Source organism: Gymnogyps californianus, chromosome 8 (assembly GCF_018139145.2).
Source record: "Gymnogyps californianus isolate 813 chromosome 8, ASM1813914v2, whole genome shotgun sequence".
Lineage (NCBI taxonomy): Eukaryota > Metazoa > Chordata > Aves > Accipitriformes > Cathartidae > Gymnogyps > Gymnogyps californianus.
The window spans coordinates 20,172,239-20,459,175 of record NC_059478.1 but is presented as its reverse complement, the minus strand read 5'-3'; the positions used below and the strand labels follow the sequence as shown (position 1 = coordinate 20,459,175).

The following is a 286,937-nucleotide window of genomic DNA, read 5'->3' as shown; positions in this document are numbered from 1 at the left end:
ACTGTCCTGTTATTAAGAAGATGGCAGCCTCACCCCTGTAAATATTGTCTGGAGAATGAAGAGGAGGAGCAGAGGTGTACAGCGCCGGCCCCGAGACCACTGCAGGGGGAAGCTGTCTGGCAGGAGTTGGGTTCCTGCCTCCCCTGCAGCAAAAGCAGCTGTGGATCGCACTGTCACCACTAGTCACCCAGTGGGTCACTGGGCCGCCAAGGCGTCGAAATCAGGCTTTTGGTGGTTTTTCAGTGACAGGTTCTTCAGTCCTGGGAAAAAAGCTTCCCAGCAAAGTGGGAAAAAAACTACCACTAATTTCTTAATGTAGTGTTTGAAATATAGTTGAGATTTCTGCTTGTGTTTTATTGACATTTTTCTGTCTATAACTGTATTTTTCCATTCTTGTGTGCATCAGCATGTTGTGCTTTTTCATTTGCCTCACTTCATACAACCGAAGTGCTACCTTTCAGATTTCCAATCGATTTAACAGCTATTTCACTGAGATGTCTGAGCCGTATTTATATAAAATATTTTTATTAGGCTAGATTCTGTTTTACAATGTTGATATTTCATATGAATACTTTTTATAAGCTTCTTGCTACATTATCACAAGCTAGGCAAATATGTGGCAGGCACTACTGCTAGTATGGGCAGAATGAGTTGTGTTTTATACAATGATTTTTTAATATGAAGTATAAGCTTTAAAATAACAAGGGTTTAAGTCTGGACAGCAGCTTTATTAAATACAGAGCAATTACCAGAATAACAAGGAGCACAACAAAATAAGTAGGGCAGGAAATTCTCAGTGAAATGGATATAATTCACATGCAGGAAGGTTTATTTAAACAATTCAGTCTTGGAATCCAGAGGAAGCAAAAGCAGAAAGGTACCACTGGCCTTGCATCGTAGTCAGCTGCCGTACACATTCATTTTTAGCCTGGTGTGAAGAGGGTGCAATTCTAGTCATCTTACTGGAGATTCGTAAGGGACTCCTCATCAGGACAAAACAGAGGGTCTTTGCCATCCTGCTAATTACTGCCTTGTCAGTAAATCTGAGCAGTGCTCCTCCCCTCCAGGCTTGCAGCAAGGGCGCCGTGTTGCTGATTCGGCACTGTGCACCTGCAGAGCTCTTAACCCATGCGTTGATCCTGAAACCCAGAGCTTTTACAGAACTTTTTGCACATCTATGGACCCTGGTTTTTACCTTGTAAGAGTGTACCCAGGTAACTGCATGGAATATAAATCAAGGCTGACTGGCTCTTGTGCTCTGACCTAGTACTTAAACATGCACTTCAACTTAATTGCCTTAGAAATAAATGCCAGGTTGGGACAAGTCACTCTGCTGTATTCTTGCCAGGGGTTTTCTGGTTCCTTCCCTCCACGCTTGCTTTACACCAATGCTATCTTTGGCCTTTTGTCCAGGCTTTATGCAGAACTTCAGAGCAACACGACAACGCTCAGCCATGCAGAAAACCCTGGCAGGTCAGAAGGGGACTGTGAAGAAGACACAGCATGGCTTTTGGATGACCTTCCTGGCCAAGGCAGGAATCAAAGAGACGTGCTTCATTGCTGAACTCCGTGGGTGGACTGGAGTACCTTGCTGGGTACCGTCCCTCATTCCTCTATGCAATGCCGAAGTAAGGAAGGAAGAGCAGGATGACAGGTATTAAGCTGTTGATGCTGTGCAGCAAGGTAAGTGGCAAAATTCCATTCAAGCAAACTAGAAAGAATATGGACTGGAGTGGAAAAGACCTTAACTGAGGAAAGACAGTTTTCTGAGAGTAAAGTGTTGGAAAGGTGCAACCTGGACCAGTAAAAGGGATTTTGCCTCTTTCTGGGTGTACAGTAATTGCCAGGGACTGTGGAAAAGACCCTGAGGTACTTACCGATCCTAGGACATCTAAATCATCGGTGCCATTCAGGTGTGATAAAAGACCTCCATAAGTGTAGTGTGGAGCTAGGGGCTATTCAGAGCAGACAGGGAAGTTAGAAGGTACTGCTGAGACCCTACTGCACCCCAGGGTGCAGCTCCAAATGTCTGCTCCTGGAAGGCAAATGTACACAAAGAGGAAAGGGGAACAAGCTCAGACAATGCAGAGCTTATTACAGAGAGAGTCTAAAAGGGCTATGGTCATTCAGACAGCTAAGTCTATATAAGCAAGTAAATACCAGGGAAACAGAGAAGTCAACTATTAAACTAAACAGTACTATCACAGGAACAAATAGGTATAAACTGTTCATGTATTTTTCAAGTTGTAAATTAAAAGTTCTTCACCAGCAGTAAAGGGGAGCTTGACACAGGCTTTCTGACTGGCAGAGTGGGGTGAGATTCCTCATGGGCTCAAAAACAGCGCTAGATGCATATGCGGTTAAGTGAGGGTTTGCCTGTGATGGCAGGAGATCAAACTCCATGGCCTGGAAGGTCCCTTTTTAGTTCTGTATTGCTAGGAAGGAAATGATGCAAAAGGGATTTTTAGACTACTGTTATTAATAGACTGGAAATAGCTATAAATTAATTCAGTTTGGGTGGCAAGCAGTCGTCTTAAACCTGTGTCACTTCCACATCTTTGACAAGAATTACTTAAAAGCAGCCTGTGCCCCCTGTTCGTCTCCCCTGTCCCCAGTGCTGTACATTAAGAGGAGCTGATTATTTTTGGCCGCTAGTCACGTTTGGGTGAAATCTCTCAGCATTTTGGCTATCTCTGGTTTACTTTCTTCCTCACGGTGAGCAGCATTTCCAGTCTGGCCGCCAGGAACCACAAATGATCACTGCCAGCCCTGAAATGTCTCCCTGAACACCCGGAGGGAAAAGCAAAGCATAGCACCTTCCAGCCTTTATTCCACGCTATAGTTCAGTTAGCAACGGCAACTAGCTGCTTCGAAAGCCACATCCCAGGCTATTCACCGCCGGCGCCTGGGAGCCGAAGGCGCGGCAGGCAGCCGGGCCGGCGCGCAGGCCTGAGGGAGCGCTGCCGGGCGGCCCCCGCGGGACTCTAGTTCCCAGCAGGCCCCGCGGCTGCCGGGCTGGCGGCTATTGGCGGCGCGCGGGCGGTAACGGGCCCGCCGGCCATTACTGCTGCCTCGCGCCCGGGGCGGGTGGCCGGCGGCCCGTCCTGCGTGGGGCCTGCCCGCCGCGGCCCGCCGTGTCAGCACCTGGAGCTTGCCTTTGTGCCCGGGGGTAACTCTAAAACGTTCAGTCGCTATTGGCAAAGAAATACGTATTTTATACACGGATGTAATCCGTTCTACTCTGCATAAGAGTAGTTTACGCAGAGGAGCGTTCCTAGCTTCCCTCAACGTGAAACCGCAAAAGTCCTTTATTGTTTTCTCACTTAACTTTCCCTATGAACATGTCTAACCATGTTTTTACCCAGGACACTGGAATAAGAAAGGTTTAAAGGGCTTTATTTTGCTCTGAGGGAGCTGAAATTAGGTACCCACTGCACAGCTAACAGGGTGCTATGCTCCCCTTTGCCACACGCGTGATGCATTTTGTCTTCGTGTACTGCTGTCGCTTCCAGGGACAAAAAAAATAACAGCTTTTCAGTATAAAACTGGCATTTCCCAGTACCCAGGAAACAGGGTCAATTGGTGTCTGATACCTATGCTGCAGTGTTTCTCCTTGTTTAGCAGCAGAAGTTCAGAAACACACGGGGTTGACCCCTTAACCTGGATCTACCAACCCTGGTCCCGCTTTGTCCCCTACGTGGCCTGGAAACGTTTTTTGCCAGAAGCAGGATGGAATAATCAAACAAAAGTCTAATTTACTTTCCTGCTTTGTCTCCCTCCAGACATAATCTCGTTTTAACTAAATTACCTTACCCCAATGAATGAAAATACAAACCACAGATCACATTCCACATTGAATTTTTCCACAGCCTGTTTTCTTAAAATTTCTCTGTCTGCTGTTCAAGGTCTTTTAGATGGAACGCACGCACTGTGTGAGCCTCACTTCAAATACTTGAAGGATTAATTGAAGAACGTGATGGAAGGAAGGGGAGAGTGTGAGTAAAATAGCTGGTTTATATTTGTATCCTTAAATGTTAGTTCATTACCAAAGTTAGAAACCAGCTGATGCAGAAAACTCATTATGGCCTCATTTAGAATGCTTATTTCTTGAGAGAGAAAAAAGAATTGCCTTGCGTGGCTTACTTGTCCGACACAAATATGCCATGTTTTACAGTACGCTTTGGGATGTGAAGTAAAGAGGGTTTTCTTTAGGGTGCAGTATGTTTAATACTCTATTTAACTTGCTTATCTGCATTTATTTAAAATCCAAAGCAGTGAGGACTCCCACTGCTCTCTGTTCTCAACGCTCCTATCGATATTCAAGTCCCTTTATTTGTATAGTTTTTGCGAGCTTTGGTTATTTATTTGGCAGCATGTAAGTCAGGCAAAATGAAATGGTTGGGGAAGTCATGTCTACAGTCCTTTGCACAAAAGTGCACTTTTCCTGTGATTTTAGTGCTTGTAACTGTGTCCGGTTAGCAGTTAGGTGACTCGGATTTCTGTTCACAAGTGCAGCCAGGATGCAGTAAGCTGCTTCTGAGAGCGAGACAGATGCACGGTGCCTGGGACAGCCCCGTGTGCCCACTCTGCTGGCCAGCAGGTTCTCTGTCAGTGCTGGCTGGGGTACTCGTGTCACGGAGCTGTGATTTGCTCTGCAGAAATCAGGCTGAAGTCACCAGCTGGTTCTGTACAAGTCCCCAGGTAGCTTGTAATGTCCCCCTTGCCTCACAGTGAACAGCAAGGGTGTAATTTGAGTGGTTTGACTCAGAAGGAAATTCTGCAAGTAAAACACCCCACAAATTTGTACTGTCCCGGACTGTTAAGGATGGTCAAAAGGTTGCAGCATCTGAGTTGTGGTTGGGACGCAGACCTGGTGCTGAGGGGAAGCCTGCAAAGCCCGTGTGTGGGGAAGGCAGGGTGTGTTGGTTGGTTGGTAGTGCTTGCTTAATTTCCCTAGCGCTGACAGTGTGTCATCCATGTAACGCTTCTATGCCATTAGAAAACATCCTGAATCAAGGGAAATCTGGAAGAAGAAATTAAAAATTAGTGTAATAAATTTTTTAAAAAGTGCAATTGCTGGAGAAACTTGCCAGCATTTGTATCAATCTCTGCGAGCGAAATGTTTTTGCCAGTGGGCCAGACTTAGTAATTTGTAGGCACTTTGAGTTGTACCTTACTGTACAGCAAATCCCGCGGGTATTTGTGGGTCTCCTTGTGAAAAAAGGTATGGCGCTTACACGAGTCAGAGATGTAGCTCTCCCCGGGAATCGCTGTCTCCATCTCCGCTCTTCCCCCGGTCCCGGCAGTGGCACGGTGGCACGGTGGCGGTGTCCTTAGTCGCTCCTGTTTCCCGACACCCTGAGCCTGCGATGCTCCAGTTCCAGAGAAAGCCAAGTGTCTGCTATTCACCTGCAAGTTGAAGAACTCATTCTAGAAATGAATTTTATGTAACTTTATCAATTTTCCGAGATCTGGCTGTTCCTATTTCCCACCTTGTGTAAAATTTCCTCGGCTCAGTACTGCATCCTTCAAAAAACACCTGCGGATTTTTTCCCTTCCCCCCCCCCTTACCGTTACTACGTACACCCCATTTGGTAGGAGGAGTAGAAATCTTTACAAGGAGGTCCCAAGAAACTCAGGTCATGAATCTGGCATTGAGTGCTCCTCTCCGGCCGTGTGCCGCGGGCGGGTTTGCAGCCGCCCGTGCCAGCAGCCCTGCGGCACCGGCGCTGCCGCCGCCCTGCCCGCGACTCCCCCGCAGGTAAGCGCTGCCGGAGGGAAGCCGCTCCCCCCACCTCCCACCCCCAGCCCGGCAAACTTTCCGGGGTGCCCTCCCGAGCCTCCGCGGTGCGGGCGCTTGCGAGGAAGGGGGCTGCTGCGGGGCGGCAGGCGGGGGGACCCCGCGGCGCCCCGGGCCCCCCTGACCGCGCGGGGGACGGCGCAGCGCTGCGCCTTTAAAACGTCCGCCATGACGCGGGCGGCGGTTGGTGCGGGCCGTGTGTGGCGGCCGCGTCACGCGGGCCGGGAGCCAGGCGGGGCTGCTGCCCGGTGTCAAACTGAGCCGCCTCAGAGCGCCCCGCTGCCGGCGGGGGGGGGGCCGGAGCCGGGGGCTCCGCCGCTCCGGAGCAGCCTGTAGCAATGCTTTGGTTTAGTTGCTCGTAGGTAGGTTTTTCTGTCTTACTTCCCCCCCCCCCGCCACCCCACCCCCCCCCCAGCCAAAAAATGACAATGTGGTGCAGTGCTGCCTGGCGAACGGTTTCGGAGATGCTTGTAAAATGGTGAACGCGTGTCACAGTCCCGGCGGAGCCGTCTCCTCGCCCGCCGGGGGGGAAGGGGAGCCCCGGGAGCCCCCCGACGCCCGGGTGGCTGCGCGCGGCCGTGGGCTCCGCGGAAGGTGCCCTGCCCCGAGCCTGGGGTGGCTGCCGGGTCCTGGGCGGCCGGGGCGAGGGGACCTTCCGCAGAGAGGCTGGTGCGGTTGTCGTTTTGCAGTCACCTCAGGTGAACCAAGAAGTGATTTGAGGGAATGCGTTGAGTTATTTGGTCAGCGGTGCAGGAAGAAGCATCTTTTCGATTAGTTTGTTAGTGTTTTCTTGGTGCTTTACATGCTGCTAGCTGTATAATAAAGGGTCTTTTTTTCCTTTTTTTTTTTTAACAGCAGTATTAATTGCTGGCCTCTGTTTTTGCAAAGTTTTAGCTGAAGAGCGTGGTTTCCCTGTTCTGTACTTCCCAGAGCTCTGTGACATTTCACTGGCATCCATTAATGCTACAGCAAGAACATCCTGAGTCCTTGGTCAGTTCCTTGGTGCTGTCTGAAATAGAAATGGCTTACTTCAAAACAGAAAGAAAAGGCTTGGGTCATTTCTGCATGTTCTGTGGAGTGGTGGAAAAAGCTGTGTGGTGAAAGTACTCCAGCACGCTGCGAGGAGGGAAACAAACTGGATTTTCTCCTGTGTCCTTCGTATGCTTCTTTTCTTTTCAGAGTTCAGTATACAATACCTATAGAAGTAGCTGTGCTAGTGCAGGAAGGATGGTCTTATGGATAAGATACTGATTTAGGCCTCAGGAGTTTGGTGCTCAATTAGTAACTCTGCTTACCAGCTTTATGTTTGAGATGGGTATAAGTCACTTTGTGCTCATCTGTTTCCCAGATTCCCCATTTGTGAAACAAGGCTATGGATTTCAAAACCTCGCTAGGGATAACATGATATGTCTGTTTGGATCCTCTGTATAGCAGGATGACTGAAGGCATAATAAGCTCTCTTGATACCTAGCTATATATTGCAGGTCACTCTCTATGTGTATGAATTTATAGTTTGATCAGAATTTTATTAGTTTCAAAAAGGATCGAATGTAACATTACCTTCCTTGATTTTCAGGCATGAAATATTTCTTGTGTTTGAAGCACAGGTCAACTTTTGCTATTTCATTAGCTATTATCAGCTTTGCCAGGCTTCTGAGGAAAGCAGTCTTTGACAGTATCTTTGCTCTCAGGTGGAAACATGGTTGTGTCCCTGTAGAATGCTTGTTTCTGTTACATTATGTTGCTCTTTTCATACTACCAATAATTAAACACAGCTTTTTTCCCCCCTATTGATTAGTTGCTGAAGTAAAAGAAACCTCTATCCTCCCCATGCTAACTGTTGACATGGAAAACAAGGAAAATGGCTCTCTGGATGTCAAAAAGTAAGTGAATCCATAGTGTTCAGTTTATGTAAACAGCACATGGATTTTGATTGTAGTTTTCCTTTGACTTAATGCAGCTGGCAATGGTGGGCACCTCCATCTTTGCTCACTTCAAACCTTCCCTGTTCTCAATTACTTTTATTGTATTTCAGCTTCGAAATAGAAGAGTCTCGGGCACTGAATTGATTAAAAGTGATATGTGGGAGGACCGTGTACCAATAGAGAGATGTAGAAGCTAGTAACTTAAGTTAGGGGTATACCTTTCTCCGTTGATTTCTCCTCTCAACCAGAGACTAAAGCAAGTGGTAGCACTGTAACCGATACTCTGCCTCTGCTCACCTGTCTGCTAGTAGCTTTTGTAGAACTGGTGCCTGATGGAGAGAAGTGTCCTGTGTGGAAGTCTCCTCTCTCTCTCTCTCTCATTAAGAGAACGTACGCCCTTCTCTGCTGACTGCTCAGCCATCTAGAGCTGAGTAGTAGCAGCAGCGTATGTCTTTGGTGACAGTTCTCTTCTGGAACAGATATTTTAAACTGTTTGCTGGAGAAGCCCTAAACCGCTGGGTTTTTACTTCAGACCTAGGGTGGGAATAAGACATATACACATGGTGTGCACTGCTCCACAATTTTCTTTAGTGTGGTAGACTGCAGGCTAAGGGATAGGAACTATTTTGGAGGCATTTCTGTATCCTCAAAGATCAGCAAGTCTTAGATTAGGACTAGCAATTCTGAATGAAGTTATGATCTGAGAAGTGGAGTTCTGTGTGGAAAAATTTGGTCTTGCTGCTTTAGGGTTATAGAAGCTGTGCTGAGAGAGAGATATACATATATAGCGATATTAAAAAAAAAAAACAACAAACAAACCACAAAGAAAGGTACTAGAGAGAGTTCTTAGTCTGTTCTCTCAAACTGCAACACTTCTGCAAAGCTGCACCTCATTCTTCTCCTTCAGATCTCTTTTCCGTAAGCCTTCCAAGAAAACTTGACAATGCTCAGGCTCCCAGGCGCTAGAGTAATATAAATAATAATAATAATGATGGTCACTTCAGGATGCCGATAAAACACCTGATTGTGACACAGCATCAAAAGACCTGATGGCAGCCATTAAAATCAGCATGCTCCCCCTTCCCTTGAGACATTGCTTACACCACACCAACATAAAATGCATTTTCCTGTGCGGTGACTATGAATACATTATATTGTGTATGTCCCTCAGAAGCCACCTTCAGTTGGCAGTCTTGCTTCTACAATGAGGACTCTACGGTGGGAGGAGAAGGGAGGCAGTCAAAGCAAGGACAGTTTACAGTTAATCATTTCCCCCACCCCCACCCCCCCGAGGTTTAGGTGCTAAAAGCTCAATTACTAATTGCGAAGGTGGCTTTTTAAAACTGATGGGGGTTGTAATTAAACTGATCAGGAGCTGTGGTTTCTAAATGAATGTATACAGTATGTTTGTGCGCATATCTACAAAGGAAGTATTTGGCACTTTCTTGAAGTGGTTATAAATAGCTTGGATAAGAACTGTTTGTTCACAGCTATATCCTTTCAGGCCTTGCTGCTTCTGCCACATGATGGCAATAAAGGCACAGGGACAGTGGTGAAAGCAGACAAGCCTAATCTTTATTCATTATCAGTGCATCTAGTATCTCATTACAAAGCCTAAAATGCCAGTCCTCTTAAGATTTTACAGCATCCAGGATGTCTGGCATAAACCGGTGTATAGCTAAGCCATGGCTGTTACATATTCCCTTTTCTTGTCTAAAGAATAGAGCCATGTGCAACAGCAGGGCAAGGAGGAGACTGTCTAGAAGCCAAATGAGCATCTGTATGGGTAGATGGGTTAAAATCCAGCCAGCCTCTAACAGTCTGCCACATGCCTTTGAGTCTTCTGCAGCTGTAGCTGTGGAAATGGCTCCACTTGAGGTCCAGCATGATGCTATTCCTTGAGGCAGGAACTTGCAATTATTTCCTGTGATTAGTTAATGACTAAGTTGGAGCCCCTGAAGTCATTGCAGTTGAGCCTGGGATGGGGCTGGACCAAGCTGTAGTTACCTAGCGGTAAAAGAAGAGCTACGTGAAGAACTAATGCACCTGGGCTGAAATACAAAATCGTGGGAGGGAGGGTTTGGGACCATATTTAGCTTGAAATTAAAGTGCTTTGGGAAGTAAGCAAAATACAGTTAGGAGGTATTTTTACAGATTGAATCTTTTATTTGCTATTTAGGAAGAATGAAATACAATATCTTTTAGGATTTATTATGGGGTTTTTTAAAATACTGAGTTGTTGGGGTTTTGTTTGTTTAATTTTAAGTAGAAGATGAGTCATTGAAAGTGATAGTCTATGTCTTAGGGAAAATGCAGAGATTTAAATATAGTTCTTCAAATGCTGCTTTTACAAATATGTGTAGGTTTTTGTGTGGTACTTTTCACATTTTACTTCTTAAGCCTCAGAATGTGCACAACACCAAAAATCTTAATTGAAATGCATTCTTTGATTTAAAAAAAAAAAAAGTGTAGCTCTAATAAGGCCAGATAGTCTCATTTTCAATTTTGCTGAGTGTTGCCTTTCTGTGTAATCGCAATCAGTGAAGCAATTCATGAAGTCAGTCATTACTTGATGAGTGAAAGTAAGAAACTCTGGCCTTTTGCTCATTGCTCTGAGATATGTGTATATTCCATGTGATAAGTGGAAGAAACTGCTTTTAGAACGCCAAGTGCAGCATACAGTGTGATACTGAGGTTGCAGTGTGAGTCCCTAGGGCCAGAATTTTGTTACCATATTGACCGGTACATTCCAAGAGTTAGGGGAGAATCAGAAACCATTGTGTTCATGAGTCCTCCTTCCCAGGGCTCAGCTAGTTGTAGAAATCGGGATGTTGTAGAAACAGTGACGGGAGGCACTATATGTGATTCTATTTGCTTCTTTTCATGGCTGGTTGGAAAAATGGTTGGCCCTTGATTCACTCAGTTATTTTGCTGAAAGATATACAAGTCTAGGCAAGACAGAGGTGGTGACAGTTGGAAAAGGAAAATTTGAAGGACGGAACAAAAATGCTGTCAGGAGAGTATAATCTGTGTTTCTTTTCCAGCTGGTGCTGTTGAAAAATCAAAGTCCTGCCTCTAAGCTTCAGGACCTGAAATGGACAGGATTCTGACATCTGCCTTGATCTGTACATTTTTGATATTTCTTCATTAGCATTATGGTTAAGCATGCAGAACAGTGGAAAATGACTGGCATCAACTTTGGGACTTCTAGTTGGAGAAACATGTTAAAGAAGTTCTTTCTTTGGACGTCTTGCTCTTCATCCTCCTAAGTTGCTATAGGAAAGGCAATCAAGCTCACTGTGTGTCTTTTTTACCAAGAATTTGCAGATACACAAAGGTTATCTGAGATACAGTGATGGCAGGTTGAGGATAAGAAATGCAGGATAAAGGTAGTAATATGAATGATTGGTTGTTTTTGCTACTGTGGAAAGCAATTGCCTGAGGTCAACCACAGAAGGAATTCATTCTGATTGTGTTTAACAGATGTTTTCTCAGATTCATAGCTATTTAAAAAGTCCATAGATTTGTCCAAAGATGAGTCCAAAAACAGTCTTGGGAAGTTTTCTATACTGAGCAATTAGTGCAATCATTGGTGCTTCTCTTTTTTTTGTTTTACAAGGTAAAGATGGTTTCCAGTAGTTTCTGCCCATGCTACGAGGAAGCACAGTCTCATCTGGGAAAAGAATAATCCACACACTGCAATTCTTTATAAGTAATTGGTAGCTGAAAACAAGCTGCAGTCTTGAAAGACAGTGATTTGGTACCTCAGTCATGGTAGTCTTTGTTCTCCAACTGCAAAGGCAGCACACTTGCAGGAGAAGATCCTGACTGGTTACCTTTAGCTGATGTGAAGATTCATATACTTACTTCTTTTCTGAAGGGAGAGGTACCTCAGTTGTCCCCAGCATCAGGTCTTTGAAATGGAAGAGAACAGGAGTGACTGTTCTGTATCAGGGTGGGGGGAGGAGTGTCAAAGGATACTTTTCCTGGAGGAACAAGGAAGAAGGGGATGTACATGGGGTGTGCACAAAGAAGCAGCAGACGCTCTGCACACATTTAGTGATTACTTGTCTGGATTTGCACTTTGCAGTTCAGTAGAGAACGGGAGACCTCTGGATCCTGCTGACTGGGCTGTTATCGATGTTGTGAATTATTTCAGAACAGCTGGATTTGAAGAACAAGCCAATGCTTTTCAAGAACAGGTAAATCTGTTAGGAAACACCTTTTGACTGCCACCAGTTTCTCACATTGCACGTTTTTGCCATGGACCTGGTTATATACTGTCAAATGGGAGTGAAAATCCCATGTTAATGGGGGGATTTGTGTCTGTTATTGGGTGAAAATCCATGGGACTATGATCTTTGAGTAATAATATTGTTCTACAAGATGTGGATAATGGGTTGGAGTTTGTTTAAAACAGTCATCTGAAAGGTGAGGAATCTAAACAAATTTTCTGGCTTGGACTCAATCTCCCTATACAACCCACTCAGTTTCACTATCTTGTTATTTAAAATGTGAATGTTAATTCCCTTCTTCCTTCGTGTATTGTGCAAATACACTCATGAGTGTTTGTAAAATCCAGGGCTCCTAAGAAGCAAGTTGCTTTTGAAGACCTAGGATGAAAAAGGGGCTGCTGTGTTGCATTGAACTTAGCAGTGCAAGTGAACAGGGAAAGGACAAGTTGGCAATAAAGGAGAAGAATCTTTTTAGGCACAGGAGCAGCATGTTTGTAGGACTCGGTGTGAAAAAGAGGTTGGGTCTTCATTTCTGGCCCTTGTAACTGCTGATGGCTTCTTCTGGCAGATTTGACCAGCAAAGAGCTTAAGAGTCATATAGCCCCTTGTAACTCGCCTGTCAGCACACTGGTAAGGTGTGTTACTGGGGCAGGGTAGGGAAGTTGGCTTACTTGGCCTACAGCCCACCTGTTTGATACAGAAGGAACTTACGTCTCCAGATTGTCAGTTCAGCACCTTCCCTGATAAGTCTATAGGTTTGCTTGCGACTACCAGGAAATTAGTTACCAACACTTGTATTTAGTTATCAGAATAGATGGCTTGACCTTCCAAGGCACTGAGCTAGTGCAAGTTATTGGCAGCTTTGCAGGGAAACTGTACATCTAATGTGAAATAATGTTACTGTTGGTCAGGTTAATCTTGCTGACCTTCAGCACCTGGACAGTGAAATCCCATCTGATTGTAATTGATGAGTATAACAGAGTATCTAAATATAGCTCTTTGTTCTTGGGGGTGAAAAGCCTGGTGTTGGGTAATTCTCTGGCAGGGTGCAGAGGGAGGCTCTTTCTGCAGCTGCTACTAATTTTTCAGAATTTGAAGATGGGTGAACAGGCAAAAAAACCTGTTTAAGTGTATGCATTCCTTAATACAAGCATCCATGTCTCCTCAACAGCCCTGGAAATGTGGCTTAAAAAAAACACACAGGCAAAGTAATTGCAGCCTCTGGGAGTTTTTTCCTTATACTGACAGATACCTCTGACTTTCATCAAATATCTTAACCTCTCTGCACCTCAGCTGGCTTGTCAATAATACTGCAGTAATTACTACCGATCTTGCAGCAGCAAGGTGAGGCTAACTCATGAGTTCTGGCAAAGCAATTTGCAACAGCCTGATGGAAAGCAGCACAGAAGTAGAGTGTAAGGGTTTTATTAGTATTCTGCAGTGAGGGCAAGTGGCTTTGGGAGGATAGCTGAAGTAAGCTGCTTTTTAGCAATATGTTGCCAGGGCTCTGCTAGGATAGCCATGGGCAGAAACGTGGCTGGGATTCTGCTGCCAATTTCACTTTATGCCAAAGCCTTGGAGAGAGAGGCTGACAGCTGCCACCAGGATGCGGCCAGGAGATGTGGGACGGACACTCACAGCAGAAGGCATTGCCGCTTCTTCTCCCTCCATTCCCTTAGCAGCACGAGGAGCAGCAAGTGCCTGGTTCTCTATGCCAGCTCTGCCAGCGCATTCCCTGTCTGCACCAGGAACAGCCCCAGGAACAACCCTGTCCCTAACGTCTTTCCAGTGGCGGTGTTCTGTTTCCTCTACACTGTTTACTAGCCACTGACTTTAACTCTGTGTACTTATGGTGTTTGTTACCACGTTCTCTCAGGCCTTCCAGGTATGGCAGTGCAGTCAGGTCCACTTTGAACCCTTAGCCATCCTCTGTCTATAGAGTCACCAGGCATGCAGCTGAAGCTCTGGCTGTCTCCGTTTTTCTCTGCCATTTGTACTGCAGTTTGCTTGGGCCCCAGAAACGTAAATTCATTTGATCTGCTACTGCCCTGAATATGTACTGGAAGGGGAATGAGGTTGTAAATGGTAAAGGAAAGTATTCTGTTTCACCTGCAACACTGGGAAATTGTGTTCCACTGAACTGCTTCAGTAGGGGTAGCACAACGGTTTCCTTACAAAACATCCATAGCCCAGAATGTAATCATGAGATCTGTTATTACATTCAGGTTTTACACAACAGTAACGGAGTCCACCCTTTCTTTTGATGAATCTGAATACATCTGGACTCACCCAAAGCAAGTGACTCAGTTTTTAAGACCTGAATTTTTCTTACAACATCTACAAAATAAGAAGACATTTTAAGGACTGCAGAATGTTTTATTAAAACTGTATTGTAAGTGCTGGTAAGAAGTGATGCTTGTATGATGATTATACATTATTTCTTCTTGGAGTTCCACTGATGTCAGCAAGTCAAGAGAGCTCACTGATCAAAACAGATTCAACTGAAAGATGTTGCCCAATAACAAAAAACCGTAACATCAGCAAGCAAATCAGACAAGGCCAGAAGTGGGGGGGACAGCATAACTAAAGAGAGAGGCAGGCTAGATGCAGGATGAGATTGTGAACACCTTCAAAGAACTGCTGACTGCCAGTACGTGGTTGAGCTTTCTCTAGGAGCCCTGGGAGCACAGGGGGCTGTGGCTCAAAGACTGAAGCTGTTTGCCATGTCTCGAGACATGCTAGCGCTATGCCTGGCCTTCATTATTGCTCATGTGGCTTCTTAACCATTAGTATTCCGATAGCCAGGTATGCCCAAGTGACCCAGTGGTAGTTTGCTGGCCTCACTGCAATGCCTTACCAGAAGGGAAACTGGGCTTTGATGCTAGCTTGTGTCCGCTGCTGCTTTCTAGCAGAGCCATGGCATGGAGGAGCATGTGAGCATGCTGGCTGCCATGCTTTTGTGTTAGCTGTACTATAAAACCTTGCAGTTCTCAGTCACTTGCAGAAAGAGTGCTGGGAGGACTTGAAGCTTAACTGGTCCTCTGGTTATTTGCTGAAGACAATATGCTGTTGCTGCTGAGGTCATCCTGGCACAGTGGGGAATTACTATTAGCTCTAGTTGTGCAGAGGGGCACCACTGCAGATGACATTAAAAAGGCATACCAAAAGCTGTCATTGAAGTTGCATCCTGAAAAAAATCCAGAAAATAGAGGAGTAGCAGAGAAGAAATTCAGAGAAGTCACCAAAGCATACAAAATCTTACCTGGTGCCAAAAAATGGAATGACTATGACAAATCTACAGAAGCAGGTTTAAGTGGAAAACTAAAAAGAAGTGGAAGAGGTAAAGCTTACAATACACACAGAGATATAAAACACTTGAATTCTGAGTGCATAATCACTCATTTCTACCCAGATATGTTTAGAGAATCAGTTTTCTATCCAGTGAAAGCCTTAGTAGTTACCAACATCTCTAGAATCCACGGGGAACCCTGTGGAAGAAGAAGGAAAAGGAATAGATGCTTTTTTCCTATTCTTGGAGTTTCTCCTGTTCCAGGTACTGGATTTACTTCATCTGGATCCTACCAAGCTGGAGGCTGTTCTTCCTCCATAGCATCGTTGAACAGCAGCAGAAAAGGCAACTTCAGATCAGTCATAGCAATGAGCAAAGTACTCACTGGTGTCAAAATTCCCACAGAAATAATTGTGACGAATGGAAAAGAGAGGATAGAAACTGGTTTTAACCATTAACATTCTCAACAGTAGTTGGAAAGAGGCACCTGCTATAATTGGGTAGAAAGTTATTGGAAACTTTTTTTCTTTTAGAAATACTGTGACATTGCACTCCTCTGAGGGATTAGCAGTCATATCTCTTGGGGAGATTTTAAAGAAATTCCGTTTTCAGCTGATTTTGACTATGTTGTAGTTTGTCCATGTATTTTTGTATTTATAAACTTTATCAAATCAAGAGAGAGACCAGTCTGGACAAATTCATGCTGAACTCTAATATAAGTCTTCCTCTTTTCACATTGAGTTGTAATCAAGGACGGGATCTCTGACATTTCCAAGGCAACATTTAATATTTCTAAGGAAGTTGCTGCAGTGGGATAAATTGATGTGTGCTGTTTATAATATTTATAAAAATACAGAATTTTGGCAATATATTATCATGGACAACAACAATATATGCAAGCATTTGACCTGGTTGTTGGCTATTGATAACAAATCCAACATTTAATAATGTTTTTTTAATTAAAAGTAAAAAAGAATGCAACAGCAGAGTGAAGTCCAGTGCAGGAGAATGCCATAAGGCTATATACTTTGGGCTATGATAACCTTGGGAGGTCTGGCTGTGTTGTGAGACACCAGTCAATGCATTGTTGTGTAGCTGTAGCTCCTGTTTCTTGAGTAGTGCAGTGTGATCAAGCTGTAGCAATGTGTAAAGAAAAGGATGGTCCCATGTCTAAAACGGAGATGGGAGTTGAGAGATGTGGATTCTTTCTCTTCCATTTTGACCTTTGAAAAATCATTTACAGGTAATTTTCAAACATACAAGGTTTTGAGGTGGAAAAAACACCAAAGCCTACAGGATTTCTAATCTAAATAGGCCAGAAAGCCAAGGCTTGAGAGAAAAAACCCCAACATATCTGTGATTTAAAAGTGGGAATTTTAAGCAGGAACAAGTAGGGGTTGTTGAGACCTAAGCTAGGAAGTTGCTGCTTTTAGCCTCTTCCGTTGTAAGTGGAGGAAGAGAAGTTCTCTCAGAGTGTTAATCTCCATGGTTAGGCCCTTCTAAAATTTCTGATGGCAGGAGTCTTCCCCCCCGCGCCCTCCCCCTGGACGCATGGGAAGGTTGGCCTTTTAAAGAAGGCACCTGAAGTTATTAGCAGATACTGACTAGTCCAAACTTGCATATTGCTGTCAATGGTAATTCTTCTGAAATGCACTTCATAAGCCTTCTTCTTAAGAGTATCCTTCCCTTAATGGCTGATAATTAGGCAATCTGCACAGGTACCTATTAATTTGAAACAGATTTACAAGGCAGGAGTTTTGAAATTAGGCTCATTTGTGTTTTGTGCTTGACTAAATAGTATTTATGCCTTAGTCAGCACAGGTGAGCTCTTGAAAAGCAGATGGCAGAATTTAGCAGCTATAAACATAGTTTCTGGAAAATAGAGGCTACTATTTCTTTTCTCACTGATCCTCTGTAGTAGTCTTCCATTTGTTGCATGACTGTTCTCATCTGTTAGATTTGTACAGTTGTTTTTATCAACTCTTTAATTCTTCTTATAGGAAATTGATGGCAAATCATTACTGTTGATGACAAGAAATGATGTACTGACTGGACTTTCATTAAAACTGGGGCCTGCGCTGAAAATCTATGAATATCACGTAAAACCTCTACAGACACAACATCTAAAGAACAACTCTTTATAGCAATTGGGGTCATGTTGTGCCTCAAACAATAAATAAGCAATTTGGTTTCATGTGATGGAACTTTGTAAAGAGAGAATATATCTATTAAGAATTTAAACCAAATTACAATATATATCCTATTGGATAGAGTTGGCAATATACTATATACTGAGTCTGAACTGAGAGAGGTGGTGTGTATTTTTCACATAGTACATAATGATTTTCTCTTTTAGGAAGTGTCAATGAGCATGTTGAGATAGCTACATCACTGTATCCAGAACAAAAGGGAGGTATGTCATTCTCATTTTTGAGCCAGACATGTTCTTTATTTCATGAATTAAAATACCAAAAAAACCCAACCCAAATAAAGTTTACATGCATCTTTGGGAGAGAGAAACCAATTAAAGTAGGTTTTGGTTTACACTAAAGACCTACTAAAATTATTACTACTTACAATTTTAGGATGGGACTGACACTTGCCAACTCACCCTTTTTTGCAGAGGGTCCTATTTTGACCTTATTAAGGTTTACTCGTGGTATGCTGCAATGTTTAAAGCTGTACATACAACTAACATAACCCCTTCGATAGCAGAAGGCGTTGCTGACAGGTGAAACTGGGTTGTGTATTTTTTGCTGTCCTTTAAATTTTCAGCTTGTTTTCACCTGTTTTTAATAGTAGTTCTATGTAAAGTATAGTTGGTTTTTAAAAGTTTGTGTTGCTTTGCCAAACAAAAAAAGCTTCTTTTTATTCCTTTTTTAATTTATGATAACTTGTTTTCTAACATTATGCAGAAATTTGTAAAAAGAGTAAAATTCTGCACATTTTTAATATTGTCTGTCATTGGTGTTGTAATGGTTGATTTTTTTTTTAATGCTTTACTTAACAGTTTGAATACTTGTTTTAAAAACTGAAAGAAGCTGTCTTGTCACCATACATCTCTGTTAAAAGAGAGTCTTGTTCAATCTGTTTGTACCAGTTCCCTATTTGATAGGTTGCTTGCTATATCCCAATAAAGCATTGCTTATGTTTGGATTCAGTTTACTTTACAGATCTTTTACTTTCTCTGTTTCTTTGTTGTGGTATATTGGAGCTCCTGTTTTTCTCCATTTTCGCATTAAAAAGGTACCAAAACCTACTTAATATTCTATGTTCTTGTGATTACTTTTAACACCACCTACCAAGATATTTAAAGATTTCATTATTTTTGCTTTTTCTTATCTAGTGTTATATACGGCTGAAGGAGAAGCCCTGGTTACAGTTCACCAGTAACATCTGTGCTTCTCTTATCCCTTTCTAGAGCTGTCAGTGGTGAGAGGCACTGTGCTGGCCCTGGTACAGCAGGGTGATGTACCCCGAATGCTGGGAGATAGCCCACGGATGGTGCTAATCATTGTCTGGGCTCACCATCTTCTCTGGCCCAGAGAGCTTTGTGATGACCACTGAAACTGGGATGTGGGGTTGCATCAGTGAGGCTGAGCAAAGGAACCAGAAGTAGGAAATAAGCAGGAGAGCGTGGTGAAAGTGGAAATGGTGTGGGAGGAAATGGTGAGGGGGTGCAGCTGAGAAGGGAGAAGGTAAGAGAGAGTGGTGCTTTCTGCCAAGTGGGGACAGGATTCAGGGAGAGGAAGGAGAAGCTCCTGTAATCTCCTGCCTAGGTGGTGGACCTGACTTCACTTCTGACTTGGCCAAGTGTGAGGTGGCTGTTGGTGCTACAGTGCTAGAAGAGTTGGTTATGGTTTCTGGTGTTGAGATTTGAGAAGGGATAAAGCCACGTTAATAGCTATGCTGTAGGTTAAAGCTCATGGTATATGGTATAATACATAAACTATATACAGCAGCATGCTTTCTTGTATACGTTCTAACCTTTACATTGTACAACATATTTATTTGGAATTTGAGATGGGAATGTATTCACCATTTCTCTTTCTGTCCCTTGTACTGTGCTCGCTTCAGGTATCGGTCTGTTAGCAGCAGGTTTGTAAGTCACAGTCTGAATTCTGCTTATGATTTTATATATAGTTTGGTGGTGTCCAGAGATACCTACTGGGAGTAGGGATCTTCAGGAAGACTAGATTCAAATAGAGAGCATTGTCCCTGCCTTGGGGAGTTTTCAGGTACAGTCTGTGTCAGGCTAATTACAGGCTGCAATTGAAAAATTACACATGAAACTTGTAAATATTTTAATATAGAGTTAGGTATGTTTATGAAAAGGATTATGTGAAGCAGCTGCATGTAGCAGTCTGGAGATGCCTACCAGCTCTGTATTTGTAAAATTATTGTTGGAGAATACATAGTGCTATGTTACTGAAGGATGAATTGAATATTCTTTTTTTCTCCATTTGCATGTTTGGTGTGGGATTGACACATTTTGTAGATCTATGGATGACACAGAATTAGAACGTATTTATTCCATGAGGGAGTAAAAATCTCCACTGTGCAGCCATGAGAGCACATTTGGTGATTACTGAGCGCTGTTAATTCTTTCAGTATGTTTTAATGAGCAAATGAATTGCATTCAGAAACATCCAGATTGTATTCCCCTTTTGATCAGCGCCACTAACTGGTTCATACAAGTAGAGGCCTAATGGAAAGCTCACTGCAAGTGTGAAAGGGAATTTGGAGGATGTTGCTCAGAAATGTAACAATTTTTTTTTACTGTCCCTGATCTTTATTGTAGTATCCTGCTGTTCTCTGAGCTCTCTAATGCTGCTGTTCTCTTTGTGCAGGTGACCGCTCTGGTTTTGTCTGTTACGTTCTCCTTGCTGTTTCTGGAAGAACAAAAAGTCTTTTTAAAAGAGACTGGAGGGTTTGAAAGAGGAAGTCAAAGCCAGATTATTTTTAGTTACCATTCCTCTTGCAGAAAACACAGCTGCTGTTGAGATGAGGAAGCGACTGATGGGCATTACTGGATACCATGTCAATACTGCAGTTCTGAGAGTCACAGAGCTATGCAGGAATCCAGTTTATAACATGCCCTTAATGTGCCTGCAGCTAGGAGAGCCCGTCTTCCTTAAAAGCCCTCCCTGTGCTTTGGGTGGTGGTTAACCTGCCATGTGTCCAACTGCTCAGCTGCTGCTGGGTGTGAGAGGGACAATGGTCTCACTGCCACAGGTCTCCTTGCTTTCACACTGAACCAGCAATTTAGAGAGTGGCCTCCTTCTCCTAGAGGCCGCTTTAGGGGGCAAAGCAGCAGTCAGCTCCCCTGCCCTGCTGCCGGTCAGCACAAGAACAGAGAGATGTGCTACAGCCAAGATCCTCCTATTCCCTGTCCCTCCTCTTCCCCTTTTCATAATACCACTGGTGCACATCTATCAGAATCTTTCACAGCACTTTTAAAAATTATTTGAAAGCATTACAGTATGCCTTTTTTGGTATGATGGTTGTGAAATAATATATTGATATTGTTCATCAGCTCTGATGTTCACTTTCCTCTCAAGCTGTAGATAAACAATGCATAGCATGTTCTCTTTGCATTCAAATATATTGCTAAGTACCACACATAAAGCACATATAAGGCAACTGTCAGCAAAGTATGGGGGCTGTGGCTGTGCCTGTCCACCAAGGTCACTTTCTCAACCCAGAGAAAATTGTTCTGTCTACTTGCTGGTATCTCCCACCCCTGTGTGTTATTGTTCCCTTTAAAACAGTTTGCTCTAATGTGCTGCACTTTATCAATTCGTAGAAAATTCTTTGCTCTTATAGGACAAGACTCAGCAGCTGTAGCGAAGGGAGTAGCCACCCATGCATCACTCCTGGTTAGAAATGGCCCAGGCAAAATGTCACGTTAGGCCCTCCCTGTCAGTGATTACTTGCTAAATGAAGTCTTCTCTCTTTTCACTGCTTTTTTCAACGTGTTCAAATTCTACCAAGTCCTTTACCTCTTCCTCTTTTTAAAAATCAGCATTTAATTGGTCTGTTATCTTCAACACTCTTCTTTCCGCTGTCACACATAAGTTACAATCACAGTTATTTGAAAAGCAGAGGGTCTTACTTCTGTGAGTCTGAGGGAAGCTACAAACTTATTTCTCATTTTTTTAATGGCAATATTGTCTAAAATTTGAAGGCTGAGTCTGAGCAGGACCAGAAAACATTATCTCACTTCGTCTCCGTTCTGGTTCTTTACTTCCAAGTTAGAACAGGAGATCCTTCCCTTCCAGGAATGGGTTTTGGCCCAAAAGTCATGTGGGAAATTAATTGACTGTAAATGTGCATGTGAACAGTGTAACCATCACTGGCTTAGTACGCCGCGGGATGAATGGAGCGGTATAGAGAAGGGTCTGCTCTACTCTCTCACCTTTACCTCAGGGACAATTTATACAGGCAATGGATTGGCTTCTGCTTCATCTAACAGAATGAGAGGACTTGGTGCTTGGGGATGTCAGCCAGGAGAGCCCATCCATGTCCCATTCCATCACACCGAAGGCCTCCATAGACCTTTACCTCTGTGTTGCTCAGTTTTGACAGCAGCTTCTCCCGGGGGAGGTGCAGAGGGCAGTCGCTGTCATCAGCCCGCTGGCAGCCTGCAAAGGCAGTCTCCATTGGAATAATGGGCAGACTGATTTTATAAGTAGCTTTCATTCCTGTTGGGAAAGGCTGTGTTCTTTTTAAGATGATAATGTAACAAGGTAATTAAATTCTTTTTTGCTTAGCCCCTATTACTAGGAAATTGTTTGATTTAGTGATGTTCCTTTGGATCCCAGAGGTGTATTCAACTTAGTCCCAGAATAACATTAGCTGGTAGATGCTGTAAATTTGGGGACTGCAACTGTAACCTCAAACACCTGGAGAGCCCTAGGGGAGCATCATGAAGACTGTAAGTGGCCATTGGTCTCCATGTGAGAGTTTCACTGCTACTGAAGGCTGCTGGTGAGTACTGGAGACCACTGTTGTATTTATATGCTGCACTCATGAGCTTCTTTGTTAAAGGAACAGCCAGCAGTTACAGCTGCTGTATTATCAGCTGATCTGCTGATAAGGCAACAACAAATGTCTTGGCATTGGCAGGCTTGCACTCATCTCAAGATGTTCTCTTCCCCTTTTCAGATGATTGCTATAATCCAGCTGCCCCTCTATGAACACTCTGCAGTACTTGCTATGTTGAGGATGCCCCTGACTTTGTAGCAGCTAAATCATATCAAAAAAGGGAGGGAAGGCTCATCATTTGCACCAATCTCTGATTCAAGAGTAACATTGGTTTGTCTTGTACTGGTGGAGTGCAGCAGGAGGAAGGAAGTAAAGAGTAAGGAACTTGTAGCTGAGTTTGTTTCCCAGCTGGTGGCCAAACCATAGGAGAAGTGTGGAAGCAGGTGTGTGCCTGCGTGTAGCAACCCTGTTTCACAAGGGTCCTGCTCTTCTACTCCCTCCTCCCTTCTGTATAAATACCACATGCCAGTTTGCCTGGGCTTCTCTACCTGGAAATATGTGTAATCTAGAAGATTTGGAAACATTGCAGGAGTACAAGGCCATTAAAACTTGAGCTCTTGTCTTTTCCAGTCAGATGTAGATATTAATGTGAGAATTCATGCCTAATGCCACTCTTTAGAGGTGGCAGAAGCCCCCCTCAGTACTCAGGCACTCTGGTTTCTGCTGTTATGTTTCCCTCTGCACCAAAGGTTTCTCTACCCCCTTATTTTTCTAGTTTTGAGTCCCTCCAATATTGTTTGTTTTGGGCTTTTGTTTTCAGCTCTGAAGTTGCCAGATAGGAGAGATACTTGTCCTCACTGATTTTTTTATTTTCTGTTCTCTCCCTTCTTTGCTTTGTCTGATATTTTTTACTGTCACTGTATTTCTCCCTCCTCTTCCCTCCCCCCCCGTCTTTCCTGCTGTCCTGGTTTCGGCTGGGATAGAGTTAATTTTCTTCTTAGTAGCTGGTACAGTGCTGTGTTTTGGATTTAGTGTGAGAATAATGTTGGTAACACACTGATGTTTTAGTTGTTGCTAAGTAGCGCTTATCCTAAGTTAAGGCTTTTTCAGTTTCCCATGCTCTGCCAGCAAGCAGGTGTGCAAGAAACTGGGAGGGAGCATGGCCAGGACAGCTGACCCGAACTAGCCAAAGGGATATTCCATACCACAGAACATCATGCTCAGTATATAAACGGGGGCAGGGGGGAGTTGGCCGGGAGGGGTGGATTGCTGCTCAGGCATCAGTCAGCAGGTGGTGAGCAATTGCATTGTGCCTCACTTGTCTTTTCTTGGGTTTTATTTCTCTCCCTTTTTTTTTAATATATTCCTTTTCATTACTATTATTGTATTTTTTATTATTATTGTTAGTATGATATTTTATTTTACTTTAGTTATTAAACTGTTCTTATCTCAACCCATGAGTTTTACTTTTTTTTTTTTTCTGATCGTCCTCCCCATCCCACTGTGAGGGGGGAGGGTGAGCGGCTGCATAGTGCTTAGTTGCTGGCTGGGGTTAAACCATGACACTTGCTTATCTTCTAGTCTCTCTTGCCTCTGTTACCTTATGTTCCCATTCCAGGCTGGCTCCCCTGTGCCCCTCCATCCATCAGGGCCTGGGCTACAAGTGCCTGTCCCCACAGGCAAGCATTTACTTGTAGCAATACCTGACCTGCTATGGTCAGCTAACGGGACTGAATGATTACCTTTGCTTCTGCCCCCCAGGTCCATGAAGTACTCCTCCAGCTCTCTCTGGCAGGCAGCAATAGGGTGTGTGCCCCTTTCCTGGTTCTCTCCACTGCTTGTCTTTTTGTGAGCCTGGCAGAGGTGAACTGCTCTCCTGGTGTCTAATTGGGGATGGATCTTGAAGGGAACGTGGCAGGCTTCAACTCAATGCAGCTGAGAGTTTGCAAGTCTGTAATAAAACTATGTGACAACTAACCCCAGCTCATGTTGTTTCTCATTTGATTGCCATAGATCAGTCATACACCAGCTGATCTAGTAAGTGCCATTTATACATATGTTTTTTTAATATATATATATGTATACTTATGGGACCAAGTGTGTGTGCATGCACTCAGGTACGTGTGTGTCTTTTCTTAGCCTGCTATGAATGGTAAGGTTTAATCTCAGAAACAGAAAACAGTTTATATCCTAATTATAGCTGAGATGCGAGTTGACATTTTTGATCCTATAACTGGGGACATTTAATAGGTTTCCTTTCTAGATACAGCTGTGCACTTTCTAGGAAGAAGATGGTTGGCTGTTGTATGTACACAAATAGTGGGATTCTAACTTCAAAAGTATTTATGTTGAGATTTCTAGCCAGAAAGGGGTTTTTTTGGTCACTTTAAGTCAGCTCAGTTCAACTTAGAATCAGGGTTCTGTACTCCTGACAAAAGCAAGATTTGGGGGAAAAAAAAAAAGAAAAAGACAACTTTAAAGAAGAAAAAGAAGTAGCTGTAATAGTTAATAAAAACTAGACAGGTTTAAATGTGTGTTGGAAGGCCTGAATATCTATAGAATACTACAGCCAGTGAAGACAGATCACTTGTACTGACCCTGACAGTGACATTTCATCTCTGTTTTAGATACTGGCTAATGAGTTTAGCTAGTGCATTTTATCTACGTGACATTGGTTGCACGTGGAGCATGATCAGCAGCTGAGGAGGATTGCGGTTGGACTGTCCTGGGCAGCTCTCAGAATTGAACAGAAACAGGATGTGAAAGAATCGGACACTAAAATGATAGTAAGATGTTTGTGCACTTGAAATACCCTGTTTCTTGGTAGGTGGCTCCAGGCCCTATAAACTACTGGAATATAGCCCAGGACCAGCAAGGTTCATGTTATCAGCAAGAAGATGTATTTAAATGGCAATTTTACGATCTGCTTGCTGCTGCTGCTCATTTTCATCAAGTGTGATTTCATCAGCAAAGCGTCACAGCTGCCTCTGAGTAAAACACAGTAAGCAACTTGAATAGCTCCTCAGGACAGGAACTGAAAAAAATATCTCTCTCAATTAAAATAATGCAAGTCCATTGTGGAGACTGAATCTAATGAAGCCAATGGGCATTTGGTCAGGTTTCAGGCCCAAGTAAGTCTGGCTAATTCCCATTTTCAAGAATGACTTATGCCATTGTTATCTGAATCTAATTGCCATATGGAAAATTTGGGCTTCTTCCGATTGCCTAAGTACTTTCTTTAGAAGCAATCTGCCCACATAAGTGACTCAGGTTTGCAGTGCTGGATGGAGCTGTGCCGAGATGCCTTTAAAGACTTGCTGAATGTCTGCATGTCTGTGGATGTTTATAGAAACCACATTGCATGAGTGTACATGTGTGCTTGTTGCCACAGGAAGGTCTAAATAACAGCTGCTTGCTGCTTTGTGTCCTCATTCTGCCATGAAGGTGAGTTCACTACTGCCTTACAAGCTCATAAATGAAGCACAAGTAACGAAGGAAACCTTCCGCCTAATGTAATAAATTTCTCGTAAGGTAGAAAGGAAGTGGGTTGTGAAGATCTGCCTTGTTTAGAAAGAGGTAAATGCTGAAATGTTCAGTAAGATCCTTTTTCATCTATTTTTCCATCTATTGGTAGCGAACTGTCATTTGGAACAAGACCGATCACTTTTTGAGGTAAAATTTGGCTGAACTGAAAGTTTTGGCTGAACTGAAACATATTTCTTTTACTTACAATGTTTGCATTTACATATAAGTAGTGAATGGCTTAATTTCTTATTTGGTAAATAGTCAAATACTAGTTTGTTTTTTGATGTTGCTTTTTATTTGCCCTTAAAAGATACATTAATAAATTAAAAGCACCTAAAAATAGCAGAAATAGCAAGACATAAGCCCACAAGTACAATACAACACAATCTAACAAGGTAAGAAAGAATGTCCCCGGCAAAAGCTAAAAGTGTTGTAAATAAAACTTTCAGAATTGGCTAGTGACCAGAGAACAGCATATCTGGGACAGCTTCACTCTGTGGTGTCATTTTTCCTGTTGCTTTTCAGGACATCTCTCAGGCTTGTGAACAGTGTCTTCCCTTCGCATCTGTTACGTCCTGCTCACCAAGGCAAGTTCCTATCTTGCAAAGCACCTCAAAATGTCACCTGGTGCAGGACATGTTCCTCATTTTTGGTGCCTATGAATTTAATGATTGTACGCAGAGGAATGCTGCAGGTCTGCCTCTTTGTGACACTTTGAGAAGGCACAAAGGCAACTGAGTTGCAGTTTTCAGAAGTAACTTTGGGCACTTCCCATTGGATTTGCACTCTGTCACATGGACTCTGTGAAAATGACGCTTGGAGAAAATGAGAGCAGCAGTTAGAAGCTGTCAGAAGTTGAGCAGGATTTCTGTTGCAAATCAGAATCATAGAATGAATCATAGAATGGTTTGGGTTGGAAGGGACCTTAAAGATCATCTAGTTCCAGCCCCCCTGCCGTGGGCAGGGACACCTTCCACTAGATCAGGTTGCTCAAAGCCCCATCCAGCCTGGCCTTGAACACTTCCAGGGATGGGGCACCCACAACTTCTCTGGGCAACCTGTTCCAGTGCCTCACCACTTTCATAGTGAAGAACTTCTTCCTTACATCTAATCTAAATCTACCCTCTTTCAGTTTAAAGCCATTACCCCTTGTCCTATCGCTACGTGCCCTTGTAAAAAGTCCCTCTCCGGCTTTCTTGTAGGCCCCCTTTAGGTACTGGAAGGCTGCTGTAAGGTCTCCCCGGAGCCTCCTCTTCTCCAGGCTGAACAACCCCAACTCTCTCAGCCTGTCTTCATAGGAGAGGTGCTCCAGCCCTCTGATCATCTTCGTGGCCCTCCTCTGGACTCGCTCCAACAATGTGGTAGCTGCAGTTTACGAGATGAGAATTGTTGGCTGTATAGATTTATCTCTATGTTCAAAGCTATCACCTGGGGTAACTAAAGATATGCATTGTCTGTCTAGCTTTCTCCCTACCCCTCCCAAAAGTAATAGGGTTACTTAGATTGACTCCTGCCTGCTCAGAAGTCATGATGAGATTATTAGACTAAAGAAGACTACTTAATTAAACTTTCAGAGATAGCCCAAAACCTCAAACACCTCAGTGATTAATATAAAAGTAATTATATAGTAACTGTATAGTCTGATGAGGCAGCAGCAGCCATGCAGTCAGAATACATGCAGAGAAATTAGTCAACAGCTGTAACTATTCACACCACAAAGGAGATATGAGAGAGACTTTTTTTTTTTCTTTTTTCATTTCCTTCACAAAGAAATCAGCGTCTGACTGATTCCCTATTCAGTTACTGGGTCAGAACCTGAGCTCTGTAGATCAGTGTGGCATCAAGAGGTCATGACAGGTTACGTCAATGAAACATCTGGTCTCGTACCTGTATATTCACTTTACTGAAGGAACATTAATAAATAGAATATACGGAGTTGCTGATTTTACATGTCAAAAACATGTTACAGGCAGGTCTGGGAATAGCTGGTTTAAAAATTAATTGACTATAATGTTTGCAGCTGGGATTTTCAAAAGAGCATAGGGGATTTCAATCTGCAAATCACCTTGAGATTCAGGGACAGACTTTGATTTCTGAATTCCTGAGGGTCCTTCAGAAATCCCAACCTCAGGAGTTCATAGAGGGAAAAGTAGTCAGCAATGGAAGAGGCCAATAAGGAGTATACATTGATAGAAAAGCCATACTGTTAAGTTTATCAGGAAGGTGTGACTGTAGCCAAGAGGTTTAGTTTCCCTGGGCAACTGCCAGTCCAAACTGACTTTGCCTCTCATCTTTTAGCATATGGCCTTGTGCTTCTAAGAACTTCTTCCTGCCAAGTGTGCAAGCGCAGGAGCCATAGGGAGCTTCCACTGGAACCAGAACCTGAGGGGGATGAGCACAAACAGAGGTCATTTCTGAGACAGGGATGGGCCAGCACCATCACAGCAGAAACTGCAGCTATTCACCTCCTCATAAAATGACGCCCAGACCCTTTCCTTCTCTTATGAACATCAATGGTAGATGTTGCTGTTATCTCAAGTGAAAGTGGATCTAAAATGTCCACCTGAAAGACGGCAAGGGTAGGATAGAATGGCAGCAGAATCACAAGACAGGGAGGGAGGCCAGAGCATAAACAGACTACAGACCATTGATGCAAAATGGAATAACCCAGTTTCTCTCTGTCACATGAGGAGAACATAACAGACTGGCAGCTGGACCTGGCTGACAGCTAGAGCAGCTGTGGAGGGAGGAGCAAATATATCTCATCCCCCACATCTCTCACCCTCGGCCTGATCCCAGCCTTAAACCTTGTTCACTGTTGGACCAATCTGCTTTGGCTCCTAATGGCTACAGAAACATCCCTTCACTGCTGCCTTAGAGTGCTGGTCTGCTGTCACCTGGAGTTAGCCTATGGCCTAGCTAACCTGCCTGTAACCCCACTGCACCAAGAATGCTCCCTGGCCTCAATGGTGCTGCCAATGGCACAGAAAGAAGAGCCATGGTGGGCTAGCTTTTCACACTACCTGGCTATATGAAAGGATGCCATGACACTTTCTGCTTGGTTAAAACTGCACAGGTTGACATTATGACTAAAAGTCAAATTCAGTGGAGAAAACAGGAATGATTTTTCAGAGGTAGTCTCTGTTACAGATCCCTTTGATCTCCAAAGCATTCCACTGTGCTCCTTTAGCTTTTATCAACAACGCAAGAAGGCAATTATCCTTCTTCTGTAATCAGTGTAAATCTCTTTTAGAGGTAAGGTGGAGCTTTCACTGGGGCTGGGAGAGAAAGTTTGCTCCCTTTAACTCTGTTCTATGCAGAACTGCTGCTATGCTTTAAGGCTGAGTATTTCTAAAGAGTCCAGGCAAGTTGTGTTTGGAGCATTTACTTACTTCTTTCTCATTGATCAAGCCTAGATTCTTCATGTCTACGACATTATAAAAAGTGTTGTTCAAGATGACTTCTATGACCTGTACCTGAAACCATGAAAACGGATGAGACAATGAATTAGGGCACCTTTTCAGCCAACAGCGTGGCAGTCTTTTCACTCACTGTAAAGAAAAGCAATGCAACCCGCCACCCCCCCATATGTACGGTTGATCAAATGCAATCTATTGAACATGTAGACAATGTTGTAGCACCCCTTTCACTTTTACTCATGTTCTGCCAAGCACTGAGTGATATTCTCCCCCATTGTGTTCACAGCTGGGGAGCAGCATATGAGCTTCTCAGTGTGTTCATATTTTTTTCAGACCATCTAGCTGTACCACCAAACAGTTTCCACTCTTACTTAGAACTGCCAGAGGAAATAATAGGCTCATTTTGGTCTTCTCAGTGGTCCAATTAACATTCACTATTGTTTAAGTAAACATCAGCAGGAGGAAAGAAGATACCTGTGACACTTTGGAAAGGACGAGCATCTGGATAGAGTTGACAGTTTTCTGGTAAGAGGGTGAATATTCCCCACAGTCAGGTGGCCCAGAAAAGGCTTCAAGGATACATTCACGGATTTTGTTCCTAGAGGTAACACAGGTTCTTACAAAACCTTGTATCAGCTGTCTCTGTGTAGATCCATAATGTTTTACTATTGTGGTTTTTTTGTATTTTCCCTGTCTTTTCTGACAAATACATAGCACATGGGATGTTATGGAAGAAAATTTCTTCGTCCTGTCACCTCTAAATTCCACCCCCCCAGCTCTATAATTCACAAATAGGTGTTTTGCTAAAAGTATTTGACAAATTAGTTGTTAGTTTGTTCTCCTAAAGTGTTCTGTACTGAACACTGAACTGTCCATTTAAATACTGTCCATTGATGCACCGTCAGAGCGAGGAGTACCCCACAAGGCGTGCCTCTCACCCCTCGTAACAAGTGCCTAGTGCCGCCCCTGCGATGTGTGACAGTGGCTCGTGCACAGCAACTGCAGATCTGGCCCTTACACCTGCTGTATTGTATAGAGGGGCTTTGGGATCATAGATTAGGTAATAAATATTATTTGATTTGACGTATACCATATGCAGTCAAAGTCAAAATCCTTGCATTCGCCATATGACCATTTGCAGAAGAGCTCTCCACATAAAATCCTGTCATTCCTTTCAGGAAGTGTGGTGTATTCATCCTTATAGAAGCCTTCAAATCCAGACTGTGTTGTCTTCATAAGTTTCAGATCTTTAATTCCAGCAAAAACAACCAGAGGACCTGTGATCCAAAAATATGAGACAATATGAGCTCCTTTTCAGGCAGAGGGAAAGAAACCTCTGGGTGCGTACTTGCAGTTACAGCTCCAGAGCCATGAAGCGGTCTCTCCGGGACTCGTGTGCTTCTGTTGCAAGCCTAGCTACTTTTAAAAATTATTTTCTGCACACTGATGTTAGCAGAAGGGTAAGAAACAAGACAGAAACTACCAAAATCAGAGCTCAATCCAGAAACAGAGAATCCCATCAAGTGACCTGCAGTCAAGGAGAGCTGAGGACAACCTTTATCTCACCTCCTTGGACCTGGGACATGCATTGGGTTGGCTCTCACTGATGTCAGTGCAGGGACTACTAATTGCTCTGAAGGGAAACGAAATAGGCTACTAGCGCTGTGGTGTACGGGAGAGGTGTGGTGAGCCTTTTCTAACAACATAGCTGAGCGCAGAAACTCTCTGTACAAAGACTTGGAGCCTCAGTCAGAAATTCGCTTTACGTACCCATCCTGTTGTGAGTTTTGCATCCGTAAGAACGAGAGGGCCAGGAGCCAATGCAAATCCCTGCAGTTCAGCTAATTAGCAGGAACTGGCACTGATGCAGATGCCACCCACAGGTTCAAACTGACTGTGGTTTTGCTCTTAGCCACTATTTATAAAATGTGCCGTTGTAGATCACTGCTGCATGGGTGGATTGTCGTCTTCTGAAGGCCAAACAGTTGTGTCCTGAACTTTTTCTTCTGACAAACCTTTTGGATGGCAGCTAAACAATTTCAAGCGGTCAGTCAGTTAGAGCACACCAAACTGAGAACTGAAAATTTCACTGACCAGAGCTGCCAAAAAAGCAGATTCAGAAAAGAGAAACTTTATGGCTCGCAGGCTTATTCAGAGCCTGTACAGATAGTCAGTGGCTGAAGCCGAAGCTGCTGTTTCTGTGCTGCTCTTGGTGCTCACACTAGTTAATTCAAAATTAATCCTTGAATATGTCTGGCGCATAGTAATCCTGCCTTGGACTGGGGAGACTGACAGACTTTGTCTTTAAACCGTGTCTTTGCAGGAATTTATACTGGAAATAATTTCACTGTATGATGGATATTTCTAAATGACATGATTGTTTAAAGGTTTGGGTTTTTAAACTGCTCTGTCACTGGAAATTATCAAAACTGCATTTTAGCTATTTCTTCTCTTGTTTACATTCATTATTGTTTTTGAATGACTCCAAGGAGTTTTATCTATATTTTTGGCTACATCCCCCTGTTATTTACTAAAGCTTTAAAAAAAATCTAAAGAAGAAACTGTCCTTAGACAGGATATTCTGGGGTTTGTTCAGATCTTGATAAATTCATTGCTTTGGGTATAAGATTGTACTACACAGGTATTAATGTAGTGCAGATACTATCAGTGAACCTGCAGGTATATTTATCTCCTATTCAAATATATAGCCTTGTTTGAAAGAGCTCCTTGCAATGAATGATTTGCTGAAAGGCTAGCTGACGGGCTGGCTGTGTAGCAATCGACCTGAAACTCTTACTGAAGAATATCATGCCTAGGCAAAGTTTTCAAGGTGAACAGCCCATGCTGTGCTTTCAGTATGGTTTGTGCTTGTGCTGTCTTCAGTTGTCAAATATTGGCTCTGTTAAGTTACTTATGATGTTTTCAGTTTCCAAAAAACTCTGAGCCTTTTATCAGCCGATATAATGGCAAAAAATAAGCCTATAATTCTATTAAGCCTCACTCGATTTCTTTTAATGATGAGAAGTGTTAAAAGATAGGATTAACTGAGAAATAAATTTCTATGTCTGGCTGATAGGTGCATAGGAGAATGCTAAAGATAGAGAAGGTTCTCTTAAAAGAAAAATAAAAGGGATTTGAAAATCTTCTCTTTGATTATTGTTCACCTAGGCAGGGAATCCTAAAGAAACAGGTAAAGGTCTACATGAAGGGAAGACTAAGAAGGAAAGACAGTTTCTTCAGTAAGCCTTAAAGGCTTTTTGTTTGTGTAGAAACTGAACTTGCAGAATTTCATGCTGAATTTTCAAGGTGATGAAAAATTTAATTTGATCTGTACATTAAGAGCAGCATCTTTTTAAGAAAGCATAAACTCCTTTTCTTTTTTTTTTTTTATTCAGGTTTCTTTCTTAACATTTTCCAGAAACCAAAGTCAGTACTTTTGAGGCCACCAAAAATACAGCAGTAGTTAACATTACTCGGAACATTAAAAAAGATTAGGCCAAGAGGCACTGGAGACTTGTACGGGCTCTCTCTTTTCTTTCAGCAGGAACACACGGACCATGCTCAAATGTGCCTTTCAGAACTTGTGTCCTGTCTGCAAGTGAAACTAGTCTTGCCACTGGTCCTAACCCTGACACGTTAGGAAAATAGGAAGAGAGGGTAGGATGGGAAATAGTTCTAAGTTACATTAGGGCAGTAATAGACAGATACCGAACTACTGCCTAAAAATTCTAAACCCACTGTGTGAAACGATGTAGTGGTCTCAGCTCAGTTCCCAGCAGCTGGAGAGATGGGTTAAGTGAAACACCAACACAGTGAGATCGAACTTACGCTCTTGTTGTGAGTCATAGCAAGAAGAGATAATTTTTACACTCCCTTTGGAATGCCAATTTACGGAGAGACAGTTGAGCTTGAAAGCCTATGTCTTTTAAGTATCACAGAACTCTTAGTGAAGCCAAACGGTACTTTGTTTATGCATGGCGTGCAAAAATAGTAAGCACGCTCTGAAGTATTTTCATGTGAAAGATTGTTTGCACGTAGACCTGAGTGTTCACGATGTTCAAGCCAGCCTGGCTTGCAGCAATGAAATTGCATCTTTCTTAGAAATAAAACCAAGGCACGTTGACAGGGTTTTGAAAATAACTGCAAACTAGGCAATTGGCCTACAGCAGCGTGGTTTCATGATACTTTCTTTACAGGGTAATGATAATCGTGAGACTGCAGAATATAGTATAATGTAAAAAACTAAGCAGACCGTTCTCAGAAGGCTATTAAATCCTGTGACAATATATAGCAGTTCTGCTGGATGTGCTGTTGTAACCATTGTATGTTTAGCGTATACATACAAATGTGAGCTACATTAGTTCTTCAGCCATGTCTCAGAGATCAAGGACTGCAAAATTAGACTATAAAAGTATTCTTTGTTTTAGACCTCTGGAGCGGTTTGGCTGTGCTGTAAGCCCTGTAATACCTTTAGCTATCTCTAAAGCCATCTTCATCTCTCATCAGCAGAAATATTTACAGAGAAGTAGGGGAACTTGCAAATTCTTTTCTCACCATTTCGGCACTGCTCAGCTTCACAAAAGCGGATCCCATCAGGAACGCATATGAATGCGTGGATGTGGGGAACACCATTCTGCAATTTAGAGCAGACATGTAAGTAAAAGTGCAGTAAATACTCCCTTAACTTGAAAACAGGAACTAAGAGAGTGATGAATGGCTCCAGCATAAACAAACTGAATGTATTAGTATTTTAGATACCTCATGTAGACGTTGCCATGGTACTTCTTGAACGTAGGTTTTGACGTACGCCACTTGGCAAAATGTTGTCATGAAGTGTTTGCAGATATCTATAGCAAATTGTTCTAAAGTTGAGATCTAAGACAGCAAAGAGTATTATTAGAAAGAAGCAACTACCTCATGTACAAAAGTAGATTGTTCTGATTGTTGTAAATATTTGGGAAGGATCAATGTTGTTAAAAATACAGATTTCTTTTATTTCTGGTTTTGTGCACTGTGCCTGCTCATTTGATCTGCTTGCAGCATACGCCGCAAATAGCAGCTAGAGAGTCACGTCAAAAATCTCCCATTCTGTGGTATAGCGAGCTGCAGTCCTTGGACTGCGAGAAATTGCTACAGAAGCCTTACGCTTTGAGGATATAATGCTGAAATAAGCATAGCGATATTCTGATTAGCTTTACAGGCTAAAGATGGGATTTCATTACTGAGACAATTTACGCTACAGATGATTGTCATTATGATAGATGCAATTGAGGGAGGTAAGAACACAGTTAACAGAATTAAGAGTCTCACATACTTTGAGACCACCTGTTTCAAAATGCTATATAGAAATAATGCAGTATTATGTGCTATTAAATTTAAAAAAAGATGGATCTTATATGACAAATCTACAAAAAAATACTGCTAGCTTTATGAGAAAAAAGGCTTTGGAAAACTAAGGAGGAGTCCGCAGGATAAGCACTGGAGGAGGAAAAATTCTCTCCCAAATCACTGAAGGTGACTTTATTGCCAATCTGATGTGCTGGTGGGGGGAGAGATTATTTTGATGCATTTTGAAAATAAAAAGCTAGTATAACAAACACTTCCAAATGAAGTCATAAGAAACAGCAAGGCTAGTTAAAAAATAAAAAATACCCCATTTTTTTTGGCCAACGCAAGGACAGTATTCTTTATGGTGTCTGTAGGTATCACAAGAGAGTTGTTTCCCTCCAGGTACTCTTGAGCAGAAGTCAGCCGGAGATGCGTGCACACTTCCACTTCTTTAACGAAGTGCTTCTTCCCTTCTCTATGAAGGCGAAGGAACTTAATTGTGTTCTTGCCATATTCGCAGTTGAGGACTTCTACATCCTTGATCTGCAGAGAAAATACGTGACAGTTGTAAAGGAACTCAGTGGAAGCCTGAGTTATGCTCAGTCAATGAAACGTAAACAATGTTTATGGCCTTTATTTCTGTGGTTACCTGTGATAACGAAAATATTTCCATTATAAATTGCAAAGTCCTGATGGGAAGAAAAAACGCTTTAGGAAGCTATTATTACATTAGTAGCAGCTGTGATTGATAGAATTTTAAAATTTTATGGGGAGCAGATCATATAACATGAGTAACAGTGAACTACTCTCTCTCGTTCGTATAGACCTTCACTGAGTCTCCCCTCCATCATCTCTTTCTGAACCCAGAGTGTCCCAGTGCATTCAGTCCCGGCAGGTACAGCCATGCAGAGGGCAGGCAGCATTCACACCCGCGCCCTCCGCAGTCACTCCACCGGGGCTGGCTCTGCCAGGCTGAGCTGCGCCTCTCTAGATACAACTCCCGATTTTCCCCGGCACCAAGAACAGACTTTCACCACCTCCTACTCCTCTGGCTCCCAGCTCTCAGAGCCGCTGTCAGGCTCAATGTGTGCGATGCGCTGAGCCCTCTCCGTTTTCACACAGAAGCTGGCAAAATGCGGTCAGCATCCGGCATGGCAGAGCCCCCCGTTAGCAGGCAGAGCCCCCCGTTAGCAGGCAGAGCGAGCCCAGCAGGCACTCCGTGTCCCCAGGGCTGCCCCTGTCACGCACGCAGGGGCGTGGGGACTTGCTGCTCCGAGGCCGCGTGGAAGCGGTGAGTATCAAAGCAATTCTTCCGTGAGGGGCGGGAAGGTTGCTTTGTAAGCAGGCAGAAGTCCCAAACAGAAAATGGAAACAGCTGTCACGTGCTTGGCATGTTGTGTGTTTTATTACCCCCTCTATGCACGCTGCAATTCCCGAGAGCAAGAAGAAAAGACAGACCGAGCTCGGCTGGTTGAAAGCGTTTCCTCATCACTGTGTTACAGTTCTGGTCTCCCACAAAAGGGATCCGAAGTGAGTCTGAGCAGCAAAATACAAGTCTTGATCTGCACCTCCAAAATCCTGGCTTTCTGGGATCATTGGTTTTGTTTGCGCTAAGCCCTATTCAGTTTTATCCTGCTTCTGTCAAACACACCCCATTTACACATCTATTACAGTGTTGGAGAGGCTATACTAGAAAGGAAGCAAAATACTGCAAAGGTTGTGAGGATTTCTGTTATGCTAAAATATCCAGAGCTTATTGCACTACACTTTCCCTGAGGCTGAAATATCCCATACTTGGTATCAACATCTTTTAATGTAAATTAGCACCTTTTAATGCAAGCATAATGAGGAGGGAGAAAGAGTATTTTACACACCAAAATATAAATTGAAGCTTTTTATGTGTGAGTTGCTAAAAGATTATCATCAGATGTAAAATTGCTCGATTCAGACATGTTTGTTCCTAAGAGAAATGCGAAAGCGCTTAAAAGATAATTTAAAAAAAATATTAACTAATTGTAAGTAAATTACTGTGGCTCAGAGCTCAGAGCATTTTCTCTGACTGTCAGTCCCTGCGGACTCAATGCCCACAGACAAACGAAGGCCCCACCGCCAGAGCCAGAACCAGGCAGGGCTCAGTGCTCCACCAGAAACCCTCTTTGCAGGAACAGGGCAAAGGCTGTGCCTGCTACAAGGGCTGGATGGAGAAGTAGTGAGATGGAAATGATTTTGTTTTGCTTCTCTGAACACCAGGGTTTTTTTCGATAGTTGTAAAAAATTCATACTTCAGTCATGCAGCACTAAAAAGAAAACAAAAAGGGTTTCGGTATCTGCAGCTTTTTTTTTTTTTTTAAAGCAGAATACCTTAAATATTCTAAAAGTCAAGATACTACCTCCTAAAATACAAAGGCAAATTTTCTCAAAAATATAACTTGACAACTGTCATTTTGACATTTTGTTGCCCAAAGAAATTGTGAGCAGTTTCCAGTGGCTCCCGGGAGCCCTGGCCCTGCTGCTGACGGCCGTCCCTGCGGCGGGAGCCCGACTTCCCAGGCTGGCTCTGCCGTCCCGGGCAGCCGCCCGGGGTGTGCTTGCTGCGTCGTACAGCAGGAGCTGACAGTTAATGCAACGCAACTTCTCCTTTTAGAGCCTACTCAGTGCTCGCCCTGTGCGGCCGAGAAACCAAAATGCCTGCGGGATCTGCATGGTGTCACCCTGCTTTGCTATTGCTTCTCTCCTCCACGCCCCTGTGGGCAGCTGAGATTTCCTGCAGGAATGAAGACGGGGAGACAGTCGATTGGTAAGTAAATACCACGCAGGGGAGAAACTCTGGGTGAGTAAATAACACTTGAGATTAAACCGCATGAAGTAGGTGGATCACTGAGAAGTAATGCATAGCAATCACTGTTTTCATCCTGTTAGCCTGTAAGTAGTAGCTGAATTTTGCATTTGGAAAACCTGGGATAAGTTATTGAAATGTGGTTTCATTTCACTGAACCAACCACCCTACTGCATTATGACTAACTGCAAACTAATCACCATTTTACACAGCGTTCATGTCTCATCATCAAAGGGAGCGTAACCTGTGTTCGGGTGCCAAGGCTGCGCTCGCCGGCGGCAGCCCCAGGGGCGCATGGCCCGGGCCAGGGCTCCAGCACACGGCTCCTCTGGCTGAGGGAACTGAGCCGAGCGGGGAAAACATCCGTATCTCGGCCTCAGCCTCATCGCTCGTACCCGAACGGCAGCATGGTGGGACTTGTCCCCTTGCTGCCGTCGCCGAGGGGGAGCGGAGGCTGAGCCGCCCCCGGGAGGGATGCGGGAGAGGCGCGGGGTGGGGGCGGCAGTGTGGGAAACCGCCGTCTGCGCCTTGTGACTGAGGAGCAGAGGTCGTTCCCCGCCGCCGGAGCTGCCGGCACATTAGAGCTGGTACCGTCCCACTGCCAGCAGCGAGCCCGAGTTTGGGTATTAAATGATTAATGGGATTAATGCACTTTGAAGATGAAAGATGCAAAGTATAATTACATAATATCCAGCCGAGGTTTAAAAAGTGAAATGAGGGCTCTTAAAAAAGAGCATGGAAGCCTCCCAAAGATAAATATCAACCAATTCCAAAAGAAAAGTGCCTTTCTCATGGAACAATGATTAGTTTGGATAGAAGTGATAAAGAAGTAGGTGCCATTCTTGCACATCGCTTCCCTTGCACACAGAGCTAACTGCAGGGAAGGCAGGAGCTCCTCACACTGCAGGCAGGCTACTCAAGCAGGAGCATAAAGCTCGCTTTGCTCTGTATTGGTGTTGCATCAAACACATGAGGGTGCGGTCCATCCCTGTGACTTGTCACCCTTGCCAGGGCCCTTCCGGATAATGTGATTTTTTCAGGAATCAGACTCTTAGTTGGTGCAGCTACCCAACCACTTAAAAGTACGAGAGATTTCACTTCTCTGCAAACTGCAATTATTCCTTGCAGAGTGAGTCTGTTTGTGCTAAAGCTAAAACAAAAACCAGACCAAAACTCGAACAAACAAACAAAAAAACAAAACAAAAAAAACATTTACCATCCATTTCTTAAATGAACACAATTTTTGTATCCAAATTCTCTGAGAAATTCTTTGAAAGCTGTGGCTAGGAGTAATTCACCTGTGCCTCCGTGTGGACACCAGCAACGTGGGACACATTTCAGATGGGAACTGGGGGTCTGCACAGGAAAAACCATGTTCCCTTCTGACAAATTTAGCAGGAAGGACAGGGGGGATTTCCTTTCCAATGTGCCGTGATCAAATGAAAGAGAAACTTGCCTGTCTGCAGGGATCATCTTAGTTTATTGACAAGAAATAGTCAGCTTTTGCCTGATTCTGGATTTGGTTGCTATGAGGCTGATAGGAGAAACAGAACTAAAACTGCTGAGAAAAGCTTCCTCTTAACAAAAAGATGTCAATGTCCTTTCAAACAAACGTAGCACTGCAGTTTTATATTCATTTAGCAAGAGTTTTATGTGAGTTCCTACTATTCAGTGGGTTCATCCTGCAATATTCCATAATTACTCAGTATTCACACACCCTTTCATTTGCCACTAAACCGGAGGAATCACTTGCCTTATCTGACCTTATCCCATCTGCGCTCCCCAGCCGTGCCTGCAGTTCCTACCCACACGCAGTGCTTGGGCTGGCCAAAGCGTCCCCCATGTTTTCATTCCACTCAGGAACTTATCCCGCCATCTTTACTGCACCCTGCACAGGGGCTACCAGAGCAAATGGCCGTAGGATCGGCTCTCTGAGGAGGGCAGAGAGGCCTTCCTTTATTCATCCAAACTCACTGTATTCTGTGGGAAGCTCTTCATGCAAATAAAAGCCAAAACTCTGCTTTCTGAGAAGTGTTGAGTCAAGGACTGAAGCCACAGATACACATTGTTTGGTTTGGGTTTTTTTGGGGGGAGAGGTAAAGATGTCATTAAGAAGTAAAGATGTGATTATTTGTAGTAAGTTAGTGTTCAGTCACAAGCAAACAATGTGACAACGCTAATCGGGTATAAGCAGATTTGCTTTTCCTTGGTTCTCAGGAAAATAACTTTCACTCTGCTCCCACAAATGCCTAAGCTCTTGAGAAATTTCCTGTGCACAAACAGCAGTGAAGACTTTTATACAACTTTAATTGCTAATACACTCAGCTGGCTTTCTGGAAAGGGTCAAAACATGTATCCACTGGGAATTGGCAAGCAATTTACTGATAGCTCAACTACTAGCATTTCCATAAGTGTACCTGCTAATGCGGATTTGTCAGATGCAAGGCTGTAAACACCCCGAGAGCATAAATCTTCCAGTACGTTTCAAAGCAGTTTGGAAAGGCTTCGTATACTAATTCCTGGATCAGCTCATACTACTGTAACTACTGCTCTTCCTCTCCTTTCCAAATCTTCATCTCAAATAAAAGGATTCGTGCATGGACAGCTCTCCCCAGGCTTGCTATATAGATCACTTTCTTCTCTGTGATCTGTTGTCAGCAACAATTTCTCCTGAGATATTTAAGGAACATCACTCAGTCAGTGGCAATGCAGGTGGATTACCAGGATCACCAGTGCGTGTTTCTCTTCTGCCTGTACATGTACGTTTCCCACGGATTAAATGTTCCTCTAGCAAAATCCTTTCCTGCCACTTCTTATCTGCTTTTGGAGATGCCTTTTTTGACCAACTTGAGACTGTAAATCAACTGGGCAAGGCTTGCTCCGCCTGATATACTTGAAGGGTTAAGCACAGTCAGGCTGCGTTTTTGGTAAATAGTATAGGATTGAAAACAATGCCACTCAGTTCTTACTATTGACATAAATAACAAATTACTCAAGTACAGCACTCAAAGAAAGTGGCTCAATTAATTATATTGCAATTAATCCCATGGACTTGTGCACTGGGAAAACCTGTTTACTTCATCAGGGACACTAATATGAACTGAGCCATTTACTGACAATACTGAGTACTCTACAATTTTGAAAAGATTTGTGTTTCTGGCTAATGGTTTGCAAATATCCAGTCTGCAACAGTTCAGCAGAGTGCGAGTCTGTTACGAAAAGCAGGATTGGAACAACATTATCACGTGGCTTTATACTTATTTTGTGGTTTTAATATGTATAAATATAACATTATGCATTTTTATAATTTTAATACATAATTTTATCTATGTCATATAAAGTTATATTTATATAATATAAAACCATATTGGTAAGAGGTGTCCAGGTTGACCATGAGAACGTCAGACTGAGTTTGGGAACTGAGGTTCTCTACCAGAACCAGGAGCAACAGGGATTTGGTGGCTAAACGGGACTCCAAACCAGGGCTACCACAAATTCTTTCGGGGTACCAACAGCAGTCTGGCCACAGCAACAGGAGTTTGGTGCCGAATCAGCCACCCTTGCTTGCTAAGAAGCAGAACACATTTGACTGCAGCAGGTACTGTGCTGCCAAACTGCTGCTGGTTCCTGCGCTGGGTCACCTCCTCAAGGCTGAGAGGCATCTACGCCGCATGCTGGCGGCACTGGTCCCCCTCCAGCGTAGGCATCCCCAGAGTCACCCTTCTCTTAAATCCTTAGGTGGGAAGGAGATACTGATTTACACATTCAAACAGGATGGTTGTAAAATACCAATTGCTCTTCACTGTTGCAGGTTTGCTCTTTACAAGTTGCCAAAACATGCCAAAGGAGAGATTCCCATGCTGGGGCTGGAATACATGTACATGGATGCCCTGGCTCCTCAGTGGCAGCTTGGTAAATACCTCGTCAACATGACACAGGGTGCTCTGGGACAAACACTGAAGCAGCTGTATGAGACATATGAATCCGAGGCAAGTGACAATTATCATTTTGGTAGTACGCTTACTTGATATTACATGTAAATGAAATGAAACCAGCCAAAATAAGCACGTAGAGGTATGGCCGGACCTGACCGACAAGATCTACTAAAACACTTCAAGAGGAGCATCTTGACCGCAGGGCAGATTATTTGCAGTTTTGGCTACAATTAGAAATTATCCTCGAACTTCTAATTTCTAGTCAAGCCTTTCACACACTTAAAGTATTGCCCATCAAAAAAATGAGCGTTGGTACATAGTCCCTTTGGCTTCTTCTCTGCAATTCATGTTGAGCAACGTCTGAAGCTGTGAACTGGCTGTGAACTCAGACCAGGGCCAGCGGTGACTATTACAGACACTTGTCCTAAGCCCTCCCATGTGCCTGTGTTTCATGCTCTGTCTCAATCAGGGTTTTGCTCTTCCCCCTGAAATCACTCCGACTCCTTCAGCAGTGATATGCTGCTTGTTAGGCATTTTTTTCCCCCACAGTCAGACACCTCATTTATATTTGTGTGAAGCAATTATAAAATACCACAAGATCTGCCTATAGTTATTTTTTTACCATCTACATAGTATTCTTGGGAGTCTGGGTGTGTCTTTGCATTTCTGCCGTGGGTTAGTGGTAGGGTGTCATTAATTTCTCTGTAGAAGAGATTCCCAGAAGTCAGTCAAATATTGGCAATCTGGTCAACTGTCCTAATCCAGGTCTCGCTGTAATTATAATAAACTGTTTACAAACTCAAAGTACATCGGAAGGGGAAGAAGCATGTCCCAACTCCTTTGAAGTTCTCTCTTCAGGGGGAATAAGGTGCGGCCATATGCAAATATTTTGCAAAAAAGCATTAATTGCTTGTCCTTCACAAGAACGCTTGTCATGTCTGTTTTTCCTCAGCAAACATTTTCACCGGATCTGGTTGCTAAATCAGAGAGGCACAAAAAAAAGAGGGGGGAACTTCTTTGCAAGCGAGTGCCCAATAAACCCCTGTAAATTGTCTTAGTGAGCATATTCGACCTCTTGAGGAAGGGCTACTGCAATGACTGAGAGAACTTCCACTTTATATTAACCGGGACCCTAATGCTGAGTCTTCAGGCTTATTTTACTGTAACTTCTGCGGAGACTCTGTCAGCTGAATTGGGAGAAGGATTAGGCTCGTGATGTTCACACAGAGAAGTCCTGAATTCTTTTTTCTGTTCCCAGCAGAAGATGTTCACTTAAATGCCTTCCTTTTACTGAATGTCACATTTCAGAAATGTGTGTTTTCCTGCAGAGGAACAGCATTGCATATGCGATATACAACGATGAGGTCCCTGAATCAGACTCTGATGGGTGGAAAAGAGGACATACCAAAGGTACAGGGAGAGTCCCAAGCTACTACTTTCTCCTTTCTGAAGTTGTGGATAGCATCTACTTGTCTGTTTGTCTATCTGCATATCTAAAATTCTTGCCTAAAGCAAAACTGGAGAATGATTTGCATGCTGCGTGGTTTGTTGTATAGTTATGTATGCTGCAGCTTCTGTTTTGGTTTTGCTATGCCTGTGCTGTGTTGAAGAGCTCTTAGGGCTTATGGACCCTTTGTTGTCAAGAGTTGAAACTCATATAGCTCCCTTCAGCGAGCACAGACCACATCGTCCTGAGCCTAATGGCAACAGCAGTACAAGATGTGAAAGTAAAGGCACCCTAAACATAAACCCCTCCAAACTCTCTCTCTCTCTGGGGCAAGAAACTGCTGCCAAGATCAGGGAAGCACTAAAGTATGCAGTTAAAGTAAAGCAAGACTTTAAATAAGCGTAAACTTCAGTGGAAGTCTAAATGTTCCCTTGAGGAAGAAGATGGGGTTTGCCCAGCCTGGCTCGGGGATGAACACATTTTGCAGGGCTGTATTTTCAGGCTGTAGCAATGGGGATGGCTCTGGAGCCGCGCTCCTCCCCGGAGCACCCTGCTGCAGGGGGAGGCACAGCCCGTCTCTCTGCTGCTTCCCCATGGAGGAGAATTTGGTCTGGGGAAGAATACATGCTGTTGACGGAGTCTGTTTCCCCTTACACAGTGAATACACGAAGGGAAGGAAAATAAGCAGTGGAGAGAGGGTCACGGCCACTAAATCATCAGACTTTCTGAAGACAAAATTTGAGCAGAGAAAGGTTTTGAAAAGATTTTTTTTTCAAAAGAAACATGGTGACAGCTTGAGCTAGGCTATGCAGGAGAGAATTAATGCAATTTTAATACAATATTAGTGTCTCCTATAATCCATTAATCTACTCTAGAGCCAGTTTACTGTAGACATTAACACATTGAAGTGTGGTGTCTGCAGCAGCCAATCCAAAGTAGGACACAGCTCTGTCACCTCAGGGCTTTTTCCTCCTTAATTCATTTGCAATAACTTTTTTTTGACAGGATTTCTGCTCTTGGACAAATCACAGGGCTTCTGGGTGATTCACAGCGTGCCCCTGTTCCCTCCCATCCCTGAGGATGGTTATGGGTATCCAGCTACTGGGGAGTCCTACGGACAGACGGCCATCTGTATAACCTTCAAATATGACCAGTTCACAGAAATAGGTATGAAAAGGTTCCCCCTAAGAAAGCCTTTGCCCCACCACACCTCTCTGACTGCTTTCCTTGAGGCTTCGCCTCAAAAATTGTTTGTTCTTGTCCTTCATTGTCAGATTGGGAAACCAAGTGGGGCCTGGAAAGAGCGTTCTTGGCTTCAGTTATGTTTATCCAACGATTTCCTGTGTGAATGTGGGAAATTCACTCTTCCACTCTGTCTCCATCTCCCCATGGGGACTATTGGGATAATAAGTCACGAGTGCGTATCGAGGGTAAACTCAGTCCATGCCTACAAAATGCTTTGGAAATATAAAGTAGGATGATTTATCATTTTTAACAGTAATAGCTCATTCAGCTGCAGTCGTCTGCAGTTCTAAAAATGTAAGGCAACCACTGCTTGAGCTGGAGTAGTAGCCTTGACTCGTCAGAAGTATGAAGTATGGAATAAATATCACCCCGAATTTCCCCAGGTACTTTTTGCCACATAAAATACCAATATTAAAAATAAAACCCCCCAAAATGTATACCCATAAGATTCAGAACAATCTGACAGTGATATCTGGTACTGGAATCCTGAAAAGGGACTATCAAAAAGCATTACAGGAAGTCATACTGGCATGCTCCTTAACACTTTTCACACTGTTTTTCACTCTTTTCTCAGTTACAAACCTCAAATGATATTAATGAAACACATACGCCGTGCAAATGGCCAGGCTGGCCACACCCCAGAGCTATCTAAACCAGGTTTCTCTTTGTGGAAGCGCATCTATGCATGTGTTTAGGGAAAGAGGACAAGAAAATGAGACGCATACACTAATGCTTTTCCGGCTCCATCCTCCTAGCTTCTGGTAATCTGTGGTTCAGGGATTTCCTGAGCTGGAAAGACTGGGAAGTTCCTGATGGACTGGTCTTCCATGAACTCATCTAATGAGCCCATTTGTTCCCTTGCTCTTCATGATATCCATGGCAAGGACTTCTACAGTTAAGCTGCGCGCTGTACAGAAAAGTAAATTTCTTCTGCAAATTCAATCTGGACACTGAAAGTAAAGCTCTGTTCTCCCTAAAACCAAACTAGACCCTTTGGCAGCTCTTCTGTTTGCATTTGGCTTGGCAACTGTAACTGACTGGAAACTACTCCTGTAAATATGGACAGGCTTGAATTTACACATGCCGTCTGAGCGCTGTGTGACTACTTAGAGGCTTGAAGATGAGCATGGGTGGAAGCGGCAGTGGACCGAGACCACCCGTTAACAGTTCTGCTAAGAATAATGAGGTGTAACTGGAAAAAACTGAGCGTACTCTCCCAGCCAGTCCACGTGCTGCAGGGCCAGTCAGAGTACAAAGCAATTAAACATGGTTTTGGTTGCTAAAATAAGATACTTTGACACTGAACTCCTCCGGGAGATAGGCTGTGGAGATTAAGAGGATTTAAGTTTCCTTTCCAGAAATGCTCAGACGGCATGTGTAAATTTAACCCATTTTAATTCTGCATGAATTAATTTCTTTGGGTTTTTCTCAGACCAACAGATGCTGAGTTATAATCCAGGAATCTACAGCTGTTCCATCCCTAACATCTTCCAAGCTGATCTCCCAAATCTGCAGAGGCTCTGTGCAGGGTCCAGGCTGCCTTCGGTCCCCTTGCGCCACCTCTCCAAGCTCCAGTCGGCTCACGGAGAAACCTTTCTCCACTTTGCAAAGTCACACTTGTTCATAGATGGTAAGAGAACCTGTTGCTCTATCTATCACGCATTCTCAAGCAAGAAATAAGGAATTAATATATTCTTTGACAATTAGTATTTTCTTTGAGGGGAAAAAAGAAGTTCAGCTTCAGAAATAAATGTAACAGAGGGCAAGGAATGGTGTCCCATATTATTCTCTCAGTCCCACAAAGCAAAAAGCTGTCTGGTCCTTCAACAATGGGATTTTCAGAAAATTTATTTCCTGTTATTCAACAGTAACAACAAAGAAGAAAAACGGGGTTTGAATCATTTGCTTTTTTTTATTATGAAGAAGGCTTGAAATTCTTTTTCCTTTCCTTTTTTTCCTGCTGATTGTTTGTAACAGGTTTTCCAGGAGAAGGAGGAAAAGTAGAAATGAACTTCTGAAAGAAGTCAAAATAAGGGGAGGGGGCAAAATCCCCTCTGGCTCACTTTATGCATTGGAACGAAAGGAGCCCAGTTTAGGTGATGCTTTTCAGTCCCCTCTTAAATGAAGGAACACAAAAGATAATTTCCCACACCCTGTGTTATTCCACAGATATCTACGTGGCCTGGATGGCTCAGGAACTGAAGACCGATTTGTTGGCTGAATCCTGGCAGCATTCCGGCCAAAAACTTCCCTCAAATTGCTCTCTCGACTACCACGTCTACAACATAAACCTGATAGGGATGCCATTGAATTCCACCTTTTATTCCATTAATGATCATTCCAAATGGGCTGTTTCAAGGGAATACAAAGATCAGTGGACCTGCATCGGAGACTTAAACCGCGCTGCTGAGCAAGCTTGGAGAAGTGGTGGGTTCATCTGTACACAGAACGAACACATCTACAAAGCCTTCAGGCATTTGATAATCCACTATGAAAGTTGCACTGATGCTTCCACGTTGATATAACGAACCATTCCTCCCAAACAGCACAGCCCCTCGTTACATAGAAAGTGTAGGAAATGTCTCCCTTAAACCGTATTTTCACTCTCAAAAATGGCCCTGTGAGTTGCCAGATGTGTTAGACCTTCACCTTGTTAGCCATAAAAGCAGGCGGTTTGCAGGTAAATCACGGCCGTTTTTCTCTGGGTGCCGGGCCAGCAGGCTCCGCGTGTGCTGCGCCACGCTCCGCTCTCTCCCCGGCTCCTCTCGCCACCAGCGCCGGGCTGGGACGCTGCTGCACAAGGCTGCACCAAAGCACATCGCTGTGAGCGACCGTGCACGGGCGTCCCCGGGGGAGCCTGTGAGCGATGCTGGACACGGGACGGGAGGAACAACAGAAACCTCTCTCGTTAGCTAGGTTGTCGGGGCTGGGCAGTTAGCAAGAGAAAAGTACCCCAAAATGCTTCAGAATCGCCCCGTGTTCCAGGCACTGTTGAGCTCAAGCACAGCATTTCTGCTCAGTTTGGGCTAAATCTCTTAAAGAGCTGACATGATTGGATACAGACAGGGAGACAAGTAGATCTGTGGACAAGAAGGCTTCATTTTTACATGATTAATCTTTAGAGAAGAAATTAGTTTTAAATCATTTGTAACCAATAGCTTGGGAGTATTTCTAGTGCTTTGATTCATGTACAGCAATCTTATAAACAAACAAACATGTCCAAAATATGAATAAGCAAAATAAATTAAGAGTGAAAATGGTCTGTTTACAGTCTCCTTCTTCCGTCTTTATAGTTATTTGTGGTTGGTTACAATGTTTTATAGCTGCCAAAGGAAAAATGGAGACAATTAGGAAAAAAATTAAAAAGAAAAGAGAAGAAAATATTTGAAGGAAGATGTTATTTCACCTACATTTTCACACTACAACAAACGTGGCTGTTAATTTTCAGTACCTCCAGCCTCAGGCTTAGGATCTGAAGTTTACATGGACTTGCTATAAAGACAAAGCTAATTTGCAAAATCCTGATACACTCTTGGGTTCAGATTTCCAAAGTGTATCTGTATTTAATATGTTCCTAAATATATTTATAGGGTTATATCTCACTTGTATTTTTTTTTCCTGAATTGCTAATATAAACTCCAGTCTGAAGAGTTGGCTGTCCCACTAATATTTCTGTTTTGCTGTGTTCATAGTCCATGCCACTGATTCTCCACAACAGTGTCTTGAAAGGAAGTAGATAGAAAGAAATGCCCCACAATCGCAAGAAGTTGTCAAAGATTTCCTTCCCTTTTCACCCTGAAAAATCAGTCAAACAACAAAGTGTAGGAAATACCAAATAAATTAATTTCAGAAAACATTTGTGCATACATCTTGAAGGAATAAAAATAATGTAACTGGTCTGCTTAATGAGGAGAATTGTGCAGGAATAGATTTCATATTTAATCAATCTGGATCGAAGGCAAACCCAAGTCTCATAGCTCAGTGAAAACAATGTAGATAGCTTAGATATTCTGCACGAAATAGGTCTTTTTCTTTTCCCCATGTATCACCAAATAACATTTGATAAGTAATCTACTTGATAATATTTTTTCTCTGATGCTTGTCAAATTGTTGTACATATATACTTTTCATTGTTTTACTAGCTGTGGTCAAGCAACACCTATCTGTGGCAGTGAAAATTGCCAGTGACACAGAACGCTGAGCAGTGGGATGGTAGGGCATCACTCAGATAAGCCAAGATAAAATCCATTTCTCTCGCCCACCTTTTCCTGGCAGACACTAACCTAACCTAACCTACCTGTCTGAACTCTTCTGTCTTGCCCATGGCTTTGCATACGCATGACCTCAGTGTACAGGAAGGGCAAGAAATCCTTCACTGGAGACAGTGCTGGTGAGGTTCACCATGGTGCATCAGAGGATACCTGGACCTACGGCACAACCTGTATTTCTTACGGTAGATGCTCAGCCACAGCATTTGGGTGACAGACTTCAATAGCAAAGAGTGTCCATCCACCAGCTGTCACACCAGTGTTGCCACAGCCCTGCTCCCTGGGCTAAAAGTCAACAGTCCATCGCTTGACTTTAAGTACTGATGGCCATTCTTAATTATTTGATCAACTGATAGCTGTCATAAAGTTTCACAAGACTGCTTACAACATTCCTCTTTCATTATTCCCAAGATCGGTAGCCTCCATTTTAGCTGTTACTGAGGAGGCATAAACAGCAGTGGGAAGATGGAGAGAAAGAGGTGTACCGTACAACATTACAAGCACCTGAGCAGCCAGGTTGTGCACACACTCATTTCAGTGGTGTAGCAATAAAAAGGCTGCAGTTCTGGTTCTCTCATTTTTTGACGGTAAACAGCTTTAATTCAGTTTTGCTTTCGTTGTGTAACTTCCATATTTGCATATTCTGGTATTTCTACTACACACATTATGAAACATGGGCAGACTCTTTGTTTCCTGAAGGAGACTGATAATCAACAAGATATACCACACAGATTTTTAAAGGGTTTGTAACTCTCAGGCTTCCTGTGCAAAGGCAAGACCATACGCCACTTACTCAACCTCATATGCCCTCACAGCATGCACTGTGATCAATCGTTGGTGTGAAATACTCATTTTTGCATATTTTATATATATATTCACAGAGTTTTTAATTTTAAAATGTGCTCTTCTTTTTCCAAATGCCAAACACTCAACAAATATCTGCCTGTCCCAGTGACTCTGTGCTGCCTTTGCTGCCCACTGCAGCCCTTTTGACTGGACAGACCTTCTCCTGCGGCAGGGGACATCTGGCGCTGCCCTCTCTGCGATTTCAGGGGCACCTGCTCAGCAAAGCTGATCCTGCAAAAGGGCAGGAGTCTTGGACCCTGGCACGGAGAGGGGAGAAAGCTGGTCTCTCATCTGGAAACCCCGAGTCTCTTCTCCTCAGCGTGCAGGTATGGCTACTCTGACCCGTGGGCTCTGTTCTAGTTAGACTAAATGAGAACATTTATTATACATGGAAATTGTTTGCCGAGGGAGTAGGAGAGGCCAAAAGCAGACATTATTAATCCACTAAACATTACTGTACTGCAGCCAAGTTTGTAACAAACACAACAGTAGGGATTGTTGTTTGGTATGAATTGCCTTGTAATCATTTCCACAAGCCAAGACTCGGCCCCAGCACGCCTGACAAGCTCGGAAGGGGCAGGAAAAGTAAATACAGCCTCTTGAAATCCACGCCTGCCACTCGCTCACCCACCAGGACGTCTCCTACCTTCACCACAGCCGCTGCCATCCCAGAGCAAGGGCAGAACTCTGTCTCCCTGTCACTGCTCCAAAAAAAACCCGTGCTGATTTTTCTATAAACCCCTGTATCCCTGAGGATGCTTCTATAACACTGGTAATTGTGGATCGTTAGGGTAGTGGTTTGCTACATTGGAAGAGTGCAATTTTACGCAGACTTAATGCAAGAGCCCAAAAGATTACACATTAGCCTCACTAGAAGAAAAGCTAAAAAAAAAAAAAAAACCCCAAAAACTTGAAGGCATAAAAACTTAAACTGTGTGAAGTTTAATTCCAGCTGGGCAATTACAATACTGGAAAACGGGCACAGGCATTGCAGCCTGAGCCCACTTCAGAGGGCAGCCTTTATGGTGAGGTTGCTTCTGGTGTCTCCACAATGACTGAAAATATACTGAGCCCTCATGATGGGAGCAATGAGCGATGTATTGGAGAATTTCTCAAGGACACCCAGGGCTCCATGCCAGCTGTCTACCAGCAAGTCAAGGGAAGCTTTGGGAGAAATTTCACTGACTGAGCTGGGAACCTTCCCTTCTCCAAGGCATGCTAACTTAGCCTGGCACCCGGACTTGTCTCGGAGGTCCGCAGGTGTGTTTCTGAACCACAGCAAAGTCTGCTTCAAAGTGTGCTAGATTGCACTTTTTAAAAGTACAGAAGTCCTGCAAAGCCCAGGAGGTTTTGATCGTTTCGCTGTCAGTAATGCCCATTCTTCCCGCTACCCTTGCAAACCACAGGCGCTGCTCCCCTCTCAGCACACTTTGTGTAGTTTTCTGCTCTCAAAACGGGAAGTTTCCAGTAAACACATCTAATGTAAGCGCCTGTGTCAAACAGGGCTTCCTCAGCTTGCCTGCGGCGTGAAGGGAGAGGGTTATTTTTGCAAAGACATATGGGCCTCTCTCATCCCTCTTTCCTCTTTTTAAATGTATACACTCCTGACTCCTGACAGTAATGAAATGCTCAAGAACATCATTGTGAGAATTTGTTTTAATGTATCAAAGCATCCTTGGCGTTATTAGCATAGTCACATAATTATCCCCAGAGAAACTTACACCCATATGCTAACACCCATAAATTATTGTGTGGATCTCTTTTATACCTTTATTTTCAGTTTCTGGGAAAGATACATCACTGGGTACTTAGTACAGTAATTGCTTCAGAACGTGTAAGCTACCTATGCCCTGGGTAAAATGTTCGGGAGACACAGTAGTGTTGGCAGTGTCTTTTAAAAGCTCGGTATAAGCCAAGGCCTAACTGTGCTCGGAATGTGATGCAAGAATGTGATGCACCTCTTTAATGTCACATGAGATTTCTTAAAAAGACAGGAATTTAAAAATGAGAATGGAGATGAATAGAAACTTATATTGGGCAAAGTGTGGAAGAAAAAACCTTGTAGCAGGGAATAAATGCTTCATAGTACAAGGCAGAGAGCCTGATCTGAAATTTCAAGCTAGGATATCAGTATCAGTGTTTTCTAGATACCCTGATACCCTGAGTAGCTTAGCCATATCTGACACTTTTCTATTTAGATCAGAGATACCAGACTGAAGGCCTAATCTGCTGAATCTTCTCATAATCCTTATGAAGTTGGCATGAATGCAGTAAAAGAAGCTGCATATGAACTCAGAAATCAGTTGCAGCACTTTCAGATCTTGGCCTCAGACAGGAGATATATATTATATCATAATATAATTTTTTAATGCAGGCCTATTGTATGCTTATCTTTATGGTTTTTAACTGATTTATCCCAGTATTAGGAGTATGATATTCTATGCATGTTTGATATGTTCATTTTACTCCTAACTGTTAAATACAAAACATTAGGACTTGAAAAAATATATCTTACTTTTTATAAACAGCTGTGTTTTACACTTTTACTCAAGTGATTTTAGTAAATCCTCTTGATTTTATTTTTTCCAGTTGAGTTTGTTTGACATTTCTACGCAAGGTATCTGGTGACTATTCTGATTCTCCTGCAAGAGAGATAAAGGTAAGGAACGTTCTTCCCCTCCTTTGATCACTTTGGAGCTTGGGAACTGCAAACTGATATTCAAATATGCAAAGCTTTACCGGAGCAGAGCATAGTATTTCATGTTGCCTGCTAGAGTGCTGGTGATTGCTACAAGTGGTTCACTGTAGTACACTTGTACTAGCATTGCCTAATTTATTAATCATAGAAATTTTGCATGCAAATTAGCCACACAGTTGTGCATCATAATACAGTAACCCAAAAATCTGTCTTCACATGTATTAATGCCCGCAAATAAGTGTGTCACATTACAGCAGTACAGTTTCCCCATTATATTCCAAACCCTGCCAAAAGCTCACTGAAAGCCGTATCATCAAGTGTTTTCTTTTTGTTCCTTACTTCTGACTTTCTAAAGTGTGAGCATATTTAGCTCCACGGCTTTTTTGTGTCTGTCTTTTTTCAGGTTTCCTTTTTGGGCTAAGATTCGGCCAGGCAAAAATCAGTATTTCTCCTGCTATAGTGCAGTTTTAAAAATGGATTTTTGCACTGGTATGAGTATGCTCAGCACCACTGTCCACCACTTCATGTTGAGGATTAAAAATGCCCAGTTCAGTACACATTTCAGGAACTGTTTCCTTCCCTGCTCTGAAAGCTGCTCCATTTCACATACTGACCTTGTAGGTCTCGGCATTGTGCAAAGGAAATCTGCATCTTTTCCTCTCTTGCTTTCTAACTACTCCAAATATTTCTTTCATGAAAGTCAAGGTGACAATGAGGGGACTGACAATTTTGCATGGGACACTTTGCAAAGAAAGACTGTGGAAGAAATGCTGCACAGCAAATCGGGACAATCAGTACAGTTGTGCTCCGAGCTGCCCACCAACCTGCCCTCCTCTTTACTGCCAAAAGGCGTGAAGAACCAGAGAAATGGCAGCAAAGAGAGCCTGCAGGAGAAATGGAGAAGAGGGAAGAAGACAACTGAAGGTGAGCAAGAGAAAAAAAGCAAGGGAAGAGCAGAAGGAACATTAGGATGGGCGACACCAGGGAGGTCAGAGACCTTGAGTTTGGTGACAGAGAACCATTAGGAGTTAACTGTGCAGAAATCCAGTCAACAGGGTATTTCATTTACTATGATAGTTACGTAACATTTATCCATTTTACACATATAGTCTCCCTAGGCTATGCCACAGAGAGATAAAAATGAAAGGCATAAACTGAAGTGACTTAGCCAAGTATTAAAAAAAACCAAACAACAAACCAACACCCAGAGAGAAAGTCACTACCTGTCTGTTACCAGACCTACAAGAGGTGGGGCAAGGCAAAGTCAGAAGCATTAAATATGTAAAAGTAGGAGGGAGAAATTCACAAGCTAAGCTAAACAGTTTGAACCACACATATTTGAACAACGTGCTAAACCATTTTTTTTTTAAAGAAGGAAGCTACTATTAAGGTTTAAAGCCAATACAAAATTACAATGAAGACAAGAGATGCAAAACGTTCACAAGAGTAACTGCGGATCATTTCATTATGGATTGTGACACTAAAGCTAGCTTCATTCATTCTTGTGGCACTGAGAGAACTGCAGGCGAAAAAGTAAATACAAATACAAGCGAACATAAACAGAACATAAATAGTGATAAGCAAACTAATGCCTTCAACACTTTACTCTTGGGATTATTGTTACAGATCTATCTACAACATATGGCCTTTTATTCTCAGGTAAAAATCAAGCTTAGTTTAGAAACCTCCCCAGTTTTATATTGTCTTCGGTTTCATCTCTGATCCTACTTTGCTCTCCAGCACTAAACAAACCACCACTGGTCTAATATAGTTGTTTCTCACTGCACTGAGTCAAAATCAGCAAGCATTCCTAGATGTTACTTACTGTCACTTGGCTCATGGTGGCCTGCTGGTTTGTCACCTCCCAGTGTTGGATCCCACAGAGGAATAATGGCAGTATGGAAGCTGTAGCTCTATAAAAAGTGTCATCTCCTAGAGGAGGAGCTAAGCATAAGGAGTTGGCTTCATAAATGTAAATATTTCATAATTTATTTAGTAACGTGGCTTTTCTTTTTCCCCCAGGCAAAAGCTTTAATAAAGGAATAGGTCTACTGCAACAAAGGAAACAACAGCAAAAATAGAGGCAAGGACCCATCCTAACCCCATTAATATGAGAGGGAATTCGCCTTCATCTTCAGTGGGAACAGAATTTCAAAGACAGGGGAATCACCCATAAAACCTGCACGATAAAATCTGAACCTTTCGTGGTCTATGACACAAACCGTGTTTAGAGGAAGGTAGTGTAGTCCCGACACAGTCGAAATGTCCCCAGCAGGAGTTTCACATCCTTGGCTTGACCTCAGCCTTGTCCCCGGCGCTGCCAGGGTGGCTGTTAGGACAGACATCAGAGAGGCCACATGCGTAGGCAGTTTCTTTGACAGAAGAACCTCTCTGAGGCAGGACCATGCAGGAGCTGGGCAGAGATGAACCTCCTCTTGGCAAACACTGTCTCTCTTGCTGTACTTTCAGTGCCCAAATCAGGAAGAAGTGATATCCCCACCTTTAGAGGTAATTTTTTTACATCTCAGTAATTTAAGATATTCTTTCAAAGCCTGTCTCTGGCAGAATGAAGACTGAAAGCTCTATCTCCTCAGTCCTACCTTGTGTTGCTAGCACTGAGGAAGACGAGCAGTGTGGATAGCAAGAATCTTTTCTTCTCCAGGGAGATTCAAGATCTCCTTCAAGGACTAAGAACACATCCTGGGTGCACTCTGCCTGCTAAATGCTGTGAAAAACCAATGTGGGAAAGCCAAGATGAGGGAACTCATTCCCAAGCATCTCTGCAGGTCTTGTTTTGGTACTGGCACCCTACAGCAAAGTAGAAATTAAAAGAACAGAGGTACCATTCTTCTGCTAACAGCAGAGTTAGTTTCCTTCTCTTTCCTTTGGACGATTCCTCATGCTTCGTCCATTCCTGGGATTGCATAATAAGACACAGTATCAAGTCACTGTATGATAATGTGCGTAATGTACAATCTGGAGAGGTTGTTACACTCTTGGTGAGTGAGTTCATCTGCCCCACAAACACACAGCTCCTCATAGTCCTGCTTTGGCTCTTGAAGAAAAAGTCCCCCTCTGTCCTTCATTATTGGTCACCAAAATAAGTCTGACAACACAGACCCTTTCAAATAAACCAAATTCCAAATAATGGTAGGTGCTTCAGGAAAATGTTCCATGGGAGTGTGTACCCTAACTAAGGCCTCCTCATTAATTTCAAATTATATTTCATATGGGATCTGCACCACCAGTCCCTTGCAGGTCATATCAAGAAAAAAATGACAAACATTTTCAGAAAAGCCCCTTTAAAAGAACTATGCTAGTATGTCTGTGTACTATACGGCAATGATTTTCAGTCCCTGGGTGTAGAGAGGTCTATGGACAACCTTTAAGAAAGCCACAAATATGACTACAAAATACAAGTTCACGCATATTTTCCATACATTAAATTTCTTAAGGAAGCCTGTGCCTCTACTGGAAGACTATAGGGAAATTTCAAAACCTGTGCTTTTTGCAAGTCAGACCTATATTGTATGTCAAAATATACAGTTGGGGGGTTTTGGTTTTTTTGAGAGAGAGAGCATTGCTCAGGATCCTGCAGGAACAGAGAACTTATGGTTTCAATATTTTTTTCAATAAAACACAGTATTTCTTTAATGCTGAATCCCTTTGGTTTCCAGTGCCCTCATTTTTAACAATCAGCATGTATACAATCAGTCTAAGAAATGAGGAATGAAGCATGTGGTTTGGCTACTTTGAAAATCATGTAATAATGCTATTTGAGTTTGTGGGCTTAGCTTGGTAGTCCAACTAAAATGACTGTCAGCTAGACAGATAGTGCAATGAAGGTGAAACACAGTATTGCAGATAAGAAACTAATCTTTATTTCATGGTCCCCGTCTTCTCTGGGTATATGAGCCCAGTGCTTTGTGGGATCAAGTGACACTCGTAAACATAACGCTACTGAGCACAACCAATTTGATTAGATTAGTTAAATCAATGTGGTAAAGGCAAAGTGAAACCGAGCAGCTTCATGGCCCTTACCACGTATACCATAAGCACGGTATCTTCCCTAAGCAAGGGAAATTTCAAGGGCTAACAGCATTTGAAGTTAGTCTAGTGTAATTTAAATGTAGTATTGTATGAAGCATGACAATAAGATCAACTGAGTAAAAAACTAGAAGAGCTAAACTCTGGACAAATTTATGAATGCACTGCACAAATTAATACATATTTGTGCAAAGTATTCAGGAGAAGAGAAATACGTTTCTTCTAAGAGGATGTAGGTGTGGCTACTACAGTGTGCCAAAGAGATTAAAAAAAAAAAAATCCTGTTGATGCTGTGTTCTTGTTGTGTTTGAAGTAATAATTAGAGTCTGGCGTCAAGTTTGAATGATAACTATTAAGTTCTTCACACAGATTTACTAAGCTTGAGAGACCAGTTTTCAAAAGCTCTCTAGCAAAGCTATTATGTTACCAGTATTACTCTGTCAGAAGAAACTGTTAAAGGATGATCAGAAATACTGAGGGTGAGTCCCGGTTTTCCAGTATCTTCTCAGGATCTGGCTTCAGAAATGAAAGTCAGCTTTTCTGACAGTAATCTCTCATAATTACAACTGAAAATGATGCAACTGGCAAATTCTCAACAGCCTTGGAAATTGGACCTAATACATTCAAAGGCATAAGCCTTTAAAATATTTCATGCGTAGACACTTTTGGCCAATATTCTCAATTAGAACCCATGTTTTTGTTCTTAACGAAAAACCCCGTGCTATTTCTTTCATTGCTGATACAGTTTTATATCTGTTACTGCTTTGAATTTTCTGTTCTGAATACTCCCAGAAAGAGGTTGTCACTGCAGATGCCCCAGACTCTGCCAAATGATTGGCTTTCTATGCAGCTCAGCCGTTTCCCTCCATTGCAGGTATCGGATGCCCCAGCTTCCTTCACTGTAACTCCAATTCGTGTTTTTTTCCTTCGTTAGGCTTATTAAAAAACAACTCTTGGACTGAAAAGAAAGCACTTTTACCAGAACAGATACTCGGACTCCTTTTACTCCATACTCCCATAGCACCATGTCCCAGATGGCTTAATACTGAAAAGGATTCCAGTAAGTCTTGTATATATGTATGAACATACTATATATAAAGAGAAACTTACAACTGAAGAGCTCTAATACTGTAAAATAAAGCATTCAAAAATGAGGTAATATAGAACTACATTTGCCTGTGCAACTTTGATTTGGCCTGTGTACGGCCATCCTTTACAACTGGACCATCTTTTGTTTCATGTACAAAATCTACAGCTTTCTCAGATAATGGGTAGGGGTTTTCCTGGTTTTTAATCCTTTTTATTAAGTGTATAGTCTTCTGGTGTTATTTATTGCTCATTAGCCAGTTCTGCCCCAGAACCTAATTCTGTCATGGGAGTTTTATATGTTTAGCTCCATGAAGTATTATGGTTCTCACGTTTGGTCTAGGATATGTAGTAGTGGTACAAGTAAGATGTATGCCTATGGGGGGAGGGATGAAGAGTATTTACTATGAACAGACTCAACCTGCTCATTTCCTTCCTTCTGAGGGTTCCCTTCCGGTATACTATAGCAAGTTCTGCTCCTAAACATTTTTTCTGAGTTTAATATACACAGGATTACCCTGGCTTCATGCTAAGCCTTTACCTAGTAACAAAGCTTTTCTTAAAACCCATTGAAATGCTTTTCTCCCTAAGTACATAGTTTGATTTCTGCCACACAGTCCTCTGCTAGTGCTATACAGATGTAATGTCTTTTCCAAATCACAGTAGGTGGAAGCTTGGTTTCAGAATACAGCGGAACATCCAGTACCATTGAAGTTTTAGGTAGCGACTGTTAAAAATTCTTGGAAATGTAAGACGTATTTAAAGGCCAGATGGTTCAGGAAGCTAACAGGAGATTAACTGGCACCAAAATGTGGGACAACAAAAAGAGTGAAGAGGGTTATCTGCTGCAGCTTGCTTTTTGAAATGAGAAAAACAGCAACGATTTAGGAATGCAAACATGAAGGGGACAGCATTTTTCAAAGAGTTTTGAACTGCAGAGAGTTGTGGAGTGCCTGCCTCTTCCTAAGGCAGGATAATATCTAGAAATACAGCCAGTAGGTGAGGGTACCAGACTGATATCTCACCTGAAACAACAAAATTACCTTATTTAATTTCTGCCAACAGGCATAATGGAACGGAAGATCTTGAGCCCAAAGGAAAGCAAATCATTGTGTCCCCAAAAAGATGGACTGCTTCCTCATGAGGTGGTGTTAAGGACAGGCTGCTTTCCATGCAAAGCTGGAGGGGTGCCCAGAGAAACAACAGCATGGCCAATGGATGCGGTTCGTCCTTATCAGGGTGGCAGTCTGTTCGCAGGACTACCAAGCAAAATACAGCTGAATGAACAAGTGAGAACAAAATTTTAATTATCAGCCTCAGCCTGCATAAAAGCCTGGAAAATTATACATTTAGTTGTAAAAAAATCTAAAATGACATGCTAAAAATCCTCAACAGAGACCTGCAAAGAGACTACAATCATCTGAGCAGTATATTCTGGTTGAGTTTTTAAAAAGTACAACAGAACTTGGTCTTGATAAATAACTTGTGTGCAGGTTCTAGAGCAGGTTTGTTGGGATCTCCAGCAATGCCATCACTCCATCTCTCAACCGATTCTGTGGTTGGCATCGCATCAACAATATCAACCCTGCAGGCTGTGTAACAAGATAACGATGCAACCCTTAGGTGCTAGTAGGATGACAAAGTCCCACCACCCACATACAGTAAGAAATAACTGAGATTAGGTAAAGCTGCAGTCAAATATGAAACATTAAAAATAATGTTTATTAACAATCACAGAACCAATTAAACTGAATTTATATAAACTATCTAATTAACAGATTAGAAAGCCTGAAGTGACCTGTGTGATCTTCTAGTCTGACTTCCTGTATAATGGAGAGCAGATTTCCCTGAACTAGTTCCTGTCTGATCTAGATTGTATCATTTTAAGGGGGAAACATCACATCTTGATATAAATATCAACAGAAAAGTTACCATAATTCTTGGTAACCCTCTCAATGGTTAATTATGGGTAACTATAAATTAAGATCACAGGGCTTGGATCTTTGTCTGCTAGAGCTAAGCCATGTATTTTTAAATGGATATTTACTACATAGAAAGGTATGTAAAGGGCCTCCATTAACTTTCTCTTTGATAAGCTAAATAGGTGGAACTCCTTGAGCCCCACATTAGAAGGAGAGTATCCTAATCCTTTAATCATGTCTCATGTCTATTCTATGAAATCCCTCTGAGTTTTCATCACTCTTTTTGAATTTAGGACACAAACCCCATGTACAACATTCCAATTTGCCTTGCATCAGTGCCAGATACAGAAGAACTATAAACCTCTCTATTCTTTCTCAATATTTACTTGCTTGGGCAATCAAGAGTTAGATTCCCTATTCTAGTCACCATGTCAGAGAAGTAGCAATTGCGGTCTATCAGTCTCCAACTCCCTTTCAGTGACTCTGCTTCCCAGGAGAGGACTCCCTATGAGATTTGCTGGACCCTTGTTCTTCTTTATAGAATATACGTTTTGCTTATTTATCCATATAAGGCAAAAATGCTTTCACACTAATTTTGTAGAAGAATAAGGCACAAAGGGACTTACCAGAGGTTACTATGAAGTATTTGTGAAGAAGGAAACTGAGGACAGGACAGGTCTCCTGAATCCCATACTGGCACTAGTACTGCACATTTACATTTGAAGTTGAATTGCAGAGGCCATGACCAGATGCATTGTCAGCTGATGGATACAATCCCGGTATCAGACTGAATGCTGTCATTTCTTTTCAGATGCATTTAAAACTCTCCTGGTGAAATAAAAAAATGGGGCTTAAACCATTTAGTCTAACTCTCTCCTGCCAAAGTTAACCATGTCGTACCTTCTCTTTCATAAATAATCCCACACACACTTAGGAAATAAAACATTTTCCCAAGCAGGAGGAAAATACGATCAAATTGGAAATATAGACAAAGGAAAATACTATCTTAGTTAATTCTTCCTTGTCATCTTGTACGGTAACTTTTACTGAAATGGTGCTTTTGATTCTGTCCTCTGTCTCCTACTGTAGGGAGCAGAGATAGTCTTTGGCATCAGTCTGTGTTGGGTAGAGCACCAAACTTGCTGAACCATGCAGACCAAGCAAAAGAGCTACTGTAATAAAAGGTCTAACTTAAGACCAGATTTCATGATGAGTTTCATTTCTTCGTTCAGTCAAACCCTGTGCACCAGACAGGATTGGCTCTGACAAGCTTCTACTGTAAAATGCTATAAAAGAGGCTGAAATCTAGGCCAGAGCTAGGGATAGTTCTTGGGAAGCTCTCTGGATTTCCTGGAGGGCAAGGTGTGGCTCTGTGCGTGGGAGGTAAACGCCAGTGATTTTCTGTGACTAGTAATTAGGTGCAGCTTGAGTTTCATTAATAAGAGCTACATATGCATACTGGAAAAAAGAGTTTATCTGACACTGGGATTATTATATGTTGCCAGCTAAATGTCTTACAATGTTCATTACCTGTGTTATTTTGTGATTAGCACTTATAAACATCCGAAAGCATGTTCATATTTTATCAACACATAAGAAAAAAAGTTCTGCCACTGAGAGTTTATAATATAAAAGAGAAGGAAATCTCCTGGTAAATCTCCAAATTATCCCACCAATCTGTCTAGTATTGTGGAACTACTTCTTGCATTAGCATTTGTTTTTATTAGCGTTAGTAATTTTGCTTTTGATGTTGTTTATGACCACTACCAAATACAGAAATATGCCTTCCAGAAAGTTATCCTGAGGTGAACACCAGCACGGAAATATCAGTCTTAAAACATCTGATAAACTGATAAAGAAAGGAAATAGAATCTTACCAGGGGAAAGGGGCTGAGTAGCCTTAAATAAAAGAGATACTGCAATTCTAGTGACTATTCATCAAAATTTAGCAATACAAACAGGAAAAAACCCCTGTAATGTAGCTAAAAATGTCTGTTAAATTATTTTAAAAATCCATTCATTGCAGTCTCTAACCACATACTATCTGAATATTATGGCAGGTATTCTAAAATTCTTATAAAACATTTTAAAGGGTTTTTTCTGCTCCATTTTGATGTTTCATAGCATCACAGGTTTTCAGGCCAGAAGAAAGCACCATGATTCTCCAACCTGACCTTTTGCACAGTACAGGCGACAATTAGATCAAGGGATGTCTACATAATTTCTGGTGGAGCTAGAACACTTCCTTTGGAAAAAATCCACCTTCTTGATTTAAAGATTTCAGGTGACAAGGAATACTTCACAGGCCTATCTATCTAATTTTTTTCCCAAGGCTTAGTTAGTCTAAGGGGTTTTTTTGTTTGTTTCGGTTTTGTTTTTTAATCAAAAAATGTCTCTTGGCTCAGCTTTCAACCACGACATCTTTTAGAAGATTTGTCTGCTAAACTGAAGATTTCTATGATTACAGTTATTCTTTTTATTTATGTAATTCCAGGTGAGTTAGCTCTTATGTGATTCATTGATGCGCTAAAGAGATTAAGCTTTGGTCGTGGTTTAACCCCAGCCGGCAGCTAAGCACCACGCAGCCGCTCGCTCACTCCCACCCCTGGGATGGGGGAGAGAGTCAGGAAAAAAACCTCGTGAGTTGAGATAAAGACAGTTTAATAGGACAGAAAGGAATGAAAAACAATGATAATGATAATAATAATAATATGACAATAGTAATACTAAAAGAATTAAACTATACAAAGCAAGTGGTGCACAATGCAATTGCTCACCACTCGTTGACCGATGCCCAGTTAGTTCCCGAGCCACGATCCGCCCCTCCCAGCCAGCTCCCCCAGTTTATATACTGGGCATGATGTCATATGGTATGGAATAGCTCTTTGGCCAGTTTGGGTCAGTTGTCCTGGCTGTGTCCCCTCCCAGCTTCTTGTGCCCCTCCAGCCTTCTTGCTGGCTGGGCACGAGAAGCTGAAAAATCCTTGACTTAGTATAAACACTGCTTAGCAACAACTAAAAACATCAGTGTGTTATCAACATTCTTTTCCTACTAAATCCAAACCACAGCACTATACCAGCTACTAGGAAGAAAATTAACTCTGTCCTAGCTGAAACCAGGACAGCTTTTTAAGTCTCTTCTGTAAAAGAAGGGTTTCTAGATCCCAAATCAACCATATAGTTCTGCTTAACCAGCTTCTCAATTTTTGTCTCGGTATCAGGCCAAGACATACTGCTCCACCAACGAAATCCCTATTGCTACAGGGTGCTTCCCACATTTATCCACAAGGATAGCATTTCTGTGTGCTCTTAATTGCTTTTCGGTATTGCTACTTTTCATAGTGCAGTCCTCCATCAGAGAACTGATCTACATTTTTCTTTCCTAGAAATATTAGCCTGCACTTAACTATATTAAAATGCACATTGTTCAAGTTAGCTCATCTTACCAAAGATTCTGGTAACCCTGTGGAATAAATCCTTATCATGTATCACTTCACAACTTCTGTTTCTTATGTAAATATTATCTTACAAATTTGTAAACTAACTAATGTGTGTTACTAGCCATTTATAAATACTTCTGACTCATTAATAATGCCAAGTAGAAAATGATCCTGACTATTTTTTCCCAATTTAAAATGTAAAGTATCTACTAAACGCTAAAGAGTAATATAGCCAGACACTGCAATGTATTAAAATAGAAGAATATTTAAGCAATATACTTTGCTTAATTGTTGGTAACGTGTGTTGATACCATGGAGTTAAGAGTGATCTGCAAGGGGAACAACAGTTTCACTTGAGGTATTTTACTCTGTAACAAAATAGTTACCTTATTTCTATAGTAACACCTACAAATTATGTTGCAATAATTTTGAACAAGGAGAAAATTCTTAGGTATCTGTGGGCAACCTGCAAGCAGTAAAAGAAGCAAAATTATTTGCTATACCAAGTTCTATTTATTACAGAGAAATTATTCCACTACAGTGCAAATATGCCTTAATACAAAATAACAGGAAGTCAAAAATAAAATGAAAACACAAGGTAGCATATTCTGAAAAATATCTGGCTAGAATAAGTCACACTCTAATGCTGGATAAACTCTTTCTTCTTCAGTACGTGAAGGAATGTTTTATAAAGGTAGCCCAAGCTATGTGTAATTGCCACCAGCAGAAAGATACTAGCATTACTTCCTACCCAGAGGACCACACCCCCCAAGAAGCACAAGTTTTTCTGCATACCCACAAAGTTGACGAAATGTTGCCAACTGACTACCTTCCCTTTTACAGGACAATTCTGCAGAAAAGGACAGTGACCTCCAGAAGCAGCAAAATGAATTCAGCAAAATACCGGGTTGGAAACAGAAGATGCTTCTTCAGTACTTTGCCATGGGTAACTATTGGATAAACTTCTCAAAAAGTCTAAATGTATCAAATTACAATTTTCTTGTTTATAGAATTTCTATTTGGGGAAGTATTCCAGTTTTCTGCAGTAGTCACTTGAAGCTCCAGCAAACTCCTTTATAATTTTTTTTGGCTTACATACAATTAATGCATTATCTAGTAGTTTTAATCTACTAACTAACCAGGAGTGCTGACAGACTTGTAGTAAATCAAACACCCAGTATTCATCAGGCTGATCTGCCCAGATTACGATAATGGCTATTGCCAGCTATGCCATCTTGATAGGTCCTGTGGGAAGGATTATTGTAATGTCAGTTATAAATACATGTTTAAGACTGTGTTGACATCCATACGTAAAGCAGCTGTAAAGTGATTATTTTAAACTCTAATGAGCTTTAAAACTGGACAATCATATGCAGCAGACTACGGAATTTCCATAATTTTTAAATAATACATTTGTAAGGTTTTTTTCAAGAATACCACATAAAATACCTTCTTTTTTAAATGCTCTCCTTTGCTGCATTTTTCCTTAGATTTTTCAAGTTTTGCTCTCTCGGGCTTCCAAAAGCTTTGCTTCTTTTTCTTTCTCACATGCACATTCATACATGTTCTGAGCTGTTAGACACAGACCATTTAAATGCATCAGTAATCACTGCTCTTTGCATGCTATAGCAAGAGGGTTACACTAAGCTGAATTGCTGCAGCTTCAGAAAGGGCAGGATGGAAGAGCCAGGGAACTACAGGTCTGTCAGCCTCACCTCCGTCCCCAGGATGACTGTGGAGCAAATACTCCTGGAAGACATTTCCAAGCACCTGAGGGACACAAAGGTGACTGAGAACAGCTGGTGTAATGTGGCTTTCCCAAGGGCAAACCTTTGATGGGAGGACTGGCTCAGCAGAGGAGGAAGAGCAGTGCATGCTCTTTACCTTGACTTTTGGGAGGCCTTCAACACGGTATCCCACAGTACCCTTACAGTCAAATTGGTGAAATATGGAGTGGAAAAATGTACCACAAGGCGGACGGATAATCGGCTGGGCTGTGGAGTACAACAGGTATTGATCAGCAGTGCAAAGTCCACCAAAAAGGTGGCTGGTTACTAGTGGTGTTCCTCAGGGACCCATACAGGGGCCAAAACTCTTGATGTCCTTATTAATGACCTAGACAGGGTAACAGAGTGCACTCTCAGCAAGTTCTGGTGTGATACCTATTGGGGGCGGGGGTGTCAATACTCTGGAAGATACAGCTGCTATTCAGAGGGGCCTTCGCTTTTATTTACCATTGTTTGCTTTCTTAAACCTAGGACTTTTTACACGAAAGCTACGAAAAGCACAAAGATTGTAAAGAAACTCTCAAAAGCGAGGGCACTACAGAATGAAAACTGACTAAGAAAATTTCATTTGGTCTCCTTATTCACCCATAGCATAACAAACTTTAATTTCATTTTAGGGACAGACACTAAGTCTGCATTCCTCATTTGCTGGGTGCTGAACTTGAGATATCTGGAATCTGATATCTGGAATGATCCTGAGCATGGTGAAGTTAATTGTGAACCTAACTGAACATAGTTGTGGTTTGAACGTACGGTGCTAAATATTCTCAAAATATCCAGCTTTGGGTGTCTTACACTGGGCATTCTAAATTCATAGATACATTTGATAAATTTTGTTTTGACAAACTTCTTTAATTTTCCCATCTGTATAATGGACATAATACCTTCTTTCCAATAAGCACCTTAATGTTTGTACACAGCTCAGATACTGTAAAGAAGGGTAACCCAGAAAAGCATATGAAAATAATTAATTTTTGTGTTGAGTTACAGGACGAGGACAGGTGTGGGGAGCACATAGTAAGATCTAGTGTTCATCCTGAAATGTTAAATAATACCCAACTTTATTGAGCATGATCCCCATTTTATCCATTAGAGAGATTGCCCTAGGTGACTGAAAACACTGAAATGAAAGACTGTAAACAAGATCCACTAAGGAATGCAAGCCTGTAAGTCCCAAACAGATGATCTTGGAAACTACCCACGCAGTTCCTGCACAGGCACCTTGTAATTTTACTTTGCTTCCCTACGTAATGCTCCCCTGGAGAAACAGCTCTCGGTATGCTCAAGTCTGGGAACAGTCTGGAAAGTGCTAAGCAGTTTAACATTTATTTCGTGCTTATGCCTAGCTGGATGAACAAGAGGCTTTCCTACAGCAGAGATCCCAGATGGCTTGGTACAGTAACATGTAACAAGCATCACAGGCCTAGGCTCTCTACAAAATACAATGCAGGCTTTCTCTCAAAAAGTGATGGTATAGATGTCCATCTTCCATATGACAGCGTACTGTGGTGGGCCCACGTTCAACTCTTTCTGCAATTAAAGAGATGTGGGCTCAAACGCAGATTCCCCTGCCACACAGAGCGTCTCCCAGCACCCTCTGAATATTCCACCCTGGTGAGACCACATTACCCTTTCTTCACCGTGCAAAAAGCCCAACAGAGCACCAGGCCAGGAGCGTAAAAGGAACCAGACTCTTCAGCCCAGTGATGAGGGCACACCCCTAGAGACTGAACCTGGTGACAATCCATTCTCTACAGCTTGTTTCTGCTTTGCTGTGTAACTTTTTAAAGTAAACTACAGGGAGAATATTGAGACCTGGCCAGGAATCCAATAGTCCTTCCTTTCAGGAAGAGAGTGCCCAGCCACTAGTGACTTGGTCCAGCACTTTCTGTACCTTATTCTGCATGCAGCAACAGCTTCAGCTGGAAGAATGAAGAAGTTCTCACCTCTGAAAAACCAGCAGGCTTGTGGTTTGATTGTTCCATTGAAAGGAAATATGTTATTCTCCAGAGGCTGGAAAGTCCTGTCTTCCGTATTAAATGTGAATAACTTTTGAACTACCAGTTAAGGAAAGCTACTATCACCAACTTTGCTACACAGTCGGTGCTGTTAGACAGTCCCTGAGAACGCCTACCAGAGAGAGGCTGCAAGCAAGAGTGCGAAGAATGTCTATTTTGAGGAGCCTGGTAAGGCTCAGACACGATCAAAGCTGTACTACCTGCTCTGCGGCCTCAAGGCTGAGGTGCTTACAGACATAACAAAAACCAGACCTTTGGGGTACAACTTCGTTATCTACACAGCACCATGAAGGGATGGGAGAACTAGCTTTGAATGCAAGAATAAGAGAACACTTGTCTTAGTTCAGCAGTCTGCTCCTGCTAGTTAGCCCTCCTGGGCAGCTGAACAAAGGATGCCTGCTGCGACAGCACGCAGCCATACTGCAAGGCCCCAGTTCGTATTTCTGCTCCGCATTGCCCTGTGCTGTTTAAACGTATGAGCCACTCTGACTTAGCTTGACTACCAGCACATAGCACTAACTTCAACAGTTCAGATATGTTCTTCACCACCAACACGAAGTTCAGAGGGCCTGGGGATCCTGCAGAAGGTTTTGAGAGCCATAAACATGGACCTCAGCAAAGCTTGAGGGTTCCCTCCCTTGAGGGAACCCTGAGCCACCTCACTTCTTACTCATGTTCTGTTGTGACCTCGTGTTCCTTGTATTTCCCCTCTCCTCACCAGTTTTAGATCCATGACAATACTGCTTCCAACTGTGTAACTTGGGGGATTTTGTCCTAGAGGAAAACCAGCCACTTCTCCCTTGTCCTCTACCAACACACCAAGAATCCTTAGAACTGAGACATTACGTTGCAGAAACTGTGCTCATGAATCCTGAGATCTTCAAATTACTATTACCAATTGGTGGTTATCTGTTTTAACAAAAACCACAACCACAAAGAATTCTGGCACGCCGATTCTGAGGGGAATTGCTTTGCCATATTAAGAAGGCAATGTAACTACAGTCAAAATGAATCCACTTTAAAAACATATACAACAGCTTTTTGTTTTATTTTTCAAGTGAAACACAGTATTCTGTAGTAAGAAGGAAAGAAGCCTGTAGGGCACATCTCTCTTCCAACATAGACAACGGTTTGTTTGGTTTGGAGCACTGCATTTTCGGGGGCATTTTGTTCAGTATAATGCATCCTGAAGACAAGCAGTATGTCCTCTCTACCTTCAGGGAATGAAATTAAAAGACAAACAAAACAGGAAAATAGAAAAATGTTGGTTATTACATTTAAAAAAACCCAACTCTTCTCCTTCTAATAAATTCTTGAATCCAGAGGCACCTTACCCTATTTTCTCATCTCCTTCCATAAATATTTTCTAACTTAATTTCCTTTCCCCAGATGAATTTTTGTCCTTTCAACTTAATCACAAAATATTTTTCAATTGTTTAAAATGGCAGAACAGCAAAAAAACCCAGTGCTCTATTGATACAACTCAAAATGATGCTTCCACTACTGCAGCTGGGTCAGTGGTAATTTACAGAAAGGTTTCCTCAAAAATTCCTTAGCGCTGAGATGGAATAAATGTCTTCATTCATCACTCTCCAATGGAGAACTTACTTGTTGGTTTACACAAATCAAAGCTACTGGTGTTTTCTGGGTTTTTTTTGATTGTGGGTGTTTGGGGCTTTTTTTTGCTGGTTTTTGGTTTGTTGGCGTTTTGGTTTTTTTTTTTTAAACCAAGCAGCTTCTTCCAAAAGATGGTTTCCTGGCAATGCTACATTAGTTGTAAAAAAAAAAAAAAGCGTATCCTGGTTAAAATGTTATTTGCACACAACAGAGTTCATAGCTAAAATAAGCAAAAGACCCTGGAACCTTCTCTATAAGGAAATTAAACTAATACCATGCATGCATTTATTAGCTGGGCCTTCTAGTGAAGTTATTATTGCACCTTGTTAGTGATCTTATTTTTACCAAGTCCACAATGTGTTTCTGGTGTCTTTTTATTGCCCCTCCCCTGCCCTAGGAAGTTCTTGTATTATTGTGTATCATTATTTTGTTCCTGTCGGTCCTTGGAAGAAAAGTCTTTGAATAATATTAGGAGGTCATCTTCCCTCTTGCTGGGAGGGAGAAAGATAATGTGTTTTTTCCACATGTAAGCGCTCAGTGAGCTTCACACAATTATGCTGCACATCAGTTTGCAATGATCCCAACAGAAACACCATTGCAAACTGGAACTACAAATGACTTCTTAGAACTCCCTATTAGCTCTGCTAACAGCAGTGATGAAAATCTCTGCTAATGACTTTTAGAGATACCCTTGCAATCTCCGATATTTGAATCAGCTAGCGAGATAAAGTTACAGAAAGTCCTTGGTTAACATATTCTCAACTAAATCCCCCAAACCTTAATTACCATGGAAACTACTTATCCTTAAGGCACTAAGGATAGCTGAAATATTTTCTCTTGACAAAAATGGGCGTGAGGCCAGAAAAATACGGGATTGTGCGTAATGAGGCCTTTGATCTTTCATTTACATCTGTGTTAAGTAGAAATAACCTCAGTGAAGCGAGTTGAGTTACAGAGCTGAATTCATTACTTCAGGACCGAAGTAGGTTTGAGACATTGTCTAGTTCAGGTTATTTCTAGATCTTTTTCCATTATCTTCATGCATTTATGTTAACAGATTTCTTTTTCACTTTTCTAGCAAGAGGAACTTAGTAATGCAAAATAGTATTTGTATATAAAATTAGCAGACATATTCCAAGCTTTGAGACAATCCTTGGGACAAATGGAACTAATCAGTCCCCTGAAGCTCAGAAGTTTGCAGTCTGAGATTAAAAATGCCTCTAATTTAGCCCAGGCCCCCCAAAATCCCTGAGTACTCAATGTCTATAAAACAGAGCATAGTCTTCACTGTGCAGCAACACTTGCACACCCCTAAGCTGGAAAATCAGCTCAGGAACAGAAAACCTCATTTCTAGCTTTACATGAATTAAATCTCTTTAATTAGTTGTAGGAGTCTCATTTTCTTTTAACGTAAGATTTAACATGCTTTAATGGAATAAACATAATTTTCAGGAACATTTCCACTGAAAAACCCTATGGTTCCTTTTAAGCAGATGCTCCCCCCAACTTAACTCACTGTGAGCAAATGTCTGAATGTGAAGCGTGTGCACATTGCAACTACTGGCTCATGATGTTACTATCATTTATGTAAATCCATCGGCGTGTCATGTTTGTTCAAAGCTTCCCATTTTGATACTGTTAACCCTGATTCTAAGTTACACTGCAGTAATAATTTGTATTAATATTCTCATCTCAAGGTTTGATGCCTGCTGAGCAATTAGCTTAGCCATTTTGCAGGTACCTGCAGCGAAGCAACAGGCTATGCAAGCACCTCAGCCAGGCGCACGGCCTGCGAACTATCACGGCCGAGGGAGGCAGCCGACGCCCCGCTCTGCCGCACAGCGCGGCGGCCAGAGCCGGGCTCCGCGCCAGTGCGCCGGAGGGGGACGGGGCTGAGCCCTTCTGCGACTCGCTGTACGACGACGATCACCAAGGCCCAGCCACGTCTCCTCGGCGCTCCGAGCACGACGGCACTTGGCTTAAAAAGCGTGTTTTCTCTCAGAGGCTTAACGGAAGCCGCCCTGAGGCGCGGAGCCGCCACCGCCCCCTCAGCGGGCGGGCGCCGACGGCGGTTGGCGCGGCGCGAGGCCGCTTCCCTCAGAAGCGCCCCCCGCGCGCCGAGCCCAACGGCCGCTCGGCCGCCCCCTATGCGCATGCGCAGAGGGAGCCCGTCCTTCCGGCCGGCGGCCCCGGCGCAGGCGCAGCGCGTGCTCTCCCGGCGGGCGGGGGCAGAGGTCAAGGGTGAGGGGTCAGTTCCTGCCCGGCGGCAGCAGCATGGCAGGCGATGGCAGCGACCCGGTGGGCTCTGCGGCGCAGGATGGGGGGCTGCCGGCCCCGGAGCGGGTTCTCTTCCCGCCGACCTTCAGCGTGTCCGAGATCAAGAACAAGCAGCGGCGGCACTTCATGTTCCTTCGCTGGAAGCAGCAGCAGAGGAAGGTGGGGGAGGGCCCGGCGCGGCGGCCGTTAGCGGAGGGCGGGGGAGGCCCCGGCCGGGCGGCGGGTCTGGCTAACGGATCGCTCTCCCTCTCCCGCTAGGAGAAACTGGCCGCCAAGAAGAAGCGGAGAAAGGAGCGAGAAGCCCTCGGAGACAAAGTAAGGGCTCCGGCCGCAGCCCCGTGTCGTGGCGAGGCTGGCCCCGCTGCAGGGAGGCGGTGCTCCGCCGCGAACGGGGAAGAGCTCGCCTTGGTGATGGCTCTTCAGCTCAGCCTTGTGCTGGGCGTTCTTCAGTTTCGTGAGTGAAACGGTTTCTCCGCAGACTTCAGTGAAGCGGAGCAGTGATCTCGGTGCTCGCTGGCCGTGGTAGCCTTCAGAGACACTGTGTTGTATAGCGGAGGTGCCAAACAGCTGAGCTTAGAAACGGTGTTGGTACTGTGTTAAATGATGCTGTAGTCGGGCAGGGTGAGTTTTAAGCTACTAATGCCATAAAAGCAGGCCCTTCCTGAAAAGTCTTCTCTGTCCGATGTAATTGCTATGGCATTGTGTTGATGTTATTAGGAATTATACTCCAAAAAGTAATCTCTGTATAAATTGGAACAATCAGATCTGACAAAACCCTGCCCAAACTAGTTGTCTGCTTGTTTCCAAGTCTAGCCACAAACAAGGGGTTTGCTTCTTTTCCTGAACTACTTCAAAAGCATATTGACAGTTGAAGACAGTCAGTTGTGAGTTCCTGTATTATCATAATCTCACAAGAGTAGTGTAAGTAAACAGGGTAAACATTATAGGCTATTAGTCGTTAAATTGTAGATGTCAAGGCTAAAATGTGTTGCTGTTGAAAGGAGAGCTTTTTTCTTCCATGGAAGAGAAGAAAAGTGGATAGCAAGTTCCCCTCTTTTTTTTTTTTTGTTTTTTGGAACCCCGTTTCTTAATTAGACTGAAATTAAGGAGTGTCACTGTTCTAGCGGTGCTTATCCTCCATGTGATGCTCTGTGGTGTCCCAGTACCCATGCATATTTTTAATCAAGGCGATGTTGTAACTTCTTTCTTAAAAGCTGGCATAAAATAAATCATACTTCTGATTCTATGTAGAAATATACACAATATCATGGTAGTATGAATGTGTTTTTCACAATACACTTAAAAATTACATGAATGTGTTTATATTAATAAACTTACTTATTTTAGGCACCTCCAAAAGCCATACCAAAGACTATTGAAAACCAGAGACTGTATGACGAAACAACTGTAGATCCCAATGATGAAGAGGTAACTGCTTAATTTCTGCATATGCTATTAAGTTAACCATTTTTTTTCCAAGAAGGGACATGAAGTGGATTGATGAAACTTAACATTCACCACTCTCCTAAGGTGTTGATGAATTACTTTTTACATGTGATGGGTTCACTAAGAGGTGATGTCATTCTTTCATTATCTACATTAGATAATTGCCTTTTGCATTACTATTATTGATAGTAAAACCTGCCAATGTTCATCACACTAGATTCTTAAAAATGTAAAAACCACATGCCTTGTGATGATTAATTATAGGATAGATCTTGTGAATTGGAATTTTTCCTACTAAATTCAATTTCATCAGAATTCAGATCAGATTGAACGATTGTTCTGCAATTGTTTCATATGTGGTGGATTAACAAGACTTCTGTTCTTCCAGGTTGCTTTTGATGAAGCAACTGATGAATTTGCACCATACTTCAACAGACAGACAGTTCCCAAGATTCTTATTACGACATCAGACAGACCTCGTGGGGTATGTATGTTTTACTTGGAGAGTTCCGAGCAATCAACTGGTTATAATACACCAAGCTATTCACACTATGATTGGTAAATTAAAGCTGAAAATAATAGCTTCCACATGGATCTTTTTCTGCTGTTTTATTGACTATCAATAACCTTGTGTATGTATGTAATCTATTAGTTTCTCTAGCACTGTTTGTTTCCTTCATAACAAAATACAACCTCATGCATATGTTCTTGTATGCAAATGATCTGCATTACCTAATTAGGGAGATAACTGACATTTGTGAAAACCATAAAAGAAATGGTTTTAAAAATAGGAAAAAGTACACCTCAAACAGTTCATCTGGAAACTCAGACATTAGTACCTGAAGTAATAGTTATATTGTATTTTGAAATGTTACGAACTTTTTGTAAACCAATGTCCTTAATAAATAATGAGTTTGGAGGTTATGCTTTTGGAATTTTCCTGCTTTTCTACGATTGAGGGGGAAAAAAAAATCCTTAAAAAAAAGAAAAAAGTCCCTGGTGTGCTGCAGTCTTTGCTGCAAATAAAATTTTTCCCACTAACTGAAAGAAGTAATTTAATAGCTTGTCTTCAAATGTTTATAGAGATACTAGAAGTAATATATCATCAGGGAGGGCAGTTGGAAGGAGAAACCTCATATTTGAATTTGGCACTGTATTTACCACATTGCAATTTAACTCGCCTGTTTTGCAGAGAACAGTGAGATTCTGTGAACAACTGTCTACTGTTATACCTAACTCGCATGTCTACTATCGAAGAGGACTGGCTTTGAAAAGAATTATTCCACAGTGTATTGCGAGGGACTTCACGGATTTAATCGTCATTAATGAAGATCGCAAAATACCAAGTATCCTTTTGTGTATTTATTAAAATAGCCACACTAGTTCTGGGCCTATTAGGGAAAGAAAATAATTCTGTAGTGTGCATCAAAGATCTACTTCATTCTGGATTTTTTTCTCTTCACTGTGCAGCTTACAGTGTAACTACAGATTTAAAAATCACTGTGCCAACCTGAATATCTGATGGCTAATGGAACTTGGAATTATTAAAGAAAGTGTGTTGGGTTTTTTTTAGTTTGTAATGCATGGATAAACATTGTTATTATTTCAGTAAATTTAACAGTTTGATTAAGAAGTTTTTCTGACCAGGAAGTTCCATTTAGTTTTGCTGACGAGATAAAATATTACTAAGTGAGAAAGCGATAGAAGATAACTGGTTAGCTATTGAAACAAAGTTTAATGGACATACTTCAGAACACTAGTTAACTAGTTTATGAATGTATGTTCAAAAATATAATGAAACCTTGTAAATCAGGCATAGATTATGGATATAGTACTCTAATGTAATATTGCATTTCGCAGAAAATGTTCCTCTGTAAATTACATGTTGAATTTTACCAGCCTTTTTTTTTTTAACTCGGTGAACAGATGGTCTTGTTTTAAGTCATCTGCCTGATGGTCCAACTGCTCATTTTAGAATGAGTAGTGTCCGTTTGCGTAAAGAAATAAAGGTGAGACTCCAACAAAATTTAAAAAATGGGTAGTCTGTTGTTTAATGATAAATACGTTCAGTTTACTTGAACTGTCAAAACTGGTTGCAGTTTTGTACGATTCAGCTGATCTCGTAAAGGTGGTTTTTTCATAAGCTAACAGGAGGTGAAGGACTAGTATATTCTACTTCCATAAGCAGCATATTTCCATTTTCACAGTTATTTGCTGAATTTCTTTAACTGTCTGCCAAGTATTTTTGTAGTCGTACCAATAAACAGCAGCTGATAACCTACATCAACAGGGAACACCCAATGTATAGTATACACACAACAGGGTATATAAAAATCACCAGCATAAAAGATTTCAATAGATGTAGTTCCTAGTCTTGAATAAAACCTAGTTTTTCTTATTCTTACAGCCCTGTCACCTCTTCTATAGTAAGTATTGTTTACTTAGCCCTAAATAATTTGCAGTAAAATGTTTTTTTCCTCTTTTGAAATAAGTCATTTTTAAACTTCATCTGTTGTTATTAAAGAAGAATCCCATATACTCTTAGTTGGTATTAGTACAGAGAGGACTCCTGTGATAGGTAGACTGCATTATTTGCTGTAACGGCTGCTGCCAGGAGTGGAAACCGGTGCAGGAGAGAGGAAATGTAAAATTACGTATTTGTGCTTTTTCATACAATTTATATTGTTGAACCAAAGATCCTTATGTTACCAGCTGCTCCTTTACTTGTATATGAACTTAGGTTGTGTTTGAAAAAATGATTAAGGCATGTTATCAGCCCTGTTACATAGAAGTTGGCCCTGGTTGTCTTCCCCCTATTTTATTTCAAACTCTTTTTTGATAACATATTAAAATCCTTTTGCATTCTTATCTATTACTTTCATTTCAGCGAAAAGGGAAAGAGCCCACAGAACACGCACCTGAAGTAATCCTGAATAATTTTACAACACGGCTCGGCCATTCTGTTGGTCGCATGTTTGCTTCTCTCTTCCCACATGATCCTCAGTTCATTGGAAGACAAGTAGCTACATTTCACAACCAGCGAGACTACATCTTTTTCAGATTCCACAGGTGATGTTTTCCGCAAAACTCACAAATGAGAGAGAATGTTCTTATAACTTACTTCCTAATTCTTACTTTTTTCTTCCCCAAGATACATCTTCAAGAGTGAAAAGAAAGTGGGAATTCAAGAACTTGGGCCACGTTTTACATTAAAGCTGAGGTCTCTTCAAAAAGGAACCTTTGATTCCAAATTTGGAGAATATGAATGGATTCATAAGGTATGTCTAAGTAATTATAATAGTCCTGCTTGGGAAGGGAGACTAAATCTGACATGAAATGTAACCACAAATCTTAGCCTAAAAAAGCAGTGTAAATGCAGTTCTCAGTACGGAAGTGTTTAACTGAAATATTTAGAGGTATATTTTGAGAAATATGCAAAGTAGAAGCATTCTGCTACATTGCAAGTCAAAAATAAAAGTAGCAAGGATGATGAATATCAATATACCGTGACTGCTTACTTGCAGAATGTAATTTCTTTAACATATACAGATATAAGCAAATGTGAAAAATGCTCCGCTGGTATAAGCTATTACTGGAAGCCTAGTAAACTTGACTAGAGCTATTTTTGTGCAATGTGAGTGCAAGAATCATAATGTAAAAATGATTAAGTTATTTACATAAATGTCACTTCTTAATAGTGAATGGAAAGTAACACTGACCTCTGCACATCTTCAAGTGAAATGGAAGTATTACTCTAGGCAATGATAAACTACTTTTTGAGTCATTTTTACCATGGAATTGCAGTTGATTGGCAAAACTTAGAAGGGAGTGTCCAAGCTATACTGGAAGGAAAACTCTGATACTCCTGGTGTAGTTCATGAAATGGATAATCTTGTTTGCTTTAAAGATACTTTCTCTACTGTCAGTAGACAGAGAACTGCTACACGTTCTTTAGTTCTAAATCACTAATCTCTAATTTTTCTCCCTTGTTAATCTTGCAAAGCTGACTACAAAGACTCAACTACACTGTAACTGTGACACATTTCACTGCCTACCCTACTATAAACTGGAGTGGTCATCCTTGTTTGTGTCCTATTGCATGAATTTGCTGGCTAATAACTTTTCTTTTAAATTTCAGCGCCGAGAAATGGATACAAGTAGAAGAAAATTTCACTTATAAGGGACAGCTATCTGCCAATTGCTGGTGACCAGAAATACAACTGCTTTGAACTACGGATTATCTCAGACTCCTAACTAATGATAATGATACTGAACAGCATCTATCTGCAGAAAGACAAACTGCAAACATTAAAACTTTCTACAGGAGCAGATCAAGTAGGACACATCTTTCTTCCTATGTTTGTAGCTAAATCCAATATGACAAGGACAGTGACTCTTTTTCCAGTTTAGCAGGAAAAACTATGGCAATGCCAGAGCAGCCTGTAATTTAGCTATCACTGAAGATCTGCCATGACTGCTGCTGTGCTGTAGAGATAAATTACACTTTGCAACATCAAAGACAGTAAATATTTTGGTTAAAGATATTCTCAAAATAAAGTATTTCTAGTTATACAGCTCTTTTTCTGTTAAGCAGCTAAACCCAGATGTCTTCCATTAATCAGGTAAGAGATAAATATTTTAAACCTCTTTCTAACTTACAGTATGCTGTTCCCTGACAGTATGGTGGTAAGTTTTCCAAAAATGGTCTCCTATCTAGAGAACATTGAGAAGGCTGTATGCAATCCAGGAAGTCTGTGGTATGTTATTTCATTAACATCTCGCATAAAATAGCCATGTTGCTGAAGTTACAAAAATAATATGCTTGACTCCTACAGGTATCTCTTTTGTAAATGTCCTATTTAGAAGAGGTATATACCCAAAGCAGTTGATATTCTTGTATATAAAAAGAAATAAACACTGATGGGAAAGAATTCATAAGGCCGGCTTACAGGAAGTACATAAAGCTATCTCATCTAAAAATGCTGCTCAGTTGAACATGTGAGGTCTCTGAGCAGGGTTTTTCCCATTAAAATCTTAAAAATGCTTCTTCAGCCTCATAGCTATACTCAAGTTGGTATTACCTGCAGAATAAACTACTGTTCTGCCTTAAGTTTGCACATTCACTGGCAGCTAAAAAGCGAAATTTTCTTTGAATTACTTTCTTTTCATATGCAGTTTTAAGTGCTTTTTCATATTTACCTGAAGAGTAAGATGGCTCATAGTCAGTCATCTACTAGGATAGAATTACTCTTTAACATAAAGAATAATTAAGTTACTCTCTGTCTTTATTTGATGTCTGTGATATGAGACAGCTATACAGTTGAATTATAAACAGCTATATAGTTGAATTATAAACTAACAGCCAAAAAATTTTTTTCTGTTCTATTTCTATTATGCTTCTAAGTATAGTACTGATGATGAAGCCTCATTGTTCTGTAAGACTGTCAACCCCAGGCAAACTTGCAGCAGCATGGAATATTTAAAGACAGACTCCTGTATATACTTTCCAGCTGCTGCAGAGTGATGCAGTAACTGGTGAAGTGTCAACATATCCAGAAGTTAATCAACTTGTTACAGTAATTTCAAGACACTTTTATTTTTTACTTGGCATATAAAACTGATTCCCTTATGAAACAGAAGTATTGTAACTAGCATACAGTTCATTTGGAGAGGTAGATGGTAAGAGGTTTGACAACAGTAGCAATTTTACAGTTAGATTTGGCACGTTAAAGCTAAGCTTTTGTACAGACTTCAAACCAGGCCACTCCGTGAGGCACTCTGCCCATACACACATCAGCAGCTAGGAAAAGATGCTAAGAGATCTGAAAAACAAAACCAAAATGTAGTTAGAAAAGTATCAATGCTAAATGAAGCAACTCTATGTCTAAGAACATGTACCTTCAGAGTATGCCATAGGCAGCTATTTAGAAAAAAAAAAAAATCCTCTTTTTCCACAGCTGTTTTATAAAACTATTAGTTTGTAAAATAAACTTTTAAAACCATGAAGCTATCCCCAAGGGTACAAGAAGATAATCAAAGCTGTTACAAAAGAACTGAAGCTTAGTGTCTCCTGGAAGCCCAACTGCTAAGTGGAAGAGCAGCAAAAGTTGTTCCCAGTCACGTGGTGCCTACAGAAATACCAGGCATCTACTTTGCCTTTGAAAAGCAAGGGGAGTCTGTGCAACTAACAAATTACACTTCCTCTTCACACCACAGAAGTGGTGCTGAGTATGCAAACATGAACTCTAGTGGCTCATCATGAAAACACTAGGATTACAAGTAAGAAATCGCCTATTTTGAGGAAGTGCTTGCAAGAGATACAGTGAAGGAAAGAAAATTTCTATATAGGTAGTGTAACTAAAATGGCTGTTCTAATGACTTTTGCCTGTAACATTAGCAGAAAGAAGTGCTCTGTTCCAAAATCAGAAAAGGGTGAAGATAAGGGCTGTAATTGAGAAAGAAAATATTAAGCCTTTCATGCCCTGTGTATGCACACGTGTGCGTGAGACAGAGGAAATGTTATTTCCTGACATCCACACCCAGGAATTACTAGACCTTGGCAAAGCTCAGTGGGGAACTGTATGTGTCACTGATTAAAGTACAGTTTATTTGGCTTTTTATAGGTTATCAGTCTATAATGCTTACAGATGATCTGATTTCTTCCTTGAATTACTGCTTAAAGCTGAAGCTACACTAGTGTGAACACAAGTCGGTGTCCAAGAATAATCTTTTAAATAAGAATAGTTGATAAAATTCACAATAGAAATAACTTCAAAAGCTACCAGAACTCTAAAGTACATTTCAGTTACACTGCTGTAATTCACGCTCAAAACAATGGGGGAAGTGTTTTTCTTTTTGTTTGTTAAATAGTTAAGCATCAACCTCTGTACTCTTACTACTCTGGTCTTTACTAGCATGAACCACCTTGTTTATACACAAACTTTTTGGAAGCTTTCTACTGTCTGCTTGAGGGGAGAACAATTTTAACAACTCAGTCTGACTGCGGTCACCTTTCTATAAAGCTGCCTAAATAACACAACTTAAATCTAGCAAACTACAGTTCTTTGGGTGATGTAAGTCATTTACAAAAACAGAATTCTTCATGCTTAAGACTCGCTATGAGACTTCTAAGGATTGTGAACTATGTTAACTGTGTATCAGGTGCTTCGAAAGAACGTATATGTTCTCACTCCCAACAGATCCAAGTCAAGGGGCAATGGGGAAGAGGGACGCAGTAAAATTACCTTGCACTTACTGTGGGCAAAATATCAAATTACTGCGACTCTCAGAGTGTTGGTGAGACTACTGTGGATCTAAAACTCACCTTTCTAAATAGTCTAAAATCTCATCACCAGAATTTTCAAGGAATGTCAGATTAGTAGTCTTCATAGTGATAGCAGTAGTGCTAATGAACCTATATAAGTTTTGGAATGAAAATCCAAATGAGTATTCAACCGTTTCTAGTTATTTAAACTGCTACCCACGTAGTAGCTTGAGTGGAGTATGGGCCTTGATACAATTCTTGGACTACACACTTCTTTCTTTTGGCTTAGAGGGCGTGTCCTATAGGGGACAGTGTTCTTCTTGGAGACCACCACTAACCTATCTTTGGAAGTGCTCTTTAAAAGTTCAAGAACTAAAGTCTGCTTTATCTGCCACAATCAGGATTCACCATGTATGCTGTCAGGCGAGTAATCCTATGTGAGAAAAGGGAAATAATACCCTTACACAGAAGGAAAGGAAGATACAGCAGAGTTACTGTACAACCAGGTTAGTCCAAATAGCAGCTCAGTAGTAGCTGGCCCCACTACTGCTCTGCAGCAACAGAAACTGGCAGAAGCTCTGCAACAGCTAAATGCTAGTCATAATACTTATGAACAGCATGTGTCCAGTACAGAGCTATGACCAGAACAGGGGAGGAGGGGCCCAAAATGGGGATCTAGACCAACACCAGCTGCAGATGTCTCTTCTAAATACTTTTAATACAGGCAGCCTCATTTAAAGCCAGCTATTTTTAATGACAGAAAAGTTTATGAATTGTAATTCAAGAACTTACCACTGAAAGATACCCAAGTAGTTCACATAATTACAAAAATGAACAAACTTTCTGGGGTCTGAATGGATTTGTACTCGATGATACTCCTGTCAGTAGGGGATCATGTTGTGCATTCTGCAGGCAGAATTGCTTCAAGTCTGCTGCAGCCTGAGAAACCTAGTCATAGTAAAAGGTGGCATTAGAATTCACTGAACACTCTTTACTGAGGATGTAACTACATCAAAAAGTATAAATACTACTGCAAAATGATTCTGCAATACAGCCTACGTAGATTTTATACAACAGTTTCATCGTAGTTTTCTGGTTTCTTAAGAGACAAGAAGTTGTGTAATATTAGAATAAGAATTAATTTGGAAAATTTTCATGTTAAACTTCTAAGCCTGAAGGGTGAAACATGAGCAACATCTTGGAGATGGCTTTGTTAAATATATGAAGATCCTTGTTCTAGCATAAATCATTTAAAAATGCAGCCTATAGTTTACGATGCTCTACTCATAGAATCATAGAATGTTTTGGGTTGGAAGGGACCTTAAAGATCATCTAGTTCCAGCCCGACTGCCATGGGCAGGGACACCTTCCACTAGATCAGATTGCTCAAAGCCCCATACTCAACTCGACTGAACTGGCATTTTATCTTCCCTTGGAAAGCCATCCTTATGATGAGATAGTGTATGGGGGTTTTGGTAGGCTGTACCTACCTAAAAACAGAACAGTGAAAAATTCTTTGTTTTTGCTTTTCTTTGCTGTAAGTATGAACTCATAAAAAAGAACAATCAAAGTTTCAGAAGTAGCATCTTCACTGGTATCTTGTATTTGCCGTTTGCCCAGAGCTTCTCTAATTTGACAGGGCCCAGTCTCACCCTGAAAACGCACAAGTTAAACGCACTTTGTATGTCTTGCAGCGAAGTCTCCATTTTATAGCGTCAGGGCCAGGCCAGCCAAAGCAACCTGTTGTAAATCCCGACTCAAGCTGCCCTTTTCACCAGAGTCTGATGGAAGATGACGCTCCTCAGAATAAGGAAATGAAAGGGGAGAGCGGGGCGCGTCCATACCCCGGGGGAGCCCTCCGGCCGGACAGGGGCCCCCGGGGGTCCCCGCGAGGCTGCAGGAAGCGAGAGGGCGCGCCGGGCCGGGCCGGCCCCCGCAGGGGCCGAGCCCCGGGGAAGCGGCAGCAGCGGGAGGGCGGCCGGGCTCGGCTCGGCCAGGGAGGCCCGACGGAGCCGCGGGGCTAAAGCCTGGCAGCGGGGCGCCGCCGCCGCCAAGGAGGGTCGGCGGGGCGGGGCAGGTCGGAGCTGGCTGCCCCGGCCCGGCCCCGGCCCCTGCCCCGCCGGCCGACCCGGCCGCCTCCGAGGACCGCGGCGGGGCGCGGCTCCCAGGCCGGTGTAATGGCGGCGCGTCCGCCCCGTCCCGGCTCCGCTTCTCACCTTCACGCGAGTCACGCTGGCCTCCAGGCGCAGCTGCTGCACCACCTTCTTCATGGCCGCCACGTTGGAGGAGCCCGACATGGTGGGAGCGGCGGCGGGCACGGCAGGCGGCGGCACACCCAGCCTCAACTTCCCGGCGCCTCCCAAACTCTCCGGCCCGGCGGCGCCTGCGCAACCGCCCCCGCGCCCAGGGCCCGGGCCCGGGGCGCTGCCGCTGCCGCGGGGGGCGCTGCGGGGCCGCTGGCGGGCGGCGGCCCCGGCCCCGGCCCCGGCCCCGAGGGACGGGCGGCAGCGGCGAGCCCGGCGGCAGCCCGCTGTGCCGGTTTCTCGCTAGTGCTTGTGAGTCGTGGCTGTTCGCCTGCGAGCTCTGTATGCCCGGGAAGGGGGGAACCGCCTGGAAGCACAGAAAGAAGATTCCACCCCACCCCCCCCCGCGTTTATCTGTAAAGTGGATTAAAAGAGAAGACAGTATTAAGACCAAGGTGGCAAATCTTGGTGATAATATCCAGTGAGTTACTAGTTTGGAGCTTATTTTGAGATGTAATGAATGAAGTTACTAACTTTGCTTTTGCCAGCATGTTTGGATCTTGACTACAGTCTACAGGAGATGGGTGTTTACTACAGAAAGTGTCCAGGAATGACTGTGAAGCCTGGAATAATGACATGGGGTGACATGTTGTAATGCAAAGAGCAACATCTGACATATATACAGGGACTAACGGGAAGAACTTGTGCTGTAATTTGCTGTGTCTTTGGTTGGGAGTAACTGGAGAAGTGACGGGATGTTACAGTCAGGTCATTCGTGAGAGCTCGTTGTGGTGTAATTATGAAGAGGCAAATAAGACACAGGCTCTTTTAAGTAGTTGCTTCCCACTGACACAAGAAAATCCTAATTCCACTGCACGGAGCCAGGGCGAGACCTGGAAGGTCATCTGGAAGGTCTGGTCACTTGCGCTCAAGAAAAGGTGAATTAGAAGTAGCAGGGGTACGAGGGAAAGCTGTGAAGATGATCAGGAGAACAGTGAGGGCATTCAGCAGGCTGAAAATCAGAAGGAGGTTTGTATCCTCTGGGGTGCTAGAAAAGCCTTCAAAGTGAGAGCACTGAGGCGTCTCATAACAAGGTTAGGGCAGAACCATGGTTTATAGTTTATGAAAGGATTTCTCTGACATGGTCGCCCGGCACAGTCAGGTTTCCTTGGAATGCTGCGTTTGGCTGGCACAATGTGTCGTGCGTGTGGCTTGGCTGCAGTTCACAATAATTGTCCCTTTATCAGAGAGAAACCCAGACCCTGCAAGAATCCCATTTTGTGGGGGTTTAGGTCTGTGTCTTTAGGAAAACAGTACAATTGTGTAGAAAATTATATACAACCGAAGTATTTTTATGAAAGGGGAGAAAATATTAAGAGGAAATACTCCAGGGCAGATCTCTTGGAGCTGCAGGGCTGTGATTTAGCAATTCCCCCAGTTACTTAGGTGATACTCAGTTGTGTAGAAGGTGTGGTTGAGTCTGTTTGTCTGCAGTTAGCTGGAAGCTTTCTGCCTCAGCACAGAAACAACTTTTCTGCTTTCATAAATGGAAAGAAGAACAGTAAATGAAAATAAAGGATATTAATGGAGTAACTTCTCTCGTAACAGATTATCATGAAACTCATTCTTAAAGAATGTTTTGGTCAAAAAGAAAATTAGAAAGCCCACCTGGCATTCGCTGTGATCAAGTATAGGGACCAACATGTCGTTCAGTCAAATGAGACCTCAAACATCACAGGTGAGATTTTTTCTACTTTTCCACAAAGATTTTTTAGATTTCACAAATAAAAATAAAAAATATTAAAATAAGTGACACTGCACCATTTCTAGGAGACCTGAGAGGAAAAAACTGTGCTTTTAACATAGTAAATATAGAAAGCATTCTTTTCTAGTTTATATTTAGTAACTCAACAATTGCAGAAATATTTAATATAGCTTATTTGCATGGCTTCTAGTTACAGGGAAGTGTATCGTCCTTGTCAGTACCATCTGATTTTCACTGGAAATATCAAGACCTAGACATTAACAGTCCCACAACTACCACAGGTTTGAACACAATCTAAGTGAACCTTGCTCAGAGCAGGCTTAGTTATTCTTTTTGCAGACATTGCCGGGAGCATTTCTGTGCTTCCAAGGTAGCTAATATTATTAACAACTGTCAGAAATATTTTGAATTTTTTTTCTTGCTGACAAGGTCAAGTTGTGGTGCTGTTTGGATCAAGCTTTCAGGGCTTTGCATTTTTTATGAGATGAACAAAGGTAGGACTTCAGCTGAAGTGTTCTTGTAACCATGACACGCTCCAGAGTATCAGCTGGTTTTGGTAAGCTCTGTCCATTGCTGTCACAGTGATATACAGCAGTAGCACAGGCTCTCTTTTCTCTCATTTCCATTGTTGAGCTTGTTCTAATGTGACTTATTTTGATGCTGTCAGCTGGCATTCAATCACAAATTGCTCTACTCGTGGCTGTTCTCACTATCTAGTCATCATTGTCAGATAGAGCCTCACTCTCCTAGTCCATGTGCTAACATCAAAGAAACCATTCCTGCCTCCAGAAATTGAAAGTCCACCTAAGCAAAACAAAGCGTATAGGAAGAGGGTTATAACATATCTACAGTTATGATCATCTGTTCTTTATTTAGTTGATGGAGCTCCACGTTTTTTATGTCCCAGAAGAAGTGTGGAACTTCAAGCTGAATACAGTTCCTGTAGCTCTTACTAGTAAATTCATCTCAGCCGGATTTATAAGGTGAGTCTTATTCTTAGGCTTCATGTACATGGTAGGTCCTTTACATTGTCCTTCAGTCATTTAGTCCAGCTGTTGCTCTATAGAGCACAATTACATCTGTCAGAAGAGACTTGTTCTCTAATAATTTCTGGAGGGTAAGTGGTGCCCACAACTAGCCTTATGTTTATTTGGACTGTTATCAGGCTTAGCTCCGTTGCAGTCCTTGGTGTAGACCATTGAAATGCACTTCCAGAGCAGTGCGAGTATTTCTGCAGAATAATTTATGTTGTAAAGTCACAGTCTTATATTCTTTCTGTCTTCTTGAGCTTCATGACCAAAATCTTGAATTTTTTTCGGCAGTGGGCCAGCTTCAAGACAAAGTGACTTGATGAAGATGGGATAGCTTGTCAGTTCCCAGGAACAGGGATATGACGATCTGAGCTCTCTCAGTCCGAAGTCCCCTTAAGCCATGTTTCTCAAGGGGAAGCATTACAGCCCATGCAACCACCAGCATATCTTCTTTCTTCTTCAGTAGTATTTCTGAAAGGTTGCGCACAACACCGTGTGCTATGTGTGCTCTCAGGTAGCTGTTTAGAGGACTTGGTGAAAGAATACCCCGGTTCCCAGTCCTAGGCCCAAACCTGGCACAGAAAGCTGCAGTTTTAATCTTTCATAACTTTGAAAGTTTGTTTTATACTCCTAAACGCTTTACTCACAAAATCTGCTTGTATCTAGTGTGGTAAGAAGTTGTAGAAAAATCAAATAATGTAAAGATGTGTATTGAAACGGAGCTTTTACATGCACCTTGTCTGCCTCTGTGCAAAACCTGTCAATTTAGCTTAAACTGCAGGGAATATGGGTTTTAACTAATTTAAATTCAGGCTTGTATTGTCCACTTAAGACAATACACTGTGTAGCCAAAAAGATTGACATCAGTCAGGTGTTAGCACATAGGGCAGAATGTATTCATTCTTGCAGCTTCTTTTGTTGAAAGGCTGCTCAAAACCAGAGGAAATAAGTACATGTATCTGTTTTGTTTGCTGTTCTAGTCTCCGGCAGAGGTGCAAAATACACGGCTGGAGTGGTAACTTCAAATCATTTCATGTGATTGGATGTCTGTCACTACCCTCTGTTCTCTAGTGTGAATTTATTTCACTAAGGCTCAATTCTAAGGCATCAACTTAAATTAGGATTCTCATTGATTTCAGTGGGTTTATATCTGTCTGGGTATTTGTTGCATATGAGTCTTAAATAATTGCTAATTAATTATTCTATGGGTACTATGCAATGCTGCAGTACATTAGCATTAGCAATAACTAGCACCCAGCCAGTGTATCACTGTCTTTAAAAACAAAAAAATATTTTAAAAAACTTCTCTTATTATAACCTGGGAGAGGGAACAGCAGCCTTGCTGGTACTAATGCTGTTTGGACGTTGTTGATAGCACTGTCCGGTTGGCTTGACAATCCTAGTGCTGTCTGAGTCAGCTTAACAAAGGATTCCTAGGTTTAACTACAGGCCACTTCCATTAATCATGAAATTAGAGGAAAATATTAAGTGTGTAATTGTCTATGGCCCTGAGTTCTTGTTCCCATGAACTTGATTTCTCAGCCTCTGTGATCTTTTATTTATTCCTCATTCCTCACCACAGAAGCCATACTTTTGTTACTTCTAGATGAGATGACTGCATTACTTTTAAAGGAACAACCTGAAGCAAATGACTTGGATGTGACTAGTCTTCTGCTAGCCAGTGGCAGCAAGTAGGAAATATATTAGTATGTGTTCCTAGCAGCTGCACTGGCAAATAATGCTCAGATAAATTTCTGCCATATATCTCAGGTTCTGTACACCTTGATAATTTTCTCCCATGATACATTGTAGTTACTTAGATGTTTTCCCTGCTGTTCATAAATGCCTGAGATTTAGATTTCCTCACTGGTTTGGACAGGCATTATCAGTGAAGGATGTGCCGTGTTAGAATTGCCTCTGAAAGAGCTTGCATTTATTGGGTTTCAGAAGACCATTCAAGGGGCATATCTTCTCTGAGACATCAGCCTGAAGAAATGATAGTGAATGAGAGATATTTGAATTATAGATCATCTCTATTCTCACATAAGACCTTGGAAGGATATGTATTGAATCATGTATCCATCTTTCACATATTTCTTGATATATTTGAAATAAATGACATTAGGGCTAATATCTGTAGCAAGTGTGGGCAAAAAATGGCTGGGGAAGAAATAAACAGGAGCTAAATGTACAGGGACCAAGCAGTGTGGCCTAGATGTGTCCACTCTGCAGACTTTGGTCTCCTCTGCTGCATGCCTGTGCTCTAAGGCAGATTTATGATCTTAAGGAGGGTCCTCTAAGTCCAGGGTGTTTGAAATAATGCAAGGGAAGCATTGTAGCCCACTGAAGTACTGTGTTTATGAGATGAAACTAAGGGTGTTTTTACATACCTAGGGTGTGAAATGAAGGCATATAGGGCTGTTTGAAAGTGCAAACAAACCCTGACAGGTTCATGTTGAAGACCTGTCAACTTGAAGGGATGGCATGTTCTTATCTATACTGTTTAGTGAGAATGGCATGTGCTATCCCCCAAGCTATGTCTGTGCATTGCTTGAAGGGTGATAGCTGCCTGGGCCAAAATCATGCTAGGTAGTATACTAACACTTAATCAGCATGGGTGATTAACAGTCTCAGGCCTGAATTTATTCCCTGGTTGACAGGTTGACTCCCTATGACAGCATAGGAGCAATTAGAATTGCTTATGTTGTGCTGCAGAGCTTTTGTGTGCCTCTTGCACATGTGGTTTTATTCTGCGGAGATGCTTTTTATTCTATAGTGTTTTTGATACTCGGCTCATTACTTTAATATTTGCATGGTTTCCAATAGTACATTGAATGATGCAATTCATATTTGCGTCAGCTCTCTCATCCTCAAACTGTGGTGGAAATGTTAACACTGCAGTGTTTGGTTTTGATTTAAAATCCATTTGCATGTACACATGCACACACCCAGCTGTAAATTTGTGTTGGAGAAGACAAAATCAAAGGAATGTGCCTGCTACTTAAAATGGACAGTGATGAAGTCTCCTCTAGCCCTTAGTGGTTGAAGGGGTATGTTCTACAGTCCTGGAACTTTGTCACCTATATGGAAATGCATGACTATAGTTTCCAGTGGTTTTGTTATTCATTTGCAGATGAGCAAGAGCATTCTGAAGGAGTTGTTTTCAAATTTCAGCTACTTCCCTACTCTCCCTTTGTATGGGGTTCCTAAAATATGAATATTGCTAGTTAATGTTATGACAGCCCTTGTAATACAGTCTACCATAACGTGATACAATGTTCTGGCTCTACCACACCAAGGCTCTCTGGCCTATATGTAATTAGGTTCAGTTCTAGGACATAGTTCCCATTTTTGGTCATTCTGTCCATGCAAGCCAGCATGTATATAGCATTATCTTCCCCCTCTTACTAACTAGCCATCATTATTTGATCTTACAGATGTATTAATGAATAACAACATTCTAGGGTGTCTCCTCACATCACATTAAGAGTGCTACGGGAGAAGCTTGGAGAGTACCTGGGTGGAGTTGCAGTTGCAGATAAATTCAAATTTTTAAAATGCATTGGGAAAAAACTAGCAGTGGTAAGTTAATATTTTTTTTCTTTAGCGCTCTTCTGCTTTATAATGTAAACCACAGATTTCATTCCTGCAGATTAGATAATACCACAAGAAAACAGAGATCACTTTAGGAGCACTGTTAGCATTTGTTTTTAAACATGCTGGAGCATAAGCTCTTGTCAGAGCATGTCTACTTCCCCAAATACAAAGGCACAGCTGGACAGGTATATTAGAAACATTCTTTAAAGCATCAGATGTAATTAGTTGCCATCCAGTGAAAAGATGCTAGTTTTGATAAGTCAGTGGATTAAATATGACAAATCTGGTTGCATTAAAAAAAATCCCCCTAAGGTCATTATGGTTGGGAATATGGCAGTTGAAGAATTTGCAATGGAAGCTGAGTAAGTGAGAGTTCCTCTAATGGTTCCTGCTGTGACCTGCCCAAAAGCTTTTAAAAGATCAGTCTCTGAATGAAAACGTCTCTGGGTGTACATTTGTGTTCCACTAATTAGTCCAGTAATAAAGCCTGAGATGTATGTAATCAAAAACCTACATCTCTGAATCATAACTGTTCCTCACACTGGTTCTCTATATATTTATATCTTACAAACTATAGCTAAAGATTAAATAAACTTGAAAATCAGTCCAACTGGAAGTTTGTTCTTGTAATACACAAAAACTTAAGTCATGTACATAAGTATAGAATACTTTTTTCACCTCTCATTTCACTTGTTTCTCACGGATTTGGAAATTAATTACAAGCTGGAAATTTGGTGCCGTTCTTTATTTCATTTGTAGTTGAGTTATCACTAACATGACTCACACAGAAGACTAGAATAAATACTAAGTAATATGCAAAAACTAGGTGGAAAAACATGAAGAGAAACTTAAAGACTGACACAATCTAAATCTGAAAATGTGCATGTGTCTTCAAAGAATTCAGGTCTTTTTAACTGGATGATAATGAGTAAGATGGTATATTTTCTTCCCCACTGATAGTTCTGAGATAAATGGAGAAATTTTCCAACTTCCTTTAGAATGTCAGGAAATTAATAAAATATTTTACTTTAATAGAGAATTAAAGATATTGGTAGATACAAGTGAAGATTTTTAGTGACAAAGATATAATTTTAATTTGGGGTATTGACTGTTGCTTGATGTTTAACTTTATAACAAAGTGTAAAGCAATAAGCCAACTAACTGGTTTATTTGTTGTTTAGGGTCATGGTAACCTCATTGAATTACATCTCCATGATCAAATATTTGTTGAGTGGGGGTTTTTTCCCCTTAGTCTTCTGTTTCACAACAGTAACAATGTAAGCAGTACTAAGAGCTGGACCCTACTTGCAAGTAAGGGTCTTTAACTGAAAAATAAAAATAAACCAAAATCGTGTTCATTTGCTCTTCCTTTTCTTGCATACAGCCTGTATCTCTTAACAGTGAATCAATGGCATTGCCTGGCCATTACTGAGAATAGAATTTGGCCCCTTGTTTAGTTCAATTTCATTATTTAAATGTAAGCTCAGATTTCTTTTTTTTTTTTTTTCCTTCTGTTGGAGCACATCTTTCAAATATATATAGATTATCTTAGACTTTGTTTTTAGGACAACTGTTGAAATCTGAAACTGTATATCACACAAAGAATGTCAAGACAATAAATACAAGAAGACAGGAAAGTAATAGATTTTTTTTTCTATATACATTAAATATTTTGCAGTATTGTATCAGGTGAATAGAGAAAATTATGTGAGACTCAGCATTTCTATTCAGATTCAACTTGAAGCAACTTTTGGTAAAGAAAGTTGAAGACTTTCTTCTGCTGTGACTGTTGGATCAGGTCCTTTGAACCATAAGAGAAAGTGCAAAGGATAAAAAAAATTATTCATTACATCCATGTACTGTTGTGGGTGTGATTGAGATTTTGAAAAATAGACAAAATAAAGTTTCAGTACCGTGTCAGAAAATAGAATAGTAGTCTATGTTCCTTCTTCCCCATGAGGCCATTACAGAAGGTAGTGCTGATTATGAAAAAAATGTAGTATGTAAAGATGATGATAGAATACAGAAATTAAGTGATATGCAACATTATTGATAAAAAAGTATTTTATTGGTTACGCTTCCGTTCTTTATCTTCCAAGGTGAAAGCAAAGCAAGAAACAGAACTGGAACTGAAGTCGTTTGCTCCTCCTTATGTATGTATTGAATGGCTTTTAAGGTATCATTTTCAGAAACCTTTTACATTGTACATTTCCTCTTTTGTCCTGTCTGATGAATATACTGCATATTTTAGGCACTTTATCCTGAATTATATTTATTACCTGGAATGGAATACTTTGAAGATGTTTATCCATCACCATCATCAACTCAACAAAGACATCACTTTAATGCAGAAGCTAATAGGTTTGGTCGTGGGTCAAGATTATCCAGTCTTCCCCAACAAAAACCTGAAAAAAGCAAACAATTTTTAGAAAGCATACAAAGCAGTCATCAGCTAGAAAATCAGGAAGTGCACAGTCCTGTGGAACAGGGTGAGAAAGAACCTGTTCCAGTTTTGCGCACAAAACATAAGCAAGACCATAACAACAGGATTCAAGAAAAACAGATACAGTTTAGAGAAAAAGGTAAGTTTAACCAATGTAGTGAAGGAGGATGATGAAGGAGGAGAAGAATATTATGGTTAACATTTACAATAAAATAATATTTCTGTTTTCTAATATCAATTATTATGCAGCTCAAAATGGGTCCAATGGATCTCTCTTCACACCAAGTCATGCAAATCCTGCAGATTGGGAGTCTGGAAGGAGTGATATGGTATTACAGACCTCTCAGCAAAATCATCTCAGCCAAGATCAAAAAGAGCGTAACACTCCTAAGTGGAATGACAAAGCCAAAGGAACTGCTCTTACTCTTCATGTAAACCACAGTGATGAACAAGGCCAGAATAACCAAACACCCCAAAATCACATTAAATATCGAAAAGGTACAACTGTTCATTGTCATCTTTTTGCTAAAGCATGCGTTTTAGAAAGTTGGCAGAGTAAAGCTAAGTTTTAAGAAATCTATAGTTAAAGCATGAGTTGGAATATTGCTATCAGAACAGTATTCTAATTTTTTTAAATAATGATAATATCTTTCAAAGAGCTGTAGTTTTACTTTGGATGAGTCCTTTATCACTGTGTACTGATACAGGGAAACACTTTACTATAGTTGATGCATTTGTCTAATCTTATTTGTATGAAAAAAATTACTAAGCAGCTACTGTAAAGATAGGAGGATAATGATCCCGTAATTCAATAGCAATTTTAAATGAAAAAAATCTTGTTAGCAGTATATTAGGGAAAGCATTTATTCACTTCAACTTTCATTGTCATCTTATCCATGGCTGCATTACTACTGAAGAGGAAATGTTTCCTCCCCTCCCTCCCATATAATGTTTATTTATATGCTATTGAACAGTGGCATTCCTAAAACAGAGGTGAGAAAACTCTTTGAGCAGACTACAGTGAAAATAGTACAAAAGTATGGAGGGGTTTAAAGCACACATGAACTAGGTAATAGTTCTGTGCCAAAATAGAAAATGTTGTTTGGAAGAGATCTGTTAACTACTACTTCCTTTAAAATGGGGTGTCTTATGGATACTGAGGGCCATTAAGTCACTGAAGAGTTATATAATGTTCTTAATATTCCTAAATTTTTAGTGATTACCAAGGAAGAAATGACTGACACTTTAAATTGGATTTGAATGAGTACTGTTATATTAGCATCAAAATTATACCATAAATTTTTTTTGAGGAAATACTTTTGAAAGACAAGTCTTAATATTTGAGTAGAATTTTACAGTTAATGTAAAAAAGGTCACCTTTGTTCTATTGCAAATTTTTAATGAGTAATTATTAAATGAGGCAATATTCAATTTTTCATAGGTATGGGCACCTTATAGATTTCAGTTAAATGATTTTCTGGATATCCAGCACTTTGAGTAATAAAACAAAAATTTGGATATTGTATTCTTTGAGACGTGTCTGGACAGCGTGTTAGAAAAGGCTTTCATGGATGACTTTTCAGTAATTTCAGTTTACACTCATGGTCTGTCAAAAATAGCTTTGTCCCTCCATCATCATGTTAACTGATATTAAGTATGAGACTGCTTAATATCCAAGTATATATATGTAAATATATAACTGAAAAGTTTTATATAACTTTATTTTGAATGATGAAGTATGTAGGATTTTGTAGCAGTAAAGGTAAAGTCTGTCAGCAATTTTATTTTGAAATATTTATTGTATATATTTTAAAGGAGATAACATTTATTCATTAACATTTAAACGCAAAACATTTTGCTCTCCCTTTCTTTGCTAGCTCCAGTTTGTAGGGGATCTTCAGTCTCTGAAAGGCAGAAAGTGTTAGATACAGAATTCGTTTAGGGAAGGTGAAATAATTAATTAAGTGGTTTCCTTATCTGTGATAATGTTTCTTGTACTGGTTACCAGAATTAGCTAGATACAAATTCTCAAAACAAAAATACCTTTTTTCCCCCCTTATTTCTTTCTTCTGTTATTCACCCAACATTTCCAAACCCCAGAGATAACGTTATTTATTGGAATGATTCACTGAATTTCTAAGACAGGTTGGAAAGACCAGGTATTGACAGTCAAAACAGCTTGAATTTTGTGAGTGTAATCTATATATTTTGATCATCACTATCCTGTCACAGAACTAACAAACATGGAAAATAATGACCACCAAAAAGGTACCAAACTAAGAAGAGACAGAACACAGGATGCTGGAGTTCTTAAAATAATGGAAGACCAAACCACAGAATATGTATGCAAAAAACAAAGGTTAGTAAATAATGATTCTGCTAAAATAATGGATAACATTAATTCATAGCTAGAAACTTATTTTACAGACTTCAAATAAATGAAAGAAAATGGCAAAAAAACCATTGCATTACATGACTGTTCACTTGCTTCTTTGATTTTATCTTTAGCTTGCAGCAATACAAAACTAGCAAGTCTATAGCTGATCCTGGTGAAAAACTGGATAATCAGGTGTGTTTCTCAAGGTAACATATTCTTAGTAATCTTGAGCAATAAATATAATCCTCCACCTAGAAATAGTCTAATTTTTTAAGACAGGTAACTCCTTAGAAATATGAAATACTCAAATGTAGATTTGAAAGTAATTGAGAAAAGTTAATTCATGCACTGCTACTTAGCAGATTTGCTAATGAAAAACTAACTATATTTCTAAACAATAAAATCATCAGAAGTTATACCTCCAGTTATAATTTAACAGGAGCTACACATACAATAACTATCTCAGTCTTATTAATGTTAGCTGAATTTTTTTTACTGTTTGCTGACAGTAACATTTTATTGGTTTTATTGGTGACATTTTTATAATTTCATATTTCCTATGGGATAAATTTGTCTTCTCTCAAGCCAAGCAAAACTTCTGATAAAAACTATAAAATCCTTTAAAACATAAATATGATCTAGTCATAGTATCAAAATAAGAACATATTTAGGAAGACTCAGCACCCACACGCAATCATACAGCATAATAGCCATCACTACTAACTGTCACCTGTGAGCTCTTGTGCAGAAGTAATTGTAGTGGAGTTATGAAAATAATAATGAAATTGAAAATCTACTATTATAAATTTTACTTTAGAAATTGGCAGTCCAGACTTCGTGAGCAATGAGCCAGATGGCAGTTTGTCATGGTTTAACCCCAGCCAGCAACTAAGCACCACACAGCCACTCGCTCACTCCTCCCCCCTCCCAGTGGGATGGGGAGGAGAATCAAAAAAGAGAAGTAAAACTTGTGGGTTGAGATAAGAACGGTTTAACAACTAAAGTAAAATATAATAATAACAATAATAATAATAATAATAATACATGGTCATAATAATGATTGTAATGAAAAGGAATATATCCAAAAAAAGAGAGCAGTAAAACCCAAGAAAAGACAAGCGATGCACAATGCAATTGCTCACCACCCACTGACCGATGCCCGAGCAGCGATCCGCCCCTCCCGGCCAACTCCCCTCCGTTTATATACTGAACATGACGTTCCATGGTATGGAATACCCCTTTGGCTAGTTCGGGTCAGCCATCCTGGCCATGCTCCCTCCCAGCTTCTTGCACACCTGCTTGCTGGCAGAGCATGGGAAGCTGAAAAATCCTTCACTTAGGATAAGCACTACTTAGCAACAACTAAAACATCAGCGTGTTGTCAACATTATTCTCACACTAAATTCAAAACACAGCACTGTACCAGCTACTAAGAAGAAAATTAACTCTGTCCCAGCCGAAACCAGGACAATATCCACCCCTTATTCTATACCATTTATGTCATGCCCAGATCCCACACTTTCCAATACATTTGCAATTATCACCACCACTTTTCCTGTCTTTTAATATATACAGACAGATATCATTCCTGCAGTGTATGGGCCATCTCTCTAAAATGTCTGTTGACTTCATTCAGTCCATGACTTTGGGCTCCATCTGTCATAACAGTCTGTCTGGGCAGGAGGGATGGTGCAAAGCCCGCTCAGTCGGCAGAGCAGGATCGGGCTTTGGTGTGGTGCGGCGGGTGGGGGACATTGGGCGCAGCAGGGGCATGGTGTGTGGTGTTGGATTGTTGCATGCTGAAGACAGTTCTGGTTCCATCACTACTGCGCTTCGCCCAGTTTTATTGAAATTCATTCTTCATTAATCTAAGTGATTCTTACTGTAATACCATTGATATAGCACATAACAATTATAATAATGATGACATACAGTGGCAGGGTTATATAGCAATTAACATCATACAATTTAATCTATTGGCTATTCTCACCTAAAATCAAACCACCTTGAGGCACACATCGGAATTCCCCATCCTTCCGCATCACCCACCAAGTGCACCCAGGTCCTTGAGCAAAAGCAATCCCATGAATGGGTTTGCCTTTGCCCGAGGCAGGAATAACCCAGACTGTTTTCCCTAGCATATTTTTTATGTGCACTACAGGATCTTTTTCCCCTTCTACGGTACGTAAAAGTTCTGATTGGGCAGAAACCAGGACACAGTTTTAAGGCCTGTTATTCCTGCTCTTGCATGGGAGTGTCAGTAACTTGTGGGGTTATGGACATGGACAAGAACAATTAGCAATAGTCTACGTTTTTGTCTGTATGTTCTCTGCGATGTAAGTGTTCAGTGTTCTGATTTTATTTGCAGAGGTCCAGCTGTTTGTAATTTAGTAATCATTTGTACTGGTAACAGAATAAAAAAGCTTATACGCAGAATTCAAATTCAGCCCTCCCATTCACTCAGGCCACTTTCAGGTCATATGTCTAATGTAACTATTCAGGATTATGAGTTATGTACTTATAGTTGTGTCTTTTGACTCTATAGGCGGATGAAAACAAGCAAAATCATCTTACTTGTCCGAAAGAATATATTTTGCCTCCTAGTCCACCTTTTCTGGCACTTTCTGTAAATCCAGCTCAAGTTCCTGCAGTTCAGGCAACAAGTGAGTATATGATGCCAAGAAATTGCAGGGATGTGAACATTTAATCAAGACTGAATAGTTAATGAAGACAGAAATACCTACTTTTTGAAAGAGTTTGTACATACATTCATTCACAGCATTGTTATAAACTTTAATTTGTAGTTGGAAAATTCCAGGCATTTGTAATTGCATGCACTGTTCGTAGAGCATGGCAGGTTCCCAGCGCTAGAAAACCCAGCTTGTGGACTTGGGGATGGAAGGAGAAAAGGAGGGAGACTGGATGAAATACTGCTGGCTCAAATGAGAATGTAGCAAAGAAAACCACTAGTAGTATTGCTGAGGATCCTCCACTGTGGTGGAGGAGGAGGATAGTGAGAAGATAAGTGACTGACCTACTGTTGCAGACTAGTGAAAGTCTGAGATACTATCCTGCCTATGACCAGCTGGAGTTTAAGGCAAGACTTTGCTACAGTTTGTATTGCAAAGTATTTTGAGCAGGAAATAGTCTTTTGGAGGCTTTTTTGGCTTCGTGTGGCAAGAGTTTTCAATGTATGTAGTGTATATATATATCTTGAATATATAGTTTTAGTGTTACATTGTCTAGGCATATAAAAGGGTGTTTACTTGTTTGTGTGTGTGTATGAATGCCTGGATGCATGCTGGATTTCTCACTTTTTTCTAATGCACCAGCCATTTCAAAAAGTTAGAGATAGTTTATTAAAATAAAAGAATTTCTACTGCCTGTTCTGACAGAGCTTTTGGCATGATTTATGATGGGTGCATTACAAAAATCTTGATTGATCCTTCCTACTTCCAGTATCCAGATGCTTGCTAAATATAACTATAATATCTTTAGAAAACAAGATGGTAGAACAATTGCAACAAATGAAGAAAGACAGAAGGCATATGGAAAAAAATAGAGAAGAACTGATCAAAAAAGCTAAAGGGCTACTGGAACAAAATAAGCTGAGGAGATACCACGGTACACTTAATTTATTTTGGAATTTGGAATGATTGAGAAATGACACTGAAACCAATGTGAAAATGTTTGTCTCCTTGTCAGTGAGCTTAATTACGGAGAGAGCAGTTTGCTAACCAATAGCACCGAGAAGGCTCATTTGTATAACAGCATGCTGGAAAGATTCAAGGTTGCAATGTTTCCTTCCACTTTTTTGTGGCAATCTTATAAATCTAAAAATATCCTGGCTTTTGTAAACCATTCAAGTTGTGTCCCATGTACATACAATGCCCAGAGAGCTACTGCAGGCCACTTCACTGTTTGAGGCCCAGGGCAGCTGACATATTCTAAACCTGCCTTTAGCTGGTGCATACAGAGGTTTTTACTGTGTTCATAGGGCTTCTAGTTAAATTGCCAGCATAATACTTTTTGTTCCTCCTATCTAATGGTATTCAGCTTATTGGATGGAAGTTACAAGCCTGTCGTGACAAGCTTGACAAACCTTGTTTTTTAACAAGGTAAAATCTCATTGGAATCCCACCCAAATTTTCTTTGTAAAATTATCTTCAAGTTTATACTTAAACTATCCTCCCTAAGTCACATTCCAGTTATAAAGAGATGAGGTTTGATCACTTTGATGTTTTGAGAGCATTCTCTTTGTACTTAAATACAGCTAAAGCACTAGGAGTCTCAACTATTATTTGTAGCTTTGTTGAAAGAAGACAAGCCAATTCTTCCAGTTATTCTCTAAGGGCACGGCTACACTGCACTCTGCAGCATGGCGAAGTTGTATTTGAAAAAAAAACAAACTTGGGTACTTGAAGCAGTGAATCTGTAGTAGCATGGAGCTGCAAGGCAAGCTAATTTACCCTGCTGAGAGAAGCCCTAAACGGTTCCTGCATTGTCTTGATTTATGTTATCCAGTTAGGTAAAATAAAGGTTATTTCACAAGGATTCAAACAGCTTCTGGAGGTTCTTTAAGAAGTGTCTCTACCTCTGAATTATTTTTATCAGACCTGTAGAGTTTCGTAAGTAAGTGCATTTGCAAACATGTTTCTTCACAAGGTATGAAGGGAAGAGCATATTGTGTAGGAACAGCGATCCAGTCGATAGTTAATATCCTCCTAAGATTGCCATGCTGACAGTCACTCTCAGTTAAATACCATATAGTCCTCCAACAGCTGGGTTCTTTTTGATAAGTTTCTGAGAAGCAGTTGTCCTGATTTTGTAAAATATGCCTTGAAAGAAGGAATCATTTAAGACACTTTGCCGACTAGTGGACGTATGTGGCCATAAGACTGCCCCACCAGATACAGGGGGGTTTATGTGCCAGCTGTTGATAGCACATTAACAACATAGGAGGAATCATAGTTAAGTGTAAAGGTAAATAACTGTTTCCCATAATCTTGGGACTTCTGTATAAAACTAAGCTGTTCAAAATCGCTGGCCCTGCAGAGCTCAAATTTTGCATAAGTCTACAGTGCTAAATATTCTGCTACAGCAGAGCTGTGGACTTCAGACGGTGGTGGGCATACCAGTCTTCAGAGGTCTGGAGCGCACTTACTGTGCAGCTGAAACCTGCAGAACAGCCAGGCTGAATGAAACTTTGGTTTTGGACCTTGTGTTATATCTCGGTGGACAGGTAGAGCCTTTTGTTGCAGGTCATTGTGTGAAAATTCAGTTGCATTTATAGTGAATGTAATTTTAACGAAGATTTTTCACTAATTGCTTTTTTTGAAGAAACCCACTGCCATGTTTTAATGTGTGCATTGGCCAACTGAATCTTGTGAGATCAGTTGGTCATTGCTGTCTTCAACAGACCTTATGATAAGGTGAACAAGACCAAACAGTGTTGCTGTTTTCCTGTGTAGTTCGTGAGGAATGGAAAAAGAAGTACTTTGAAACTAAGAAAGCTACGATTTCACTGGAGGATGCTTTAAACAAACTGCGACAAGATTTAGAGCTTTACCACCAGAAATTACTCTTGCAATTGGAAGCCAGAGGTAGCCGAAAACAACCAAACAGTATGACAAACTGCAAGGTATTTGCTTGTATTATTTAATCTCTCTTTTTACACAGCCTGGTTTTTTGTATAAAATATAAATTAAAGTAACAAATTCATCACCAACCAATGACTTGTAAACTAGCTTTAACAGCCAAATATCCCTCAATGATCTGAGGTATAGAATTCCTTCAGCCCATTCTTCTCAAAAAGACTGAAGAAGTGCTTGAGTCTGAGCAGTTGATTCTTTATGCTTTGTGCTTGTACAATACCTTCTCGTAACAAAATCCCCTTTTGTTCAGTATGATTAATGAATTGTTCAGTTCTATATTGTTCTCATCATCCCAAATTTCACGTACAGAGGTAATGAATTCTAGTTTGGAAGACAAGAAATGTGTCTGAGGCTTTTGGAGTGGTTGCACCTGAACTGTTGTGCAACTGTGAGTCTCGTGTTATGTTGTTGGTGTCAAATCATGGGAAGTTCAGAGAGGAATTAAAAGAGAAGATAAAAGAAAAGGGGGAAACACCCTTTCCAATAGTTGTATCTGCTGATTTACTAAATGCGTTAATGGAAGCAAGTCTGTTGGCAAATCTGAAGCTAGACTCGGAAAAATAAATGTCCCTTTCTTGTATCTATCTGAAAGGTGGAAGAGTGTATGTACAATCTAAGTGTAAATTATATACAAATGTGTATTATTTAAGCTATCTTAATATAAATATCTACAATATAAAAATATTAATAGGGTTGATATTACATTATATTACTAGCTATGTTCAGATATGTTATTGCTCCTTTTGGGGAGATCTCAGGGGTTTTTTAGGTCTCTCTGGCTAGGCACAAAGAGGCCTTATGTGAAGGATAAGCACAACAACATGCATACAGCAGTTATTTATTGGCTAGCACACACAGAAGACAGCTAGGATTTAATGAGCTATTAGGCTAAGCATAAGTATGCTCTTCACCCCTTGTAAGCTACGTGCAGTCAGGCGGGAAGAATCGGGCTCTGGGGAACAGATCCTGCTGTCGCTGGTTTCCCACCAGCTTTGTCCTCACTGGTGACTCAACCCAACGACACGGTGGTTCCTCAGTAGCCCTCAACTAGTCTGATGGCCCTGCCTGTTTTTTCCTGCACGACTGTGTACCTTTCATGCTTTCTCAGTGGTCTGAGTCAGGGTTACAGAACTGTGCGGTGTCAGAGCTGGGAGTTGGACCCTTGTACGCAGGCAGCTACACCCCTGGGTGGGGAGAAGCTTACAGCAGGAGCTCAGAGATGAGAGGCTAGAGATACCACTTAATGACTCCTTGTATGGGCAACTTTATCACATGATTTGCTTCAGCTGGCAGTTTAATAGCATTTTTAAAGGCTTGGAACATCAAGACATTACCACATACACCCCCACCCCTCAGCATTACTGATTTCAAGGGACCACAGCTGACTTACACGAGCTGAGTATCAGAACCTATATTTTGAAAACATGAATTTTAGTTTTACAGGTTAATTCAAAGATCGGCCCACCCACAGCTACTGCTGAAATGATGTGCTGTATAACCAGGAGTTTATCTAGCTGTACGAAACATCACATGAGTGTAGCAATCTCATCAGTAAATGTACCGTGACAGAGCGATGCTAAGCCTGTGAGAGGAAAAAAAGTATGATTTGAAGTATGCCTTTTTATTATAAATGGGGAGTAGCCATAAAAGATAATTGCAAAACAATGTGCTATTACTCAGGATCTGGATCTTAACTTCCCAAAGCAATAGGGAGTGGAAGAACCTCCACACCCAGCTGAAGGCCTGGCAGCAGAAGGAAGCTGCCCTCTCTTGGAGAGCAGACTGCTTACAAACTAGAGACGGCCCAGCATGGATTAAGGACTGGAAGAAAGCAGGGGAGTTGGAAAGAGTTGAGAGGATTGTTTCTGAGTGGTGAAGTAACACCCAGTGAATAAGAGATGCACTAATGCTGCACTTACTTAAAGTTTTGTTGTTGTTTGTTGCTGTTTCATACAGAATTACACAATCATCCAGATTACTACAGTGCAGCATGAACTCGATCAACTGAGGAGGAAGCTGGATGATACAAAAATGAAACTCATAATAGAAATTAAGGTACTCTGCCTTTTAATTAAAACAGTCAAAATATTACTATGTATAAAAAAACTTAGATCTTCCCAAACATTAGATGATGTAAATATTTGCTAAACAGTTCTTGTTTTATGCTTAGTGGTATGGTGGTGGTGTTGTGACTTTATCACTTTAGCCAAATTACTTCAGAACACTACGTTATTAGATGATTTTGAATGTATGGCATTCAAGCACTTAAATTTTCAAGGTACTATGTAAGCTAAGCTTCACAATCTCTTTCATAAAATTCCCATTTCACTCTAAAGGTAATTGAAGGAACATACTCGGTGAGGCACTGATCAGTAGTAGACCATGGCTAAGAAAATAAAAAACTGGTATAAAGGAAAAAAGAGAATGGCTCTCCAAGCAGATGGCAGTCCTCTTCATCTGCTTTATTCCATACCAGTGCTGCCTATGGCTCCCTTTGGCAGGAATACGATGGTACAGGCCTTCACCTTGGATAGCTTTTCAGCTTTGAATGCTTGAAACAGGAGTCCTCTACATCACAGAGACTGCCCATGCCCCTGTTTACTGAGTAGTCTAGGGTGGATGTACTCATTATGCCTCCTCCATTGTATAACAAGGAGTGGAAAGAACAATGAATTTCACAGTTGTCTCTTAAAAACACCAAGGCGAAGTACAGAAGAAAGCAGTGCTAGAACTAGGCTAATGAGAGATGTAAAATTTTAAAGATGAAAGCTGTATCCTGTATTCAGCCATCTTGTATAAAATTCAATCATCTTAGTTATATAAACCTATATGCATGTCAACTCCAAAAACTTCCTTAAATTGCAATTCCTTAAATTACTGTTTTTTCTGCAGATGAGAAAGCAGGCAGCATCTGATTTGCGAGCACTGAGAGCGGAACTGACACAGAAGAAGATTCATTCAGCTTTAATTCTCCAGTCCAGAAAATCAGGAATTTAAGAGGATGACATGACTTTAACATCTGTAAAGTCTTCAGAAGCTTTGTAATGTGTATAGAAGCTCAGAATTTCAGAGCGTTTGCTTGTATGTTCTTGAAGTTATCTTGTAAAAAGACATCAACTATGTACATGTTGCGGAATTTGTATACTAGGCTACTGAGGTACTGCAGCTCACTTTTTAAATCTCACTTACTATAAGATTAGTCAGCTACTTAAACATAGTTAAACGTGTCTAAACCAAAGCTAGGTTATTTTAAAAGTGCAAATTAGTGAGTTGTGTAACATCATATTGCTATGCTGATGTTCTTTCATCAGAAATACCTACTAAGCAAATAAACCTATCATCTATAACCTCCTGTTGTTATTTTCAGGCACACGCATTTAATTTTTGGAAAATGATTAAAATACATCTTCTGTAGAACTACAGCAACAGTAATCCTTTATTTAGCTGTTTACTGAAGTATATTTTTGTCATTCTAAGTATGCCTATCTATAAATTACCAACGTATTATTATCATATTATTATGAAGTATGAACAAGATCTCAGATAATCTCACCTTATTTCATATCTAGCTGTTTTTGTTACCTCTCTTATTAGGAAAGCCACAAGGACATTAACCTTCTTCTGTAGTTAGTGGAAGATGCAAGTTTTGTCTCGGACAAGCTGTAACAGTAACACGCTAGGAATTAATGTCAGCTAAAAAGCTAACAAGGCTGTATTTATTACTGGAAGTGAAACACTCACGGGAAATCAGTAATAGGATAAGAAAATTACACAACTCTCAAAAGGACTAACTTCCAAATGTCTTGAGTCAAACCACCCATTATCCAATTTATTTTCTTAAAGATAGGATTTAACAAAGATTTTAGTGCTAAAATATTACGTTAGTTATTAAAACTACAATCACTTTTGCTCAATTCAGGATTGAATCCTACATCCTGTATTTCAGAATTGTGTCTTACTTAAGACACAAGAGCAGGCAACTAGCTACTGGAAAATCTGAACCCAAATTAAAAAATAAAAAATACCAACTCATGATTCTTGACCGCTACAGGAAGTAGAGTTTTATTATAAAGTCCTCTGGCCTTCAGTTAGGATTTTGTAGCTCAGATCATCCGCTCCAGAAGACCTCTCAATTTCACAAATATCTATCTCACAGTATTTTAGCATATGAATATAAATAGTAATATAAATTCTGAAGTATCTATATGTCAAATAAATTTATCAGTTTCTCCTAAAACCTACAGACCTGAGTTCTAGTGTAGAGCCCTCTGATTTTCCAAGGGAATTTTTTTTTTTATGTGAGCGCAGTAGGCTTCACCTTCTGCTTTCCATCACCTGTAGTATCAAGCAGTCAGACACTCATATGAAGTCTCCTCCGTAGCCAGTATGGTAGTGCTGCTATTCTATGGTGTTTTTCCAGTAACTGTTTAGCAAGGCGGGGGGGGGGGGAACAAAACACAAAAACAACCCACAACTGACTACATATATCTAATTAAATAAATTGTTTAATTAATGGAGTCACTTAAGCAGGGCACAGTTGCACTTTAGTCTGGTTGTGAAAGAGTTCTGAGAAGCAGAGAAGCAGTGTGGGCTGTAAGCTGTGGAACAAGTAAAGCATAAACAGACACCACTGTTTACCAACCTTAGTGAAGACAGCATTTTGTTTAACCAAAAGAAATACTGTAAACACCAGTCAATCTTTCCATGACTACAGATATTTTACAAAGTTACACAATTTCTCTAGGCAAATTATTTTATGAAAAATATGAACTAGAAATAAAATGTAACCACATTGTTATCTCAGAGGCGACACCACATAAACAACAGGCTACTGAATTAATCTTAAAGTGTGTGGAAAAATACGTATGCCGTTCATTAAATAAGCTTCTGAGTTCTAGTTTTCAGGAAGTAAAGAAGTTTGAAATGGAAGAAAACATCATCCAAGTCCTCTCCATATTAATGTTCCCTCTTCAAGATAAGGTCCAAGATTTTTGGCTTTTGAAGCTAAGGAATTTATGTGATACATAAATGTGGTGAAACCAGAGTTTATTGAATATTCCTTTCTAACAACAAGTCTGATAAAACTCTTAATGGCAACTACTTCATGTTACATAATTTCTTCAGTCTATAAAATATTTTAATCTCTAGAAGAGTAACCAAGTACAAGCACCAGTTTCACCAAGTTGCATGTAAGCAACAGTCTGTCTCTCCAGTGTTCTGTGTTTAACCTGACTCAAAGTGATTTAGCTAAAATACAGGTTGGGGTGGGAAGTCAGAAAGCTGAGACTGCACCATGTGACCCCACCAGGCAGCCTTAGCAGAGGACCATTAGATTGCTCCTGTGAATCCACTTGGTCTTACTTGTTACCAGATACACACTGGGTTCAAGCTTTAACCAACTTATGGTAGTTGTGAAAAATGAAAAAGATGAGCAGTCTTTTAGAAAAAACGCTGCTAACACAACATTGGAACTTTTTGAAGAATGAAAATATGGCTTTACATACAAAATAACAAGATGAATTTGGCTAGTTCTCAAAGTTTTTGTAATCATGGTATATTTATGTAAAGTCAAAATCTTTGACAGTATAAGCCATAATAAAAAAATACCAATTTTCATCATTCTAAATCAAGGGTTCACATAGTTCTTACGGTGTCAGGGCTTGCCACATTGCTTCAGTTTGTTGTTCTGCTACAGCTTCCCTGGAATAGTCAAGACTATTTCCATTCCACATGCCAATGCCCCTTAAACCTCGATTCTTCACATATGCTGCTTTTAGAGAGATGCTGCGAGGGTCATCATACCATACTTGGTGGAAGTGACCAAAAGAATCCTAGAAAAACATTTAAACACTAGTGTCAGTATCTACCTATCTATATAAACCTGATACATTAAAGTTCATTGAGTGTTGATACATTTTCTGTTGAATGCAGTGAAAAGTACAATTAAAAACTGAGATATAAAAGCTATGTAGATTTACATAACGATGCTTTCCTGATTTACAAATTATTTTTCACACAGGACAATTAAAAATTTTAAGTCAAATACTTGGCTATTTTTTTACTTGTAGAATCTAAGTTATAAAACAGTGACACATTTTAACTGAAGTTAGATGAAAAGACTTAGCTAATTTGTATTTTAATAATTTTTTAAAATACAGCTAAAATCTCAGATACACTATCTAACCTAACAGGTGAATTTAGTTAGAGATTAAGTGCTTTTTTCAGCAATAAACAGTTTCAGAGGAAGTTGTAAAATTTTGTCAGAGTTATGCTGCTTTGACCTGGTCATTGCTTACAACACCTTGTAATCATCTACGTGTGAAAAAATTATGTCCAAAGAAACAAGACTAAATGCATGCACTGTGTTGTTCATGTAAGCACAACCATTCATAGACTCTTGCACTATATCTACGTAGAAACCAAATGCAGAAGAGAACATGCATGCAAGCCACTGGGTTAGAAAAACTTAAGAGCATCTCAGAATCTGTTTTAGTTTAAATCAGTCATCAACTCATAAAAGTAACTATAACAGTGAAGGATGGAGCTATAGGATTTCTTTGTGCCAAAATGTCCTTTTTGACATGATACAATCTCTCGAGAAAACTGCAAAGTAATAAAGATCTTTATTGCTCCTGTAGTCTTCAGTCACTGCACCACTCTTTCAGACTCGAAATTCAAGATATAGAAATCCAGCCATGCTTTACTACACGAAGAAAAGAAGTAGAAAACACAAATGGAAGAATCTAACCCTGAAAACTTCATAACCAAAGAACTACGGTTCATGAACGTTTACTGCACAACACGGTATCTTATAAAGAGACACTTACCTTGTACTCATAAAATGGAGATTTCTGTACCTCATCCCACAGCACCCCTGAAAGAGAACTGTTCACCTGCTTCATTATTGCTCTGTAGGGCACCTGACGCCCTGCAGCATCACTGCAAGGAGCCCCACGGAAAGGTACTTTGGAAAGGGAACAAATATGATCCTGAAAAAAAAGCAGAAGCCATGAGTTTCATGTTACATAGATTTATGGAACTCCAAAATAGCAGTACAGCCAAGAACAAAGTCACAAAAGGCAATGGGGTCTCAAAAATCCCAAATCTTCAAGTATCTGTGGCAGACATACTATTTGTAGACAGAATTAAAACAGTTAAATTTTGTTTACTCTGTAGTAATACAGGATTGGATGGACACCATTCAACTTATACAGTTGTCTTATCTTTTCCACTTTTCATTCACTCTTACATTTTTCATAAGTATAATGTTGTTTGAGACTCCATGATTTATCCATAAACTGCTATACTTTAACAGTCCTACGTTTGCTGTCGTTTGTTGCATCTAGTCTTTAAGCAGTGAGCTTAGTGACTGTGTTGAGAAGGCAGATACAAGTCTTGTAGTGCCTTTGGACATCATCTCTTCTTGTACAGGTAACATCTATAGCTCCTTAGTCAAACATGGTGCTTGGGTATCATGGGGTTCAGGTTGCCGAGGGAGAGAGAAAATGCCTTGTTTGGTAACACACTGCTCATCAGTTATCAGCCACGCAAAAGTCACTGTCTTGAGTCCCAGCTTCATGCTCTTATCCATCAGACCACAGTATTTCCTAATCCAAAAACAGGATCACCAAAATCTAGCTGTCTCTTTCCAAGGAAAAAATTAACAGTATGATTGCAAATGAATCATCTTCATCTTACCTTAGATAGGTTTTGGCAGACATAGTCATACCCATACCAGGGGACGCCCATTACAAGCTTCTTAGGATCAATGCCCATAGTAATGTACTCTTCATATCCTTTTTTTGAAGGAAATAAAAATTAAGATGCATTATTGCATTTTCCCATGCTTTTTATTCTTACAACTAGTCTAGAGCCAGAGCCAATACAGGACTTGCATGATCCCCAGACAGAGGCTAAGGTGCAAGCTCTTCTTTACCTCCCACCTGCATACTCCTAGACTTGCTCTATTCAGATCCCAGTAACTGCTCTAGTTGCTCACGCTTAAAACCAGCTGCCCATAGCAGCAGTTGACAAGGATGAGACAAATGTCTCAGGTTCTTTGCAAGCCCAGGCGGACACCATTGCTTTGGCTGCAGTTTGTCATTCTAAAAGTGTTCTTCACAATCGTGAGGGCTAGACAATCACAACACACAACTGCTAAAGGTCTCTCTGGAGTGTCATAAGGATCTCAGATACTATTTTCACATTAGGACAACACATATTTGAGCACATTCAAAAGCCTTAATACAACCAAAAAACTTGTCTAAGAAAAGGCAATCTTTTCTATCTATTCATGTGAACAAATGGAAACATTCTGACTCCTGGGGAGGCGTCTTGTCCTCACCAACTAAAGTCTGCAGGTAAGGAGCATTGGCTTTTGCAATACAGTCTGTCCAGATCTGGCTCTGTTCATCATATGACATCACAAATAAGAAGTCACAGGCATCTGCAATCCCAGTGTAGTTGTAGCACCTTTTATCTATGCATGCTGGAGACCAAGCCACATCAAATGTTACCTGAAGGAAAAATACACAATTTAGTATCGTGTATGGCACTTAGGCGCTCTTGTTTTCTCTTTAAAAAAAGCTGTAACTTTTAAAGACAGTATTTTCCAAATGTTGCACAGTGTTTAACACACGGTGATACTAATGAACTATAGAAGCTGCTCAGCTGATAAAACAAACATTAGATAATAAACAGTGAGTGCCCCTACTAGTGAATTCAAAACAGCAAAGAAATTAAAATATAACATGAAAACCACCTGATCAAAAATATGAAGCATGATGCAAATCCTTAAAACTTTAGTGATGGGTTTACCAAAACATTGTCAAGCTTTTGCACCAGAAGGCTGTATTTGCCCTACTTTCAAAGATTCATTAAGCCATACTAATAACTGCCAGCTCACACAAGGCAATAACATTGTATCTACAAATCTCAGTGAAACCCTTCTTCCCTTTAAATTCATACAGGTCAAAAAGAGTGATTCTTATGATAGCATATCATAGCTAACATTCATAATTAACCATTCATGAGAATATCATGCTTTAGATCTCCATAATTTTTTTCATATTCATATGCTAAACAGCATTCTCAAAACTCCTTGCATTTCATAAAGTTAAACTTAATGTTTGTATAAAGTACATTATTATTACCTGTGATCCTGGTATTTCTCTGTGAAAAGCATCTGTAGTTTCTTTAACAAGCTCTGTTAGTGCATAATACTCAGGGGAGGTTTCGTTAACTTCTTGCTCTATATCTATGTTAATTCCATCCATATGCTGTTTTTTCGCAAGGTCCACCTGTTGGGATATCCACGCTGCTCTTTTAGCAGGATCAACAATTTCCTTAAGAGATACATCACCTAGACAAGAGGCCTTCAACAGTTAACAAGTATTTGCACCACAGTAATAGTAAGGAGGAAAGGTTCGTCTTTACTAAACCAACAAACATAACCACAATATAAAAAATCCCCAGACCCATCCTGGTAAAATACAAAGGAGTTAACTTTCTTCCCAAGCATAATTTTGAGAATCCACCCCAGAAGAGATTACCAAGCTTCTTTGAGACAGCGGTGTTTAAGTTCCTTTTGGATTTTTTTCTGTAATTTTAATCTCCTTACTTCTGCTTAATATTCTTTTTGCCACTGTAAACTACCTTTCTTGAAATCAATGTACTTTCAGTATTTCGACGGAGCCAGAGGGACTGTGTCTTCTAACGTACTTTTATGTTTAACCTTTGTTACTTTCCACATTGTGGTCTTGGATTCCGTTATTGCCTCAACAGAGCCAAAACTTGATTACATCATGTAAACTGTAATGGACTTTGCCTTTCTGATCAGCATTCGTACCTGCAGAGTTCCTGACTATTAGTGTTTTAAAACTCAACCACTTCCTAATACAGAGGGATTGATTTAAGTGAAAAATACTAAAAATTACTTTAAATCCCTTCCCTTACCCTGTCTTTTGGGTACTGCGCATAACATCCAGAATACAGACCCAAATAAATACCTTCTGCAGGCTTCTCCTTTCCTCCCTTCCTCCCTGTTCCTCCATAGCTGTGATGTTCCCTGATAGAGAACTTTTATTTAGATGTCACTGGAATGGTTTTGTTTTTACTGTGGCAGAAGCCACCGCTGGTTTTCTTTTTAATAGCCTGCATACCAGCATGTGCAAAATGTCAAGGTATTATAGTCCTGTGTGCATTATCCCCTTATTAACTAATCCTCTTACCGATTTTTAATACTCTGCATACAAGTGAATGTGAAACGTCAAGGTATTATAGGCCCATGTACATTCTGTTCTTATTCATGTATCACATCAATATCCACATTTTCACAATGTAACCCACCTTTCAGTACTATCCTGGAGCCTTTAGAGTGAGCATAGCACATGAGCTCAGGATCGTACTTTCCGAAAGCTGCCACAGTTGTAATTTTTGACCAGTCGTAGGATTTCCAGCTTTCCTTTCCCACATCGAACACAAAGACCTGGAAAAGGGGCAAAAAGCACCCTCATTAGCTCCAAACACTTCTCAGCAGGACGATTATTTTCCACATGCCTCTTAAAAAGGTACATGACTTGCGTCTCTGGAAATCAGCTTGCATGGTTGCTTCTCTGCCAGCTTGCACGAACAGCTTGCCAGGGCTGCGAGCCGTGGCCCGGCAGCCGGGCCGGGAAGTGTCACGGTTTACAGCAGCTGTGTGCAACACTTAACCCTGCAGCGGGGACAGCAGCCTGCAAAAACCAAACTCATCACAGCTCTGACATTACCCTGTACATCGCACGCACCTATTTTATAAAAATCTGTTCGACTCTAATGCAGGCAATTAAAATAAGGCAGCGGCACACGGTGCGTTTAACATGCTGCTAACCGCGCAGGCCGCCCCGGGACCGGCCTTCCCTGCCGGCCGGCAGCGCCGCGCCTCTCCCGGGCCGCTCTCCCCAGCCTGCGGCACGCCCCGGGGCCCAGAGCCGCCGGGCTGGGCCGGGCCAGGCCGGGCTGGGGGGCCCAGAGCCGCCGGGGAACGCGCACCTCGAAGCCGCCGGTGCCCGTGACGGGGTGGCAGAGCCGCGGGTCCTGGCAGGGGCACGCACCGGCGGCGGGGCCGCCCAGCAGCTGCAGGAGGCCGAGCGGCAGCAGCCACCAGCCCCACGGCCGCCCCATGGCGGGCCGCCGCTTCCGCCTCGGGACCGGCGGGGCCGGCGCGCTGGGTGCCGGCCCGGCCGCGCAGCTCCGCCCCGCAGCCGGCGGGGGAGGGCGGCGGCGAGACGCCGTTGTGTCTCCGCCGAGGGGCGGGGGTGAGCCCGGGGCGGCCTCCCGGCGTGAGGAACGGGCTGTAGCCTTCGCGGTGGTATGGCCGTGGGCGGCACACGGCATCCCGGGCAGGCCCACCTTCGGGGAACCACTTGTTCAGAGAGAAATGATCGTGACTGACTGCTTTTACAGAGCAACGGTTTATTAAAAGATCAAACCTGGCGAAGGGTGTCCAGAATTATTTTCAAGATCTCAAAATAATTAGACAAAAAGGATCGCCTGAAGGGGACAGGCGATCCTCACTGTCCAAACCAGCCGTGTCCGCAGGGTCACAGGCCGTCCGGGCTGACACCGGCACCCAGAAACGAGTGGGTCCTGTGAAGCGGGGCGTCACGCGCGGCACGGCTGTTGTTGACAGGAACACGCCGTATGGGCAGAAACCATGCTCACGACATCCTCGGATTTCTGGTCTAGCCTAGTCTGTCCTTCCAGGTTGAGAGACGAGTCTGTAAATGAGAAAAGAGGAAAAAGAGGTCATGTGAGGGGTTTTTTATACATCGTGTGTTAGTACAGTCAACCTCACGGTTTTTCACAGAATCACAGCTGGACATACTGGTTGTGTTGTGCACAAGTACCCGTTCTGCAGACTCACCAACTGGTACACAGTGGAAGCCCACGGAGACGGGGACAGTCCTGGTTGCTGAACAGCCTTCTACGCAGCGTAGAACTGGCTCCATGGAGAAGCACTTTGCTGCCTTCTTCTCAAATGCAACTGCCTTCTCAATTTTGACAAATTTGCGCTGCAGCTTACAAGCTATAAAACATGAATTCTCTTAAAGCACCTACAGAATTTATATAAATAACTTTTTGGACTTAATTTGTAGAATTAGCAACAACTAAGACCAATGGATGAGCCAACTGGCGCAAGCTACGTGAAACTAATCTGATTGAAGTGAGTCGATTTTCTGTCAGTGGCTTAGGCTGTGAGAAAATCAGGCATGTGGGGCACAGTCCCAAGGACAGAGGCTTGCCAAATAGGATCTAGGTAGGATGCAAGTGTCCAAATCCAGAGATACATGTGAAAACCTTGGTCAGCTGACACTCAACTTTACCCAAACTATGAGAGCACTTCATTTAGGGGCAGTAATGGCTCCTAGACATCCATATATCCGCTTCCGCGCTGTGCCCAGCATCACACCTGCCTTGCCATGGCTGAGTAGCTTAGTCCTTAAGCCTCTGTGATCCAGGCTTTCCCGGACAGTCCCCCCAGGGGAGCTTGACCTAAGAACATATTCCAAAAATGCCACCACATGCCCAGAGGGTTGGATTCCACACGAAGTGTGGTGCACCCTAATGTTATCAATATGTTCATGTTGTTGTTTTTATATAGGACCTGGATAGTAAGAACAATCATTCCCAGGCTGAAGGTTTCAGATTAAGTTCATCTTCAGTCTGAGGAAATTAAAACAGGTATTTCTCACCTCAAATGCCCTCTAGTTTGATAGCCAGGGCTAGATTTTAATTTTTTTTCTGGGAAACTAAAAGTCTGGAAATAACAGAATGGAAATAAAGAATGAAACTATTAAGGATGACATAAAATGTCTTTTGTCAACAGTCAAACTACCTACTTTTCATACTAACTTATCATCTTAGGGAGTTTTAAGTTTATAATTTTATCTGGAACACCCAAACTTCAGGTAACTACATAGTGCATAAGAAGTTGATATAAAAACACAACAAAACCAGAACTTGCAGTGAACTACCAAACTTAGGAAAAACAGGGGTTTTTTTAGTCTATGGCCACTAATCACAAAAATAGTGAAAAATAAGATGATTGTGGTACAATTAACATAAATAATCTATTCATGTGGCTAATTAATTAGTTAAAGGCAGTGACATTAATATATGTTAGAATCTTAGTACCTCCAGCACAGGGGTCTTCTGAGATGATCCAGGACTGACCAAAACTCACTGCATCTTTAGCTAAATATCCACTGGGCATTTGATATTCCCTTTCCTTCTCAGCGTCATATTTTCCACAAATACCACATGTTTTTCCAGCCATCCAGAAAGCAACCTGAATCTTTGTGGAAATAAAGAAAAGATGCACTTAAATGTTTTTCTTCTAAAAATAGAACCACTGAAAATAATTTAAAAAAATACCTCAAGTCTATGCCCATCATAATATAGTTTATCTATGCCATAATCTGGGGCTTTTAGTGACAGGCCTTCCTTTTCACTGCTGATCAGCATGCTTGCATCTGCAACAAAAAAGCAAAAAGGGATTTCTTTTAAAAGGAAGTTACTGTTTTAGGGTCCAACCTGAACCACTTGTTAAATTCCTGGGGACTTAATGCAGGCTCTAATGTATCTTGAAAGAGATGGGGGAAATGAGAAAGACCGTACTGCTCCCTGCCCTGGAACAAGCCGAAGCCCTGTGATGAGGGTGGCCATGGCCAGGGAACATCTAGATGCTTGTTCTGTGGGTCTCTGTGATCAGCACAAGGTACCGCAGCCCTACATTATTTGATTTGTGCAAAGATACACAGGATCAGCATCTCTTTCTTTGCTCATCTTTCTTGCCACCCCCTATGAAAGCTAGCATGAAGGTATGTTAAAATCACCTAATTGTTTCTTAAATTAGGGCAATCTTTATCTTGAGAGGGGTTTGCAGGATCACGTCCTCTCCTTATTCAAAAGATCAGAAAAGATTGAACGAAATATAAAGATGAGTCTCTTACCAGAATTAGATGTGTATGGAACATCTGTTGGGACTTGAACACCATTAATCTTCAACTGGATGAGTCCATTGGAAACACACATGTCAACCTCACTTTAAGTAAAGGAAATGAGTATAAACAAATGCTTCTTTCGCCCTACTCCACTCACAATTTCTAGTCCTGGTAGAACCAACACTGCAGGATGCTCATATTCTGGCATGAATCACCTGCTACCCTTTGGGAGGAAGATTGAGAGAGCCCAGGAAAGCGTGCCAGGAGGAGTGCTCACAATACACCTTTCCGTGGCTTTACTCATCTCTGAGTGTCTGCTTGTAGCCACAGTTCAGGCAGGAAGACACCAGGCTACAGGGACCCTTGCTGTGGAACAATATAGTTGCTATTATGTTCCCATAAATTGAAGGTGCTTTACATTTCAAAGGAAGATTGGATTCCCTGCGGCGGTTCTCTTACAGCCTGAATAGTCTGTGTATTGTAGTATTTTCTTCAGAGCAGTGTTTGCTCTAATGAAGAAATATGAAGCTCAAGCACATCAAAAGCACATCCATACAGTTGTATGAAACAGTTGTATGAAATGATCGGGAATGATAGAGTGACGAGGAATGTCTTTATCACAAAAGATACAGTCTATAAAACAAGCATCCTTCTGTTCTTCCACAAAACAGGTGCAGGGAATAGTAGTTCTCTGTTTCTCGAACATTATGGCACAGTTAGGCACACAATTTTCAGAAGTAAATAATTACTTGTAATGAAACCTTGCAGATCAAAGCCTATTTATGAGCTTTGAAGAATACTCCCTACAATGATTTTGGTATGCGTAATCCCATACAACTTAGAGTATCAGACTATACTTTTACAGAAGAACCTGTGATGGCAGAGGTGATTGATTGCTCCAAGATGAAACAAAGTGTGTCTTAAGTCAATTTCAAATAGATTAGAACATTGTGCACCAACTAAGGGATGACCTAAGGGAGTGCCTCTAATCTGGGATAAGTAATTCCCTTTTTAGCTATGTCCACTTCTCAGCATCTCTGCTGAGAAGATTGTGGGTGCTAATTAGTTCTAATTATTAGCTTGGCATAGGAGGCCAGGCTGAATGATTACAATAGTCCCTTTTGGATTTATAGTTTATGTGTCTACGTAATTACTAAGAACTGAAATGAGATGGTTAAATGCTAACAAATTAATGAAGAATTTTGGGTAGTAAAGACTTTAGGTTACTGTGAACCTCAGATCTATTTCACTTTTGAAATATAAAGTCCCAAATCCCAGTGACACTCCTAGAAATCTTTCCACTGACATCAGTAATTTTTGCATGAGTCTTATGCTAGCACCAATCTGCCCTAACAATCTGGTCTTCACATTTATAGCATATTCAGCTTGACATCTATTTGTCATTAAGTTTGCAATTACTTACTGGCTGGCGAGTCTGACATTTATTGCTGTAAGGTCAGCAGACTCTTCAAGTCTTTTCATCATCACCAGGAATTTCAGTTCTGGACTACAGTCCTGCACCAAGACATGGTAGCAATTTGCAGGCATTGAATAGTTAAATTCAACTCCATTGAAGGTTGTGATCGTATTTTGGAAAACTGAACAATGAGCTGAAAAAAAAATCAGCCAAAAGCAAGCCTTTTATACTTTATATAAGACAGTTATTCTATTTGAGATTTGTAATTTAAAAAAAAAAAGACCATTTTCTGGTTTTACCTATTCCCACATAAAAGCAAAATGATTCCTTCAGATGAAATATTGGATTTGTAGTAATACAGCAGCAAAACTTTGCCAGTCCCCAGACAGCAGCGCATCCCACTCATGATTCAATCGTCATGTGAGATAAATTCTGCTCATAGCTGGTGCTGGTGCAACTCTCTGTTTGTGGCCTTTTGGCTTTTGTAACTTTGTTGTAGTCAAAAGAATTTCTTAAATGTTGTTAACAATTCATATATCATTAACACTAGAGGAAGTTCACGAAAATGCTGCTACCTTTATCGAGTCATAACCAGGATTAGAAGTAGTTAGAAGATGGGGAGGAAAAAAAGCCACACTAGAGTAAACTTGTCCCTTTTCCACTGTAATGGTGTTTTGTTGGAAATCCTACCAGCTCTGATTAGAAATTATTTTACAGCGATTTAAATTAATACAGACTAGTTTTGGTGTTTACCAAAGAAATATGCATAGGTATGATATTAGCCCACTGATTTCAAGCAAAATGTGACTCCTTATCCCAGGATTACATAAAGCTTTTCCATTTAAAATTTACCCTGAGTAAGTATAATGTGATTAGCTCTTAATACAGCATTAATGAAACAATAATCCCTTCAAAATCAAGTGCAGGAGGTGAAATTAATGGGTATATTTTTGAAGCTGTTTTAGCTTCTACATAACAGCACTAATCAAGCAGAGCACCTCAAATCTGAGGTCACTTAGATGTCCCTCTCATAAATTTTGTAATGTTTTTTTCTTCACAAGCAATCTCTGCAGTGAAGCTGAAATGGATGCATTTGGGAATGGATGCATTTGGAATCACTATTTGGCATGGAATGGAATATTTAATCTTAGTAATATAAGTTTCCTTTTCTCTACCTCTTTGCAGCCTCACAGATTTTCATACAGATGGGTTTATTTCTATCTGAAGTCCAACTGATTTTTAAGGTGAATGTAAAATAATTTCAAGTTATGTCAAAAGTATAAACCACATTTACAAAATCTGCAAAGTCCATCAATGCTTGTGAAGATAGTTAATTGCTGACCTTTAAGGTTTTCAATGATTGAAAGTGTTGCTTGGGAAAAGACATTCCGGTCAGGGGATGGTAATGTTGAAATCGGTGTACCTGGACTTGAAGGGAATGGCAGGGGAAGCTTCATGGCTCTATCGTAAATTGTGAGCTGAAAATCAGTCAGAAAAAAAACATGAATGTAAATGCAAAATACAGTGTAGAGATGAGATAGCATTTTCCTATAATGTTCAAAGAGGACTGTACCGACTGAACTCTAAATTAGAATCTAGATTTAGGTCAGAGCTAGAAAGAAATCAAGTCCTCTGTCTATAGCACGAAATAGCTCTACAGTTTGACACATCTGCAACTTACAGAATAGCAGTGCTATAAATTAAGTTTGATATTCATCAATCTGCAGCTTTTTGGGGAGTTGCGCATCACATTTGCTCACAGTCCGAACAGTTTGCTTACCTGAGATGCACACCCTCTCCTTGCCTATATGTGGAGGGCTGCTATTTGGCCGTCATGCTTCTCTACAGCCTGGTTTTATTATCTTTTCCAACACACAGGAAAACCTATCGTCTTCCTGAAGATTTGGGAAGGAGTGGTCTTTTTAATAAGTTATTGTTAATGTGCTATCAATCATGAAGGTTGTTTTGTAACCTGCTTCTTATTTCATGTGTTTGCATGCTACATGAGAAAGAGAAATGTGTTGTAAGATATTTTATAACGGAACCAATTGCGTGAATATAATGTCCTTGTGGTGGGACCTTCTTTATAGTTTAAAAAATTTTAAAAAAATCAATGGGTTAAAAAAGCTATTAACCTTCGGTTTCATAAGTATTGAATGCCCCAGGATAAAAGATAGTGGAAATAGTTACCTCAGGTAGCTTGAGGACCACATCGCAGGTTCTTGGAGATGTCAGAGCCATAACCAAGGTTGCCTGGTGAGAGGGACCATGCTGTTGCCTTTGGGAATACCCAAGCACATATGCAGCTCCTGGAAGAAATGAGTAGAACCTGGAAAAGGAAGTGATTAAAATGATCTGTCTTTGAAAAAATTGGTTATCATTTGTTCAGAATAAAATACCCCCATAAAGCAATATGCATTCTGTGTTAGACGTCTTTTGTATCAGGATTTGGTAATACATGATGTTGTGTATGGGAGGAGGGGCAGGCAGGTTTCAACTGTTAATGGGTGAAACAGTCTTCAAGAGACTGGATGGCAGAATGACACGAGAAGAAAAGTATAGCCAACTTGTTTTAAACACATTCAGAGTTAAAAATAGGCACCGATTACATAAAAACTAAAATACTAACATGTTAAAAAATAGATGACCTCATATTAATGTGTCAGTCCTGCAGTGGTAATTTTTAGCACTGTCAATGAGTTGGGTTCCCTTACAGGCTTGGGACTCAAGTAGGGAAATACAGAAAATATTCCTTTAAAAAAAAGGCATAGTCTAAGAGCAGAAAAAAGCTGAGTTCTGTGGCTTTGCTCCGGGATAGTCAATTGGATGGTTGCATCCCCTCTAATAAGGGCAGATAACAGCACTTCAGGTAATTCAGTCTAATACAAAAAAATATCATCTTAGTAGACATTTGTTAACCAAATCACCTGTATGCCTTTAGTGTGAAAGCTTGTGTTGCATGCATATTTAGAGAACTGAGTTGTTGTATGTGTCTGTATTTTGGTAGCACTATGAAAAAAGGTTAGGCTTTGATATGGATCTATATGTTATTGTGGGCAAATGCATGTATGAATACAATGAATGAATGAATACGATAGATGCTATATGTATATGGATAGACACATATGTGAACTGAATCCAGCAGCTGCAGTTTTCTTACACTAAGCATCACACAACGTTTGCTATTTAGTGTGCAATAAGCCTTATGGGAAGTATTTGTATGGCCGCCTTCAGATGCCGGAGGTAAGGTACCTACGTTAGGAAATTACTCTCCCTGTACAGTCAGTAAGAGACAGGCTCCTTCGGAGAACCAAGGTTAGGCTCCTGCTCTGAGCCTCTATCAATTAGGAAGCATCAGGAGACCAATTTCCTAATTCAGGCACTTTAAATTAAAAGTCTACAATAGATTAGGTGAATCCCATCATCCCCTTTGTTTCAAGTGTTTTTCCTGCAAACTAAAATGCACTATGCTTTGAGGGAATGAATACACAGAAAAAACAGACATATGTAATCTGATTTTATAATATCATACTGATTAAGGGGAATTTTTCCAGCTCAGAAATTGCAGAACTGAATCTGTAATTATCTGGAGCATTGACATGGGTGAATTTTTCAAAAACTAAAGTAAAATCTCACCATCTTGCAGTTGTTCGGACTATTGAAGGTACTTTTGGCCACTCCAGCTTCATCTGCATAGCTGGATAAGCAGCAAATTGCCCTGTTGCAATCTCAGCAGCAATCTGGTAGTCCTGGCAATCTTCACCCCATTTAAGAGAACCCTAGTAGAGGGGAATATATATATTTTTGTATAAAATATAGTAAGATCATTATATTTCATTTACATTTGAGCCGATCATTATTTTAAACTTACCGATACTTTATGGGAATTTATTACTGAAGCATCAGCACAGAGTTTCCATCTACTTGATCCTGTGATGCTTGAAACAAACATCTGTATCCTCGATCTCGTGGGTTGTGTATCAGTGTACAGTACAAGCTGTAATCCTGTCAGCTGCTTGTTTCTGTGGATGGCACGAAGGACCGCAGCCAGTATTGGTGGCTTGGTGTCTCCCAAGAATTTAGGCTTAAGTCAGTAGAGAGGAAATAGAGACCAAAGACATAAACAAAGCATTAAAATTAGTGTATTAAAACTACAGATAAAAAATATTTGTAATGGAAAAGTTTCATTCAAAAAGTCTTTTTATGTGAAGTATGGGACAGCATCATAGATCATCGCTCAATCTATTCAGTTCGTATGTATTTTCCCACAGTCTTTCAAGGGAGAGCTGTCGCGACCTATGTAAGTAAAACAGTAGTGTTGTTGGGAATCTTTTTGTAAAGTAATTTCAGTGTACAAAAGGAAGCATGGAGTCGGACCCTACTGTATAAGGAGCCCAGCTCACCACTGCTCTCTTACCAACCTGTAGTTTAGCTAATAGTATTTTTGATAAAATTCGTCTAACCACCTGTTTAAAACCGTGATAACTGTGTTGACAGAGGGATCTGTTCAGTGCAGTCCAACGTGCGGTGCTTGCACGAGGAGCAGCACGTGGCCCTGTTCAAAGCCGGAGCCTTGTGCCCGGCAGCAGCATCCGCTCTGGCTGTGACTGCCCTACCTGAGCTGTGGGGCAGGAGTCCCTGCCTGGCCAGGGGAGAGCTGCCGGTGGGGTGGGCTGTGGGGCAGCGGGTCCTCCCTGTGCTGCCAGGCCCGAGTGACAGAGACCCACAGAAGGATTAGGTGAGACAGAGCTGGCGAGGGCTTAGGGGGAAATGAGGGAAGAGCAAGGCTGTGGCTGAGGAAGAAGGTGTATGTGGTGAGAGCATTGGGGAAGACTGCGAAGAGTTCAGGGAAGTAGTAATGTGGTGAAAAGACAGACAAGAGAGGTGAATCCAGTTACACGGAAATGGGTGGGGGAGAAGGTAGATCTGGTTGCCTTTTTTCAGCGAGCTACTTGCACTAACAGCTGGGAGCTGCTGGTGCAGAGGGGGTGCCTCAGCAAAGTAGGATTTGCTATTTTGTAGGCATGTAGGTCATTGTCTGAAATGTGTGAGATTTTCCTGTGACGAAATCTGCTCCAGATTCCATCAGTTCTTAAAACAGTTCTTGCAGAAGGACCATTGGCTGTGTACATTGCAGTCATTCCTGAATAAACACCTGGATTGCTCTCAAAGTTGGAGCATTACTGCAAAATCAAGGTCTTTTCAAAGGCCTTGTATGGTCCTGCTGACATGAACAGAAGTACTTGGCAGTGAAGACCTAATGAACAAAAGAGTGGCACAGTCAAGTCCTGAACTTTTACAGAGAGCTATGCAATAAAAAATATACCTGAAGCCAGTTTCTGATCAAGCAGGTCAGCACTTCTAAAGTGTTCTCATTTTTGTAGTGAATTATTTACCGAGTAACACAAATTTCAACATATACAGCAATACATTCCAGTTTCATTTAAAAATGTAGCCTGTATTGAGTGAATATTAAAAAACATTCAATGGCTATCCAATGTGCTCACCTTTCTAAAACAGGAAACAATTCATTTTCTTTCTATATATATTATCTAATGCTAAATCACCATATTTTTCCTATTCTGTTATAAACATACAATAACTGGAAATCCGAAGTAAATGTTTTTATTTCTTGTAGGTTAAGACACTCACCTGAGACGTGGCTCTAGAGATGCCTTCATCACTAGCTGAAGAAGAGGAGGAGCTGATGCTGCTGTTGAGGACTTCCCTTCCTGGGTCCTGCAAAAACAGAGAATCACCTTGAAGCAAGTTGTTTACTATTGGAAGTTGTTGCAGAATTAATTTCTCATATTTTTATTCTCAGAGAACTAAGCTCTAATTGCAGCAAATCTAGCGAGAGCATTTGTAGTCCCTGCTCACAGTATAAGCAGTAAATGTACCTGTTCATCTGCTGGCTTGAACCAAAACTGGTAGACGGGTAGATTTGCCTGTGAAAATAGATAGCATGTAAGAAGATCTAAGAGAAGACAAAGAACTAACTTTTGACAAATGCATTAAAAAGTTCAGTATTGGGTATGGAAAAAAAGGTAAAACAAAATTAAATTTTTTAAACATTTTAAACTGAAATCGTCTGAAATGTGCAACTTCTGAACTAAAATGCTTCAGAGAACCAGAGAGGTTAAAAAGGGGAAGAAGCTCTGCTAGGTGGTTACCTCGTCCATCCTGCAGCAAACAGCCACCCTCAACAGTCTGTTTTCTTTCTTTGGTCCATGCTCTATGGGCACAATTTCCTGATGTACAAAAACGTTCACTACAAGAAATGTAAACTTGGGTGAATTACCTGTTGGTTGGAATATTCACTGTCCCCGCTGCAGTGCCTGTCTCCAGGGTGGTCTTCTCTGTTGCTGCTGCAGATTTTACTGCTAGCAGAGCTGACACTGCTGCTGCTGCTTCTCCTGCCACTGCCGCTCCTGCTGCTGCTGCTCTTGCTGCTGCTGCCATGCTTCTTCCCAGATTGCCTTATTTCATCTTTCTTGTGTTCATTTCCACGCTCTTTACCATCAGCAGAGGAAGCAGTGGAGGAAGAGGATGAACTGGAGAGGGGGGTTGCCCTGGGCTCTGCCCAGAGGTCTGTAACTGCACTCTTGTCTTTTCTGTGAATCCGTTTCTTACGGTGCCGTGTTTTATTTGTGACCTCCAAAAACAGTTCAAAGCGTTATGAATTTATAGCTTGTTCTGTAACATTTCTCTGGGTGTTAGACAAGCTGCTCACCACAGGCTTTCAAGGAAATACAAGCTCCTGGCCCCACACACTGTAGAAGCTGCACCAGAACTCACCTAGACCCATTCCTCCCAGCCAAAATCCTTGCTTTCCCATGCTGGTTTTCCACACTGGAAACCCTTGGTTTCATTTATAGGAAAATATTTCCCTCTCCGATGCTCAAAGTGTCTTACCTTGAACACATTTTCGATGCCTAGAATCTTCTTCAGTTTAGCTTGAATGTCCTCGTACAGAGATGTCTCATCTTCTTCCTTAGGCCCTGAGCTTGCTACATCAGTTATTTTGGAAGCTGCTTTGGATCCTGCCTGAATCTCCAGCTGTATTTTGTCAATATCAGCATCTGTATGAACTAAAGTCAAGATACTTACATTCCAGGGTTGTGCTGCTTGAGCAGCATTTACAGAGATTGACAGAAAAGCTTGTTGTCATGACTGTACCTGGCTTCAAAACTATTCTGGCTTCAAGTTGTCCAACTAATTTGTGCACATAGGTATTTCTTAAGAAAGCAGAATTTCGTGACTTCAGGTTGAGACAAGCAGAACATCCCAAACTCTCAAATTTTCTGCAGAAGATGTGTACGTAAAATCTTCCTCCTACACTGTGGTTATGTGCCTCTTCTGAACCTTGCTGGTATCCTTTGGATATCACACTAGGAATATTGCTTTGCTGCATTAAACAAAAATATGGCAAATAAAGATATTTTCCACAAAGAAATTGTCACAGCTCCTAAAATCTTTCCTCCTATTAATGACAAGAATGATGACAGTCCTGCCTAAGTAAGGAAGCACTGCTTAAAATCAGAGATCCAGGCACTGGAAGCAGTGCTCCAAAGTGCTCCGTGGAGGAGGACAGCTCACCTGCCCAGCCTTTCCCAGGCAGCATTTCACAAACACACGTCCCAGTGAGAACCTGCAGGACTCTTTGGAGGGGCTATTTCTCTGCATCAGTTTTGGGCTACTAGCCCTCCTGTTGCAAGTCAACCTAGCCTTCCCACACCAGCCTCAGAAGCTGAAGAGCACATAAGAGAATGGGCTTCTGCAATCCACTGCAGGGATTACCTCAGGATTTGGTAAGAAAAATGTATATGCTGCCCAAGAGCCATCTTTTCCACTTTGCTCTGGCTTGGGAAAAAAGGGATATTGTACAAAGGGTATGAATTTCACACACCCTCCCCATGACTGTAAAGAAATAGGAAGACATGCTGTCAAAGCAACCCTACCTGCATGAGATGATAGGAGTGAGCAGACTGTGAATGATCATGTCTTGAAGCCATTGGGACTTATGTTAGGCTTGGTTTGGGATATGTCAGGCACCTGTTGAATCTCACAGGTTCTGTGTTTGTGATCAGGTTAGCCAGCTGCTGTGTTGGGGGTGCTCAGCCCCTCTGAGGAGCTGTCTGTTCTCTACCTGTCTGCAATACAGATGGTGAGAGGCCTCCTTACCTTCCAGCTGCCAGGTCTTGAAGACCTTTCTGATGGCTGTAATGGCTGGTCAGAGATACTTGGTACTTCTCCTTCGGGGAGAAGCTGGGATTTCTTTTCGGAATCTACTTCTGCCATGTTCCTTGAAATAGCATAAACTTCACTCCTGTGGAGGTGATAAATGGCACACACGTAACATCTTCTGATTTTGCTTACCTGTCTTTGCTGGTGCAAAAAAGACAATAGTAAGGTTTATGTGGCTGTCAAGGTACAGCAGAGCCTAACAAGGAGTTGTATGTTCATGATTTTGTAACAGGGAGCTCACAATCAGTAACATATAACAAGCAAAAGGCAACAAGTTTTTCTGTACCTCACAGCTGCGAGCTCAACCTCCTGGCGGCAGGGAGGGGTTTCAATCTTCAAATTTTTCTCTTTCATATTTATCCTGGCATCAAATTTCATTGTAGTGTTGGCACTGAACTCTGCATGAAACTCAAGACCACTCTGAAAGTATTGTGTATTAATTCCCATCATTGCAATCATATGAAAATATGCCCTGAAAGAGTGGAAATAAAAACATGTATAATTACAGATTAATATGCACGTATTTAACTTTTTGAAATGCAAAATTACATTTTCACGCTGTTCTGTTTATTGTAAGAACCACTACTGATGGATGAAGAGATGTATCGTAACAGGATAAAAAAAAAGCTGAAGTGCTTTTTTGAAAGGTGAAGGGATTTATCTGATGAACAAAGCTAACATGGACCCTCTCACTGAATTGTCACTGATACATTGCTTAAGGACAAGCTAACGCCAGAATCTGCTAGCTTCAGATTGTGCCTAGTTTATTATTATTATCACTATTATAATTATTACTATTATCGTTATTAGTAGTGTTGCTTTTGCTTTTGGTTTTGTGGATCCAGAAGCATTTCCGTTTCCCCCTGAAATCCCCCCAGCTTGTGCCAGGTGGTGATGCGATCCTATGATGAACTTGTAAAAACCTGTTCATACGTAAGCAAATACATCTTCACAGCTTAGTATCTTTAGTCACTGAACAGGTACAAATGTAAGCATTTGTAGCAATGGCAGACCAGCACAGCATCCTGTGGGATACAGTGCACATATTGCTACGTTTGCAGGGTCGTAAAGCATCAGATGATTGTGTTGCTTTCTCACAACTTCACTGCTCTGGACTAGCACAGCCGTCCCAAATCTGGGACAAGCAAGACCCCTATATAACAACATGCAATCACATATCTATTTCAAATATAAATATAAATGATTGTGTGTGTATGTGAAAATATATGTTATTTTTACTTTGGCTTGATGTCAGCACGTATATCCATGTTGGTTTCCAACAACTGTGAAGGTCTAAAATTGTCAGACAATGGTGGTGATATCTGTATATTCACTGCAAAGACAGACAGGAATTATATGAACAGAGAAACAATAAATGCTGAAGATACAATGTTTTCAATAAGCATGGTAGTTAACACATGGGCAGTGCTTTTACATTTTGAAATACTTTACGTGATTATTTAAAGATTGCTACTCCAAACCAGAGTTACACAAATATGTCCCAGGAGAAACATGCTAATTACTTCTCAAACCCTTTGGAGGTAGCTGAACAATAATGTTTCCACATTACCAGAGTATTTTTCAAGATTATAGAGGAATTTAATTTCAGCAGAGGGATTGGACCCACAATTATTGTGGGGAAACTGCTCAGTTTGGCATCCCAAGCTCACCGTCGGCTGCAGCCCGGGCCAGCGTGGCGCCGCACAGACTGAGCTCCAGCGGCATGCCAACCACCGTGGGGACAATGTGCCGCAGCTCGCCCACCATTGCCGGCAGGGTCCATCGGCCTGAAATGCCTCGCTGGACCTCTTCCACCACTTTTTTCACCACTGGCTGCCAATTTGATGATCCAGTTAGACTCTGAAAACAGAGAAATAGGTTAGGTAAGTAGGTAAGAAGAGACAGGGAAGGGAAATTATTCAGCATCGCAGACAAAAAAGACAACAGCCTTGTCAGTACCATCATGGTCTGCTGAATGGCATCTTTATCAACGTCAACGAAGGCGATCTCTTGGCCCCATACTTTGACGTAAGCGGACACCAGAGGGTCTTCGGGAGGCAGTTCTTTCCATCCCAGAAGCTGTGGTGTTAAGGAGAGATGGGGAGAAAGGGAAGAAGCAGATAATGTCACTTAAAATACAGTAACGTATTAGCAAAGAGTAGATCCCATCTGAAGGATGCTAACCATGGTTCCTTAGCCAAAAAACTAATAGACATCTTACAGGTCTGAAGCAATGTGGCCTTTCTTATGTTGCATAACTGACTTCAGTGGGAGTTTCCCCACGTAAGGATGAGGTAAGGACTTGGTAATTGCTGCTGCTGTAAGTAGTGGGTGACACCCGAGGACTCATGAACAAAAATCTTATTCAATAATCATTTTAAAAGAGAAAGGCAACCACTTACTGTGTTTTAACATACACTTTAAAACACATGAACTTTGGCTACCATCATCATCATCATCTTTTGTACTGTACATTAAGGGCTGATGCATGTTGAGTGAACAGGTGGCATCTGTTGACAGCGTAAGTACAATGTAAGTTCATCTTTCTATGAGCAAACGGGACGACTGACCCCTTTCTCACTGAAACATCAAAGGGACAGCTCGGTGGCTGGGTGGGTGATGCAACCCCGGCGCTGGTGGGAACTGTGTATTGCAAACAGATTAGAAGGCTGCATAGAGGCATACCGTTTTCCCGAGCTCCTTCAGTGTCTTGTATGTATCATACTCCGCAAAGGGAATATTCTGCTTCCTGATAAGCTTGGTTAGGCTTTGTGACCGGAGAGCTACCTGTAGGAAACAGAGTCAGGCGTCGCAGCCCAAGTACAAGACAGCCCAGGAAAACCTTTGTACCTAATATTACACTTACTGAGGCCGCTCTAAATACATACTTCGTGAAGCCATTGCACTTATAAGGAAGGCTATGTCTACCTGGCCGATGACTGCAGGCTATGGATGCAGATGCTGAGGACATGCTGAGCCAGCTTTGAATTAGTCAGCAGGGATAATTTTAGGGCAGCGCAGAGCTCAGCCCAGGCTGCAAAGCTTGCCCAAGAAGCCGAGTAAATGCCTGCACGCTGTTACATGGAGCTTCATGCTGCCCTGGCTGCACTGCTGGCTGAAATTTAATTTCAGATACTATTTCCCTGTACTTATGCAAAATACCCTAGATACCATGTGACTTTAGGTAAGCAGATGAATGTTCTGCTGCGTAAGCTTTCCTCTGCTCTCCTAGATTTTCATGGCTATACTGAATGTGTTCATTGCTGAATGTATGTGTCAAGAAGCCCAAATAAAGGAAGAAGCCTAAGTAAAATCATAATCATTATCTAAATTTTCTCTTCCACATCTGCCCTCACAGCCAGAGATGGAGTTAAACACTACATCACAGTCCAAATGGCTTAACAAGTAATACTATCTGTAGCTGGCTTGCATCTAGCTGGCTGTTTTAAGGAAATACTTACCTCAATAATATCCGTTGCAGTATTTGCATAATATCCTCTTACTTTTGTGATTATATCGGATGGAAACATGGTGCTGGGACTGTTCATTAGATAGACCCTCCAAATGGCACCAGCCTGATATTCAGCTATCACAGGAATAAAAAGCAGCAGAGGTTTTGTTTAGGGTCTCTGAGGTGTCTGGTGCATGTAAGCCACCTCAGGTACGTGCTGTAGTAGATCAGAAGGGGTTCTGCCAGAATTCAGTCCCACAGGTCCTCAAGTTTACAACCTCAAGAGGAGAACTTTGTTCTAGGGCAAAGTCAACACAACCACAGTGACTGAAGAAGGAGGCCTAAATCCACGTGCAGGAACCACTTTCCCCAGCAGATACCCAGAGAGTAGCAAAATCCCCCCGCAGGGGATTTTGCATGTTAGGAGGCTCTTGTGCTTTTTCTATATTTCAAGAGCGCACTAAACTCAGAGCCCGTGATTGGATTTTGGATGAAAATCACAGAACACAATAGAGGCATTTGGCTACATAAGCTGAAGCAGTGAACGCAGCACCTAGTACTCACAGGAATAATCGCCGACATGAATGACCTTGCTGTAACGATAGCTCAGCCTGTCAAGTCTGGGGCTCAGTAGTTTAATGGCAATGTTGCAAGCAGCAGATCTGAGTAATAAAGAATTAAAATCATATGAAGATAGTCAACTTGACCAAAGTCTTAGAAAACAGCAAGAAAAAAATCACCATTTGCTACTAAAAATGTACTTCTTCCTCTACTTACAGATGATAGAGCTGTGGGATCCTGCCTACTGCCAAAGCCTTCATGTGTGAGTATGTGAAACTGGCTACTTGTAAGCTGGGCTCCGTCAGCAGCGAGCTGGCCATAGCTGTTACAGTTGGAAGAGCAGGCTTAGTTTCGAAGAGGACGACACAAGCCACCATTCGGACGTTAGGAGCAAGTGTGTTATCCATAAAGACCTGGAGAGAGATCTCCCTTACCTAGAGTAGGAAGATACAATCTGTAAGTACCTCATAACTTCTCAGTGAGAAGTGGTTCCTAAACCGTGCATGTGTGATCTGCAGTGAATGGAGAACAAAACCCTAAACAGAGACCTGAGCATGGGACCTGTCACTGAAAATGAAGATATTGCTGGGTGCACAGTGAACAGGGCTGGAAGAAACAGCCATTAGTAATGGGCCCAGTGTTACAGCAACTAAAGCAACCTCTTTCCCAGGATATCAGCAAGGACAGGGTGATGTCAGGAATTTGCAGTGTGGGCAAGAGGAAGACCACTAACTGAGAAAGCTGCCCAGAGTTGCTAACATTACCTGATGGCTTTATTATTCCTGAGTCACTAAGTCAACCCAAATCATACCCTCTAAGACATTTGTTTAAATAATAATTTCAGTTACTTTTGCAGTGTCTTTTCTGGCAATTTTCCTCAAGGCCAACACGGCATCCGCATGAATTCTGTTTGGTAATGAAGCTGCAGCCAGGGAGAATGTTGGCAAAAACTTCAGGATGCGTTTGATACTGGCCGGCTCCCCTGCATTGCCAATGGCTTTCAGGGCCAAGGCCATGTCTTTGGCATCACCTTTGCTGGTGGCTTCAGTAGCAAGGTCATGGAGAGGCTGAAAACAGAGCAGACTGTGTTAATCTTATCAGGTAACGATCTTGTAATAATGCATAAAAATATGCATTGCCATGGCAAGCAAAACAACTACTGGTGCAAAGCCCAGAATAAAGCTGTTCAGATTTTTTCTCCCAGGAAAAATCTGACCATCATTATCAGGATGCCAGTCGTGGAACACACAAGCAAACTTGGTTTTCTCCTTACACAGTGTTGAAGCTGATTTTAAATTGTGCCTGAGCCTGAGCATAGGAAGTAATCCTAGGTGGATGCCTGCACCAGAGAGTCTGTTGCAAGTTCAAGAGCAGCCCCGAGCTGACGCCGGGTTCAGTCGTTCCCTGGGGCACCTCCACCAGCGCTGCCAGCCTGCAGCCCCCAGAGTCTGCGCAGCTGCAGGATTACACTTGCATATTTTTCACTTCCTATAGCGATAGCAAGTTTACTTGAACAGTTTTGCTGTTCTGAGAAGACAAATTACCCTTCTGGTGGCTTGGCTTTGCTGCACTCTTTTTTGGAAGATTTAAACACATTTCAAACACCAGCAGGCCATCTCAGTGCTGTGGTCCTTCTGAGTAAGGAGCCAGAGCTGCACAGTCCGAGGACAATGTCCTGAATATTTCTGACAGTGATATGCAATTATGTAGCAGGGCCTCTTTGGAAGCCCTAACCTATAACATATCTAGAGCTTTGCTTATATTCACACTTCAGTGCCTTTTTAATAGATTTTTTAAGTACACTCTACCTAATGTAAAAGTAGAGAGAAGAATCATAATTATTTTGCTTTAATCCTAAATTTGTCATACCTAAACTCAGTTTCGGGTTGTTTACAGGATCCATTATCCCCATGGGCTTCTACCACTTACATTTGAAATTCTGAACTGGTAGGACCAGATTTTTCAAAGGCATCAGCTCAGTTTTTCATTCTGTCTTTGCAATTTTACAGGCAATCACAGCTAAGAGTAAGGCACGTAAACAGCAAGTTACCTAATTGCCAGCATTGTGAGAGCTAAATTAGAGGTATTTTAAAAATTTCTTCACCCCTCATGAATAAGAAATGAGAGTCACCTACCTGAAGAAGTTCATTTGGACAAAGTGAAGTCTGAGCACAGTATTTATTTACCATGCTACCGTATCCCAGGTAAACAATTATTCGATGCATTGGTGCTTTCTGGATTTGGGGACAGGTCAGAAAAGTCTGCAGAACAAAGAAGTAGCAGTCTTTAATGTTTCTAGTGATTAGAGCTGGTATTTAGTGAAAATTACATTTGAGAAATAAATAGATAAAATTGCTTTGGATTTTTCCTGAATATTTTCAGAAGTTAAATCAAATGCTAGTCATTCAGCTACAATAAAAGTAAATAGACTCTCTCCAGTTATACTGTATGTACTTTAGATTTTGTTTACATGATATTATTTTCTTGAGTTTGTCTATTTTTAAAAAAATTTTTATTTTGGCAAAAAGAAACCAATAACAATTTTCTTAGGATTTGTGGGTTTTAACATCAAATATCAAAGCCATTAAAAAAAATTGGCAACAAGTGTTTGGAAACATTTTCTAAAGCATTCCCTATTTTTGTTAATACCTTGCATTTTACAAATTGAGAAGGAAATATGTTCCATCTTTCACTTATAATCCTGTGAATTCACCTTTAAAAAGGAGTCAGAGGGAAATAGAAGGAAGAATGATCTGTACTCACTGAGGCGACTTCTAGGGTTTGCTTGTTGGGTGTAACGAAATGGAAGGCGAGAGGGAGAGTCGCAGCTGCTTCCCAGATGTTCAGCTTCTCATCATGAATTTTTTGCTTCAGGAATCTGAATGTGTCAGTAGCTCCAGCAGCACAGATGGCACTCAGGAACCAGTGCCTGCCAGGGAGAGGAGGATTCATTATTCCCATTGCCCAGTATGCCTCTGATTGGAAATCCTGGCTGGAGGCAATACAGTTACCTGTAGGGAAGGTCATTGGCAAACTGCACCCACAAAGACTCAATTTGATCAAGGGTCACTATACGAAAAAGCTGGACCATTTGTAAGAACTTGGCTGAGGCTTCTTTAGTGGCTCCTTCCTCGTTATTCTGAACTAATTGCCGCAGTGTTTCTGTTAACTGTGAGAAAAAACAGACAGTTGGAAGGATCCGTGTCTAAAATAATTATGTGATGACCTGTTAACCTTATAAATAATGAAAGAGTATGACAAGTAAGCCTCTAATACCTGTAAATCTGGATTTTTAATCCTTATTAGAGGAATTGGCATCTGGACTAGCTCTCCTGAGAAATGATAACGAAGACTCCCCTGGTTTTGCAGCTGAGTTTTTGGTGCACTGATGCGAGTCCTTTTAATGTCAACCAAAGACAGTTCTTGTCTTCAAGGGAGAGAAAGAAATGCATCAGTAGCCTTTAACCACCCTGCGTGCGTGGAGGACACATACAGCGGTTGGAGCAGACTGAGGGGTGTCCAGCAGGACCCTTGCATTGACCACAAATGGATCGTGCACTTCTCAGTTTGTGCATTGCTCAGGATTATCTGGAAATGTCATAGGACTGGTGAGAGCTTTCATTAGTGTTTGCCAAAGTCTCTGAGAGGTTGGACAAATGTTGTAGGTGGCCCAGCAAAACCCCCAAATGGCAGGACACGGGACCTGGCTGGACATCCCAAGGGATGTACAGTGCCTTGGCCCTTCGCACCTCACAGGCCAGATGCTTCTTGTTAACACACAAATCAACACTAAATATGTTTTAGGCATCTCCTACTGGCTATGATAATCATAGCTACGCTAAGGACACGCATGGCGCCTACCTTGCCTCCATGATTGCTGCCCCGTTGGGTTCATTGAAGGGTGAGATCTGGTACACCTGCTCGGACGTAGCAGACGTCATCAAGGCCCCACTGCCATCATACTTCATCTTGTAAGTGAACATCACTGTGCCCTTAATGTTTCTGGCTTTCTAGAAGTGCAAAGAGACCCACTCACAGATACGAAGGGGCGGTAGTTAATTGAGCACAGACGAGCCAAACTCCCTACTAGCATCAGTGTGATGCGTGAGTGTTTGGCAGTGGCTTATGCCTGAGCGTGGCAGCAGGACTCCACGCTGCTCGTACCAGGGGGCAGGTGGGGCAGAGGCGGATGTACGCCATTCCCATGTTCTTCACCGCTTTCTCCTGGCAGTTCGTCAAGTCCTTGCTTTTGGAAATGGTGGCACGGTTATTCTTGCCGTCGTCCTGTATAACGTATCTGGTTTGGCAGATGCCTTCAATTCCAGCCTGTGAGTATTGATTAAACAGAATGAACTTTCTACTTGAAACAGCAATAAAAAGGTCAAAGAAAATTGCCTGGGAAGTGTATGTACAGACAACTTACTATATAACAGTAAAATGAGAATAAAAGTAAAATCAGAATGGAAAAAACAAACCTCCTGTAGTTCATACACATTTTGTGACTTTTTGATGGTTATCTGGATCATGTTCAGAATCCCTCTCACTAGGTTAGTGCATAGGATGGGACAGTCCTCAGGGGCAAAAATACTTCCAACCCTTCCCTCAGTGTATTCAAACTTAAAGGCTTGGCTGAAACATGCAGTGATGGTCTCTGTGAGCCTTGAAGATGGAGTGAAGGTGTCCGTGGGCCAGAAGCCATTGTATTCCTCCAGCTTTGGTGATCGAATCTGTGAACAAAATTAGGAAAACATTCATCCTGTTCATTCAATTTGAAACAGTGCAACAACAGGGAAACTGGGCACTTCCAGTCCATGGCTGGACACAAGCGACTTGTCCAACACCACAGGAAATGTTTTCTTCCTCAGACTCTTGTGCTGGGCCTAGGAAACATCCTTGAAAACGCAATTTGCCTGAAGGATTTCTGCCAGAAAAATAAGATCGTGCAAGCAGCATTCAAAACTTCAGCAAGTCTGGTGAAGGTTGCTGGGTGAGCGAAACACTGGCTGCCAGCAATCTGTACGGAAAGGATACTTGCCCATTTTCCCCAGATGTCCGGTGAGATCTCCCTTCAGTCTGCAAGGCAGCCAAGCCATTGCTCAAGCTGCCTGCCTAAACACATGGGGACTGTTTTGGCTGCTGCTCCAGGTCCAGCACATTCCAGAGCGCCAAAGCCTTGGCATAGCTGATAGGGAAGCAGAGATGACCGCAAGACCTTGCACAGGAGATGGCCCAGCAGGAGCTGACATCTCTTTCTTTGGAAGTGACTGTCATCATTTTAAGTTTATCAAGCTGTAAAGCTTGCACACAAGTCCTTGACTGCTACCTAGTGGGAAATACAAGCCTGCATGCACATACGTATGTAGTCACATACATATGCATGCGCACCTCCCACCCTCGTACATAAAAGTACATGTTCCTGCGTAGAGGGAAATGGTGTGATTTTAGTGCTCTGTTTTATTTTAGGCATTTATAATCAATGCTGCAAGAGTGGCTTGCCTCTTGTCATGTTTTCTCAAATTAATCATAGAATCATAGAACCATAGAATGGTTTGGGTTGGAAGGGACCTTAAAGATCATCTAGTTCCAACCCCCCTGCCGTGGGCAGGGACACCTTCCACTAGACCAGGTTGCTCAAAGCCCCATCCAACCTGGCCTTGAACACTTCCAGGGAGGGGGCATCCACAACCTCTCTGGGCAACCTGTTCCAGTGCCTCACCACTCTCATAGTGAAGAACTTCTTCCTTACATCTAATCTAAATCTACCCTCTTTCAGTTTAAAGCCATTACCCCTTGTCCTATCGCTACGTGCCCTTGTAAAAAGTCCCTCTCCGGCTTTCTTGTAGGCCCCCTTTAAGTACTGGAAGGCTGCTATAAGGTCTCCCCGGAGCCTCCTCTTCTCCAGGCTGAACAACCCCAACTCTCTCAGCCTGTCTTCATAGGAGAGGTGCTCCAGCCCTCTGATCATCTTCGTGGCCCTCCTCTGGACTTGCTCCAACAGGCCCATGTCCTTCTCACGTTGGGGGCCCCAGAGCTGAACGCAGTACTCCAGGTGGGGTCTCATGAGAGTGGAGTAAGGGCAAGAATCACCTCCCTCGACCTGCTGGTTATGCTGCTTTCGATGCAGCCCAGGATACGGTTGGCTTTCTGGGCTGCAAATGCGCATTGCCGGGTCACACTGAGCTTCTTGTCAACCAATACCCCCAAGTCCTTCTCCTCGGGGCTGCTCTCAATCCACTTGTCACTCAGCCTGTATTTGTGCTTTGGATTGCCCTGACCCATGTGTAGGACCTTGCACTTGGCCTTGTTGAACTTCATGAGGTTCGCACGGACCCACCTCTCAAGCCTGTCAAGGTCCCTCTGGATGGCATCCCTTCCTCCAGCATGTTGACTGCACCACACAGCTTGGTGTCATCAGCAAACTTGCTGAGGGTGCACTCAATCCCACTGTCCATGTCACTGACAAAGATGTCAAACAGCGCCAGACCCAATACCGACCCCTGAGGAACACCACTCATCACTGGTCTCCTTAAATTAAATCCTACTCAAGACTATTGTCTGCAATTGCTAAAGTTATAGCAGTTCTAGCAAGGTTACACAGAGCCTGCAATTGCAGCAGTGTGTAAAGTTTGATTAAAGGTATTCCTTCATGCTGTTTCAGTAATATATGCACAGGATTACAGAAGATCCCTTTTCTGTGGTCTTTCATTCTATGCCAGTATTTTAAGCTGTTTCGTTTAATCTTTTCAATGAGTAACAGCGCTTCCAGATCTGATGTCATCATTATGCCAAGCAGAAGCATTACCATTAGAATTCCTCACATTTGAATTAATGCCTATGTGAAGAATATCTAAAGGAAGACAATGGAGACAGGTGGGACTTTCTCATGTGATATCTGAATTCCAGTGTCGAGCTTTTCTCAGGCTATGGACCAGGTTGAAAAACATGGATATTTCATGCTTGAATTCTGATTTTCATACTCAAACTTAGTGTTGCCTTAGTAAAACTATCTTAAGGACATCTCTTTAAAGTAGCTGCCTGCCATATTTCCACATGGAGATGAACCTAAGGCAGCTTTAGTCAAGGGGGCTCAGGTACTGATGGCAGCAGAGCTGGAGCAGCTCTGGCTCTCTCCCGCAGAGGTGCGGGCTGTGAGGAAGCCTGTGGTGCTGTCTGTAGGTCCCTACCAGTGACCCAAAGCAGTTTGGCTACAGCTGCAGACACTCCAGTGGTGCCCTCAGCTCTCCCCCAGCTCGGGGGTATGGGATGCAAAGCTCAGTGCCCATGACTGCACCTCTGCCCGCGCTGGGGAAATCATCACTGCCTGAGCGAAGCTGCTTGGTCTGACATTGGGCTTACAGGGTCATCTTGGCACTGGGAAGGGCCCTAAGCTTTCATGTGAGTTCTGCATCTTTTTGTCGTTTATTTTACCAGCCTGGAGGTATGAACCGAACGTCTGTAGCTGCATGATGCGGGTGGGTGGGTGGGTTCCCACGCCCATGGTGATTTACCTGGAGAAGGTGGTTGCTGTGAGACGCATGGCTGATCTCCAGCTTGCAGGTCAGCCTCACCCCCGCCATTGCCAGGCCTCTGCTGGGCAGCCCGTGCAGGATGAAGCTCTCGTAGCCATACAGGTAGGTCTTGCCGGTATGAAAAACAGGCTCTACTGAAAAAAAAATTACAACGGAAGTACCTCCTTCGCTATGACTGTTGTGATGTTACTCGCAAGAACCATCCCAGCAAAGAAGGGTGAGGCTGCTACTGCCAAAAAATAGGTGCAAGCAGTGGGCAAGGCACAGGCGTAGGGGAGGGCAGTGTGGGAACCGCTCGCTGGCGGTGGGAGCGCACTTACCGAGGTCCTGCTTCTGGCCCCCTGTGTAGGAGGAAAGAGAAGGATGCGTGAGAAACCCCCCATCTCTGTGGATCCTTTCATTTATTATTCATTTACTCAGTGTGCTAATGGTTGGCAAACAACCAGTTATGGGCTCCCAGGGTGCACCCCACACCCCTGAGACACCAAGCCCGCTGCTTGCTCGGCTTCTCCCCTGCTGCTAAGCTGAGGCACAGAAATCTAATAGTTTACAGCCAAAGTCATAAAAGGACTTCAGCAAATTAAGCTGTAAATAACCCTGAAAGGCCCCGAGGAGATGCAGTTTACTCAGGACTGCAGTGGCCATCACGGCTCAGCAGTGCTGGTAAAGCTTCAACTTACCCACAAGGGCGAGCACCAGGGCCAGGATGAGTCCCTTCATGCTAAAAGCGACTGAAGACTGTGGCAGAAAATGTGCAGCTTTTATAGAAGAATTATTAACAGGCTCAGTGAATTTTGTTGAGTTATCAACTTTTTATCAACCACTCAAACCCTTTGAGGGAGAGGGGGTTGGGGACAAGGTGCTGGCTGTTATTGCTGAGCCAAAACCATCACAAGCACTTTTTTTCTCACTTTATCAACTGAATGCACTGGAAATACCTTTTGAAACAAGTGCTTAAAAGTATTAAAATGTAGTTAAAGTCAAAATATTTATTGTGTAAGAAAAACTACTAATTATCCTTATTCACTGGAAGCACTCAGTGCTATTGCAGTCAGTGCTGACTTTGCCCAGGTTATCCTGACCTGACCACAAGGCACACAGCTTATCTAACTGATTGTGCCCCAGCAGGATTGTGCAAAATCCCTGGGCAGCCCCCCTGTGACACCGTGCCGACAGCGAGCAGGACAGGCTGTCACCCACAGCCCTGCTCTCTGGGGATGGGGACTTCACCCAGTAACACAAACCTCCTGTCATTGTCACAAAGGCCATGGCTATATGCCGCTGACGTTCATGCTTCCCTCACCTGCCTTCTCTGACAGGGCTAATGCATCAGCCCCTTTCACCGGTGTGATTAGCCGTAGAGGGGTGTCGGTGAGGGTTGCCCCCGCGAGGTGGAACGGGTGAGGCTGACAGGTGTTACAGACACAAACCTCCTGGTTTACAAAGTGTGGTTCACCCAAACTCATTTCACATCACGCAACAAGGGGCGGCATCTTCACCCCACGGTGGAGCCGCCTTCTCCCATCGGTAGGCGTTTTCCCTGTCCCTTTGGAGGCAGCCCCACAGGTCCCTCAGGCTGCTCTTGGCTCCAGGGTTTGGCCTGGTCCCTGGGTCCCCTCGTCCCCCGCAGCCGGGGTGTGGAGCTGGGCTCAGCTGGAGCAGACGGAGCCACGTCCACCACTCCCATCAGGAACCTGCACGAGGAGGGTTATGGCAGCCCTGGGACCGAGGGGTTCACATTGGCACCACGCGGCCGCCGTTTGCCCACCAACCTTCTCCTCCGTGGGTGGGGAACCAAAGCTGCTGCCCAGCTCACTGTGGGAAGGAACTGGATTCAGTTTCTCATCAACAGATCAGTGGCTCCTATCCAAGACAGCTTAGTTTTCATAATGCTCTTTAGCTGATGTTTTTTTATAATTGGCAGTTGGGATATAATCTATAATGTCTGACAAACTGTGGATTTTGTTCCGTGATCAAAGATTGCATCTGTAGGGTAAAAAACCCAATAATTTGGAAGCATGGCAAATACTTCACTGTGTTTTTACCAGCACTATATTCTGGTCCTGTTTGTTTTAACCCCTTCCCTTGTAAAACTGATGGCACATGATAGAAAAGCCAAACCATTCACTAGTGAGTTGTGTCATGTCTTTGGAGATTTGGTAAATGGTAAATGTAGCTAAAGGATTTGAGTATACAGCTACTGGCAACTGGTAATTGAGGCTCAAAAGCTAATACATTATGGCATAACTATATGCAGCTGCACATGGTTTTTTTTTTTAAAAAAACACCTTGCAGACAGTGAGGACTTGAGGTCAGTGGCAGTGCAAGCAGAAGAGTGCTGCTGTGATGACAGATGAAATGCAACAACGCTTGTATTCAGTGTCTCAAAATTATAGCACTATATTGCTAAAACACCACACTGTAACAGTGACACCATGAACCATAACACTCCTCAAAATAAGGGTCCTCCCTGGGGGCTGTATGGGCTGTGCCCGGCTGCAAGGGCAGGGTCTCCCCAAAACCCCCAGCCCCCCCAGCCTGGGGCTTGCAGAGTCTCGCCCCCACCCCACTCCCTGCTTTGGGCAGCAAACGCTGCATCCCTGGTCACCCCGGCTGTGCTGCTGCTACAGGGCAGGATCATCTATGCTTCTGCTCCAGGTGTAGGCAAAACCTCTTGGTGGGGGCTTCACCTTTGGGGGTTTCTTTATAGAACTGAACCCTCTTATTTTCTATATAATTGCTCCGGTACATCAAGAACGATTTCAACTCCCAGCCTGTCCCTCCATACACTCATAACACTTTCACGCTTCTTATTTCTCCGAAGGATATAACCTGAATTAAAAAGAGAAGGGAAAAAAAAAATCGTAAGAAAATTGTGAGGGTGACGAACAACTTTGCTGTGCCCAGGACCTGCCCTGGACAGCATTTCCTTCGAGCTGTGCTCAGCTGTCTCTGCAATGGCAGTGGGTGAGAGGGGCAAAGGCTGGCTGAGGCATCCCCACAGCCCTTCGCAAGGTAGACACCCACAGCCCTCATCCCCCCACAGTCTCATGGGTGCTCCGGCTGCCATGGTGGTTGGGTGATGCTCAGCCACAGGTTTCCTGCCAGTGTGTTACTGCTGAGCTCATTGCACCCCTCACATGTGAGCATGGGGGCTGGAAGATGAGAGTCCCCCCAAAACTCTGCTCCAGCCTTGGCAGACTGGGAAGAGAGGAGCCCCATGGGGTGGCCCCACCAGAGTTGGGAGCTCATGCCAGAGCCCCCTGTGGATCCCAGCTCCGGGGGTCATGCAAAGCCCCAGCTTCTGCTGGATTCAGCCTCAGGGGTTACCCGGGAACTCTCTGCTTCCCATCACTGCTCCATGTGACTTCCAGGCAAGCAGCAAACCCACCAGCTCACCACTTTACTGCTGCTGCCGGGTAGTGCACAAACACTGCCTGCTGTCAGCTCCCCATCACTTTGCAGCACAAGGTACCATGACAGCATTTAAACTGTATATAACTGTATATTTATGCCTGTCTTTCAAACATACTCCTTTCAGTACTAAGGACATTACCTTTCCAAACTATAAAACTCACATACAAACAATAAAACTCACATATGTGCATCCATGGAACGTACCAAAGCTGCTGGGGAAAGCAAAACGACACAATTTTTACAGAATGTTCTCAAGTGTTTTCAAAAACTAGCCAGTGATTACCTCTCCACCCAACATAGTCATAGGTAAGTGCCATTTTTCTTCATTGGTTTCTACTGATTTTAAGAACCAAATAACTTGCTTCTCTTTTAATTAATTTACTGAAGATCTAGATTTTTAACAATTCAGTAGGATCACATTCTGCTTTGCATTAACAAACGTCAATATAAAAAATGAATGTGTGTTCAGTCAGTAATAAAAATGGCTGGATGTGTGTGTATTAATTGGGAGAACGCTGATGAATAAAGGCAGATAAACTTAAGAAAGTACAATACCATTTCTATTGAAATTTGTGGAAAACTCCTGATGACTTAAGCTGCCAACAATCTCATTGACATCAATGGATATGTCTACACCATCTCCTAAGGCAATTCTCTGAAGAACAAATTCACCCAGCGTGCATACTTGGCCTGCAAGCACAGCCTTAGGGGCAAGCAGAAAATATGTTCCAGATCTGCTGGAATGCTTTGGGCTGCAGCGCTCACGGCCCACGCAGACCTGCAGCGGTTGGGCAGGAGGCAGAGCCCACCTGCTGATGGTGGCCACAGCTAGGGCTCATGCTGGGCATGGAGGCTGGGACATCTCACCCAAAGTGCAAAGGCCTGGCTCTGCTTCGGACCCTTTGGCAGGTGGTATACTTGGGTAACGCCACCGTGTCCTGTTCGAAGACCCCTGATTCGCACTAGCTTCTGCATGTGGTGCATCAGGAACGTAATGTGTTCTTGACTCCCTCAGAGCAGCCTTGTCCAGTGGCATGAGATGCAGGCTTATTCCCTGATCTTGCTGTTCCCTACAGCAGCACTGGCACATCACGTAGTTATTGCAGAGCACCACGGCTGCGTTGCTGCTGCAGAGGGTGCTGCATCACACAGAGGTGGTCAGTTCCTGCTCCGGGTGCAGAGGATCCCAGCACCAGGAAGAAAGCACGAGAGGAAACAAGCAGGAGCCTGGTACCACAGCTACCCAACCCATATCCCTGATGGGGCCTGGCACAGACACATGCCTGGTGCACAGATGATGATCACAGACTCAAGAAGTCTACAAAATGGGGGGTGAGGAGAAGCAACACAGACCTCCTCTTTCCATAACCAGTGAAATAAGGATGCCTTCATAATCTTTTCCATGCGTGGATTTATTACGAAATCAGATATTTATGGGCAATCGTAACAGTTTCTACAATAATAAAGTTTAATACTTTAAATTACTTGGGAAGATTCCACACGTCCTCAAACACTTAATTTAGTATCTCTATTGTTCCTTGAGTTTTCTTACACCACAAAATAAAAACATTAAAGTGTTTCTGGTTTTTTCTGTGCTGCAATGTACAGCTTCATACACTGCAGTCTTCGTTCTCACAAGAACATGCTATGTGTGCATCAACAGTGTCCTGCATATCCTCTGACTTCTGGTCGAACTTTGTCTGTTTGTCCGTCAGGCTGGTAGCCGAATCTGATGGGGAACAAGAAATGAAAAGTAAACAGTATACTTTAGAAGCAGTTTTGCAAGGTACAGCATTTACCATGCACTAGTCATTAATTACAGCAGGCTTGGCTTCTCCTCACTGGCTTACATATTTATATTTGTCTAAGTCACACAGAGATGTTCCAGGAAACCCACTTAATTACCAGTTCTACCTTGAAAACTACTACTTCCATGTAGAATTTTATTAATAATACATTGAGGAAAGGATATTATGGTCATAAAGGAAAAACAAACTTGGAAAACAGACGTGAACCTATCATCTATATAATCTATATCTACCTTATCTCATCTCTTATAATCTACAATATACCTATAAAAAAGACATCCTCCTATATCACTGCACCTGTGTGCAGGAATCCCGTCCACACCTGCCCTTCTATTGCCTAAATCAGCTCAGTGAGATAGGATCACGCCCAAAGGCAGCGATATATAAAAATATACAAGGTGAGGATCCCCGTTTCAGGGTGCTGCACATGATCAGATGTGACTGAATCCTCACAGGCTGCAATACACAGTTTTTCAGCTGAATCACAATGTTGACTGTGCTGTTACCCTGCCCTTACCTTGTTAGCTCAAAGCACCATGAAGGGGAGTTCAGTTTAGATTCCGGTATAACGAAAAACATAGTAAAATTACAACAGAAAATCATCTCTCTCGCTAAAGGAAGTTTTATGTATTAATGAAGACAGGGACAGGTCTTCAGTCAATACCACAGTAAGCCCATCCCAGACTGTGGATATGTTAGATTATTCATACATTTCAAGTGGAATAACTGAGTCAAGGCGCAATCTACTTAGACTTTTGTGCAGCTCCTATTCAGTAGGATTTCTGTTGACTTACCAGCTGGGAGACAGTGGAAACCAACAGTGACTGGAGTAGTCTTGGTGGCAGAGCACCCTTTCATACAGCGCAGCACAGGCTCTGTAGAATAGCACTTGGACTCTACACCCGCAAGCTGAACTGTCTTCTCAAGCTTCAGAAATGAGCGTCGCAGTTTGCAGGCTGTAACACAATCATTGGTGATAGTTTACGTGCTTACGTTCAAAATCTTCAGATCTCCCCAGAAGGACCCATCTGTCAACACTGCCAATTTGCAAACAACTTTCCTCTATGAAAACTGTATTTTGATCATAAGTGAAGCAGCATCACTGACTGATAAGCTTTTCAAATCAGCTAATCAGATATGGAGCTACGGAAAGTTAATTTCAAATACAACTGGTTTATTTCTAGATTAGCATGTAGAAACATAGTCTGATGTACTTTCTAATAAACATTTTTCAAAGTAAACTGGCTTATTGAATAGGTGCAAAACCACATTTGAAAGTGTTGAATACTCAGCAGTGGAAATAAAGGGGGGATTTCTGACCAAATAAAAATAATCACTAAAGAATTACACTATTGCCACTGTCATTCAGACACAGAATTGCTGCAGAGAGAGACCAGAAGTCATTGCTGCCAGCCAGTAATATTGATCTCATTTTGGATTCCCAGGACAAGCAGTTACAAGTGTGTGAGAAGCTAAATGGACCACAATTTACTCCTGACTATAAGCATTATTCTCTAAAATTCCAGCCATTTCCACCATATGTTAAATAGAAACACAATATGTGGTCACTACCAACCATGGGAATACCATGGTGTACATGCATGTGGACTCCGTATCCATCTAAAGCAAGTTTGATGCCCAGTATTCTTGACAAAGACATAGAAGAATAACAGATAATGCACAGCTAAGCATGTAGAAGCCATCTCCAGGGACCGAGGAAGTCCTTCCCACCAGGACAAGTCTTCTTTACAAAGGCAACGTGCCTGTTCTCCTCACAGCACTATGGTAGGCTGTTGCATCATAACCTCAGCTGAGAGCATCAGCACACCATAAGATCCTAATCTACTGAAACATTTAAAATACAGCTTTTTTATTTCAACCATGTAATTAAGTCCTTGGAACTGCTCATGCACTTGAATGCTTTGCTTGACAGGTTGCACTGGTTCAAAAATCAGGTGGTCAGCCATGGTAATAACTACTAATCCCCATCTGATTTTTTGATGAGTCAAATGCTGGAAATTGATGTCTGGAAAATGCTGTTGTGCTTAAATCAAAGCATTCCGTGTGAATTTATCCTCTTACATTTTTTTCTGATCTTGTTCTAAAACACTTCAAAACTGAAACAAAGATTTTGTTTCAACTTGGTTATTTAATTTCAACTGACGTGTATTTTGGCTTGTCTGTTTAACTTGTAATTTCTTATTTCTTTCTAAAGTGGCAAATAATTTTAATACTTAATATATAACTTAATAATGAATCCTTTTAAAATGCTTTTTATTTCCAAAATGTTTACAGATTTTAAATTTTCTAAACAGATTCTACATTTTCTAAACAACTGCAGCAATATTATATTAAATTTATTAGAGCTTGCATACCTCCTGTACAAGGCTTTTCTTCCAAAATCCAAGAATGCCCAAAGCTCACTGCATCTTTAGCTAGATATCCGTTGGGCATCCGATATTCCTGTTCACATTCTGCATCATATTTTCCACATATTCCACACATTTTCCCTGCCATCCATAAAGCAATTTGAATCTTTGAGAAAAAAAGTCAAAACCATTTCAAGTTAAAAAAAGTAATACCTATGGAGCAGATTTTTGCTGTGCAGGTCCCTTCCAGTGTAAGTTAATGCACAAGCATTTAAAATCTCTGGTAAGAATTCAAAAGGGTCTGACAGTCAGATGCCAAACTCCTGTGGTGCTGCAGCGTCTTTACCGGTTTCAGCCTTTAAAACCTACTGTGCCAGTCTAGTATGTTAAGTTATTAATAGTCTAGACTATTAATATGCTGAAGCTTTTGTCTGATGGATGTTTTCATAGTATAGGTGATAGATACAGTACGGTTTACCGATTTCTTACATTCCCTTTTCATATTATTTTTAGTGCAGCCTTTAAAGCATTCATTCATCTTAAAAGAATGGCTGCATTTTTGCTGATGTGAAGAATTATACAGCTGTAAGAACAGTGGACAGGAGCTGAAAACTCATTTTTCTTGCAAATGCACTGCTGGCTCAGTGTGTGTACGCTCACAGGCCCATTTCCCAACACACACCTGCACTGCAAGAGTAAGGTATTTTTGTCGGTGAAAGATTCTCACTTCTCCCCCTCAGAAATAAAGAGCGGGACTGTGCAATCCTGTAGTGTCATCTTCCCTTTTGGGTTTTTTGGGCCCTGCACGCATTTGGCTTTGCCACTGTATACTCTTGCACTCATACATACAGATTTAAGGGAATCCTATGGAAATTTCTCAACACCCAAGCTTATGAAGAGGAAGAACGATACCCTGAATGTGTATCCATCAAAGTACAATTTATCAATGCCGTAGGCTGGGGCAACAAGTACAAGCCCTTGCTTTTCACTGTGGATCCACAGAGAAGCACCTAGAAGAAAACAAAATAAAACATCTTCTTTAAGAAAGAAAAAAGCAACTGTCATGTTTCTAAAATGTTCTTTTCCTTGAAATTCCTCAATTGTTCTATTCAAGAAACAAAAGATAGAGCAAAACAATGTAGAAATGTGTATATATAGAAAGTAGGTGTTTGTAAAAATTTGGAAAACAATTTTAATGATCACAGATTTATTAATTTTTCTTTGGGTTATTAACATATTCATATTTATTTCTATAAATGATTACAGAGTTGTCTATAATATCTGTATAGGCCCTGAGTACACTATATTGCAGTAAGGAAATACAAAGAACACCGTGACTGTCACTGGAGCCATTTCTAGCACAATTATCACTTCCCAAGTATGTAACAAATAGGACAGAGCTCAGCACTGGCAGATGCTAATCCAGTTTCAGCAAGATTTAGCCTGATTCATATACTACAGCTCTACAGTCAGGAAATAATTGCATTGTATATATCTCCTGACTGCATAGCACAGAATGAAACAAGGTCCTCCTGTACCTTTCACAGAAGAAAACTTCCTGCTTTGAGAGAAGCAAGCAGGCTATTTTACCAGTTCTCCGTATTTGTTCCTAGCAGATTTCAGAACGCTAGCCAAATTTATACCTAAAAAATCAAATTAGGAAAAACATTGATATAAAATTGTGGTGAATTTTAGAAAAGCTCTATTTCAAAAAGCTTTAGTCAAGCAAGATTTTGTAGTGTAACTGAAACACTTCTCAAATTTGGAACTCCAGTGGGAGTTGCAGTAAAGTATGAAAAGGAGGGATCTTCATGTTAGTTATATCTTGCTTAGTATGGCCACTTCAAGAGTTTCACACTCTAATCAGTCTTTCTAAATGTTCCTATGCAAGTGAGTAAAATACATGTTCTTAAATATTAACCTTACAACCAAAGGTAGAAATACTTATTGAATACAAACTGATGGCATCTCTTTGATTTTTTTTTTTGTCTGTCTTTCTTTATTTCTCCTAAAACATACGTGAAAATGAAACAACTGATGCTGCATCACTTACCAGCAGATATGTATGAAACATTCGTTGTGGGGCTTTCAACCCCATCTACCAGCATTTTCACCTGTCCGTTCACAGGATGCATATCAATTTCACTGTTAAGGAGAAGAGCGTTCATACCCTGTTTGTATCACATTCACACGCATACAGTGACAAAGGCATTTTCCTGCTCACTGAATATCACATAAGCTCATTTTAACTACTTAAATTACGTCAAGGGTGGTGGTGTCACCTAAGATGCAGGATAACGTTATCAGCATCCCATTCAATATGCATGGAAAGTAAAAAAGGGAAATGCTGAAATCCCATGGGCTGCTAACCTTTGCAGTAAAGCTCAGATCTAAGCTCCTCTCATGTTAAATGTGGACAATGTAGTCCCTCATGCTCCCAGCATCTGGCAGGAGTTACTTACTGACTGCCAAGCTTGATGTTGATTGCTTTCAGGTTCATAGCTTCTTCAGCATTCCTCATCATCACCAGGAACTTAAGGTCAGAGCTGCAATCCTGAGCCAAGATGTGGTAGCAGTTTGCCGGCATTGTGTAGTTAAACTGAACTTCGTTAAAGGTTGTGATCTTGTTGTGGGAAACTGAGCAGCGAGCTGGTTAAATAAAATGCCAGTGAGTATTTGCTTTTCCATAAAAGAAAGTCATTAAATGGCATATATTATTTTTAGTGCTATATTATTTTAGCTTTATATTTTTTTCCACTACGTGATATTTTTGTATGGATTACAGGGGCTTTTGGCTATTAAGCACCCATAAATTCTAAAAAAGGCATGGAAAATATACTTCTCTATTTAACAAAAAATAATTGCCAGAAAGTTTAAGTGTTATCAATTCAGTTAATTAGTATCTTGATCCCTGAAATGCTGACAAGTTCTGTACTATATGCACAATATCCTCTCCTAGTTGAACCATCCTCGCATTATTACAGCACATTTCCTAATTAGCTGGAGACAAATAATGCCAGAAAAATTCAGAAGGTGCTCAAGTAATTTGGGAGACTGAGGATGTCATGCTTCTGAACCCGATTAGACCCTGACCTTTCAAATTCTCAAGCACTGCAGTGGGGGCTTCAGCAAAGACATTCCAGATGGGAGGCTGTAGCTCTGAAGCTGATATCCTCGGACCTACAGGGAGTGACAGGGGAAGCCTCATGGCTTTTTCATAGAGAATCATCTGAAAAGAAATTCAAAAGCACATTCAAAATACACTTGTGCCAGGTATTCACAGCGACCAGCTGAGATCAGCTTTTTCTCCTATTTGGAATTTGATTTCAATTTCTTCTGCTTGGGTTGACAAAGACTTTATGTGAACACAACTCATCTGACTCACTGTCCATGAGCTTTTTGCTTTTGCTTCCAGTTTTCTCTCATGGTGTGGGTCATCATTCAGATATTATTTGGAGGAGAATGAATTACTGCCCTTCAACGGCAGTTAGGCGAACACTTACGGAGCTACTACAGATGGAAACGCATGTCATTATGAGTACCCACGGCACTTGCTTTTTCCATGAACAAAAATCACTCTATGAATATTCTTGGATGTAATATAAAAAGGTTGAAAATAAACAAAAGTTGGTTTCATCATTTGCACCCAAAGTGATGCTTACTTAATTTTTCTTTCTCACAATTGACCCACTGTAATTAAAATGCAACAGTCTCACTTTTCTACTAGGAAAAAATAGGAGAGTGATAATAATATTTCATAATTACATCAGGAAGCTTGATAACAACATCACATGTCCTTGGAGAAGTTAGAGCCACGATCATCCTGGCTTGTCGAGAAGGATTCTTGTCCGTTTTTTCAGAGAACCCCAGCATAAACGCAGCCCCAGGGACAAACTTGTAAAACCTTCAAAAATTCAAATCAGAAAGATCTGGTGAAATAGAGAGGCAAAAAGCAGCACACATGCCAACCAGGTTGTCTCACATCTGTGTGTAAGTAGCATACAGAGTCTTCAGAATCATTGGTTAGGTCCCCATGACCAGTCTCTGCTTTACTGATCAAGTGTTCAGTGAAAGGAAGGATCTATTCCTCAGTTTTCAGTAATTATGTCCACTATAATTACTGTACAGTACAATAGGATGGCTATGATCTCCCACTCAGCTTTTATGTCCAGAGGCAGTACTCGGACAGATCAGAGAATAATAGCTGGTACTTTAACCACTAGAACCTCATGGGTGGATGCTGATTTTTCCCAGTTGACCAATATTATGAACGAGTGTCACTAAACCTCACCATTCTGCTATGGATCTGACACTTGAAGGAACTTTAGGCCACTCCAGTTTCACTTGTACAGCAGGGTGGGCAGCAAACCGCCCAGTTACCAGCTCAGTTGAAATCTTGTAGTCCTGGCAATTCCGGCCCCATTTCAGGTAAGCCTGTAATGGAGAGAGAAATGGTCCATTTTTAAATGCACGGAGCATGGTTCTCCTGTGATGCATACAGCTGTATATAACTACTTTTGAGCCTTACCGCTGCCTTGTGAGCATTGAGGACTGAAGCATCAGCACAGAGTTTCCACTTGCTTGAATCTGTAAGGTTTGACACAAATACCTGCATCCGGGGCCTGATGGAGTCAATATCAGCATATACCACAAGCTGGAGGCCTCCTGTCTTCTTATCGTTACGAATGCCACGAAGAAAAACAGCTAATACCGGTGTTTTAACATCTCCCAAAAACTTAGGCTAAGAAGAAGGGGGAGAAAGTATGCAAAGAATATAATTATAAAAGAGTTACCATGGAACATTTTAGATGCAAGATCTAGATGAATAAATGAAAAACAAGCAACTGAACTGCAAATATATACCAGCATATGTACCACACATATATACACGCCTATAAACTCTCATGCATATGTCTTTAATGTGCATGTGCCTCTGAATGCACAGATGGATTTTATCACTATATTTTACATGAGCCAAAATTTGTGCCATTTCCTGAGCTACAGCTGATACCGTGGAAATATTCATATCATTGGGATACAGTAATGACTATATGATTTGAGCTTCATTGTTAATACCCATATATTTGCCTGTGAATGAAAGAAGGTGGTTCAGTTTGACTAACAACATCGGCTGTCAGTTGTACTCATCATTCATTCTCACAACAATAACATCCTCCAGCTAGCGTCCTCCTGTTTACCTGTCTGGTTGGTCTGTTGGCTTTCACCTCACACTTCAGCTATGAGTTCTGTGGGGCAGGCAGGTTTTGTGTTTGCACAGCACCCTAGCACAAAATGTAATCCAGGATGTTATCTTCAACATCAAGAACCTCCCCCGTTGACAGCAGGGCCTTAAGCGCACTATGACCTGCAATTTCTTCTCTCCATCATTAGACTTCACTTCATCACTTGCCCCAGAGAGCAGGCCTGCACGCATCAGACTGGGTGGTGGTGAGGAGCCAAGGCGCTACCTGTCACCTCTGGAGCATGCCTTCTGCTGAGGCTCCTCTTAGCCTTGGCCTCCACCACCAACATCCTTGCACTGGCACTGCAGCACCTCAACTTCCCTCCTGGTTGCAGAGGTCACAAGATCAGTCTCTGCAGGCATCTGTTGGGTGGGATTCCCATGAGGGAAGGGTCGTGGTACAAGTAAGAAGGATCCTCACCTCACTGCAGAGGAAAGTGTGTGTGTGAACTATGGTGTGTGTCTCACTCTTGATTGATACCTGAGACTTGAGAGGTTGATATTTCTCTCTTCCCATTGTCCTAGCTGTCCAATTACTGCAAGTGCATGGCCACCCTGCCATTCTTCCAAGCTGTCAAAAATGCCCCCAAATTATGCAACTAACCCAGGAAGCAGCTCGAGATGAGGCGTGACTGGATCTGGTAGAGGAGTACGTGCTGCTAAGTCGGTCAGCTGGGAATTTCCTTTTTGGGAACTGCAAGAAGAAAACACATCATGCTCAAGAGGGTAACTTAAAAGCATGCTTGAAGAAATTGTACTAGGCAGTGCTGCAGAATACTCTCTGTCATGACACTTGGTATTGGTAAACTTGTGTTCCAACCCTGAGCAGCTCAATGACTTGCAGTATGCTTTGTCCTGCTTAATACGTGTGATCTAGCTCTGAAAAATCTTGTTTACCCAAATATATCTGACCCCTCAGAAGAGACAAATAAGGAACATGTCTAGATGAGAATTCCCTGTGTGAAAAAACAATGGATGAGAGCAAGTCAAATTGAACCAGCCTCTCAATGCAATCTGAAAGACCAGAACTGATTCATTTTACTTCTGGAAGGGCCTGATCAACTGGAGGACACACTGAATGGACCAACTGAATGGAAAGGATCAACTGAATGGACACACACAGCTGAACTTTCTACTGTTTGAGGAACACTAATATCAAGTACACTGCTCCTGGCTGGCTCACGCCCTAGTAAGAATCTTCTGTTGAACTAAATTACCATAAAATAAAGTATCCTCCCACGTTTGTCAGCATCACTATCCCGGTGTGTATCAACAGTGATTCCAACCCAAGAAACCAAGTGATCAAAGCCAGTCAAATGACCCAAGCTCTTGATGGTAGGATCTTTTTTCCTCCAAAGTGTGCATCCTCAGTCCCTTGTACTGCTTTGGTAGAGCTTTGCATCTACTTTGCAGAGCCACAAATGGCATCATGTGCACAACACAAAGGAGAACATAGCTCTCTGTCTTTACGCATCTCAGAAGAACCACCACAGTTGATTTGGTGTTCTAAATGTTATCAGTACTGTAATTTTCCTCAACAAAGACAACAAGTTGCCTTTAAGGTTTTCATTTGACTCATGACAGATTCTATACTTAATTTACTGAGGAAAGAAAAACTCACCTCTTGTCTATGCGCTGATCTAAAGCGATACTGATAAATCTCATGATCCTCCTTTGATAAAAACAAGAAGATGAAAAGTCTCAGAAGAAATGAAATGCTGCAATTACATTGAAAGCTGAGCACTGGGAATTAAGTAATGATTTTACTAATTATCATTCATACATAGTTCTCTATGCTTAGTCACAAGCAGATAATGCAAGACTTGAAGTAGGTTATATAAAGCATTAATGTTCCTACTGCAAAATTAAGACAGAAACATGCAACGTATATTGACAGAAAGTAGTGAATTGGCAAAAAATGGTTCCCTGCCTATAACAAAAGTTTCAACAAACTTGTGGAAACTTTTGAGACGCTTTGAAGTACACATCTGAGCCAATGATTGCAGGTGTGTTTGCAGAACAAATTTTGCAATTTTATGTTGCTAAAATTTACTGTGTCAACTCATAATTTCCCGACTTATGATGCAAAGCCAGCTGCGATCAGGAATGGGATTCACAAACATTACCAGCATCAGTCAATTTACTGACAAAGTTACCCATATTTTGGAATATCTGCTGCTGCTGCTGCTGCTGCTGCTGCTGCTACCTTCCAGATGTCCTGAATGATGACCATGGTTACGGTGACTCAATGACTTGCTGCTGCTGCTACTGCTGCTGCTACTGCTGCCATTCAGATGCCTTGAGTGATGTCCACGGCTGTGGTGACTCAATGACTTCCTGCTGCTACTGCTCCTCCTCCTGCTACTACTGCTACCTTTGCTACTGCTGCTGCTGCTACTCTTGCTGCTGCTACTCTTGCTGCTGCTGCTACTGCTGCTCTTGCTGCTACTGCTACTGCTGCTCTTGCTGCTACTGCTACTGCTCCTGCTGCTACTGCTCTTACTACTTCTGCCACTACTGCTACTGCTGCTGCTCTTGCTGCTTGCATCTTTGTTTCTTGCTTGCTTTACTTGATCATTCTTATCTTCATCCATGGCCTTTTTATGATCAGGAGAAGCAGCAGATGATGAGGAAGAAGAGGAGATAGTTGAGGAGGCAGAAGATGAGCTGGAGGGATTTTTTGCATTGGGGTCGGTCCCAAGCTCTGTTAGCATAGTGTTTCCTTTCTCAGAAGGTTGCTTCTTGTGGTGTCGGGTTTTATTTGCAACCTGCAAAAACAGTTCAAAGAGAAGTGCAAGAGAGGGGATACATCTGGTTCTGTATTTACAAAGTAAAGCTTCTCTGGGTGTCAGACAAGCTGCTCACACCAGCCTTTCAAGGAACAACTTCCCTGCCTCACTACTGCAGAAGCTGCAGAACTCCCTTAGATCCACTCCACCCAGCTGAAATCTAGCCCAGCATGGAGGACCAGCCCCAGCGGGATGTGCCCCTTAGGATCAATCCCTCCAGATGTGGCACCGGCTGACAGGCCTGGCACTGGCACCTTTCAAACTAGCCCCATCTTTGCTTTCCCATGCCAGCTTTCCACAACGAACTTCAAATTCTTGGCTTAATTTATGGGAAAATATTCCTCCCTCCCATGCTCATGTTCTCTTACCTTGAACACATTTTCAATGCCTAGAATCTTCTTCAGTTTAGCTTGAATGTCCTCATACGGAGATGACTCATCCTCTTCCTCAGACTCTGAGTTTACCACATGAATTATTTTGGAAGCTGCTCTGGATCCTGCCTGAATCTCCAGCTGAATTTTGTCAATATCAGCATCTGTTTGAACTACACACCAATTGCACACATTAGAAGTTATACTGCTTCAAATAGCACCGACAAACCTCAGATGACAAGGCTTATGCTCAATATTGTACCTGGCATCAAGACTATTTTAGCTTCATGTTCTCCAATTAATCGGTGCAAATAGGTATTTTTTAGGAAACTGGCATCTCGTGACCTTCTGGAAAAGCAGAGCTGACAACCAAGACGATGCAGTTTGATGCAAATGTCTCGTTTATGAGTTTTTCTTCCTGTGCCATGGTGAAGATCCTCTTGAGAGCTATAGGCATGTTTCCTTGGCATGCTGTCAGCTCCTTGCTGCATTGGAGATGAGTATGTGAATACCACTGGGAGCATATCATAGGCAAGAGTAAAACTGCAGACATGTGCGTCACAGAGAGGGTAAATATTACTATATTAGCAAAAAGGAATAAGTTACCATTGTGAAAGCTTCACTGGAAGCTCTCTCTGATGGTTTGAAAGGTTCTTCCACAATATTTGATGAAGCATCTCCTGGGAGAATTGAGGTCCTCTTTTCAACACCTAGTTCTCCTATATTTCTTGATACAGCAAAAGCCTTATGTCTGTTGAGATATGCGCAAAAAATGGTGAATTATTCCGACCCCTTGTCTTTGGATTAAATGAAATACATCCCTGTCAGTATCATGTGACAGCACAGAGATATGTTGTTTGAATATAGGGATTGTATATCCAACTCTAAGTATAAATATTATTAAAGACAAATAAGAGCTCATTGACAAACATCAGTTCCTTATATCACAGGAAGTTTTCAAAATCTGGATAAATTTAAACAAATTTCCAAAACATGAAAGGCATTAATTTAAAAATAAAAATTAAAACCCCTAAAAGACAATAAAATAATAAACAAATAAAAATTAAAACACAAAATAATAAACAAAATAAAAATTAAACTTCTAAATAATTTAGGTATCTTTTGACTTTTAACTCTCCTACTTCTCTTCCTTGATCTTTACCCCAAAGGTTCTGCTACACACTGAAAAGTCACTCTGCCTGTCTAGAAACCTCTGTAGGAGGTCAGTGAATAATGAATGAACTTCGTAAGGTTTCAGCAACAGGAAGTATTCTGAAGTAATGCTACCGTACCTTCCGACCACTATCTCAGTTTCCTCATGGCATGGATTTGTTTCAATCTTAATATTTTTCAGTTTCATGTCTATCTTGGCGTCAAACTTCATTGGCACTCTTGTCAGGACCTTGCCTTGAATTTCAACAGCATGTTGAAAGTATTCTGTGTTGACACCCATTGTTGCGACTGTATGTACGTATAAGCTGAAACAGAGCGAAGCGGTCAGTAAGAAAGGTGTTCTTTTTTAACATGTGGTTCTGCCTTTTCATAAAAAACCTCCATCATCTGTAAAGCCTTAGAAACCTGCCATACCTTGGGTTTATGTCAGACCGAATCTGCATGGTGGATTCAAGCAACTGGGAAGGTCTAAAATCTCCAGTTAAAGGGGGGGTCATCTTTCCATCAACTGCAAACAACAGAACAACATTTCAACATGGTAAAAGTGAAAGAAATGATTTGAATTCAAGCAAGACACAGTTTTCAGGAAGAGGTAATATTTTTGTTAATACAACAAATATGGCTGAAAAACAAGACAGACGTTGGGGTACGTGAGATCTTTTATGAGTCTGAAAAATACTGAAAATATACAGAAAGCTTGTTCTGTAGGCAAAGGTTCTGATGCAACATATTGAAAATGGAAATAAAAATATAGTAAGAAAATAAAGAGCTGACCCAAATTGAAAGTTTCTTAATTAGTATAACATTAAAATTTCAGAAACACGAGGAGCCAGAAGACAGAGTGAATGGCGGGCAACCAGGCTAAACAAACCCTGCTCTCCAATCTTTCCTCATATCAAGTGTGAACATCTTTCTTGTACTGCAGACCCAAAAGTGGACATTGTACTCCAGATGCAGCCTCAGATGTGCTAAATAGAGGGGGAAAATCATTTTCATGCTAGCTCTGCTCTTGCCTTTGCAGCCAATGATGCAGTTGGCCTTCATCACCACAAGAGCACACTGCTGATTCACTATACCAGCTTGTCCTCCAGGCCTCCCTGGCCCTTTTCTGCAAAGCTGCTTTCTCTCTGGGTGATGCCCAGCCTATACGCTTGCATGGGTTACTCCATCCCAGGTGAAGGACTTTGCATTGCCTTCGTCAAATTTCATCACACTTCTGTCAGGCCATCCCCCCCAGCCTGTCAGGTTCCCCTGGGGTGGCAACCTGACCCCCCAGTGCAGTGACTGCTCCCACCAATTCAATGTCATCATTGACACAGATTTGCTGAGGGTGCTGCCTTTTCCAAAGTTCAGGTATTGTTAAAACAGACAACGAACAAGTACTAACAATGGAGGAACATTGCCCATAACAAGCCACCAATTAGACTTTCATCTGTTGACTACTCTTGGAGATCAGCAGTCCAGACAGCCTTCACTCACTTTATAGTCCATTCATCCAATCCATACCTCCCCAACTTGACCACAAGGATGTTATTTAAAATAAATTAAAAAAAAAAATTAAAAACACCCACAAAACAATGGGCAGGGGTTCAAAGCTGTTATTAAATCAAACTAACAAATCAAAAACCAAGAGCAGTGAAGAGTGGGCACATGTGAGACTTCTATAAAGAGCACAAGTACATGTACTTCACCCTTCATTCCTTATGTGGTGTCAGCAAAAGAAAGGGTCAGTTTTGCCTAAATTAAAAGTCTGCTGCACAACAAACAGTATGATCACTGAATTAACTTCTTGATAAGTATTCGTACTTGCATATTTATTCTTTTAAAACAGAGCTCTCTGTCTCTTCTCACAAGCCCTCTTCTCTTCCTGCCTTCTCTAATGTTATTGGTAGTTCTCTTTTGATTGTCTTCCATTTTCTTCTCTGTTTAAATCACCATTGAATCCTGCTTAGCTTGTGTATGCATCTCTCAGGAGCCACCCCCTTCTGCCCATGTCTGCGTCAGCTCCCCAAGCAGCTCTTGTTTTTTCTGGCCTTGAATGCTGTGACCTTTCTCTCTCTGGTTTCCCAGATCCTCACCTCACCTTCTCCATCTTCAATCCATTCAAAGATGAGGCAGAAATCAGCTGTGTCCAGCTTCTCTTCAAACATCTTCACTGCCTCCCCTCCACTACAAAAATTAGTTCTTTTTCTAACTTCCTGTTTTTCCACTTCTTTCTCCAGCTCCTCTTAGCTTGTCGCTCTCATCCCCTGCTCAGAACTCGCACAGTTGATCTCATACTTCCCAACTCACCGTTGACCGCCGCACGTGCCAGAGCAGTTGTGTACAACCCGTACTCCAGCGGCAGACCGGTGCAGGTAGGAACGACGTATCGCAGCTCTCCCAGCCACACTGGCTGTGTCCATTGTCCTGCAATGCCATTGCGGATTTGGCTGGTGATTCTCTTCATCACTGAGTTCCTGTCAGCAGGTTCTAACACAGTCTGCAGTAAAACAGAGATCCAAGAGGTTGGGATATGAAAGTACAATGGTGTCAAACCTTGCAAAGAAAAGTAGGGGTCCCTGGTACCTTCATAGCCTGATGCAGGACTTCCTTATTGATGTTGACATAGGCCAGCTCTTGGCCAAATAGTTTCAAGTAGGCTGATATCAAGGGGGTTTCTGTTGGCAGCTCCTTCCATCCCAGCAACTAGGGAACAGATAAAGAAACAAGCAAAGTTCCGTAATGCAACAGTTTACAAATGGTAGTTCAGCAAGGTGATCAAACCCATCGCTGACCAAGCTGCAATTTTCCATTGCTGCTTGCGTTTCTTTGCTGCTTTGTAAATAGCACAGTGTCACTAAATCAGACTTGCTCCCTGTCATTGAGATGCCGATGAATAGCCTCCTGTCCAGTGGTTTGTATTCCGATGCAATAACATTTACACAGAGGGTCTGGGCCATTAGAACCACTAAACCCAGTTTGAAAGCACAGCAACAAATCACCTTTTCTCTTGAAGACAAAGGTATATTCTTGTAAATTAAGTGAGGTAGATGAAGGGAGGGAGGAGGAAGCCTGCCAGGCATGAGACACACACCATGGTGCAATGCCCATCTCCCCCCTCTCCTCCCGTGCTCCTTCTGCAGCCATACATGAGGTGGGGAGGAGGCAGGGCCAGAGTGAGACTTTGCAGAAGCTATCGCAACGATTGAGGGAGTGATGTCCCCTGCCATCCCACTGCAGATGTCACTTTCACAGAAATACTTGGCCTGACTGCTAGGCGAGTAGTTTACCTTCTGAGACAGGGCTTAGCTAGTACAAGAAGCCTCACTAAATACCCTTTCTTATAACCCACACATTGCATTACTGAAAATACCTACAGCTTTTCCAATCTCCTTTATCTTTTTGTATGTGGGATATTCAGCAAACGGGATATTTCGTTTCATGATGACGTCTGTGAGGCCTTCCACGCGGACACCAACCTACCAAAACAGCATGAAAAGGAGCAGTCTGAAACATACTTACAGAGACGAAACTTTGTGATCAATTTTAATTTTAATTTGCCTTATTATTGATTTAGGTAAATATTTACCTCCACCAAATCAGCCACTGACCCTGCAGAATACGCCATCAGCTTGGAAATTACTGCTGACGGGAACATCGTTCCTGGGCTGTTCATAACAAAGACATCTCCAGCAGCACCAACTTTATAGTTATCTATGGCAGAAGTAAACAAAAGACATCTTTTTTCTAGCTATTCTGCTTATCATTGAAGATCATATTTCTGCAGCTTTTTCCATTGCCAACTCTAAGATATATCATTACATAAATTTTAACTGTTTAGTCCCAAATTAATAAATGGCTACTCGTGCACTTTTAAATATGTGACTGTCACATTTAATTCGATTTCTTATTGAAAGGCAGAATGCCATATGCCTCCAAAGGACTTAATGTCTCTTAAGAATGGATTTCTGAAGTGAAAGTTTCCTGGTCATTGAAATGCTTTTACTCACCAAAGTAACCACCAATATGCATGACCTTGCTATACCGATAGCTCAGCCTGTCCAATTTGGGGGCCAGCAGCTTAAGGGCGATATTGCAAGCTGAAGATCTAAACAAAATGAGAAAGGTAGTAATATCCAGAAATAAGCTGCACCCCATCACAATATAAACTGAATTCAGTTTGTCAGCACATGCAGTGCTCACTAACGAGAAAGTAACAGAACTTACTATTTGCAGAAGATCGCCCACTTCGTTCCTGTCTCTACTTACATGTTGTACATGTACGGCAATCTGCTCTTCGACAAAGCCTTCATGTGGGAATACACGAAACTGGCCACTTGCAAATTGCTCTCTTTCATTGCCACATTAGCTATTGTTGTTATTAAAGGAAGGGCAGGCCTTGTCTCAAAGATGACAGCACAAGCCATCATTCGCACCTCGGGGGGAAGCGACTGATCTGCAAGGATCTGGATGAGATATCCCTGCACCTGCAGAGAGAAAACAGTGTCTGGAATTACCAATAATTGAGACTTTTTTTGCAGATTGGATCCACATGTAACCTGCAAGAAATATGGGAGAGGGGGTCATTGTCCCTGCAGAAAGGTTTCCTGATCTTTTTTACTGCATGGTTCCACATCATTTTATTAAGCCAACTGAAGGGACCATGGAGGAACAGCCGCATGGAGAAGGGCTGGCACTGAATCTGAAATAAATGTCCATGTATCAATGCATTGGGTCAACCCACCACAATCAAAAAGACATCAGCATAGCTTTTTGCATTACTGACGTTCAAAGATCCGTGAATAACTTCAGAAGAAACAACTGCAGATAATAAGACAGATTCATTCTTTGGAGTAACTCCACTGACTCGGTGCGCATGCTTCTCTATTTTAGACCACTTTTAAAAAGGGAGCTTCAGCAGCTCACCAAAGACAGTCTGAGTGGATGCTGTCTCATATAGCTCCTATATCTAAACCATCTGAAAGGCAGGAGTCTTGCCTACACTCACCGCGCCAGCAACCTCAGGGGGAGGTCAGAGGTGACTCATCCAGCCTTAAGGGAAGGGTCTGAAAGAGGCAGAGCAATGTTGACATTTTGCCTAGGAGGTCAATAGAAAGTGTCTGTCTCTCTCCTCCTGACTATCGAGGCAGTTTAAATTATATCTCTGACTTTTAGGTGGCTAAATTTCCACCGTATATAACTAGCACAGGATTTAATTGGTTATGACAGATGACTAAAGAAATACTGCTGATATCCTTCTGGAGGCTTCCTACTGACTAATAATTACTATGGCTTAGCAGAAAACATCAGTTGAAATATAAAACTGTATTGTGGTGGTGTTAAGAATAATCCTTTTTTTTTTTAAATGTGGTGAATCCACACACACAATACCATTAAATTCATTACCCTTACAGTATATATTCTCTAATTCACTAAGTAAAGAAATCCCTGATAGATCCTACTTACTGTTTTGGGGTCCTTCCAAGCTATTTTTCTCAAGGCCATTATGGCATCAATCTGAATGTGGATGGGGATACCGGAAGCACTGGATGAAGATATGGGAAGGAACTTCAGGATGCGCTTGATGCTGGCTGGTTCTCCCATGTTGCCAATGCACTTCAGAGCTAATTTCATTTTGTCTTCACGGCCCCTGCTGATCGCTTCTTCTGCCAGGTCATGGATGGGCTATAGACAAAGCACAGTTCAGTCTTCTCTTCCTAATGTATAGATTGTCCACAGTGTTCCCCTTACCCACTGAAAAGTCTATCATAATAAAGTCACTGGTTTTAATAAAATCACTCAGTGATGGCTTCCCTCAGGATTTTACCTTACGGTGTGAAAACTGTGTTTTCATTGATGAAGCAAATATCTACATTAATAAAATGGTTCATTGCCTTTGTTCTGAAGGAGACCTATGAAATGTGTATTTGTAAGTCCAATTGCCATTTTTATATTGTATCTTAAAAGAATTAAGCTAATGTAATGAACATTACGAAGCTGTTAAGAACAACCTGACAAAAAGCCGCCCACCTGAAGAGCTTCTTTAGGACAAGCTGAGGTCTGAGAACAGTATCTATTGACCACAGAACTGTATCCCAAGCAGGCAGCTTGCTGAAGCATGGGACTTTTCTGGATTCGAGAACTGGTCATTAAATCCTGTGGGGAAAAAAAAGGAAAAAAATATTAATTTGATATTTAATACAGTGCTTCACATAGCTTTCAGAGCAGGAAAATCATGAGAGCTTATCCGAGGGGAGCAATTTCAGAATGATTATTGTTCACATCCAAACAAATTAAATCAGCTTGTAGACATTTTATTTGCAAGCTTCACTCAGGAGCTTAATTCCCCACTAGTTTCAATATATATAAGTTTACATAGCACCATTTTGATTTTCCTCAACTGAGCATAACACTGAAAATACAAAGATTATGGGTAAACATCAAGCTATAAATGGAATATCCTTAGAACAATGTGCAACTCAATTATATTAATGATGCATTCTCACATCATATCCTTTTTTCCTGTTTAAGAAGAATATTGACTAGAGATGGCAAAAATCCTGTTGAGAATAAATGATTCATTATAGTGTCAAAATATTTGACGTTTGCACTAATACTTTCACTTGCAGCACTTTCCAGTTCATAGGAATAGTTTGCAATTAAAAGAGCTATTCAAATGACATAACACACAAATCACCATCTGTTTCAGAAGTAAGAGATTGAAGTGGACAAAGTTTTGTCTGTAGAAGGCACGACATGTGATCCCAGAAAACTAAAATGGGAATTATTCTCAGAAGCTGTTAGGGGAGAAGGGCTTTTATATCCATGTAGCAAAATGAAGACACAGGACTGAACTCTCCTCTCATATATGTAATGCCAAAAGAAATTCATGGTTCAACATTTGCACAAAATTGGTGTACATGAGAGGAGAATCCAGTCTCTAATGTACTTAATAATCAAAGGTTGGCATCAATTATCATTCCTTTTGTTATCACATAGGAAAGATTCACACAGATTTACTCACTGCTGCTATTGGAACAGTGTGTTCATCAGCGTTCATTAAATGAAGAGCAAAAGAAACACTTAGAAGAGTCTGAAGGTAGTTAAGGTCATCATTGCGAATTCTGGTCTTAATGAATTTGAGTGCTTCTGTGGTGCCTGTCGCAGAAACTGCGCTCAGCAGCCATCGTCTGCAAGCACGTTAAAAAAAAATCCTTAATTTTAGCTCTCAATTCTCCAAAAATGGAAAAGTTTCTTATAAGTTGATACAATGACATACCTGTAGCGGGGTTTATCTGAAAATTGTCTCCAGATGGACTCAAGAGTATCAGCGCTTGCTATCCGGCAGAGCTGGATGAGCTCCAGGAATCTATATGGAACATCATCGTGGAAATCTTGTTGGTTATTCAGGACTATGTGTTGCAGTGTTTCTACTATCTGTTAGAAAACACGAGAGAGAGAGGGCATACATAATTAAAGCCTTTGGAAGTTATGATCATTACTCTTTTATTAATTTTTTGATGAGGAAAGCAATTTGAAGACCTAAAAATACTATACCCGCTGCTCGGGGTTTTTCATCTTGATTAGCTGCAGTGGCATCTGTGGCAATACTGATGGGAAGTCGTAACGAAGGCCTCCGCAGCTCTGCATGGAAGTGTCCGGGGCGCTGCCCCGTTCGCTTCCTACTTCAAGCAAAGTGAGTTGTTGTCTGTCAAGAGACAAGTGTCACGGGAGGGATGAATTAGCTCTCTTCCTCCATCTGCCTTGGCTGTTCGTTGGTTCAGTGATACTGTGATGGTATCAGTTTTACTCTTTAATAATTTTTCTTATCATGGTAAGGTCTTACAGTTTGCTAATAGATAAAGCCTTCTAATTGGAACAAAATAGTATTAGAGTTATCTACAATGAAATCGTTGCTGAGGAGGAGCTAAACTGCTGTCTTCTGAAGGAGAGCTACCGACTCAATGTAATCAATGATCTTATTTCTATGTGCACCACCTTCCTCCTGACACTATAAATTAGCTCTTTTTCAGGACAGAGTAGTGAAGTTGCATTCTTATGGTATAAACGAGCAAAAGAGCTTTTCTCCTTTTCTTCCGTGTAATTGTAGTGCCAAGTTCACTAGGGTACAAATACAGAATGGTTCACTGAATTTTTAGGAGTGTGGAAACCCCAAGTATGAGTACTCGCAGCTTTACCCAACTGCTGGAGCTCAATTCTCTTTTCACTTCAATTGGGAGTGCAAGGGACTGCCAGAATCTATAATTATTCTCCCTTTGTAAAGCAAGCCCATGTCCCACTTACCTTGCTTCCATGACGGCAACACCAGTAGGTTCACTGAGTGGTGAGATCTGATACACCTGCTGCGACACCACTTCTGTGATGAGGGTACCGCTGTCCGACTGCTTCAGTTTGTAGGAGAAAGCCGCAGTCCCTTTTATGAGCCTTGCTTTCTGGAGGAGGACAGAGAAACCCAAAGAGTGAATGGGAACAGAATGGCCGTGCTTGTAAAGAGGAAGATCTTTTCACATCTCACGCACCATCATGTCAACAGGACAAGGATAGATGTAAGCCATTCCAACACTCTTCATCACTTTTTCCTGGCAATTATTTTGGTCTACGGTTTTGGTAACAGAGACTCGGCTGTTCTTCTTGTCTTCCTGGATGACATACCTTGTATGGCAAACACCTCCAATTCCAGCCTGTGCACATCAATACAGATAATGAGACTTCCCAATTATATCAGGATTTCACTGCGTGAGAAGAAGTTTCACTGAACAAATATTCTGAAGGAGCAGTATGAGGGTAAGGACCTACTGAACAGTCTTAATTAGGTTTTGAAACTTGTTACCATTACACACAATTAATCCTATTGAACTAAAAAATAGACATGTGAACAGTAGTCAGTCAGGAGATGGAGTTTAAAATGAAAAAGTAAACAATTAATTAATATCAACAATGAACAAATAAAACAGATCAAGTAGCTGTATCAGGGAAGCCATATAACAAATACATTCATAGCTAATAATTCTTTTTTTTTTTTAAAGGACTGTATGTTAAGTCTTAAAGACAGATGTCTTAAAAAGAATCCAGCCCAGATAATTTGTTCAACACATACGCACACATTTTCTTCTATGTGAATGAAAATCGTCTTTTTTTGATGATGAACATTTGAAAGTAGACGCAAATAAACAGAAACTTGAAGGAAGAGCACCTAAAGAGAACACATCCTTTCAGTAAAGTAGTTTTAGAATGGAAAAAACAAACCTCTTGCAATTCATACACATTCTGTGACTTTTTAATGGTTATTTGCATCATGTTCAGTATTCCTCTCACTATGTTAATACATATATTGGGGCAGTCTTCTGGGCCATAAATGTTTCCAATCCGTCCACTATTGTATTCAAACTTGAAGGGCCGGGTAAAACATGAAGAAACTATCTGGGTGATTTTGGAAGATCGAGTAAATGGGTCCCTGGGCCAGATGCCATTGTATTCCTCGAATTGTGGAGAGCGGATCTGGGAGGAAATTAAGAAAAGATACTTATGTGAATAAAATTACTTTGGTACTAAATATGCAAACAGATTAGAAGAAATTAACATAATCACTAGTTATGTACTCTTTCCTTCCAAATGTAGGCTTAGAAATTCATACAGCAGTTTATTCTTTTGTCTCTTGCTTACACTATTGTAAAACCAGTACAAACCCTGTGGGCTCAGCAGTGTTATTTTATCGTACAGAAGCAGTCAATGTATCGCTATTATCTCCCAGGGACATTTTAAACATTTTACTTGCATTAACTCTATAGGGAGAAAGGCTGATTCAAAAAGTAATTAAAAAAATTGAAATAAAATTCTCCCTATTTTTTCAGCCTTAAAATAAATATTCTGCCTTAGGTGAAATTTAGCATTTAAAAAGTTTATATCATTCTAAATGTCAAAAAAATATAGTTTTAGAACGTTTCATTTTAACTCGTCCCCTTCCAAATTTTTTTTTTACTAAACTAGTTGCTGTATTTGATCCATATTTGTGAATTGCTTAAATCAACCCGATTTTTTTTTTTAATAATGAACAATGTATTTCTAAACCTTTTTTTCCCCCCATACTGAGACACAATGTGAATCAGAAGCAATTTCAGTAACTTTGGCAAAGTTACTGCCAGTTTAGGTGCCCACCATCTAAGAGTTTCAGGGTGAAGACTATAGTGCGAAATGCAATCCCTAGCCCATAATTTTGACATCTTGCCCTCATCAATGAAAGAACATCTCAGCTCAACTACAACCAGTGAGAGCTCTGTCACTGAACCCAGTGCCCAAAAAAGCAGCTCTGATTTGTAACTAAATTAAACAGACAAATAAAAGTATTTTTCTGAAACATTTATTTCAGATGGGTCAGGTCCTATCTCTATTGATGGCAGCAGAGGCATGATTTCACATGTACAGAACTTTTACTGCATTATCCAAACACTAAATATTATTACATGCTCCTTTTTGATGCCTTTCACTTTTTAATCTTTCTTTTATCACTTATCACTTTTTATCTTTAGTTTTTATCACTTTTTAAGTCTACGTTTATTAATTGCCTGTATGACAATGATTTTATATACCCAAGTCCTGGCTTCCCACAGAAGTTGGAAATGTATGTTGAGACTAGAATCAAATATTAAACTCAGAGCAGGCTTGAGTGCCTTGAGTTAGAAATAATCATTTTCTAACAGAACCCCTGATTTTGGCACCTCTATTTCCGACACAAAGTCTTGAGGAACACCTGCTACGAACAATTTCCACAACAAATACCGGTAAGTGACTGGATGCCAAATCACTCGTCACTTCCGAAACTTTAGCTCACAGATCATTCTGATGTCTCCAGCACTAAGTCTCCAGCTGTGTTTCCTACAGCTTTCCTAAACCACAGATTAGCCAGATGCAATTACGACTGTGATTTATAGTTCACTGTTGCATGGTACGTTTGGAAGAAGACACAGTACCTTGAGGAGGTAGGTGTTCTCTGAGAGCCCACTGATCTCTAGTTTGCTGCTCAAGCGCACACCAACTTTGGCTAAACTTTTTTCTTGAAGCCCGTTCAACACCCAGCCTTCATAGCTGTACAAGTGGCTCTTTCTGCTACTGAATCCAGGGTCTGTGGGGAATAATAGCCATTTTCACAATACTTGCACGCATGTTCTAATAAATAGAAATCACAACAAAGTCACCGAAAGAAGGTTATAGAAGGAAATTTACTTACCAATGTCAAACTTCTGGCTACCTGCAAAAAGACATGGAAAACCACATGAGTAACATTCAGTCTAGATCCAGTTGTTGCCACTGAACTGAAGGAAGTTTTGGGAAAGAGATATGAAGAAGGTACATGTAGGCTTACCTACAAGGGTGAGCGCTAGTGCAAGTATTATTCCCCTCATAGTGAAGGTGAATGATGCTCTGCTGGACATGGTGAGACTTTTATGGAAGAAAGCTCAGGAACACGTGGCTGTGTTCTGCTGAATTCTCAAGTTTTTTATCAGTTTAGGTAAACACCTCCCTTTTTGCAATCATACTTTCTCTTCAGATGGAATAATGGAAATCAAGTCATACCTTGGCATCTCACTGACTTTCTCATATAAGCCCTTTGCTGGATTGTTTAAAAGTTTCTACTTATCCTAGTAGAACAATTTTACTAGGTCGTTTACAATAAATTTACAATAAACATATTACTTAATTTCATAGGTTGTGTCACAGCTGGCTGCTGGTATTTGATCCTGCCACACATTAGGTTGGTTTTGCCCAGGTTATGCTGACCTGGCGTCTGACCCAAACTGTTACCTAACTGACAGTGGCCCAATTAACAAAGTAGAGTCAGTGTCGCACATGTTAACGGTGTTCTTTCTCTTCCCTCAGCATTGGTTTACAGCCACCCCTGTAGACAGGAGACGAGGACAGCTAAACCCTAACTATTCTTATATTCATATGTGCACCAAAGCATATTTAACACCTTACTGAAAACCCGTATATATGGAATATATATATTTATTTAAATAAATCAGAAGATCAGTGTGTCCTCTCAGCTCCGGTCACACTGACCAGGAATATTTTTTAAATGAACAAAGATTTCATAAGCAATCTGTAAATATTTTATCTTCCAAGGTAAATGACAGCTAAATGTGAACAATTAAAAGCTGCAGAGACTCTTAGTGGCGAAGCAGGGGGAACGGGAGTGCAGGTCAGCTAGAACTTTTGCATTTCCTAAGGAGCCAAATACAAAATGCAGCCAAGTACCTGAACTGATGTAGGCTTGCAGCCAGCTTCATCACTGATTTACACTGACAGCCCAAAAACATTCACACAAGTGTTCTGTTCTAGAAATGTCAGGGGCATGGAGATGAGTGGAGACACACAAAACACGCTTGCCCTTTTTGAGCATGGCAATAGATTAATAATCACAAAAAGGGAGGAATGAGTTCTGGTCAACCCCCCCAAAAAGTTACACAGTCTTCCAAAGTGAGCTGGGTGGCAACTGGATCAACAAAAAAAGGCAAGAAAAATGCACAGGGGTTTCTGAGTTGGAGGGCATTTCTGGAGGGGTAACTTCAGGCAATGCAATAAACCATGGGCTTTAAGTCACACAAAAACCGTGAATCCAATTCTAATTCAACATCTATGACATACTGGTTATTCAGTCACTTTGTTTCTGTTCCCACAATACCTATGGTTATAAGATTAACCACAGCAGTGTGATTTCTGGCAAACGCTATTTTAACGACCACAAATGAAAATTTATTTTCTGTTCCAGCAGTTTCTACAGTCTCCCACTAGCAACCGCTCTTCCTGGGTTGTCAGTCGCACAAGTCTTGACTTTTTCAAACAGACTTCATCTGGGCTGTGAATCCACCTGGGGTTGTGTAACCTCTATTTTGGGAGCTGCCATCCAGCTCACTGCAGACGACTATATTTTATGGGGGGACATCAGCAAGAACCGTCTCCTTTTTCATGATTATCAATCTATTATTATGTTCAAGGGAACAAGCATGTTTTGTGCCTCAGGTGACAAACTTTTCACTATGATGTTAGCAAGCTCTTCCATACAATTGTAATTAATTTTTTATCACTTAATATTTCTTTAAAACAAACTTACCTGTTATGCATTCCAGTTAGTTGTACATCTTGTACAACTCAAAACTTGAATAAAGGAACATGAATACTGTGTTAGTGTGAAAACTACAACACAGTGTATACCATGGGATTTTTTTTTAAATTATTATTATTTTTTTTAATTACAGTGCAACTTTGCTGGGCATAATGAACATTAGAGGTCAGATGTATTGTCTGAAAGCAATAAATAAATCATCAGATAATTTGAACATCTATTTTGGGATCAGTTTTTGGATCCAACTATATCAACCTTTTATATTTTGTCATCTACTTCTCTCACAAATTAGATGGGGGTGGAAGGGAAGAAAGTAAAAGCAAGATGTCTGACGTCTTCACACACAAAAGCTTTGTGGTAACTGCAAATTAAAAAAAAAAAAAAGAAAAAGAAAGCAGCACAAGTAGTAGCTAAGGTAATTCAGCATATACAGCATTGCCATTACCCTGTAAATACTTCTATTTTCCTTTCAAGAATACCAACTTTCAAGTTGGTATTATCTTGGGGATTTATTAGTTACCTTGGCCTGGTTGAAGTGTACATAGAATAATCCCCGAGAAAAAGCTAGGATATGGTCTGATTTTTTTTTTCCATACACATGGGAATATTTTTGTCCTGCTGCAACTGAGATAGAGCAAGCCTGCAGAAGCTTGTGGAAGCTGTTCTTCAAATTAGGAAGAGGGCTGTTTTGTAGGGAGAAAGTTTTCTTAAGTAAAGTTTTCATTTATTAATTTTCTGCCATAGTCTGTTTTGCAAAACCTATATTGTATCATCCTCAACCACTGGGGATGTAAAGGGGAAAAAATTAACAGCTGTAATCTAATCCTGCAAAGTAAGTTCTCATACCTAATCAGACTGGTATTTACGGTAAAAGCACTCTCATCATGTAGACTGAAAAAGAAGCAATGCATATCGTATTTGAAGATTTTGTGAAATAAAACACCATAGTTTAAGAGAACCGCTCATCTTTTCAATATCATGCATAGGTAGCTCATAATAACTGTATGCTAATCAGTCACAGGTAGTCAGTACTTCTTGTTCCTTCTTAAGTAGGCCACTTGCTCTGTTATCTCAAATATGCACCTGTGTGTAGTGACACACCTGTATTACATTCCTGCAAGCAGTCTCCCCCTTTGCTCTTCAACAGTCTCTGAGTAAGGAAGATCCTGAAGTTGTTTCCAACACAGTGAAGTATTACAATGTCACCATACTACCAACCAGACCATCTGCAGTATTCACACCATTATTAGCAGTAGCTTCAGATTTAAAAGCTTCCTGACCACTGCATGTAGAGCAATCCAAAAACTCTAGGCATGTTTTCTTTCTTTACAGAGACAGGACTGAATCTATACTCCAGACTTCTAGACCAGGTCTAAGAGGTCAGCTCGGGACTCAGCTGCATAGACGCTTCTAGCACAGTTGGTTCTTCCATGGAGCAATTCAAATGAATTTCCACTTCTATAAGACGAGTTACAGAATGTTAAAGCAAAAAATTAGTACAAAATGTTTATTAATTGCTAATCATTCAATAGGCACAAACAAAAGATTAAATAGGTAAATTATTTTGTTCCTCAAAGGCATTATTATCCTAAAAATTACTGCCATGAAGAAGTTTACTGTCTAGTAAAAAAGTCCAACTAAACCGCATGCAGGTAAGCGTCCCAAGGCAGCACCAGGGAGCACACCTTAGGTACTTCCGAGCAGCAGCAGCAGCAGCCCCTAGTGGCACACTGGTGTTGCCTCACCACGGCCTCACAGGCCTGCAACAACCTGCTAGCTTGACAATAAGGTTCCCACATGTAAAGTACTCTTCTCCCACTTAATTGCCAATATATTAAGTTTTTCCCTTTACATCTTTAAATATGTTTTTTGAACAAGCATATTTATTCTTCCATAACTAAAATTCAGGCAAGAAGCGTACAACATGTTGTGGGGAAGGTGTAAGCCCAACAGTAACTATATGCTGCTAAACCCTTTCAGCAGACGACATGACTATGATCACCCATTTATTGAGGGGGAACTGGAGAAATAAATAAGAAAAGAAATATGAAGTTATTCGTATTGTCTTTCCAACCTGACTACCTATGCAGCAGAAAGCTGACCAAGAATATCGTTACACACGCTTCTGCTTCCGTAAGGGTGCTATGCGAAAACCATACAAGTATCCTCTGCGGTTTGCATTGGCTACTACTTCATCTCAAGCTGTAACTCAATGTACTGAACTATCAGCAGAAACAGCAGTTTTCTGTCTTAGCTTCTTGGAGAACTCCAGTTTCTTCTCTTTCCTATGTTATTCTATTGGTATTTTTCCAGGTAGTCCAATCACTCCATTACATCCAATTCTGAAGATAACAGGCAGAGCAGCAATGCATTTTCAGTGAAGGATTCGAAGCTTCAGAGTTAATTTCCTTCCTATGACCCTGAGAAAGGCAGAAGTTTCTTAGACATCCTCCAAAGGGTCAATTACACTAGGATCAGCACTATACACATGCGTTCACAGATGCATGAAAACCCAACAAGAGACGAGATGGATTTGTAATGGGCAAGGAAAAGTGCATGCTCTGAGTCAGGTGACGGAGACTTTGAAACATCTTACCTCTACTTGGCTATTTTTATTACATTATAAACAAAACAGTTTTCCCAAAGACTACACCAAAGATGATCCTGGAGTCAATTAAAGGGAAAAACAAACAAAATACAAAACCAGCATCAGATTTGTTGACATAGTGTACAGCCCTACAACCGTGACAGTTTAAAGGTCTAGTGCACACAAAACACAGAACCAGGGTTTCTTAGAATAGAATTACACATTTATTGTTCACCTTTGAAATAATTTGGCTCCTGACTGAACCATTGAAAGTCCTAATGCATCTGTAAACTGAGTATCACTATAAAACAATTTAAAATGTCATGTAAAATAATATTATGTATGCATGTGTTTCATTTCATGGTTTCTCAGCATAATCACTTTATCTATTTACAAATATATAAAGATTTTGCGCTTTAAGTCATCTGAAATATCAAAGAGGTATTTTCAAATCACACAATAAATATAGAACCTGTTTTGTTAAAAATCTACAGTATACTGTACATTCAAGTTGAGGCAAAAGAAGTTTTAATGCCAGTTACACTTGAGACAAATGAATGTTTCCAATAATTAAACAATTTCTAAAAGTGCTATCTCTGCCTGTGATGAAAGGTAACATTAGGATCCAATATTTCGTTACAGTCAAAAGTTGCAGACCATTGCTTCATTCACAGAATCAGAGCTTCTGTTACTAGAAAAATATCAAAGCTTTTTTATATTTTTAAATTATCTTCTTTCAAGAGTTGCAAGAAAAAGAGGCAAAAAATGGTCTAAAAAATAAAAGCCATGTGCACACACATACGCACAACGCCACAATTCAGATCACCACATAATCCTCTAGAAGAATGATCAAACTCACAGCATTCTGTTTCACTTTAGAAGGATAAGTTTATGAACAAATCTCTAACAAAAAACCCAGCAGGCAACCCTAGGAAGTCTAAGGCAGGTGTTCTATGTGCAAGTTTCTACATAGCAGAGTGCCAGCTCCAGAGTCTGCCCGTGACTTTGTGCATTACTCGGTTTCTTCTTTGTCACCTTCCACCCACTGATTCGGCTTGCTGTCTCCAGCAGGTTTTTTTGATGCAGCACTGGAACTGGGAAAAAAAGAGAATGCTACAATGCAAATAAATTATGCTTCAAATAGAAACACAATACTGGTTTTATGTTACAATGTTTAATAGGTTTTGCTATATATCAATCATAAGCCTTAAGTTAGGCTTTCTGTAAGTTATCACAACTTAGTCTCTGTGCTCTACCTAGAGTTTAGCACTATAAAAATAACCATCTGCAACATCATTTCAGATACCTGTTACGTGTCATATACTGAGATGTCTGGCAAGGTTCTGCTGAAACAGGACCACTCAACATACAGTGAGGTTTTCTTTGCTGAGATGTAGATTTCACTAACCGATTGTCTTGGTCAGAACCTAAGAGATAAACATATCATCAGTTAAACTACAGCACAACCAAAGACATTTGAAGGACTTGGTTCTTTATGCCTTCTGCTTTAAAAAAACCACACCAAACATCTTACAGCATGTCTATAATAATAAATCTTATTGTTACAGATCTTTTATCTTATAGATAAAATTTTTGTAAGTACACTTAATGCTATTCCATGAAGTTATGTTAAAATTAGGATTCTAAATTTGAAAGTGAAGCATTTACATACCCAACCACCACTGCAAGTAGTCATATTGAAGTCAAGTTTGAAGTCGCTCAAACAAAGTTTCTCGCTTTACAATTGATAAAGCTTTTTTACTCCTTAAGTAAAAACTTCTCCAGCATGCATAAACAGTAATTAACACCAACATGAGAACTTGCAAACTTGTCAGAGTATAGAAAAAAAAAATTAAAAGCAGTAAGTTAGATGCCTTAGCATTTATATGAACTTAACCATCACTGAAGTCAATTGAAAGACATGGCCAAACTTGGCAGATCAATCCCCACTAACTCTTCCTCACATTTAGATTTCAAAGCTTTCACATGAAGTGGAAAAAAATAGAATGATTCTGTATTCTACAGTATTCATCATAGCACTACAAAATTAAGAACTTTTGGACAAGTGTTGTGAAAAAGGAAAAGTTAACGTTAAAACAATTCTAATGATAACCTGTGGAGTAACAATCAAAGGGAGTATGATTCTCTGTGTGGCAGACATATTTTTGTTTTTATTACTATATCCTAATCTTAAGCTACTGGATCATAAGATTGAAGAATGCCATTTAGAAGAGAAAATATGACATTAAATACATCCAGAAACACTAGAATTTGGAAAAAGGCAATTACAAATCAAAAGCTTTAGTGTACAATGAATGTTAAACAGATCTTAAGTTGCTTACAGATCACTAAATCAAGTCATTCTCCATGAGCAACAGCTAAAAAAATCTCAATTCTGTTCCTAAAAGTTTTCCTACTGTGGGAGATCATTTCATTTCACACTTACAGAAGCGCTACAGGAATTGCACAGAGGAGAAACAAGGAGAACCCAGAATACGCGAGGCAGGCTACTTTATCTAACAAGACTACAAATTCAAGCTATCTTTACTTGCCAGATGTTTCACAGGTTTATCTTTAAATGTTGGCTGCCACAACAAGAATCTATTTAACAGAGATTGTTGTTACTTTTTCCTCCCCTGTCCCTTTTTTTTTTGTCTCACCCCCCCACCCCCCCCACCCCTTAGAAAGTATTAAAGGCTCAGCAGTGAAGACCAAAACACTGCACATGCATATTCAGGCATGAGGGCATGGGAAATAAACTTACCAACTTGAAAGAAAAAAAAAAATTGTAGAAGAAAGGAAGTAAAAAAATACTTTCAATAAAAACAATATTCCAACCTATATGTCATATAGCCATATTTTCATTATCTTTTCTGAAGAATTTATTCCTTTATGAAGATTTGAATTTTAAGATTCAGTTGTTTATTGCTTAACTTTATTTTCGTTATCATTATGCTCTTTTCACTATTTCTTTTCCTAAAGGATTCTTTTTTTACTGAATATGTATGTGTACGCATGTTTAATATTACCTCATCTCAAATAATTAATGCTGCCATCACCACATTATGATGCTCGTTTCCAAAACTTGTTTCTAATCTATACAGATCTCTATAGGTCATGATTTCTTCAACTGCCTTAGCAATTAATATGCCCACATTTAATTTAATAATTCTAAAAGTACCCTGTTCTTAACAGCTGTGCTGTCAGGTGCTTGACATTCACCAGATCGCTTCACAAATACAAATTCACTACGTAAGTAATTATCAGGGAGGGAGTTATCACGATTCCCTTTTTAAAAGGAGATTTTGAGCCATCAGTTACCCTGACAGGTAGAGGCATACAGATACATGGTAAAATTTGTCTTGGGAAGTTTTGGGTTTTTAATAAGTTTTGTTCATATTTGCATCTTCTAGTTGAAAGGGGGAAAGAGAAACACATTACAAGAACATAATTTGAACCAAATACTTGCTTCCTAAGAAGGCACTTGGAGTTGTCACATTTTCAGAGTGCTTGTAATCAGTAGACATACTTAAGAACTGTTGCTTCAGCCACGCTCCTCTATCTTCTTCAAATGCCTTTCTCTAGGAAAAGAGAGTTTACACTTATGACCACAGGAACAAGCTTAGTCCACATTAAATTGATGCTTCTATCTAAGAAAGCAAAAGTTGTAACATGTCCATGTAATTAAGGAGAGTCAGCAGTTTAACACAGAATTACAGTCATGTGAGCAAGCTTTTGAATCCAACAAGGATTAGCTGAGGAGGTATTTATTTACAAGCCAAATCCCACAGGTTTTTTTCACAGAGATCTGACTAATCTTTTCATTTTACTGTTCTCCACTCCAGTGACACAATCCCCTATCACCGCCTCCTATGCTCCCCTTCCCCCTCAGTGTAGCTACTACCTCTTGGAGGTAGCCCTCACTTCTGGGCAGCTGCCAGTAAGGATTACTGCTTAAACATCAACCCTGAGCCTTCTCCTAAACAGATAAAAATGACATTGAAAATAGCACTGATTACTTCCATCCAAAACTGTGGGAGGAAGAAAGGGGTTGTTTCATTTTCCAATCACTCTGAGCACAGAAAAGGAAAATAATGGCTAAAAGACAACCTCCAAAAGATCCAATGGCTCTGGAATCAAGCAACAAGCTATTTCATCTCCAAAAACCATCAGTGAAACAGGACATCACCATTATATAAAATTATTTCTACTACGTCAGTAGAAAATAAAAGCAAGCTGAACTCCAATGCAAACTTTCACAAACACCTACAAAGCTTACAGCATTGCTTCTCTTTTCATACTTAAGCATTTTAACAAGCAGAAGCATGGGTAGTTATGCTTATGCTACAATGTAGTCCTAAACATTTCTGGACAAACAATTATCATTCATTATCACTCAAGACTTTTAAAGCCAAATTCAAGGTCCAACATGAAATTAACGAACTCATTAAAATGCAAATAAAATTAAATGTAAAAGTTGAAGAACACATATCTATATGTAGTGGTCTGAGTCAATATTTGTCACCAAGTGAACTACTGTTGTGCCAGTATCTCAAGAAAAATCTAAAGTATTTTATGTTCTTTACAATAAATTTTACAGCATAAGAATAAAAAAAAAGCTGCCTTGAGTCAGAGAAGTTGTCCATCTAGCTCAGTATTCTGTCTCCAACAGTGGCCACAAGAGATGCTATTTATGAGATCACACAAACCTGGCCACTTTCTGCAGTGCATTCCCTCAGAGGTTGCCAGCCCTAAAAGTCATTTGATTAGAGATGTTGGAAGGCACCCTCTTGTCCCTCCCTTTTAGTATCCATCTGTGGATGTGCTGTTCATGAGCTTAGGTAACTGCTTTTTGAACCTGCTGGTATTGATTGCCTTCACAATTTCCTGTGGCAGCAAAATCCAGAAGTCAACTACCTGATATATAAAAACGTACTTTTCTGGATGTTTTAGACTTAATTTCAAGCAGTTTCTGTGAGTTCCCTCTAGTCCTAATCTTGAGGGATTTGGTGAACAACAGTACTGCTTTCATCTGACCAACTGAATCCACAGTTTTATAAATTTTAGTCACATCCCACTCCAACTTTCTCCTCTGCATGTCAAATCAAGCAGTTCTGTAAGCAATAAATCTAAAGTCCATTTCTTTTTTCCTTCAACGGCTGAACCATCAGTACCTTCAACTATGTACCATCATAGTTTCACGACCACATCATTGTGACCTCCTTTCCCTGCTAAACTTGTAAGCCCCTTCATGTTCTTGGCCCTAACTATTGGCTAGACTCAAAGGACACACATGCTAGAGCTCATTTAGAGACACATCCACCCTGACTGCTTTCCAGTATGTGTGCTTACTGGCCGGCTTAACTACAAGAACAGAACAGATAATGACCCTGCTAAGGGAAACGCAGCAGTAACTTTGCGTTTCTGCAATATTCACTGGTTTTCACAAAAGTTTAGGAATCGAGTACCTTTGAGAATTCAACCCTGCAGCCAAATCTGACTGAAATTTGCATAGGCCTTGCTTTCATAGGAAACCAAACTGCAGCAGCATCTAATAATGGATTTAGTGAATGAGTGGACTGATTTTTGGAAGTACTTAGATATTTCAAAAGCTGAGGCAAAATGGGTCATTCCAGTTGCAGCAACTGTATTTTCTAATACAATCGAAAAACTTTTTTGAAATGCTAACAGAATGATCTCCTATGATGACCAAACATATGTTTTATACAGTATGGGAATGATCTTTCTCTATAGATGTTAGCAAACAGATATTGTTGGATGGCTGCACTTCAGTGTGTATAACAGTAAAACTACTTAACAATTGTAACCCATCTTCCATAGGAGTTCCCTTTTCTAATGCCTTTCCACTTTTCTAATACCTCAAGTCCTAATCTAATAGCAGCTTCTGTAAAACTTCTTCGTTCCTTCTCAAAATTCTTTTTTTGTTCTTGAAATAGTCTCCATTCTTCCTGAAGACGCTCTCTTTCTTCCAACAAATAGCAGTCCTGTAGTAACAGAGTGGTGTCATCATCACATGGAGACATAAGCTGCTGCTGCAGATACAAAGCAACAAAAGACACAAACATTAATTTGGGAGCGACTGTTAAGAGGTGCAGTATTTCCACAGCTTCAGTTTTACCAGAAAAATGGTTGAAGTTTAATATGGAAAAAACGTAGTAAGTATCAACTTGGTGGCTGGTGGGGGCACAGTTTCAGATGGCAAGCAAAAAGTCTCTGTTCAGGCAGCTGACCTCATCAGCCTTCCTCACCTTTGTTTATCCCCCAAAATTATTCCTACCAGGATTACAAGCTCATTAAATTACTAACCAATCTACTAGCACACCTATACTTGGACCAACCATTAAGATATTTTATTTAAAAAGCATTATCAAAGAATGGAGAAAGGCTCAGAGGTGAGAAAGGTGGCACATTAAAAACCAAAAAAGCTTAGATTCAGTTGAGAAAAATAAGAAAAATTAAAGCCTACTACCTGTAAGAGCTGTTGCTGAGTTTTGATCATTTCTTTACACTGCTGAATCTCTAACTCTAGCTTTTCAGTTTCCAGCTCATGGTCTTCTCTTGAAATGACATCTTTTTCATTCAAAGCTTCTGAATGTACACGTGACACTAAGGGGGGAAAAAAGCTACTTAAAAACAAAACAAAAAAATCCCTCACATCAGGGACTCAGAGCAATAGCAAAAGGTTTTAGACTGTATTTGTTTCATCCTGAAAGACAGATACACAGTGTATTCAAAAGCACTTCTATTGGAGACAAGAGATGCAGAATTGGTGCTACACATGTAATTATGCACAAAATCCAGTTCAGAAAAAAATAGCAATGAAAACATAGCTGTTTCACATTCTCCAAGGTAAACCAAGTGTCTGCACTGCCATAAGTGTCACAAAACACCCACTTGTTTCAGCACTTATTTAAAAGAAAAATCAAGACAACTGAAGACTTCTTTTCACTGACATGCTGTTAGCCTCTTCTTCTGAGCCGATTTTTGAAGAGCTTGTGTGTTCATAAAAATATGACAGTAACTATATTTATCACAGATATAAAAAGAAAGCCTTTTCCTTCAAGTCCTGTGAAGGAGAAACAGCTAACAAACATTGTGTGCACATTTTCATCCCAGTAAGGGAATGAATTAGAGAGGAATAAAATGTGTTTTGTATAACTACATACTACTTTATTTAATTTCATGCATAGCTATCACAATGATTGTAATGAGCCAAGTTTTGATCCCCTGATGCCACTGTTTGATTGAATCCTAAAGGACTAGACTATCGTCATCTCTATAAATCCAAAAAACAAAAAGGTGACTCCAAGAAAACAGCAAATACATGAAAAATTTTTCCTGATGTTCATAACTATTTTTTCAGTTAGTTACACCAAATCAAGTATTACTCAGAACAAGTGTTCTTAAAGTCCTTTCTATGGTATAAACATATTCTCATAGACCATCTGCTCTTTTATTTGCAATTGCATGTGTGACCTTCTCAGTCTTATTCTTGACTGCAAACATCCCTGTGGTAGCAGCAGCATTTGCTTGCATGGGAAAATAATACTAGGAAAGAATTTTATATATTTTTAGCTGTCTTTTAATGCTGTTTAACAGCTGGAAATGATGAGAGTCTGGCACCATACCATCAGCCAGTTCACTTTAGAATGCTGCAAGAAGCCTCAGAGGTATGGATGTGGCAAACCTAGACTCTTGAGAAGGATTTACATATTTTGCATCCAATTACTTCAAATTGTTACATCTGCATTACTTGAACATCTCAAAAAGGTGGGGAAAGGCAACAAACATTACTACGGGGCATGTACTTTCAAAAGAAAAATAATTATTTCTGCAGAAAGTTGCTGTTTACTGTGTCAAACTATAATTGTGTCCTTTCTCATGATAACAGGCTTAGTATGCAATTGCTTCCCTAACTATCTACAATTAAAACTCACACAGAAAAATGCCAGTCTCAAGCCCTTTCAGAAAGTCTGCCCGGTCACAATTCCTTCCATTTTAGCTTCCTTTTAGCTTAGACAGTCAGTAAAGCAAATCCTAAGAGCACGATACCAAATGGAATTATCAGTAGCATTTTATATGTACATGTAATACAATTAAACATCACCTTGGTTATCCAGCTTTTCAACATGATTTTTCAACATTCTCCATTGTTTTCTAATGCTGTTGGTAAGCTGCTCTCGCACAGTTTCACAAGACAGTTCCCACATATTCTCTTTATTTAACTCTCCAATATCTTCCTCCAGGTCTGACAGCACCTGTAGAAGCAGAAACAAGAAGCTACAAACCACTCCACTGCTCCAAATACGTGTATTTGTTTATTTAAATATGTATATGGATTTAATTTACTGAAGATAAGGAAGACCCTTACATACAGGAAAGATTTTTCCATCCAGGGAAATTTGACTGTCAGGGAGTTCAGTTCCCAGAGAGCATAATGCTGAAGAGACAGAAGTGACCTGGCAGTCCCCAGAACCCCACCACAGAGAGAAAGTATCAGCTAGCAGGACTCACTCACTCTCACACATCTTCAAGCTAGAGAAGTTCAGACAGCTGAGTTCTGCTGTCAAACTTAAGCAGTAGCTGCCCATAAACTCACTACGCAGCACGAACAGGACTTAAGACAAAGATTTTCTCCTGTTGAGAATTAAGTAATTTGTCCCTCCCATATTTTTCTCCATGATAAAAAAACCCCACAACACACTGAAGGTAGAGTGGAACTAACACCTCCCTCTCCCATTTTACACTACTGTTCAAACATCAAACCTGAATGCTATCTCAAAAAGCTAAGACATAAAGTCTAAATGGTCGAGAGAAGACTAGCCCAGGACAATTTAGTAGATTTAAATTGAAAAGCTATAGCCGTTTGAATACCTGGTATGAATACCACTCTTCTCAAGCATCTAAACCATTCTATACAATCCCCTTTATCTACAAGTAGATACTAAAAATGGGATGGGAAGTACAAAACCAGGAAGTCCAAAGGCATCAAAGTAATTCATTTACATATGCAGTAAGCATTTGCTTTCAAACCTGGATCACAGGAGATCTTAAGGAGCAAAACAACAGCTGTAAAAAAAAGCAGGTTTTTGGTTTGTTTGTTTTGTTTCAGTTTTGGGGGGTTTTTTTGGTTGGTTGGTTGAAGAGTTTTATGTCACTTCATAAAGAAACATCTTATTGCTTTACTTATATTTATATACGCTAACACAATGAAAACCCAGTCTGGAGTAGGTCTCTGGACAGTGCTGTGATAATATGACAGTCTGGCTGGTTTCATGGCTGTTATTTTGTGATGGGAAGAAAAATGATAAATGATGCGACTACATCACTAGCTGCCACACTCCAAGGTATATGTTTCCTTCTAAGAATTAATATGAATTAGCATTTCTAAGTAGAATTGCAAAGTTCAGGGTTTTTTTTATTCTGCAAGGGATTCAATAAGAGTTCAGATTTCATACCAAAATGTTAAAAGAGCCACAAACAGCATGAACTATCAGACACAATGTTTTAAATAGAAATTTATTTTCTGACATTCACAAAGCAAACCAGTACTTCTAAACAAAAACCTAATCCATGTAAAATACACATTGTGGGATAGACTAAGTCTTAGATACATAATTTATTTCTGCAAAACCATAATTTTTGGCAACATTCTTCCTGTTTATATTAATTTGACAAATGTAAAAAAAAAAAAAAAAAAGCAGTGTCCCTATCATGACAAAAACTATCTCCAGTTCTAGAGTGGCATGAAATTAGAGAAGGCATGAAATAGATTAAATGGAAAAAAACACCAAACCAAAACAACTAACCCCCCACACAACAAACCAAAACCCCCACACTACCCTACAACCCTGCTGAAATAACTCCACTTGAGACTTGCATCTGCTAAGTACTTCTATTATTATCCTGCTAATAGAAATTACTGTTGTCTAGTAAGTAGTTGTTCTGCTTAATTTGGTTAATTAGTACTATTACAAGAGAACTAATCAGAAGTTTCAGTGCAGGCTTTTAATATTTTGTTAGTAGTTTATTAATGCTACAACAGTTAACAAATACTTGTCTAATCACCCAAGAATGGTGAATTTCAGAGCACTAAGTGCCAGTTTTTCCTCAAGTTTGTTTCAATGTGCGAGATCACAAAGACCCCATTTCCTCAGCTGGATTTTCACCAGTGCACTCAAGTTTGTACCAAACACTCCTGGCCTCACTGGAATCCTAAAAGCAGAAGGACCATTTACAGAACCGGTACCCGATTATGCTTTATACTATAAATTACACTCGACACCCATTACTGAAGATCAACTTCTTGTTGCTGAGCTATAGTAATAATTAGTAATGATTTCCTACATGATGAACTTTTAAGGTAAACACACTGCACATTACTGACTACTTCACTAAACACACAGGGGAGTCATTCTGTATGGTATAGGGGGCAAGTCATTCAGTGAAGTTAAAAAGAGTTTATTCACATCTTACAAAGAAGTGGCCAGAGAGAGTCTAGTGCTTTTCTAGGGCCTGTACACAGCGCATTCTGGGCCTGTACAAAGGCACCTGAGATGGCTCAGAAATAAAGGAAGTAGTACAGCAACTTCAGCAGGACAGGGGACCTTCTGAAATGGCAAGTACTGGATTCCACAGAAACAGCACACTCCGGAGGGCTCCATCTACACATTCTTATGTACTAACATGTACTATTTACTGTAACAGGACATACTTCATACTTTGTTCTGGAGAGTATCCATATTCTCTTAATATCCTATTACTAGTACACGATCAATCTTGAATGATTCCTGGAATCTAGCCTTTATGCCTGTTTTCTGTATTTCAACTCTTTCTTCTGCCCAGGGATACTCTTTCTCTTATTGCTAAGAGAAAGCTCAGTTAACCTTCTAGATTATTCCCTACTTCACTCTGACATCAAAACAGAACTGCAACTTCTAGCAAGGAATCAGCAAAAGGAATAAACAAACTCTCTGATAAACAATGAATGTGCAGTGTGCTGTTCCATAAAAACAAAGTATCTGTGTAAATAAAGAAATACTTAAAACCTGGAAACAAACAAACAAAAAACCCCACAGACCATTTTACTTGGAAATTAAACATTTTCCTTGAACATACCAGCAGCTCTGTAAAAGGAACTAACAGCTACTCTAACCCACGTACTATAGGAGCACACCCTAATTACATTTCCTCCACCCCCATGGATTTTATGGGAAGCCTGAAGCACCTTGAAAGCTAGCACCAACATCTTACTATGGAAGGCAGACAAAATCCAAAATGCATCATTATATAGAATTACATACAGGTACCTACTGCATTTAAAATTATTTCAAAGTATACTTTCAAGCTTTCCATTGACTGACTGGGAAGAATACACTGGGTATTGTTCACAGACAGTAGAACATTTAAACATGGGTGAATTTCAAGCACAGTACAAGATGTGCAATCCACTGCAAGTTCCACAAGAAGTTTAGCTTTTTTTTTCCTTAATGATCAAATTACTCCAGCACTATACCAAACTACCACACAGATTTAATTTTAACTGAAGAATACTTACTGGCCCATCTTCAGACCTTTCTTTAGGTTTCTGTTTCTGTGGTGGGAGAAGTGAAATAATCTCTTTCTTCATTTGCTGAAGAACTTTTTTCAGCTCAGCATTTTCCACTAAAAGCTGTTTTTGGCGTTGTTCATAATCACTTAGCAGAACTTTGTACATTTCTTCTTCATTTCTGGAAGAAGAAATCTTACAGTAACAACATAATAGCCATAATATATGCTTCAATTAATGCTGTTCTAAGACAACTACCTGGCTTCTGTCTTATCAGTCCTCCATGCACCTCTCTTCCCATCAGCTCTACCAACATAATTTAGAACTTCCATAGCTACAAATGAAAAGGATATTTCAAAGCGTGAAACAACATGCAAATATATAAATATTCAGATGACATTGCATTAACCTATTTGCATTTACATGTAGTTATTGTCAAGAGACCACATTACCCAAATATCCCCCTCAATCTTCAGACCCATATGAAAACACATTGCCCTGCTTAACAAAGTAAGAATAAGATAATCAAGGAAAGAAGACAATTTTTGTGTTTGGAAACTCAGAGGGATGTATTCTCATCCTGTCTTATCTTTTTTATGCATTTCTTAATGGCAGCTTCATCCCTATTTCAGCCTTTATATCAATGAGGTATCAACTCTAACCTCTCTTCTGGCAATAATGCCAGTTTTATCTCCAGTTTAGAATAAGCAACTTCCTGATGTTTCACAAGGTGTTCCTCAAAACAAAGAAACTCCTCTGTCCACTTTTGAAATTAAAAAAAAAAAAAACAAAACCAAAACCACCCACACAACAAAAACCCCCAAACAATGCATCACTACAGATTAGCGGTCCAAGTTCCATTCTAGTTAGCTATCAAGCAAACAGTAACTAGATTTAAAACCCTGTTATTTTGACCTCACTGATACTTGAGCTAGTGTTAGCCAACTGGAGTCAAGAACATGCCACAAGTAAGTTTTGCTGACCTCAAGGTGAGGCTTCTAGAGATTACTGAGACGATACCTAAAGACTTTCTGTAGCCAAAATAGGTGTTCCTGCTACAGTGTCCTAACCTGGTTTGGCTTACCCACAAGCACTTTCAGAAAACTAAATCAGCAGAAAACCTACTTGGCAACATGAATCGTTTTCTTCTGGTTTAGTGAACTAAACCAGCTTACTAAAACACAACATGCACTACAGTTGGCAAACAGCCGAGTGTTTTGGGGGTGGCAGGAGAGAAGAGAGGAAAAGCAGAACTTCCCTTCCACTGGAGAAAAATTATACAAATACTCTAAGGCCAGATATATGAACCAAAAGGTGCAGATATTTTTATCAATTACATAGCACTGATACCTATTTTCAGCAACACACCACAAAAAACTATATGCATGCTAAACAGCACTGATGAATATCTTGAACACAATTTTTGGACAGCACAACATACAAGTACTCATGTGATAAAGGAGATCTCTTTTGTCCTCATTTCACATAGCACTAGATGCTATGTCTATCTTATGTTACTTCCTCTCTAAAATTTCTCATCGCTTATTGTTAACACAAGTAGACTGTAGTATCTCAAGGGGGAAAAAAAGCTCATGCAGTGTTCCTTCCCAATTGTAACTGGTGGGCATAATACAGTGTTTATGACACTATCCGAAGTCCTGTGACGGTAGCAGTAGCAAGAAAGTAGAGGAGACACAGCTCTAGCTTAGGAATCAGCTCCAAGTAATTCTCCCTAGTAAAACACTCCTTTTGTAAAGATCTCCATCTTGGTTTGTGCTTTGTAAACAATCTGATGGAACACAGTATAAAAGTTTATTAGCCTTACACAGTCAGCTGACATGAAATATTAAATCTTTTATGTAAGATTTTAACATCTAAATAAAGATCTTCAAGAGGAGGACCATATTGACTTTAAAGATACACAGAACCAAATTTAAACATTTTTAACATACAGAATATGCTATTTTGCTGTAGTAAAATTCATGGAGCTACTTACCTATCTTTTTGTCCTTTTTGTTCATGACTAACTGATGTAAGCGTTCCTTTAATTTGTTATATTCTCTCTCTTTCCTCTTCATATCATGATTGTACTGTGTAGCTCTACTTGAAATTATGTTCTGTAACTTCTGTACCTAAAAGCAACCCCACAAAAACTGTATTTCTTCAACTAAAGCATAAGCACATAAATTTCTTCAGGAAAACAAAACAAATACATGAAGCAAAATGACACTTCCATTAAACTGTATTTCTGGTGAAAGGAAGTGACAAAAGGAATCAGGAGAACTCTCCCAAACCATGGATTCTGACCTCAGACTTATCTCAGGGAATTTAGCTTCTTTTCTGCAGAAACCAACACCATAAGCAACATATTATAATACTATAGCTCCTCTGAGGTATAACTGAACTCATGTTCTGGCAATTCACGTAACCTTCTTTAACACCTTTACTGAACAGAGCCGAGAAAGACATATTTTTGGTTTCAGTAATTAATGTTCAGGATCTAGTTCAACTCTAAAGTGTGCTTGTTAGGTTCACACATAAAAAAATAATAAACTCCTCTTCTTTTGGGCAGCAGGATGCTGAAAGACAGACTATTCCATTTGGTCTAAAAGAACATTAAAACATATCATAAAGCACATTCTTGGCCTGTACTGTCAATACCTGAGGGGTTTTTTTTTAATCATCAGTTTTAACCTTACAAACATACAGCACATTCAATATTTTAAGCTGGAACTTTAGGATGTTCACTATATACAGATAGTACTGTGATTGCTAACTGTATGAATATGTTTATGAACACTGAGAACACTCACAGAAACTTAGGAGCCATGTGAAGTACAGTAGGGGGGAAGGAGCACACTGGAAACAAATTCCAAACTAAGTAGTGTCTTGGATTTCAAAGTGTTTTCTGATCTTGGTTCTTCCAAGACTCTGAAGTTTAATGAGACTGTGCTTTTGGGCTGGGTTCCCCCCCTACCTCCCTTCTTTTTGGTCTTTTGCTCTCCTCTACAATATCACAAAAAAAAAAAAACCACAACCAAAAAACAAAACCCCAAAACAACAACAAAAAAAAACCAAACAAAGAAAAGCTCCTATACATATACATTTGAGGATGTGACTGAATCCCGTTGCCCCCTCCTACTTTTTGGTCTTTTGAAATGTTCTAAGATAAAGCTATGCTGAAAAGTATAGAAAGCCTCAGAAAACTGCACATGTGCATTTCTGCAGTACTGTCTACCATTGTTATAACTTGGACCTATCCCTTACAGAACCTATTTATCCATATCCAACATGTCAATTTCACTTTGGTGAGAGACAACATTTACCAACAAAAAAAAGCATTCACAGTGAACAATTATGAGACTCCTTGCAAAAAATCATATTATTGAATATCTATGTAATGACTTGTGTTAATGTACAAGACAACTCACTTCATCCTTTTCATTTTTAAGTAACTGGTGCAAATTTCTGTTCTTGCTTTGCAGTTGTCTGTCTCTTTCCTGAAGTCCAACTATTTCCCTTTTAGATAATTCCAGCTGTTCCTAGAAAAAGTGTTGATAGTTCAGTATCAATAAGAATTAATAGCAAAGGATTAAAAAAAAAAAACAAACCAAAAAAAAAACAACACACACAAACCACAAAACCAACAACACCCAAACCAAACTGCCAAACCACCTCACTTGAAGCAAGTTAGCCTATATATTTGATCTCTGATGTTTTGGGGATGATCTTGCATTCTCAATGACAAGTTAATTCTATTTTCTGGAGCATGAAGTATGATTCTCCAGTACAAGAAACACTCCTGCTCACAAGAAACAAAAATTTAGCTTGGTATTTAACAGATATTATCTTATAGAGTTATTACTTTTTCATTAAGTCAGGATTCTGTAAGCATATCTATACTGTGATAGTGAGGTGGATACTAAGCAACCTGTATGACTTCGGGACTACAGTATTACTGGAATGCTTCTGTTAAATAATCAAGAGAACTATTAACACAAATATGCAGACTGTGACCATAGCAAAGCAAACGGGACATTTCACATATACAGAGTAAGGCTAGACAGATGATCTCATTATAACAGATTATGCAAAACTAGCATTTTAGAAATCTTTTTCCACAAATACGAGACTCAAACAAACCTGAAATTGCCAACTTAAATGACAGAGCCAAACACTACATACAAGCTCTTTTTCTTCATGTATGTAGTGAGCTACAAATGTGTAGAGATATTTAAGCAATAAGAACTAAGCAAACCACATCAGAATATAGGTAACACAATAGTGGAATTCAAGAGGATGGCTGCGTGGTATCTGAAAGAATTTGCATGAGAAACCTTACAAGCTGACAGCTAAATTAAATGTCCTGGGATTGAAGTGGTACTAACAAGTTCCTCCCCCCACAAACCTTAAAGCCATTTGTCTAGGAAAAGTAACTGCAGTGTTCTGGAACCTAACACTATATAAGTGTTTGTATAAGAATGAGTGCAGTTACACATGATTTTTAATGTCACATCAAAATGCTTCTACATGGATGACCAACCTCAGCAGAAGGACTACTATGATTTTGAGAACCTACGGCAGTTATTTGTCAACGAGATAGTGCTGGCCAGCCCTAGTGAAAAGCAAGCCTAAAAGGCCCCGAATCATGCACTGACATTTTTTATTTATTTATTTATTTTCTTGACAGAATCAAGGGGAAGACAACACTGACTGCACATACAAGAACCCATGAAGTAGCATAGGCTGTGAACTTCCAATATATCAGCTACTCCACAGTGACTGGCCTTGTGCATGTATTTATCCTGTGTTAAAGCGTAGTAACTTCAGTTTTGACAATAGCTTCTGAGTAATTCTTACAAGGAGACTTTGTAGTCGGCTACCCAAGGAATACAACAACAACAAAAAAAATACACGGAAAAAGCTACAGATATGAAGAAAGACAGTAACAACCCTGTGACACACACTAGAAATGCCACCTACACTTCTACTTGTTACAATTATACTGGGAATTTATCTTTTAGAGCTGGGCATATCCTTTTAAGTGATACTGAGTGGTATGAACTGAAGTGTTTAACATTTTCACCTACAGCATGCATTACCACTTCCAATCCGAACAGTCTTCCCTCTTCCTTGATTAAAGAGGCCATAATTCTCAGTAAGTTTTCAGTTCTCTCATTAATTCATATTTTGTTAACTTTAAGGAATTTTCAACTGGAAAAAGACTTCAAAAAACCCAAAAATGCACATAAAAATACAATTGCAGATTAGTACTGGGGAGAAAAAAAAAAAGCACTCACTGTTAAAAATGTACAGTATCTGTTAAACATAAGTGCTGCATAACATTGGTGGAATTATCTTGTTTTCTACCTTTAATTTAGCATAGCAGTTCTGTAAGTGATCCATATCACTACCCAGTTTCAGATGCTGCATTTCTACTTCTTCCTGAGCTCGAAGGTTCTTGTGCTGCAGTACAAGCAATTCATTCATGCAATTTATGATAGATATTAAATTTAATTCTTTTCCTTTGGACTCCGCATAAATAGAAGGAAAGCCCAATGTTGTCAATTCCTGGTAAAAGACAAGGTGGGGGGAGGAATAAATAACTGGATCAATCTCTCACAATTCTCCAAAAGAGAGAAACAGTATCAGGTTAAATCCTAGACAAAGGGGGGGGGACGGGACACGACAATCTTATTCCCCACCAACTTTGGCTTCTGAGCATTGCGAAAGAAGCCTTCTTAATCCAGTGAATCTTTACTACCACAATTGATTTAATGTCACCTTCACACAACCTCCAATAAACAAGATCTGGCTTACCCTATTAAGATAGGATATACTCTGTTCAATATTCTCTTCTGTGCAGAAGGCACTGAAAAAGCTGTGCATGCTTTTGGATGAAGGCAGTGGCAAGCGTAGCACTTGTGAGTTCATGCTTAGGGGAGATATCTTTTTTTCTGAGGTATATTGAAAAATATTTTTGCTATCTAAAAGTTAAAAACATTAAGAAACAAGTCAGAGCGAATAGGACACAACACATACAAAAAAATCAAATCCCCAACTACTCAAATTATTATTTACAGAAATTTACAAGTCTAGAGCTTAGAATTTCATCTAGAATGACATATATTAAACAGTTCACAATGAAAAAAAAATGGATAAACTTCCACTGAAGATTTAAAGACTCAATAACATTTTAAGGTATTATATCTTTCAAATTTTACTCCTCTGCCAAGGAAAAAACTGCCCAACCTTCCTTCCTAATTGGCTTGCTACAACACAATTATTTATTTATTTTAACACAGGTGCAAAAGCTGTGCATTTAGTGAAAATTCTTATAGAATGTGTGATATCCTTATTCATATTAAGTGTATGCTGTAATTTACTCTTCCACTAGGTAGAAGCAGGCAAGAAAATATTTACTCCTTCAATGAATTTGTAATCAATTTATGAGGCAATAGAATTTAGAACAAGTAAAGAAACCTCTGAAAACGCAACATATCCCAGAAGGTATGACTGAAAAAAAGAGTGTGACTGAAAAGTCTTAGAATCTTTATTTTTTTTATATATATGTGTGTGTGAAAGGGCAGTATTTCACAGCAGCATTTCTGTAAGGTCTATCCAAAACAAAGCACTGTATGTACTACACATCATTTAACATTCTGCTTAACTAGTCAAGTATGTCATGCACAAAACTCCAATCTCTCTCTCTTTAGCAGCTATAACATCACTGGTAAAGTTAGCAAATCCACTAAATTCAAAATATTACCAGTTTACCTGATGACAGCACTGGCACAGCAATAGTCTTCCAATCTCCCATAGCAACAAAGACAGGCAGGGTACCTGAGCAACTGGTTCAGCAGTGAAGTGTTTAGTACAATTACTGGCAACGTGCGTTACGTAGGCATCTCCTAAAATAGCAAGAGCATTTTAGATTAATCTTCTAGCTGTATTAGCTGCTATTGTTAAAGCAGGCACAGGAGAGTGACTATTGGACTTGAGCCACATGAAATTTTTCTACTTCTTTACACAGCATTTGGAAGACAGTAAGCGCAGCAAATATTATGCTGTAAAAATGATGAACCTATCTATATTTAGTTAGCCTTAAACTTAACTAAGTCTTGTAACCCATTAACTAAAGCTAAAATGCCATGCACACATGAAAATAATAAAGACTCACACTGTAGATAACTCAGTTGTTTCTGCTGACATACAGCAGAGAAAACACAGCAAGCCAAATGCTGAATATTTTCCTGCCATATAACCAGGAAGCAATTTTATTAAGATAAACTTAGGTGAAGTTTTAACATAAATCTGTCTGAGTGGGATTATTACTTAAAGAGAAGGATAATAAAGGCTCTAGAGAAGATCTATTGGCAGAGAGAGGGCAAAGGATCTTCTAATAAATATTTAACCATTTAAATTTAACTTAACCTATACATTTAGTTATACTGCCTTTCCCTGGCAAGTTGCTTGCTTCTTTGAAGAATCTCTAAAATTGTTGAAGAAAACAAACAGAAGAAGCCTTACCCTGTTGGCACAGCCACTCAGTACAGCACTGGCCCTCTGGAAACCAAAGGAAAGTCACACACTCGTAAGAAAGAACAAACAGATTGTCCCCTCACCCTACCTCCACCGCCCAGTAAGAAGACACATAATAGCATTAGAGTTACCACACTGCTGGAAACTTAAAATCCAGCTTGGATGCTTAAGATTCGGACAGCATAACCCATCAGCTGTTACGTGAACAATGATACTTCAGGGAAACAAACTTTCCACCTTTTTTCAATTAGCACTTGGGAACAAAATCTCAAGTCAGTTTTAGATGGACTCTGTAGACTTTTAGAGCACTGAGATGTTTCCCCCTCATCCCCCGCTAATGTTCCAATAAATGCACTCTGGATAAGCAATTCAAAATTTCTGACACCAAAACCTTGTATTTTTATCACTATGGAAAAAGCTATCATTTGGGGGAAAAAAAAAGGGGGGGGGGGGGGGGGGGAAGCGTGCTCTGTTATCCATAAGGTCTCTTGAGAACACAGAGACAGTAAGAATCCTTATCAACACTTCAAAGCGCAGAACACAGTGCCCAAAGTAACACCAACTTTAAGATATCATACTGGTGCACCGCCATGTTACAGAATGCTCAGCACTAGAAAATAAAATATCCAGCTGGATGAATATTTCTCCAGGTTCATAAATTTATTTGGAAAAGAGGTAAACAGTTACTCCTCAGATTAGTTGAAAGCTTGCTGGAACTGCTAAATTACATATCAGAAAGTACATGTAAGGCAGCAAGAAAAACACAGTCAATGCAACAATCTAGTGGCTGTTCTTGTTTAAGAAATGGGTTTTTCTGCTTTCTCTCTGCCCATATTCATTTATGCACATTTTTCAATTTTTTTCCATGTAAAACCAAGATGTCCAGAAACAAACAAAGTGAAGGTTCAGATTCTAAAGACAAGAACTGACTTCACAGCAGAAATCTGCAAGGCAATCTTTCTTTTTTTTCACCCACCCAAAACAACTGTGCTTTTAAAAATGGAATTCAAAGTCAAACTAAGGATTAAGAGCACACACTTCTCACATGTTAGTTTCGTTTCTGTTGGATCCATCAGATAGAGAAACCTGCAAATGTGAGGGAAAAAGAAGGCAAATTAAGCTACAAGTATATTCTCATTACTGGCATCGCAATCCTGCATTCTAACAAGGTATTTCAAAGGATTGTTAAGAAACTCAAGACACATAAATTCCATTAAGGACTATTGGAAAGTCCACAAAAATACTACTCACATTTCAGATATGCCATTACTTTCAAACAAACTGGCTTTTATTCTTCAAGAGGCTGCATACCCTAATGAGATCTTATCACCCAAATTCCCTCAATGTACAGTATTACCAACCCACAGGTCTCTCTACACTGACAATACTATTCTGACACAGCATCTATCACCCCAAACAATGTTTGACTGGAAGCAGAAACAGGATTAGTCCAGGTGTGGGAATGCAATGATTCTCTAAATTTAAGCCCTGCAAGCCACATGCAGATTCATTCAGTGCAGATGCTTTAACAAGACTACTCTCTAGTGACACACTGTTCCTCGGTACACCAACAAGAGGACACAAAGAAAATTAACACACAAACTCAGGCTCAGAAGGATGTCTAGCAAAGACAGAGAAAGCAAGAACACATAGGCAGTACAATAAAGTCCAGATAATGCAACTATATTCTTCTCACATTAATCAACCTTGAAGGCTCTAGAGCCTTTTGTCTTGAAAAGACCACCTGCAGTACGCTGCACACTGTTTAACAGATCAGATTAAAAGCCACCCTCAGCAATTTCACGATTTGGAAAGTGCCAAACTCAAAAATTTCCTTCAACTGTTAAACCACTACCTCAAAGTATCTTAAATTGTTATGTGTCAAACAAGTGCAGTAGCTTTGAAGCAGTAATCATTTCAGGGAGTGGTCAGCATTTTGTATTTGAATCATCTTTACATACTGTATTTAGAATTAAAGTCAGATGTGCAGAACGAGACAATCCCATGTCAGCTGCAAAAGGGAATGCTACAAGCCTTTAGTCCCCTGCTAAGATCATCTCATCAGTTCCACGTGGCTTCTACTGCCAGTTCAGGACCTTACTCATGACTTCTAAAGCTATCTAGTGATTAAGATCCATCAGATACATTTCCTCCGCACTCTAGGCAGTTCCTCTGGAGCACCAGGGCTCAAAATAGCCTCACTGAAGTATGCAAGAGCTAAAGATGAGCATTCCTGATGAAGACAGTGTGGATGCAAAATTAATTTAGATAGACTGTATTCAGAAGGGACTCTTCACGTTTAGTATGCTACAACGCTCTCTTTAACCACTGTAACATGCCAGGGAACATATTAATGTAGAGGACGAAAATGTGTAACTCTGAAGCAGTATTTTGTGTAATTATGGAAGAATAATAAAATAATACATAAGATTGAAAAGTACTTTAGGGATCTCCCTAGGCTATCCTAGTTAACACAAAGGCTTTAACCAAACAAAAGTAGTAAGAAGGTTTTGTGGTTTGGGGGGGGGGGGTGTCCCCCCTCCTCAAATCCTGGTTGGGAAAACATGCAGTAGGAAGCAAAAGTCAAATTTTGCTCTTTCCCAGCATCTCATACTAATGTCAAAAATGTGACTGACTGCAGGTGGGAGAGAAAAGAACCACTGAACAGCCAAAACTGCTGTAACTACTTAATGATTTTCCTTCTGTGCCCATTCTCTGTACACAGGGATTTGTTGCAGTTACTTCACCAACAGGTTCAATGACTTGCCCAAAAACCTGTAACAACCCAGTTCTTGCTAGATGTAATTCTGACAATTGGCAGTGTCACTTCCTGTCCCAAGCAAGAAATTCCTGGACAAGACCTAGGTGGACTGTCAAAAAATGAGCCTCTGGGACCCCATTTCAAATGCGTGAACATAACAGCAGAGCCATCTCACTGCAAATAGAAATCTGAAAACCAAACAAACAAAAAACCCCAAACACAACACCTCCCCAAAATACTTACATAAAATCACAGAGAGCTTGATTAATACCAAGGAAGCAGTAATCAAACCAAGGCATTCAAGTGCTTGTCGGAACAAGTGAACTACAAAAAAACTCAAAGAAATTAAAAAAAAAAAAAGCTGTCATGGTAATAACATACCGGAACTTGATTCTTAGAAAGGCACCTGGGGAATTTTTTGACAAAAACCTACAGTTCCACAACCTCCTACATGATTCACCAATACATCTTTCTCTTCAAGAACAAGTTTAGATTAATCTTCAAAAATAGCACATTTCACAAACCCAGAGAGCTGAAAGGAGCTGTTCTTAAAATTACTGTTTTGTGGTTTGGGGGACAAGGGAGGGATTGACAATGAATGTGCCAATATTCAAGAAAGAAATCTGATTAAGTAAGCCTGAGTTCAGACCATATCACACCTCTAAGATCACAAGCAGTAAAAAGTAGGATTATAAACTTTATACAACACAGCATACTTAGAATTTCTTAATATCATGCTTAAACTTGAAAATGAGTAGTTGTAACTGGGTTTGTGAAACTCATTCAGACAATCAGAAGAGAATCACTTGTCACAGCACTGTGCTGTGATCATATTACACCATCTGGTCATCTCTAACCTACACAGGGTGTGACACAAATGGGAAATGCAGTATCTGGTAACCCAGAAAACTTTTTTCCCCCCAAGGTAGAGAGGATAGGGAAAGGCAATTTTTGGAGTGGTGGTTTCTACCTGCCTCCAATATCTCAATGTCTTAGAAAAAAGTTTAAAAAGTCAGTATCAACCAGAAATTGTCAAACAAACATCCCTTCTCTGTATATTTCAAATAATACTACAAGTTGTGACATGTATATGTTTCAACTTGTAAAACTGGGGGGGGGGGGTAGGGCATAGTTAGCATTTACTTAAAGGACAATATGATTCCTTCTACTAAAATTATATTCCAAAAGGAGCTGTGAATCTGCTTAAAGCTTTTACATTTGTCTAGTAATCCACAGATGCCACACAGATGGCTTTTATCTGGATAGACACAAAGACACATCAGTCTATGTAAATTTAGGGTACACTCCAGTCCTGACATTGTAGGTTTACAAATACATTCCTGATAATGTCATGAGACATATACTTGTTTTAATTCATGTAATCACCATGAAAGTCTATGCATTTCCGCCCTAGAGTTTTGACACTTATTCTCTCTCTACAGCTGTTTTAATAACAGTCTACAATTAGCACTAAAATATTCACATCATATCCAGTGATAACTGTATAGTTGAAAGAATTCCTTCCTCTAAAAATCTATTACAGTTTTAGTGACCTTTATTTAATATTGTAATTTTAATGATGAGTCTTGCAATGAAAGCAGACCCCAGATCTTTCCTCTCACATTTACAAGATTGTGGCAATTTAATCGTTATTCTATTAACTGCAAAATGGGGGTAGGGGAATCCCTCCACTTATCCACATTCTATGGGAGCTTTAAGTAATGTCAAATTTCCAACTAAACTTCTCAGTATTGTCCAAAGTAATGTGAAAAGGCAAGTCAAACCACCCAGCCTGCAGGTATTGAGTCTCCACTTCATTCTGAGCGTATTGTACTCAGAAAATCCCAACTACACTTCTCTGTTCCATTTTACTTAAAAAACAAACAAATTAAAAACAAATAAGAGTTTTAAGAAAATAAATGTTTTAAGAAAATAAATGATCTTCTCAACACATATAACCACACAAGAATATACCCTCACATCTGATGAAATTCAATGTTTGATGACTGTTCTGTCATGGTCTTTGCCTCAAACACTCGGGTTACAAGGAATATAATCTGATCTACTACCTCAAGATTCAACTCTACCTTTTACATACACAGATGACTGAAATTCTGTTAATGCAATCACTGAAAAAATTGAAACACATGGAAATGTTTTATCTGGCTCCCAAATTCCTACCCCATTTTGAACTAACACTATGGATCTTCACATTAGCATTTTCCTATTACTAAACAATAGCACTATTTTTGTTAATCTTCAAAATTGTATTCCTCTGTTTGCATTCCAAACCTCCCCACGTTACAGATACCCAAGAGGAAAACCTCAGGAACTGTCTTCTGCAGTTCCTCCTTTTCCTGAGATCAGCTTTAGCCAAACTTTATAGCTTGGCTGTCTCTGCAAGCAGATGACTTTTTAAAAGAAAGAAAGGGCGGGGGGGAACAAAACCAACAACAACAAAAAAACCAACCAAACAAACCACCCAACAAACCAGAACCTTACTAGTTCTTAAAGTTGGTAATATTTACTGGGCAGAGCCAGAACTAGCATTCTAGATCTCAGAAATGATGAAACTCGCAAGTTTCACTAGCATATAACCTGTAAGTTAAATCAGGCATGGAATGGAAGATGGTAACTGTAACTAATTTCTCTAAAGATTGCCAGGGAATTCAAGGAATGGTTCTCATGTAAATTTTAGGTTTCTATTGAGCAAAACAGAAGTGTCACAGAACAGACTTGGTAACTGCAAACAAATAGGACTGGTGAAATGTCAGCATACCTTCTGTGGAAAGAAGGAACCCTAACAAGTCTGCCACAGTGCTCTGGAAGAAGGAATGAACCAACATACCTGGGCAAGACAGCGTAACTGGATTTCCAAAAAGCTTTTCACAATGTTTCCTACCAAAAGCTCTTAAACTAAGATGTCAGGGGATTTATTAATGACTGATTATTGATGGGGAAGGGCAAAGTGTAAGAATAAGTTAAAGAAGGGTGAGGAGAGGGTATGAAAGTGTATCATACAAAGTCCCAAAGAGACAAAAATTAGAGTCCCAAAGGGGTCTGTGCAGGCATCTCTGTTGTTCAGTAAATGTAAAAAGATGATGAGCAGGTAAGTGAGAAAGCTCATGTACTGTACAGAGTTATTCAGAAAAATAAACACCCAGATTGAATGACAAGAACTGCAGAAGGTTGTCCTCATACTAAGCAAATGGATGATAAAAATCAGCAGCTGAAATTCCATGTTCATAAATGCAACCTAACACAATGAAAAAGACAACTCTGCTACGTACTTAAACCAACAGCCTCTAGTTAGGTATTATGCAGGAAGAGATCCCAGGGTCACTATGATTAGTCCTCTGGAAATAACAGCTCACAGGCAGTTAACAGAACACTAGAGCAGAGGACAGAAAAGAGATCATCATAATGTCTCTGTATGAACACTAAGCTTCCCCAGCTTAAATATCACACGCAGGTACAACCTTCCCTGTATAAAAGACAGAACAGACCTGAAAATGGTGCAAGAAGGTCAACCGACACTTTCATACAAGAAACTAATAAGCTCTGACTTTTCAGCTAGAAGAGGAAACAGCTAGAGAAATAGGACAAACGTACAGAAAATAATTATTCATTGCTTCTTTTAACACAACAGTTATGCAGAATAAAACGAAACATTCAGCACAAAAGCTGGAAAATAGGAGCCTTTTTTCCATATAAAACAGTTAAATTGTGGACTCACATCACCATGAGGTGCTGTGAATGCTAAGTATATAAACTGGCTCCAATTCATTGAAAAACATCCATCAGCAGCTATTAAATTTAAAAAGAGAGATACAACCTCTGCTCAGAAATCCTTTAGCGCCAGACTGCAGTATACTGGGAGGATACACGGATAAAAGCATTGCTGTACAACCAACCTATACTTACAATCTTTTCCTTAGCATCTGCTGCCAGCCACTTTCAGAGACAACATATTGACCCCAATGAGCCTGGTATTACTCTCTCCTATGCTCTCTCCAGTCCAGACGATAACTGTTATTAGTACCACAGCTGTCCCCCCACAAAAACCAGAAAAACATCTTCCCCCCTTAATACTTATAACCTGAAACCTCCATCAATGGTATCAAATAATTTCTCTAGGTCTCCTTTCTAAGTTCACTATTAAAATTTACCTAATACATTCACATTTTACTTCACATGCCTATTTTAAGTCATTGCCCTGAAATTCCTGTCATACCTTTGTAGCATACAGAGCCCCGTATAACTATTTCATTGACAGCACAGAAAGCAGCAGTGTTCTACTAAATAGGGGACGCAGTAATACAAACTGATCTTGCATTATGATTTGATCTTCAAATTGAAATGGGCTTTGCTGCAAACAAAGGGAAAAAAAAGTATTTTTAAACAAAATTTAAGAAAAAGCCAAAATCCTTTATGGAACCTCTACTCTTACATCACATGAAACTACCAGCTAAACCCGAGCCGTCACAAATTCACTGACTCAGTAGAAAGCTTTACGGCTCTCACCTCTTCGAGCATCCGCCGCTTGTAGCTTCACAGAGATCAACAAAACGCCGGGCCTTCCAGCGGGGGGGATAGCCGGCAAAGCCAAGCCGCTAACCTCGCTCTCCCTCGTCCCTGCGGATCAGCCGGAGCCTGACAAGGAGGAGCACATGTCAAGATCCACAACATCGCCGCGGCCATAGAGGCTACCCCCCGCACGCAGCCCTCCCCCAGCCCGGGCGACGGAGCGCCCCAAGGCGAGCCCAGACCGCGGAAACGCCGTTCCCCTCAGCCACCCCACTCCGGGCTCCAGGGCAGAGCCCAGCGCAGCCCCGGTACCTCAGCGCTGCGGCGCGCTCCAGCTCCAGCTCCCTCACCGGCCCCGGCCGCGCCGCCCGCCTCCTCCCCCCCCCGCGCGTGCCTCGCTAACGGCCGCAGAGCGCCCGTTACCCGCCGCGCCTCACAGGCGGGACACAGCCCCGGCGGAACCCTCTTCCCGAGCCGCCGGTGAGGAAGAGGAGGAGGAGGAGGAGGAGCCTCGCACACCCATCCGCGTAGCACCACCTGCTGCGGCTGCTGCCGTCGCGGCGAGGGAGGAGGAGGAGGAGGAGGAAGAGGAGGAGGAGGAGAGAGGCGGCTCCCGAGCGAGCTCCGCTCCGCTCCGCTCCGCTCCGCTCCGCTCCGCGCCCCGCAACTGCCGACGCCACCGCTCCGGCCCGTCGCCGGGCCCCGCGGGGTTAACCCTCCCTCCCCTCCCGCCCCCGCCGCCCGCACACCCCCTCCCCAGCGCCGCTCCCATTGGCCGAGCTGTTGCTAGGAGACCTTCAACAAGGGCCTGCAACCGCCCCGGCGGGCCACCGGCCGCGGCCCGCCGGTGAGGCGGAGTACGGCCCGGGCACGCTAGCTGAGCGTTTGGCACCTGTGGGCAGGTCCTGCGGGGGGGGGGAGGAGCAGGTAGCGGCGCAGGCCCCGCTGTTGCGGCGCCCGTGAGGGGAAGAGAAGGCAGAGGGCTGTTAGTTTGGCTGCGAGAAGTCCCCGTGGGGCTTGGGCCCCTCCGCTGCTGCGCCGGAGCACTGCAAGTAAATAGAGTTATGTCTCCTTACCTAATGCTCGGCTCAGAATGTCATCGCCTGTCACAGAGGACAGAGCAGTCACAAGTTTTGAAAAAATCTGTCATTAAACATTAGTCCTTACGTTTGACTATATGTTGCTGCTTTTTTTCTCCTGCCAGGCAATTTCAGCAGCTGTACACAAAAGCGTAAGAAGTCCTTCTCTGTGTTATGTTGTTATTCAGCTAGACTAAAATCACATTTCCGTAGAATACACTTTAAAGAAGACAGCTTCGTAGTTGATCTCAAGAATCGTTCGGTGCTGTCTGAAACAAAGGTATTGCTGATCTGAGCAATTAGCTTACACCGGGAATTCCTGGCACTCACCAAGAGCAAGTTTTGCCCAGACATTACAAAAATGCCTCCCTGTGGGAGACCTCACACATCTGACAGCCCTCTCTGTGGCTGGGAGTGGTGGCGGAGGAGCACCAACACACCCAGTCTGGCACATGCCTTATTGCCCAGAGAACATCAGTTAAATTGTCTAGCATTACCTCACTAAATATGTGAGGCTTTTAATAACATTACCCAATAGAACTCAGTAAAATTGAGTCATCATGATCCATGGGATCTGATTACTTTCATTATTGGGGTTTGCAAGACTGCAGCCTTCACTGACTCAGTGACATCCTCATTGATTGTTCTTGATACCTACCACCTTCATACCCAAGTACATCAAATTCTGCAATCATGCGTATGTATACCTGCAATACCTAATTCTCGGTCCTGCGTGTTGCTGTGAGTTTGTTGACATCTCACATCTCTTTATGCTTATATTTCGGTACAGGAGAAGAGGTCAGTTTTTATTTTGCCTTTCATAATTTGAAATTTTCATCCTAATTTCTTTCCAGGTTAATAAACAGTAATTTTCAATATTATCAACGTTATTCTGGTTTTGTTTTTAAAGATGAGGTTACCAGAACAGGTTCTGCTGAGTAAAATAACATTTTTAATACAGTAAACATTTTAATTTCTAGTGACTAATGAGTCTTTAAAGAAAAATCAGCTCCATTCTCTGTAAATTTAATTGGTCCAATATTCTCTTTACATTTGGCTTTGAGGAGAGTATCCTGTTGGAGGACTCAGTGCAAATAATCGCAAACGTCTAAACACAAGCCAAGTGAAGAGATTGAGGATCATTTTTGTCAATTTGTCAAAAGCTAGGTTGTTATAGTCCAGGTCAAGAAATAACAAAACTATTACTGACAGAAGAGAGGCTTAAAATGCAGTAGACAGGATGGCTGTTATGACTGGAAAGCCACCATCACAGAGAAATAGCAGCAACTGGGATATAAAATATTTATTTTTAATAGATTATATACTTATATACCCTTTCACAAATTCAGTTATTCACCCAAGTTTGCAAATTTTTTATTATTTTTCTGTATTTTCAGTGTAAGAAGGTGGTAACACAGGATACAGGCTGTACATAAGCATTTTCACTGTTAGGGTCACCAAGTAGACAGAGCGATGCACTGTGGCATGCAACAAGGGATGGAATCGCTAAAGAAAATGAGTCTTGTAGGTTTTCCTGCCACAAACATAGCTGTGATAAACCTCCTTACATCTCTTACATGCTGCTTGCTCTGCTTCCAGATTCTTTTTTCATTCAACATTCCTGGTTTTCAAAGGTCAGCTTGAGAATGGAAAAATGCCGAATAGGGTCAAAATCAGCCTTTCAAAATTCTCACCAAAATTTGACTCCCAGGAATGAAATATACTCCCGTCACCAGGACTGGAAGTAAAGCTATTTCTCTCATTTATGGACGGACCATTATTATTTCTCCAGGCAGATGAAAAAGATTTATACAGGGCTAGTAAACTGACCAGTTTTTGCTGTGTAGGAAGCACACTCCGGCAGCTTGCAGAAATACTGATTATAGTTTTGGCTTTTAGTACTTTTGCAGTAACAGTAATAAATATTTTTAATAACAATACGTTCTTTTTAGAGTTATTTAGCTCATAGGAAATCATTCCTCACAGCGCAGAAGAAATGTTTCATTTTATGACTCGGGTTAATTGCAGAGACTTTGGACCTTCATACCATAGCTTTGCTGCAGGTGCACTCTTAGGAGGAAACAGACTTACACAGAATATAATATGTTAGTGGTAATGGCAAGCGGGACAACAGGCTTTGTTCACAGGAAGTATTGAGCTCCTGGAGCTTTAAAAGATAATACATGGGGTGGGTGGTGCTGAATTCCCTTTGTCCATTTGATCTTAGCAGCTGTTCCTGAAGTTGACGCTGTTCAAAAGAGAACTCCCCAAGCACTTTGCTGTGCATCATGGGTTGGGCTGGTTTGGTTTATGGTTTTTTTAAAGGGCTGGCCAGGAAAGAAGTCTTTGTGGGATGCATTCAGGCAAGAGTGTCAGAGGAAATTTTACCTTATGAAAAACTGTAGCCCAACACAGTTCTTTATTGATAATGCACCAATTTGGTATAACATAGTCTTCATAAGCCACAGTGAGAATTAAAACACACCTTTCTAAAGTGGTTCATAACAAGGTGGCATATAGGTAGGATTTTGGTGTAGGGAAAGGGTGGTGTCATTGGAGGTTTTGGTTCCTAAGGGATACAGTAGAGGATAACATCAAGTATTTCTTGTGCTGTCTTGAGTAACATCACAAATATCCTGTAATGGATGTCAGGTCTTTGACAGTAACACAAATTTTAAGAGTACAACTCCTTAAAGAGTTTTTTCCTTCTTTACTTGGGTTTGCTTGAATCTCATTGATGGAATTATCTGAAGACTCACTTTATTTTGCTTTATAATTCAGCAGTTTAGAAAAAAACTTTTCTTATTTCATAGCCGTTCCTCTCTGTGATATAGACCATTATCCCTAAAATTAATTTTAGTCCCATTTCTTTTATAAACATAGTTTATAGAATAAATGATTAGAGAAATTTTGAAAATGTGTTTATCATTTCTTTTTTGTAATCCTTTGCTAAAAAGTGGGATTAAGAATTGTAATGGGAAAAATATTAAAGAACCAGAGGAAATTAAATGCTTTGGGAAATGAGATATAGAAAATACCTCTAAAAACTTAAATTCAAGCTGGATTAAACTGTAACATGGACAGGAGGGCAAACAGGCTCCTACAATTCAGAAAGAGATGGGCTGATCCACAGTTTGTTTGCATTTCAATTCAAACTCATCTTCTTAAGTACATTCAAAAATGCTGTTTGCTGGAGTGGTTTCTATAGCAGTGTCCTGCTTCATTACAAATCAGCAGGGCTGACAAACCATGGACTAGCAGAAGCTCATTAAAATGTCTGATCCTGTTATGCAGTAGGCCAGTGGCAGCCTGTGACTCCTTTATTGTCTCTTGATGTAAGAACTGCGTCTCGACAAAGCCCAGCTCATAGGGCTTTCATGTCTCTTTGTGGAGATGCATAAAAATAACCTCATAAGCCAGTCTGTGGGTTGTGCTATGCACTGCTAAGCGCTTTAAGGTCTGTTCTCGGTTCCAGCTCACACATTAGAAGCTCCAGTCATGCAGTTATCTTAACAGATACCTCTGGAGCCCATTGGAGGCTCCAAAGATGCAGAGACCTACAGGAGGATTTAGGTGGCCTTTACACACTTAAGCCCACCTGTGTGATCCAGTCCCTCCTCTCTCCCCCTGCCCCACTACGTGAGAGTCACTTAGCTCAGCATCTAAAAGACATTCAACTTTTGTCTGAGAGTTCCCTCTGTTCTTGCACTTGGACTGTGAGATTTCAGGCTAATCCCTGTTAGATTACAAAAAGTAGAGAAAAAGATGCCTATCTTTCCCCAGGGGTTTGACCAAGCATACCAACAGTCACAAAAATATCCCTGGGATGAGATGGTGTTGCTGCCTGGTCAGAGCATCCCCCACCCAAGTCTTTGTGCCGAACCAGTGCCACAGAAAGCAAACTGAGCATCAGGGATCCGAGGCGATGCAACACAAAAAGGATACTGATTCCACCGCAAAGAAACTACAGCCAAAACTTTTGAACAAGAGCACCTCAGGGTGAGTGACAAGATGCCAACAAAACCATGGGCTATCACTGTTGTACTGCTCCTCCCCAAACTTGTCTACACTGTTATGCTTTTGCACAGGCCCTGGTTTTTATTGCACCCTCGTCTGAGTCAGTTCAGCTCACTAATTCTATTTATTTTATTTTTTTGTCGGGCTAGTGTTCCAACAGCTTAGCAAGTGAATTGGCTCACAGGGAGTTCCACATATGCTAGAGCCAGTACAAGACAATCCCGGGGAGGAGAGAGGGAAAAGAAAGAATGGGGAGAGGAATGGGACTTCCCAATTTTAGTGTCAATGAGGCATTAGATCACTCATCCCTTTCATGGAGCTACACCCTCACATTTCTGCCTCTGCAACCTTATTTCTGGTTAAAGATGGGAGCAGATATTCACTTCATTTAACTATCTCCACACATGATACAGGCACCATAGGCACCCAAATTTTCCTTTCCGTTCTGGGAGGCAGGCACCAGGTAAGCCGTTATTGGATTTACCCCAAAGACCTTTGGAGGAAGGTAAAACATCAGATGGCTACAATGCCTGCAGCAACTCAGGTTCACTTCTGAAATCTTTTGGACTACTATTAGTTCAAGGGACTCCTTCCATGAGGTAAGGAGCAGCGCAGAAAATGCCATTTAATTCAACTGTGTTGAAGGGTTTCAGTGATGCGGATACTTCATGAAAAATTTTGATCTTAGTAGCTATAGCAACTTGTGCCATAAAACAGTTGTTCTTCTTCCCATCTCGTCCTGTGCTACACATATACCATCTTCAGAGAATATGTGCAATATTTTGCATGTCTGCTTCAACCTCCCTCTGAAAAAGCGTCACAAAAATTTGTTCAACATCTCACAGTCGTGAAATATCACTATAGTCAGGGCTAAACATCACTGAATCTCATGCATTTAACTGCTCTCCTTCATTCAGACAGCTGCTGAGATAGTTGGGCAAATGTCATTACCAAACACTAAGGCGCTCAAAAGTGTTTGAAATTGTTGTAATGTGTTTGTAAAGGAGGAGGAGCAAAAAGTAGCATCAGGGAAATGAAGAGAAGCTCCCACAGCTTGTGAAAAGCAGCAAAATAGCATTTCAGGGGAAAGTGGTGAATGAAGAGTGTTAGTGCGGTGTCTGCAGAAACAGTCTCTGGTTTATCTGACCTCTCCCCAGTCATGAAAACAAGACTTTTTTTATAGTCAGCAAATAAACATCTGTGTCATTGTTCAGCACTCCAAAATAACACACAGAAGCCCAAACTCTGAAGGGTTATCAGATAAAAAGGAGCCGGAGTGGTATAATTTTAAACATGTGGGAACTGAGGCACCAAAGTATTAAGTGTGTTTTCAGGGAAGTCCATTCCACAACCAAGGACTCTAATTTATTTTCTTAGCTCCAATTTCAGATCATTAGGACATTAAATCTCAATAGAAATATGCCCCTGACTCTCTCACATGAGTTTACCATTCATTTTACACTCGTATGGAGCAGCATGGGCCTCAGAGCTACCAAGAGTGATGCTGCATGCAAGTACAAATCTTCTCCTTCCATGAGAAAATTTACTGCAGCATCATTTATTGGCTGTAAAAAGAATTATACACATGTCAGAAGAGAAGAATTAAAGCTTCTACCTAGTGCCACTATGAACCATACAGTGAAATATTTAGGAAAATAAAATTTCTAGAATCATATTTTACCACAGTACAGTCCTTTCAGTCCGAGGCCCACAAAGTAACACTAAGTGTCAGAAAAGCAACATAACGTAATGTTTCAATCCTGTCTCTCTCTAGCTGGTCTGTGACTAGCTTGCAGAGCAATTAAACTACAGTTATCCACGGTGAACACAGCTGATACTCCAGTTTTTAAGCGTCCTCAGCTGCAACTAGTTTCAAACGATGCCTCTCCCTAGAGAGGTGCTTCATGTCACGCCACTGGAATATAGTCTGAGCTAGGGTGAGTTTACTGCTTAAAGACACTTAAATCAAAATCCTTTCTTTTTTGTCTTAGGATGAGCTTAGCAAAAGCATAAGGAAACAATTGTGTACGTGATTCTATATCACCCCTCCATCTGGCAAGTGCTGGTGCATGAGTGCCTACGTACAACTTAAACGTCCTGTGCACAAGTACCATTACCTGTTAAAAAAAAAAAAAAGTCAAAACAGATTACCAGCTGAAAGGAAACTATTTTGCAAAAATGCAATATTCAAGTTAATATCTTAAAAATAAAATCAAATGCTGTTTAAAATAAATTTTAAGGGCAACAATATGGAAGTGAGCAGTATCTCTCAGCTCTGCCAAGACATGCTGTCTCTGCAGATATCTGGCATGCCTCCTGCACACTGCGCCTGCAACAGGAAAGCAAAGACAAAACCAGAAAAGAAGAAAATATTTTAAAATCTAAACATTTAAAGATAATGAGAAAATCTTGGTAACGTGAGTTGTTTTCTCCTTAGTTCTTAATCTGAAACCTGCACAAAGAAACTTCTCATTCACTCGCACACACAGTTTCAACGTGACAAATACAGCTAGCATAATAGCTCTCTGTCCAGAACTGGAAAGACAATGATGACTAACTTGTTCTTACCGGTCTCTAGGGTAATAGTTTAAGAAAGGTTTTCTGTTATTTGAAGAAATAAAGTGAGCTGCTTTAAAAACAGATTGAGGCCAACAAATGGATCTTTAAAAATGTCCTTAAGTGAAATAATTTTTGTAAAATTGTTATAAGGGGTTGCATTCCAGCAAACACCTGAATGTCCCACTCTGTAAGCTTAGGTTATTTCTTTGAATGTCTGTAGAAACAACATCTGATGTTGTAATGCTGTGGGCATGGTAACAACTGTGTTACACACCTCTTCAGTCACTGTCTAGGCTGTGACATGTGCTACTAGGGCACAGATTATTATTATATCAGGTCCCTTTTAAAGGAAAACTGATTTTCTACATTGTACACTTGGGTTTACAAGAAGTTAAAAAGTGCCATTTTGAAATGAAGCCAAAGAAATCTTTTTAAACAGCTGGGGTAGAGCATAAAAGGAACGCACAGTAAAAAAAAAAAAAAAAAAAGGCCTTTTTCAAATAAATAGTATCAGGAAGCACGGTGGAAAAGGTTTGTTGTCATATTGAAATCACTTCAACTGCTGAAAATTGCAAAAGAAAAAATACGAGCCATGGAGAAGATTTGTTTTAGGTTCGATCATAAATTATACTGTCATTTTTGTCTCCATATCCACATAGATAACAGTCACCTTTCTGTGGTGACTAAAGTACACTTTTGAAAGGCAGTTACAAAATGAGGTTAGGGATCCCTTAGCTAGAATAAAGCAATCTTGATTTTAATTTCAAACATCCAGTATATCGTGTGTGTGTGAAATTGCCAGTAGAAGAAGGAATGTGTGTGTGTTTCATAAGAAAAAAAGCACCTATATTTCCCTTTTATACTATCTATAGGATAGGAAAGGGAAAAACTTTTTAGTGCTACAGTTAGGTGCCATAATTATCCAATTTAGTGCAAAGTTTTAGAGCAGAGGATTTAAGACATTACTGCCTGCAGTTGTCGTCTTCACCTCTTGCTGGAGGTGATTGCCTCTGGAATATCAACTAGAGCAGCTAAGAGGGGAACATCTATTCCTTCGTGACAGAGTTGTCTCCTGGAAAGGAAAAAAACCACAGTATGGCTGCACGGCACAGTCAGTGAGGGATGAACGCTGCTGGTGTGTAGAGAGCTTGCACAGGAGAATGCCTGAAGAAAAGCTGGGGGCAGAGGGGCTCACAAGCAGCATCGTTGCTCACGCTTTCTATTACTAAAGCAGGGCTCAGTGCCAGCTCCAAGTGGGAATTTAATCATGGAAAGCACCAGTGTGAAATAATACACAGATCCGGTGTCACGGGATGCAAGTGGGGGGGGGCTTTGGGGCAGCGCTACACTCTGTGGCTTATCACAGAGGTGAAAGGAAAGCCCTTCCTTTTCAGGGGGGAAGGCTGCAGAGCCACAGTGCGATCCTGGGAACACCTCAGCACTGCACCATGTCCTGAGAGCTGCAGGGTTTTCCTGTGGGCTTCAAGAGATCCTAGATCTTGGGGAGCTGCACACGCAGACCTGAGGATGGTGAGAAATATGGCAATCCACATCCCATGATTCTGCAGACAGAGTCAGAATTGGTCTGGTTTCAAATACATATATACATTTTTAAATGTTAAAAACAGTAAAAAGCTTTTAAAAGCGAGATAACATAAAAACACTCATTTAGGGAAAATTTTGCATTTTTTTAACATTATTTTCTTCCACTCTTAAGGTCTCTCTGACATTCAACTCTGTGCTTACTACTGAAAGAGGCTCTGAGCTCCACTGCAACCTCTGTCAACTGGGGACCACAGTACCATGGGGCAGATGGAGGATGAGCCACTCACTAGCAGTCTCCCTGACCAGCTCCCCAGTTCGGGTCTCCAATTTGTTGGGGGCCAAGGTTAGGTCATTCATCTCTTCCCCTTTTCCTAAATAATGCCTAAATATTCTGCATGACCAGAATGCAGATTTGAAATTGCTTCTCTTGAGTCAAAAGATGGAGGTAGCCTGCCAGGGCCTTTGAAGGGAGAGACTGGTGCTGTGATTCCTGCTGAGAAGGGGCTCTGAGCAAGGAGGAAAGTCAAATGTCTAAACACAGTAAAAGCCATTAATAATTTCAAATCTAACTGCTTATTTTCTGCAGAAAATTGCACATACCGGTGCTATTTAAACTCCCCTCTTCAGGGGTAGTAAGCCAGTCAGAAGATAACATGACACTTTAATTTCGGTGGAACAATAGTGGCATCCAGTGGTCAGTCAGCAAAATTCAAAGCACTCCTTCCCCAGGGTTTCACTGGGATACTGTGGGCTGCTCAGGCACCTCATATTCTGTCCTTGATTGCTTTTTTTTCTGGGTGGTGGGAAATAATACTTCTCCTTGAAAATGGGGTGTATTGGCACCTCAGTGGAAAGAGTAAAATACATTTTCTGAAGTCCAATAATTAAAAAGTTAATTCTCTGAGGCCCTATTGCAGTTGGCAAGTGATTGTAGGGAGGGCAGAGTCGGCCTTGGCGCCGCCACATTTGATCTAAAGGCCCCGTTCTTGTGACAAATGAGGTCAAACAACCTCATTGTTTCGCATCGTTGCAGCTATGTTCTGTTTGGTTCCTCTGATTGTCTAGAGGAAGATCTGTGTGCGGCTTTATAAATCACCAAAAGTAATACTCTGGTTGCTATAAATCCTTGGAAACTTATTTTTGCCATGTCACTGAAGTGAGTTGCATCATGTCTCCTTACTAGCCATCATTTATATTATGACAAGATATTTGCATTGTGTAGCTTTATACCATTTCTTCCTAGACTGAAAGTAAGTTTGAAGAGGAGAATATGATTTGTCATACTTGGTTTTAGAGTCTCACCTTTAAATTGTGGATGGAGAGCTTCCATTCACACCAGGCTGATCATCTCAATGCCCATCGCCTCTCCTCCTGCACTGAAAAGAAAGGGGATGTTTACTCCACCAGACCTCTGAGTGACTCATTTACATCCATCTTCTGCTATTCCATTTAGATTTCAGCTAAAGCAATGAATCTAACCCTGACTTGGTAATGACAAAAGTGTCTGCTGCAGTCTCATTTCTGCAGGAAACAAAATGCTGTAAATGAGATGCTGCGATACCTCAGGGAAAAAAATGCAATAAAATTACACTAAAATCTTGTAACAAGCATAATATTTTTTCCCCTCAGATATACTCCTGACAACTTAAAAGTTTAAAGATTCATCCAGGGCACTTGGTTTTGAGTCATACATCTTCACAGTCATTATATATTTGCACATCAACCGAGAGGAAAACTAAGTATTTATAATCCTGGATTCGGATCTCTGCAGTGTAGATATTGATACATCATCCACGATTCTCACAAGTAATTGTGAATGCTCCAAATAGTTTATCTTTCCAATTTCCACCTTAAAAACTAAATACAGTTTTTACTCTCAATCAAAGTAACATCATCAAATATATAGCAAAGCTTTCTGTTTCGATAGCATTTATGTCTGGCCTAAATATAGGTTATATACAAGTTCTATAGGGTTTAGCCTGTTACAGGTTTATACACTGCCTTAATGACAACATTTGTGCTATTTGTCAAATACAGAAATACAATGAATTAAAATTATGTGTTGTGACATCTGACAGAAAGAAACTGAGTGAACTTCTTTGAGAAGTTCAGAAAAGTTTACTACCCTTTAATTTAATTATATGGCTGTCGAGTGACAGAAGGGGCACTGTATGGAGGGGAGGGGGGAATCTTGTTCTGTTGTGATTAGTAGATGCTTTCTGCCTAACAGAAGATATCTGCTATCATCTGAAATGTTTTGTGTATTTTATGTAGACTTTATGAAATTCCCAGTTCTAATTTTGTACAGGTTTGCCCCCCCCTTCTTTTTCCCTCCGTCTCTTCAAATGTATAAGGTCCCAACTCAGTCCCCATTGAAGTAAATGTAAAGACTCCCACTGACTGCAGTGGGAATTGGATTAAATCTCTAAAACAACAATTACATGCCTAATTGCTTTTTACTGCTCACTTAAAAATGCATTCTTTGAAACACTACCAATATTTGTAAAGGCTGAGAGTTTAATGTGCCAAACTATTTAGGTTATTTGAAGACCTATTTTCCACCAGTGCCTGGAGATTTAAATAAAAGCTGTAAAAGAGTGTTATTTACATTCTGCATTTATAACAGAAGTGTTTATATTGCATCGTTATTCTTCATAGTGATTTTCCTCTAAATGCCAAGACTTTGCTGCTTTGAAGTCAGTGGGAGATCTGCCATTGACTTCATTTGAACTGAAACTGGGAGCTAACATGAGGAAAAGGCAGGTTTCAGATCATTCTGAAGGAGAGACAAGTTCTGTGAAAGACTCTTCCTAGAGCTCTGTACTGACTGTCTCTTCTGGAGATCACCCTTACCCTGTCCACTCCAGTCCTCAGTGTCTCCTGAGCATCAAAAGACCGCATGTTAGTTTAGCAGTGCCTGTAAATAGTACCTAAAGTGACTGTGCTGATTTGACAGTGGCATGGAGAACTTTAACCCTATTCTGCAAGTGGCAGTCTGCACCAGCTCAGCCTCCTAAATCACAATCCTGACTCTAAAATACAAGCCCCATACAAAAGTGGGTGTGAGAAGATTCTGCAGAAATTAACTAACCATCAGAGATCCTTTACTTGGCCTCCGAGATTGGAAAAAAGTAGTCACTGAAGGAAAACTGTGCAATTTTCTTCCTATAAAATCTGTTTGAAAGAAACAATATAATTAAAATAACCCCGAGTCTTACAAGCATGGCCTGGAGGAAGACTATAAGATCTGAATTTGGCTGCATGCCTAATGACTTTTACAACAGAAGCGCTAGCTTCCTTCATTACCAGCATCCCCTCTGAATGTGCAAACCCAGTCTCTGCCACAGAGCTCCTTCTACCTATAATGGACAAAGTTGAGGCATCTTTTTAAACAAATATAGCAGGAACTCTCTGCACAGGCTTGGAAATAATTCTGAGTAATGCTGTTAGGCACCATACAGAGGCAAGTCAGATTTTGGGAAATGGATTAAAATGGTTACAGAATTTTCTCTTTAACTTGACAGAGGATTGACGAAGGACATGTTGAAAGCAAATAGCCTCAAAATCCATTTATATACCCACAAAACAGCTGATCAGTAAATAAAAAAAAGCACGCCATGAGTATACAAATTAAGGTGGAGAGTACCTACACACTGTTAATTTCAGCATTATTTCAGTGTAAGATGTTTGCAGATCCTCTGAGAGGGCCAGATTTTTCCAGGAATTTAAAGCATACATCTCATTTTGCTATAATGTATTGATATGCTCACTGCTCAGATTTAAAAGCATTTCAAGATCATATCTTAATAAGCTGCAGTAATAAAAAACCACAATAGTTTCGGGTGTACCATACTCTTTCTCAAGAGCTGATATTAGAATAAAAAATTACTCTTCTGCTAATTCGATAAAGGTAAATAATTTAAGAGCAACCTATTAAAATATCTCAAGGTTAAGACTGGCATATGAGCACTTTGTTTTTGCAGGACTCTTGGTAAGTGTAGAAGGTTTCTCCACAAAAACATAGGTTGAGAAGACGGCTTCTAACTCTTATTTTCTTTGTTTGCAGCCCTGCATTTCACCTTGTGACTACAGCCACAGATTTTCCCTAAAAGCATTCATTTTTTTACAGTTTAAATTCTCACTGTCAAGTTTATCTGCATCACATAATTTTCCTTGCCAGTATTGTTTGATTAGTAAGATGTTATTATGATGCTAGAGGCAAACATTTTCAGTACAGCTAAGAACCCTGTGAAACTAGGACAAAGCTGGAGATTGCTGAACACAGCAAAATGAAAGGACGTTAATGTGGGACATAATTATATTGAACTTTTTCATATATTGTAATGGCAATGGATCAAGCAAACACTTCTGGACTAATGGAAAGTGGTTGTGCAACAGGATAGCCGTGATAAAAGAAATGGTCAGTTGTGTCCATATGCCTGGTTAGTTAAAGCAAACAATCCTCCTCAAATCCATTTTCTCGGTGATGTTCTCCTTGTTGCTGGGTCTGGGCAGTATCTAACCGCTGCAACACTGTGGTCAGTAAGTGCAATACAAGTGGGAGGGTGTCCTGGTTTCAGCTGGGATAAAGTTAATTCTCTTCCTAGTAGCTGGTACAGTGCTGTGTTTTGGATTAAGGATGAGAATAATGTTGATAACACACTGATGTTTTAGTTGTTGCTGAGCAGTGCTTACACTGAGTCAAGGACTTTTCAGCTTCTCATACTGCCCTGCCAGCGAGGAGGCTGGAGGTGCACAAGAAGTTTGGAGGGGACACAGCCAGGACAGCTGACCCAAACTGGCCAAAGGGGTATTCCATACGGTATGATGTCGCGCTGAACAATAAAACTAGGGTGAGTCGGCCGGGGGGTGGCGGCTCGCTGCTTGGGGTCTGGCTGGGCATCGGTCAGCAGGTGGTGAGCATTGCATTGTGCATCACTTGTTTTGTATATTCTCTTATCATTATTATTATTTTCCCTTCCTTTTCTCTCTTATTAAACTGTCTTTATCTTAACCGATGAGTTTTAGATTTTTTCCGATTCTCTCCCCCATCCCACTGTGCGGGAGTAAGCGAGCGGCTGCGTGGTGTTTAGCTGCTTGCCAGGTTAAACCACAACAGAGGGTTATATTTGATCAGATAATTCAAATACAAATATGAACATAACACTGCTATAAAATAAAACCAACAAAGACTATATTCCACAAGCTGAGACATTATTATTATTATTATTATTACTACTACTACTACCTAATGTCACCCCAGCATTTTTTCAATATAAGGAGTGATGATTTTAGAGCCCATTACCCAGCTTTCAGTGAGCTCAGGTCCATTTCCATGGCAACAGGAGATGCAGCCATCCGCAAAGTTGTCAGAAGGCTGTGACGTTCGGTTCCTGTGCTGAGCATGGCTGATGGCAATCCAACAGCGGCAATCCACACATTTTTAGGCACTAGTCTCCACTGCAGTGCTTTTAGCTAAGTGAAACAGAGAAATAAATATCCTATTAATGGGCTGTGGGGCTTTTTTTGTTGCACAATTTCTCTTTTTAAAGATTTCGTAAAAAAAGTCTTTTTAAGGAATGTTTATTGACTAGGAAATTCCAATACCTGCATTTTAATTATAGCACAAGCCTTTGCAGTCAGAAAAGTCACCTGATTTTTATTTTATTTTTTTTTTAAATGAAGTGCTTTCTCCCTTTCTCCTCAGCTCTGACTTGCTCCCGGCCTTTGGCAGGGGGCAACAGCCCATGTAACACCGCACACGCAGTGCAAGGTGCAGTTGTTTGGCCAGGTTTATACACTGGGATGTGGTGACTGACAGTAGTTTGAATAGGCTGAGGATGTGATGGGTCGGATGATCTAAGGAAGCATTTGTTCAATTTAATAAAGTTTGTATGAGAAAAATACTCAAACCTCTAGAAGATTCGTATGTGTTCAACTAATCAAAGAGTAAGTACAGCCCTCTGAAGGTACACACTCTGCACATGCTGGTTATGGGCTGAACAGCAGCTGGATGTAGCTGTGGCCCTTGGAGCTGTGGCTGCCGCAGGGGTATGTCCTGTCCCTTCCCTGACAGCCGAACAGCTACCATAGCCCACGAGCCTGCATATTAACCCAAGTGGAAACCCTTTAAGGTCTAGGTTAACACACCAGGCTGCAAAACGTGGTGGCCAGGGTGCAGCTGTGCATCCCCTTCAGCCACATCTCCCACAAAGACATTTGTCCACGGCATGAGCAAGGCGGTCGCCCAGGGGCTGCGGTTTCACTGCTGCAGTAAACCCCCGCCTCTGAACTGTGGCCATGAACCCTGCCGGCACTGCTCTTTGCCAAAACGCTTCTGGCACACTCGCACCTTCCCCAGCTGCCACGGCATGGCCGTGATTGATGGCGCCGAGCATGCAACAAGCAATAGATGGGTTAGGCAGCTTTATGCTCCTAACAGGGTTTTCTACTTGCACAAGTGCCAAAAACACAGCACAGCCTGCCCCTACTTTGAGCATATTGAATTATAAGGAACTAACTAGAAAAGTACAGGGGGAGGGTGGCATAATACTGTGCAGCATATGGATGTTCTGGTTTGCCATGCCCAAATTCTGTCTAGCATAAATAGGCTCATTTCCCATTGACATCAAGAGATGTTATCTTATATTATTCCATACTGAAATCCTAAAGTGGATCATGATCATCTCCTACATTATCAGACAAAAACTAGTTGTCCAAAGCCAGGCAACAATCCCATAACAGCTCTAGCATATGCCATCAATCTTGCCCTGAAAAGTGATTTTCCTCTCATTGCACTGACTGTTCTCTGATTCAGCAGAAGGTTATTAGCAGGACAATGTGGAGAACATGCCTCTTCCAAATCCACACAGCAAGAAATAACTCAATCCTGGCTTGCAGCTTGGTCCAAATGATGCCAGAGCTGCCCCACACCCTGACCAGCTCCCCTCCAGGTGAGAGAGAAGAAAACTGATGTTTAAGGGAGGCTGAAACTTGCCTCCTAAGTCGCTCCCAGGCACCCTGCTCTCCAAGAGTAGCCATGGTAGGATTCGGCTCATGGTAGACATCCACCACCTCCAGCTGACAGCTGTGTGTGATGCCACTGACCTGCAAGCACATTTTGGGGATGCATAGCCATGCTGACCACCTTTGTGCAATCGGCAGTGCCTCTGTTCCTCCAGTTATTCATGTTCTGCCTCCAGATAAGGGACTATGCTTGCTCCTCTGGCATGGACGGTCTCCCCAGGGCGCGAGGAGCCCAAGATGGCAGGGAGACACAACAGCGTTTGGGCCGCAGGATGCTCTGCAGCACAGCCTGGCTGTAGCACAGAGCCTCACAAGCTCTGCTTTGCCATCAGACCACAGCGCCACATGAACACCCATGTTTTTTCATGGCAGAAGGAAGTTTCTCCAGGAAACGCCACACTCAGGCATTCATATTTTGTGCACACAGCTTCTCCTGTGGAGTAAGAGAGAAGCTACATAAGCTGTCAGTGAAATGCCCTTTGCACTGATGTTTTTCAAGTGGCCTGCTGTGTCGAATCCCTAATTGCACTAATGGACCTAACAAACCAAGCCTCCTGGGGGAAGCACGGAAAGCCACAGTGAGAGAGTAATTTAAAATTAAACCGAACAAAGTGCTTGGGAATATACTGCCGGGAACAGCTCTGTCTCAGAGGTGGCAGTGGTCCATAGGTCCTATTCACCCTCTGCCCATTTTAATCTCCAAGAGCGCTTGCGTTCCCCTTGGTGGGCAAATGCAGACCCACCTCACTCGGGGCTGTGGAGAGCAGCAAGGAGACAGCTCTGCACCGCCAGAGCCACAGCGCCCACGCTCTCCCAGGGTGCAGGAAGGGTTTCCTGCACTAACACCCTCTCCTTCCAGGGTGTTCCTTGTAGCTTCATCCCATTCCACCCCACCTCACCCCACCTATGAGGTGCTGGTGAAAGAGCAGGGCACTCCAGGGCTCTACAGGATTTGCTACGGGCAGTCATGAATCTCTGCAGGTTTCCCAGCACAGCCTCGCACTAGCAGTGCTCTCAGCCCTGAAGAGGAGAGGCTTACAAACTATGTGGTTTCTTCATGCCAAAAAACTGCAAATAAACAGGCAAACCTCTTATTTCCTAATGTACCCAAGCCTGATGGTTATTAACCGGATGTCTGCTATTTTTAGGATCTGTTTTAAGCTGTTTTCTATAATTGTTCTGCCTGAAATGGGAGTGTATAGCACACAGCTTGCTTTATGGTCCTGAGGTGATTTTTAATTGATGAATGGCCTAGCACTCGTTGGATGCTCAGAGCTATCTTTTAACGATAAAACAGGTTCTTTCTGTATATCCCTTGTTGTAACTGCCTGGTATTCATTTCCATAATTTTTTTTAAACGTGGGCAAAGAAAGAAGCAGGACCCAGCTCCTGCAGACTTGTGCTTTGGCTAAAATGCCAGCGACCATCGAGACGCAGTGACCAACCTGCATTTCAGTGCTGGTCAAAGTAACCGAGTGGAAGAGGATGTGGAGTTTGTTGTGCTGTGGTTGCCATGGAATTATTTAAAAGGTATTTCATCCCAGGAAAGCAAACTTTAAAAGATGACAGAAAATCATGAGTCTTTCACATTTTTCTCCAGTTACTCTGCTCCTGTTGGTAACTGCAAATATTTATATGTGAGCCACGATTGTTTATCCCTCATGCCTTCTTAACACCAATGTAATGTTACTTGCAGATCTTTAGCCCCACTCACACAGAGACCTCAGCCTGCTTCAGGAAAGTGAGTTTAGCTGTTAACCCTTTCAAGAAGGGCTGGAACTGTAATCTTGTTACCTGCAGATAACACTGCTCAGGACCGGCAGCGGAACCAGGAGTGGAGTTTGGGAACAGTGGTTGTGAGGGCTTGTGCTGTGGCTGCCAGCCTGCCTTCCTCCCACCTCATCCTGCAAAACAAGAAGGGTGAAAGTTTTACAGCCCCAACCGGGTGTCTGCAATAACACAGGAAAACCCCAGAACACAGCACTGGAAGAAACCTAAGATTATTCTGTCTAAATCGATATACCTAACCATGCCTGGAGTCTCCCACATACACGCTCATCTCCTCTCTTTTTAAAACACTCAGTAACGGTGTTTATCTCGCCTAATGAGACAGGTCTAGTGCCCAGCTCAATTCCTTCAGCCTTTCCTCAGTGGTCATATTTTCTACAACTGCCAGGTGTGTTGCTGTCCTCTGGACACCTCCCAATCTGTCCAGAAAGTTCAACCCAGTGTCCTGGATGTGGCCTCCCGCTGTCGAGCAAAACAAGATACCTGCCCCCCATGCTGCTGGTGCAATCATCCCATTAATGTATCTCAGAACAAGACTTGCATTTCTTTTCTCTGCTTGCAACAGCCCAACACTAGTGTTTTATATCCGGTTTGAGACCCAGTATTTTTCACTGGTTTGTTTTTGTGATGGCCCTTTCTATTTTTGCACTTGATTCTTCTTCCAAATGCAAGGCTTTCCTCATCTGGACCATATGCCCAAAGCTGTTGGGGTGGCTAGCACAGGCAGGAATCTGAGGCAGGCGAAGAGATGTGTGTTGAGGAAGGATAGGGCTGCATGAAAATATGATGATGGGAACAGAAAAAGCAGAGTCTGATGGAAAGAAATCAGAAAAGGAAAAAGAAAGCCTACAGAAGAAATTAAAAACATGTCATGGGAAAGAAAAGAAGAAAGAGAAAGAAATGAATAAAAGAAAAAGGTACAGAGAATGGCACTGAAAATAATGTAGAAAAGTTACACGGGGATCTTTGAGAGAACAATGTAGGCAAGAAGGGAGACATGAAGTCTTACAGAACAAGAACTTTGTCCAATTTTAAGCTGTTATCAATCATCAACTCCAAACTGAATGAATGTTTATATCCCATAAACAGCTGCTAGCTAGGTATGATCTGCCCTGGGTAGTAGAATGAGTCCTAACAGTAAGATGTATTGTCATGCAGGTTTGAAAAGCATTCAAAGCTGTGAATCATAGCTCAGCATGCAATATTTTAATTCTTGCAGAGAGGACAGAAAATGGCCTGGAAATGTGCTTTGCCACCAGCCTTGAAAAAAATAAATTTAGCCCCTCTCAGATCTCTGCAAGCCACCAGAGAACACTGTTCTCCCAGATGAAAGCTTGGGTGGTCCTTGCTTTTCTTTATGAAAAGAACAAAATTTTGGGGCTATTTTCTCTAGAAAATATGGCAAAATTACTGAGAGCAAAGGCTCAAAGATAAGACCTCTGTATATACAGTAAAACGTAAAGATATCTGTGCAAGTCAGGGCTCAGGATTAGCAGGCACCCATAGCCTTCAGGAGCAGGGATTTCCCAAGCAGTGCGATATTTGGTGGCTAAGAAGAGTGCTGAAAGCTAACAGTGCAGATGGAGCGCTAACAGGCTGGACAGATGCTACTCGATATAAACATTGGACAGGCCAACAATTTCTCAAAATTCTTTCTGTGTGTTTTTGTGGCCTTATTTTCCCTGTAAACTGAAAGGCGACTGCACTCAACTTTCTCTAGGTCTGCAACAGCAGCAGTGCTTAGAAGCTGTGGCCATAATCTCATACAACAGAAGGAACCCTCAAGAGAGATGCATAGCTAGTTCAAGGATTGTGTGCATCACAGAGCACCTTAAATAAGCTTTCTTATGAGTTTTATGCAGTGTCAAATGCATTTTGATAGCCTGTGTACAGATGCTATCTCCTCCTGTGCAGATAATGCGGTGGGGTGACTCTAAAGCAGCAGCTCTGTGAGGCCCTGTGTGCAAAGCAAAAGGTGAGTGCTGTACCTTGCCTCCAACAAACACCTTGTGGCTTTGCCTTTTTTTTTTTTGCCATTTTGAAACTGTTCTTTGGCTCTGGACAGCTCCTCCATGCACTACTTGGATTTCCCCACTCAAGGACAATCTGGAGTTGCTCTTCATAGGAGGCAATTTGTCTGCCTAGGTAGTTTATGCAGCCTTTGATGGTGCTATGCACTGGGTAGACTTGCTCTGATGCTGTTGGTGGATTCATCCCTCGTTTCTCCTCCCACGTGCAGACAAAGGAAGCAACAGATAAACACCAACCTTTCCCAGGTCTGCTGTAATGCACTCCTTTCGCCCTTGACTTGCAACTGCTGCTCCATCAGGCAGCATTTTCTCCCCCATGCTTAGCAATCTTATGCCTTGCTCACCATCCCAGACTTCACCTCTTCCCCAAGATTACCAGTGCTGAAGGTCTATGCAACATGACTTGTTGCTGTAAAGGATTAGCTGGGGAGGCACCTCTGCAAGCTTTGCAGCAAAGGTGCATTAAAAGCAGCCACACAGCCAGTGAGGGTGTCGCAAAGGGTTGCTCAGTGAAATGGGAAACAATTCGGAAGACAAAAGAAAAGAATTAATTTTCCCAGGCCAGCAATGCTGCAACTCTGAGAGGGGCCAGTAGACATTTACACTCCAATGGGGAAGTGACTAAAAGACCTTTGGCAGTCAGAAGAAAGGAACATTTAGCAAACACTGGTGGTTTCAGTCCCTCCTGATTAACTTCAGCCTCCTGCTTATAGGATTCAGGTTTTGAGGTGCCTCATTAACCGTACCAAAGCATTGTCCCTGCGGATTGACGGCAAAATTTACACACGCCCTTAGCTCAAAATGTACAGCAGCAGTCCCAAAGTCAACATTTCCACACTTTACTAGCAGCATCCTCAGGATTTCCTATTCAGTGTGAGCCCTCTGCAGTAACTCACAGCAGCTACTGTTTCTTTTTCAAGGACGTGTTCAGTTGTAGGCACATGTGATACTTCACAAGCACTGAAGGAGAATGTAAAATTAGCTAAGACAATCCTGATGAGATATAGTTTTATATAGGTTACAGTTTTCTAATTGGAAACGAGCCCTTTTATTTTTACTTTCCCCTTCACTAACATTATAAAAAACTCCCCGCTCCCAGCCATTAGCTATTTCAGTTTAGTTAAAAATATCTGCTATTTTCAAATACAGAACTAAAGTCGATTTAGGCAGGACCATTGGCCCACAAACCCCTCTAAAGCTCTGGCCCCACAGCCTGGGAAGTGACTCAAGGCAGCAGCACAGCAGACAGCTGGGCTGGGCATGCCTGTTTTGAGCCGATGTTTGATGTTCACCCTTCCTGCCCCTTTCATTACCGTCTCCTTGAGGCAGGCACATGCGGTGACTGTGACTTACCCCCACACCACAGCTTTACATCCCCTCCGCTAATTCACATGGAGAAACAAGCAGCAGGAGAAGGAGGACCCTTGGCATTTGTGTTGCGCCCCGATCTCCTCCAAAACCTGGGGCACGGCGAGGCCGCAAGGCAGCCCCGCTCTGGGGCGACGGCCGCTGCCGGAGGAGGAGAGGCGCCTGGGCCACGCCGTCCCGCCGGACGTCAGTGCTGCGTTAACCATTGCCGGGGGGACGAAGGCAGACCAAACCTGCAGCTGCCTGCCCTCACCGAGAGCTTAATCATTTTTAAATGGGGAGAATGGATGCCACGACCTGCAATTATTCACCTTTTGTGTTGTTAGCTACAGCTCCCCGCGCTGTGCCAAATCACACGGTTTCAGACTGGTTCGGTGGTTGGAACCTTATCAACAGCCCCATCTTCCCACTCCTCTGCCTGCCCTCCCCCTAAACCACCCCGTCATCCCCCTGCCCAGCCCCCAGTGAGGGGCTTCGAGGGGCTGGGCAGGATCAGCGCTGCATAGGAAAGCCCCCAGGGTGGTGAGGGAGTCCTCGGGGTGGCACACGGCCAGCGGGCACCAAACAATGATGCCACCGAGGCGCTGGGCCGTCCCAGCGGGCCCCAGGCGAGGGGGGGCCCCAGGAGCACCGTGTACCACGCAGGGAACATGCTGTGCCACCCCCCGGAGTAGCTCCCACCAGCCGCCCCATGGCAGCACCAAGGGTGCTAGCGCTGTCGGGAAAAAGAAAAAAAAAAAACAAAACACCCCACACCAAAAATATGCCTTACCTGACAGCAGGTTGCAGTTGTTGCCCCCAGAAAGAGCCTGGGCCCCAGCACAACCCCCTCCTACATCTGGTTTTAGCTCTAAAACATGCATTTCTCCAATGCCTTATTTACACATCCCTGGTCTTGAGCAAGGTGATGCCGGTGCAATGCCAGGAGAGCCGCTGGTGCTGCCGCTGTGTCTTCCAGCTGTCGTGGAACCAGGAGCTGCCGTAAGGCACCTCTCACCTCTGTGCCTCCCCATGGGGCAGACCCAACCCCGAGAGCAGCTGGTGGCCATCACAGCATCGCCCCTGTCCCTGCTGGGCTGCGCTCAGGAGAACTGTGCTCTTCAGTAATTTTCCAGGCAGGTTGAAGGACCAGCAGATGCTGAGCCCACGGGGACAGAGGTTTTAGAGCAGCCAGGACCAGAGATGAGGTGCCTGAGCCTCCTGCAGACATGCAGCTTGTCTGTGTGCAGCACCGTGGAGCTGCAGTGTTCCAGAACCTCTTTGGTTGTTTCCTTGTGCCGGGCCGAGTCTGTGAGGCTCCCCGGGGAAATACAGTCCATTAGGTGATGCTTATTAATGGGACACCTGACTTCAATTAATATAAACAGTGATTCATTTAATTTGTTGTCCCAATTATCACTCATATTTAAGTGCACTTTTCACTACGGAATTGTAATTTTCACTTCTAAGTAAGTGATATACAGGACTTGGTTCAGGTCATCTCCTGCTTCACAAGCTATGCTCATAACTTGACTTTTGGTTTGGCCCAAGCGATACTTTTTTATCCTGTGTGAAGCAGCCTAGTCATAGGTGCCATCTCCCAGGGTTGGGGAACAACCACGCAGAATGCTGAGGCCAGATTTACACAGAGGGTTGTATATTTGTACATGGGTTATAAATAATAATGTAACATTGTTGAAACCAGGAATAAGCAAATAATTGTACTTAAAATTATAGATGTGTACAACCTCCCTCCTATGCAGGAGTAAAAATCCAGAGGTGCTATAAATAGTAACATTCCTAAAATCACATCCAAAGAAAGTTTTATTGTAACAAAACTTGGCTTATCTTTAGTGGTATCAGGTTTTATTACTTTTTGAAGAAGTCTAAATAAGACCTTTGACAGCTGCTACTGTCAGACAGTGGTATTTTTGCTGCTGAAACCATGGCATTTAACAGATGGAAAAGCAGATAATGTAATAATATAGCATTCGTAAGTAACATTTCAGAAGTGGTAGTCATGGCCTTTAAATAAAACTGGGCAAAGCAGAGCTGAGTCAACTTCGCTCCTGGATCAAAGAAAGCTCCAGTAGCTTCAACATTGACAAGGTCAAAAATGTTCCTTAAAAACTAAAGGGACAAAAATTTAAATCCCATAATTGGACAGATGCATTAGTGCCTGCGGGCTCTCCAGGGAGAGTGGTGGTGCAGAACCTGCGAAGACCCCACATGCGGGTGGCAACTGGCTGCTGCACGCAGACTGACCGGGACCACCAGGACTCTGTCAGCAAGGCCCCCCACCGACTCTCCTCGTTGCTTCCAAAATGTGGCAGGAATTGTAAGGAGTTCCCAGCTGCATTTGGTGGGCAGGCAGTCTCAGTCACAGCAGCATCTCAGGAAGCCCAAGGTCCTCATCCTTACAGTGACGTCTCCCACTTTAACCTATGCAGAAGAGAGGTGCACAGAAATCAAGTGAGCAGAACACAGCAGTGCCACCCCCTCAAAGAGAATGTTTTTTGTTTACTGCTCATAAAGATAACACATCACAAGAGCATTGCTTGTCTCCCAGCCAAACATGGAGACCAAATAAAGCATTAGCAAAAACCCACTTTGCTGGGCTGGGTGAGGCACTGGTTGTGTCATCTTTGGCTTGTTGATACAAATACATGCTGGATCCAGCTTGCCTTTTGAAATAATAGTTCACTCAATCTTCATTGTGGGACTAAATGAATCAACAACCCTTCAGGGCAGCTCCTGATGGAGCCTGTTGCTACCATTTGTATCAAATCAGTGGATATCAGCCTGCAGGAAATTATTGTAGCAAGTCAAAATATTCGGTGTGACTGCCACAGGGGAGGACGAACTGCTCATGCCAAATCCAAGTGTTATCTCATCCCTTGCACCTCTTCTAATCAACGTTTGGCTTTGCTCGCTGAAAGCTCTTTGCACTTCAACTCTGAAGCTCACGCTGCTGCTGCAAAGGGTGAGAAGGGACAGAGGGCAAGAGAATAGGGGACAGAGAGAAGCGAATTGTCATCCAGCAGAGACTCCTGTCTGGCAACCCTCAGCAAGTCATTTGGGCTTAAATCCCTTGAGATATTGAGGTGTCACATCTTACTATTTGTTTAAGCTTCCTACCCTCATGTCTGGGCGCTGAATGCCAGTACCTGGTCCTGCTGGCCCTGAACACAGCAGCTGAGGCTGTGAACACCCACAGCACCACTGGGATGGCCCATTCCTACTCAGACAACAAGGGCTTACAACCATAGCTGTTAGTTGAACAGCCCAATGAAGAGTCAACAGCATCAGGTTTAGTTAATAAGAGGACTAGCCCTCTGCACTGGGAATCTCCTGTGACCGTCTGCATCCCTTGAGGCTCCCTCATGTCAATCAGTTTGTGATCTCTGGCTCATTTGAACCACTCCCACCGGACACAAAGGTCTCCGGATTCACACACAGAGGCAAATCCTCAAGCCGCTTTGCAAAACGTCTGAAACTCAGCCATCACAAAGCGAACAGACCATGCACAAGCTGAGCGAGCATGGGAGCCTGATTTTCCTTCATTTGTAACTGTGTGTTTACAGATGGAGTCACAGCTCTTTGCAAGTCATCCTGCTACCTTCTGGAGAACCACAAGCCATATTCATACTCCTGCAGAGAGAGGGAGTCAAAGCTACCCCACCTCAATAATTCCTTAACAATTTTGCTGGCTATATAATGGGATAAAGATGGCAGATTCCGATGTTTTCCTGGCACTGACTGGGTGAGAAGATGAGTAGAGGCACAGTACTGGTGGGACATCAGGGTGCTGGGGATTTGCTGTGAAGCAGCTTTGGGGGTTACCTTCATCCTCCCCCAGGGAGTCCTCACCTATGCACAGGCAAGCATAAAATTGCATCCATAACTTACATAGCTTGAACCAGAAAAGAATTTTATCCTGATTTCTGAATGGAATGAGGCATGTGCAGCTGTATTCCTTTTAGCCTGACTAGTCCCTCATAATTTCTGAAATCACCAATCACTTTCAATAAAACTTGGCTGAGAGGAAGAGATCTAAAGGTATTGCCTCACCCACAGGTTTTGGGAAAACAGGCAGTTGGGTAGAGGAGAGTCTCCTCCTGTCTCCACAGAAGGAAGGACCATGATGCGACCTCAGCCACCGCTGGGGACAGGGGGCACAAGCACTTGCCAGCAGGTCTCCAGCCAGAGCTCACACTGTGTTCAGTGGAAGTTCCTCCATCCTTGGGCTTGGTTTCGTTTCCGTGAATCAGCAAAGCTCCTAGTGCCCATGGAGACAGAAATGCAGGCTGGAGCTTTGCTGGGCAAAGGGGTTCAGGAGATCACTCTCCTGCCTGGATCCCCTCGTGCCAGGAAGGAGCTGAATGCACGTGGCAGCTTTGCTCCAGTTCAGAGAAGTCGTCAATCAGAAAACAGATTTCTTCGGTTCTGCTGTTCAGAAAACTCACCGGTTAACAGTCTAGGACTCCCAACTCACATTTCAATTGCAAAAATCAGTCATAAGCTTAGGGTCTACTTTTCTTTTACCAAAGTATTATTGTCCAACACTTTTAACTAATACATGCAAACATAACTTTTTTTTGTTATTGTTGGTATTCTGACCTTGCAAAAACCCAAGACTAAAATCTCTGCTCAACCATATTTACTTCTTTTTGTGGCTCTCTGGTCTGTGAAATTGGAGGGTTGCTCTAGGACCCAATACTGCTGGAATTTATCTGTTTAGAGAAAAGTGTGGTTTAATCTATGCTTTGAAGAACAAAGCAGAACACACAAAAAATTACATGGACTGTGCAAAGAGATTATAAAGGAGAAAATAGGACAAAACAACATAGGCCAATTTTGGGACATAATCCAACATTGTAAATTTGTGCTTATGGGCCCAAATGTTTCCTCTTTAAAATCAACAATTGTGTCTGTGAGGGACTGGTGTGTGAAGGAAGCCAGTCTGCTGCAGCTGCGCCTCTTGGTAAAGGGATAGTTTCCCATATAGCAGAAACTTACAGTCTAAATTGCAACATTAAATATCTTCGTCTCACAAACGTCAACACACGCGGGACTCCTTTCACAGAAAAGGGTCTACTGAAAGCAACGCAACTGTGCAGAAAGTTAAAGCTAAGCATGTGGGTGAGCAATTGCAAGTTCACAGTCTATGGGCCCTTTATCCCTATAGGCACAAAACCTTATGATTCTAATTAAATTAACTCATTTATACCTGTGGGAAATTCCCAGCCTAGTATCACAGAGTATGCTGCACAAACAAATATACTGACATTCATAACAACTGATGCGTTAACCAGGATTTGAACAGAATCATTTAAGCATTAATAACATTTCCATCTCTGGAGGTCAAGCCTTTTCACTCCTGTGCATTTTGACATCCATTAGTAACTGAACATATTCTTAATAGAAAGCTAATTAAAGCCAACACACTAAGCGTTTGTTTGCATAAATATAAATGGAAGCTGGAGATAAAATTAACCCTACAGTACTGTGAGAGTCTAGCATATGCAAGAGAATCTTTACATTTCGGGTCAAGACAGTAGATGTATATTCTTAACTATTACACATACAAAATGCAATACTGGGTGAGATCAACAACGGTGCTCCCAGGCCAGTATCCCATCTCCTTCCACAGCAGCTTTAGGAGGAAAGCTAAAGAACCTCTCTAGACGAGAAGCACATCCCCAGGAGATCACTTACTGAAACCCCAAGCAATTACTTGTGCTCAGAAACATGACTTCCTTATTTTCATATATATCAAAGCAAGTCAAGTAAAATAAAGGTCAGGGAAGATAAGTATGCTTACTTACTCCTGGCCTACAGATATGCAGAATTGTTTTTTCGGGTTTTTTGTTTGTTTTGTCATGGGGTTTTTTAATGGGAATTTTTGTTCATTTGTTTTGGTATTTTTAGAAAATTTAGACCATATCTATGGTTTCAATGAAATTAACATTTAAGTTAAAACACAGCTATTGGTAAGAACAGATTAATAAGTGATTTGTGCTTTTCTTATTCTGCATGTTGATTTTCCTATAGGGCTATACATCAGAGTCCTAAGTGCACAACTGGGATACTAGTACAGGCTAGTTCAGAAAAAAAAAAAAGCTGTTCCTACCACAGTTGTCTGTGGTAGACATAGCAGAGGTTAGTTTGAAAATTCATTTATTTCAACATACACAGGAGAAGATGCATAGATGCATATACAAGACAATTCAAAATAGCATACCTATGGGCTGCAAAATAGCACTTCTAAGTAGGTTGGAAGAAAACGGATGCTTCTGCCTGTTGCAGTGAAAAGACACCCTCCATATTATAAAAAGATGTATAAAAGCAGCCCAGGGACTAATTACTACTCGAAAGATAAGCAGGATGTTTTGAAGAGTGGGTCAAAGCATAGAAGTGTCTAAATTCCTTATCTTCCAAAAGACCTTGGGGTAGGGGGGTGGGGGGGAGACTATCATGACCTAATTCCTTGTTTCCAAATGGATTTTTTTTCCTTTTCCCCCTGATAGAAGCGTGCCTAGTCACTGCAAAGTGTAGCATTCAAGGAGGACTGTATTTTACAAAGATTTCTAGAAAACAAATCATCTGTGTTTTGGTGATCTCTATATAACAAACCAAGGAAATAATGCAGCTGCTAGCTCATGACAAGTGGAAAATCTTCTCTAGTTACTAGCAACATATATCATCCAGGGTTATTTTTCAGACCCACTACAGGTCACCATATGGTCTCACAAATGGCTGCACCAGCGTAAGGAAGGAGTGGGTGCAAGGCGGAAAGTGGGATCACTTCTTTCAAGTGATTTAAAATATTCATTAGAATTATAGGCTAGGATAAGTAACAGAATTTCCCTGCCTTCTTCTTTTCAACATTTCCATGTATTTTCACTTTTTGGCTCTAATCTTGCAAGCAGCAGTTGCTTTGGACCAGACCAAAGGCTGACCCTGCACTGCATCTGCTAGGATAGCAGCCAATAGCCAGAACTATACGGAAAGAGCATAAGAAATACGACAAGTTTAAAATGACCCTTCCTCCATCAGCTTCCAATAACCAGTAGTTTAGAGATCTTAATGCAGAGTTCACTAAAACCGTGAAAAAATCTTAGTAGAAGTATTGCTCCTATAGTTAACTGCTACTTGGCAGAGAGTTTTAAGTTAAAAAAAAAAAGTATAAATATGTATAAAATATAGATCTGATCAGAGAAAGACACCATCACATCACATAGCTGCAATAATTATTGCAGTTCACAAATACGTGCACTAGCTGTCATATGCACAAATACATATGTATTTCACCAGTCTGCAGTAACTACTAAAAAAAACCCCCAAAACCTATACTGAGGGAAAAGTAGTCATGGTAAAGCAGCCCTAAAGCAGTGGAGAAGCCATGCTTCAGAGCCACTCAAGCTGTAGCAATTTGGTTGCTCTCCCAGAGGGACTCATCACCCACACCACCTAGGTCAAACTGACAGTACAGATATTAGAGAAACTTCTCTCCCACGCACACAGTTATTAAACAATGATCAGTCTAGCTGCTCATCCAGAAAGATTCAAAAGATCTACCATGTAAAATAAAACCCCATTGTTCCCAGATTTTAATAATAATTTTCTGAAAAGCATCTCTAATGATCGTGACCACACAGGCTTCATGGGAGAGCTAATCATGGAGGACAGACCATACATCTTTGCCCTGGGAAAAGCCATGGAGCGTTTCTTCCCGGACCCACTGATCAACTGGAAGAGCAGTTTTGGTTTGGGAGACAAGCAGCTGGAGAAGGGAAAAGGAAGAGAATATCACAAAGGTTTTCAAACCATAATTGCTGTGAAGATGTTGTATTAGAAGTATCTGCCTGCTACTTACTGCAATACAGCAGCTCTCAAGGCATTCTCAGACACAGAAAGGCCTCCAGCATCACCAGGTACATGCAAAACTTTATAAATATCCAACTTAATGGTAACTCTACCCTTGCTTTCCTCTGCCTCCTAAGAATTAATGTCCTTGGGTTTCTGTGGGTGTTCACCCTAAAGCTTTCGCCAAAATAATGAATTTCGCCTCACACATCAGTACGCTGGCATACATAAATAGGAGCAGGCACATGCAAAGTCAACAGATACTGATATCTGTTATTCTGGGATATTAGTGAAAAAAGCAGCAGGGAAACCCTGTAGAACTTGCCTTCACCAACTGTCCTTTTCTTTTTTCTTTTTTTTTTTCCCCTCTCAAGTACAAATAGTGCTTTAATGTTTTCCTTGAGACAAACTATTCTGATAAATGTTTATGGAGTTAAAACGAAATTCCCCACGACGTAAGTAGCTGGATGTTTAGACAGTTTGATATAGGAAACATTATACAGTCTCTGCTGTAGCAGTTTGTAGGAAAGTTTGATGGAAGATCAGTTTTCTGTTCCAGGCATGTCACATTGTAATTTATAGTAGCAGACAATGAAGTAGCAGCTCTGAGGGAAGCATCATGCTGAAATAGAGGGCATGACACTGCAAATAATACCATTCACAGAGCATGAGTTTGCAAGCTTTTGGGGGTTGGTTGGTTTGTTTTGTTGGCTTTTTTTTTTTTTTTTTTAATGAGACAACCGAAAGAATAAGAGTGCAGACCTCAAATCCTCCTGCTTACTTGTAGCAGAATGATTGATAATACCTCTCAGATCTTAATCCAGACCAGGAGTCCACTGTATGAGGTGCTCTACAAACAATGCAGTCCTTTACCTTTACACGAGTCACCTTTTCCTGCTTACCTGCAAAAATCATCCACATGTGGTTATTTTGCAGCCCGAATCCCAAGCTCTGCAGGAGAGACCTAGTGTTTTCTCCAGTGCTGCAGATGTTCCAGATCTTCATCCAAGCTCTCTTCAGGGCCTGATTCAACCAAGTATTACACTGCCTAGTATTGCTAGTAAACATGAAAATTTTATTAAAACAACACACACACACCCCCTCCCTGTGGTAATCATGAAATGAAGTTTCCCCATCTTCATTTTTATCTGCAGTTTGATCAGTTTTAGCTTGGATGGATCTGAGGAAACGAGTAAGAGTAACAGCAGCCATTTACTGCTGACGGTAGTGCCAGGTAATGTTCAATCACCATCCAAACAGGAAACAAAACAAGTATTTTATTTTGAAGTAGCATTTTATTTTCTGTTAGCTTCGTATATGGAGCTTCAGCCTAGTTAACACAAACTGTGCACTGCAGGTAGCTGTAGGGACAGGAATGCTTGCATGCTATGCCTTTACAATGCCACCAGCTCTAGAAAGCATCACTTTTTACATACTTTTCAAAACACCAAACTAACGAAGTAGTATTTGCACAAGAACATTGCATTATAATGGCAAAAAACATGTGTAAACCTTTCCAGCATTACTCATAAATACAGCATTTACCTTGAAAGGTTAGGCCATGTACCTACAAGGCAACTTGTGTTATGGGAGAGCTCTCTGAACAAGGCCTTGCTGTGTTCATAAGCTAAGGCCTGCTATGAAATCCCCCAGTGCCTTCTACAAAACTGCAACTTGGCCTTTGAGCCAAGTGCTGGTTCTGCTTTGACCAACACAGTCCAGATATCCACATGCAAGTTGCACCAAAGGAAGAATCTGCCCAAACCACAGCTGATCTTTGTCTTTCAGCCTCGTACAATATGCTCATGGTGGTGTTTTCCAACAATTCCGAGTGGTCAAAACTTCCAAAACTTTCCAAAGTGACCTCTGGTCGTGGTCAACTGCTTTAATACCAGAGATAAGACTTTCTCTAGGACACAACACAGGTACCTCCTCTTGAAATTAAGACAGGTAGCAGGGAGCTCACTGCTGCTGAAACCAGACAGCAGGAGCCAGGTTTTTAGAGTACTGAGAAATCTACGTTCCAATTTTTAACTTAAAAGTTTAAATTTAAAAACTTTACCCTAGAGCTTTACATTGCTGAATCCTCCATTAAAGCATACTCCATAAGTCAAAACTTCAGCTTTTTGGGCTGTGGCTGCATTGACACTAGACTTGATTAGTCACAATGCTGAAAGCCCTTCATTGCTTGCTCTTTCATGGCCTCTTCCTCAAGTACCTTCCAGTAAGATCTGCTTGCAAATCAGAGGTTAAATGTGGTCCAGACAAGCACAATCAATGCATACTGTACTCTTGTAGGGGTTTAGGTTGGTTTCAAGCTTTTTTCCTGTAAATTAATTTCTATTTTAAATAGCTTGATTGAACCTGTATATATGTATATTTAAAACTTCCCTTAAAAGTTCACCCTCGTAAAACAGAGTTTTGGATTTCATTTCTCTCAGTGGCATAGCAGTTAAAGAGGGGTGAGCACACCCATTTGATGTTATCTGGGGAAGTAAGAAATGAGCATGATGAACACAGCCGCACTGCTCTTCTGTTAATCCACCCTCAATGTCTGCCTACACAACAGCAGCAGAGAGTGCGATGTACCTCATTGCAGCATTCACCCCACTATGGAAGTAATAATGGCTTTTGTGCTTTTTGTACTCTCGGATCCTGACAATCCACAGTCGGACGTACTCACGCACACTGGTGTCTGGTCTGGGCTTCCCATCACAGCCAGGTTTCTGGCATAGCTTTAATGAACCATCAAACTACCTATTGTGAAAGCAAGATAAGGAGGAGGAAGAGAGAAGGTAAGTATGAACTGTTTCATGAACTTCGTAAACCGAGAAAACAGGTCACAATTCTGTCCGACCAAGCCTACAATCCTCCTCAAGATGCACAGAAACTGTTCAAAGCATAAATACTCAATGAATGCTGAGCCTGCACAGCGAGGCAGGTTTGGTCTCTCTGTAGGAGCTTAAGGAGGATCTCACTACGTTGCTTACATTTTGTTTCCATGCACAAAAAGTCTCTGAGATGTATTTATTCCATTCATATGAAAAAACAATTTCATGTACTTAAAAGAAAAAAAGGAGAAAGACGGCAGCACAGAAAGTTTTCTTCATTACAAAGTGTTTTTCCACCAGGCAATTATTTATAAGAACTTTTGTTAACACTGGAGTTTAGGCTCTGGAACGAAGTGGATATATTGTTTACTAGCTTTGCCAGTCAATCTTCTCTTACAAAACCTCTCCCTTCCCCCTCTCCTTTTCCAGCCAAGTCAGTCCCTTGAATAGCTCAGGAGTTTCCTTTGTCACCAAGATCTCCTTTTCCACAAATTGTCCCTTGAATAATGCCATCTTCAATGTAGTGCCCCGAAGTATCCGTGCTCCTGCAGAGAACTGTCGAGGGGATCCGCGATGAGCGTCTGTCCTGGCTCTTATCCTCAGAAGAGCAGCAAATCATCCTTTTCATGGTACCCCACATTTCATCATCTTTGTATGAATAAATTATTGGATTCATGACAGAGTTCAACAGGGCCAGGAGAAGAAACCACCTTTTAACATTCTGAATCCCACAGTAAGTGCAGTTCAGACCATCAAGCAGTAAGACGACCAGGCCAGGGGTCCAGCAGACAACAAAAGCACCTAGAAATAAAGGAGACAAAAAAAAAAAAAAAAGACTTCAAACTGCTAGGAGTTTGGGGTTTTTGTGCATCTTACAAGATTATTGGGTTCATCAAAATTCTACATAAAAAAGATAAAAGCAGGACAAGACAAAATTCTAATGACAGTAGCAAAATTATATCTACTACAGTGTCTCTGCCAAGGCCCGAGCTCGAGGCAGGGCAGCTCTCAGAAGTCTGCAGGGAGCAAGAATCCAGCTGCTGACAGCATCAGCTCAAACACAAGTGGGGAAAGGTCATCACAACAGTGATTTTTCCACGCTGATAAATAAACAAGAGCTCTGGAGCATTAACAAGCAGAGAACTGGCGCTTTGAACGCAGACTTCCTCTCCATCTTTCGTATGCTGGAGGAGAAGATACCAGGTGGCCCACTTCTACCACTGCCGCAATATGATCCAAAGAAAAGATGTATCTTCTGTGACACTACAGCTGACTCTGCAAAGCTATGGGCTTACTGCCCAATTCATAAAACAAGAGTCACATCATTTGAACACATCCCGGCTGGAAAGCCCGCAGCTACTGTAGGATGCACGCCGTTGTCTGCGACACACCAGCACTGCCGGCTCCCCGGTCACAGCAGCAGCCCATCTCTCTCCACTGCTCTCTCCTGGGCTGTGCGTGCTGGCTACTTGAGACCCAACAACTCAGATCCAGGAAACAATTTAAGTTGTAAATGAAAAGACAGAAAGAAACAAATAGATGAGTTAGTGAAGATGAACCAAAAATGTAGCAGTCAGGGCAAAGAACTGAAGTAAAGAACAGAATAGAAAGCAAAAAAAAAGACAAAAAGGATAAGAAAGTATGAGAGCAGTGATGGGGGAACAAGAAAACTCTGCAAGAAAGGCATTTCCCCAAAAGATAGCAAGAAACGGCAGGACAAGACCAGGAGCAGCAGGGTTCTCGTGTTTCAGCTGGGAGACAGGAATGACAACAGCCCCTCTGAGGAAGAAGTAAGACACAAGGTGATAATAAAAGACGAAAGAGGCAAAGTAGGACAACACACTCCTCTCCCACTGGTCCCTTAAAAAAAAAAAAAATTAAAGAAAAGGGGGAATAAGGGAGAAGACATTACACAAAGTGAAAACAACATGAAAGCATAGAAATGACAGCTTAGAAGGAAGTTCAATATCGTGTTTGCATCTTTCCATGTTATTGCACATCCCCACCATAAAGGCAGGGGTGTGGGCAGGACTGGTGGGGAGGGGGAACATCACGGCCGAACGCAGGCCTCAGCCACCAGCTTGGGAGGGGCCCTGAGCTGCCCCATCTGCCCTCCTGCCTCCCCCCAGCACCGCAGCCTGTCATGCCTTGCCTGGAGCCCAAGGAAGGAGTAGCCATATGCATGATAATACTAACTTAGCACAAGCCACAATTGCTGTCTGACATACAGAAATAGATAATTACAACTCTGCACAACAGTCACAGTTTGAACAACTTACTGAGGAAATTCCAATCATTTATAACAGCAGAGTTTCCCCTTTTTTGGGCTTAGAAAAAATAATCAAACAAATAAGGATGATAGCAGCTACATGCTAAAAAGCTCTCCTGGGGGTGTTGGTATCTGTTCAACAATTTTGGTAGGGAAAGCAAGTCCAGCTCATTTTTTTAAAGCCGCTGGTTTTCCCATATCTGAGCTGTGCAAGCAAGCAGTGGGAGGGAAGCCTGGCTCATGGCAGGACCCGGGCAGTGCCGGAGCCAGCACTCGGCAGCACCTCAGGCATGCCGTCGGCCATGCTGTGCACACGGGCTGGTTTCAGCAGCACTGGACACTCCTCCCCACCCAGGATTTTAATGGACACTGTGCCCATCTGATGGGCAGGCCATAATGGTATATAAAGTGAATTCATGTGATTTAGTAAGCATTAGGTTTGCTGAAAAATGTATCCAGGACAAGGTACCACAGATCTTGCTGCAAATCTATGCTCCTGGCGTCCAGACAACATTCAACCAACTGATTTACTATGTTCCAGGCATTATTGTACAGAACAGAAAGGCAAGAGACCACCTCCTTCAGAAACTGCATTTTCTGCTCTGCTGTACCAAGATTCTTGTGATGCTAAGTACCAATTTCATGGTGTTAGTTTTGAGATACTGGTTAACATCAGTAACATTCCTCCATCGCCCACTGGCATCAGAAGCTGCAAGCTGCTACCACAACACATGTTTTCTCTGGTCAGTCTCTATACTACACACTGGTTTGTCTCCAGCGCGCTGAGTAAGCAGTTGTGACACCAACTCTCTCTTACAGTCTACAATGGAGAAAACACTGTACTGATTTATAGCCCCGGGGTTCACCAGCAAATCCCATCCATTTTAACAAGCACTGGAACCAGACCACCCAGACAACGCTACTGGGTCTAGTTGAGTGTCTCGGTAAGTATTTGGACAGAGAGCTTTCGCTAGCCACCAAGGATCACTGGCAAAGTCGCCAACACACCAGCTCCATGCAGAAATTAAGATGGTAACAAACCCTCCTTAGAACAAGCACTGAAAGCATTTTGACCGCTTGTACCACAAAGCATGCAAGGTCCAACCCTGCTTTCATGGAAGTCAGTAGCAGAGGAAACAGACCCCAAAGCCGCATTTAACAAAAGACACAGAAATCTCTCCTTCAAACAAAACCCCAAGACTGCAGGCAGGATTAGTCCGTGAACTCCTAGGATACGTCCCTGTCTATCTATACAGGCAAAACCCTAAAAGGTTTCAGTGGCAAAAGGGAAGATAAAAAGACATCTGCAGACATCTCTCTGCACTTTTCCGCTGCCCCACGACTGAAGACAAGGACAGGGGGAAATGCAGTGACAGTGTCGAATTTACTGGCTAATGCTTTCATGGGGCTGTTGCTTTGACTCCATCAAAAATACATTTTGCTGCGTATGAAGACAACACAAGCAATTCACGCCCTGCCTTTAGCACCGCAGAGATGAAAGCGAGGCATGGCTCACACTTGCAGCCTTGCTCGGATTTTGCTATTTTTACCACAGAGCTTTCAGAGGGAACCATGGTTAAGCATAAATATACACCTTTGTCTTGGCCTTCCGGTGATTTTCTTGTTTGCAGACTTTTTATCCCATAGAAGCTCCTCTCCCTGATAAAGTGCCACACTCCAAGAAGAATTTAATTTCTGGGACTCTCTAAAATTCACAGAAGTGACATGAAACGTAGCCTGGCTGCAACACGGATCAGAAGAATTGTGGGAGGTCAGGTGTCACAATGCCTCAAGGTTAGTTTGAGGATTTTTCCATTAGACTTAAACATGGATTTTCTTGTAGATTACATCATCTCTGCTGAAAATGAGTTCCTGTGTACCTGAAAGCACCACTGATGCTTTGGCAGCATCATGTCATAAAACTCTGCACATCAAAGCTGTCCCTGAGCATGCCAACGCTGAGAAAAAAGAAGAGTGCAGTAGCTTCCAGTTGCCTTTGCCACATGTGCACCCAAGTTAAAACAGCAAGTTACCAATTAAACTATAAATTCACTGAAACTGAAAATCATCCACCCCAAAGCTGCTATTTCAGCAGGAATCTCACTGCCAAGTTCAGATGAGCTACCACATACACACCACCTGAAAGTCACGTACCCGCACACCTGCAGCCACCCTTCTTCAAAGCTACAGTCACAGGCTTAGCTAGGACTATGCCACAAGGTCAGCCTAAGAGGATTTCAGCCCCTTTTTGCTAGGTTTCACATCTTCCAGTTTCAACCAGATAACTTCCTATGGTTTAGCATGCCAAAGGGAAAGCCTTGCTCCTATCCTGTGATGGACCTTTTTAGGGGTTATGGTAGAAAAAGGTAGATGACAGGGACCTAAGCCACAGCCTCTGGAAGGGGCCATCCAAGCCCAAAGGGTGGTGCAAAAAGCCACCTGCACCTGTGATCACCATGAATCCATGAAGTCACACTTGAAACCCAGATTCCCCCGACTCTTTACTGTAGGGCCACAGGAGGAGAACACCCAGAGAGGACCGTGATGTTTTGCTGGAGTGGCAGCCAGCCACAGGCCCAGCCTCCCCAAGAAGGGAGGTGGAGGCAGACGGGAGGAGCAGCACGCCAGCAGCACCCAGCTACATGCAGCCTCCTTCCACGCAGCAGTGGGGCAGCAGGATTTTGTCCTGAACCTCCCATGAAACCAACAGAGCACATTAACGAGAACTCTGGTTCTCGTCATGCTTCATCTAGCAACAGAGCATCTTGGAATCGCTTTTAGTTAAGACTGTATCAGGCATGTACTCCAAAGCATTTTCAAATGTTTTGGAACAAGCCATTAAAAATAACTGCCTTGGGCAAAATCCACGTGCTGCATATAGCTGTAGGTTGTTCCATCAGCAGATGTAAGCAGAATTTTGGAAGAATCACTTTGGTCACTTGGTGACTCCTTTGGTAATTGGAAAGCCCAGAAAACGTGCTATTCAGTTTCTAATACATTTTGAACAGCGTGCTTGAATGACTTGGCCAGGAACACACATTTCAAACTGTTTTAAAAAATAAATTCTCATTCCTAGAAATAAGTGTTTATAAAAAACCTCTCAGAATCAAAGTTTGGAGAATTGATATGAAGGAACATGCCAAGATACACTTCCTCTGAGACAGGAGTTTGGGATAGATCTTGCACACAGCAACACATGCACTAACTCGACTTCTTTGGGAGCAGGCTCTGTTTTGATTTTGTTTCTGACTGACAAAGTAAATACACAAAAGTATGATCTCTAAAGTAGCACTCAGGCTTTCTAAATTAAATTTGCCTGGCCCAGCATACAATATCATTAAACGCTTTGCCCAAATTATAGTTTAATCTGGTGGCTGAAAAGCCGTATCTTGCAGGTAAGAGAAAGCTAATGCTGATCTTTAAATCAACCCATAGTCCTAAGGCCCCTCTCCCTAGTAAAAGAAAGAATAAGTTGAAAATGAAGTTTGAAGTGGGGTTTATTTCCACGCAGCAGCATGGCTGTGGTGAGCACTGAAGACCTGCCACAGGCTAAAGGACCGCGAGGGATTAGCAAACAGCAGCCACCATCACTGTCCTTCCAACTCCCGCATCAGCCGGCCGGGCGTCCTCTCCCCGGCACACAGACCACCTCTCTGCTCTGACCTGCAAACACGCACGGGTGGCACCAAGAGCTAACAGTGTTATTCCAACACTCACTATGCACTCTCCAACTTTGGCTTATACAAAACCAAAGAAATATTAACTATACAATATACATATAAATTAGACAAGGCTATGCATGATGATTTATTTTTATGTGACTTCCTAGGAAGCAGCCTGCAGTTCTGCCTTCAATAGAAATGTTCAGAGAACTGCTTCTTAAAAGTGCTTTTCTTTTTGTCTCTTTCCAATGCAGCAGTTAACTACAGTCTACCTTATGCATTAGAGCAGGACCATATTTGGAGCAATTCAGAGTTTTTCTGCAGGGATTTTCTCCTTCCAAGTGGATGGTTTAAGTTTCACTGCATGAGAGCTTCAGGCAGGGCAAAAGATTGAATCTTGCCCCTGCAAGTCAAGAGGGGGGACAGGAACATCCACCACATTGTCTCTCCATAGGTGCCATAAAATCAAGGGATAAAAAGGAAGGACAACTGGGGAGGGATTTAGAAGGGAAAGGCTCTGGCAGTGGACAAGACAACTTCAGAAGACACAGGGTATAAGTGAGAACCTTGTACTTGCTTGAACCATCAGTCCACTTTCTTTTCCAAGGTGATGCACTGTAAAGTTTAACTGATCTCAGCTTCTAAAGCATTTTAAAACATCATTTGGTAGACAAAGGTGTTGTGTCTGTACAAACAGCATCCATAGACCACAAGGGGAAGAAAGTGTCCTCAGCCTGAACTTCCTACCCTGGCAACTCCTACCTCCATGAAAAGTGACACTTTCCTCCCAGAGCTCTCTAGTACTACTATGCTGCAGTACTACACAGCTGTGTCCCAGGTATACATGGACACCAGCTTTCCCAAAAGCTCCAGCTTTCTTGTGCTGGCTCATACAACATCAGAACAGTTGTCAGAGCAGTAAAGCCATATCTGTGGTTTCAGAGTCCACCACCACCTGAACCCAGCTTCACATGTGTCCTGCTGTCTCCCCAGTTCCACCCACAGTGAGCTGCATGAGCCATGCTCACGTGATGCCTGGCTTCCAGAAAATGTCTCGCTCAGATTCAAGTCTTCCTAGGGAAAATTGACTGCTACAACTAGTATTTTGTTCCAAGGATCAATCATCCGCTCTGTGCATCTCTAATTTAATAAGCAGCTACATCACAACTAGCTGATGAAGTGATCTGATCTGCCCAAATATCAACAGTGTCTCTAGGGCAGAATCCAGGTCAAATCTCATGTTATCATCTAGAGATCCAAGGCCACACTGTGTCATCATCTGAAAGTATTTTGCGCTATGCAATCTTCACAGAATGAAGGTTAATTCTTCCCTTGCAAAGCAAATCTCTGTCGAAGTCACAGACCCATCAGGCATCGTCTCCTTTCCCCAGGGAAGGTGGGTTCCCAGGGGGAAGAAGTTAGTATGTTTAGGAAACAGCCAAGAGGAAGAAGTGCAAAGAAAACTATCCACATCCAGCCATAGGATTCATAGCCTTGTGCAGATAATAAAGAACATTATTTTGAAAATGTTCTACTAGGTAGTTGAGAATCTTCACAAGCCTTCCTCCAAAGTGATTTTGTATTCCCCCCCGCCCCCCAAAAACACCCTGTAGATAATTTGTGTTTTGTAACAAGCTGCCTACAAAATAGAGACGCTTTTCTTCTACATGTTGACCGGTCCTCTACTTCGCATTTCTGCACGGTGTAATGCTTATTTCACTATCTAAAGCAGACAGAAGTCTAAATGCCTCCAGCACTTAAAAGTTCAGTGAGGGTTTTTTGGTTTTGTTTTGGTTTAGGGGGTTGGGGTTTTTTTGTTTCGTTTTAAAAAAAAAAAAAGGGGCAAAAACAAACCAACACACAAACCCATTCATTGGCACTGCCAGCCTTGCATGCCATGGTTTTTAGTCTCTTACCTAAAAGAGTCATGACAGTCTTCATAAGCTTCACAGGGGTTCTCCTACGGCTAATGGATCCACTAGTGTGCGACGACAAGACATTAGTTTTCCTCTGGACGTACATGTAGATTCTTATGTAAACCACCACCATAATGAAGAAGACGACCAGGTTTAAGACACTCCAGAACACCAGGTAACTTCTGCTGTAAATAGGTGCCAGGGATGAGCAGGCGGTAATGTCACAGAGGCAGTTCCAACCCAGGGTAGGAACAGCACCCATGAAAATAGCAATAGCCCAAATTGATATAATTAAAAAGGTGACTCTCTTCTTCGTGAGATTACTGTGGATCTTCATCCGCATTATTGACATGTGCCGCTCAACAGCTATAACAAGAAGATTTACCAGGGAAGCTGTCAGGCTGGTGTCCAGAAGACCCTGACGCAAAAACCAGCGGTTAACAGTTAATGTCTTAGACACTGGGCCAGTGTTGAACATCAAGAAGACATAGGCAATTCCAGCAAAAAAGTCTGCAGCAGCTAAGTTGGCCAGGAGATAGTAAAAGGGAAAATGAAATCTCTTGTTCTTGACCACAGCTGCTATGACCAATGAATTTGAAATGAAAATGAAGAAGCAGAAAAATGTCCCAAAACACAGAACAACAATAAGCTTTGGCCCTGTCCACTCATCTACTGTGTCAGTGTTTGTCTTGTTATAGAAAAAGTCCATGCGCTTATCATAGTAGCATTCGTTCATCCTGGATTAAAGCCCCTGCATCCTAGGAAGGGTGGAAGGGAAAAAAGAAAGAAGGATTAAAAAAGTCAACTATCGGTCCTCGCTTCAATCACCATGCTTACCAGCTTTTTTGGGGAGGGAGAAGGGGATGGGTCAGGGACATGAGAGGGTGTACATTTGGAGGCCTTAAGTAAAAATTCATGTCGTACAGAATCAATGCAGAAGATATTCTGTCCACTGGAGGAATACAGGGCATGAATCAGGAATTTTTAAAAGACTCACCTGCTTACAAAACCCCAGAACAGTCCCTTTGCACTAGCAGTCATACTGTACAGGCAAAGAAGTGGAAGTTAAGAGGTTAAAAGTGACTTTCTGAAGGTTACAAAGAAAATGTGAGCAACAGCCAAGCCATTCTTGCTGTGAAATCCCATGTTTGAGCCACAGCCCCATCATTATTTCCATTTTTCAATGTATCCAGTCAGGACAGGGAAGCATAAATCATAACTCTTCCATTTTACTGACTAAGCAATAGAAGGCCTATTACTGGAAAAATATTTTTTGGTTTTTCAATTATATATTAATAAATGTAAAAATGTATGTATATAAGATGCTACAGGCATATATATTCTGAGCATATGCCTGTTATTTACTGCTACAGGATTTAAGTAAGTGTGCTGAAAAGGGAAAAATGTATTCTACATATTTGACTACTTTAAAGCCAGGGATCATTTTATTGGGCTGTCAGTCCAGAGCCCTGTGAGCACCACACAGCCCAATTATCTTCAAAACCAAAACACAGTTCCCTACCCAGCCACAGGACAAAGCAAGCCCCAGCAACAGCAGTAGTGCTGGGGTTTTTTTCTTGTACCCACTCAGCACTATTTTGGACACGGGGCTATTAAACATGATGGAAGGGGGAGTCTGTGTGCCAGATTACATCACACTTCAGCTACTCTAGTGAGGTCAATGTCAGCTGCCTTGGCAATTTTACTGCCTTTATTACGAACCAAACTGAACTCAACCTAATTTACACAGACAGATCCAACAGCAATTACTTGTAGTGACCAGACCTCGTGCAGGGTCTCAGAGCCTAGTAGGGAGAGTTTGTGTCTGATCATCACTAGCCCTCACATTCGCTGTCAGTATCTGAATAAGGGTTTTAACAATGACTTCATTAATAGATATTGTATAGTTTTAGCAAAACTTAGGAACTCAACCATGGCACAAGATCCTAATCACTTTAGATATTATACAGAGTGGCAAACCTGTACCTGACTCTAAGGACAGAGAGGAGGAAGTATCGGGATACAAAGCTGCAGGAGAGGCAGCAATGCTAATAGCTTTTGTAAAGCTCCTTGTGAGCCTCAGGCTGTCACGAGTGCCAGAGAGATAGACTGAGTGGGGCTGAAAAGAAAAAAACACCTAGAAGAAGCGGTTACAGGCAGAAAGATACAAAAAAGCATAAGCTTTTCACCTCTACAGCTAAATTGATCACAGATAAAGATCAGGTTCACTTAGTCTATTATTACCCTGTGGTTACTTAACAGTCACATCTCTTCTCTCCAGGCACTGGGAAGCAAATTAAACAATCCCCAGCAGGCTGGCTAACAAGCCGCATTTATAGCAAAGGTTCCTTCTGAGTTTTAAGATAAAAAGGTTCATCTTCTGTCATTTAAGTTATGCTACTTGTGTTATTTCTCTCATGCAATATTTGTGTTCTCTAATTTTAAATCATCTTGCACTATTCCATGATTAATATTTTCAGCAAAGTGATTTTTTTTTTTTTTTTAATATTTCGTTTTTCTGAACTAGCTCCTTGGCCTTTTTTTCTTGGTTCCCACCCTACATATAGTAGTCAACATGAAAGCAGGCCACTTGACATTGTTGTCCATTTTATTACCCTCAAGAACCTAGGCAGCCACTTCTTTTATAAAAGAACGTATTACTTAAAGCACCAAATTCAAGTACATAGTCAGAACTAAGAACAATTACTTAAGGACAAGAAGTGGAAGGAAACAAGTAAATCACCCCTTGTGCTGAAATATTACAGAGCATCCCTTCATCTAAAAATAAAAGAGCCTCAGCAACTCAGATCCACTGTAAGGAGTCAACTGGAATTCAATGGCTCCCTGTTCAGGGCAATATGGTAGAATTGGGCAGTCAGTACATTCCCTATTCTCACCTAGGAAGTACTCAAAAGTCAAATTAAGTCTGTAAGTGACCAGAAGTCCCTGAGGAGCTGCAGACAACAGCTACTCAAGCAGCCAAGTGCTGGGAACACTGCCAGCTGAGATGGCTCTGCCTTTACCCACCAAGGCAGTAAAGGACTTGCTGAGCTTGACATGAAGCTCTTACAGAACAGCCCAAATGCCTGCAAACAAAAGCAGCATTTTGGGCAAGAATGGCAGGAAAAAAAAAAAAACCAAACCACAACTGTGAAAATTATAGGGAACGTTTTCTGAACACGTTGTATCTTACTGTGTAGTTATCTCAACAGATGAATCTCTTTTACTTGCAGTGACAAGAGAGTAAAGAGATCTGCTAATACTTTTTGCGTCTCATCTGGAGAACAAGCTTAAAGAAATCCAAAATATCAACTATGAACTTATTCTAAATACTTCAGCTTATTGAGATCCCATTCTCATTTGAAGTAGTACCCCCCCCCAAAAAAAATAAAAATCCTCCACCGAAATAATCACACTACAAACACTCACTGTCACACAGCAGAGCTCAAATGACAAATGATTTTGAAAGAGATGTCTTGAGGTGTTGAGATAAGGCAGGAGGGAGTAGAAAAGCATCCAGTTGAGGTCTCAGGGCAGACTCTGAAGATGTCCAAATGGAAGCTGCATCAAAGCAGTAGCCAAACTAGAGCTAGTTTGCATCCCAGTCCTCCAGAGCAGAGATGTAGCACTGGGCTGGCCGTACCAGCCTATGTACAAAAAGCACTTGTCACGCCAGGATCCTTCCAGACAGTGGTTTATTTCACACCTTCATTTTATTTTAAGTCCTCCCAGCAGAACTAGCCTGGCCTCAGGGGAGCTGTGCAGCTGTGACAGAACTACGCAGCTGTATCCTCAGTGGTCCTGCCCCAGTCCACACCAGGCACAAGAGATATGCGATAGGATATCCCATATTTCCTGGCATGTCACGGTTTAACACATTGCAGGACTTTATTCTCCAGGTCTTCTCTTCTGCAGCCAAATCAGAGATGTTTATCTTAATCAGGGCACGTTTAAACTTAAAAAGAAAAAAAAAACCAACCTTAAATATTACATATTTCAGATTTGTTTATTAAGTACACACAAATTTGAAGATCCAGGCAAAATATTGTTCGTCAAAGTTTTAAAAATAATAGAAACTGAAATAGTAGAAAAATAGCTAAACTGGTCAGCCCAGCCTTATAAAGACAACAGAGAGTCTTCTAGAGTCTGCAGCAGAGCGCTCCCCAGTTCTGCTACTCACTTCATGAAGAATTGCCTTCTTTTGCTTTGAAAGTGGCTCTTATGAGCTTGATACTTCTTGGTTTTTATGGGAAAGGACAGCAAACAATCTCCATTCACCTCTTCTATGGCACTCAGTATTTTATAGCCCTCCATATAGACCTCCAAAAGCTTGACGGCAGTAACCACGTATTGCATATTCTACAGATGGGTTGAGCTATTAGCTTGCCACAAGTCACTCGCAAGCAAATACATCAAAACTTTGCAAGTACCAAAAGCATACCCTTGTCAAAAAGGTTCTTTTCCTTATTTCAATCTATTTAATTACTTCAGTTCAACCAATAGTAGCTACAAAGATCAGAAACTGATGGACTGTGAAGTGTGTTTTCCTCTACCACTCTGAGTAAACATAAGCTTTGAGTGGGAGAAATCATCTATTCTAAAAATCTCAAAGGATTTTGTTCAGTTAAACTGCTTTCAAATGCAAAAGCGCACATTAAGAATTCTTCCCAATCCAGCACATCTTGAGCTCTGTTTGTCTTAAAGACAGCTTGTATATTTGAATTGATTTTAAGTTCCTCTATGTAAGTGCAACTTGTATCAAGTCACAATATGTTCTTCACCATTCTTAAAATAAAAGTCAAGAATTTGCATGTATATATAGGAATATATTACACTAGCTACTTCAATAGTTAGTGAAATAAAACATCACCCAAGTAATGTTTTGGACAAAAGCTTCAGCTAGTTGCTTTAACAGTTGTTATTCAGTAAGAATCTAATTTGCTTCAAGAAAGTTCCTAAAAATCTGTATATTTATAATGAAATTTAATATCAGTTATTTAAATCAAGGATTTTGCCGATTCAAGCTGTGATTAAAATCACCTTTTAAGTCACTTTGATTCAAAATTAAATTTGGCCTGTAAATCAGCTCTAAGTTGAGTTACTCATTATTAATGCAGACATTTCTGAAGGAAAACTGAAATAGTATTTTAATGAGAAGGTAATTACAAAATTTAGCCTGCAAGCCATAATGTGATTCATGCCACACTCCACTGGTTTTCTGCCTCTTTCCTGTCCATTAAAAACCAAGCTGTTTCAATACATTGGCCACAACCTTGTTGAAGAGTTGGCATCAGTTTGGGGGACTTTGATGGCTTCTGCCCTGCTCCTGTATAAATGCAACAGGGAGGGAGCAGACAGGCACAGGGTGGCACAGTGAGCTACTGTGAGGGGATTCAAGCCACGTTTGCAGCTGGACTGAAAAGTCCATAGAGTGGGACTGAACCTATAGGAGGACTATAGCAGTGAAGTCCTACAGCAGGACTGAAAGTTAGCTTGGGTGAGAGGTGAGGGAAGTTTGACCAGGCAGAACCCCAGCCTGGTTTACTGCTGGTTTTCCTGAGCTGGCACAGGGATTTCCGTGCAGAAATTCAGGGTGGTTCAGCATCCAAAATGATACACTCTGGAACAGAAGGAGAGACAGCGAAGCCAGTACAGTCCGGGCAGGTCCATGGGACAGCACAGAGGAGCAAGCTGTGCCCAGGCTCAGCCTGCAAAGACGGCAGGCTACCAGCTGATGCCGGAGCACTTCACATCCCTGCCTGCCCTTGTCCATTAGCAAAGACAAGGTATTAAATACAGATCTCTCAGATATTTTGAAACTTATTACAAAAGTCGCTCTTCAGAAAGCAGAGTTTATCACGCTGACTGATAACAGGCATTGGTAGCAGAGCAAGGCGGCACATCACTTGAAATACTCTTTTTGCATTCGAACTGTTACTGCAGAGAAATATTAAGTAGCACTAATTGCCTATCTGCACATACTGCTTAGGCTTTTTAAACTTATCCTACAAGCAGCAGGCAGCCCTTGATACAGTACCACAAAAGGAGTGCGTGGAGGCTTGCAGACTACACAACCCCTGGCAAGGGCTCCCCGCAGCAGCGCTCTTGCTTGCCCGCACCCTGTGCCACGGGCAGACACGAACACCTTCTGTCCCTTCCTCTTCTTCTGGATAAACCACCGGTGCTGCTGCTTTGATTTTTCTTGTTACTGAAAAGCTCTCTCTCACCTCGTTCCCAAGAGGAAGGTGCAGGCAGCAGCGGGACGCCGGGGCGCTGGGCAGCCAAGCTATACATACAAGAAGTACCAGTTCAGAGAGGGAATCAGTTCCTTGTTCACCTCCACACCCTGCATACACATATGGCTGTGGAGGAAAACACAGCCAAATGATTGCACGGTAATCCAAGAAACCCATTCAGGTTACCTCAGCTTAGAAAGAAATACCAGTGCAGAAAAGGGTGTGTAACACAGAAGAGGCCAAAAATGTTAATATGTAACTGTAAGAAGGAGTTTTGTGAGGTAAGTACTCTGGTTCACTTTTAATTGTCTTTAATAGTTAATTGATATTATAACAAAAGTCAATTTAGAGAAACAAACTGAAAGGAAGCACATAAAGAACACAAAGTTATGCCCAAATATCGCAACCTAAACTAAAGCTTTTTTATCTGGTACTATTAGAGGATGCAATGGAAGCCAACATTTGTTTAACAGGTTTTACAGAGACAAATTATCTCAGAAGTAACCATTTTACATTTTGTTTATTAAGGAAATTCTGTGGGCACTGCCTGTACTTGGAACAGTATGCTACATGGTCCACTTTAAGGAACTGAGAATATACTTTTTAAAAGCCATTTTTAAAATTCAGCTTTACAAATTGGAAGAGAGTTATTATTAAAGAACTATAAGGCTCAATAAGTAAGTTTTTAATCCGGAATACTTATTTATTAGCAAGGGATTCTACTTCTGGTTGTGTTTGGCTATATTTTTTCTCTGTAACTTAAGTACCACTAATTTCAGATAATTGGCTGAACTCAAATCAAGCATGCACAAGCAGCACTATCCCAATATCTTGGTCTTCAATGCCTTTTAGAATAAGGAGAGCAGAGTGCCACATCCATTTCCACTCCAAGCCTGCTTCATCTACATAATGTTAACTTGATGAAAAGTACAGCAGCACTCATGCTTCCACCATGGTTCTGGTCATTTCCAGTAATAGTCCATTTTAATGGCATTACCTTTTGGACTGAAAAGGGAAGGGAGTGGGATGAAGGGAATCAAGATGATTCTCTGGCAACTCTTACGTATCGGTGATGGAAACATTAAGGTCGTATTATTTATCATATATCCTGCATAAAATACCAAGGCTATATAGTACAAACAAAGGGTCTTAAGAAAAGTATTAAAACTACCAAAAATGTAGAACCTCAAGACTAAATATTTAAGTTGCAGAGAGAGGAAGTAGTACCGCCAGCCACGGACCACAGCGCTCTGTACACACAGACTGATAAGAGGCTTAAAAATCACTGTCGGGGCACAGAAGTGTCACCCTGTGCATGTACGCGACAGTGCTGTTCCTCTGCGAGCCGCTGCAGACTGGCACGGGCAGTTGAACTGTGAAGCACAGAGATACACGGGCACCTACACCAAGGTACTACAAAACTCAGGCTCCAGCTCCTGAAGTCCCTTTAGTACAAAGCTGCTCTACCGCACTAAATTGCTTTTTAAAGCTCTGATCCACTGCAGACAGTTGTTAGGGGCAGATACTAAGTAACTCGCTAGTTACCACAAGTTTAGACTTCAGACTTTGGTAATTTAAGACTTTCTGGAATTATGGTTTACTAAATCTATATATGGAGTTCAAACTAAAAACTTCACTGCAAAGCTTTCATTTAGTCTCCTTTAAGTGTGGTTCTTGAAGGAGCTGGCAGGTCATCCTATAATGCGGAAACAGACACAGCATTTAAAGTATTTAAAAGCCATTCAAACAGCCTGTACATTGTGAAACATGCCTAGAAGAAAATACCTGTTCTGCTTCTAAACTAAGTTTTCCATTTCTGCAGAACTTGAAGGTTCGCTCATCGATCACTATCAGCTCTATTTTACAGTTCAACAAATTAGCTTTCTTTCACAAAATCTACAGAACATGAATACAGACTATTTCAGCACAGTCATAACCAAGTGAACTTTTATTGTTTATTTTCAGCACATAGCTGATAAGGACCTGAATCACGCCACTGCTGATTAAAACAAGCCACCTGACTGCATCCGATCTGTTAACAGATGCAGAGCTCGGGTTTGCAAGCAAGTATTTCAGTGAAACTGGTAGAAATGGTGGGCTCCAAGAAATAATTGCTAGAGACATAGAAGTGGACCTAACGGCTTAAAAGTAGAATCCAGGTATGTGAATCTTTAAGACTAATATCCAAGGGGAATATATTCTCTACAATGCCAAACCTTACACTTCAGAGATTTTATTTCATTATCTGATAGCATAAAGACTATGCTGAAGGATGTTCCACAATGGTTAACGGTCATAGTAGCACAGGAGGATAAGGATACAGACAATTCAATTTGTCTGAAACTATAGTCTGGCATTCTGCAAAAAGCCAAATACATCTTTCAGCTTTACTTGCTGATAAAAGCTGCTGCTTCTTTACTGATTGTGCAAGTTCGTTTTGGTTTTTGGGTTTTTTTTAATTTCACTTCATTGTCAGTATGCAGATAAACTTAGTGAAATCAGATTTTTCACCATATAACTGGATTTGAGTTGTGCTTCCTACTACACCTCTTAGAAGGCCCTAAGAACATGCAAGAAATCACATACCCTGCACAGCTTAAAGAACAAAGCTACAGCAATGCACCTTACCAATCTGTAGCAAGAAACGTCTTTTTCTAGATACCTATTACGGAAGGGAGAACAGAGCTCCCTACATGACCTCTGGAAACACAAAGGTACAAAAGTGCATTTTTTTTTCCTTAAGAAAAAAAAACAATCAAAAGATATAATGCAAAATAATATCATTGTATTTTTCAGTGTATCGCATAGGTTAAGATGATACCGTATAAAAAACTTCATAAAAGAATCTGTGCCAGCCTCCCATGTGGTATATACTTACTACCAGTGCCTCAGCAGGACACAATACACACGCAGATCCAGAGATGTGCAAACGAAGCTGCAAATATATAGAAACTCACATGTGTACATGTAGGAAGTATCTGTATTTTTATACACGCATTATATATTTATATACACAGAGACGTGCATATGATGTAGAGCTGCAGCCCCTACGTTAACCAGGGCTATGCCTCGGTTGGAGTCACGGCAAGCGTACCCGCTGCCGGAGGGCGGCCCTCAAGGCGACCGAGCGCGACTCCGCTTTCTGCTCAGCGGCGAGGGCAGGAGCTCGCGCCGGGGACCCCAGCGGCAGCGACAAGGACTTTCACCAAATCGCAGAAAGTTTTGCTCTGCCCGACTCCTGGGGAAATAGCTGGCAAATCGCGAAGCGCACGCATCAAGCCCGCGATAGAGGTGTTCCAAGCCGCCGCCGGCCCCGGGACGCGCCCGCCCCACCGCCCCGGCCCCGCTGTCGGTGCCGGGGGGCGCTGCCCCGTCCCCGCGGCCCCACTCACCGGCAGCCTCCGGAGCGCCGCGCCGCCGCCGCCGCGCAGAGCGGGCCCGCCCGCGCCGCCCGCTCCCCGCCCCAGCCCGCGTTAACCCGTCCGGCGCTGCCCGGCCCCGGCGCCGCCCGGCCCGCGCCTCGGCCGCTCCGCACCCGCCCCCGGCCCTGCGCCCGGTGCCGCGCTGCGCCCCGCAGCCTGCGCGGGAGCGCACGGAAAGGCGTTTTTTGACGCGTTTGTTCTCTCCCAGGTGCGGGGGTCTGGCTCCTCCAAGACGCGGGCAGAGACGAGGCACGCAAGCGAGGCCTTCGAGCAACCGGGAGCTGCAGGAGTCTAAAGGGTTGTGCTGCCCGAAAAGCCCATCAGAAGGTCCATCATCATCCACGTTTTGGGAATCAAAAGCAAACCCCAACTTCCGTGAGCAGATCAGGACGGTACAGACAGATATCTGTGCTGCTTCCTTCCAGCATCACATGTAGCTCTTTTAAACATAGTATAAAAAGCAAACACGAACCACCTCACACCCAACACACTGATACAGAAACCTTGAGGCTCGTGCCAGCTCCAAAGGGCAGGAACAAGCACACACAGCTTTGCCATGAAGGACAAGCCGAACTCAAATGTAGGAGGTGGTACAAGATCAAATTTATCTGAAGATAGTGATCAGATGGATCTGAACCATTGCTACCTACCCGAATCATTTACAGAGACCAGCCATATATCCAAGGAGTACAGAGCTACTCACAGGTCTGCTCAGAGCCAGAGAACTGACAAAAGAAGATCTCAGCAGTGTCTCTGCTCCACTTCTCAGAAATCCTGGTAGTGATTACAGCATGAAACCTAGACAGGGCGCTAAAGACTAGGTAGAACCTTGCACGTGAACGTTATATATGAAGTACCAAACAGCCTCCACTCCAGCAGCTCTTTCCTGTGCTATCCATAAATGGAAGGCCCCAAAATAAGAGCTGAAACTCTTACCCACCCTGTCCCCCTCACTTCAGTGCTCACCTTGAAGATGGCTCAGGAAGCTATCTTCTCCTTCCTACCTGTTTCTTTCTAATGCAACCTTCTCACTGTCTTTCCACCCATTTCTCTCCTCCTTTTGTTAAGTCCCATAAAACAATTAGCAAAAGCTTCTTATTCGCAGGGAACAAGACAACCAAAAGTAACAGCTTATTTTCAGAACACTTCGCAAAAGCTTATGCTCCAGTTCTGCTTCCATTACGGTGCATCCCCTCCTTAGCAGTTGGAGGGGGACCACCTATCAGTCAGCAACTGTATTCAAATCTGTATTAACGCACAGAATTAAGAGTCAACATATGCCAGATTTCCTGTTAAGTTTAACCTCCATGGAACAGAGAGCCAATGAGAAGCTCCAGCAACTGGCTCTTGGCGTTTTTCCAAGAGAACACACCACCACACAGGTGAAGACACAAATTGGTTTCTACAATACATTAGTGACCTGCTCTAATATGGTAGGGCTGCAGTGGTAGTCTAGCTAGCAAGCAGCTCATATGATTTAAAAAAAAAAAAAAAAAAAAAAAAAAAAAATCAATACTCGACAAGAAAGCTTCATGATTCCATTATAGAAATCAAGTGTTAAAATCAGTAAGAACTATAAGTATTTTCTACATTCCTTTGGTTGACAATTCTTTCCCTCATTCCCTGAGGATTCTCTCACAAACAAGTATTTATCTGAGCAATGACTTTGGCAGGTCACACTTGATGTCCTACTAAATTGGAAAGCAGCAGCTTGAATCAGAGCTTAGGGGCTCCTGCACTGTGGCTCACAGTGCCAAGGGTACGGGATGTACCTCACCTGCTTTAGGGAAGAGAGGCACTAGACCTCAGAAGGTGATGAGCCTGTCACACTGTTTGTAAAATAGAAAGTACTTCCACAACTTGCTATCCTACCTCAGACAGCACTGCAAAAAAATTAAAGAGATAAAAGAAAAAAAAAATCCAAGCCCAAGGACTTACCCTGCTGCAGTCAGGTTTCATAGCTATCGGCAACAACATCTCACAGTCACAAGAGATGCAGAACTCACACCCTCAGGCAAGAGCCCTTGGAAGCATGTACTGCCCAACATATTTGTATGCCCCATCAGGGCAACACATACTGGAACATGTTATATGACTAATTATCCACTAACATAGCATTAATTATCTGCTTTTTCTAGGTTCGTGTCTCTAATCTAAGGTTTCCATAAGTACTGGCAGAAGGTAGAGCAGTAAGGAAAATACAATTCATTTTCAGACGTGCTGGATTTTGGTCCTGTTTCCTAGGGAACTGTTTGATTTAGAAAGAGACATTCCAGAAAGCTACCAGTAAAATAGCAGCAAATACAGAAAACACCAGCACCTTACCCATAACAAAGTCAAGACCGCACACTGTATGGGCCAAGAAACTCTGCTAGCAATCAGTTCATGCTGATCACTTCTGCACTCTGCAGAAGAGCACTTGGATCATCCAGGGCCCCAAAGCATACACTAGAAGACTAACACTGACCCCAACAAGTTCTACACATGAACACTAGGAGAAAAGTTGACCCTTCTGTCCTGAGTGGAAGACAGTAGTCCTCTGTTCTAGTCACGCAATTAGCATGTTTGATGAAAAGACAATTACGGAAAATCTTTGCTAACACTGTGAAGTCTTGGTTATTGGTAGCAATTTAATTTTTATCCACAAGCTGTAGTGACAGTGGAGGCCACAGCAAGGCATTGCTCAGATTAGGATGGGGAGAAGATTCTCTGTCCCAAAGACATTTCAGCAAGAGAAGCATTAAAATCTGCAGAGCCTGGATGCATGGAAATACTGACATGAAAACCATCTCTTCTAGACATCTAGCTGCAGCCTAAGCAAGACAAAATGGCATTCACTTCCAACAAAAAAAGTACTCATTGTCAGGAAGGCAAATACTAGGCAGGAAAGATTTGAACAACAGCACATCTTTCCAGACCTCAGTCACTACTGCTCTTACCTGATGGCCAGAAACACTGCTGGAGAAGCTGCAGTTATTAACCTCTCCTCTTTAAACATCCCAGAGGAAAGGCAGACAATGAAGACAGGCTTGTTAGAAAAATGTTTTTCAACGTACCAAAAAAGGTGTGAATTCAGCACTGGTTTTTCCCACTCTCCAGCTTCTCAGAAAAGAAGGGGGGGGGAAAAACCCAAACAAAACCCAGGAAGCTGCCACTCACTCATACAAGGGCAGCACTTCAAATTGCCTTTGCCATTTGAAACACTAACGAGACAGAACTTGCAGAGTCCACCATTAGTAGGTAAGAACACGTATCAAGACCAAGTCCTAGCCAACACACTCTGACTGAAGTGAACACCATCTGCTACAGGCAGTTTTTTTAGGGAGCAGATAGCCCCATTCAGACAAAGTGGAGCATCCAATACAATAGTCCACCCACCCCAGGGGCAGTCAGTACCACTGAAAGTTTTCAGAAGCACCTGGTAACACCTATGCAGTACTATACTGGAAGTGCTTTAAAGCTACAGAAAGCGCTCTGTTCTCACTGAAAAAAGTACAGTACTTTACAGATGACCATCACAAAAACACCTAGAAAAATCATCTGAACAAACCAACTGCCAGAGTCAGTTGTTACATGTTTTCTTCCAATTAACATGTGCTTGAAATAGAAGTAATTAGGCAAGTCAACTCCATGGCATTGTTTTTGCCTGAATTTGTCCTCCAGGTTATGGCAACACAACAGTGCAATACTTAAAAAAAAAAAAAAAAGGCAACAATCTTTTCATCATCCTTCATATGATGCTTGCCATGGAAGTTTCCCACCATGCAAAAAAAGTATTTACCTATAGCTAAAGTAGTAAGCTTGATTTGGACACAGTACACATCAAATATTGTGGGTATAATAGAAAAGACTCACAGCCAAAAAAAGGATAACAAACTGCTTTTTTTTTTAGTAAAGCTGTTGAAGAAAGGACCATGATCTATAGATGATATACAAGCGGGAGAACAGCAATTATTTTGCACTTTTGTGCAGCTTTGTAGTTTTACATAAATTTATTTCAAGGAAATGAAGTGTGCCAAGTAGAAATTACAGGCTGAATGCATCACTTTATGTGATGCACTTCCTTCTTCTTGACTACCTTTTATTTAATACTTTTGAACATGGAATTATTTTTTTAAAATTATTTTCATATAATTCTTTTTCTTATTAACAACAACAGCTGATTCAGGGCCACTTTCCTTCCTCCTAGAGGTGACTAGCAAACAGAGCTCCCATGGACAATGCTCAAGGATCAGCCTTCTTTAACATGACAGAACTTGGGGCAAGAATACAGAGTTCTTCACAGCTCTCCTCCAGACACAGCTTCTGGGCTCTCCTCCTGGTCAGCCAGCTGATGTCACATTAGCAGCTTTTCTCCCCCAACACCTTAATTAGGTAAGATTAGTCTGTTCACAACGAGGCAGGTCCAGACAGTGGGTTTCATTGCAATTTGGAGAATTATTCTTCTCCATACAACTATGCTTTCTTTGCATATATTAGTGGTGAGTTTCAACGTGTAATCATCAATTAATAAGTATCAAGTTGTCATCACTCTGTTGTCTGCAAGAGAAAAAATTAAAATTTTTCATTCAGCAAGAAATGCAATAGGAAGCATTTACCCATACAAAAGTAAGTTGAGTTTTGATCCTTCTCTTCCGTGCTCTCCCAATTCAGCATACAGCTCCAACACCTGCACTGGGACAATCAAGCAGAAACTGCTATCGTAGCAAAAGCTCTAGATTTTCACTCCAGCTACCAGGCTTGTGCCCTCAATACTCTGCAGCATATTACAGTAAAGCTTATTTATTATGCTCAGGCAGACAAAAATCTCTTATCCTGCACAACAACTTGGATGTGAAACCTGAAGCTGTACCTGGCTGAAGTTCTTATTAACCAGTTGGCTTTCAAGTGTCCACAGCAACTGCTGGGATACCTGCCCCTCATCATCTCACATGCTCCTTTTTGGCTATGAGGCTTCCCTTTGCCAGAGTACATCAAAAGTATAAAGTTGCATTTCACAAAAGCCTCAGTATATAAGTAGACAAGTATCCTACTGCTAAAATAGGATTTGTTACACCAGCTGGGATTGAATAAGCGTTCACATTCGGCTCTATTCCTTCTCCCATAGCCTGGCTTCCTTGCATGGTGCCCACAACCATTCTGTGCACAAGCATGAATTCTCCCGGACTGCCTAGGGACAGTGACAAGATCTCTCCTCTCTCAGTAAGGGATTCAGAGGTGTGTTAGGTTTCCTCAGAAACAGAATTCAAAGAATTGACTTCCAGACTGGCAAGCACCAGGTGAGACGTTCATCTCTCACCAACACCAGGTTAAAAAGGACCACTGCTAAGACCTCCAAAGGCTTGAGTTTGGTGGCAACCAGACTTTACAAGTGTGTTTCCAATATTCTGACAGATGGTATTGAACCAGTTTGCCTCACAGGAACAGCACAGCTTTGGGATTAAGTACTGGTCCCTGGCTGAATCACATTCTCTTGCTTCCTGCTACTGCTCCCAGCCTAGTGGAAAAGCTTTTTAGAAACAGAAGACTTGCAAAACCCTAAGAAGCAGAGACTTAGTTTTCTCCTGACTCCTTGGCAGTTCCATGTTATACTCCGCAGTCCTCCCATCAACTTCCACCAGTTTCTGCATGGTAGTTTTCATAAGAGCAAAACACTTAAAACATGCATTTAAGCTCAGAATTGCCACCCCTGCACCATCAGCAGACTAAAGATCTGGCACCAAGTAAAGCACAAGAGGAACAACAGCGTCCAAATACTCCACTGGCTGAATTCTGGGTGTTCCAGCATTTGTGAAACAGCACTTTGCAGTGAGAAGCTAACTGGTGTACTTCTGAGAAAAAGCACTCATTAAAAACACCCTACTGACCTCCTACAGCAGCAGATGAATGGCATGGAAGTCTGTTCTTTTCTGTAACCAACATTGCCATGGTCTTTTAGAAATTCATGTAGATCTGTTACTGGAAACCCACTTTGTTGGTATTTCTGAAAAAGAAAGCATTTTATTTACAACACATGAGAAGTTACTGGGCATGAATTGTTCTAAAATTTCCTCTAGAGTGTGATAGCCAAAACCAGACTGTTTGGTTCATTTGTTCAGTATTGCTGTAGGAATAAAAAAAAATACAATCCCATCCTAGAAACACCACATATGTAGTTGGTGGAACAAAGCAATCTATGTGACATAAAACTCATATTGTTCACAGATTCTCTTACATTTTGTTTGCTGTCCGTAAGACCAAGCAAGTGATCTCAAGTCATACTGGCATTGATTCTTCCTTGTTCACATCAGCTGCTGTGCTCACTGTGAGTGCCCTGGGCTCACTTCCCCTAGGAACCCCAATGCTGGATTTGAAGGGCCCTAACATGGATATTCAGCACTGCCATGCTGAAGAAATGCTCTGCAAAACACCAGTTCAGCACACTGAAGCGGCTCCCCATTGATCCACGTGAAGTGCTCCGAGGGAAGAGTAACAGTAAAACACTATTTTGCAGGTCAGACCATCAATACACTCAGAAGCACAGACAAGTAAGTGGTATTTTGAGATGCTTAGAAAGTGGAACTCTTGCTCGGTCTGGAAGTAGTGGTTCATGTCAGACTAGCCTTGTTCTGCTGGCCTGTTTATCTGACACTAAGACAAGAAAGGGATGACAGCTAGACAGCATGACCCACATTGCCTTCCCACTGGTTACTGCAGCTACCCGGAGCATGAAGGGGAAACAGCACTAGAGGACAAGAACAAAAGGTAATTACCAAAAACTTCGTTTCACTTTCAGCCAGTTTATACTGGAAATGGATGGTGCAATTTTTGCAATTTTAACTTGAACAAGAAGTAGTGGGTCTTTCTGAAGATGTTTCCTTTTAACCACACATTTCCAAGCAGCACATTAAGCAAGCCTGGACACCTAAATGAGTTTAGAGTTATCTGCTTGGCCCTTGCCACACTCCTGCCAAGGGGATAGTCTCTGAGATGCCAGCAAACCCTTCCTGACCTCAGCTTCTGGTGCCACGAGAAGAAACGTTCACTCTAAACAAGACTTATCTGGCTCTGCGTAACTATACTTAAAAACTGACTCTTTCCATTCATCCTTCCACTTATGTTTCCATTAGCTGTTATCTTTTTGAAGCCAGGTGAAGCAGCAGAAAATACAAGACAGGGACACACACTAAGGATGATTTTCCAAACAAATTATTGCTTAGTCGTTTGGATGACTACCCAGTCATCCTCCCAATTTCAACACAGACTAAGCTAAAAGATTTTAATAGTCTCACAGTCATCATAAATAATGCTAGATAGTATGGTGTTGAGTGATTAACAAGAATGAGTACAAAACTGATTAGAAGTGTAGCAGAAAACAAACATTTTACCTTTATGGTGTCATAGGAGTCGGTAATGAGTGCAATAAAAAGGCTGAGGATCATGTATATAAACAGACTAATGAAGGAGTACAGATATAACCGACTGAACACCCACACCAGCGTGCTCTTCTGCTGGATTTGAGCAAATGTTGCAAACATATCATCACCGTTGACCAAAGAAAACAGACACTCAGCCACCGTGTTCAGATCTTCAAACTAGGAAGTAATGAGTACAAATTATTAATAGAATGTGAAGATCAATCATCCAGATTAAAGGGAAAGTGAAAAGTGTTATAAAAACGAAAGTGGGTTTGGTTTTTTGGGGTTTTTTTTTGTTTTTTTAGAGTTTTACTCATAGCAGAAGAAGAAAGCCAACCCAGTCAATCAAATGCTACCACACTTTCTTTCCTGTACATTCAGGCCAAAACATACATGTCAGTAATAGAGCTGTGCAGAAATATAATCTTGGCTAAGCATTATATATTGACATCAGAAATAAGAAGATTTATTACCAAGAAATAAGAAGATTTATTACCAAGAAATAACCTTGTGATGCTCAACAGGCAAAACAGTCAATAACTGACCACCGCAGAAAGTTTAAGTTACTGAATTTTAAGCAATTTTAGACCTGCAGGGAAATATTATTCCATTTGCCAAAGCACAGATAAAGTGATTTCACAGAATCTATACAGTAAATCAGTGGTGGTATGCTGGGAACAGAATCCACATCCTCTGGTTTCCCAGCTCTGCAGCATTACTCGAGCATGGGTAATTAATCAATATTGTATTAAGGAGTTAGAGATAGCATTAGACTTCAAGAGCTCAAATGGTCTAAACTAGACTTGTCTTGCATCTATCTGTCATTCAGAAAGCGCTCTCTGAGCTGTAGGTACAAGCTATTGCTGTATTGTGAAGCTACTGAAGCACACCCCGGACAAAATCATGCTTTCCTTTCAAGGACATTCTCTTAAATCCCTAACTCCATTTCCTCAAGCTGGAACATGCGCTGAGGCTAAATTCCATTCAGCCACCAGGTAAGCACACTTCCCCCTCTTGCTCTGCCCCTCCAAATAACTGGATATGTTAACTATACTTTATCGGACAATATGAATTAATGCACAATGTTTTAATGCAGCTATTATCAATGAAGTAACATTGATAATACTCACTCAGCAGAACTACACTCACTTGAATTGTGGTCCTATATTGAAGACAAGATGTCAAGAGGCATGTGCTTGTAAGGAGAATATACTGTTGCACAGGAACAGCAGGTCTGGTTTTACCTATGGCTTATTTTTTTATTATTATTATTTTTATTTATTTTTAAAGCCATTATGAAACCCAGCAGTACATTATCTGGGAAGAAGGGGGGCATGGCATGGGTAATTTTTGAGCAATCCACAAGTTTTGATGCACTGGCACAGAGAGAGACCTGCTAAGGACTGCTCACCTATAAGCCCCTGGACTGACATAACACAAAATGCAGAATTCCCACTCCCTCTCTCTGGCTGTAGCAGAGGAAGGAAAAGCAACATACGTATTTCTATGTTTCTGAGCATAAGGACCTCTCTCCTGCGTACCTGCACAGCAGGGAAGGCTCTTCCCATTTCTTACCAGGGATGGCTTGTGCAGCCGGAGAGCCCTGGGAAGCCAGCCCTGGGCTCCGCCGGCTCTGCAGTGCCACACTGCCTTCCACTGGGGTACTGGGGAACTGCCAGAAACAGGAGCCCCCCAGACAACTACAGCTGCTTTCCTTGACGTTGATCTGTGATACTTAGCAAGAGACAACATTTTCATAGATAAGCATATTATTGACTACACTTCCTTTTGCTCAGATAATTAATGTACTTGCTGCAGGGAAGTTACAACAGTATTTATGCTGTGCCTGTTATAAACAATTGAGCCTCTAGTACAACAGAGGATCCCACAGCACCCAGCATCCCACGGAGAAATGTATTGTCATCAACTTAAAATATGTGCAGACTGAATACCTACATTCCTCAAAGGAGAGAATTACATCATGTCAGAGGAATCCGAGCTCTGGGGGCACAAGAAGCTGAAGCAAGCACTGTAGCATGCGTCTCTGTTACAATATATACTGTGTGTAACCAGAGATCAAGAATGAGAAATCATACATTTGGTACTCCATTAATGGACATCTAGAATTTATCACAAGAGGAATCTGCCTTTTTTCAAACTGTCACATAGAGCATCCGCCAAGGAAAAAAACAAGCAAGCTTTACTGTTGTTTTTGCTTGTGTTTTGGAATATACAAAGCCCTACTTCTGTACCCAGGTTTCAGACAAGACGACATACCAGGCACACACTTTGATATCAACCTTAAAAAAACCAAACAAACAAAACCAACAAAAACCCCACAACACACGCCCACATAGGAAGCAAAGTAAACAGGACAAGCATTCATCCACCCCTTTACGAGTCAAGATTTAGGAGCTGAAGTTACATGGCACAGGAAAGATTTGGGAAAACGAAATCAGAGCCAAGGAGATTCCCAGAAATGGTAATTGTGAACTAGTTAGTACCTCGTCAACCCAACTGAACTGGGATTGCCAGAAGAGGGCGAAAGAGAGCTACACCAATGCACCTCTAGCCTCCAGCCAGACATTGCCTGGATAAACCATCCACTCATCACAAACACAGCCTTGTGTTGGAGATTACACTGAGTTCAAGCACACAATGAAAGCAAGAACACAGTTATTTTGTTAAAAGGAGCAGGTGGCAGGAGGTATGCATGGAAGGAGAAACACTCCCATGTTCTTCATGTTACAGCTTTTAAACAGAAACATGAATTTAAGACCCATTTCTGTTGTTATAACTAAAAGCTATACACACACAGATATTCACATGCCGTTAGACCAGAAAAGGAATAATACTGCTGACGTACCTTTTCATGATAAGGTCCCAGGACAATCCAACCACAGAAAGTATAGCCAAGATAAATCATCCCAGCACAACAACAAAACCTTAGCACTTTGGGCAATGACGCCTGCATAGTTAAAATGAGCACCTACAAGTCAGTGTGGAGGAAAGGAGAAAGGGAAAAAATCCACAAGTTAGAGACCTGAATAAGAGTGACAGATATAAATATATGCTTTAATTGTTAAATATATGATTCCTGCCTTACATTGTAGGTTTGAAAATATCCCAGGTATCTGATGACTCCAACCCAGACAAACAAAGTTGATGTTCCAAGTAAAATGCTGCAGACATCATAACTTGTGAGGTTCTGAGGGATTCAAACAGAGCAGGTGGTCAAGTTACAAAGCAGTAGGTATGTCAGCTTGACAGCTATCCAAGTTCCAACAATTCAAACAAACAAAGCAGGGCAGTCCAATATTGAAAGGATGTTGCTACATCACAAAAATCAGACCAAAGTGAACTGCAGTTATTATTGCAATAGTGCTGCAAATGAAAGCACATCTATGCTGATATTCTTGACATTCTGCATGAACTCTGGAAGAACTAAAGCCCTTACTTTGGTGTTAAAACATGGTTTTAAAATTAGATTGAATCCCTCCAAATTTTTGTTTAAAAAAAGGTTAATATATACTATTGTTAGGCAAACAAGCTCTCATTCGCTATTTAGAAAAACATGAGCCATCATTTAAATGAAAAGCGAGCCTCAGGACTACAACCCTTTCCATGCTACGTGCATTTACATCTCTGAACAGGTTGCCAGCTGTTCGGAGCCTGAACATCATTTTTACTACCAGTGAAGTTTATAACCAGTTCTACTTGCATTTTACTCTAGAAGGCTAGACCTGGTTGCAATAAGCATGAGATAACCATCTAGCTCAAGATTTCCTACCCTCATCCCCCACCTTGCCATGCAGCTGGAGGTTCTCAAGTGTTTCCTCTGAAGGCCACTCTAGGCATCTGCCCTTTGAGCCTTAGTACACATGAAGCAGGAGCAGCACACTACCTACCCTGTTTCTCCCAGAATACAAAGTTTTGTGAACACATGAATTGTTGACATAGAGCTCTATTGAAGAAAAAACAAATGAACAAAAAAACAAACCAAAATTCCCCCTGAAGAGCTGCCAGCTGGACAAAACATAGATTTCAGCAAGCCTAGACTGGGAGGTCAAGGACTAGCAGGTGACACTGTCTGTGCCTGTTGTTCGGACAGGCCAGGAAAGCAAGTTATAACAGCCATGTTTCCAGTCCCACAAGCCATCAAGACCCCTGTTTTGTCCAAGGGGATAACTCTTGGTTTCCCTGTACAGTATGTACTAGTACTTCTTACAGAAATAAGAACCCAAGTTGTTGGGGTTTTTTTTGTTAGTAACTGTCTACCCACAGGTCCTATACCAGGGATTAGGGGTCTTAGCACTGTGGAAATAAGATGTTCAAATAGCTTACATGGTCTTACTGAAAGACTTAGGGGAAAAGGGACCAAAATCAGTTATTACTCAAACTAGCACTAGGAAATGAAGAAATAAGAATTAGCAAAAGTAAACAAGATTACTAGTGACTGTGATAGCTCACTTTCATTTGTCCCCAAGTTAAAACGCATTACACGTGGTTGTAACAAGACTACTATTTTATCTGAATTATCAACTCTCACCTTGGCTTTTATTTCCATTTTTAGGATTGACCCAATGATTGTCATCACATCACTGATAATTACCAGGACATACCATCCATTTATGAACTCCAGACGATCAGCATGACAGACATGGCGCTTATATTTCTCCAAGAAGTAGTTCACAAATCTCTATTGACAAGCATTTAGATGTTTGGTTACAGGTCACCTTAGACGAAAAATATGTACAGATGCCCCAGTAGTGTAGCAGTGCTCAAGTTTCACATACCCCCTTTTCCTATAGTATTTGCTGGAATAATAGCTTAAAACCTCAATCTCAATAGCAACAGAAATAAATAGGAAAAAAATTAAGATTGGTTTAGGCCAGTGAAACCAACTTTCCACAGAACAGCTGACTTCATAACCAGTCCCCACTAGCCTAACCATGGCTTGTTATCTCCTTTTTAGCCCCCTTCACAAGAGTTTCTATCCACCTCCAACAGAGCAAGGCCACCCAACTAAAGCAGCGAAGAGGAGAATTAATAACTCAAATACAACTATAAGGCATGAGCTCTCATTTCCAACAGAGCTGACAAAATCACTTCCCACACCCAACACCGCCTATTTGCTTTCACTTGCTCTTTTTGCTCATGCATAAATGCTGATGTCCCTATTCCTGACAGCAGTTTGACAATGCCTTTGCTGAACTGTGTCCTCTTCACCCTTGTCTTGTTTACAAGCTACAAAAGGATATATGGAACAAGATAAACAAGTATCTGTGCTTTCATATCCTACCTATCCTGAACTCTTCTTCCAACTCTCATAAGCCACATGCTTGCAAAGCTTGTGTCAATTAATGGTTATAAGCTGGCACACCTCAGGGCCCAGCCTGTGTTTCTGCATCAGTATTTGGACCAGAAGAGCTGAGTCTGCTTACATGAAGCTCTGCAAGCAGCTTGAGATGAAGTTGGACAGGGCTAGTCTCAGTCTACAAAGGAGGATGAGCAGGGAAGGTGACAGCAGATGGTGATCAGGGGTTGGGGAGGGAGAAGAAGGAAAGAAGAACTGAAAAAAGGGCGGTTCCAGCCCCAGAAAGACCAAAAAAAACCAGCCAGAGTTAGAGTATATGCTATGCTTTACATTTTCTCTGGTTAGAGCTGGCTTTAAGAGATGTTCATTAAAGCATTAATTTATGACAAGACCTCTATGGGAATTCTACGCTGAAGCCAGGGAACGAAGAATTCATGTTTTGAAGGTGCAGAATGTGTTGTTGGCTGTTAGCAGCACAAAGACTCAAGTCTTTTTTTGCGTAAAGTCCTGGACAAAAAAAAAAGTCGTCTTCTTTTGCCCTTGAGAGATTCAATAAAATACTTCATATTACAGCACTACACAAAACAGAAGTAACATCCATTCAGCTAGCAACTGTTCATCACAGACATCTACACATCCTTTCTAGAGACAGAGATACCAGCAAGAGAGCAACATCCTGCAACAGATTTACTACTCAATGTTTCAAAACATATCACTTCACAAGACTAGCAGTAAACAAGACAGAGACAAAATAAGCATTGAGATTATGAGCACTGTACTTACCTTTTGTAGTCTCAAGGCAAGAACAATGGATCGTGTGCAGAGGATGAGAGAAGCAAAGCAACTTAAAATGACAAATCCATCGAAGACCAGGATATACTGAGTGTTCTTCTGGAGAACTGTAAAGAGTCAAGGAAAGGAAGTAGAGTTAGCCTTTTCACATCTCTGAGCACAAATTGTTACAAAATGTCACGTATTTTGCATTTAAACACTCTCACCCCATAAACAGATGGGTTGTAAGAAATACTCTTCCTGCAAGCGTATCTTGAGCACAACTGTCCAGAGAATTACATCAAGACAGCTATGGAGATTGGGCCACAAGAACGAAAAGCATGTTCAAGTTCTTCAAAATAAAATCAAAAATGGGTGTATTAATACAGGTGTCCCCTTTTTCCACTGTTTACCTGTCCATCTGTGCTCCAACAGTGTTACAACTATACAGGGTAAAGGAAACGCATACTTTGGCCTGTATCAACACTATTAAACTAAAAACCAAAAAATCCTGTCTTATTTCTCATTCCCTGACCTCCAATCAGAAACTTGTTTGACTTTCTGTACTGTATTCTTTTCATCCACAGGTTTAGAAGCCATCATGTGAACCCAAATCAGGTGTTTTCCTTTGCTTACTCACATCAATTGTCCCTACCTTTTTCACAACATAGCTTTTCACTATATGAAAAACAGGCAAACACTCATTTTTAATTGTTGCAGTAGCACTTCAGCTCACCTTTGTTACAGAATTATGCATGCTCCCTCAGCTGGTTATTACATGCAAAATAACCTACTCAAGAATAGCTGGTTGGAAGACAGCCGCAAGAAATTATTGTACATAGACGCAAGCCAAAGCACTTTGTGGTTATTCAGAACATACTATAAGATACCACTTTAATATCAGTACAACATGGCATTATCAGAGAAAAGTTGGCTTTGCCCAGGCAAAAGGCAGGCCATTGACCTGTCTGTTAATTGAGATCCTATATAGCACACTGAAAACTATTACTCCGCTACAGTTCTTTACAGCAAGTCAACACATGAGAGAAGCAGTTGCACAGTGCTCAGTCACAGCTACTATTCCTCCGAAGGGGCCTTTAGTGCACATTCCCTAGCTGTCAGACCAAGCTTTAACACTAGAAATACAAGGCAGATGCCACCCTTTGCTCACGCACATCATTACATCTAGCAGCAGTGGCAAAAAAAAAAATCTCTACTTTCAGAAATAGTACGCTTCAATTAGAGGGAAAAAAAATTGAAAGCTGTAGAAGGTTTGAGTTGGGAATTTACCATTGTTAGTGCATTAAATTATTTGAGTAATCTCAGAGCAGCAGAACAATTAAAATCTGTAGAACAAACATTCATCCTCCTTCCAGATAGAGCTTGCTGCTAACACACATCATTATACAGAGATGCCCATGTCATCTCACCTCAATACCCTCACAAAAAGGAATTATTTCCCAGCTCTCAATTACAAAGAGGTAATGAGTTGCATTAGGCAAGGGGGGAGGGGGTGCGGTTTGTCTTGTTTTAAGGACAGGAGGAGGATGAACAGGATGGGGAATGTCTTGCTGGACAGACTGTTACAGAGCAGGGGAAGTGACGGGAGATGCATAACACTGCTATCATGCAAACACACATGCACCATACTTACCAGAGCTAAATACGTGCCAGTCTTTGCATTCTTGAATATCAGTGTCACTATCAAGATAGATTTTGATTTTTCCACTGTGGGCTCCATTATTGAAAGTTATCTGGAAACACAGAAGTATATCAGAAACAAGACTAGCAAAACTTCATTCCAGAAAACAAATCCTGCTAAATGCTTTGACATAGTATGCATTAATATTTGTTGGTCAGGTAAGCTTTAAGAAAGCTGTCACCATAAATGGTGGTGTAGACATAATTTGAGAACATGTCACGTACTGCATAAAAAAACAGTACTCCAAGAAGCCAAACTTCAAGTTTAACCTTTAGAAGAATAACAATTACTTATCCCTTTCTCAGGTTATGAAGTTACCAGCTGGAATATGTTACTAAACAACATTGTCCCATGGCAACACCATTTCAGCAGCCTTTGGGAAGGAGGGGTAATGGCCAGGACATGCTCAACTGGTTCTCCCTTGCAGTCTAGACATGAGGATCATGCCTACCCCTTAGCTTAAGCTCTTGTTTATATATACAGTGTTGGAAGTGTCATACTCCATATTCACTTACAGTATTTTGAAATGCATAGCAGTCAGGCAATTCACGGGCATGGATTGTCTGTAGAGCAATGCCTTTCAGCTTGAAGGAGATTTCAACCTGTATAAGCCTGGATGTTTTAAAAAGCGTATAAATATATTTAAATACACACAAAAAACCACACACATACAAACTGCAAAAATCAGAATCCACGATATTCATATGAAATGACAAGTTCAAATTAAAAAAAAAGTCCCCACCACCATTTTACCTGTAAAATTCAAGATTGAAAAAAGAGGAGTTCAGCTTCAGTTCAGCCTTCTTACCAGCTAACTCCTGTGGCTTTAAAAAGATACATTCTGGAAAGAGATGAGGAAAAGCTGTAATCTTAAAAACTTCACATACAAAGCAGCATAAAACTGAGATAATCAGGTTGAATGGCAAGTCCTAATCAGGCAAAATGTTAATTTTGAGCAAACCTATTTGTACAGAGGCCAAGCTAGTGGGATCAGAAGCAGGTTCACGTACTAACTCTTGAGCAGCTAGCAGCCAGGACTCAGCTCTGAGAGGCAATAAGGACACTCACCCACTGAAGGTACAGACTGACCAGCATCCAGAATTCTGTATTTGAACCTTCTGCATGGAGGGGAGGGGGAAGAAAAAAAACAAAACAAAACACCAGCCACAAACAAAGACCTCCACAACCCACTAATGACAGCAGTTGAAAAGAGCTTCCTATAGTCTACACAGCTGTCATTTCTAGGCAGGTACTAAAAACCAAGAGGGAAATAGGCAAGAGGCACGGTAATGTTCCTGTGATTGCCACGCAAAAAGCTATTGATTTTAAGCCTTACTGATTTAGCATTAGAATATAAGTACTCCACAGCAAGACATTTTTAGTACAACAGTACCTTACCTGTTTCAGTAGAAACATCTATGTTCAGCGTATCATTGGAAGGAAGCATTGCGCCTTTCTTGTACTGTTGTTTACAGATTTTTAAACCTGATCCTTCATGTTCATAACCAAGCGTCCCTAGGGATATGTTCTTTAATTGCCTGTACTAGTTTAAAAACAAAACAGAAGCAGAAGTTACAGAGATAGTCATCTCTTTTGCATTAGATAGTAACTTGCAATCTCAGTTATGTGTATCAATATAGCATTTTACATTTAAAAAAACCAACGAAACAAAAAATCTTTACTTTCACATAAAGTCTGTAAATTGAGGGTGGATATCTCATGGAAAGCTCAGAGGGCTGCTGGCCACCAATTAGTAGTGACTAGCATCCTGGTGACACGGTGACTGGGAGCCCTGTACCTACTGGGCTGCCTGCAAATGATTACCTGTGTGCCAGACAGCAAGTCAGCAGACAGCTTTTCATTAGATGCCTGGCAGCGACTTCAATGCAGTATTGCTACTAACCATGCACACTCCAAGGCTATCTTATGTATTTATCTCATGAATGTGTTAGTTTTCACATCAGTTGAAACTTGATTGCTTTACGTACAATCCAAGTCACAGTTCTTATCAAATCCACCCCAAGAGCAAAACCAAAGCTGCTCCCTGTGCAACTATAGAAGAGGGAAGCCACACATTCACTATATAACCAGCAATCAAGGAACATACACAGAGCTTGGGCAGCCTCCAAAAGTAATTTAACCTGCCTGCTTTACACAAGCACAGAAGCAACTGAAAACATGCCTGTGAGGAAGGTATTTTCTTTTTCCACTTACTCTAAATACAGCACAAGTCACCTTCTTCATATGCAAGATATGCTTGAAAACAAAGACTAGATGTGGAAGTAAACAAAGCTATGCCAAGCCAAGCATTGTCCACACACGGATCAGCCCCACTGAAGAACTCCATTCAAGCCCAGTCCTCTCCTGACTTGCCTTCCACATGTCCTCGGTGTCTGCTGGAAGCAAGATACATCCTCTGATCCCTGGAGTCCCACCTTCCAGTCCTGCACAAGCGAGGCAAACCCCTGGGGCACAGCTCTCCCTGTGGTTCTTGGCTCCTCAACGGCTGAGGAGATCAATGACTAACCATGAAGGCAGCTGCCTGCCAGCTCAGCTTAGCACCAGCTAACATCGTCCAAGAGAAGCCAGAGAGACCCATGGCCCTTTGAGGAAGAAGGCATAAACATCTAGCAATATCGTTATCATTTTATCATTACCTCACCTACTGAAAGAGCTCAGGGCAATGTACAGCACTGGTCTGCTCTGAAGGAAGCATTTAGCTTCCCAGGAGGCCTGAAGTAAATAAACATGGGAAGTCAGACAAGGCTTCCCATTCCTTAAAAAAAATTGTTCAGCTGGCTTTGATACAGATTAGACCCTTTTCCCCTTAAACACAGATTTTGTTATTATGCATCATTCATTGTCATCCTATTTCCTCCTTCCTGTGGGCATTATGACCACTAGCCCATCTTGTGGGGCACAAAATTCCAGCAGTCATTAACAACCACATGCTCCATGTCCAAAAGAAACTGCAACAGGAACTACCGCATTTCCATCCAAAGCTCTGCCTCACAGTGCTGCTTCGAGTCCTCACAGCTGAGCCTGCAACAAGTTTAGACAGCCCAGGAGAAAAGCACAGCCTCCGTACCCTGTCAGAATGTTATCTTCACTCAGAGTAAACTAAGGAAGCCAAGTCTGACTAAGGCAGGTCAAGTGAGTGGAAACAGTAGTTAGTCACAACGCCACATCCCTCTGAGGACACCTCCAGATCACTGCATCTAACAGCTGTTGCTCCGTCCACATATGCTTTCAGGCTCTGCCCTCCTGACAGCGTAACATGTGGCTCTGGGTTACTCACATGCCACTTTCAAACAACACTATGAAACAGTAAAAGCAAGATTCCCGTTTAGACATTTCTAAGCAGCCTCAGACAGAGCAGCCAGCAGAACATTCTGGTCCTACAGACTCTGCTGCAGGGCAGGGTACAAGTGCAATAACTCCGCACAGCTTCTTCGTAATAGAAGCTTCCAAATTGGACCCAGGAGAGGAGTAAGGAAAAGCTGTGTACTCTTTCAAGTGGAAAAGTATGTTTGAGGGGGTTTTTTTGTTGTTGGTTTGGGGTGGGGTTTTTTTTTTTTTTTTCCAAAGTGTGAAAATATCGCAGTGGTACATTACACAAAGCCCAAAATTCAGTTTTTACAACTCCAGTTTTGCTGTGCACTATTACCATCTTCTGTAATATCATATCCTTCTGCTTGCCCCACCCCTGCAACCCAACCACACATTTTAAACTAAAACTCAAAACAAAACACCAAAACCTATGGCTTCCAGCTGCCTATCTCAAAATAAAAAAAACTTTGCTTTTAGCTTAGGAGTCACCTGGCTTGACTTTTCCTAGAAGGCATCCTTTAAAAAACAAACAAAAAACCCCCAAAAAGCAACACCAGTCATAATGTTCACCTGGAGGCACACTTTTTGTAGTCTTACATGTGATAAAAAAGCCTCAGGAACTCCATACAACACTAAAGAACCCGGATTACACAAGTTTAATCTCCTTAAAGGATATGTCTACATTTATACAACATAGACATTTTATGAAGAGACCTTTTTCTGATGCCTGCACCACACATTGGCTCATTCTTGAGGATATAAAGCTATTATTTCTCTACTGTCTTCTATTTGGACTTCACCTCAGCCTTAGTGCCTACAAAAGAAGGAAAGTGAGACAAAGCAAGCAAGAAAGAAAAAAAGCACCGTTTATAGCAGAAACAGTGGTAATATTGAGAGTTCAAAGGAAGACTGAGAAAACTACTTCAATGCTCATTTAACACACCAGGAGTGAGAGTCTTGGCCTTGTCCAGCACAGCAGAGACAGCACGTTTGATATGTTGATGGCTCTGCTGTAGCTTAGAGGAGATGGCAGGGGAGCAGCAAGCCCCGACATGAGTGCCTGTTTAAGAAGGAGGTATAGCCTTTGCACCACTGCGACTCCCAGATGCCTGCTCGGCGTAACTGATGGCAGCAAAACTGCTTTAAACCAAGCGTCAGAGCTGATGTCCCAAGGTCAGGGAAAATGAAAGGTGGTTTAAAGCCACTTTCCGTTCACCCAGTGTGAATCGTTTCTGGGCTTATCGTCATCCCCAAACACAAGAGATGTTTCATTTTCCACACACACACTCTTTCATCTCGTGACTTTTGAATGTATTAATTTTAAATACAAAAATGTTTACTGAATTTTCTTCCTAGATTTATTCACTTTCCTCCCATGGTTGTAAAGGGACCGTTCTTTAAAATACCATCCCTAACCAGGGCGAGTGCCCCTACATTCCTGGAAGTACCGTATTCCCCATTTTGGGGCCTCTGGCACTCACTACAAAGCTGCAATTCAGTATAACTGTAAGCACAAATTTTTTGAATACCATGCATAGGTATATTCAGGCCCATAGCTCTTCAAAGTAAGACCTAAACAAAGGTTCCAGTTCATGCAAGATGACCGATTTTCAAACTTTCTGGATTTCAATACTACACACTACCCAAGTAAAATTTTGGTTTAGATTCATCTCCAATAGATAAAAATGCAGACATTTACAGGAACTTCAGGACATCCCACCTACACTGATTCGCTGAAATATCAAAATTGAAATCCAAGAATGGAGACAGAAAACCAGAACCTTAGCAGAAGTTTATAGCTATAGCTTCAGCTTTAACACTGTTCATTATAAAACACACACACTTACCTGATTAATAACATAAAAAATGCTATCATAAGCATCCTGTTGTGTATATATACTGCAGCTGTAGTCATCTTCATCAACTCCAGAATAGCCTTTCAGGAATAGGTGTTTAAAAGCAATAGTGTTTTCCTCTTTGAATGAGACCACCAACTGGTTACTCAAACCAAAAAAAATAAGCTGACAAGAAAAAGAAAAAAAACAAATTTGAATTTTGAACACTGGTCAAGCAGCAACATTTTGGAAACAGCTTTGAATTATAATAAATACAAAACAGAAAGGTGCCTGTTGCTGTAACCCTGCTACAATAGGAGCAAAGAATCTGTTAACCAATGCCATAAGACTGCTAAAGTTAAGGTTACCACATGCAGGGTAAGAGAAACAGAAATCTAAGTCTCTTACTGATTCCAAAGCTTCCAGTGCAGCAACTAAACAGACAGCTAGATCACTGCCACCTTTCACACATCCTGGACCAACAAATCTAACTGGAATTTGCCAAAACTTTTGTTGAGGATGCAAATAGCAGAAGAGCTAACCTAACAGCACAGCCTGCTACCCCGGAAATGCCCTGCCTTGCTATGGGACAAACTCCTGCACCTTATTCCTACCTCTGGCATGGCACAGGATTAGAGCAAACCTAGGTGGGACCCCACAGCAACAAAAAGCATCACCTGCCTGACCCAGGTGCTGGTTAAGGAGGCTATAATAAGAAGCAGCAGCAGACAGCAGAGTTACTACTCAGAATTTGTGTTGCCCTACCATATGGATGCTCCCAGTCCCACCACCACCAAGGAAAACATATATGGAGCCCAGAAGCTGAAAAATCAAGCAACAAGAGTTTCTTCACAGGCATAGTAGCAGGAGGATATCCCAAGCCCCAAACAGCTAACCCTTCATCCTAGGTTTAAACTGCTTACTAACAGCAAATGTGAAACTGTCTCTTTACTGCGTGGAGTTTCCAAGCCCCACAAGAAACTGGCAGAAGTAGGGAAGAAGCAAGAGTGAGAAACTGCAAGCAAAAGAACTGTGAACTTAGAAATCCCCCAAAGCAAACAGGCAGGCTCCACTAACATCCAAATTCCTTCATTCAAAACAATGGAAACTGGAAGGCACACCTATTTTTTTCCCTCTTCACTGGAAAAGATCATCTTTTGTCCTAGAAAGCAATTGCTTAGATCTGGGCCAGGCTAAAAGAATACATGCAGCAGGACTATTTAGTGCAAGGCTGTTTGGTTGTACAGCAAAGTCACAGCCAGGACAAAGAAAAGGGGATATCAGCTCTGCTGGGTATGTACAGTCTTCAGATTAAGAACTGAATCTTCATACTTTTAGCCAAGTTTTAAATCAACTATTTACATCTTCAGTTGACTGAAAAAAAAAAAAAAAATCACTAACTGAATGCTACAAATAAATCTGCAGCACTCTAGTTAGTATCTCTAAAAAAATCAGGGATCTTCCAGCTGTGATACAAAGACATAAAACATACTCAGCAGGGTTTCCTTCGGGGACTCCCTAGGGGATTTCAGCACAGCACTGGAGTAAAACTTACACCCCATGCTGGGACAGAAGCCTCTTCTGCTTTTCAGTCAGGCACAGACACCTCAGCTGCTGCACCACACCAAAGAAGCCACAAGTGTCATGACTAGCAGGCTGGCATCAGGCAGAAGCAGCTACAAGGCAGCTTAACTTATTCCTAGGTTGTCCTTCAAGGGTCTTGCCCTCACTCTGAAATACAGAGATGCTTGTTGAACCTGTCCATTTACTATTAGCTCACATTTGAGACCTCCCTGCAGAACAGCAACACATTTTCCTTCAGAAACTCTATTTTCCTTTTCTTGCCGACTACCTGCTTGGCATCTGAGCAAGACCCAGGACTGACAAGAAAAATATTAAGCAGCAACCCAGAAAATCTTGTGGCCTTTGAAAGCCAAGCAGCAGAGCACCCCTTCTGCTCACAAAAGATCGCAGGAGACTGGGACAGCAGACAGAAAAATTACATGTTCAGTGATTCCTCCAAGAATTTAAGTCAGTAGGTTAGGATACATTGAAAGTACTGAACCTTTTCAGAGCCACACAAAGTGTCTTATTACTCACACACAAAGATTACTGCCCTGTCTTCGAAGGGAGGGCAATAACCCACATCTGAGGTGCAGCTGCCAGTAAAGAAAGACGGGGCACCCTTTCCTCTTATAGCTTACACTGTGCTTGCACTGCCCGCCCCCTCCTTCCCCCCCCCACCTTAATACGCTCCCTGTTCTCAGCAGCTCTGTCACTATGGGTCGCAATTGTGCGGCACTAGTGTAAATAGCTTATTTTAGCTAGTCTTGCCTAGACAGACTGACCATTGCATCCCACTCCTGCCTGCAGACAGAGCCCCGTCAGGACTCTGGCAGGGCACGGCAGTAGCAGAGGCCGGACCCTCTGCCAAGCTGGGCCAGAGAGCCTGCCACGTCTTTCCAGCGGGGCGATGAAGAATGAGAGCAGTCAATAAAACGCAGGGACATGTAAGCCAGGGTTATGCTTCATTCTAGCGGGCAAGTCAAACACAAACCTGGAATCCTGCAACTCAGCATGTTTTTAGGACTTGTATATTTAGCTGTACTTGCAAAGTGTCAGATGTCAGAGTCCTGCATTTCAAAGGTCCAGAAAAATAATTTCTACTTATACATGTGTCCCGTTTTGCTTCCCTCGACCTCCAGTCACCATTTCTTAGTGGACTGTAAATTAACCAACTACACTGTGATACCAGTGCAGTTTAAAAACTGCCCTCTTCTTTGCCTCTACCTATCTACGCACCCGACTGTTTGAAACGCATCATTTGATGACAGAAGCAAGGGGCACGTCCGATTCCTGTAGCCCAGTCATCCCCATCATCACCAGAGACTGTAGCATTTTCACATTGAACATGCCCTTTTCAAGCTACTGACTAGATTCCAAGAAATATCACTTTTGAAACGGTCCAGTGAAACTATAATCTATGAACGTAACAGGAAGCAGAACATAGAGCAGTACTGTGACAGTAAGCCTGAAGACAGTGTTGGATTTAGTGGTAAGAGTAATTTGCTTTAAAGTGTTATCTTAAAAACAGCAAAATACCTGGTCAAATACTGCCCCAAAATCTCCAGGAGGCTTTTGTAATTTAGTTTATGTTATTCTTCCCCCTCAACACACCTTTCATAGTATTTTTTCTTTCTGGACAAAAGCAGGACGTTCAAGTCAGTAACAAACACCCAGGGGATGGCAAAGGCCCAGAACCACAGACCTGCTTCTCCTGCACATCATTGCTACACTTTCTAAGAATAAAAACAGAAGAAGGATTACCTGTGTAGTAACCATAAGTATCTTCAAAATCTGCAGAGCCAGTTTCCATGGTATTTGACGTCTTGCTCTGTATTTTTCACATGGGTTCATGAAGTAAAACTTCAAATCCTCTTTCAGAGCCATCTCTTTTAGATCTAAATCTGACTGAGCCATCCTATTTCTGCCATAAATAATATGTTAATTAGAAACCAACAGAATGCTTTGGCAGACAATTTCCTCATATTGCAGTTTCACCTCAGATCACCACACGACATAAAAGGTCTGCAATAGTTTTCTGTTTGTTTGTTTTACAGCAAAATGCAAGAAATATTTCCCTACAATCACATCATTAAAAATCATTCAATCACATTACATTATCAAAACACAACATTTACACAAATATTTCTCAGGAAACAGGCATTAAATAAGAGGATCTATAATAGTAATAGCAAGTCTACATTTATCTCTTTCTTAAAACTAAATATTTGAAATAAAGAGAGGCCACTGTTAACATATTTCTCTGAATAACCCACATTCTACCACCAGAAAAAGGTGTCTTAAAGACTAAACAACCAAAGCAGGCTTCACAGCACGCTTCTGTTATGAACATGCAGTTTAAGGGCTAAACTCATAGGCATTTATTTATTTAAATATCTGGGCATGTAAAAATCAGAGGAACAAGCACAGAGGACTGTTGTTGTAGGTGTCTTAAATCACTCTAAGTTTCTCCCTCTCAACTGAATAGGACATTGAAAACTTTCCCCTTCCCCTAATCTTTTTAACCCTGTTTTCCAGTACTGTAATTGTCAAAACTTTCCTACTTCACACAAAGATCAGAACCAAACTTATAATTTTTTCTCCCTCCATGTGTTAAGGTAGAGCAATCATATCTGAAACTGGCTACATAAGCCAATTATCAGTCCATTTACCATCCAGAAAGTTACTCCCCATGTTCTGCATTTTATAAAGGATAACATTTTCTCTCAAGGTCAAAACAGAAAGCATCATTTCGAAGTTTTCAGATGCATTCTTACCTCTTTTGTCCTCACCTGTCTGAAGCGTACAGGTATTTAAGCCCAAACTGTAGACCACAAAGCACATTTGATTTGCTAGAACCAGCTATCTCTTAAGAGAGATGAAAGTTAAAAAACACAGCAAAGTCGACACTGTGGTGTTTCCTCATAAGAGGAAGTGGGGGTGGGGTGGGGGGGTGTTTAAAAAAAAAAAAAAAAATCTTTTTTTAACATTAGAAGCTCAAAGGTTATCTTTATTACACAGCCTTAATCAGTCACTCATGAAGATGATGGGAGGTAGGCTGATTTTGGCTTTGAGACATGAAAAACACAGGAAGGTTTTTAAGAAAAAGAAACTGTGGAGTACATCCCTATTTAAATTTGTAATAAAAGCATACTGGACTAGTTTTAATGATGTTTAAGATATAAAAACTTTGAAAAATTTAAACACATCTGACAGAAAAGCATATGATAATTATAGCCATGAGTATTGTCTAAGGAAACAGGTATATATGTACTTCAGTCCTGCACTGACACCTAAAGACATTGCTACTCCTGTACCAGCTTCTCTTGAACAGGCAGCAGCATTTGTGCGGGTACACAATGAACAAGACCAAACCCAGAGTAAAAGTCATAGGAGTATGTGGGACAGAAAGATGAAACAGAGCAGGTTTAAGCTGGATCTGGTCAAGACTTAAAGCATGAAGATATGACATAAGAACCACTCGAAGACTTCAGCAAAATCCTCCCCTAAGCTTCCAGTAAAAGCATATCTGAAGTGACATATCTTAAAAATCAAACAGCAAACCTTGTAAGAAACGCTATTTCCTTTCATATTCAAACACATACCATGGAAGGCATGGTGGTTTTTTCCAAAGTTGTCTTTCAAGCCCTTACAGCTATTCTAAAACTTGATGTCGACTAATAACAATACTTTCACTTTTACACAACCCTCCACTGGCTAGGGATTATTTTCACTGATACCTTTAGCTTCCTTTATTAATTAGCTGTAGAAATTGTGAGCAGGAAATTCAGCCAAGGAAAGCAACATACTTTTTCAGCTTAAGAGGAAGAGATGAGATTCAAGCCTATATCACTGTTGGGCTTTGTCTGCCAATAAAGAACAGGCATTCTCTGGTGTAATATTCAAGAAATAATTCATTTGGCAATAGGTGAAATACAGCAATTGTTTTCTAACCCATTCGTTTCTAGAATAGATTAAAAATAACATCCAAATAAACCACATTAAATCTGCAGAACTAGAACCTTGAACTGAAGCATTAAGAAAGTTAAAAAGCTCCAAGGGATTAATAGTGACTTACTACATTTAAAACAAATCATCTAATGCTACCAAATGTCTATTAGCCTAATAATCTAAAAATAATCCAAACAAAGCACCTAGCTCAAGCCAGAGTAACAGAACAATTCAATTCAGACACAGTAGTGTAATTAACACCGGTCCATGGGTTTCTATAGTATGTTTTGTAAAGCACTGATACAAGCAAGTTTTGTGAATGAAGACTAACTCTACTATGCATATCTAAGTGTCGTTAAGTGTCATGCATCACAAATAATAATTCTTACTAATTCAAAGGCTGCATTAGGATAGCCACCATTGCAATGCTGTATCTGGTAGGACAATCTGTTGTTTGGATAATGTTTTGTAGTGAGGCACTTTAAAGCTCAGTGTTCTATTCGACAAAAAGGTTTCAACAGTAATGACTACCATTTACAGCTACCTACTTATGAAATAAGCGTTTAATATGTAGCTCTTCATCTAGCAGAAAAAGCACCATTGAATCAAGCAGCTAAAAAGCTATAGAGCACAGATTCACTTTTTTTTGTTTTTAATGAGTAATTCACTACAGGAACAACACTAACACTGTCCATCAGAGATCCACATCAGGAACTTCTAGCTACTTGAGATATCATCTTGAAGAGGTATTAACGAGATGGGGGGGGAGGGCGGCGGGCTGCGGAGAAATTACAAGGGGGGGGGGGGGGGGAATCACTGAGTTGGGTTCTACGTATCAGACTGGGCAACCCCAGCTTCACCTTCATGATCTTTTACTAAGTTCACAACTAGCCCAGAGGAGGGCATCCCCTAGCACTTCTCAGGAAAGCAAGCTCCAAGAAATTGAGAAAAAAACCCTCCTTTTACAGAGCTGCCAACGTTACCAATCGCTAAGCTACCGCAGGAGGAGCGCCAACACTATCAAAAGCAGCTAGAGCAAGGGGCACACACAACATACCCTGCAACTCCTCTTCGTGACCGCAGCACACCGGCAACATGACAAGCAGGGCAGTTTCATAGCTGCTGAACAGCAGGACAAAACAAAGCCCGGGGGGTAAGGCGGAGACACCCTACCTTGTGCAGCACACTGAAAACACGAGTTTGGAGTCACACCTCCGTCTGTTGGCCCAGCTGCTGCCCGAGCGCTGCAGTGCGCGACAGCACGAGCGCTCCTCTCCCGAGCCCCCCCCGGGAGCCCCGCCGCCGGCCGCCCCCGCCCTCCCCCGTTGCTGGTGCAGCGGGGCACGCCCGTTATCGCGGTCCCACACGGCCGCCGTGCCCCGAGGGCGGGCGGGGGCTCGGCCCGCGCCCCGGGGCGCTTCGCTCCCTCCCGCAGCCGTTGGCGAAAGAGCGCCCTGATCCCCGCTCCCCGCCGCCTGCCCTGCCCCGCCGCGCCAGGCGGCGCGACCCGAGCGGGCAGCGCCGCGCCCAGCCCCGTCCCGTCCCGTCCCGCTCACCGGCCGGTGGCGGCCCGTCCGCCGGGCAGGTACTTGAGGGAGATCTCCATGGGGCCGCAGGGCTCGGCCGCTGCCCGGGCAGAGCGGGGCAGAGCGGCGCGGCGCTCCGGCGGCCCTCGGCGGCGGCCGGGGGGAGCCGGCGCCGCGACCCGAGCGGCCTGGGCCGCGCAGCCCCGTCCCGCCAGCGAGCCCCGCGTCCTGTCCTGTCCTGCCCCGCCGGCCGCGCCGCCTTTATGGGGCCCCGGGCGGAGGAGGGCGCCCCGCCGCCCACGTGCCCTGCGGCCGCCCGGCCGGACCGGCGGCAGATGGAGCTCCCTCTGCCCCGCCACCTCTGCCGCTTCCCTTCACGGCAAAGTCACCGGTGCTCAGGCTCTCGCCGAGTACAGTAAGGCTCGGTAGCTGCTGTTGTAGGCAAGGAGGCGACACGCAGGGCCGGCTGTCAGGTTAGATTAGCTATTACAGAGCTGGTCGTTTTGCAGCTGAAAAGTTACTTCGTTCCTCTGAGGATGTGGTTTAATGTGGTTACTCCAAGCTAGGGTGTTCAATGCAGACGTGTAAGAAGCTTCATTGCAGCAACTGTGAGCTCCCCGTGTGCCCACACGGTGGGGATGGGCAGTGTAGGACTCTTACATAATGCTCTCAGATGATGCTGTGTTTGGTTACAGTCACACTGCTTAAGGGAGAAGAAGGAACAAAAGCCCAGGCAAACATCTATGTGCAGTTACTCAAAATTAGCTGCAAGAGCATTATGTCAGCTCATGCATGAAAGTTTTCTTAAGGTGCCCTCTGAAGCATCTGATATTAGCTACTGCCTCAGGTAGGAAGATGCTCCTGACGGATGCAATCACAGGTTTGGTCTTTTACAGCAGCATCTGTTTTTCCCCCCATCTGCCAGAGATCAATTATGCCTTTACACAATTTTTTATTGTAAAGGTATGAGCATATCTGGATTTGATTTCTTCCTCTTTTGCATGCATACTGCTTACCATCCCTTGAGAATATGCTTCGATCCAACATGGAAACTCGTACTTAGAAACAAGTATGGCCCCCACCTCTCTCTTCCCCTTGGTGTAACTTCATTCTGTTAAGAGATCTGAGCTCTGCTGAAAACAAGAAGTTCCCACCACCTGAGCATATGCAAAACATTGGCATTGAAATGAGCCTCGGTATGAAAACAGCTGTTACCCAAGGTTAGCACCCTGCAACTCACTTTCATGAGGAAATACTATCAGTGTTTTTCAGGCAACTCTTTGCAGAGTCCAGTGAGAATCAGAACAAAGGAACTCTCTTACCCCCACACACCTTCTTGAACAGCATTGAAAGCCCTGTTTTCCTTAGGATGGCATTTTTAAGCGTAATGAGTTTATCATCTGATGCCTTATCTGCTTCTTTGCTCTCCCCACCTGCATTTTACAGTTCTCTCTGTGCCTGCTTGATTGTATCAGCATAAAGATACCAATGTCTCCAGGATGCAGCTTTACGTGTGTTACTAGCATTGCTAATGTTGAGATCACTGATACTGTTGAAGTCACAAGGGTTTTTTTAGAATAAGATCATTGTCACACTTCTTGGCTCTGCAAGGCCATAACCAGCACATCATATATTGATATAAGATTAAAAAGCCCTGCCACACATGCAACAGCAGCAGCCACAGATCTCCTGGCAGAGCTGCACTTCATCTCAAATGCAGCCAGTAGGCTAGAAAACACAGCATTGACTGGCTTCTTCTCAGGTGAGCAAAATACTCAGGCAGATGAAGATCCTGAACACCAAGGATCAAGCAGGTCAGAAATCTGGACAGCACACACTTAGATTGCCAGCAGCACTACCAAGGCAAACAATACATTTTTGAGTGTCTGGTTTTCTTAAAAAACAAAATACAGATAGATATCAGATATGTAATACAAGCAGCATTTACTTTTCCAGCCAGGACTGGACATTTTGAGCAGGTGTAAGCTAGTAACCTTTCAGGGTACTGTTGTTCTTTCCCCTGGGTAACAGCCTGCGCCCATGGCCAGAAATACGCAATTGCTGCTTTGCTAACTTCATAAGCAATCGTCCCTTCTTTTCCTCCCACCCCATCCTATCCTTTGCTTTACACATCCTTCTACTTCTAGATAGCTGTCCCCTCTGGCTTCACACTGTGACCCTGCCCATTACTGTTTGGAGGCAAGCTGCCTTTCATCAACTCTTTCCTCCCCAAACCCACACAACTGCCAGCAATGCTAAATTAAAAGCTGCGTAGTCCAGCAGAAATAACAGAGCATGGTTTTCCACTGAATTTCTGCATCTCAGTTGATTGACTCTTTAGCTGTAGCACAAGCACGGGTCATTACTTAAAGACTCTAACAGGGATTTCACTGCCAAACAAACTTCACAGTGAAGTTTGCCCTTCAGGCACCAGAAACCAGTCTTCAGTGGAAGATTTCTCCTATTAGGAATTCAAAGAATCTATATACGATATCTTTTCCTGCTTTGGGGTCAGCCATTGTAGCTTTCCATGCCTTATGCTCATACTGCAGGCTTCTATTAATATGATTTCTCCCTGCTTCTATAAAACTTTGTAAGAATTTGATATTTTAGAGCTCTGTCAAATTTTGTTGAAATTTGTTGCCAGTTTCCTAAGTTAACAGTGATGAAGCATACGCTCTGCCCCATTTCTAAATGAAATCAAACTACTACTTGTCTTGTAACTGTATTGGCAAACAAAGTATTCCACAGCTGTTTACAAAATGCACCTGCATTTCAAGCAAATTATTAATCTTAGCTTTCTCTTAACTCTATTAAAAAGCCTTGCTAAGTCAGCCTTCTGCATTTCAGTGATCTTAAAGTGCTTGCCATCCTTGTCAGAATTCCTTGCACAAACTATTTTATACAAGTGATGTGCACATTATATAGTGTGTTCTTGAAGATCCATAAGAAGTTTAATGTGTCAACAGAAAACACGGTCACTTAATATTTGCTTTTCGAGGCAAGATTGCCTTGAATCTCTTTGAAAAGCTTCAAAAGTCTTCAATCTTAGGTGACTGTTGGCAGACAAGGACCTCAATACAGGAAACTTTCAGATACTGTGAATAATCTGTTCTCCCTACACCTTGCATTTGGTTTGCCTTTGCTGAATTTGAACTTCATGTAATGTACAGGAGCATTTTTACTGTAAGGTTTAATACTTGCTTATTTGTTTCTATGGCAAACTCCGAAATGCTGTTAAACAGAATCAACTGGGAACAGGTCCTCACCAGGGTCCACAAGAACTATCTTGACTACAAGAAATGCAAGTTCACATGTTCCACACACTGTTTCATGTCAGAAATTGCATATTGCTGTTAAAAAAAAAAAAAAAGCTCCTATATTAACCTGGCAACATATTTACTCTTAAGATGAATACTGACACACCCAATACTTACTGCAGCTGGAAATGTTTATTGTAGCGCATTTACAATGTGTAAACATTCAGACAGAACATGTTTAGTGTCCTCCACCTTAGTGCACAGCATTATACATTGTCACACATGGCTACAGGAATGTTGCTCACAAATGCAAGTTATCTAAAATACACTTCCCTTTGGTTTTCTATTCTGCTCCCAGAGTGAATAGACTATAGAAAATAAGGCATCCGTTAAATGGTGTCACAATCAACAAAGCATATAAACTAAGTTGTCAAAACTGAACTTTTGTACGATCTAATGTTTCAGACAGCCATTGACAGTACCAGGTTATTAGGTTGGTAGGAAACATCCAGTTTCTAAAGTGTGGAGATATATGACTCTCAGAGACGTATCTTCTGTGTATTTAACTTAGTTTAGACTTCAGGTTTACAGACTTGTGTACCAGAGGAAGATTTCAAATAAAAAAATAGATATTTTGAAAGTGCTTTTGTCTGACTCTTCCTTTAAAACCATAAGGTCAGCACACTGCGAAGCTGAAGACTGTAACTGATCCTACCCAGTGCTGGATATAAGAGAACATCTACGTTTCTCCACTCAGCTCACCCCTCAAACTTCAGTTCTGGCCTGGCATATCCCCAGCCTCTCTGAGAAGAGACTGCCTCTGACGTCAAGTGGTACTTATGTTTATAGAAATATTTGGTTTATGCTCTCAGCCATATTTGAATGGCTTGTGCATCAATTCACTGTAATGTCTCCAGAAACAAATTACACCAAATTTCATAGTTTTAGTTTATTTTTACTATGAGTACAGATAAACAAAAAATGCTGAGGGCTCTAGAGTGAGCTTTCGTTCATCCAGCGACGGGTCAGCCATAGCTAGATAATGCCTGCAGTACTGAGGGCTAGGCTGGTGTTCAAAGTTGCAGTTGTCCAGCACTACTACTACTTATAGTTGAAAGTTACTGCATTTCTAGTCTACTCACACAATCTAGCCAAGTCTCTGAACACAGACAGCTTTTTAATGCCCTTTGCATTGTAGCACAATTTAACTGAGGAAACAAATAGACAAAGCTAATAAAAAACCAAACCCCCAAACCCCCTGAACTAGCAGTGAGAGTGCCTAATCAGAAAGACTAAGTTTATCACAAGCTTCTGCCACAGGCTTACACTGTTTTTCGAGAAAAGCAAATTCAGGCTTTAGGTATAAGGTTTTCCACCAGCTCCACTGTCCAGTTCTTGCAATGTGTGCTGCTTTAAAGCCTCCATGATACACTCCCACAATCCATTAAATATGTTCATTACAACCTGTACAGGAGAAGGGGAAAAAGTTGTCAGGTGCATGCATCAAAATAATACTTTCATTGTACAAGGAGCCTTAAAAATGCATCTGAACTATTTAATTACTAATTTGACATACACTGGTAAGAAACTGCTATGAACTACCATAAAACATTTTGAACATGTGAAAGAATTAAGAGAAGCCTTGTGTGTCCTGTAGGACCATATGACTATTTAAGGAGCAGAAGCCATAGAACTGATAAAGCAACATCCCGCTCAAAATACTTATTTATCCCTACAGATCATTTGTTTCAAAGTAAAACCAGAAGGCCACAGTACAGAGCTGATGTCCAGTACTGCAACTGCAAAGTCAGTCCCTGGACTAGCTTCTACAGAAAGAAACACACTATTTCCAGGAAAAAAACCAGTTTGTAACACTAACATGCATGGTATGAGGCAGGCATGTGGATCAAGACATTTGGCACCAGGATAAAATCATTAAAGAGTAGGTAATCCATTTAGAAAACAAGGCTCTGAAACAAGGCACTTAAATGCCTACAGCTCCGTTCGAGTCCAGCGTGCTGCTGGCTGCCCAACACTCCTAAAAAACAAGTTGCTTGAGAGTAACCAAGTTTTCCTTTTCGAATGCTCTTCTAGAGTCCTGATCCCCGCCTCACAGTTCGTGGGAAAAGTATTACATCCCCGCCCTGTCCTGCCTCACGTTGGGTTTCTTGTCGGTTAAACTGAGGTGTGCGTGCAGAAAAGGAAATATTAACGTGTCCTTGCCCTTTACCCAGGGGCAAGATGCCCTGCTCTGCTTCATCCCACACTTTCATCTCCAGTAAGGCTCTGGACTGGCTCACTGCAGGCTCTGTTGTCTCCCTGCTCTGAAATATGTCCCCCATCTCCTCCCCCTCATAAATATATTCTATCTATCTGGCATATAACCATATAGCACACCAGAAAAGCCCAATACCATGGAGCTGCAAACACCTTTGATCTTTTTAATCAAGCTGCAAATATTTTAAGGCTCCCCCACCAAGGGACCCTTCAGCAAGCAAGACTCAGAGTTGCTGCCAGCCAGGTTAAATATAAACCACATATCCTGCAATCAGTATTCCTGAAGAAACAAAACTTCAAATAACTGAAGCATTAAGCTCTCCATAGTGGAAGTTAGGCAATGCTTTTCCAAGTGCTGTGATAGTATCTTAAACTGCATGCTGTCTTAAAACCTTGTCAAGCTGATTTTCTCCCTAAGTTTCAGGCCTGTTACCGTTTAAGTTAGGACACCTTACTGCACAAGGTATCATTAAAAAGTGGATAAGAAGACACTGAAGGAGTTCTGTAAGTCCTGCCTATTGCAGTGAGTACAGGAAATGTTAATGCTTGCACATTATACATACAGGGTTCCCAAGTTACTGTATATATTATCTAACTTTCTGTACTATTTTTCCTGTGTTAAGTGATTCTTAATTTAAAAGTTCCCTCACCTCTCCTAAGGAGTTTGTTGGCTGCAGACATTTCACTAAAGTGCTCCATTCTAGAGCATTAGAAATAGTTTGCGATTTTTGTGGGGTTTTTTTCCCCTCCACCCACAAAAATTTAAGTACTCTTCATAAACATTATACCAGGAACACTTCGTGGTGTGTTGCTTTTGCATATGTATATAATATATATATTAACATATATGTATATATAACATATGTATATAACATATATTAATGTATAATTTTAATGTACGTACATACCGTTACAACAACAGAAGAGAGATGCAGAACTCTCCTCCTCTAACCTGTACCTGCCAGAGTTTGGTAAGTCTTTGCACTGTGATATAAATCTCTGAAGTTCTGTCTCTGGAAAGCCATCTTGCTGGTAGTGCTAAAAATTGATATTTAGTTAAACATTTAACAAGGCTAAAACATACAATGACCCAAATCCTCCCCAGACCACTTTTCAGACATTGGTGAAGTCTGAAACTAGAAAATTCACAGAACCGAACATGAAATTACTGCTTTTTAGTAGATATTTAGCTTCCATTGGAGCAGGAAATCAGACAGGCTTGTAAGAAACCTAAAGTAGGGAGGGATTAAAAATCTCTCGTCATCACTCTACACCCTCAAAAGTAGCCATTATATTTATTCTTTAAATTGGCATGCACTGCAAGTCAAAATACCGAGGGAGATGAGAGTCTCGATAGCACCAATCTTGCATTTTTATTCCAAAGGAAGAGTAAGAGTCCATGCTTACCTTGACAGTTTCATATGTATCTGTAATGAGTGCAATGAAGAGACTCAGCACCATATAGATGAACAGACTGATGAAGGAGTAGAGGTAGATCCTACTGAATAACCAAACCAAGTAACTTTTCTGCTGCATTTTTGCAAAGGTGGCAAACATGTCATCTCCATTGATCAATGAAAAAAGGCATTCAGAAACCACGTTCAGAGAGCGAAACTAGAGAGGAGGGAAGAAGACAAGGACATCCATCGCTGCTTTATTTGGATCCAAAGACTTTACACAACAGAAGAAGATACACAGCTGATACCTGGCTGCCTCAAATCTCTTTGTACACCCAGGGTATGACAAGGTGCAAACAGTAAAACATTTGAGGAATGAGCAAAGTTTGTCGCCTCCTGTACACATACACATTCAATTCAGATAAGCCAATTTCACTTTTAGAAGGGATAAGGATAAAGTGTCCAAAGGTTTGGTCTGACACTGGTGCTCTGCAAGATGAAAATTATTTCTCAAAATACCAGCATGTGATTGGGAGTCACGGCAGCTTCCACTTCTGACTCGGAGCTTTCATAACTCGAGGAAAGGCTGATTGAGTCATGGAAGTCAGACTCCTCAAACAGAGCAGCATCATGTTGAAGATGCACTATTTTTATATTAAGGGAAGCCTTGACATGGAAACTTAGAAGACAACAGTAGTAATCTCTCATTTGTTTGGAATCTATTCTGTTATTCAAGTTGTCTTTTTTCATGTTAAGTATATCACCTTCACATGGTATGGTCCCAGTACAATCCATCCACAGAAACAATAGCCCAGGTAGATCATAGCAGCACAACAGCAGAACCTCATTACGTTGGGTAATGCTGCTCGCAGTGTTAGGATGAGAAGCTGCACAAAGCAATGCAAACAGTTAGAATTCAACCAGGCATTTCTTCCAGTCCTCTTATAGCAACAAACAGAATAAATACCAACAGCACGAAGATCCCAGGAGATCCTTACATTATACTTCTGAAAGAAACCTAGGTAGCGAATAACTCCAAGCCACACAAGCATAGTGGATGTTCCTAGGAGTATGCTACAGACATCGTAACTTGTCAGACTCTAAAAAAAAGAAGAAAGAAAGAAAAAAATCAAGTACTATAACAACCGACAGGTTCTAAATTGCAATTCTCATTACTACAAAGATCTGTCAAGAAACATTGTTTTCCTTGACAATCTCTCCCATTAAAAATTAGTTTGGTGCAATATGCATTAGAGAGCAGAAGTCCCACCAAAGAGCAAGGGCACTTTCAAGTGTAACTCATTTCACATGCCTTTACGTACGGCTGTTTGTAAAAGAGATTCTGACAAGACAGGCTTCATTTGCAAGGCCAAGAGCGCGGCTGCACCGCAGGTCCAGAGACACCCCCTCTGTACCTGGCTCACTAAGACCTGCAGAGTGGCACTGCAAGCATTTTTATGCTGCTTCCAGACCTGCAGCAACTGCTTCTGGAATCTGCACCGACAGATTCCCCAGAGCAGCTTGGGAATCTCTCCACTGCATCCCAATGGACAGTGTAGATGTGACTTTAGAACCGCAGAGCAAAGAAGGTTCTTCTAGTATGCAGGCAAATCAGTTTTTAAAAAATAGCATGACTTTTCAGCAGAGCTCAGATAAATACTAAGGAGGATCTTGTTAGGTAGCTGGGAACTGTGAGGTGTAGAAAGCTATCAAGGAGAAGGCTAATTAGCTTCTAATTAACTCTAACCGGAACTTCATTTATATTTTATTGGCAGTTCACTGTTTTTTTCCACCTATATATACTGGCCTGTTTTCATCCAAGTTAGCATATACCCTGTGCCCTGAACTGCAGCTCTACTCTGAAATGGATCATGACAGCTTACTTGAATAAGAAGTTTTCACTATTTTCTGTTTTTATTTCTCTAAGAGTTGGCTAATCTTTTATATTACCATAATTCATTTACAGCTTGACAAAAAACAAATTTAGGCTACTTTAATGTGAACTTGTTATTCAGCCATTAACTTTCACACAGTAACACTGAACAAGGTCTTGCTATTATGGTCCACAGGCTTGAAAAATGAAGTGAAATGTACCTGTAGAGAAGAGTTTTAGTAAAATACTCTCTTAGAAAAGAAACATATGTAAATAGATGTATTTTTATATATAAGATACCAGAATCCCAAATGCAAGATCTTACTCCAATCTTGTTCTTGTCTTCGCTTCTCCCAAAGCAGGATGGAGTTATCTCTTATGTTAGCCAACTTCCTCATAGCTTCTTTCTACTCCTAAGAACTGAGTTTCTAGTTCCTAAGGTAAGATAGGGCAATTTGTACAGGGGGTTTATGATAGTCAAGCTGTCACCAGATGGATTTCAGACCCATCCTTTCATCACTACTGTCCAAAGTCTGTTGTGTTGCAATGTCACAATTCAAAGCCTGCTACAGATTTGGTGAAGAGCAACATTATCTGAATATTAGAGTGCTTCAGGATAGCATATTGTAGTAATTTTTCTTCCCTAATTCTGGCTGCACATAATATAGAAAAAAAAAACTTTTAAAAACATATCAAGTTTATTTTAGAAATTGAAGGCCTAGAACCTGGCTGTGGCTGACTTATGTACATGCTGGAAACCAGAAGCTGGGAAAGTAGCAAAGTGATATTTAAGGAGTGAGTCTCTGTGCTAGTTAACAGCTGCACTGTTAAATGGGGAACAGAAAGTTAAATGCTAACTTTAAAAAAATCCATCAAATAAGCAAATATAAGTGGTCCTAAATGGAGAAGAGAGGAATTCAACTGTCTTAACTTTCAGAGATTAAGTTCATTGTATTCCTTGGAGTCACAAAGGAGCAAAGATAATTAGAAACATAATATCTAGTGATATTTGGAGTTTTTAAGTCTCGCAACTGGGAACAACACATCTCAGTTATAATTCCAGAGGAGAACATAGAGTTTTAAAATTTCATGCCACTCAGAATCAAGTATAGCCAGCCTAAAGTCCTCCAAGAGATTTAAACCTAGCTGGGACAGAAACAATCAGTTTTGCTTCCACCTGACACTTTAAAAAGGTTACCTTGGCTTGTATCTCCATCTTTAGAGTTGATCCAACAATAGTTAAGACATCGCTAACCATAATCAGGATGTACCATCCGTTGACAAATTCCATTTGATCACTGAAAGATACTTCTTTCTTATAATAATATAGGAAAAAGCTTACAAATTCCTAGGGGAAAGGAGGAAAGAAAAAAGTTAATCAGACTTACACAAGACATGAAGACTTTCTAAGGAAAGAGTTATACCCACTCTTTGGAGCTGAATTCCTTTAACCACTGATCGTGTGCAAAGGATCAATGAGGCCAGACAAGTCAATATAACAAAAGCATCGAAGATCATCATGTAATGAGTGTTCTTCTGTACTGCAAGAACAAAAATGTACATGTTTATAATCAGATGCATTTCATCTTGTTGACCATCTGGAGTATTGAAGAAAGAATCAAATTTTGATGTTAACTATGTTTATACAACTGAATTAAGAAAAATCTTAGTGTTTTTCCCACAAAAGTTTATCATCTGACATATTTTCACAAGAGACACAAGTGCATCTGCACTACAGATACTACTTCAGTTAATTTAGGAAGGTTGATGATACCACATCAAAAATATACCAGAGCACGAGTGCTTCTTACAGCCCTGCAGAATTAGAGGTGGGAGTTGTCCATTTTACAAGCACTGGAATGGCCTTTGGAGTGACAGAACTTGTCAAAAAAAAAGACATCCCAGGAACTTTACAGTACGTATCTTCTCTTCCAGACCAGTATTTGACTATATCAGATAGGTTTTCTGTCCTAGAGCAGTGCAGATAATTTGCACTGCTGCTCAGCTAGCTAAGACCAACATTGAGCTAGACACGAGTTCTCCATCTCTTACGTTACTAAAATTCACATTCTTGATCAACTAAGGTCAAATTTTGCACCAAATCTACCACTAGACCTCTTTTTGGTTTTTATACCTATCACGCAGCTGAAACTAGATGAGATAGTGTAAAGATTAGATTTTTAATGCTAAAAGAGTGGTTGTTTGAGAAAAAGATTGAAACAAATTAATGCTAAATTTGCAAGAAGATGCAGCAATTCTCCAAAATGGGATACTGAAGTTCTAGTTGACTTCACAAACTGCACTACTCAGAAAAAGCCCACCTAATTCTTGCTTATACCAAAGTCATTAACACATGTACTGTTGCCATTTAAGTTGGTTTTGCAGCATAGTCCAGAACAGCAACAACTAGTTATCATCCAATTGCAATCATTACCTTTGCATTTTTCCTTGGCTTTCAGAAAATAATACGGGGTACTCCAGGAGATGATTTTTAAAACTGTTACAGAGGCAATCTACGTAGGTATCAATGGATTATTACAGAAGCCTGGTATCAAAACCTTCTTGTACTGCTGCACTAGCAATCTGTTAGAGGTAGCATGCCATCTGGTGTGCATTTGTAACATAGCAGCTAGCAAAGCTAGTTGATAAAGAGTGTTTAGTGGAATATGCGTTTGCGTAAGTGGTGTGTTTTGTACTCTGTGATGCATTTCATTAAATTCCCCAAAATTAATTCCAATCTGGATCTTTAAAAAAAAACCTTCTCTTTTTTCACTACCAGCTCTTCATTTGCTAATGTAGGCGTAGCGAAGGGGAAAGTGGCAAAGTAGAAAAATGGACCCGATTCATCCTATTGCTTACTTCAGCAAAAAATTAAAAAGTAAGTGGAATTTAGAGTCCTGGAAAGCTTCTGACTTTCAAAGAGATTATTTTCTCTAATCAAAAAAGATCTCAGACAATGTTTTGACCAGGCCCAATAGCTGCCAACAGAGGGTGCTCTTGTGAGTAACTATTTAAGATAATTTAACCATACTGTGCATCTCAGTTACACCCAAATACATGCCAAACAACATTTAAGCAGCAGTAAGAAGTGTTTCCAGCCATTCCACTCTAGCAAGCCTTAGCAACAGTGCTTCCTTATCTTTCCTGGTGCTAAGTCCTGAAATAAGAGTGAATCAGTTTCAACTTTCCACCACTATCATGTGTCCTTCTGTTGCCTGGTGCTAGAAGAACGGTTCACGGCTTTACCTTAAGGAATGAGCAGCATAAGTTCAGTAGCCAAAGCTAGAAGGATGCACAGTGAGGTGTGGAAAAATTTTGGTTTGACTGTATCAATGGAGCAAGGTTTGAGAACTGCTAAGGAAAGTAATGGTGTGGCTGGCTTCCCAGGATTTCAGATCTGAGGCTGAAGAACAACAGTTCCTTAGAAAATCAGGATTTAGAGCACACCAACTTGAGAATGCATGTCAATAGTGCCTCATCTTTTAATAAAAAGGTTAACAAACATTGTGCTAGTGTGGCAAAATTTTAGCATGAAAATTTGAACACATTTATGTCACTTACTTGATCCAGAAACATGCCAGTCTTTACATTCCCTGATTGCTATGTCGTTGTCTAGACTTATTTTAATTCTTCCACTATGTGCTTTATTATCAAACACTATCTGTATTAACAAAAAAAAAAAAAAAGTGCATGTCTTTTTAAAGTTAAACTATTACAGATGTAGCACACTGTATTGCTAAGCTTGCATAATGATTCAGAATAATTCTCCTAGGGGAGAAGTTACGGAAGTTGTGTAAGCTTAAGGTAATTCCAGTTTATTCAAATAAATGCTGTCAAAGTGAAAGACAAATCCGGTGAACCACGTATTTGCCACAAATTGTTTGATCAACTAGATACTAGGTGAAATTCTTTTAAACTACAGGCTCATTCCTCTATGATCTGAAAACAACCTTTCCTAGAAGCATCTCTCTAAAAACGTTTACGTTTTTGTTATACTTCAGATGCATTAGAGCACAAAAGGCTGTAAGCCAAGCAAGTGCTTCAGGACCACGTCACGAGCACTCATAGCTTAACCTCCCACAGTCACACCTGGCGGTTATTTACAGGGTACACGAAGCTATGACAGAGTAATCCAGACACCACTGGGGACCAGTCAGCGGTGCCCAACACTCTTCAGAAAACATCTGCACTGACTGTGTACGGTAAACCAGCAAGAACAATTTCTCGTTTTGAACAGAAAGACATGTGGCAGGCTTCCACGTACCGTCAGAGTGAAATCGTAACAGTCAGGGAGCTCGTGGTGACGAACAGTCTGGAGGTTGATTGCCTTCAGATTGAACATGAGCTGCACCGTCACCAGTCTGCAATAGAGCTTCGTATTAGCTTTTCACAGGGAAAATACATGAATACCCCAATACAGGAGGTGCTGATTCCCCCTCACCTGTGGAAATCCAGAGTGAAATTCAAATTGTGCTTTCCCACTGTTGTGTTGTCTAACGGCACCATTGGCTCAATGTACAAGCAGTCTGCAATGGATAAATACTCACAACAATATGTCATGGGTTATCACGCTCTTCAACTGTAATCTGCCTTTCCCACTCCCGAGGCTGTAAAGAGCTGTTGACTATACCAGACAAGATAGCACGCTTAAGTGAGGAGTTATTTGGGAAGCTAGTTGACAAATACATTGGCTTCCCTGAACACCAGCCACGTTATTCATCATGAATTCACAGGGAAGGCTCCTGAGATTAGCCCAAAATACTTGTATTAAATGGCCATCAGTGCTAACGGCTCATCACTTGTTTTGTGGCAGTAGACATAAAAGACTGTTACCTTGGAGGTGAGGGCTAGAGGTTAGTTACACAGTAGTTTTCTCACCAGTTTTGGCTGGTAGTAAGTTCAATACAGATCACGTGACAGGACTATACGGTACTGTGGGGTTTTTTTAAGAATTTATCATAAATGTAGGGTCCCTCCTCCCAAAGAACTGATACAATAGATTAGGTTCATCACCAGTCACAATCTCTGGGTCTATATCAAAGGTGTCGTTTCCAGGACAGATAGTTCCTCGCTTGTAGAACTGCTGACACACGGCCAGAGCTGTCTCTTCTGCTCCCTTCTTCTCATAAGCATGGTTTCCAACAGAGATGTTGGGCAGCTGTAAGTACTAAAGTTGAGAACAGACAAACCAACTTAGACGGCACCAAAACTGTTAGTCTCGGAGGAAAAAAAAACAAAAAACCCACAAACCCAGAAGTGTTTGGATCTGTGCCATAACCCATCTTTTTTATTTAAAAGGTCACCTAAAGAACTCAGAAACCTACACCACACTACAGCTGAGTCCTCAAATACTTTAAGGTATTTGACAAAAACAGTGGGTGCAGGATTTGCATCTAAAATACTTTTGGCTTATTATTTTTTTCTCTTCACAATCCTTACTAGAAAGCCTAATTTGTTACTTGCAAAGAACTCTGGCTCAAATCCAAGGACTACATTTAGTGCAGAATTAGTATACTGATTAGCTTTAAGGGTGTCGCCACAAGTACAATGTTCTGGCAATCACCGAAAACCTAAAGGAGTCGACACTCTAGTCTTAAGCAACTGGCACAGAAGTTCAATTTCAGACACCATCAGGGAAGGTAGAAGAAGAAAAGGCACCCCGGTAAAGAGCACATATATTGTATACATTGCAGCAACAATCCTTACCTGGTTTATTGCAAAGAATATCTGGTCATAGACATCTGTTTGTGTGTATACAGCATAGGTATCATCCATTCTGTCCATGTATCCTTTCAAGAAGAGATGTTTGAATGCAACAGTGTTCTCTTCTTTGAAGGCAACCACCATTTGATTGCTCAATCCAAAAATCACCAGCTGAAAAAGACATTTATATTTCCTGTTCAAAGACAAAGTTGGCTTCTGGATTAACATACGAATCCTGTCCTACAAACAGCCACTCTTTCGTCACGCTGGTAGACACAGCAGTTACACGCAGGCTACTCCATTTCACAGCTGGTCAAAAGAAAGTTTGTCTTCAGGAAAAAATGAGTTTCAAGAATGTTCCTTCAACATGTTTACCAGCATCGTGGCCAAGGACTCGCATTTTTACAAAGAAAAGGATACCATCTCAAATTCAAGCTACCCATATACTGTTACACATGCTTTGTTAGTTCAGCCTGACATTAATATGACTTGCCTTGGGGAATATCAGTGTACGTCAGCCAAAAAGGCAGGACAGGACTTAACCAGACCCCACTTTGAAGTCCTTACTCCAGGGCAGAAAAGGCAAATTGAGGACAACTCAGAAAAACAAACATCCCTCCCTCAGGTTTGGGTGAAAGGTGCTTTGAGAATAACTGATCAAAACTGTGCTTGTAACAGGATAACCTCTGAAGCTGTTAAAAAATATATTGTAATTGTTCATGAAAAGTTAGCATAAAACCCTGCTAGCTACTATCCAGGCTGGAAAACGTTTCTAGAAGAATGTGATGTATTGTTTGTGGGAGCTCGCAATTCTCTTTAGCAACTATTGTTTCAAATCTAGTGTCAGGAGTATTGTGAAGAAACTCATCAGAGATAAGTCTGAACCAGTAGTCTACAGGTTGATTTTATGACCACAATACAAACTGGATATGTAGGTTTTGATAAGGATAACTCAGTTACAGAGATACTAAAATGCTCTGTGGGCAAGCTCAGTGTGCTAGGCACACAGGAATACACCAGCAAATCAACAGTGCTAAGATTGAATTACCTACTGGCAGATTTTCTTTGAAAAGGCTAAATCAGCATTAGCTTCTTTCTTATTTAGGTTCTTCCACCATCAAATTTTATTTTTAATTGCAAAATGGGACAGATGACAATCAGAGGATGGTGATACATTTCAAACTAAAGCAGTAAGTAAGGGATACAAACATACTGCCAGATGTATAGCAAAAGAATTATTATTCCTGCAGTTTGTCCCATCATTCATGCAACTGTGGAAAACATTCTTCTCCGTACTTGTATTGTCATAGCACTGACACCACCATAAAAGTAAATCACATGCAGGCAACGCTGAAGGATCATCATCTGAGGTGTTAGAAAGATTTTATGAAAGACCTTCCTCCTCCTTAACCACAAAACTTTGAGACAAACAGTTGTGTTTCAGCAGCAGATAAATGTGTTACATGAAATCTGTGGTGCAAGGCTGGGTGAGAGGAAAAGTGGGGTAAAATTTCTGTTTTTTTCAATACAACAGTTTATATACCATACACAAGGCATAAGCAAACATCATGAAAAAGCTACCAATTTCAGTTCTTATCACTGTGATACTGAAACACAAGCGACTGTTCCTTCCCTCAGACACAAACACACTAAGAGTGAAGAAGGTATTGGGGGGAACAGATGTGTAAGGATGCCATCCTTGGGTGGGGGCAGGAAGGGAAAGAAAAAAAAAAAAGTAAAGTAAAAAGTAAAGTAGAGCCCTTAAACATGGTTCCTTTCACCTCCACTCTTAGGAAAGCTATCTTTCAGTCAATGGTTTTAGGAGAAAATTATGCCATCTGAGATCTAAGCTACACACATATATGTAAGAAAGATAGTTTTGCAGTCTGTCCTCTCCCTGTCTCTGCACCATACCAAGAACAGCATTTGTCACCTGCACTCCTTATTTGAATTCCCATGGGCTAAGAAGAGTCCCTGCTTCCCTAGTTACTTACCTGAATAGTAACCATTGCTATTTTGAGTAGCTGAATCCCAAGTTTCCAAGGTTTCCTGCCCCGGGCCCAGAATTTCTCACATGGGTTCATGAAGAAGAATTTTAACTTCCTTCTAAGCTGGTCTTCCAAAAGGCCCTCCTGTGATACTGACAGGTGTCGTTTGTAGCTGCAAAGATTTGCATCATCGTGACCACTGCAGCTGCTCACAGCCACTTCAGGATTTTCCATTTCTGAAATGAAAAGAAGTCCATGTCAGCTGGAAAACATGCAAGCATGAATACAGTAGCGTCAGATCAGTCTGCACTGACAACCTGGACCCCAAAGATGGTTATCTTCTGTGAAAGGCACTTGCACATTACACTGAATTTAAGACCTTCCTCATAATATTGCTCATGTTCTGCAGAACCCAAAGAAAAGTTTGGGCAAGCTCTTAAATTTGCAGATAGGCTGTCAGGACATTTATCTAGTAGCGGAATTTCTGTCCCTTTGGAATTATGGAGTCACTTGCTGAAAACTTCTTCCTCTCTCACGTGCCAACAACATCATATATGCAAGACATCCTGACTCATTTCCTTCTGTGTCCAGAAGAGTACCAAAAGCCTCTCATGAGCATTCACTCTTCTGGAAAACTTACCTACTTCTGTAGCTAGTATTTTCCACTGCTGTCAGCCTGCTGTCCAGTCCTTGAAAGAAATGGAATTTTCAAGACACACAGTGTTTTTCTTAGACATCAGTATTAGCATCGTTCGCTCTTGGAAATGGAGACCCAGCATGCCAAATTGAAATTCAGACAAACTACCTGAGCACATCAACTTGTCATTTAGCAAGATTATATCTATTTCTTCAGCCATAAAAGACTGAATGCAAACCGATGGTGATCATGAACCAGATAAAAAGGGCAAAAGGTAATTGTATTCAAGCATCATGATTAGCCAAAGAGGCTCACATTTTAGATGAGTATGAGGGGAAAGATCAGAAGAGAACCTTATAAACACAGTTTGAGACGTTACTCTCTATAGCATTCAACATGTTTAGATGTTAATCTGTTACTAACTTTACTGACTCCCAAACATTTTATAAATGCTTTATAAAGTACTTAAGAGGTAGCCAGGAATATTTATTTCAGATAAAAGATTGTTGACATTAAGAACAGAGGAGACAGCCTAGGTTGTCAATAAATT

At 41.4% G+C, this 286,937-nt stretch overlaps 13 protein-coding genes across 17 annotated transcripts; 4 read left to right on the top strand and 9 right to left on the bottom strand.

Annotated features, from left to right (window-relative positions):
* The first annotated feature begins 3,979 nt into the window (after positions 1–3,979).
* Positions 3,980–18,498, top strand: SAMD13 (sterile alpha motif domain containing 13). Of its 2 annotated transcripts, none has more exons than XM_050901122.1 (4): positions 3,980–3,995; positions 7,599–7,683; positions 11,816–11,927; positions 17,250–18,498. In XM_050901122.1, the coding sequence occupies exons 2-4, from the start codon at positions 7,631–7,633 to the stop codon at positions 17,391–17,393; spliced, it is 309 nt and encodes a 102-aa protein (XP_050757079.1). In that variant the 5' UTR covers positions 3,980–3,995; positions 7,599–7,630; the 3' UTR covers positions 17,394–18,498. The 2 variants fall into 2 exon arrangements, with proteins under 2 accessions (XP_050757079.1, XP_050757078.1); XM_050901121.1 differs by lacking the exon at positions 3,980–3,995 and adding an exon at positions 6,103–6,162.
* Positions 18,499–28,005: 9,507 nt separating this feature from the next.
* LOC127019105 (uricase-like) lies at positions 28,006–35,661 on the bottom strand. Its single transcript, XM_050901023.1, has 8 exons — positions 35,629–35,661; positions 34,833–35,096; positions 33,939–34,055; positions 33,735–33,813; positions 30,271–30,457; positions 29,655–29,778; positions 29,154–29,237; positions 28,006–28,143 (listed from the first exon to the last, which is right to left on the bottom strand). The coding sequence occupies exons 1-8, from the start codon at positions 35,659–35,661 to the stop codon at positions 28,006–28,008; spliced, it is 1,026 nt and encodes a 341-aa protein (XP_050756980.1).
* DNASE2B (deoxyribonuclease 2 beta) lies at positions 33,785–47,233 on the top strand. The gene is made up of 7 exons (XM_050901020.1): positions 33,785–33,833; positions 37,153–37,305; positions 41,156–41,333; positions 42,608–42,689; positions 43,732–43,893; positions 45,404–45,601; positions 46,141–47,233. Exons 2-7 carry the CDS (start codon positions 37,193–37,195, stop codon positions 46,494–46,496), a joined length of 1,089 nt encoding a protein of 362 aa, XP_050756977.1. The 5' UTR covers positions 33,785–33,833; positions 37,153–37,192; the 3' UTR covers positions 46,497–47,233.
* A 22,740-nt stretch (positions 47,234–69,973) lies between these two features.
* On the top strand, positions 69,974–76,694 carry RPF1 (ribosome production factor 1 homolog). Its single transcript, XM_050900758.1, has 9 exons — positions 69,974–70,135; positions 70,235–70,291; positions 71,324–71,404; positions 71,811–71,906; positions 72,615–72,768; positions 73,349–73,431; positions 74,310–74,491; positions 74,574–74,700; positions 75,561–76,694. Exons 1-9 carry the CDS (start codon positions 69,974–69,976, stop codon positions 75,600–75,602), a joined length of 984 nt encoding a protein of 327 aa, XP_050756715.1. The 3' UTR covers positions 75,603–76,694.
* Positions 76,624–81,031, bottom strand: GNG5 (G protein subunit gamma 5). Its single transcript, XM_050900759.1, has 3 exons — positions 80,903–81,031; positions 79,479–79,634; positions 76,624–77,244 (listed from the first exon to the last, which is right to left on the bottom strand). Exons 1-2 carry the CDS (start codon positions 80,981–80,983, stop codon positions 79,509–79,511), a joined length of 207 nt encoding a protein of 68 aa, XP_050756716.1. The 5' UTR covers positions 80,984–81,031; the 3' UTR covers positions 76,624–77,244; positions 79,479–79,508.
* Positions 81,032–82,631: 1,600 nt separating this feature from the next.
* On the top strand, positions 82,632–101,377 carry SPATA1 (spermatogenesis associated 1). The gene is made up of 13 exons (XM_050901178.1): positions 82,632–82,667; positions 83,571–83,677; positions 87,190–87,307; positions 89,422–89,475; positions 89,574–89,904; positions 90,015–90,263; positions 91,998–92,124; positions 92,274–92,334; positions 94,688–94,805; positions 95,641–95,766; positions 97,614–97,783; positions 99,753–99,851; positions 100,689–101,377. The coding sequence occupies exons 1-13, from the start codon at positions 82,632–82,634 to the stop codon at positions 100,791–100,793; spliced, it is 1,701 nt and encodes a 566-aa protein (XP_050757135.1). The 3' UTR covers positions 100,794–101,377.
* Positions 101,378–102,299: 922 nt separating this feature from the next.
* CTBS (chitobiase) lies at positions 102,300–108,959 on the bottom strand. The gene is made up of 7 exons (XM_050901179.1): positions 108,828–108,959; positions 108,144–108,282; positions 106,949–107,157; positions 106,141–106,312; positions 105,495–105,592; positions 104,624–104,785; positions 102,300–103,627 (listed from the first exon to the last, which is right to left on the bottom strand). The coding sequence occupies exons 1-7, from the start codon at positions 108,957–108,959 to the stop codon at positions 103,442–103,444; spliced, it is 1,098 nt and encodes a 365-aa protein (XP_050757136.1). The 3' UTR covers positions 102,300–103,441.
* Positions 108,960–109,439: 480 nt separating this feature from the next.
* On the bottom strand, positions 109,440–133,727 carry LOC127019236 (vitellogenin-2-like). Its single transcript, XM_050901205.1, has 35 exons — positions 133,667–133,727; positions 133,307–133,327; positions 132,966–133,117; positions 129,933–130,184; positions 129,622–129,783; positions 129,319–129,467; positions 128,734–128,884; positions 128,469–128,626; positions 128,221–128,386; positions 127,593–127,718; positions 126,306–126,524; positions 125,674–125,891; positions 125,461–125,558; positions 124,907–125,031; positions 124,131–124,232; positions 123,405–123,524; positions 123,116–123,305; positions 122,685–122,778; positions 121,732–121,917; positions 121,383–121,527; positions 120,378–120,606; positions 120,114–120,289; positions 119,500–119,853; positions 119,099–119,146; positions 118,851–118,937; positions 117,070–117,282; positions 116,835–116,977; positions 115,389–115,527; positions 114,541–114,676; positions 113,205–113,391; positions 111,791–111,882; positions 111,213–111,310; positions 110,973–111,132; positions 109,702–109,863; positions 109,440–109,555 (listed from the first exon to the last, which is right to left on the bottom strand). Exons 1-35 carry the CDS (start codon positions 133,704–133,706, stop codon positions 109,440–109,442), a joined length of 5,214 nt encoding a protein of 1,737 aa, XP_050757162.1. The 5' UTR covers positions 133,707–133,727.
* A 1,981-nt stretch (positions 133,728–135,708) lies between these two features.
* Positions 135,709–161,587, bottom strand: LOC127019104 (vitellogenin-2-like). The gene is made up of 37 exons (XM_050901022.1): positions 161,518–161,587; positions 161,383–161,403; positions 161,126–161,277; positions 159,405–159,656; positions 158,678–158,839; positions 158,442–158,590; positions 157,695–157,845; positions 157,417–157,574; positions 157,162–157,327; positions 156,168–156,293; positions 155,604–155,822; positions 154,407–154,624; positions 154,148–154,245; positions 153,727–153,851; positions 153,515–153,616; positions 152,724–152,843; positions 152,448–152,637; positions 150,570–150,663; positions 150,275–150,460; positions 149,589–149,733; positions 149,245–149,467; positions 148,980–149,155; positions 147,979–148,590; positions 147,444–147,494; positions 146,427–146,516; positions 145,109–145,321; positions 144,872–145,014; positions 144,346–144,484; positions 143,674–143,809; positions 143,043–143,229; positions 142,634–142,725; positions 141,493–141,590; positions 140,587–140,746; positions 139,006–139,167; positions 138,020–138,132; positions 136,959–137,106; positions 135,709–135,818 (listed from the first exon to the last, which is right to left on the bottom strand). Exons 1-37 carry the CDS (start codon positions 161,585–161,587, stop codon positions 135,709–135,711), a joined length of 5,757 nt encoding a protein of 1,918 aa, XP_050756979.1.
* A 4,480-nt stretch (positions 161,588–166,067) lies between these two features.
* Positions 166,068–192,752, bottom strand: SSX2IP (SSX family member 2 interacting protein). 3 transcript variants are annotated; one of them, XM_050901061.1, is made up of 17 exons: positions 192,702–192,752; positions 192,262–192,390; positions 186,015–186,062; positions 184,965–185,000; positions 184,212–184,345; positions 183,255–183,421; positions 182,805–183,005; positions 180,866–180,976; positions 179,431–179,566; positions 177,693–177,768; positions 177,444–177,615; positions 173,994–174,144; positions 172,356–172,492; positions 171,745–171,918; positions 169,335–169,446; positions 167,172–167,292; positions 166,068–166,959 (listed from the first exon to the last, which is right to left on the bottom strand). In XM_050901061.1, exons 5-17 carry the CDS (start codon positions 184,252–184,254, stop codon positions 166,878–166,880), a joined length of 1,683 nt encoding a protein of 560 aa, XP_050757018.1. In that variant the 5' UTR covers positions 184,255–184,345; positions 184,965–185,000; positions 186,015–186,062; positions 192,262–192,390; positions 192,702–192,752; the 3' UTR covers positions 166,068–166,877. The 3 variants fall into 3 exon arrangements, with proteins under 3 accessions (XP_050757018.1, XP_050757020.1, XP_050757019.1); XM_050901063.1 differs by having other exon boundaries at positions 169,395–169,446; XM_050901062.1 differs by having other exon boundaries at positions 186,022–186,062.
* A 32,054-nt stretch (positions 192,753–224,806) lies between these two features.
* LPAR3 (lysophosphatidic acid receptor 3) lies at positions 224,807–232,938 on the bottom strand. The gene is made up of 2 exons (XM_050901259.1): positions 232,203–232,938; positions 224,807–225,156 (listed from the first exon to the last, which is right to left on the bottom strand). The coding sequence occupies exons 1-2, from the start codon at positions 232,936–232,938 to the stop codon at positions 224,807–224,809; spliced, it is 1,086 nt and encodes a 361-aa protein (XP_050757216.1).
* A 12,786-nt stretch (positions 232,939–245,724) lies between these two features.
* MCOLN2 (mucolipin TRP cation channel 2) lies at positions 245,725–269,377 on the bottom strand. 2 transcript variants are annotated; one of them, XM_050901117.1, is made up of 14 exons: positions 269,283–269,377; positions 265,540–265,699; positions 262,225–262,398; positions 258,446–258,590; positions 257,801–257,888; positions 257,563–257,659; positions 257,000–257,099; positions 255,358–255,473; positions 253,807–253,956; positions 252,364–252,465; positions 252,124–252,246; positions 249,228–249,434; positions 247,728–247,843; positions 245,725–246,399 (listed from the first exon to the last, which is right to left on the bottom strand). In XM_050901117.1, the coding sequence occupies exons 1-14, from the start codon at positions 269,330–269,332 to the stop codon at positions 246,363–246,365; spliced, it is 1,665 nt and encodes a 554-aa protein (XP_050757074.1). In that variant the 5' UTR covers positions 269,333–269,377; the 3' UTR covers positions 245,725–246,362. The 2 variants fall into 2 exon arrangements, with proteins under 2 accessions (XP_050757074.1, XP_050757076.1); XM_050901119.1 differs by lacking the exon at positions 249,228–249,434.
* A 3,905-nt stretch (positions 269,378–273,282) lies between these two features.
* MCOLN3 (mucolipin TRP cation channel 3) lies at positions 273,283–285,999 on the bottom strand. The gene is made up of 13 exons (XM_050900835.1): positions 285,757–285,999; positions 283,766–283,933; positions 283,073–283,226; positions 282,501–282,585; positions 282,324–282,420; positions 281,621–281,720; positions 279,488–279,600; positions 279,258–279,407; positions 277,185–277,286; positions 276,951–277,073; positions 276,197–276,403; positions 275,698–275,827; positions 273,283–273,976 (listed from the first exon to the last, which is right to left on the bottom strand). Exons 1-13 carry the CDS (start codon positions 285,982–285,984, stop codon positions 273,957–273,959), a joined length of 1,677 nt encoding a protein of 558 aa, XP_050756792.1. The 5' UTR covers positions 285,985–285,999; the 3' UTR covers positions 273,283–273,956.
* Positions 286,000–286,937: the final 938 nt, after the last annotated feature.

Coding starts and splice junctions, on each gene's coding strand:
- SAMD13 (XM_050901122.1), top strand. CDS start 7,631: ATGCTAACTGTTGACATGGAAAACAAGGAAAATGGCTCTCTGGATGTC. Junction 7,684..11,815: donor GGCTCTCTGGATGTCAAAAA/GTAAGTGAATCC, acceptor TGCACTTTGCAG/TTCAGTAGAGAACGGGAGAC. Junction 11,928..17,249: donor CCAATGCTTTTCAAGAACAG/GTAAATCTGTTA, acceptor TTCTTCTTATAG/GAAATTGATGGCAAATCATT.
- LOC127019105 (XM_050901023.1), bottom strand. CDS start 35,661: ATGCCGGATGCTGACCGCATTTTGCCAGCTTCT. Junction 30,458..33,734: donor AGCTGAGCAGTGCCGAAATG/GTGAGAAAAGAA, acceptor TTTGGATCACAG/GTCCTCTGGTTGTTTTTGCT. Junction 28,144..29,153: donor GCTTGATCAATGAGAAAGAA/GTAAGTAAATGC, acceptor CATCCCCCTCAG/GTTCTGGTTCCAGTGGAAGC.
- DNASE2B (XM_050901020.1), top strand. CDS start 37,193: ATGCCTGCGGGATCTGCATGGTGTCACCCTGCTTTGCTATTGCTTCTC. Junction 43,894..45,403: donor TGACCAGTTCACAGAAATAG/GTATGAAAAGGT, acceptor GGTTTTTCTCAG/ACCAACAGATGCTGAGTTAT. Junction 45,602..46,140: donor GTCACACTTGTTCATAGATG/GTAAGAGAACCT, acceptor GTTATTCCACAG/ATATCTACGTGGCCTGGATG.
- RPF1 (XM_050900758.1), top strand. CDS start 69,974: ATGGCAGGCGATGGCAGCGACCCGGTGGGCTCTGCGGCGCAGGATGGG. Junction 71,405..71,810: donor TAGATCCCAATGATGAAGAG/GTAACTGCTTAA, acceptor CTGTTCTTCCAG/GTTGCTTTTGATGAAGCAAC. Junction 71,907..72,614: donor CATCAGACAGACCTCGTGGG/GTATGTATGTTT, acceptor CCTGTTTTGCAG/AGAACAGTGAGATTCTGTGA.
- GNG5 (XM_050900759.1), bottom strand. CDS start 80,983: ATGTCGGGCTCCTCCAACGTGGCGGCCATGAAGAAGGTGGTGCAGCAG. Junction 79,635..80,902: donor CCAGCGTGACTCGCGTGAAG/GTGAGAAGCGGA, acceptor TACTATGACTAG/GTTTCTCAGGCTGCAGCAGA.
- SPATA1 (XM_050901178.1), top strand. CDS start 82,632: ATGTCGTTCAGTCAAATGAGACCTCAAACATCACAG. Junction 94,806..95,640: donor TCCTGCAGTTCAGGCAACAA/GTGAGTATATGA, acceptor TAATATCTTTAG/AAAACAAGATGGTAGAACAA. Junction 99,852..100,688: donor AACTCATAATAGAAATTAAG/GTACTCTGCCTT, acceptor TTTTTTCTGCAG/ATGAGAAAGCAGGCAGCATC.
- CTBS (XM_050901179.1), bottom strand. CDS start 108,959: ATGGGGCGGCCGTGGGGCTGGTGGCTGCTGCCGCTCGGCCTCCTGCAG. Junction 108,283..108,827: donor CGGGCACCGGCGGCTTCGAG/GTGCGCGTTCCC, acceptor CCCCTTTTCCAG/GTCTTTGTGTTCGATGTGGG. Junction 104,786..105,494: donor TCTGCCAAAACCTATCTAAG/GTAAGATGAAGA, acceptor CTTTTTTTTCAG/GATCATATTTGTTCCCTTTC.
- LOC127019236 (XM_050901205.1), bottom strand. CDS start 133,706: ATGAAGGGACTCATCCTGGCCCTGGTGCTCGCCCTTGTGG. Junction 133,118..133,306: donor GGGCCAGAAGCAGGACCTCG/GTAAGTGCGCTC, acceptor TTTTTTCAGTAG/AGCCTGTTTTTCATACCGGC. Junction 128,387..128,468: donor GCCAATGACCTTCCCTACAG/GTAACTGTATTG, acceptor TCTCCCTGGCAG/GCACTGGTTCCTGAGTGCCA.
- LOC127019104 (XM_050901022.1), bottom strand. CDS start 161,587: ATGTCCAGCAGAGCATCATTCACCTTCACTATGAGGGGAATAATACTT. Junction 161,404..161,517: donor ACTAGCGCTCACCCTTGTAG/GTAAGCCTACAT, acceptor GTCTTTTTGCAG/GTAGCCAGAAGTTTGACATT. Junction 149,734..150,274: donor ACTGAGATAGTGGTCGGAAG/GTACGGTAGCAT, acceptor ATATCTCAACAG/ACATAAGGCTTTTGCTGTAT.
- SSX2IP (XM_050901061.1), bottom strand. CDS start 184,254: ATGGGAGATTGGAAGACTATTGCTGTGCCAGTGCTGTCATCAG. Junction 177,616..177,692: donor ACTGATAAGACAGAAGCCAG/GTAGTTGTCTTA, acceptor TTCTTCTTCCAG/AAATGAAGAAGAAATGTACA. Junction 171,919..172,355: donor CTCAGCAACAGCTCTTACAG/GTAGTAGGCTTT, acceptor TTGTATCTGCAG/CAGCAGCTTATGTCTCCATG.
- LPAR3 (XM_050901259.1), bottom strand. CDS start 232,938: ATGAACGAATGCTACTATGATAAGCGCATGGACTTTTTCTATAACAAG. Junction 225,157..232,202: donor GACTGTCATGACTCTTTTAG/GTAAGAGACTAA, acceptor CTTTATTTCTAG/GTGCTTTTGTTGTCTGCTGG.
- MCOLN2 (XM_050901117.1), bottom strand. CDS start 269,332: ATGGAGATCTCCCTCAAGTACCTGCCCGGCGGACGGGCCGCCACCGGC. Junction 249,435..252,123: donor TGGGACCTTATCATGAAAAG/GTACGTCAGCAG, acceptor ATTACTTCCTAG/TTTGAAGATCTGAACACGGT. Junction 246,400..247,727: donor TTCATCTGCTGCTGTAGGAG/GTCAGTAGGGTG, acceptor TTTCTCTTGCAG/ACAACAGAGTGATGACAACT.
- MCOLN3 (XM_050900835.1), bottom strand. CDS start 285,984: ATGGAAAATCCTGAAGTGGCTGTGAGCAGCTGCAGTGGTCACGATGAT. Junction 281,721..282,323: donor GTTACGATTTCACTCTGACG/GTACGTGGAAGC, acceptor TTGTTAATACAG/ATAGTGTTTGATAATAAAGC. Junction 279,601..281,620: donor CTGGCATGTTTCTGGATCAA/GTAAGTGACATA, acceptor TTGTTCTTGCAG/TACAGAAGAACACTCATTAC.